This window comes from Geotrypetes seraphini, chromosome 7, assembly GCF_902459505.1.
Source record: "Geotrypetes seraphini chromosome 7, aGeoSer1.1, whole genome shotgun sequence".
In the NCBI taxonomy this organism is placed as follows: domain Eukaryota; kingdom Metazoa; phylum Chordata; class Amphibia; order Gymnophiona; family Dermophiidae; genus Geotrypetes; species Geotrypetes seraphini.
The window spans coordinates 94,389,041-94,600,687 of NC_047090.1; the positions used below are offsets into that span (position 1 = coordinate 94,389,041).

The window sequence follows — 211,647 nt, forward strand, 5'->3', positions numbered from 1 at the left end:
CTGAGGAGGCTGGAACCTGAGAAAAGAAAATACAGGAAGGAATTCCAGGCCTCAAGGTAGGAGAATTCTATGCAAAACACTACAAATAACTTTGCAGAATTATGAATTATTGTGTGCAGAATTTGACCAGGAGAAATATATGTGGGACATGATCTCATGCCTATTTCTAATTTGCCTATTTTGGATATTTGTGAGGGTAATCAGTTGCTAAACTATACAAGTTCTGGCAGAATGATAGAAAGCTTTTGTTTAATTTGAAGAAGCTAAAAGCTACAACCATTGCTCCCTTTGGATCTCAGTTTTTTTTAAAAAAAGCACTCTTTATTTTGGCCTATACTGTAGATGGCACTAAGATTGGCTGATCCTATGGAATGCTCCCAGTTTGTTATATGAGAAGCTGAGAGGAAGCCGGGAGGAGGAAGGAGGGCTGAGATCAGTGGAAGGAGGGCAGAGATCGGAGAGGGCTGAGATCAGAGGAAGGAAGGCAGAGATCGGAGAGGGTAGCGGCGGCGAGGGCAGGCAGCAGCGAGAGTAAGCTCCGCCCACCCGCACCGCATCACCAGCAGATTCAGTGGCCGGACTCCCCCTTAAGAGGAGAGGAGCCGCGTCGCGAAGGCAGCACAAGTCGCATGGTGGATTTTGGAGCAGGCAGCGGCGGAAGCTGAGAGGTAGCCGGGAGGAGGAAGGAGGGCAGAGATCGGAGAGGGCTGAGATCGGAGGAAGGAAGGCAGAGATCAGAAAGGGTAGTGGCGGCGAGGGCAGGCAGCGGCGAGAGTAAGCTCCGCCCACCTGCACTGCATCACCAGCAGAGTCAGCGGCCGGACTCCCCCTTAAGAGTCCAGGAGTCCTGACTATAGGTGACATACCTAAGCAGACTCTTGAGATTAGGGCAGCACAGATAAGCCTGCCCTTTAAATTAAGGACCCAAAGGCTGCAAGAACATAAGAAATGCCTCTGCCAGGTCAGACACGAGGTCCATCATGCCCAGCAGTATCCTCTTGTGTTGCCACATTCATGCTGTAAAACGTTGTAAATATTTGGAGAGTGGGCCACATAGCTGCACTACAAATCTCCTCAGGAAGAATTGCCCACGATTCAGTTTAGTTTTATTTAGATATACCGCATATCGAACCATCTAGGTGGTGTACATATATATTTAAAAACAGAGCATAAGTGTTCAGGGTACTTAAAAATACAAATGATAGACAAAGACATAGCCAAGGTATGCTGATGAGATCGCCTGGAAATAGTCGCTTTGAATGCTGGCTTCCCCAGTCTAGCAGCATTGGTGAGGAGGACAAAAGAATGATCTGAGAGATGGGTGGGGCCTTAGGCACCTGGGCCTACCTAAGATTCCGGTTGGCCCAGGTGTCTAAGGCCCCGCTCATGGGCAGGGCCTTAGGCACCTGGGCCAATCAGGCCTTAAGCCCCTCCCCGGTTCATCCCACAATGACCAGGAAGGGGCAGGCCTGCCTCATTCCGATGGAGGCGGGCCTGCCGGACGGAGGGAAGACCCGGCCATCGTTACAGCCAGCCATTGTTATAGGTTAGAGGGGGAGTCCGGGGGGTTAGGAGGAGTTCTAGTGGGGGTGGGGGTGTCACAGAGGTCACGGAATCTACGGTGGGGGTGGAGGAGTCATGGAATCTATGGAGGTTGCAGAATCTACAGTGGGTGGGGTTCCGGCAGGAGGGATTGGGCACCCTCCTGCCCGTTTATTTGGGGGGGGGGTGGACTGGCAGCCACAGCTGCTAAACTTATTGCAGCAGGGACATCCCAGTTTGCTTTCTTGAACACTGCAACACAACAAATGGAGGATTTCAATGTATTGTCAATTCCTAGACAGAAAATACTTCTTGTCACTGAATTTCTTTTTTAATAGAACATTGCATCTCTGTATACTTTATTAAAACCAGCTAATCATTAGAATATTTCTATTAAATCCCCATTTTCTTTCCTACTTTCTTGGGCTATTTTCAGAACATCTTAAGCTTTACTGTATGAAGTTTATGTTGCAGGCCCTTTTCTAAACTGTCTTCACTCTTTCAATATCCATAAGATACAACCTCTAGAACTGCGTGAAAACTTCTATGTATGCATGTGAGCATACAGTTGTTTTTCCCTTGTTGCATTATGGTAAGCCCTTATACAAATACAAGATGGATTGACAAAGGAGTACCAAAACCTCTCACAACATTCCATGTACCTAATTACTGGAAAGCCTGAGTTCTGCACAGATTATTATTCCCCAGTCCCCACAGCTTTATTGTTAATGTTTTTATCGTTAATATGTTGAAGACAAACTAGCTCAACCATTGTACCAGCCTGTCTGCTTTGTTTTGAATGCCTAGCAGAGCTTCCAAGTTATCTAGTTTCAGGAGGGAAATTTCAAGTCAAGTCCTAGATTTCTGACAACCTCATCTTTGTGCATTATGATTAGGGCACTTGCTGATTTTTCCAACCCATCACAACTACCACAGAGATGTCAAGTTACTCAGTTCCACACTGAAGATTTTGGGGTAGTCCTGGATTTCTATTTACCCCTTCATGGTGCATTACAAGACTTCACTGATTTCAATGGGCAGAAGGAACCCACACTGCCTTGGGATCTAAGGTCAAAACCAGAACTGTGTAACTAGGCATCTCTGGCTGTGGGATTTACGTTCCTTGGAACTGGGTTATCTGGTATCCGTAAGATCAGGGCTACAGAATAGGTTCAATTCCTGAACATGACTGCCTACATGCTTTTAAACATACTGTTGTCCTTCCATAAATATTTGTTCTAAATACATTGTTCGCTGAGTGCATTGTTTTTGTTTCCTGGTTAATAGGAATTACAGAATTTCTCGCTTGTTGCGCAAACGCATCGCAAAAAAAGCTACCGGACTTCGCACAAACGAGAACCCTTCCTTCCAAGCCCACCTCTTCGGCATCATAAGCCCGCGCCCAGCTCTGGGGCGGCGCGATGCAGTGACGTCAGCTTGCCCTGCCCTGGGGAACCCCGGCAGTTGCCATTCGGGGCTGCGGGGCGGAAGTGCCGGAGTTATGCTAGGGTTGGGCGGCCCTTGAGCCGGTCCCTGTACCGCAGCGGTTCCCCCCCCCCCCTCCGGAGGTCGAGGATGGCGACGGCGACTCAGGAGAAACAGTCCGCCCCTTCTCTCTTGCGCTTCTTCGTCTACAACCCCAAATTCGGTCCGCGCGAGGGAGAGGTAGGTTGTAAGCGCCATCCCTTAGCTGTCAGTGCTGGTTTTGCTTCCGTGTCACTCGAGGCAAATCGTCGGGTGCACTGAAACAGGTTGACTCAGTGGTCTCCAGCTCCAACCCTTTGCAGGGCCACATTTGGGATTTGTAGGTACTTGGAGGGCCTCAGAAAAAAAATAGTTAATGTCTTATTAAAGAAATGACAATTTTGCAAGAGGTAAATCTCTTTATAGTTTATAAATATTTCCTTTTGGCTAAGTCTTAATAATAATATTGTAATTTATAGCTAAAGAGACAGACATATGATCAAGAAACTGTTTTATTTTACTTTTGTGATTATGATTTTAAAAAAAACATACCGAGGCCCTCAAAATAGTACCTGGCGGCTGTGAGTTTGAGACCACTGGGTTGACTTATGCATTGAAAACATCAAGTTGTGGGTCACGAATAGTGGCCTGGCCTGATCATTGATGTCAAGGGATTTTTGACTCGAGCTTGTGCCCTTTTCAGTGCTATAACTTAGCGGCTTACTTTCAGGTGCAGTAGTTGTTTCCCGGTAAGTTTGTACCTTTTCATGTGCAGGAGTAAAACTGTGGAATGGCCTTGTTGGCCTAATTCGGAAATATGGTGATGGGAGTTCAGGAAACTGCTGAAAATGCAATTATGTGTTGATGCATTTCTTTGAGCATTTGACCTATTGTAAGGATTGAATCTTTCTGCTTTTGCTTTTATCTGTTCTGACCTGCATGTAACTTTATTGTAAACCGTTTCGGAATAAAACGGTATAGAAATTTTAAAAATAAATAAATACCTGAGCCATTGAAGAGTTAAACGACTTGTCCAAGGCCACAAGAAGCAGCAGTGGGATTTGCACCCTGCTTTTCAACCCACTCCTGTAACTATTAGGCTACTCCAGTGTTCCTGCTTTAGTAGGGTTTGAAGGGTGTGCTGCTGCAATATTTCTCCATCCTCTGTATGTTTCAGAGGGTGGCCTGGCTGTGGGAGAAAGCCTTTAGAACTTGCTGTGGTAACCTGATGGCTTGAATTGGCAGGTATATAATGTGAGAGAAAGCAAGGTGCATGGCATCAAGTTATCCAGTTCCATCAGATTAGATTTTAAGCTAGTGCTAGTTTCTGATAACCCTTTCATGGTGCATTATGGGACCTGCAGCACAAAATCAGGGGCTTCAAATACCACACTGTTTTGAATTGTAAGTTCAAAACTAGGACTGGCCAAAAAGTCTCCCTTCTGGAATTGTGTATATTGGCAGCACTGCCATCCACCTGTGACAGACTCCTATTGTCTTTCTGTGGCCCAATTAACCTATCTACTGCTTTATCAAAATTTCAGTGATCAGTAAATGCTTTTGTAGTGAACCTCTCAGTGCAGATTATTATACTTATCCTGTTTGGAAGAGATGAAAGCATAGACTTCTGCCTTAAGACTTTTGTGTATATTATGGGGGGGGGTGGGGGGTTTGCACCAAAATATAAAAGCTGCTGTCCACCATCATTACGTTAACAGTTAAGATCACAAGCAACTGCAAGGTTTTGTAGTCCTCACACACTTGGAGGTTTGCAGAAACTGTTCAGATTGCTGTGCTTATGAATTCTACAATTTAATTGATAGTTTAGTTGTTATATCTGTACTTTGCCTTAATTTTTCTTAATATTCAGTTTGTCAGTTGGTTGCTTGCTTGCTGTGGCGCATTTGTAATTCTTCATTTTTCTTCTTTTAATGTTTTTCTCATTAGGAAGAAAAAAAGATTCTTTTCTATCATCCAAATGAGGTAGAAAAGAATGAAAAAATTAGAAATGTTAGTCTGTGTGAAGCAATTGTACAGTTCACAAGGTAGTAAGATGAAACATTTTTCCTTATATTATAAAACAGTTCACTGGTAATATATATAATTTGCCCCTAAATATCTTTTTTTCCCCTACTTTTCCAGGACCTTTAGTCCTTCAAAGCCTGCAAAATCCTTACACACGTTGAAAAACAGACAGTTTTTTCATGAACCAGAAGAGAACTTTTGGATGGTCATGGTACTTCTTTGTAAAATATCTTGCTGCTAAATAGTTTGTGTTGTATTAGAGATGAAACTATTCCATTTCTGAGTGATAAACTCAGCTCGGATCTTTTGCTCTGCTGAGGACCCTGCCCTGCCAGGCGGGACACCCAGCTTTTGAGCTGTTTCTGAATCCTTCACCATGGAGTCAGAAGTATTGATGGAGCAGGTGACAGAAGCACTACTGATCCACCCAAGAGCAACATTGCAAGTGGCAATGCTGCAGTCTGCTTCAGTACTTCGAAAGGGAGGCATTTGCAGAAAGTTGAATGGAAGGACTTCATACTGCAGTAAGAAAGGGAGGAAGATGATTTAATGCTGAAAATCAGTACGGCTACTATAGCCAATGTTTTCACAGTTTTCATCTGATTATTCTAAAATGCTGCAGTGAAATGCACAGTGGAATATTGTGCAATATTTAATGGTCTGATGTTTTAGGTTGTTCAGAACCCTACGATAGAAAAACCCAGCAAGGATGGAAGACCTGTAATAGAGTATCAAGAGGAGGAGTTACTGGTAAGAAACACTTTTGAGTAACATAGTAAATGACAGCAGATAAAGACTTAAATGGTCCATCCAGTCTGCTCGATAGTCACATGCCTTATAAATTCATAATTAAATTGCCTTTTATTCTTTGATATTTCTGGAACATAGACTGTAGACTGTCCTTAGGTTCCAACTACTGGAGTTGCCATCCAAGCTCCTCCAGCCTATCCAAACCATCTCGTCATTTGCGGGATATGGGCCATAGAAGTCTGCCCAGCACTGTCCTCATGTTCTAAATCAGTGATTCCCAACCCTGTCCTGGGGGACAAGCAGGCCAATTGGATTTTCAGGTTACTCCTAATGAATATGCATGAGAGAGATTTGCATATAATGGAAGTGACAGGCAAGCAAATCTGCTCCATGCATATTCATTAGGGCTATCCTGAAAACCCGATTGGCCTGGTGGTCCTCCAGGACAGGGTTGGGAACCACTGTTCTAAATTACTGGAGTTTCCATCAAAGTCCTCCCTGACCCATCTTAAACCAAATTGCCAAGTAAGGGACACAGACCGTGCGAGTCTGCCCAGTGTCAGCCTTACGTGTTCATTTTATAGCATTCCATTATCTAATTAGATTCGCTTTGTTCATGTCATGCTTTTTTGAATTTTGTCACCATTTTCGTCTCCAGGGTATTCCAAGCATTTGCTTAGAAGTTTTTAATGAGATTACAAACAAAGGCCCTGCCTCTGATCCAGGTAGCGGAGGTCTCCACTCCCCATACAATGAGGCTCAAGCTGTATTCGTTTTGGGGATTTCCAAATGAAAATTTTGTACTTGTGTGAACAGTTCCATTTTCAACCAGGCCATGCTATGAGTAGGGATGGTTGCCTGGAGGTGCTTGATTTATCAGCTACATGGATTCTAAATGTACTAAGTGATATTTAAGGGCAAAATTGAAGAGATACTCTTAAAGCATGTGTTAAAATAGAATACAGGGTTATTATTGGAGATTCCAACTAGAGAATGACACAGGGACAAATTTTTCCCCATCCCCGTGGGAACTCATTTTCCCATCCCATCCTGGAGAGTTCGATTCCTGTTCCTGCTCCATTCCTGCAAGCTCCGTCCTCATCTGCACAGGCCTCCTAGACACATCTACCAGAACTCATCTGCACAGAACTCCTAGACACATCTACCAGAAAGAAGATTATCAAGGTAAGAACCTAATCTTCCATTTATAGACTTCAAGGTGTAATGTTACTGTGCACACGTACTGCTTTCCTGTAGTTACAATCAAGAGTGATTTACATATATAGAACTGCAATGGGAATTGAACCCAGTTCCCCAGGTTTACAGGCCGCTGCACCAAATGTAGAGTTCAAAGTCACTGGATCTGAATTGTTTAAAATCATAAATGTTCGAGGCTTGTGCAATTAAGGCAGAGCTTACAGGAATCGGGCAGTGACCAGGACAGCGACAAAACTCATGGGGACGGGGAAATCGAGTTCCTGCGGGGATGGGGAAAAATTTGTCCCCCATGTCATTCTCTAATTCCAATTATATCTGAGTTTGGAGGGAAGAGATCTAGATCAAGAATGTTTTTCAGTTGTGGCACCAATATGGTGGAATAGTTTGCCTGAGGAAATGAAGCTGGAGTCTGATGTCAAAATCTTTAAAAAAAAAAAAAAAAACTGCTGAAAATGTGGATGTTAAAAATGTAGCAACTCGGTGGAATACAGGTGGGTGTTTTCTTAAAAAGATCTATAATTTAATTTTTATACTGAATATAGTTGATGTGCACCTGATATGTACTATAGTTTAGTTTTTACCGTATTTGCCGGCGTATAAGACGACTGGGCGTATAAGACGACCCCCCAACTTTTACAGTTAAAATATAGAGTTTGTTATATACTCGCCGTATAAGACTACCCCTTCTTCCGATTCGCGACCCCCCCCCCAAGCCGGCAAAAACAGCTTTGCACCGCAGGCCCAGCCGCCCAAGACGAGTCGGAGGCCCCTACCCGCCGCATCCTGCACGTGGGCAGACTCAGCACAAACGCTGCTGATGGCCCCAATCGACACGCTGTCCTCCCCGCGCACGCTGACCATCTTCTCTCTGCCTGCACTTTCCCCGCGGCCCTCTTCGGCGACTCAGCAGGGGCAGCGATCAAGACAGGCTGCAAACGTCGGGACCTTCCCTCTCTGAGTCCCGCCTATTTTGTTTCAACTTCCTGTTTCCGCATAGGCGAGACTCACAGAGGGAATGACCGCCTGTCTTGATCGCCCGAGGCTGGGAGGAACAGAAGATTTCTGCAAACACCATCGGGGCAGAAAATTTAACGGGTCCATCTCGCCGGTCCTGTGCGGACCGGCAGGAATTTTCTGCGGACCGGCGGTTGAAAAACTGTGATGTTATCAGTACCCGGCGTATAAGACGACCCCCGACTTTGGGGAGGATTTTAAGGTACTGAAAAGTCGTCTTATACGCCGGCAAATACGGTAATTTGAAGTTATGGATTTGATTTTGAGTCTTTGTATTTTATGAATGTGAGTTCATGTAAACTGCCTTAAGAGGGGTTCGTTTACAAAGCTGTGGCAATGTCCTTAGTTCACCCTTACATGAGTCATTCCCACTCACTAAGGCCATTTTTATTGAGGTCATTAAAAAAAACCCTCTGATTTTCTATTTATTTCATTAAAGGCCATTTGTTAATGTTGCCATTAGCATGCATCCATTTTTAAAGATGATCACGGGAGCATTTACCACCATCTAGTTTGGTTTAGTGTGTGGTATTGTAGATGGGTTAATTGGTTAGGAAAGAATGATACAGGGACAAATTTGTCCCTGTTTCCACAGGAACTCAATTTCATCGTCCCCACGAGTTTTGTTGCTGTCCCTGCCCCATTCCTGTAAGCTCCGCCTTAACCGCACAAACCTTGAACACATATGATTTTAAAGGGTTTGAGGCTTGTGCAGATGAGGACGGAGCTTGCGGGAATGGGGCAGGGACAGGAAAAGAACTTATCAGGACGGGATGAGGAAATGAGTTTCCATAGGGACGGGAAAAAATTTGTCCCCGTGTCATTCGCTATTGGTTAGCACAGGAACATTAAATAATAGAAAAAACCCATCGTGGAGTTATATCTTGCCGAGATAGCTAATTTATTCAATTAATTCAATTACTGCCAGTCTAAATCTTATTCATATATATATGTGAATCTAAAGGGGTAAAAAGCCTCAGAATATGGAGCAATTAACCCAACTGGGTTTCAAAAGTGAACAATTCACTCACTCCTGTTTAAATCATAGGCAATATACCCCCTTCCTTCCTATTTATTTAAATCTTTTTTTTATATAAATTACTTATCCCCTTATTTTAAAAAAGTTGAGCATCAATGTCTTAATTCACATTAAAAAAAAATTATTATTTAATATTTTTGGACCACATGGTCAGACAGTTAATAGATTTATTAGCACAGGAACAGCCACTCTCTACCCCTGACATGCCACCTTAAAAAATTACAAAAAAATATTTAATACTCTAACACAGGATGCTTTTGCATGTCCCACTTTAGGCCATTTTTGTGACGTTAGACTCACATTGGTGCCTAATGCAGCTTTGTAAAAAGCCACCTAAATGAACAGTATAAGTAATATTTCATAACATATAAGACAATAATGGCATCTACAGTATTTACTATTTTTATTTTTTTAATAGGATAAAGTGTACAGTTCAGTGTTGCAGCAGTGCTACCGCATGTATAAGGTAATGTTAACTGCATCTGTTAGGATTTATAACTTGTTTTACAGTGGATCCATTATAAAGATTTTATGGGTTTATTTAGACCAAAATCTGTCACTCGATGCTCAAATTAATGCACTAGTTAGGAAAACTTGGTTTATGCTATGAAAGTTGCGATTGATTAGGGCATACTTTGATCACTCCTCATTTAGACTACGGTATAATAATTTATTTTGAGTTCCCTGGATTATTGTAACATAATTTATCTAGCCTCCAGTAAAGAGGATATCGAAAGGTTGCAGATCATTCAGCTGATTTTTCAACTTGAAAAAATGTGATCATGTAACCAAATTCTATTGGAAGCTACATTGGCTCCCAGTTGAGGCAAGAATATTATTCAAGTTAGGTTGTACCTATTACAAGACATTGTTTGGCCTTATACCTGATTATATTATTGACCACTTTAAATTTACTATCAGAAAACATTTTTCTCTGCATTTTAGATTTACATTTCCTACTAAAGGTTACATATACAAAAGATTTTTCCATAGAATTTTATCTTTTCAAGCTGGATCATGGGATAAACCTTTTTCTGTTCTGATAACAAACTCCAACTTGAAGTGCCAGTATGTAAACCGTTTTGAGTGTGGTTGTAAAAACTACAAAAAGGCGATATACAAGTTTCCTTTAGAAAAAATGCTAAAGACCTTCTTATTTGACAAATTGTAATACACTGTGCTTGTACAGTCTCTTGATTGTTGTTAATTGCGTTGAACTGAGAGGTTACTGCGGTATATAAGTGAATTTATGTTATGTTATGAAACATTATGATTTGTCTCTTTAAAGTAGCTGTGTGGCTAGTGTTACCTCAAGGTCCCTGGATGTATTACTCAGCAAGGCATTTATAAGTATCCACAATGGCAAATCCCCCAACTTCCTCGTGTCCAGTACGGAAAGAGGTCTAGAGGGTCTCCAACACCCACTAATTTCCACACAAGTTGTGTAGATCAGTGTTTTTCAACCTTTTTACACCCATGGACCGGTAGAAATAAAATAATTATTTTGTGGACTGGCATCGATCCGCAGACCAGCAACTGAAGAACACTGGGCTAAGTCGTGGGTCAGACCCTGCCCATCTCTACCCAATCTCCACCCCAGACCCTGCCCCCATAGTCCTAATTGTAACACTATTTTTTCCATTCATATATATACACACAATATAATCTTATTAACAACGCATCGATCGCACCGTGGACCGGCAGTTAAAGTCCAAGCCATAACCAATTTAGAACTCAACTCAATCAACTATCCCATCCAATCCATCATAAAACTACTTGGAATGACTATAGACAGATGTTGTACCATGCAACTGCAAATAAATAAAACAATTCAGAAATCCTTCGCAATCATGAGAAATCTGAGACTAGTCCGGAAATTCTTTGAAAGAGCACAATTCCAGCTTATAGTACAATCTCTAATCCTGGGATTGTTGTACTACTGCAACATCCTCTTCCTTCCATGCCCTTCTACTATGACCAGGCAACTAAAACTATCCAAAATACAGCTCTGAGACTCATCTACTCATTAAGAAAACATGACCATATCACAGAAGCTTACATCAACTCACATTGGCTACCAATCCAAGAAAGAATTCAATTTAAATTCTACTGCATGTTATTTAAAGCTCTAAACGGAGACAGCCCAACCTACCTGAACAACCTCCTCATCCAAGCATCCACAACCATACACAGAAAAACGCACTCCCCCCCATTCATACCTCCTCTGATCAAAGAAGTAAAAAGAACAAAACTACACGACGGCCTCTTAGCCACTCAAGCCGCAAGACTGGACAACCAGATCTCCAACCTTCTGATGACCACCCCTGACTACAAGACTTTCAGAAAAGAAATAAAAACAATACTTTTCAAGAAATTCCTGAAGCAGCCCTAACTTCACGTTCTCTTAATAACTCTAAAACTGACAAATGAGCTACTCTTCTCTTCCCTAGTAATGTCAATTTTACTTCCATTGCTACCCCTTTTCAAATCTCTGTAAGCCCCCTTACTCTTAACATCCCGAGAAATGTCAAAAGATCCACACTTTACCATCCTAGGAAATCAATCGTTCTCCCATTGTAACCCCCATTTATAAATCTTTTGTAAGCCGCCTTGAACCGCAAGGTAATGGCGGAATAAAAATCCCTAATGTAATGTAACTCAGTTTTTGGGCCTGATACACATGCCGGCCCTGTGGACCGGCAGGAAATTTCTGTGGACCGGCACCGGTCCATGGACCGATGGTTAAGAACACTGGTGTAGATCAATGGGTGATGATATCCATTCTTGGCCCTTGTTTTCACCTCCTCCTTGATGTCTTACTTAACACTTACTGTTGTTTCATAGTTAAATAAACCAATTCAAATCAAATATCACAACAGAAAGTATTTTCACTTATCTTTTAATGTGCAGAATCACTAGCCTGTTGTGATGTTGGGGGGATGTGATGTGGGTTGATTTGCCATTGTGGATGTTTCCAACTTCTGTACTTTGCTAGTGGTTCACTCATAACTATCCCCCTGACCCTACAGCCTGAGCATCTCTTTGAAAAAACTCGGGCCCCCTTTTATGAAGCCGCGTTAGGCTTTTTTATTGTCAGCCCTAGCGGTAATGGCTCCGACGCTCATAGGAATTCAATGAGCGCTGGAGCTTTTAGCGCCATGGCTGGCAATAAAAAAGCCTAATGCAATTTATAAAAAGGAGGGGGGGTGATTTGCTGTGGTTTGGTTTGCTGATGAACTGAGATCACTATGTCTGCTTTTTAGGAGGTCATCAACTATTTATTCTTCATGCATTAAGTTCAGGAAGCAATGCCTCCTTGAAGAATTAAATTTAGAGGCCAAGAAAGAGGTTAGGACAGGGGTGTCAAAGTCCCTTCTCGAGGGCCGCAGTCCAGTCTGGTTTTCAGGATTTCCCCAATGAATATGCATGAGATCTATTTGCATGCACTGCTTTCATTGTATGCTAATAGATCTCATGCATATTCATTGGGGAAATCCTGAAAACCTGACTGGATTGCGGCCCTCAAGGAGGGACTTTGACACCCCTGCTGTAACAAATTGAGAAGCTGCCTATTTTGTTTATTAAACTGGGCCTATACCCTTCAGCTTTCTGCTCAGATTTTGGTGCAATTAGGTGGCACTGCTGTCAGTAAAAATTATACTGATTCTGATGACGATTGAGATTGGTATTAATGTTGTCTGCTTTTCTTTCTCCAGCTTTTTAATGGAACATTTGTAAAGACAATGGAGAATGGAGGTGTAGCAGTTCTGAAAGAGAGGCTGGAGAAATTCTTCCACCGGGTAAGAAACTTTCATTTCTCCTATTACTGACTGCATTTTCTTTATGCTCACTGGGTGTGTTTAGCATTTACCAATGTCTCTTCTTGCTTCTTGATAGAGAACATCAGTTACTTTCACTCATTGTGTTTAGATGCATTTCACACTCAGACCATCTCGTCTGCTGTTGAAGCGAGGTCTGTCCTTCTTGTCTATTGATCTGTCCCTAGGTTTGCATATTTTTGGTACATATGAGCAGTCAGGGCCAGGCATCAGGGAAATGCATGGTACAGCTTCATGTCCCAGGAGAGTCCCCATCCCATTCCAGAGAGGAGGAAAAAGAAAGGGAGGGGCTGATTTGCACTCAATACACAACCCCCTATCATGCACTAAGAAGGGTAGATGGTTGACCATCGACAAAAATTGAACCCAGAAAAAACTACATTTTTCCTGGCTATTCAGTCAGCTTCTATTACCGATACTAAATTCTTGGTCCGTTATCTTTTTGTCCATTTGATTAGGATTTTAGGTGTGCTCTTTGACAAGGGGCTTACAATGCAGTCTCAGGTGGATATAAGAACATAAGAATTGCCGCTGTTGGGTCAGAACAGTGGTCCATTGTGCCCAGCAGTCTGCTCACGCGGCGGCCCTTGGTCAAAGACCCTTGTCCTAACTGAGACTAGCCCTACCTGCGTACGTTCTGGTTCAGCAGGAACTTGTCCAACTTTGTCTTGAATCCCTGGAGGGTGTTTCCCTCTATGACAGACTCCAGAAGAGCGTTCCAGTTTCCACCACTCTCTGGGTGAAGAAGAACTTCCTTATGTTCGTACGGAATTGATCCCCTTTCAACTTTAGAGAGTGCCCTCTTGTTCTCCCTACCTTGGAGAGGGTGAACAACCTGCCCTTATCTACTAAGTCTATTCCCTTCAGTACCTTGAATGTTTCGATCATGTCCCTTCTCAATCTCCTGTGTTCGAGGGAGAAGAGGCCCAGTTTCTCTAATCTTTCACTGTACGGCAACTCCTCCAACCCCTTAACCATCTTAGTCGCTCTTCTCTGGACCCTTTCGAGTAGTACCGTGTCCTTCTTCATGTAAGGTGACCAGTGCTGGACGCAGTACTCCAGGTGAGGGCGCACCATGGCCTGGTACAGCAGCATGATAACCTTCTGGTAGTGAGGAATGCCTTTTTTGTAATGAGAATGCTTCCAGTTGTTCGGGGCTATTTTCCATCATTTCAGTTTAGAGTATTGGTACAAATGTTAGATCTAAAGGCGAAAAAACAGTGTGATAAGGCAGTGGCTGCTGCCAGAAGGATGCTGGGCTGTATAAAGAGAGGTGTAGCCAGTAGAAGGAAGAAGGTGTTGATACCCCTGTACAGATCATTGGTAAGGCCCCACTTGGAGCATTGTGTTCAGTTTTGGAGACCGTATCTGGCGAAGGTCGTAAGAAGACTTGAAGCGGTCCAGAGGAGGGCAATGAAAATGATAGGAGGCTTGCGCCAGAAGACGTATGAGGAGAGACTGGAAGCCCTGAATATGTATACCCTAGAGGAAAGGAGGGACAGGGGAGATATGATTCAGACGTTCAAATACTTGAAGGATATTAACGTAGAACAAAATCTTTTCCAGAGAAAGGAAAATGGTAAAACCAGAGGACATAATTTGAGGTTGAGGGGTGGTAGATTCAAAGGCAATGTTAGGAAATTCTACTTTACGGAGAGGGTGGTGGATGCCTGGAATGCTCTCCCTAGAGAGGTGGTGGAGAGTAAAACTGTGACTGAGATCAAAGAAGCGTGGGATGAACACAGAGGATCTAGAATAATAATAATAATAACAATTTATATACCGCGATACCATTAAGTTCTATACGGTTTACAATAGATTAAGCGAGGTACAAATTGATTGAATTTAAGAGGGGTGGAAGAGGAGAGTTAATAGGACCGGAAATGCGTTGTTGAAGAGAAAGAGATTAATAGGACAGAGGAATCACTATGGAGGAGAAAGAAGATGAGTGGGTCAGTTGTCTAGATACTTCAGGAACAGTTGAGTTTTTAGACGTTTTCTGAATTCCTCTTAAGTAGTGGGCAAAAGCAGTTAGAAACAGAAACATAGAAATAGATGGCAGATAAGGGCCATGGCCCATCAAGTCTGCCCACTCTAATGACCCTCCCTATTTATCTTTGCGGATAGATCCCACATGTCTATCCCATCTCGCCTTAAAATCTGGCACGCTGCCGGCCTCAATAACCTGGAGTGGAAGACTATTCCAGTGATCAACTACCCTTTCAGTGAAGAAGAACTTCCTAGTGTCACCGTGCAGTTTCCCGCCCCTGATTTTCCACGGATGCCCCCTTGTTGTCGCGGGACCCTTGAAAAAGAAGATATCTTCCTCCACCTCGATGCGGCCCGTGAGATACTTGAATGTCTCGATCATATCTCCCCTCTCTCTACGTTCCTCGAGTGAGTAGAGCTGCAACTTCCCTAACCTCTCCTCGTATGGGAGCTCCTTGAGTCCCGAGACCATCCTGGTGGCCATTCTCTGGACCGATTCCAGTCTCAGCACATCCTTGCGGTAATGCGGCCTCCAGAATTGCACACAGTACTCCAGGTGCGGTCTCACCATGGATCTATACAGTGGCATAATGACTTCCGGTTTACGGCTGACGAAACTCCTGCGTATGCAACCTATGATTTGCCTTGCTTTGGATGAAGCTTGCTCCACTTGGTTTGCAGATTTCATGTCTTCCCTGACAATCACCCCTAAGTCTCTTTCCGCTTCAGTTCTTGTCAGGATCTCGCCTTTTAGGGTGTAAACCTTGCATGGGTTTCGGCTCCCCAGGTGCATGACTTTGCATTTTTTGGCATTGAAACTGAGTTGCCAGGACCTAGACCAGCGCTCCAGTAGAAGTAGGTCATGCATCATATCGTCTGCCATTGAATTTTTGTCTGTTGTCTTTACCCCACAATGCTGCTTGATGTGAAAGAAGGTGTTCATGGTGTTTTTTCAGTTTACAACCTCTACCTGGGGGGGGGAAACGAAGTAGGAATGAGAGCTTCTCTTGTGTCTGTTGGCAGAGAAGGAGAATCGGAAAATAATAGTAAATATTGAACTAAGGCCAGTACTGGGCAGACTTGCACGGTTTGTGTCTGTATATGGCCGTTTGGGGGAGGATGGGCTGGAGAGGGCTTCGATGGCTGGGAGGGTGTAGATGGGCTGGAGTAGGTTTTAACGGAGATTTCGGCAGTTGGAACCCAAGCACAGTACCGGGTAGAGCTTTGGATTCTTGCCCAGAAATAGCTAAGAAGAAAATATTTTAAAAAAATTTTAAATTGAATCAGGTTGGGCAGACTGGATGGACCATTCGGGTCTTTATCGGCCGTCATCTACTATGTTACTATGTTGTTTTTTTTTACTAAGGTGTGCTAGTGTTTTTAATATGCGCTGAATTGCCATACACGCTAACCCCGTGCTACGCGGCTAAACCTAATGCCGGCTCAATGCTGGCATTAGCATCTAGCGCGTGGAAGCGCGCGCTAAAACCACTAGCACGGCTTAGTAAAAGGAGCCCTTAGTTTTATGTGGCCTGGACTACTGTAGTTTAATATACCTAGGTTGCTCACAGCAGCTGATGATTTTTTTTCTTTAAAAAATGTGATCAACTAACTGATTTATTAATCTCAAGTTGCCAATTTATTTATTTATTTAATTAAAAATTTACATATTAACTATACGGTTTACAGAGCTTACCTTCACAAAAAAACAGTGCTTGTAAAAAAGAAAAAAAACTTTAACACAGGAAAGCGCTAACATACAATTGAGTTTTCAGCATTTTCTTAAAATTCATCCTCCCTTCACAATATTGCAAAATTCCGGGCATAGCATTCCAGAGTTTAGCACCTGCCAGAGACAGCATCGCTGCACCAATCCTAACGTGTGAGATCGACATCTTACCCTCTAAACTCGGTTTCGTACTATTTTCTGATCTCAAACACCTAGGGGCTCCTTTTACTAAGCTGCCATAGTGGTTTTGGCACGCGCTGAGTGGCCCCGCGCGCTAGACGCTAACGCCAACATTGAGCTGGCGTTAGTTCTAGCCGCGTAGCGTGGGTTTAGCACACGGGGTAATTCAGCTTAGTAAAAGGAGCCCCTAGGCTGGTAAATTAAAAAAAAAAAAAATCCTTGCAATACAGCCGGGGAGTCTACTTTTTAAGATATTGAATGGGATAGGCCCTTCCTAGAACGTGGCGAGATTTTGAGTATGCAGTTCATTTTCGTAGCACCCGAAGTAGCAATCCTTTTGCTCTCCCTACAGTTCGAGGTCAATCGAGACAAAGTTATGTTAGGAAACTACAGTACTTGCTTTTCAGGCATTCCGGTTTTGAAACGGACTGGCCTGTCATTTCTCAGCTTCTGGTGTTTATTTAGCTTTTAGAACACAACTGAAAATGTACCTATTTAATAACTATATTATGCATGCCTAGTAATGAATTTCAGGCTGTATTAGTAGTACAGTACTCCCCCGATATTTGCGGGGGTTCCGTTTCAGGAAACCCCCGCGAATCTTGAAAAACCGCGAATATGGTTTTTCATGGGGGAGACTGAAGAGGGCAGCGGGAGAGCAGCCAGAGCGCCGCGAGTGCAGGAAATCACTCGCGGTATGCTCCGACTGCCTCTTCCTGCACTAAGTCGGGCCTTATCCAATCAGGAGCTGCGTGTTAAAGGATAAGGCCCAACTTCATGCAGGAAGAGACGGTTGGAGCATACTGCGAGTGATTTCCTGCACTTGCGGAGCTCCGGCTGCTCTCTCCTGCCTCTCCCGCTGCCCTCTCCTTGTCGGCGGTTCGCAGTCATAAAATACCACGAATGACCAGGACTTTTTTTTATTGTAAACTGTGCAGAACTTAATGGTTGTTGGGGATATAAAAGTCAATAAAATAAGATTGGTCCCTGTAGCCCTGAAGCAGCAGTTCATTGAAACACTGGCCATTGTTGGCAGAAGTTAGGTTTCTAATGAATTTTTCACTGTCATTTTTGCATTGTGCAGAGTCGAGTTTGAATTGGTAGAAGATGAATCATGCAGCAGAGTTTTGCAGTGATTGCAGGGGGAGAGGCGGCACTGCGGGAGACCAGTTAGAAGTAGATTGCAATAATCTAAGCATGTAGTTACGAGAGTGCGGACAAGGGTCCGGGTAGTGTGCTCAGAGAAGAAGGGACAAATTTTGGTGATGTTGTAGAGATAGAAGTGGACAGGCCTTAGCAGTTTGTTGGCTGTGCATAGAAAGTGAGAGGTCGGAATCGAAGAAGACTACGAAGTTGCGAGCAGAAAAGATTGGAACGATGACAGTATTATTTAAAGAGATGGAGAACGGAGGGAGAGGAGCAGAGGGTTTAAGATAGAGAGTTGCATGGGGACAGAAATCCCACCCATCCCCGCAAGGAATTACCTCCATCCCCGCCCGTCCCCATAAAAAGCAGCAATTACTTCTGACAGGATCATCAATTCCACAGTTTCTTTTGTGTTTGCACTAATGTTTTCCTTGTGGAATTTCTTTGGTGGAACCCTTTTTTTGTTTTCTGTTCAGGTAATTAACTTATAAACCTCCCTCTTTTACTAAGGCTGATGTGTCCATTATATTATATGGACGAACCCTGCTTCCTAAGCCTTCCATCCCTGTGGGACTCCCGTGGGCCAGAGGGAGGTCCCCGTGGGAGTCCCGTGGGTTAGGGGGGGATTCCTGCGGGGACCTGTGGGATTCCCGCAATCCCTGTTCCCGTGCAGACCTCTAGTTTAGGAGGAAAGAGGAGCAGCTCATTATATTCAGGTGTACCTCATGCCTATTCATTGTGATAATCCTGAAACCCCACTGGCTAGGTGTGCCTCCAGGAGAGGATTGAGAGCACGGATATAGTATTTAGGGAAGGAAAGAACCATTCTTTTTAAGTTTCAAGTTTATTAAAAATTTGATCTACCGCATAATCAGGCTTCGAGGCGGTTTACATAGATAAAAAGGTGAAACATAAATGTATACATAATCAGTAGGACAGACCACAGGTAGTAATGGAACACATAAGAAAACACAGACTAAAACTGAAACGAAAAGGAAAATGGGGAAGAACTACATTATTTAAAGAGAAAAGAGGAAGTAGGGAAGAACAGAGGGGAGGGAAAACATAGCAACCAGCAAAAATGCATGTAAAACATCCTTAAAAGGCATCTTTGAACAAGAATGTTTTTAAGTTGGTCTTAAAGATGTTTAGTGACGTATCCTCTCTTAGGTGGCTAGGTGCTGAGTTCTCTCTGAGCACAGGGCGTATGTTTTTTGAGGGGGGGGGGGCTTTTTCTTTTTGGATCGTCTTCAAATAATTGTAACATTTTGATCCAACAGTATTTGCAGACTCTCCATTTACAGTCATGTGACCTGTTGGACATTTTTGGAGGTATCAGCTTCTTCCCACTAGATAAAATGACATATCTGAAGATCCAATCATTTATTAACAGAATGGAGGAAAGCCTGAGCATTGTGAAATACACCACCTTTCTCTACAATGATCAGCTCATCTGGTAGGTACCTGAGCCGCAATAAAAATCAAAATACCTTTGGTTCCTATACAGCCAGCAAAATCCAATAAATCAAAAATCAACCAGAAAAGTGTTACTTAGTCTGATGCATATTAAGGTCACTTAAAGATTTACTATTTCAAGATACCAACTACATAAGAACATAAAAATAGCCTTACTGGGTCAGACCAGTGGTCCATCAAACCCAGTAGCCCGTTCTCAGGTGGCCAATCCAGGTCACTAGTACCTGGCCAAAACCCAAGAAGTAGCAACTTTCCATTATCTCAGAGTAAGCAAGATTCCGGGACCCCGAATAGCAGCAACATTCCATACAGAATCCCCAAAGAGTAGCAAGATTCTAGAATCCCAGGGAGTAGCAACATTCCATTATCTCAGAGTAAGCAAGATTCCGGGACCCCAAATAGCAGCAACATTCCATACAGAATCCCCAAAGAGTAGCAAGATTCTAGAAACCCAGGGAGTAGCAACATTCCATTATCTCAGAGTAAGCAAGATTCCGGGACCCCGAATAGCAGCAACATTCCATACAGAATCCCCAAAGAGTAGCAAGATTCTAGAATCCCAGGGAGTAGCAACATTCCATTATCTCAGAGTAAGCAAGATTCCGGGACCCCGAATAGCAGCAACATTCCATACAGAATCCCCAAAGAGTAGCAAGATTCTAGAATCCCAGGGAGTAGCAACATTCCATTATCTCAGAGTAAGCAAGATTCCGGGACCCCGAATAGCAGCAACATTCCATACAGAATCCCCAAAGAGTAGCAAGATTCTAGAAACCCAGGGAGTAGCAACATTCCATTATCTCAGAGTAAGCAAGATTCCGGAACCCCAAATAGTAGCAAGATTCTAGAATCCCAGAGAGTAGCAACATTCCATGCTACCAATCCAGGGCACAGTCAAATAGACAAAAATAGGGGCAAAATTCTCTCAAATAAATGAGAGTAGAGTGATCAAATAGCGATAGCAAACATTGAACAAGAACACTCTGTTATATATAATCGAATTTGAACAGCGCTTATACAACTGATAGTGAATCAAAAAGTGCTCAGAGATATGGAGGTGATAACAGGGCGAACCCAGCACTACCACCTCACCGCCCACCGAGCACTTTTTGATTCACTATCAGTTGTATAAGCGCTGTTCAAATTTGATTATATGTAATAGAATGTTCTTGTTCAATGTTTGTTACCGATCCAGGGCAAGAAGTGGCTTCACCCCTGTCTTTGTCAATAACAGACTGTGGACTTTTCCTCCAGGAACTTGTCCAATTTTACACCTAATGCCACCTCAAGGAAGCCTTATAATATTTCCCTCCCTCCCCCAACAGATTTCTGTTCGTATCATATTTCTATTTTGAAAATATTAAAACTGCACCTTCATACTTGGGCCCATGCTGCTGTTTCTAACGAGAACTATATCGCCATCCTTAATATTTATTTATTCAATTTTGTATGCCGTTCTCCCAGGGGAGCTCAGAACAGTTTACATGAACGAATGTCGGTGGAATGACGTCATTGGTTGTGCAGTGGCTCATTCCGTTCCTCAGAATATCTTCTTTTCTTTTTTTATTTATGAAACTAACCCCTTCTTTTACTAAGGTGCGCTAACCGATTAGCGCTCGCTAATTGCTAATGCGTCCATAGACTAAGATGCACGCATTAGCGTTTAGTGCACCCTAAATTGATTAGCGCACCTTAGTAAAAGAGGGCCTAAGTGCAAAAGCTTTGCAGTAATTGCTAGGAGTGGGCCTAGCATGTCCTTAGCAGTTACTGCGCTGATAAATGCATTAGTGGGGATGCATTTAGCACCTCTGTTGAGGACATGCAAAAGTGATGGTTAGAATGTTTACTGTAGTATGTAGTCCTTGCCTCTTCACCAACTCTGCCTAGTTAAGAACATAAGAATTGCCGCTGCTGGGTCAGACCAGTGGTCCATCGTGTCCAGCAGTCCGCTCACGCGGCGGCCCTCTTGTCAAAGACCAGCGCCCTAGCTGACACTAGCCCTACCTGCGTACGTTCTGGTTCAGCAGGAACTTGTCTAACTTTGTCTTGAATCCCTTACTGGAAATTAAATCTGAATCTAGAAAACTACAGTGGTACCTGCTCGTAATCCAAAATGCTCATTTATCAAAGCGAGTTTCCCCAAAGGAAATAATGGAAACTCGCTTTGATACGTTCCCACCCCCCACCCCCCGATAACTGGTATCGCTCCCCCCCCCGCTCGCAAAGGCCCCCTTGCTCCAACCGGCACCCCCCCCCCCCCCGCCTGAACCGGCCCTCCCGCCTGAACAATTTAAACTTAACCTCCCCTCCCCCCCCCCCGTCTGGCACCGGCACGCAGGCACAGATCATGCCGGTGCCTAGAAGATCTTCCGGCTTCTGCCTGTCTTGAGTATGCATCTGCGCATGCTCAAGGACTTCTAATTCTCCCTCTTGCCGAGAATCTCGGCGAGAGGAAGAATTAGAAGTCCTTGAGTATGCACAGATGCATGCTCAAAGCAGGCAGAAGCCGGAAGATCTTCTAGGCACCGCCACGATCTGTGCCTGCGTGCCAGTGCCAGACGGGGGGGGGATATGTTTAAGTTATTCGGGCGGGGGTGCTGGTTTGCGCGGGGGGTGCCGGTTGGCGCGAGGGGGCTTTTGCGAGCGGGTGGGGGAGCGATGCCGTTTATCGGGGGGGGGGGTGCTCGCAAATCGAGTCAACACTCGCAAACCAGGTTACTCGCAAACCGAGGTTTGACTGTATCTCCCATCTTAGTAAATTGACTTAACCAAAAAGTATGTTCTGTTTGGGCTTCCACTGTACATGTACTTTTAGCAGGGTAATAACTGACTTTTCTGAGGTGTTTTTAGGACAAGGGAGGAATATAATGTACCAACCTGGCATTTTCAAACAGCTTCTCCCCCATCTCTCCTCTTTCCCCTGTCTATATGGGCAGCAGAGTGCAGGTATGTTATGCCACTAATGCAGTTCCTCTTTGAAGATTAGCTGCAAAACTCATGCAGCAAGAATACCCACTTACTTTGCAACCCCAAGGGCTCTTTGAAAATTGCCCCAGATGAATGAATATTGAAATCGGGTTCTGAAGGCAGGTTCTGGGTTTCTTCTGCACATTTTAAACAAACACACTGCTGTTTAGGAGGGAAAAATAGTGAAGAGAAAATTTTGAAGAGAAACAAAGCTGCGTGAAGTTTGCAGAATCAGTGTAATTTAAAACAGACAGCTTTCCTCTAGCTGTGCTAGATTTTAGGGTGTTTATTGACATGGCACAGCTGCTGTCAGCGTAGTGTTTCATTTGGGAATAGCCTCGTCAGTTGTTTTTGTACCACCAAATAGAATGAGGTCAGGCAATCTAAACAGCATTTAAGTCAAAATGAGCACACCTTTTTAGTATTTAACTTTTAAGTCTTTGGAGAGTGAAATAGTAACGTAATAAATAAACAATAAATGAATACATACATCAGGGGTGCCCACACTTTTTTGACTCGCGAGCTACTTTTAAAATGACCAAGTCAAAATGATCTACCAAAAATAAAATTTTAAAAAAACACAACGCACACTGTACACATAGAATTGTTAATTATCATTCCTATTCCGAGGTTTTTTCAAAGAGGTCAAAGCAGATGACTCTATGCACTGTCACCTCAGTAACAACCATACAAAAATAGACAAATACCCACCCCCCTCCCTTTTTACTAAACCACAATAGCAGTTTTTAGCACAGGGAGCTGCGCTGAATGCCCAGCGCTGCTCATAGGCTCCCTGCGCTAAAAACCACTTGCGGTTTAGTAAAAGGGGACCATATTGTAAAATATAGACAGCAGATATAAATTCAGACACATTTTGATCCCTAAATTTAAAATAAAATCATTTTTCCTACCTTGCCTGGTGATTTCATGAGTCTCTGGTTGCACTTTCTTCTTCTGACTGTGCATCCAATCTTTCTTTCAGCCTGTATGCTTCCTCTCCTCCACACCTCATTCCCTCCCCCAACTTTTTCTTTCTCTCTCCCTGACCTTTGTTTCTTTCTCTCTTCATGCTCCCTTTCTTTTTTTCTGTTTCTCTTCTTTCCTTCTGTCTCCCTGCCCTTCCCCAAGCCACTGCCACTGCCGCTGCCATCTGGGAACAGGAGCCAAAACGCCACCAATGGATAACAGGCCCCAAAGCCGCCGCCGCCCCATGCACTTCCTGCTTCGGGCCGACCAGCATTCCTCTTCCCGACGTCAATTCTGCCGTTGGAGAGGAAGTTCCGCCCAGCCAGGCAGCGATTGGCTGGCCCGAACTTCCTCTCCGACGGCAGAATTGACGTCGGGGAGAGGAAGATTGATCGGCCCGATAGATCGCCAAGGCAAAATGAGTCCTGGGTGATCGACTCACTTTGCTTTGGCGAGCTACCGGTTGATCGTGATCGACCTATTGGGCACCCCTGGTATACATAATTAAAAAATCATTGTGGATCTTATAAAGCCACATGTGGTGGTCACAACTGAAATTAGTCTACAAACTCGTCTTTACCGTGTGAATCCTAGCAGGCTGTAATGACTTTCATGGTACCAACAAAAATGTGTATAGTGCAGGTGATTTCAGGTTTCCCATCCTTGGAGGAATGCTGGATCTTTGATGGTCTTGTAAGCTTACATGCTCCATCGACCTTTTGTTTATTCTCCCATAGAAAGCAACATAACCTACCATGTGTCATACTCCAAAATAGAGAATGACATGGTAACAAAATTTATCACCATTCCCGTCCCCGCAAATAACTGCGGGAAACAATCCCATGTCATTCTTTAGTGTCTATCTCAATCTCAGCCCTTCTACACCAGCATTCTTCAATGCAAGGCTTGAGGCTCAGTGGCTGGGCCCATTCATTCTCTGATTCGTTCCTCTGATTCTCTCCTTAAAGAATGACACATGGATGGCTTCCTATGATTAACCACAGGGATGGGGACTCTCCTTGTCATTCTCTAACTTATGTCCTTATATAAACAATCAAGCCATTGTGACATCACTGATGAAGTTGGCTCTTAGGCATTGGTGGAATGAGGCATTATGACATCACAATCTCAGCTCTGGAATGTTGCCGCTCTTTGGGTTTCTGCCAGGTACTTGGGACCTGGGTTGGCCATTGCTGGAAACAAGATACTAGGCTTGATGGATCTTTGGTCTGTCCCACTATAGCAACGCTTATGGTCTTATGTTCTAACCATCCTGTGTCATTCTTTAGTGTCTATCTCAACCTCAGTCCTTCTACACCAGCATTCTTCAACGCAAGGCTTGAGGGTCAGTGGCTTTGCCCATTCATAATCTGATTCTTATTTGAGCCAAGTATAGGATAATGAAGCCATTGTGACATCACTGATGAGGTTGGCTCTTAAGTACTGGTGGAATGAGGCATTATGACATCACAATCTCAGCTCTGGAATGTTGCTACTCAACCTCAGTCCTTCTACATCAGCATTCTTCAATGCAAAGCTTGAGGGTCAGTGGTTGAGGCCATTCATACTCTGATCCATCCATCTCTCCTTAAAGAATGACATGGGGATGGTTTCCCACGGTTATCCACTGGGACAGGAATGGTGATGAATTTTGTCACCGTGTCATTCTGAACTCCAAAACTTGTATATATATTTATTTATTCTTTGTCATCCACTTAAAAGGCCTAAGCGGCTTACAGCAAAGCATACTTAAAATGCATAAAATTGACAAACTTCAAAGTTGCATGTCAATTTTGACCCTACGATCTATGTCTATAATCCCAATCCTGGATGATAATGCTGCTCACTGATTTAAGCAGGAAAAAAAGCAAATGTTTGATAGACCCAGTCAAAGCCTAGTCTGAATCCAGTAGAAAATGTTTGGCAAGACTGGAAGAGTGAGCAGGCCCTAGACAGACCTTCAGCATTACACCTCAATCAAATAACGTTTGGGCCCCTAGACCAGTGTTTCTCAACTTGGTCCTGGAGTACCCCCTTCCCAATCAGGTTTTCAAGATACCCACAATGAATATGCGTGAAAGACATTTGCATATAATGGAGGCAGTGTATACAAATCAAGTTTATGCAAATTCAGCGTAGATATCCTGAAAACCTGACTGGAAAGGGGGTACTCCAGGACCGAGAAATACTGCCCTAGACCACCCTCCTGAACCAGGACTTTGATCGTTGAACTGAATAGTTTTGATTTATCCCAACACCACAATCCTATAAAAATGCATAAGGGCAGATCATACGTTTAAATATTAACCTTGTATGTGGCTGTTGGGCTCTTTTTTTCACTTTGATTTCAAGGGTTCTTTGCTACCCCCTTTTTGAACCTGCTGTCCTAAGCAACTCCTAGTGTTTCCTAATGGTTGCCTCAGCCCCACCACTGAAATATACATACCTTTCGTAGACAGTTTGAAAGAGCTTGCGCTATTCGGTGAAAAAGAATGAGCAAAAACTGCACCACTAGAGTTAGTAGACTCTTATTGGTTCCAAAAGGATGTATGAAGACTGAAAAACACAAAAAGCCTTGATTTGCATATTTAGAATTACTTTTTGAATACTTTTGTACTCGTTCTTTCACAATTAAAGTGTAGATCAGTAAGAGAAATTTCAACTTTACAACATTCTGAATGGTATTTTTAGACAGTGGAATATGAAAAATGTACAAGATGGTAAGAGCGGATAGCGTTGCTGGTTTTAAGAAAGGTTTGGACAAGTTCCTGGAGGAAAAGTCCATAGTCTGTTATTGACAAAGAAAGGGGGGAAGCCACTGCTTTTCCTGGATCGGTAGCATGGAATGTTGCTACTATTTGGGGTTCCGGAATCTTGATTACTCTGAGATAATGGAAAGTTGCTACTCCTTGGGTTTTGGCCAGGTACTAGTGACCTGGATTGGCCACCGTGAGAACGGGCTACTGGTCTTGATGGACCATTGGTCTGACCCAGTAAGGCTATTCTTATGTTCTTATGTATTGCACATTCACTAATTATCTTTGATTTAAATTTAAAAAAAAAACAAAACCACGTCTATCCAATGATTTTTTTAAAATTTGTCCTTTTGGCTTTCTCTCTGGTCTGTTGCGGGTGGCAAGATGGTGAAAGCTTTCCTCTAAAAAAAAAAAAATTTGTCCTTTTGAACAAACTCACATTATTTGATCTTACAGTCCCCCACTCCCACTTAACTTGATTTAAAACACAAGAGACTCTTTTAATTATAATATGTTAGGATATTTTCTACACTGCGACAGGCTTTAATTTTTGTTTTTCTTTGATGTCCTAGGAGTGGTTTAGAACAAGATGACATGAGAATTTTATACAAATACCTCACAACATCTCTGTTTCCAAGGCACATAGAGCCTGAGGTACTGTATAGATGCAAATAAATCTTTAAAGATACTTTCCTCTTTAATGCCTGCCTTTGGTATTATTGTATTTGTTCCCTGATGCGAGGTAGCTATAAAAATACTACACTTTAATTGACTCCTTAACTTTTCATACAAAATGTTGAGAGAGATGTATGAACCATTGAACTAGTTTCTCTTCTGATTTGAATACTCAGCCAGAACAGGGGCCGGATACCATAGCTGATCTTGGTTGGACTCAATGGATTGCAGTACTTTTACAACTTGTAAAGGTGCGTTTGGGGCTAGCCCATTGCCTCAGAGACAAACCTATGTTGTTTATGTGGGAACTCTGGCTGGCAAGATTCAGAGATGGCAAGTGGGCACCAGTCGCACCTCCCAGAACAGAGGAACTCTAGTCTAAACCCATCATTCAAAAGGTGGCAAGTCTTGGGTTCCAAAGAGGAATCCTGTTCTTTACCTCTTAGGCTAGAGAGGAAGGTGAAAGAGACAAAATCTTAAAGGCTTAGTGCTATTGCCACAGTTGACATCGGTTCTGATTAAGCTGGAAGCCCAAAGGAATGCGGACAAGTTGGGCAAATATTAAATTAAAAGCTGTATTCATTAATACTTTTGTAGTTGGTGTCATTTTGGGGAACTCTCGAGAAATAAATGTGGAATGAGCTGATGAATTACGTAGAACAGAGCAAAAGCCAAAATGCACTGTGATTTTTGAATTATATAAGTAAAATGTGATTCTGGCTGTTTAGAAAGATTTAAACTACTACTATTTTTTTTGTCATATGCACTTATCCAGTATTTTGAAAAAATTGACAAACTACTTATCTTAAGCAGTGCTTGTCTCTGGATGTGCTTTTCAAACAGTGCTTATCTTTACACATGCCGACGCGGCCAGCGTTTCGCGGATTCTCTACTTGTCCGCTGCTTCAGGGCTGGATGCCGCAGTGCACAAGTAGAGAGTCCGCGAAACGCTGGCCGCGTCGGCATGTGTAAAGATAAGCACTGTTTGAAAAGCACATCCAGAGACAAGCACTGCTTAAGATAAGTAGTTTGTCAATTTTTTCAAAATACTGGATAAGTGCATATGACAAAAAAAATAGTAGTAAGATTGGAAATGTAGAGATATTGATGGGAATTTTAAACGTGGGAAGTTAGGATAAAAAAACATAAAAAAAAGAAGAAAAAAACCTAAAAAAGATTTATAAAAAATAATTAAGTTATTAAGAATATACGTGTCCCAGCACTAGTTGCTTTGGGCCAATGATTGGAGCAAGGAACAAAGATACTACGCTGATTTCCCCAGTTTGTGATCTCACAACTGCGCGTAGGCTCCAGTTCTGAGGCCTGTGTAATGAGATGCACTTCTCTGGTTGAGTGGTGTGTGTTATATTGTTTATATTTTTACTACTACCACTTGGGATATCTGGTTTAGATTATATGTTTAGAAAGATTCACATATATATAATAAATATAAGAAAATGATCAGAATGCATACTTAAAATAATTTAACAAGTATAAAGATACTCGTTAAATTATTTTAAGTATGTGTTCTGATCATTTTCTTAGCTTTCATGATAGAAAATGTAGCATTCTTACAAGATGTGCAAAGGGATAGGATTGTGGCAGGCCCGGTACATATTCCTAGACTGAGCTTCTGTTTCCTGTGTTTGGCTGAGGGTTGAGTTCCTCAGAGATAGCATTCACAGCCCATGGAGAGAGAGGGATTCTCAACCATTGCCACTAAGAAAATCACAACTAAAAGCATGGAATGTTGCTACGATTTGGGGTTCTCAACCACTGCTGCTACGATTTGGGGTTCTCAACCACTGCCGCTAAGAAAATCACAACTAAAAGCATGGAATGTTGCTACGATTTGGGGTTCTCAACCACTGCCGCTAAGAAAATCACAACTAAAAGCATGGAATGTTGCTACGATTTGGGGTTCTCAACCACTGCCGCTAAGAAAATCACAACTAAAAGCATGGAATGTTGCTACGATTTGGGGTTCTCAACCACTGCCGCTAAGAAAATCACAACTAAAAGCATGGAATGTTGCTACGATTTGGGGTTCTCAACCACTGCCGCTAAGAAAATTACAACTAAAAGCATGGAATGTTGCTACGATTTGGGGTTCTCAACCACTGCCGCTACGATTTGGAGTTCTCAACCACTGCCGCTAAGAAAATCGCAACTAAAAGCATGGAATGTTGCTACGATTTGGAGTTCCGGAATCTTGCTATTCTTTGAGATTCTGCATGAATGTTCTTTGGGATTCTGGAATATTGCTAATCCTTGGGTTTTGGCCAGGTACTAGTGACCTGGATTGGCCACGTGAGAAACGGCTACTGGGCTTGATGGACCATTGATCTGACCCAGTAAGGCTATTCTTATGGCTGAATTTATTGTACACAAATAGCATACTCTCAAGAGAGACAAGGGGCCCTCTTTTCCTAAGGTGCGCTAGGTGTTTTAGAGCGCACTAAATCAACGGACTTCCGGCGGAAACATGGCGCTGTAGACAGCGTGCTGCTACAGCTCCGTGCACCTGACCGCGGCGCGGCATTTTATCTGCTTCTTTTCCCCAGGTTTGGGTAGCTCGCGGCACGGGGGAGCTGGCTGGGAAGCGACGCGATCAGGCGGATCATCGAAAGCAGACCTGCGACCCTGTTCGGGACGGCTGGCGACCACGTGGCGCCGCGGATAGCGTGCGGCGGCGGCTTGGATCCCCTGGACCGCGGCGCGGCTCTCCCCTTGCAGGTTTGCTCCCGGGACTGATCTTCGCCTCGTGCTGGGGGGTTTTCTGGAGGCGTGGTGCGGCGCGACACGGATCTGACCCTCCCAGCGGTACTGCAGTCTCGGGCCCGGAGGTCTTGGTGGTCCTCTGGTGCTGCAGTGGGTGTGTGGCTGTGGCTCTGTGGCGCCGGGCCGCAGCGTGCTCCCCAACTGCGGGCCAGATTTCGGGTCCGGGCTTTTTCCTGTGCTGAGGAGGATTTGGGTGGTGCAGCGGAATCCGGGCACCCGGGACAGAATCAACATGGCGTCTAAGGTGGTCCGGAAAGATCGGGAGAGGAGTAAGCTTCCAGAGGCCAAGATGGCGGATCCCGTGGCGCCCCCTTCGCCGGAGACTTCACACCCATCCTGGGTCTCCGCAGTCACAGTAGAGGTTCAGGCTGCCCTGGAGAGTTCTTTGGGGGACAAGCTGCAGCGCATACTTGATAAACTGGACACACTGGACCAAAGATTTGCCTCCCTTACGTCGGAGGTCAAGGAAACTCAGCAGCGGGTGAGTGCTGTGGAGGATCATGTCCAGCAACTTGCCCAGGAGCAGTCCGCCCACACTACAGAGCTGGCTGCGTTGCGTGCCAAGGTGGATGACCTGGAGAACCGGTCCCGCCGTAACAACCTTCGATTCGTTGGCCTGCCCGAGTCGGTGCGGGACGTGGAGCTGGGGGCGCTGTTAGAACGTTGGTTGCCCGAGTCCTTGTCTTTATCATCTTCCTCGGGCCCCTTGCGGGTGGAGAGGGCGCATCGCTTGGGGCAGCGGAGAGAAAATGCTGATAGACCCCGTGTGGTCATTTGCCGTATCCTGAATTATCATCACAAGATGGAGGTCCTGCGTGCGTTGCGGCAGGGCAAGAAGCTCTCGTACGACAACAAGCCCATCCTTTGCTTCCAGGACTATTCGGCGGAGGTCTCTCAGGCACGGCGCAGATTTTCACCTCTATGCACCCGTCTCATCCAGCGCCACATCTCTTTTTCTCTACAATATCCGGCTCGCCTGAGGTTGACACATCTGGGTAGAGCTCATCATTTCAACACCTTGGAGGCCGCACAGCGTTTTGTGACGGAGATGCTGCGAGAAGATCCACCCCAGGGAGCTGCTGTGGACTGAGGAGATCCATTTCTGGGCACCAATCTGTGGTTTGCGTAGGACTGGGGGTTTCTCTTTTCTTCCTCTGTGCTGGGTCTCTGTGTTTTCCTGAGGGAATGCCTGGAGGGGTGTGTGCAGGGGGAGGGGGGTACACCCGCTGGTCCTATGTTAGTTTGGGTCTGTTCTTGGCCTATATGGTTATCTGAGCATAGGGGATGGGGCTTGGTGGGAGGGTTTGAGGGTAGGTGTTGATGCTGTGGTGTTAGGGGAGGGGAGGGGTGGCGTTGAGGGTCTGGGGGGGTTTGGCTGATGAAGATGTTTCTTGTTACTCTCTGAGTTTTGGGGTTTGTGGGTCGGGGGGTACTGGTCATTACTCCCGTGGGAAGGTGCATTTGGTTTCCTGGAAGTGATGCCCTTTTTGGGGTGTCTTGGGTATGGATTGGGTGAGGGTTGGTTGGGGCAGGGGGAGAGAGGGGTGGTGGGGGGGGTAGTTGGGGGGGGTGGACCTCGGAGGGGTCTAGGGATTTTGTGGTGGGGCTTCTTGTGGAAGTTGGGGGGGGGGGTTGGGGGGTTCTGTGCATTGGGATTGATTTGGAGGCAGGGGTATGGCTCGATTCATGGAGTAAGGGGTGGTGAGCAGCCGGGGGAGCGGTGGCTGGGACGCTTCTCTGGTACTATACTGTTTCCTTTTTCTTGTGTGACTTGTCTAGTGAGTGGATTGCTCTGGAATATACTCTAACTTCTTGGAATGTTGGGGGGATCCACTCCCCCATTAAGCGCTCAAAAATTTTGCAGCGTTTGAATCGTTCTAAAACCTCTATTGCCTTTTTACAGGAGACCCGTTTATCCTCAGTGGAACATGCCAAGCTCTGTACCTGGTGGGTGGGTTCCTATTTGGAGGCGCCCGCGGTGGGGGGAAAGGGAGGTGTTATTATTTTGATCCGTAAGGGCCTTCGCCTACAAACTCAGAAGGTGCTCCGGGACCCTAGTGGGCGTTATATCGTTGCCTTAGTGTTACTTGATAATCGGCCTCTTTTGCTCTGTAATGTCTACGCTCCTAATAATCCATCGGCCAGGTTTTTTAGGGGGCTTCGCAATCATCTCCTGCAGTTTGGAGAGGTTCCGATGCTGGTGGGCGGGGACTTTAACGAGGTGCCGGATCCAAAGTTGGATCGCTCTGCCTCTTTGGGAAGAGAGACCTCTAAACTTTATACGGGTGGGCAGCTTTTGGAATCCACCTTGGGGTTGCTTGATGTGTGGCGGGTGCTACACCCGTTGGAGAGGGATTACTCCCACTTGTCCAGGGCGCACGGGACGCTTTCCCGAATTGATTTTATCCTCATCTCTCGCGAGCTGCTTCCCCGGGTAGTGGGGGTTGAGATGGGTCCCATTGAAATATCTGATCACGCTTGGGTGGGATTTCGGTGGACCTGGGGAGACTCGCGGATCAATAGAGGGTCCTGGCGATTTCCCTGTTACCTGTATAGGGATACCCGTTTCCACGAGTATTTGATACAGCGTTGGCGTGATTTTCAAGTTAACAATCAGCAGCATCGGGATGATCCCATTCTCTACTGGGAGACGGCTAAGGCTGTCTTACGGGGGGATGTCATTTCTTATGTGGCCAGAGAGTCGAAGCGGCGGCATAGGCAGGTTCTGGCTTTGGAGCGGAAGGCGACAGTGTTGAGACGCCAGTATGGCAGGGCGCCCTCCTTCCTGCTTCGGGCGCAGCTTTTAGAGGTCCAGCAGGAACTGAATGAATTGCTGCATCTACGGGCGTTGCGGACGAGGGAGTACTTTAAGTTTCATTTATTTCGATTTGCGAATAAGAGTAGTCGATTGTTGGCCCGCCTGGCGCATCCGAGGGGTGGACCGGAGAGCATATCGGTGCTTCGGGGCCCTTCAGGGAAGCTGCATCATAGGCCGGAGGAGATTTGTGAACTGTTGCGGGAATTTTTCGCTGAGGTGTATAGAGATCCTGGCCCTGAGCTTTTGGATGGGCAACTTTACCTTGACAGCCTCGATTTGCCTAGCTTATCTCAGCGGGAGGCGGCCGTTTTGGATCTTCCCATTACCGCAGAGGAGGTGGAAGGGGCGATCGGGGTCAGTCCGTTGGGAAAGGCGCTGGGCCCGGATGGGTTTCGGAGTGAGTTCTATAAGTTGTTGGTGACGGACGTAGCGCCAGTACTGGCTGAGGTTTATAATCTGAGTGTCGCTAAGGGCTTTCTCCCTCGCTACGTAAATCTAGCGTCTATTATAGTTCTCCCGAAGCCTGGCAAGGACCCTCTTTTGCCTGAATCGTATCGTCCTATCTCATTGTTGAATTATGAGGCGAAGCTTTTGGCTAAACTTCTGGCTAACCGCCTGGCGCGTGTTTTGCCATCGGTGATCTTAGACTCTCAGGTGGGGTTTGTGCGGGATAGGCCGGTGGCTAAGAATATCCGGCGCATCTTGTTGGCGTTGGAACGGGTGGGACAGGACGGTAGCCCCGCCATGTTCATCAGTTTTGATGCAGAGAAGGCCTTCGATAAGGTGCGGTGGGGGTACCTTTTTGCGGTGCTGAGGACGTACGGTTTGGGCCCCTTCTTTTTTGGTGCAATCCAGGCATTGTATAGTGATCCAGAGGCGCGTTAATTAGTTAATGGGACTTGCTCGGGTTTTTTCCCTATTGGCCGGGGGACTCGCCAGGGCTGTCCCTTGTCGCCGCTCCTTTTTGTGCTATCTTTAGATCCTTTGCTTCGGGAGCTTCAGGCAAATGCGGATATTCGGGGATTGGTCCTGGGTGATTCACATTTTAAACTGGCGGCGTTTGCGGATGATCTCTTGGTCTTTTTAACAGACCCGCAGCATTCCTTGCCCGTATTGTTGGAAAGTCTTCGGGAATACGGAGATTTCTCTGGCTTCGCCTTGAATTTTGCGAAATCTGAGGCGCTGGCTTCCTCGGTTCATCTTCGGCGGAGATGGGGGGCTGGTTTCCCGTTGCGCTGGGCTGACACCTCTTTTAGATATCTGGGGATTAGGCTGACGATGGATGTGGCCCAACTGTATCGTCTTAACATTGATAAACTCCTGGCGGATACTAAACTGTTGCTAGCCAAATGGCAGGCGTTGCCGTTGTCCCTGTTGGGGAGAATCCATTTATTCCGTATGGTTGTATTCCCGAGGTGGCTTTACGTTCTTCAGACTCTTCCCCTTTCCTTATTGCAGAGGGATATTCGTTCCCTTACCTCCTTATTGATCCGGTTTTGTTGGGGTGGGCGCAGACCTAAACTGAAATGGTCCCTGTTGGTGGGGCCTGCCCACGGGGGTGGTTTGGGGGTGCCTGACATCCGGGTTTATAACCAGGCCTGTTTGCTTCGTCATCTTAGTGATTGGGTGTTGGGTACCTCTTTTTATACGGATCTCTCTCTGGAGAGGGATCATTTCTATCCTCTTCATCTCTTGTACCTTCTCCATGCCCCGTTGTCTAAACTGCCGAGACCCTGTAAGCGTAGTATTTTGTTTCGGTCCTTGTGGACAGTGTGGCATCAAATCCTTCGGTTGTGGAATCAGGACGCTCATTCTAGTGTATTTCTACCGTTGGCGGGGAATTTAGCTTTCCCTCCGGGGGTTGGACCTTCCGTGTTCGGTCGCTGGAGGGCGCGGGGGGTGGAACAGTTGCGGCATGTTCTGCGGGATGATGGGTCTCTCTCACCTTCTGCTGAGTTGGTGGGGAGGGGGGTCCCTGAGATTGGCCTTCCATTTGCTTACTGTCAACTCAGTCACTATGTGGCTTCCCTTCCGGGGACTTCCTTGCGGGGGGATTTTGGGACCCAGCTCTGTACTTTTTTGGCTGCGGATCCTGATACTAGGGTCTCTATATCTGCTTTGCATGGCCGGATTCTAGCTCTTTGCCCGCCTAGGGTTTTCCCTGGTATCTTGGAGGCATGGCAGCGGGACTTGGGTAGGGACTTGGGGGACGATTTCTTGTTAAAAACCCTGAATCGAACTGCGGGCTTGGTACATAGTGCTGAGCTACGTGAATGTCACTTTCGCACTGTCCTGCGGGCCTACGCTTCCCAGAGTCAGGCTTACCATATGGGTTGTATTGATACTCAGTTATGTATCCGCTGTTCGGTGGAGGTAAATTCTTATTTTCATGGTCTCTGGAGTTGTGCGGGGATTCAGACCTTCTGGACGGAGCTGGCATCCTTCTTACAGGGCTTGTTGCGGACCCCTGTGCCAGTATCCGTGCAGTCTATGCTGTTTGCCCATTTTTCATTCTTGTATATGTACAATTCTTATGAAAAATTATTTCTTAGTAAATGTTTTATTTTGGGGAAGAAATGTATCTTATGTTGCTGGCTGTCTCCTGAACCACCTTCATTCTGGTACTGGAGAAATCGCCTCCATGAACTTATGGGCTGGGAGGCCCGTTTGGCTCGTTCGTCTCGACGCCGGAGCAGAGACTTTGTTCACACTTGGACTCCATATTTGAACATTTTGACTCCTGAGAGTCGTAGCCAGGTCTTGAATAGACTCCACCTCTGAAACTGTGCTTCTAGGTGTATCTGCTGTTCCCTGCTTACGAGTTTTTCGGTATCTGTGGGGGGATGGGGAGGGGTGGGTGGGGGGGAGGGGCTTCTCTGTCGGGGGGTGGGGGTATGGTGGGTCCGGGGAGGACATAAGAGTCCAGTCCTCCGCGGATGTTTGTTGAAATTGCATACCATGGTTGTTCTGGTTGTTGTATTTACTGTTGCTTAATAAAATAGATTTGAACATAAAATCGCTGTGGAACTTAAAAAAAAAAAAAAAGACAGCTGAACTACTGCCACAAGAAAGAGGCTTCAGTTATAACTGAAAGCTGTGGGGGTTTTGCCCTGGCTGCTGCTTGCTTCAAGTTCACCTGTCCAACAATTCTCTTCCCTCATCCACCAACCAGCAGCACCTCTTTTTCCCTCCCTTCCCACTACTCCACCCATGCATCTCTCTTTCCCTCCCTTCTCACCACTCCACCCATGCATCTCTTTCCCTCCCTTCCCACCATTCCACCCATGCATCTCTCTTTCCCTCCCTTCCCACCACTCCACCCATGCATCTCTTTCCTTCCCACCACTCCACCCATGCATCTCTCTTTCCCTCCCTTCCCACCACTCCACCCATGCATCTCTCTTTCCCTCTCTTCCCACCACTCCACCCATGCAGCTCTCTTTCCCTCTCTTCCCACCACTCCACCCACACATCTCTCTTTCCACCACCACTCCACCCATGCATCTCTTTCCCTCCCTTCCCACACATCTCTCTTTCCCTCCCTTCCCACCACTCCACCCATGCATCTCTTTCCCTCCCTTCCCACCACTCCACCCATGCATCTCTTTCCCTCTCTTCCTAACCCCTAGCCCATGCAGCATCTATCCTTCCCCCTCCCCCCCCATAGCCTATGCAGCATCTGCCCTTCCCTTATTCTCAACCTCAGCCCACCCCCCCCTCCACTCAGCTGGACCCTGTGGTGCGACCTCTCCCCAGTTCCAGACTCTCCCACCTAACACCTCCCCATCACTGTAATTTAAAATATTCAGGTCTGCCCTGGAAGTGTTCTTTCTGCAGCACTTCCTCTTCCCGCATAGGCAGGACGCTGCAGAAAGAACACTTCCGGGGCATGCAGATGGCGGGAGGCCCGCTTTGTTGCACCGCCAGCTGCCCAAAGATTTTAAATTACAGCAGCGGTGAGGTGGTAGGTGGGAAGGGTCGGGAGAGCTATACTTCCGATTGCCAATTTTGGGGGAGGCCACGGCCCCTATGGCCTCCGCCGTTCTGATGCCTATGTGTGGTTTTATTGTGGATGTTTTATTGTACCTTGCGCAGAACTTATGGATGTAAAATAAATACATGCTGTAAGCTGCCTAGTATTTGGGATAGAAATTGTGAAAATAAAAATGATAGATTATATGCAGGTATTTTCGGTATCCCTAGTAGGCTCACAATTTAACCTCTCCCCCTTTTATGAAGCCACGTAAGGCTTATTTTATTGCCGGCCGCAGCGGTAAAAACGCCGACGCTCATAGAATTCCTATGAGCATGGGAGTCAATATCGCCGTGGCCAGCGATAAAAAAAAAGCCTTACGCGGCTTCATAAAAGGGGGCCTAAGCATTGTACTTGGGCCATTGGAGGGTTAAGTGATTTGCCCAGGGTCGCAAGGAACTACAGTGGGTTGAACTCGGTTCCCCAGCTTCTCAGATCACTTCCCTAACCATTAGACTTCCCCCTCCACTCTCTAGACATTTGCACGAGCGTGAGCAAAAATGGACTTTTACCCCAAATAACTGCGAAACCGTCTCGTCTGAGTTGCACAGCGGAGTGCGTTTTGTGGAATCGGGAAGATACACGGCACGAGGTGCAATTAAGAAGCTAGGCATTAGCAGCGTAGAGCTTAGTTATACCACTCTGCTATTTTGGACCATTTCGTCCGTTAGCATCTCCTCCCCTGTTATTTTGAGTCAGTTTCCCCGAGTGAAAAGAACGCAGTTTCCCCGAGGCAGAAAGTTTGCAAAACAGAGGCCTCTTGTCAGGAGATTTCACGAAGATCCTTTCAAGAACCTGACCCAAGATTTCATCTTGCAGGCTACGTCTTTCTCAAAATTCATTTAACTTTCCGTTTTGAATTTCACAATTTAAAGGCACCACACAGTACAGATATATTATGGGGGATCTGCTATTTGTTTTACAAAGAAGGGTTGTTTTGATCTCTCTCGGTTAGTTTGAAAGGCTATTTTTGTTAACTACAGACTTTTTGGAACTAAACTTCATTTAAAAGGAATTTTTTTTTTTAGACTAGTGTATGATTGGGCATAAATGTATTATGCCATTTGGGTTGCAGAAAGAATCTCCAAGTTTTTGGCATTGGAGGAATCAATTACATCGCTTATTTTTATTTGAGAGTTGGGAGGTTCGAGGTTCGCCTAAAAAAACTCTTTTTATGGACGTTTGGGATCCTTATAGTCAGAATCTTTCACCAAAAATACGAAGTTTGGTTATCAATGATTTATTATGAAAATTAGGTTTACTAATTACATTCCAGTTATTTATTTTAATTCTTTATTTTTGTCAACTTTCATCCAGGGTGAGGGATTTCATTTAGGGGAAGATAGTGGGTAGGGGATGGAATTAAGAGGGGTGTAGATAAGATTGAATTAATTCATATGGAAATTAAATTTCAAAGAATGATTTAAATGTGTATGAAATATTATTGTAATTCTTATTGTATTGAATGTATTTTTGTATTATCCTATTGTACTGATTATTTGATTCTTTCAATAAAAAAAAAAAAATAATAATTGTTAGACTAGTGATTGAAAGGCACCAGCCCGGAACGAGAAGCTGTTAAGGATAATTAAATCTGGTAAGTTTTACCAAGGTCTTTCTTTTCCCACTTTTTGAAGGGAATCAGTTTTGTAATATTATAAGGAGAGATCTGACAACCACAACTAGAGCAGTTGGTATATTTGATTTTCGGGGGGGGGGGTCTGCTCCTTTTTGTTTGATTTTTGGGTAAAAGGGGAGGCTCATTCTGGGGGTCACCCATCAAATGAAGGTCTTATTCTTTCCAGATTCATAAGCGAGTTCAGACATGTCTCCAGCCAACCACTGGCCAAGTCGCAACTCAGTAAAACTGCTCTCTGGGCTGTACGAAAAACACATTCCATGTCATTTCAAGTAAATGTTAATTTGACTCCTAACCCCGCTGATTCTAGTTTGCAAGGACCTGCCAGAATGCCTTCGCATTGTCAAAAAGAGCACCCCTAAGGGACGGGACATGCAGATTTTGTCACTGCCCATTTCAAGCACCTACCCAGAGACAAAAACTAAAGGTAACCCCTTAGTATAGCACAGGGGTAGGGAACTCCGGTCCTCGAGAGCCGTATTCCAGTCGGGTTTTCAGGATTTCCCCCAATGAATATGCATTGAAAGCAGTGTGTGCAAATAGATCTCATGCATATTCATTGAGGAAATCCTGAAAACCCGACTGGAATACGGCTCTCGAGGAACGGAGTTCCCTACCCCTGGCATAGCAGATCCTTAACACTCTGTAGGAAAGGCTTAAGGACTGTTAATTATCCGTCATGTAGAGCTGGACTAAATTTGTACGTAAATAAACTAAACTAAACCTTAGGTTTGTATACCGCGCCATCTCCACAAGCGTAGAGCTCGGCACGGTTTACAGGGTTAGGTTGAAAAGGAGCTACAATGAAGGGTTATAGGAAAGGAGTTAGGAAGATAAAGAGGGACAGGGAACCAAAAAGCGGGAAGTGTTAGATGTTTGAAAAGAGCCAAGTTTTCAGGTGTTTGCGGAAGGATTGGAGGGAACTTGAAACTCTGAGCGGGGATGTGAGATTATTCCAGAGTTCTGAGGTTCTAAAGGGGAGGGATGTTCCTAGTTTTCCTATGTGGGATATACCTTTTGTAGAGGGGAATGATAGTTTCAGTTTTCGGTGTTAATAGAAGAAATGTCGGACCCTTCTCAACAAATAGAGATTGAAAAAGCATTTTTTTAAACTAAATTGTTGACCTGAGTTTGTAAAGAAGGTGAAGAGTCAAGCACAAAGCCTAGTATTTTCGAGGAAAATTCAATCGTCAAATGGTCTCCAGACAGCAGGGGGTACTGAAAGAGGGAGAAAATCCGGTTTAAGACCCAGCCACAATAATTTAGTCTTTGCAGCATTAAGCTTCATCTGTAACTAGTCTTAACCTCAGACTTATTCAGGTCTTTCCTGGTTCTTGACATCTACAATACACACACCTGAAAAGCCCAAAAACCTATAACACAAGGCTGCATTAAGAAATACAGACCGCAAAGAACAAAAGGAAAAACAAAAAAAGAAGAGAAAAACAGTTCTCCAAGTCGCAGAAAGAGAAGAAAGTAAAACCCACAAGGGAATTCTGAATTCTCTGGAGCAGGATCCCCCTCACAAGGGTGTCTCTTTGCGGCCTCTTGGGTCTCCCGACAGAGGTGGTGAAAGCAAAGCCTGTAACTGGCTTCAAGAAAACTTGCCACAATCGCACAGGATCTCTGGGGGAGAGGAAGGGATATAGTAGACGGGACGAATGGGCCGACTGGACAGACCATATGGTCTTTGTCTTCATTTTCTCCGTTTCCCTTGTTTGCACTTCTTTCATTTGTAAAATGTTTATTTCACAGCCAAAGGAAATAAAGTAATACCTTTTTTTTTATTGGACTAACAATGATTGGCTTATTACTGTTATTCCCTTTATGGTTTTCTTTCATTTCTATATATTACTTTGAAAAGTAGACAAACACGACCACACATAGCCAGAGGAGAAAAATCTGCACCAGGGCCTCCTATTAACCTCACAGTTTAAGGGGGGGGGCAGGGAGGGAGATCGTTTCTCAAATTCCACAAAATAAATGAAAAAGATGGATTTTTAATGCAGAAAGGAACTTTGGAAAAAGTTGCTTCTTACGACATGCAAGACTAAATCAACAACCAGAGAATCCCCAGATTATACAATGCTGGAAAATAAATGTTAATCTCCGCTATTTTGCAAGAAAAAGCCACCCGATCCTCTCTCCTTGTTCCCAATTTCTCTGCCCAAGGAGTGCAGTTACTAGCTTAGGCCCGTGAATGCACAGAAATAAAAATTCTTCATTTTGTTCATACATATTACGCAAGTTATTCCAATAGAAAAGGCATCGCCTTATATTTCATTTCTTAATCTTTTTTTCTGTGCATTTCACCGAGGATGAAGCGAATTCCCAGAAACTCTAGAATAGAGACCAATACCCCTTTTCTCTTTGCACTTCACCCCACCACAATTCCAGTGAAATACCCATTCAAAAAGAGAGTTAACTTGATTCACTAAGTGGGGAAAAAAATAATACAGATTCCTTTCTTAACTGGATAGATAAAAAAAAAAACCCAAAAAACTAAGCAAGAACCAATAGAGAGAGCTGAAGAGCATGTTTTAACCAGCTCACTGTTTTAGGAAACATAAATATACACGCTGCTCTAAATTCCCAAAAAATTATAATCAGCAGGTTCAGAACCATTATTTTTTTTTTAAAAAGTATTGTGCTTTTTAAGTATCTTTCATCGATTAGGACAGAAATTCACTTCACCGAGCTTTATGCAGTCCATGCCCCTAAGAAGTTCTCTGCAAAATGGCCCTGAAGCAGTTAGCGGGGTCACCCAGCTATTGCACGCTAAAGGAACACACTTATACTGCATTTTACTCTTGATATTTTAGGGGATTAAAACCATGTTTAGACATGTATCTCGCTACAATCCACTCTGTAAAAAAAAATACTGTTTTTAGAAAATATAAATTGTAGGCAGAAAAGGAGCAAAAATAACATGAAAACTGGCTGGAAGAGCCCTCTGAGGGCTGCTGACTGGAAAGGGATGGGAGGTGGCTGTCTTAAGGGTCCATGGAAGAGAACACAGCCAGTACACAGCCAGTGACCAGGATTCTGTGCGTCTGGTGGTGGCGGGATGCTTGCTTGGTAGCCAGAGCCGTGGGGCTCCAGACCTGCCCTGCCCAATAATCCTTCAGTATAAAGGGGTACTGAAGGAGCCCAGAATACAAACGCTCGCTGAATTATACTCTTTACAAACAAATGGCATAAGTGTTTACAGTGGGGAGGTGCCACGTCAGTCCACTTGAGTATACAGAAGTGAAGGGGTTTTTATTTTTCCTTAAAGCTAACACTTTTATTGAATTAACTGAAGAGTCCCCCCCCCCACCCCTTCCTCAGAATAAGCTGTATGAAAGGAAACTAGCACAATCAAAAAAAACAAGGACACACTAGAAATAAAGCCCAGATCTTAGCTTAGTCCCCACACATTATGAGCCAAAAATTACACTGCCCAACACCTTCTGATCTCCAAAGAAGTAAGAACTATACCATGCCTCCCCCTCCCCCCATGGTTTTCTTTCAGGTCTCTGTGACATGCTTTGCATAATTCACTGTACGTTCCCTTACACTTCCCGTCCTGACCTGAGGAAGGGATAACCACCTCCAGAAAGCTGAAGGCCTGTATTAAATGAATTCAGCAAAAAACGTTATCACCTTATATTAAAAAAACTTTCTTTCCATACACTGATGGGAGCCACACTGGGCGATTCTTTGCTGATCCCAAAAGCAGTAAACAAACTCCAAATTAAATGGAAATGCAGATGCTGCCACTTCAGGGAGGGGGGGGGGATGAAATCTTATGGAGCAGAACCACTTGGGGCTGGGCCGCTTCAAGTATGTAAAAATTGGCCCGTGTCTGCAATGGTTTTATATGGAACAACCAGAGTGGAATTGTCCAAAAGAGATGTGCACTAACAAAGTGTCCTTCAATCCGTCTGGTGAAATGACGATCTTTATTGTTCAAACATCAAATTGACTCGACATGGCCATGTTTCGGCCAACAGGCCTGCCTCAGGAGTCTTAAAAGTCACTAATGATGATATACGAGGTATACTGACACTCGAATGAATCTGACCACAAATCAATCAAAGAAAGAGTGTCATCTGAATTTGCAAAGACATACTAACAAGTCTGAGATTGATTTGTGGTCAGATTCATTCGAGTGTCAGTTATACCTCGTATATCATCATTAGTGACTTTTAAGACTCCTGAGGCAGGCCTGTTGGCCGAAACATGGCCATGTCGAGTCAATTTGACGTTTGAACAATAAAGATCGTCATTTCACCAGACGGACTGAAGGACACTTTTTTAGTGCGCATCATTCTCTTTTGGACAATTCCACTCTGGTTGTTGCATATTTGTGTCTGTAGTGTTGTTTTTTTTTTCCCCTGTTTTTTTCATGGTTTTATATGGACCACATCTTTCCTCAAGAAGATTACAAGTTCAAGAGTCTCAGCTGCGCCCTTAGAACATTAGATTACTGCTTTGGTTTTTTAAAAAAAAAAGTGCGATACAACTTAAAAGTAATAAGATCTGCATTGTCTTCAGATAGTTTTTGTATTATTGTTCAGGCCTTGCTTAGACTAATGTAATTCTCTTTATTAAGGAGTATTTGGAGAGTTAGAGCTACAGCCTCGGCACCCTGAGGTTGTGGGTTCAAATCCCACACTGCTCCCTGTGACCCTGGGCAAGTCACTTAATTTCCCTCCCCCCCATTGCACCTGGTACATTAGATAAGAGTGTGAGCCCACCAGGACAGACAGGGAGAAATGCTTGAGTACCTGAATACATTCATGTAAGCCATATTATAGAAAATTATAGTGTGACATCTGATAACCAGAGCTGGTATTATGACATCATAATGCCTCATTCCACCAATGCCCAAGAGCCAACTTAACCAGTGATGTCACAATGGCTCGACTGTCCTTTACTTGGCCCACTTTTATTTTGATTTCTAGAGTGGTGCAGTGGTTAAAGCTAACAGATTTCAGCCGTTGCGAATATAGATACAAGGTTCATTTTGTGTGGAAATGGGTTTGACAGGATGACTCCATTGTTGCAGACTCTTCACTGGCTTCCGGCGGTAAACAAAAAAGTATTATTTAAACGGCATGTTTAATTCATAAGGCCAAATGTCATTACAGTTCATTTGGATTAATTCATATGTTGAATATTTCTAGCGGTAACATTGTGATTTGCGAGCGTGAATGAAACAGGTTAAATTTCCCTTCAGGGGTGTCCAACCTTTGGCTTCCCTGGGCCGCATCGGCCGAAAAAAATGGTTCTGGGGCCGCGCAAACGCTGCAGCAAGACAGAGAAGGGAGCCGGCAAGACGGTAAACACCCGGGGGCAGCAGAGGAAAACACTGCGTCGCCCTCGACCGGGGCCGCACAAAATACTTCACGGGGCCACATGCGGCCCTCGGGCCGCAGGTTGGACACCCCTGGTGGTAAACGTTCAGTGTTGTCGCCTCTTTGAGTTATCTTTTGTCTATTTAGGGCCTAAGATTTGGAACGATCTGCCTTTTTCATTTGAGGCAAACTAGTTCTCATTTTCAGTTTAGCAAGGAACTGAAAACATATCTTTTTAATGGGATTTAGTAAATAACTGCGACATTTATATGACTAACTTTTCCAAACCATGGGATATTTGTCTGTTATCCTCAAAGAATCCTGGTCGATACTGTAGGCTATAAGAAAGAGAATATAGTCCCCACCCCATATCACCACAAAACTGAGATTGAAGTGGGAAAGGAACAGGTTAGAAGAAAGACTCCAGGCCAGCTCCGAGAGGCACAGCAGAGTGAAACCTTGGCCTAAGGGTAAAATCAAGCTGGAAACTAAATTAACCTAATCATCTTATGGACTCCTAACAGGCCTAAGTGGCCGGCATGTTGGAGGCCCAGGCCTGGCATTGAGAGGGATTCCGTACGTTCGAGGGTCACAGGTCCTTGGGTATTAGAAACAATAAAACATTGATTCACAAAGAAGTCTTGTCCGTGGGTGCCCAGAGGGTTGAGAGGGTTCGTTTGTTCCCCTCCACCTCGGTTTTAAATAGTTACAAAACAAGTTTGTTCTAACTAAAATCAAGACGAGATGTATTCTTATGCCGCTTCGTCCTCTCCCCCCAAACAAATTTCTACAGAAAATTTACAGCCTCACCTATGACTAGCTTAGGAATATTTATATTTCACATAACCAAGCGGAAGAAACATCAAAGTCTCTACTAACCAAATGAAAGGGAAGGGGGGGGGGTGAAGATTTAAGGCAGAAGGCTTTTTCTGTGGACTGGGGCTAGAAAAGATTACGACATGGCCAGGAGAGCAGTAAGTGGTTCATACCCAGCTCTCCACGCATAGGACGCCGCCGGGCTCAGTCAGACTACTTAGCTGGCGCACAGCCGAGTCTTGAAAACACGGTCTATTCATTTGTGATGTCGTTTTTAATTATTAATTCTTTTAACTGAGCTTTAATTGATATGGGTTTTTTTTACATTTTTTGCCCCAGTGTTAATTGAATATATCATTACCGCACCTCTCCTTCAGCTCCTGAAGAGGAGAAAGGGAGAAGATTCTCGCTTTCTGTTTGATAAGAGACAGACAGAGGCAAGAAGAGGGTGCCAGACACCGCGCTCCAAAGAGAAAAGAAACCCGCTGAATTCAAATCCAGTGAACACCTGCAGCCTTTGCTCCCATCCCCGGTGGAGAGATGAGTTCAAGTCTTCAGGAAGCTCACGTGCAAAAAAAAAAAAACTATAGAGGGCTCCTGAACAGCCTCAAAATACTTACAGAATTCAGGAAATCCTGGGCTCGGTGGGAAAGGGGAGGATGAGGCCTGGGAGCCTTAGCAGAGCAGGAGGCAGAAGCCGTGTACGCATTAGGGCAGTTTTCTAATCTGGCCTGCCGAGTTTGCCTGCGTTTTCCCAGTTGGCGGCCAGGTTGAAGATCTCGACGGAGCCGTCCAGGCGGGCCTCAGTCAAGCGCGCCGAGCGACCGCAGTAATGTAGACAGCGGGCCTCCCCCAGAGAGCACGAAGCGGAAGAAGCCCTGCAGGCTCACAATCTATCTAATGCACCTGGGGCAATGGGGGGATTAAGTGACTTGCCCAGGGTCACAAAGAGCAGCGGGGGTTTGAACCCACAACCTCAGGGTGCTGAGGCTGTAGCTTTAACCACTGCACCACTCTAGAAATCAAAATGTAGTACAAGTGAGCCAAATAAAGGTCAATGAAGCCATTGTGACATCACCGATGAAGTTGGCTCTTATTGGTGGAATGAGGCATTATGATGTCATAATATCAGCTCTGGTTATCAAGGGCTGAAACTTGTCACACTATTTATTCAGGTACTCAAGCATTTTTTTCCTGTCTGTCCTGGCAGGCTCACAATCTGTCTAACGTACCTGGGGCAATGGGGGGATTAAGTGACTTGCCCAGGGTCACAAAGAGCAGCGGGGGTTTGAACCCACAACCTCAGGGTGCTGAGGCTGTAGCTTTAACCACTGCACCACTTCTAGAAATCAAAATGTAGTACAAGTGAGCCAAATAAAGGTCAATGAAGCCATTGTGACATCACCGATGAAGTTGGCTCTTATTGGTGGAATGAGGCATTATGATGTCATAATATCAGCTCTGGTTATCAAGGGCTGAAACTTGTCACGCTATTTAGTTATTCAATTTTCTATACTGGGGAACTCAGAATGGTTTACATTCATTTATTCAGGTACTGGAGCATTTTGCCTTATCTGTCTTGGTGGGCTCACAATTTATCTAATTTACCTGGGGCAATGGAGGGCTTAAGTGACTTGCCCAGGGTCACGAGGACCAGTGTGGGTGTGAATCCATAACCCCAGGGTGTTGAGGCCCAAGCCTCCTCGGGCCCAAGCCTGGTCACAGCTTTCACACACAGCGTTAGCGTCCTCAAATTTAAAGTGACAAAGGGGAAGATGAGAGGCCCACAGTTCGCTGAAAAGGAAGCTAAATTCCTCTCAGGCTGCTCCTGTACAGGTAGGTGCGTGACTGACCGTGCCCACTTAACTCCAGTACGGCTTCCTTGGCACGGCATCGGCACCGCTAATTCTTCACCAGTGAGTCACTGTATGCTCAGCTCCCAGAAGGCGTGGGGGGTGGGGGAAGAGAATACGGTAAGTTCAGATAGATTCATTACATCAGCATCACCTTTCAGCCCTGCTCCGCAGCATTTCACGGGGAGGGGGGGTGGGGGGACCTCACCTGGCAGGCGGCAAGGCTTCTTAACAGCACACACAAAGCGCTCTGGACAAGAGAGCAGTAACTCACACGTTCATGCTGGGAATTGTGCATGTATGCACTACTGATCACTTTGAATTGGAATTTCCGTGCGCACCTTGTATGGCGCGAGCAATAAGATGTTCAGCTTTTAGCAAGGGGGCGGTAAAAAACCTTATTAACTCAAAACAAGCCCCACACGGACAAACGATACACACCCCCAACACTACAAGGCCTGAAAACATACAACCCACAGCATTCACACTCCCCAAAAGAAAACGGGAGTGTGAAAGCTGTTGGTTGTATGTTTAGGTGTCGGGACAAAGGCGCGCGCAGACAAGCGAGCGCAGTGCGGAGGCGCGCGCCGAAGCAAATGACTGTTTTAAAGGGCTCCGACAGATTGCGCCGCGTTGTGGGGGTTTGGGGGGTTGTGACCCCCCACATTTTACTGAAAACTTCACTTTTTCCCTAAAAAACAGGTTACAACCCCCCAAACCCCCCACAATGCTGCCGCGATCTGTATTAAGTAAAGTGGGGGGGGGGGGGTTCCCCAACAAAACCCCCCGTCAGAGCCCCTAAAAACGCTCAGTTGTCGGAGCGCGCCTTTGTCTTCGGCGGTTTTGTTTATGAACCGTATGTTTAAGGCCTTGTAGTGCGGTTGGGTGTGTGTATCGTTTGTCCGTGTGGGGCTTGTTTTGAGTTAATAAGGGATATATTCGGGCCCTAATCCTCGAGTACTATTTCCGGGGGGGAGGGGGGAGAAAACCCCATTTTGAAACATTTTCAGGGTCTCTGGATTTTAAGATATTTTGTTTTACTTATCAATAAGGAAAAACGGGGTAAATCAAAGGCCCAGTCTTTCTGGCCAATTGGTTAATTAGATTATCCCAGAATAGTAGAAGATTCAGATAAATTTCAAGTACTTCTATAAAAGAGAAGAAAAAAAAATGCAAAGAGGAAGTTTTTTTCCCCACAGTGAAAGTTTAAAAATCTTCCAGCTCATAGAAAATCTGTAATTTATAGAAGTGAATCAAAAGGCCGCTTAGATTTTTTCAACCATCTTTCAGGGTATTTTTTTTTTTTTTTTTTTTTTGGGGGGGGAGTAATAAGTTAAGTTTTGAAGTGTCCCTTGCATTCCCAGGTCTTTCCTGCATCTCCAGCAGACTAAACATGTTTTTTCCATCGTCGGAAGCTTGGGGGGAAAATATTTTGGTTTCGCTTGTTAGGAATAAATGAGAGACAGCCCGCGGTTTCAAAGGGCAAAAGCCCCCTCCCACTCCATCAGTGGAAACCTTTCATTCATTTTTGGCTTAACACTAACAAATTGGCACTTAACATAAAGAAGACGAAAGCCGTATTATTTACTTGGAGGAACGATATAACTTTATCAATCCCATTCATTCTTAATAATATCACACTTAATCTAGTTCCATCAGTTAAGATTCTGGGTGTACTAATTGACGAGAAATTCACTTACCACGATCATATTTCTCTCACGGTTAAAAACTGCTTTTATAAATTACGCCGTATTAGATCAATATCCAAATTTCTGACCCCTAAATCTATCACAATACTAATTCATTCATTAGTAATATCGAAACTTGATTACTGCAATTCTCTCTTTCTCAACATATCATTAAAAGAAAAAAGGAGATTACAATTGATTCAAAATACTTCAATAAAATTAATATACAATGCAAAGAAATATGATCATGTTTCCCCGTTGTTAATAGACTCTCACTGGTTACCTATTAGCCATAGAATCACATTTAAAATAATAATACTTATCTTTAAAACTTTAGCATGCGGCGAACCTCAATTCATTTCCAGACTTTTGATACCTTATAACACACAACGTTCACTCCGCTCTTCCAACCAGAATCTTCTTTCAGTTCCCTCCCTAAAAATCATCGGTACTAGAAGGGCCGACATCTTTTCGGTGACTGGTCCCCTATGGTGGAACGCCCTTCCCCAATATATTCGTAACGAAAAAGATATTTTAATATTTAAAAAACTTTTAAAATCTTATTTATTTAGAGATGCTTTTAATGTTTAAAGTAAAGTATAATAAATTTAATATTGCTGAGGTTATTACTTCCCTTACCTAATGTTATTTCCTTATTCTACCCCAAACAAAAATTGTAACTTTTATCTTTTCCTTCCCACTGTATGTTTGTTCAAGTTAAATGTTCTTATGTTAAAATGTCAACCCCTTTGCACTTGATATATTTTTGTTATGTACATCGCTTAGTGATTATAATAGGCGATTTATCAAATTGTGTTAATAAACTTGATAAACTTGATTGAAAGAAGTCGCCTCACCTAAGGTTTCTCTCTTTTGCGGCCGAAACTATGTTGGACTTGGGCTGCTCAATTTGTTGATTTTAAAACATCACCGAATTCCCAAACTAATAAATTCAGGACAGGATGAAAAATGCGGGGGGGGGGGAGGGGGAGGAAAGGAGGGGCTTCAAAGCTTTTGCAACGCTTAAATGTTGAAGCTGGGGGGCTTCAAAACTCTTGCAACGCTTAAATTTTGAAGCTGGGGGGGCTTTAAAGCTTTTGCAACGCTTTAAATGCTGAAGTGGGGGGAACTTTAAAGCTTTTGCAACGCTTACATTTTGAAGCTGGGGGGGCTTTAAAGCTTTTGCAACGCTTAAATGTTGAAGCTGGGGGGCTTCAAAACTTTTGCAACGCTTAAATTTTGAAGCTGGGGGGGGCTTTAAAGCTTTTGCAACGCTTAAATGTTGAAGTGGGGGGAACTTTAAAGCTTTTGCAACACAAATGTTAAAGCTGAGGGGGGCTTTAAAACTTTTGCAACACAAATGTTGAAGCTGGGGGGGCTTTAAAACTTTTGCAACGCTTAAATGTTGAAACGGGGGGCTTTAAAGCTTTTGCAACACAAATGTTGAAGCTGGGGGGCTTTAAAACTTTTGAACACAAATATTGAAGCTGGGGGGGCTTTAAAACTTTTGCAACACAAATATTGAAGCTGGGGGGGCTTTAAAGCTTTTGCAACGCTTAAATGTTGAAGTGGGGGGAACTTTAAAGCTTTTGCAACACAAATGTTAAAGCTGGGGGGCTTTAAAACTTTTGCAACACAAATGTTGAAGCTGGGGGGGCTTTAAAACTTTTGCAACACAAATATTGAAGCTGGGGGGGCTTTAAAACTTTTGCAACACAAATATTGAAGCTGGGGGGGCTTTAAAGCTTTTGCAACGCTTAAATGTTGAAGTGGGGGGAACTTTAAAGCTTTTGCAACACAAATGTTAAAGCTGGGGGGGCTTTAAAACTTTTGCAACACAAATGTTGAAGCTGGGGGGGCTTTAAAACTTTTGCAACGCTTAAATGTTGAAACGGGGGGCTTTAAAGCTTTTGCAACGCTTAAATGTTGAAGTGGGGGGAATTTTAAAGCTTTTGCAACACAAATGTTGAAGCTGGGGGGGCTTTAAAACTTTTGCAACACAAATGTTAAAGCTGGGGGGGCTTTAAAACTTTTGCAACACAAATGTTAAAGCTGGGGGGGGCTTTATAACTTTTGCAACACAAATGTTGAAGCGGGGGGGGCTTTAAAACTTTTGCAACACAAATGTTAAAGCTGGGGGGGGCTTTAAAACTTTTGCAACACAAATGTTAAAGCTGGGGGGGGGGCTTTAAAACTTTTGCAACACAAATGTTAAAGCTGGGGGGGGGGGCTTTAAAACTTTTGCAACACAAATGTTGAAGCTGGGGGGGCCTTAAAACTTTTGCAACACAAATGTTGAAGCTGGGGGGGCTTTAAAACTTTTGCAACGGTTAAATGTTGAAGTTTAACAGCGAATAAACTGGGGGGGGAGCAAGTTTTCCGCCTGCAAAGCCTCTTGCAAGAGGTCTCTTTCTGCCCCTGACCCACGGAGCTCACCTGGGGTTGCTGGAGTTCCAGTACACGGCATGGCGCAGGCTGCAGACCCTCTGGATCCCCTCCAAGACCAGGCTCAGCCACACCAGCTCCCACTGCATGACTCGCCCCGGCCTCGCGCTACGCCTCACTGCGCTCGTGCGGGCCGAGGGGTGCCGGCCACGCCCCCCGGAGCCCAGCTGGCAGCCAATCGGAAGGCGGGAGCAGCACTCCCCCCAAATTCGGCCTGCACTAACCCTTTCTCGCCATCCCCTGCAAAGGAGAAGCCACAGCCCGACCTGGAAACGGTTAAAATCCAGCCCCTCAAGACATAATAAACATCTCACTGTAGCCATCAGAGCTGCCAAGTCACCCCCCCCAGGGCAAAAATGAAGGAGGGGGGGCAACTCCTAGGTCCTGATTTGCCACTACACATCAACTCATTCAAAAATTACTTTTTCCATGCACAAAACACAGACAGATTTTCACCAAATTCACAACCAGATATCACAAATTGGAAATGTGAATCTGCCAAATTATAAGTTATAAATTATAAGTTTAAAAATGAATAAAGATTAAAAAAAAAAAAATCTGCCAAATTAAACTGGGAACTGGAGTATTGGAGAAATTTAAAAAACAATTTAAAAACCCCAGAGATGTGTTTTAATTTTGTGCTGACAAAACAAAACTGCAGATCTGTACAAGACGCAGGCAAAATGTATTGTGACAAAATAATTATATGCAAACCCTTTTACCAATCAAGGGACCCGACACGGTCCGTGTTTCGGACAAACCTTCGTCAGGGGTCCATGGTAAAAAAAGGGGATAACAAGAAAAGTCACAAAAAATTGTAGAGTAGCAGCAAAGTATCAGCGACGTCAAAAATCGCCACTGCAATGAGCCGTCGCAAAAAATTTTCCTTTGAAATACATTTCTGTTATTCAACAGTGCGCCTCTTCTTTTAATAAGGGCTAGATGGAATTTCTGATTTTTGAAATGATAACAATTATGCAAAATGATTTGTTATGTTTCCATATCCTGTCATTGAAATTTCACAATTAAAAAAAATAATAATAATTTTGTGCTGAGCACAATCAGTGGCCCAACCCCCACAATTAACATTGCCCTGGCCTTACCAGCTGATGACCACCTTCTGCCCCTCAGGTCCAGGGGCCAGAACTCGCCCAAGCTGCTGCAGCCCCCACCCCGTGCCTGCTCGGCTTTCACCAATGTCCAAATAGCCACGGAAGAACTGGTCTATTACCACGAAACGTTGGTTGAATACACTGTTTTGTGGTTTGTCTCACCCCCATTTTTTTTTTTTGCTTACTCAACTGGTGGAAGTATTTTATGCCAATGATGTCCAGTTGGGTAGAGCTAGCTGCATAATGGTTCACCTGTGACCTGAGGCTTTTTCTGTCATCTCTGTAGGCGTCTGGTGGGAGAACATATTTTGCAGTTTGTTTAACTGGAGAGGAATTGCATTGGGCAACATATTCCCATTAATAAAGTCAGACTAAAACACTTTTACACTCTTTGTTGTCTGGACATTTTGCTTTTCCGTCATCTTGGTCCCAGTTTCTCTTTTCTGCTTTCATGTTAGTCTTCTGCTAATTCTCTTTCTAGCGTCTGCTGTCCATTTTCATTTATTCTCTCTTGTTTCATTCCCTCACTTCATTCTTCCTTTTCAGTTACTTCCCTTTTTTTATCTTTTCCATTCTTTTTCACTCAGAGGGTGGTGGATACCTGGAATGCGCTTCCGGAGGTTGTGATAGGACAGAGTACACTGTGGGGTTTTAAAGAAGGATTGGATAAATTCCTGAAGGATAGGGGGATTGAGGGATACAGATAGAGGTGGAGATAGGTTATAGAAAGAGTAATGGGGATTAAAGGGTTTAGACAAGGATCACTTTACCTGGTGGGCCGCCGCGGGTGGGGACTGCTGGGCGCGATGGACCTCTGGTCTGACACAGCAGAGGCAACTTCTTATGTTCTTATCCATCCAAATTTCACCCTTTCTCCTTTTTAATTTTCAGCTACCTATCAATTTTCCATCTACTAGCTCTCCCATCTTTAACAGCTTCCTATTTTCTTCCATCTAATCCCCATGACCACATTTCTACCTCTGTACTAGTGCTGCCTGATTCACAATTCGAATCGGTTCACCGATTCACTTCGGGTGAATTGATTCGAATTGGTTCAAAACAAAAAAAAAAAACCCAGCTTCCCGATTTGCCTGACCCTCCCCCCTCGCCTTCTAAAGCAGGTGCGGCATCTGCCGCTCCTGCTTTAGAAGGCGAGGGGGGAGGGTCAGTCGGGAAGTGCTGCTGTCGGCTTCCCCCCTCCCGGCGTCCGGCTTACGGCTCCCACCCCCTCGGCCTTCCGCTCCCCCCGGCCTCCCCGCATTGTTTACCTTCCAGCCAGAACAGCCTGCAAGCAAGATTGCGGTGTTAGCAATCTTAGTACTGCTTCAGAGCTGGTTCTTTCGTTGCGGTCCCACCCTCTTCTTTGAAGAATGCTGGTGTAGAAGGACTGAGGTTGAAACAGACACTACAGAATGACAGTCTCTGGTATCCAGAGCAGATATTGTGATGTCATAATGCCTCATTCCACCAGTGCCTAAGAGCCAATCACAATAGTGATGTCACAATAGCTTCATTATCCTTGGCTCCAATAAGAATCAGAGTATGAATGGCCACAACCACTGACCCTCAAGCTTTGCTTTGAAGAATGCTGGTGTAGAAGGACCGAGGTTGAAACAGACACTACAGAATGACAGTCTCTGGTATCCAGAGCAGCTATTGTGATGTCATAATGCCTCATTCCACCAGTGCCTAAGAGCCAATCACAATAGTGATGTCACAATGGCTTCATTATCCTTGGCTCACATAAGAATCAGAGTATGAATGGCCACAACCACTGACCCGCAAGCTTTGCTCTGAAGAATGCTGGTGTAGAAGGACCGAGGTTGAAACAGACACTACAGAATGACAGTCTCTGGTATCCAGAGCAGATATTGTGATGTCATAATGCCTCATTCCACCAGTGCCTAAGAGCCAATCATATCAGTGATGTCACAATGGCTTCATTATCCTTGGCTCACATAAGAATCAGAGTATGAATGGCCACAACCACTGACCCGCAAGCTTTGCTTTGAAGAATGCTGGTGTAGAAGGACCGAGGTTGAAATAGACACTAGAAAATGACATGGGATTATTTCCCGCGGTTATCCGCGGGGACGGGAACGGTGATGAATTTTGTCACCGTGTCATTCTCTATAGAGACGTTTAAATGCCTATGTGGTGTAAATGCACACGTGTCAAATCTCAGTTAAAGTGTGTTACAATTTTTAACACACGTTAAATATTTAACATGTTAATCACGCCATTAACATGTTAAATATGCAGCCCTAGCAAATAAGTAAGATAAATTGATAATTGGGGCATAAAAGGCATTAATATGCAATGAAAGCATTCAAACTTTTATCAGAGCACTTAAACATATTTCAGGGAATTTGTGTATTTTTACATAATTTCTAGAAATTTCCTAGGTAAATAACATATTATACAAAATTTAAAGCTAGTCGTTGCTTTTCCACATAAAATTGTACCATTTTGTCACTAGCGCTTTTTAAAAATTACGACAACTCCAATACTGGCACCCCCCCTATTCCCTATAAACTTCGATTACAGCTGGAGAGGGGGCAGGGGGGGGATTTCCCAGGGTAATTTCAGCCCAGGCAGGAATAAATACAGACGACATGTCCCTATTTTAAGGTGTCACGTGTTAATTTAGGGAGTGAGGTAAGGCAAGGCCCCTGTATAACAATCATCTCTACTTACTACAGGGATAAAGAGGAGGTTATTAAGGGAACACAGCCCCCCCTTTCTCTTAGGAAAAAGGAATGTTTTCTTTCCATCTGTCCAACAACATGAAAAGTGCCAGACAGGATTAGCACCGGGTCTAACAGCGAGGCCTAGTTTCCAGCCAGCCATAATCAGCATTTTCTTTCTGCAGCTGCTGGCTAACACGGGTGTTTTAATATCACGCACTGTAGATGTTTATCTTACTTCAGGCTCTATGATGCAAAGCTGGGCTTTGAAACAGAAGGAAGCCCCAGCTGCTATAAAGAGTAAAAGGGGTGGGTCTTGATATACCACCTTTTCTGTGTGGTTACAATCACAGCGGCTCTACTAAGGATTCATAATTAGATCCCCTAAATATGCGTAATCTCGAGTGTGTGTGTCACCTAGGCAGTTGCCTAGTGCATGCCATGAGTGGTACGTACCCAGTACATAAATTAAATGTATTTGTGGTTGGGACTAGGCCTGGAGTTGGTGCACATCAGAAGGCCGAGTGGACGATGCAGAAAGGCTTGCAATAGAGCCACTCACAGATGTTGATCGTATGTAGGGTTGCCAGATTTTCCAATTGGAAAATCCAGACCCCATAGACCCGCCCTGTAATGCCTTAATTCCCCCCCCCCCCTTCCCCCCTGCTCTTGTTAGGCAGAGAGGAAGTCCGTGCATGTGCATAGTAAGAGGTGATAGGCTCAGGAGTAATCTAAGGAAATACTTTTTTACAGAAAAGGTGGTAGATGCGTGGAACAGTCTCCCGGTAGAGGTGGTGGAGACAGAGACTGCGTGCAAATTCAAGAAGGTGTGGGATCTCTTAGAGCGAGGAAGAGATTATGGTTACTGTGGATGGGCCAACTAGATGGGCCATTTGGCCTTTATCTGCCATCATGTTTCTATAACCATAAAGCTCTATGACATCACAGTGCAGGTGTAAAGAGCCTTAGCCAATAGGAAGAGGAGATGCAAATGTTAAGAACCTAGCCAATACGTAGAGGAGGAGATAGTGGCTGCTCTGGATGGGTCATTTGGCCTTTATCTGCCATCATGTTTCTATAACCATAAACCTCTATGACATCACAATGCAGGTGTAAAGAGTCTTAGCCAATAGGAAGAGGAGATGCAAATGTTAAGAACCTAGCCAATAGGGAGAGGAGGAGATAGTGGCTGCTCTGGATGGGTCATTTGGCCTTTATCTGCTCTTTGACCTCACAATGCAGGTGTAAAGAGCCTTAGCCTATAGGAAGAGGAGATGCAAATGTTAAGAGCCTTAGCCAATAGGGAGAGGAAGGGATAATAGTTACTGCGGATGGGCAGATTAGATGGGCCATTTGGCCTTTATCTGCCATCATGTTTCCATGTAAAGCCCAGGCACAGGACCCCCCCAACCCCCCCCCCTGTTTTGCATGCCCCGCCCCGTTCTTCCTTCAGCCCTGCCCCCACAAAGCCTCCTCTCTTCTTTCTGACAAGCTCCAGCTGCATCTGGATGCGCGGATGTGTGTGACATCATCCATGCTCAGAGGCCCTCCAGATGCGGCTGGAGCTCGTCGGGGCTTTCCAAAACCCAGACAAATGCCGGGTTTTGGAAAGTCCGTCCGGGAGCCCGGACAGTCCTCTAAATAGAGGACAAGTCCAGATTTTCCTGAATGCCTGGTAACCCTAACCAAGGTACGCCTATTAACCTGATTTTAAGCTCAAACTCCCAATCCAGAGGGTGGATGTGTCTTACAAACCAATTCCAGTTCATCAGGTCCTTGTTGGATTTTTTAACACTAATCCAAGCCCCTGTGTGTCAGGCCTGTCTTAAGAAATCCCAAGATGTACCACTGGGAGTCATTAAACAGCTGGCAGCTTTGCTCACTGTCGAGATTCCTCCGCCGAGGAGACAGCAATCTCAATGTTATTGCTGGAAAAAGGGTGGTACCAGGATGTGCATCCCAGAAGTGGCCCCATGCCCAATTCTAACCTCTTGGAGCATTAAAGCTTGCTAAAATTATGTTGGGACAAAACTGCCATAGAACTAAGGTGCTCTAGATGTTAATATAAGAGAATGAACTTTTAATTACAGTATATTCTCCCATATAAACAGAGAAAGGTTTCCTATAAATTACATCCCAAATCAGGTCAACTTTCCCTGATGTCCTCTCTTCCTTCCCCCTGGTACCCAGCATTTTTCTTCTTCCCTACCTCTTAACTCCCCCCCAGAGTATCCAGCATTTCTCTCCTCCTCCTCCTCCTCCTCCCTACCCCCACCCTCCAGCATCTTTCACCCTCCTCCCCATGAGGTTTTTCCTTCCTTATATCCATCGCCCAGGTCAGCGATACTTTGATCTACATAACACCAGAAGCGTTCCGGTCAGCCAGCACAGAACCTGAAGCGCGTGAGCATGCCAGCTCCCGCCCCTTCCAAAACAGGACATTTCAGAGGATGGAAGCCAGAAACATTACTTAAGGTTGAGAAGAACTTAAAGCAGATCACAGAAAACCAGAAAAAAAAAATGCAATAGATCAAATGAACAAACTAAAGAATAACAAATCACCAGGACCAAATGGCAGACACCCCAGAATAATAAAAGAACTCAAGAGTTAAATTCCAGACTAGCAATCTGTAACTTCTCTTTCAAATCAATTGCAGTATTTCAGGAATAGGACTGCATGGGTGATCCATTAAACTAGAGACCGATAAGCTTGACATTCATGCCAAGCAAAATAGTCTGAAGAACAAAATAATTTACCATTTGGATAGACAGAGGAGAAAGTCTTGCCTTACCAATTTGTTAGATTTTTTTTTTTTAAACATATATATATATTTTTTTTTAATAGACATACGGACAACGGTGAGTCAATGGATAGAGCTCCTCTGGATTTTCAGAAAACATCTGCAAAGAAGCTCATAGGAGACTTGTCAGAAAATAAAAGTTATGCTACAGGAGGAAATTTTTTATTTGTGTATTAATATATAAGCACATAAGCACATAAGCATGGCCTCTGCCGAGTCAGACCATAGGTCCATCATGCCCAGCAGTCCGCTCCCGCGGCGGCCCCCCAGGTCAATGACCTGTAGTGAACTATTACTCAAGAGCATTTTGTCTTGTATAGTAACCCTCTAATTGTACCCCTGGATTCCCTTACCCTTCAGGAATTCGTCCAATCCCTCTTTGAACCCCAAAACTGTACTCTGCTCAACCACCCCCTCTGGAAGCGCATTCCAGGTGTCCACCACCCTCTGGATGAAGAAGAACTTCCTAGCATTTGTTCTAAACCTATCTCCCTTCAATTTTTTTGAGTGTCCTCTAGTTCTTGTTGCCCCCGCCAGTCTGAAGAATCTGTCTCTCTCTACCTTCACTATACCCTTCATGATCTTATAAGTTTCTATCATATCCCCTCTAAGTCTCCTCTTTTCCAGGGAAAAGAGCCCCAACTTCTCCAGCCTCTCAGCATACGAGAGGTTTTCCATGCCCTTTATCATTTTTGTCGCTCTTCTCTGGACCCTCTCGAGTATCGCCATATCTTTCTTTAGGTACGGCGACCAGTACTGGACGCAGTACTCCAGATGCGGTCGCACCATTGCCCTGTACAGCGGGAGGATAACTTCCTTGGTTCTGGTAGTGATACCTTTTTTGATAATGCCCAACATTCTGTTCGCCTTTTTTGAGGCCGCTGCGCATTGTGCTGCCGGTTTCATTGTTTTATCCACCAAAACCCCCAAGTCCTTTTCTAGGTTGCCTTTTCCCAATGTCATCCCCCCCATCATGTAGTTGTACATCAGGTTCTCTTTCCCTATGTGCATAACTTTACATTTCTCCACATTAAAACTCATCTGCCATTTATCTGCCCACTCACTCAGTTTGTCCAGATCCCTTTGGAGTTTTTTACATTCCTCTACAGATCTAACCTTACCGGAGAGTTTTGTGTCATCCGCAAATTTTATAACTTCACACTTTGTCCCTGTTTCCAAGTCATTAATAAATATATTGAATAGCAGCGGTCCCAGCACTGACCCTTGTGGGACGCCACTTGTGACCCCTTTCCAGTCAGAATAGTGTCCCTTTACTCCTACCCTCTGTTTCCTGTTTGCCAACCAGTTTTTGATCCATCTGTGTATGTCCCCTTCCACCCCGTGGTTCCACAGTTTCCTTAGAAGGCGCTCATGAGGTACCTTGTCGAAGGCTTTCTGGAAGTCTAGGTATACTATATCTATGGGGTCACCTTTGTCCAAATGTCCGCTTATCCCCTCGAAGAAGTGCAGTAGGTTTGTTTGGCAGGATCTTCCAGTACAGAAACCATGCTGGCTTGTTCTCATCAGCTTATTTTTTTCTATGTGCTCACTGATACTGTTCTTGATCAATGATTCAGCCATCTTCCCCGGAACTGAGGTCAAGCTGACCGGTCTATAATTCCCCGGGTCGCCTCTGGTTCCTTTCTTGAAGATAGGTGTAACATTTGCTATCCTCCAGTCTTCCGGTATTACCCCTGTTTTCAGGGATAGGTTACAAATCTGTTGCAGTAACTCCGCTATTTCGTTTCTAAGTTCTCTTAGTATTCTTGGGTGAATTCCGTCCAGGCCTGGCGATTTGTCAGTTTTTAGCCTATCTATCTGTTTGAGTACGTCTTCGAGGCTTACCTCCATGCACGATAATTTTTCCTCTTGGTCCCCCTTGAAGAATTTTTCCGCCACTTCCTTTTCCTCCTTTACCACTCCTTTCCTATCCCCCTCATCCAGGGGTCCCACTTCCTCCCTCGCCGGCTGTTTCCCTTTCACATATCGAAAGAAAGGTTTAAAGTTCCGTGCCTCCTTTGCAAGTTTCTCTTCATATTCTCTCTTTGCTGTTCTGACTACGCGGTGGCATTCTTTTTGGTGCTTCCTGTGCTTTTTCCAATTTTCCTCAGTTTTATCCTTTTTCCATGTCCTGAAGGATTTTTTCTTATCTCCTACCACCTTCTTAACTTCTTTTGTTAACCATGCTTTTGTTAACTAGCTAAAAAACAGGAAACTACGCTGGGTGTCCAGTTATGGCATGAATTTCATTTCAAGTTTCAAGTTGAATACAATTTTGATTAAAACGCATTATCGTATCGTCAATGTGATGCACAAAATTTAAAATAAGGTACGATTGTGGACTGTATTATATGATTTATATGTGGACTGTATTATATGATTTATATGGATGTTTAAATTTCAATTCTTGGTATGTAATATGACTAAGAGAATAATATATTTCTGTATTTCTTTAAACATCTTGTATAGGATGCATTAAAATGATAAATAAATAAAAAAAAAAAATAAATAAGGTACGACAAACATAGCATAACATACAAGAAAAAGATTCCCCCTACCGTTGTTGTCTCTCTCCCTCCATGCTGTGCCGTGCGTTGCCTTCTGGCCTGCCACCCAGTGTTATCTTCGGGCCGGTCCACTGTGAGATCAATGCAGCGTCTTCGGGCCGGCTCCCTGAGTGCAGCGTTGCACAAAGTTGTGGGCAGCGCGCGTCCCGCCCCCTCATCTGGAAGCCTTCCCTCTGACGTTGCGACGTCAGACAGAAGGCTTCAAGGTCAGGCACAGGACACGCGTAGGAGCCTTTTCCCACGGCTTTGTGCACTGCGGCACTCAAGAGAGACGGCCCAAAAACGCCGTGTTGATCGCACTGTGGACTGGAGTCTGAAGAACACCGTCTTTTGCCCGATGGACGTGCCAGCCCTGTGGACTGGCAGAAAATTTCGACGGGCCAGCACCGGTCCACGGACCGGCGGTTGAAGAACACTGGCATAGACCATCCACCCTACTCACCAGATCTTGCTCCATCTGACTATTTTCTGTTTCCAAACCTTAAAAAGAGTTTGAAAGGTCAACAATTTTCGAGTGATTCAGAGGCGATTGAAGTGGCGGAGTAGTTCCATCTTAATATCTAACAAAAATTGGTCCACAGTCAACGTTTATTCAAAACAGGAAAAAAGATTGAAAAGGACAGATGACTAATAAATAAATAACTAAAAAAAATAGTTGTATAAATGTAACTATGATCCCCAACCCTTAAACAAGATAATGCTGTCGAATTTGTTGTGGATTTGTATATATTTTTGTTTTTTAACTATAATTTTTTATATTTATATTTATATATATATTATTTATTTTTTATTTTTTATTTGTTTAATGGACATCAGTATGAGCCATGTGAAAGGTGCCCAGTATAAGGCTCAGGCAGTAACTTTGCGATGACTAGCATCGTCCAGATAGTATCTGGATAAAGATTGCTGCCTCATACATCATGTTTGTCCATGGCCAAAAAAAAACAAATCCACAGAAGTGAAAAAATGAATCACCAAACTGTCCCTTGCAATCTTAAATCCCCGAGATATGGCATATAACCTCCTAAGGGTGAGTTAAATAAGGTATCTGTGGCAAAAAATGCTAAAGCTAAAATAAAATGTTATATGGTATAAATAACTGAAAAAAGTGCTGATGAAAAAATTGAAATGTTCAAGACTAAATAATGAAAAAAAGTGAACACGCCCACCAAGAAAAAAAGAAGAAAAAATGAAAAAAGTGACAAGAAGTCCAAATATACAAAATCACATGCTTAAAAGAAGGGACTAAAGATTCATGCAGTAAGATAAAAAATGACTGGCAGTCAATCCATTAAGTCTGAGTGAAAAGCGCTGAACAAATCCAAATCAATATGTTACAAAGTCCAGCAGTTCATATGAAAAATTCAAAGAGAACATAAATTCTATAGGTCATCACTTGAATGCACATATGTCCCCGATTTGAGAAAATGATGAATACTTAGCTTCCATTCACTCAATGTAGAAAAGCGAGTGTTTCTGAAATCAATCTCCACTCGCAAGAAATCTCCACTCCATGACATCAGAGTATTCTGGGGGGGTTACAGAAACTTCAGACATGTAAGTTTCATGGCTCCACATCATTCCATTCCATCCATTCCATCTTGGTAGGGCTGAGAACTTTTCAGCACCCCTTCATACTGTTTTGGGGTTTTTGCATGATCTGGAAAAGGGAGCAATGAATGAAGAAATCAAATTTGCTGATGACAAAAAATGATTCTAAAGTAGTTGAATCATGAGCTGATTGTGAGAAGCTGCAGGAGGACCTTCGAAGAGCGAGAGTCAAAACTGGCAGCTGAAACGTAATGTGGATAAAATGCAAAGCGCATACGGGGGGAGGGGGGAGGAATAATCCAAATTGCAGGATCAAATCCTAAAATCACCGTGCAACAGCGGTTCGAAAAGCAAAGAAAATGTTTAGGGAGTTACTTGGAAAGAAATCAGATGATGCCATCCGTATTAAGGATGTGGATTCATTAAAAGGGGGAGGTGGGGGAGGTGGGGGAGAGGGCAAAGGCAGGAAACTGCATTTTGTGCAGAGGAGAAAAGTTAGGAAAAAGATATTATGGACATTGATTTCCCGGCTTCCAGCGGGGGAGCACCGTCCTCGTGCGCGTCTACGTGGGGACGTCTAGTGCGGGCGTCTACGTGGGGACTAGGGCACTAGGGCCAGCAGGAGTGAGGTACATAGTTAGAGCTGTAGAGGGGGGGAGAAGGAGGGTGTCCCTATTGCAAGGGAGGAGTGAGGTTTTCCCTCGCCTTTTCTTCAGTCCTAAAGTTCACATTTTCTGGCTTTGGCTGCCTTCAGCAGTCATGCGACCGGGTAACAAAGCCCCCTTACCCTGCACGCTGTCTGATTCGGCTGCTGTTGAACAGTTTGCGTGCCGGAACCCTTCTCAGGCTGAGTGGAATTTGGGTTATGAGCTGTGAATTTCTCCGTGAGAACCTTGTGCATCCTCCTCCAGCTTGAGTCCGCACTAGACGCCCGCACTAGACGTCCCCACGTAGACGTCCGCATTAGACGTCCCCACGTAGACGTCCGCACTAGACGTCCCCACGTAGACGTCCGCACTAGACGCCCGCACTAGACGTCCCCACGTAGACGTCTAGTGCGGACGTCTACGTGGGGACGTCTAGTGCGGACGTCTACGTGGGGACGTCTAGTGCGGACGTCTACGTGGGGACGTCTAGTGCGGACGTCTACGTGGGGACGTCTAGTGCGGACGTCTAATGCGGACGTCTAGTGGGGACGTCTAGTGGGGACGTCTAATGCGGACGTCTAGTGCGGACGTCTACGTGCGGGCGTCTAGTGCGGACGTCTAATGCGGACGTCTACGTGGGGACGTCTAGTGCGGACGTCTAATGCGGACGTCTAGTGGGGACGTCTAATGCGGACGTCTAGTGGGGACGTCTAATGCGGACGTCTAGTGCGGACGTCTAGTGCGGGCGTCTAATGCGGACGTCTACGTGGGGACGTCTAGTGCGGGCGTCTAGTGCGGACGTCTAGTGCGGACGTCTACGTGGGGACGTCTACGTGGGGACGTCTAATGCGGACGTCTACGTGGGGACGTCTAGTGCGGGCGTCTAGTGCGGACGTCTACGTGGGGACGTCTACTGTGGACGTCTACGTGCGGACGTCTAGTGCGGGCGTCTACGTGCGGACGTCTACGCGTGCGCGTCCTCGTGCGCGCGTCTTACATTCAGCACCAAGTGGCAGAAACCTAAACCCCAAACTCAGATAAATGCATTCCCAGGCCTTGTTCTCCCCTCCTCCAGGTCAGATTGCTGTTGAAAGCTGAGGCAACAGGAAATACGTCAGCCTCGGGGAGGATCGGAACTCAAGCTGGAGGAGGATGCACAAGGTTCTCACGGAGAAATTCACAACCACTCCCTGCAGCTCATAACCCAAATTCCACTCAGCCTGAGAAGGGTTCCGGCACGCAAACTGTTCAACAGCAGCCGAATCAGACAGCGTGCAGGGTCAGGGGGCTTTGTTACCCGGTCGCATGACTGCTGAAGGCAGCCAAAGCCAGAAAATGTGAACTTTAGGACTGAAGAAAAGGCGAGGGAAAACCTCACTCCACCCTTGCAATAGGGACACCCTCCTTCTCCCCCCCTCTACAGCTCTAACTATGTACCTCACTCCTGCTGGCCCTAGTGCCCTAGTAGACACAGATCTACTAATATACCCCGTTCCTTCCTCGCAGTGCCTTCTGGTACTCACAAACACACACACCCCCCCCTCCAGTTCTGCCAACCTTCTGTTACCCCAGTACTGAGAACTCCTCACTCTCTCCCCCCCCCCCCCCACACACACACAACACAGCTCTGCCAATGCACCTCATTCCTGCCTTGCAAAAAGTAGTATAGATATACATGTTCCATATTAAGCTTCAAATCGCACCAAGACCTCAAGGCCTGTGACAGCACTGACTGCTAATGATTCTAAGCGAAGCTAGTTCCTACTTGCAAAAAGGTTAAGTGCCTTATCTTTGGGTGCTTCTAGCACTGCCTAAGCAAGAGAAGCTTGCAGACACAGCCCAGCGCCAGCCAAGCATCCTTACATAAAACCAAAGCGCCACCCACTGGGCAAAGGCCTCCATTGCCAGGCAAAGTCCCGGTGCTATTTCAGGAGTTAATACAAACAGAGTGAGGTTCTTGTCTGTAATGGGGATTCTTCAAAGACAGCAGGATGTCAGCCATAAACTAGTAATATCTCCCAATGATGTCAGAGACAGATTAGCTTTTCTAGAGCTCAGAAAAGCCTAAAAGGCCTTTCTGAACATGTGCGGGCCACCTGTTTCTTCTCCGGCACTAAGCAGGTTCATCCCTAAAGAGGAGGTAGGAGGGTTAACTTATTCTGCTGTCAACTGAGCTCCCCTAGTCCAGGTAAGTAACTCACTTTCTGCATGAGTCAGACACACACTGGTGACTCCTAAACAGAAGACTTGAAAGACTTACAGGGATCTCAAAGTCCCTCCTCGAGGGCTGCAATCCAGTCGGGTTTTCAGGATTTCCCCAATAAATATGCATGAGATCTATGTGCATGCACTGCTTTCAATGCATATTCATTGGAGAAATCCTGAAAACCCGACTGGATTGCGGCCCTCAAGGAGGGACTTTGAGATCCCTGAGCTAGGGTTACCCTATGGCTCCAGAAAAAGGAGGATGGATGGAGACACATGGGTTTTATTGTCACTGAAAGCAATGGAAGTAAGGAGGACAGATCAAGACGTCTGGATTTTACTACCAACCCCCCCCCCCCACCACCACCACTACCACATATTGGCTCTTGGAAGTCCTAATCACCAAGACATCCAAGTGCTGATTTTTGAAACCGTCTTTTTGGACGTCTTGCAAGGCGTCCTACTTCCTGTGAGTCCAGAAAGGGGGAGGAGCTTGCTGAAGGCATGTTCTGGGCAGACTTAGACTGGGATGTCCTGCGGTAATAATTGAACCTTTCCCAGGGTGTCCTGGACAGAACTTAGACATTCTGAGCTAGACCTGTTTTAAAAGTGTTTAAGTGCCAAAAAGGTTCACAAACTGACCCCCGCCCACTGGTCCTTCCCACCCCACAAAGATATGAATGAAAGAGTACATACCTGTCTTTAGAACAGCAGCACCTGATATGGGAAAGCATAGTATATCACACAGATGTCTTAAGTAGCCCAGTGGGGGTGGGGGGGGGGCTAGTGAGTCATAGAGAAGAGGACCCAGGCTCACGAGCCACTCTAACCAACTACATTTATACTGGAAAGAGTGAGGACACCAAACCCTCCTTTACTAGCCATAAGGGCTATAGGGGTGTAGACAGGTAGGTATAGTAGGTTTGGAGGGCTCAGCATAAATTATAAGGGGTATTTGGTAAAATGTACTCCTGGCACTCTATGTGAAGTTCACAGCAGTGCCCTCTAAAGTGCCCCATGGCCAGTCCATCACAAGGCTGGCTCCTCCCATGTCCAAATGGTCTAAATTTAGATGGTTCTGAACTAGGATGTTTTTGTGGTTGAAAAAAGCCAAAAAAAAATGGTTGGACACCCTGTTGGCCAAGACATCTAAATAGGCAATTAAAATTTGGGGGGGGATTTCTAGCAGTTTTATATTGCATTACATTAGTTTCTTTTATTCTGCCAATACCTTGCGGTTGTAGGCGGATTACAAAAGGAAGAGATTCTGGTCATTTCCAGAAGATTACAGGGAAGCTATTGGTTGGAACATTTGGAGTCTGGCAATGGAGTGAGGATAATTGGTTGTATCAGGAGTTTGGCTTGACATATTTCTTGAACAACCTGGTTTTTATTTCCCTCCTGAAGGTTCTGTAGTTCGGTGCTGAAATCAGTAGATTGGAGATGTGGCTGTCTAGTTTCGCTGCTTGCATGGCGAGTAGTCTGTCGTGCCTTTGATTGGGGGGTGGGGGTGTCTGAGTTCCACTTGGTCTGGAAGAGCTGTTCCTTGTTAGGCGAGTGTTCAGGTAAGATGGTCCATTGCCATGTAGGGTTTTGAAGAGCATGCAGTAGAATTTAAAAAGTATTCGTGCTTGCACAGGTAGCCAGCGTGTGGCGGTGAATGTGGTCGAATTTCTTCAGTGAGTAGATCAGTCTGAGGGCTGTGTTTTGCACGGTTTAAAGTTATTTTGTCACAGTGGCGGGGCAGGGTTTAGGTTTGGCTGGTTTCGAGACTGGGCGTTTGTTCATTCCCAACTTTGGACATCTCGCGGGAAATGTCAGACTTAGATGTCCTATCGAAAATGCCCTTCCTTGCCTTTTTGGGTTATACATCCTCAATCACATGGACAGACTCTTGCAATTTTTTGCTTTCTTTATTTATATAGAGAAACTGCGCCACGCTTACAGAAAAATGCCGGCACTGTTGGTATGAGGATTTTTTTTCTCTCCATTGTATATGTCCGAACTGATTTATTTCTGATTTGACAAATGCTGCTACAATACTAATTACTAGACTAAAAAGTTATTTGCTTTGGAATATACAATGTAATATTTTTGGGTTTTTATTTTTATATTTGGGGGGGGTTTCCTCCATCACATCGGACACTCCCAGTGAAGAAAAGTTAGCGGCCTTTTACTTCACTTTGCAAAGCCACGCTAGTGTTTTTAATAATAATAACTTTATTCTTATATACCCACATCAAAGAGAACTGTGCAATCAGTGGAAAAAATACAATTAACATGGAAGTACATTCAAGAAAAGTCACCGTCCACAGCGGTAACGGCTTGGACGCTCAGAGGAATTCCACGAGCATCTTACTTAATAATAATTTATTTAAGAATTTACAGTGGTGCCTCGCATAACGAACGCCTCGCACAGCGAACGCTGCACACAACGAACTTCATGTCTTGATTCGTACAACGAACTTCGTTTCACACAACGAAGTCGCCCGAGCTTCCACGATCGCTGCCGATGTATTGAATCCTTCCGCGCAGGCGCTGCAGGCAGTCGTTAGTCACTGCGCTTAACGTGTTTCACATAACGAACTTTTCGCATAACAAACTTGCTCCTGGAACGAATTAAGTTCGTTGTGTGAGGCACCACTGTATATTGTTATTTTATTTAATAATTTATATTCCGCATATCCTAACAATTCTGTGCGGATCACAAATTATTCAGGTACTCAAGCATTTTCCTTCAACTGTCCCGGCGGGCTCCCGGTCTATCTAATGTACCTGGGGGGATTAAGGGCTCCTTTTACGAAGGTTGCGCCAGCGGGTTTTTTTTAGCGCGCGCACCGGATGAGTGCGCGCTAGCCGAAAAACTACCGCCCGCTCAAGAGGAGGCAGTGGCGGCTAGCGCGCGGGGCATTTTAGCGCCCGCTATTCCGCGCGTTAAGGCCCTCACGCGCCTTCGTAAAAGGAGCCCCCAAAGGGACTTGCCCAGGGTCACAAGGAGCAGGGCAGGATTCCAACCCACAACCTCAGGGTGCCGAGACTGTAGCTCTAACCCCTGCACCGCAACGCTCGTCGGAGGTGTTACTGCGGCGACCGGCGTTAAAAACACTAGCGCGGCTTTTTTTAAAGGAGAGGGTAAGGCTTCTTATACTGTTTGTTAAACTCCATTCACTTAACACGCTCCCTTCCTTATCTTAGGAGAGGTTAATGATTTAATCTAATGAGGTTAAAATGATGTTAGAACCTAGGTCTCCTATTATACCAGTGGTCTCAAACACGCGGCCCGGGGACGCTGTAGACAACAGCGCGCGGCGAAGGCGAGCGGCAAAGAGAGCGCCTTTGCGAAGGAGCCTTGAGAAGGTGCCAGTAGCCCCAGCCGCCCAGCGGATACATCTAAAAAAGATACATCTAAAAAAGCGGCAGAGGGGAGAAAGCCGGGTCTGAAAGGAGAGGCAGAGGAGCAGAGAGTCAGAAGGCGGAAGCCAGCAAGAAGGGGCGCAAGCCTGATCGGGCTGCCCAGCAGCAAATTTAAATTCAAATTCAAACTACTAAAAAAAAATTTTTTTTTTTAAAAAAAGGTACTTTTCTTCTGTTCTCATTCATTCATTCTTTTCTTCTCTCTCTTCTCTTTCCAACTAGCTGCACGTCGGACACACTACAATACACCGAGGAACTTTAGGTACGAGAAAAGGGAAATGGAGGCAGCAGAAACCCAACGAAGCTTCCCAGTATACTGCATCGAGAGTCATATGTATGACTACCTCCCCTCTGGGAGGCAGGCGTACATATGCAGTCGATGTCAGGAACTGGATAGCCTGAAGAAGGAGGTCGGGAGACTGCAGGTCAGAATCCAGGAGCTGGAAGGACTCTGCACCGTGGAGGAACCGTGGGAAATTGTGGCAACTGAGGATACCACCAGAGAGAGCCACATCAACGAGCAGGTTAGAGAGCTCGAGAGATTCATCGAGGAGGCCTGCAAGATGGTGGAGGCACAGGAGCACCAGCAATCCAGAAGGGAACCAACAGAGGGAGGACAGAATCCACCAGACCCCAGGGGGGAAGGACCTTGCGGAGGAACAGAGCGGGCAGAGGAGGCAGAGACACATCCGAACCCGGAGGAAGGATGTGTCTCAAGAGGAAGCTGAGAAAAGGGAAATCTGCAATCTTAGTGGGAGACTCAATCCTGAGAGAAGTGGACAGTCACGTAGCAGGAGGCAGAGAGGACCGACTAGTGACATGTCTCCTGGGGGCGAGGACAAAGGGCATCTCCGACAGAATCGAGAGAATCCTGGAGGGAGCTGAAACGGAGGAGACAGCAGTGATAATCCACGTTGGAACCAACGACGTCAGCAGAAGGAACTACAACAGGACTACACTGACCGAGCAGTTTAAGATCCTGGGGAGGAAACTGAAGCTGAGGACAAAGAAGATAGCCTTCTCAGAGATCCTGCCAGTACCGCGGGCCGATGCAAGGAGGCAGACCGAGCTGCAAACAATAAACGGTTGGCTGAGGAGATGGTGCGATGAGGAGGGTTTCCACTTTGTACGGCACTGGACAACCTTCCTGGAGAAAAGCAGGAGAGACAGACTGCACCTGAGCACTGCTGGGATGAGGATGCTGGCATGCAACATACAGAACGGCATAGACATGGCTTTAAACTGAGGATAAGGGGAAAGCCGATAGTTGATCTGGCATCGACACATTGGACTAGAGTATCAAACAAGGATACTGAACCGGGAAAAGGCGATAGAGGGCTTGAAACGGAGTGGAAATTTTTTGAAAAAAAAACCAAGGACGCAATGCAGAGGCCCAAGGAACTAATGAAACTAAAGAGCGGAAAAAGGAGGAAAAAGCCGGAGCCAGAGGGACGTCCAAAAATGGGGAAGCAGGCTGAGGACGAGATAGACACACCACAGGAGGGGGATGAGGACGAAACAGACACACCGCAGGAGGAGGATTAACGGAACGAGGATCGGCGGCAGGAGCACCAAACCACGAGGAAAACAAACAGAGAAGGTAAACAACAAGGACTTAAATTGCCTATACATTAATGCTAGGAGCCTAAGAACAAAAATGGGGGAGCTAGAAGTTATAGCCAGTAAGGAGGACCTAGACATAATTGGAGTCACAGAGACATGGTGGTCGGAGGACAATAAAAGGGATGTGGTCCTACCAGGGTACAAACTCTATAGAAGGGACAGGACACATAAGAAGGGTAGAGGAATAGCGCTATATATAAAGGATTCCATTCCTTCAACCAGGATGGAAACAACAGTAAGGGCGGACGGCTTGGAATCACTATGGGTTAAGCTGACAGGAGAAAATGGAGCAGACATAAAATTGGGATTGTACTATCGACCACCAGGACCTAACCAGAAGAGGGAAGAATGTCCTTGGACACCGCCTAGCCCACCTACTCCACAGGGCTTTAAACTAGGTAAGCCAATACATTTATGAGGCTGAGGAAAGTAGACACCGAAATTCTGGGTCAGGGGTGAGTGCACACACTTTTGAGTCGGGAGTAGGGTCACATCATATTTATGGGTCACATTGTAATTCCAGGTCTAGGGGGAGTACACACTGTAGTTCTGGGTATATGGGGAGTACACATTGGGGTTCTGAGCCTCAGGAAAGCACAAATAACACAAACAATGCTAAAGGTGTTCAAATAGCTCAAACAGGAATATCCCCATTGAGACATAACAAAAATATAACATGGAGGGCTATGTATGTCAACGCACACAGTTTAGGAAACAAGATCCTGGAATTGGAAACAGAAATAAGGAATGCCGACCTGGATGTGGTGGCGATATCCGAAACCTGGCTCACAGACTCCCATGGTCATACCGGGTTACAACTTGCTTCGCCGGGACAGAGAGGGTAGGAAGGGAGGGGGTGTAGCATTATATACTAAAGATGACATTAAGGTCACGAGAATCTCAGATGTCCAGTATACTGGGGAATCCCTTTGGGTTAATTTGGCCAGAGGGAAGGACAAATGCTTGTATCTTGGCGTAATTTACAGACCCCCAAGACAACAGGATGACCTGGATATGGAAATAATCGAAGATATAGAAAATATCACTTTGCGTGGGGACACAGTATTGCTAGGTGACTTCAACATGCCTGATGTGGATTGGGTTACACTTACCTCTGCTTCCGGCAGCAGCAGGAGGCTATTAAACTCTATGAAAGGAGCAAGCCTCAGGCAACTGGTGTTGGAACCGACAAGGGATCAGGCAATACTGGACCTGATACTTACCAATGGAGAAAGTGTCACAGAGGTCTCGGTGGGCGACACATTGGCCTCCAGTGACCACAACATGGTATGGTTCAATATCAGGAAAGGTTTCACTAAATCTACTACACTAACCAAAGTCCTCAAATTCAAGGACACAAATTTCAAAGAAATGGGAGACTTCGTTCACCAGGCGCTACAAAGCCAAGAAGAAACCGATAACGTGGAAGACATGTGGTCGACTTTGAAAGCAACCATACAAGAAGCAACAAACCGCTATGTAAAATCAGTAAGTAAACGGCGAAGGAACAATAAGCCACAGTGGTTTACTGCGGAGATCTCAGACCTGATCAAGGAGAAGAAAAAAGCATTCATCTCTTACAAACAATCAGGGAAGCAGGACTCTAGAGCAGACTACCTGGCCAAATCAAAAGTCGTCAAAACAGCAGTCAGGGAGGCTAAATTCCTCATGGAGAAGTCTCTAGCAAAGAACATCCAGAAGGGAGATAAATTCTTCTTCAGGTATATCAGTGATAGAAGAAAAAACTCAGGCGGGATTGGATGTCTTAGGAAACCAGACGGAGACTATGTGGAAAAGGATTCGGAAAAAGCCCAACTATTAAATGAATACTTCTGCTCAGTCTTCACCCGAGAAGCGCCAGGGCTCGGCCCTCAGCTACAGACAAGGGTTGGCTCAGTTGACCCGTTTAGTAACTTTGAGTTTACGCCCAGCAGTGTCTACGGTGAGCTGTCAAGGCTCAAGGTTAGCAAGGCAATGGGGCCGGACAACCTGCACCCTAGGGTGCTTAGGGAGCTGAGTGATGTCTTGGCGGAGCCACTGTCCGCGCTCTTCAACCTCTCCCTTAGTACAGGCAGCGTCCCGTTGGACTGGAGGACGGCTAACGTCATTCCACTCCACAAGAAAGGCTCAAAGATGGAGACAGCAAACTACAGACCAGTGAGTCTAACATCGATAGTGAGCAAACTAATGGAAACTCTAATCAAACACCAATTAGATAAGATCCTGGATGAGGAGAATCTACGGGATCCCCGACAACATGGATTTACTAAGGGGAGATCCTGCCAATCCAACCTGATCAGCTTCTTTGACTGGGTAACGGGGAAGCTGGATATTGGGGAGTCCCTGGACATCGTGTACCTGGACTTTAGCAAAGCATTCGATAGCGTACCACACCGCAGGTTACTGAGCAAGATGAGTTCTATAGGATTAGGTGACACATTGACGAAATGGGTTGGGAGCTGGCTTGGAGGTAGGCTCCAAAGGGTGGTGGTGAACGGCACCCCCTCCGAAATGACGGAGGTGATTAGTGGAGTACCACAGGGCTCAGTCTTGGGCCCAATCCTATTCAACATCTTTATAAGAGACTTGGCAGAAGGGCTTCGAGGTAAAATAACATTATTCGCCGATGACGCCAAACTGAGTAATGTAGTGGGCAAATGCACAACAGACGAAGATTCAGTGCCTGACAACATGATGCACGACCTACTCCTACTGGAGCGATGGTCTAGGACATGGCAACTCAACTTCAATGCCAAAAAATGCAAAGTTATGCACCTGGGCAGCCAGAATCCATGCAAGTCTTATACCCTTAATGGCGAGATCCTAGCAAAAACGGTAGCAGAACGAGACTTGGGGGTAATCGTCAGTGAGGACATGAAGTCTGCCAATCAAGTGGAGCAGGCTTCGTCCAAGGCAAGACAAATCATGGGCTGCATACGAAGGGGTTTCGTCAGTCGTAAGGCGGAAGTCATTATGCCATTGTATAGATCCATGGTGAGGCCCCACCTGGAATACTGTGTGCAATTCTGGAGGCCGCATTATCGCAAGGATGTGCTGAGACTGGAGTCGGTGCAAAGAATGCTAGAAGTCTAGGAAACAAAATGGGAGAACTAGAGACGATAGCAAGACATGAGAACATGGATATCATTGGCATAACAGAAACATGGTGGAATGAAGAAAACAAATGGGACACAGTACTACAGGGATACAAACTATATAGAAGGGATCGAGAAGGGCAGAAAGGTGGAGGTATTGCCCTATATGTTAAGGAAGGAATAGATTCTGTTGAAATGATTACAACAGACAGGAAAGAGAAACTGGAGTCCCTCTGGATCAAAATTCCTGGTCACAATGGCGCAGATACAAAAATTGGCCTTTACTATCGTCCCCCAGGACAGGCGGAGGTCACTGACTCAGAAATGATGGAGGAAATCAAACAAGTATGCAAGACAGGCAATGTAGTTATATTGGGAGACTTCAATTTCCCAGGAATAGACTGGAAACTAGGAACCTCCAACTGCGGCAAGGAGGCCAAGTTCCTGGAGGTGCTAGGGGATTGCTTCCTGGAGCAAATGGTAAAAGAGCTGACAAGAGGTGACGCCACCTTGGACTTGGTCCTAAATGGTCTCACCGGACCGATAACAGAAGTAGAAGTCATGGTTCCACTGGGAACGAGTGATCACAATGTAATCAACTTTAAACTTGACATCGGGAAAGGGAAACATGCCAAAACCTTAACCACCACCTTAAACTTTAAAAAGGGTAAATACGATTGCATGAGAGCCATGGTAACAAAACGACTCGAGAAGATGGTGGACAAACTTGAAACAGTAGGCATGGTGCCTATTGAAAAATACTATTGCAGAAGCACAAGATCTCTACATTCCAAGGATTTCCAAAGATCGGAGAACTAAAGGCAAAGGAGAACCGGCATGGCTTACCATACAGGTGAAGGAAGCCATAAAAGAAAAGAAGGACTCTTTAAAAAAATGGAAATGCACGAAGACAACCAAAGCCTGGAACAAACATAAAGATGAACAGAAGAAATGTCACAAGGCAGTGAGGGATGCAAAACAGGACTATGAGGAAAAAATAGCCCAGGAGGCCAAAAACTTCAAGCCCTTCTTTAGATACATGAAAGGGAAAAAACCTGCAAAAGAGGCAGTGGGACCCCTGGACGACAAGGGAAGAAAAGGGTACATCAAGGAAGATAAACAAATCGCAGACAAACTAAATTCCTTCTTTGCGTCCGTCTTTACGAAGGAGGACACCTCAACAATACCTGAAGCGGAGAAACTGTTTACAGGAGAAATAGAGGACAGCCTCACCACAGTTGAAGTGAACTTAGATCAGATATACTACCAGATCGACAAACTTAAAAGTGACAAATCCCCTGGACCGGATGAAATTCACCCGAGAGTCTTGAAGGAATTGAAGGTTGAAATGGGAGAGTTATTGCAAAAACTTGCAAACCTGTCAATCAGAACTGGTCAGATACCAGACGACTGGAGGAAAGCGAACGTCACGCCAATTTTCAAAAAAGGATCGAGAGAAGAACCGGGCAACTATAGACCTGTGAGTCTTACGTCTGTCCCCGGCAAGATGATTGAATCACTGATCAAGGATAGCATAGTTCAGCACTTGGACACACACGACTTGATGAAACCCAGTCAACATGGATTCAGGAAAGGGAAATCGTGTTTGACGAATTTACTCCAATTCTTTGAGACCGTGAACAAGCAAATTGATAGTGGAAAGCCGGTGGACATAATATACTTGGACTTTCCAGTAAAGTTCCACACGAAAGACTTCTCAGGAAACTACAAAGCCATGGCATAGAGGGAGATATACAAAGATGGATAGGCAAATGGCTGGATAACAGGAAGCAGAGAGTGGGCATAAATGGGAAGTTCTCCGACTGGGAGAAAGTGACTAGTGGTGTACCCCAGGGCTCGGTACTTGGGCCGATCCTTTTTAATATTTATATCAATGACCTGGAAAACGGAACATCCAGTGAGATCATCAAGTTTGCAGACAACACAAAACTCTGCCGGGCAATCAGATCGCAGGAGGACAGTGAGGAACTCCAGAGCGATTTGTGTCGGTTAGAAAAATGGGCGGAGAAATGGCAGATGAAGTTCAACGTGGAGAAATGCAAGGTAATGCATTTAGGCAGTAAAAATAAGGAATACGAGTACAGAATGTCAGGTGCAACTCTGGGAAAAAGTGAACAAGAAAGGGATCTGGGTGTACTGATAGATAGGACCCTGAAGCCGTCGGCACAATGCGCGGCAGCGGCAAATAAGGCAAATAGAATGTTGGGCATGATAAAGAAAGGAATCTCGAGTAGATCGGAGAAAGTTATAATGCCACTTTATAGGGCAATGGTCAGACCCCACTTGGAATACTGCGTCCAACATTGGTCTCCCTACCTAAAGATGGATATAAAACTGCTGGAGAGGGTGCAGAGACGAGCAACTAAACTAGTGAAGGGTATGGAGAAACTGGATCGACTTAAAACACTGGGATTGTTCTCCCTTGAGAAAAGGAGACTGCGTGGGGATATGATCGAGACCTTCAAAATACTGAAAGGAATCGACAAAATAGAGCAGAGAAGATTATTTACATTGTCCAATTTGACACGGACAAGAGGACATGAAATGAAGCTAAGGGGGGGCAAGTTCAGGACTAATATCAGGAAGTTCTGTTTCACACAGAGAGTGGTTGACATCTGGAATACTCTCCCAGGGGAGATTATTGCAGAATCGACAGTCCTAGGCTTCAAAAGCAAACTAGATGCATATCTCCTTGAGAGAGGCATATAAAGATATGGTTGGCTATAAAATAAGCCAGGTGTATACCTAGCAGGGCCTCCGCGTGTGCGGATCGCCGGACTTGATGGACCGAAGGTCTGATCCGGAGATGGCGCTTCTTATGTTCTTATGAATGGCCACCCGGATGGTCTCGGGATTCAAGGATCTACCATACGAAAAACAGCTTGACAAATTACAGCTATACTCGCTCGAGGAGCGCAGAGAGAGGGGGGACATGATCGAGACATTCAAGTATCTTACGGGCCGCATCGAGGCGGAGGAAGATATCTTCTTTTTCAAGGGTCCCACGACAACAAGAGGGCATCCGTTGAAAATCAGGGGCGGGAAACTACGAGGTGACACCAGGAAATTCTTTTTCACTGAAAGAGTGGTTGATCGCTGGAATAGTCTTCCACTACAGGTGATTGAGGCCAGCAGCATGCCTGATTTTAAGGCCAAATGGGATCGGCACATGGGATCTATTCACAGGGCAAAGGTAGGGGAGGGACATTAAGGTGGGCAGACTAGATGGGCCGTGGGCCCTTATCTGCCGTCTATTTCTATGTTTCTATGACAACTGGAAGCGAACGACCAGGACCTGGAGGCTGAATTGAGGCAGGTATGCAAAAGCGGAAGTGTGGTGGTGATGGGGGATTTCAACTACCCTGGGATAGACTGGAGCATTGGACACTCAAATTGCACGAGAGAAACAAAATTCCTGGAGGCGGTGAGGGACTGTTTCATGGAGCAGCTGGTCACGGAACCAACACGAGGAGATGCCACTCTTGACCTAATCCTCAACGGGCTAGGGGGACCCGCAAAGGTGGTGGTAGTACTAGAGCCACTAGAAAACAGCGATCACAACATGATCCAGTGCAAGCTAGAAATGGGAACATCAAAGGTGAAAAGAACTACAACAACAGCACTAAATTTTAGAAAAGGAAATTACGAGGCCATGAGGAAAATGGTGGGAAAGAAACTCAGCAACAGCTCAGGGAAAATGGAGACCGTAAAGGAATCTTGGGCCCTACTCAAGAGCACGGTGCACGAAGCACAAAATCTGTACATCCCCAGGTTTAGGAAAGGGTGCAAAAAGAATCGAACAAAAAACCCGGCGTGGATAACAAATGCAGTGAAAAAGGCGATAAGGGACAAGAGAACATCTTTCAGAAAATGGAAAAAGGACCAAACAAAGAACAACCAGAAGGAGCACAAAAGGCACCAAAAGGACTGTCACCGAGTGGTTAGGAAAGCAAAAAGAGAATATGAGGAGAGACTGGCGGGGGAAGCAAGAAACTTCAAACCATTCTTCAGGTATGTGAAGGGGAAACAACCAGCCAGGGAGGAAGTGGGACCTTTGGACGATGGAGACAGGAAGGGAGGAGTGGTAAAGGAGGAAAAAGAGATAGCTGACAGGTTAAACAAGTTCTTCTTGTCAGTCTTCACGAGAGAGGACACATCCAATATCCCAGAACCTGAGGAGAACCTAAACGGAGACTATGATGAAAAGCTGGTCCAACTAGAGGTAAGCAAAGAGGATGTTCTCAGACAGATAGACAGACTGAAGAGCGATAAATCACCAGGTCCGGATGGCATTCACCCAAGGGTATTAAAAGAACTGAGAAATGAAATAGCGGAAACACTACGCCAAATATGTAACCTATCCTTAAAAACTGGGGAGATCCCAGAGGACTGGAAAATAGCAAATGTAACGCCCATCTTTAAGAAGGAATCAAGGGGTGACCCGGGATACTACAGGCTGGTGAGCTTGACCTCGGTTCCGGGAAAGATGATGGAAGCACTGGTCAAGGACACAATCTATGAACACATAGAAAACAATGGACAACTGAAGGCGAGCCAGCACAGCTTCTGCAAGGGAAGGTCGTGCTTCACGAACTTACTGTATTTCTTTGAGGGAATAAACAGCCAGATGGATAAAGGGGAATCCATAGACATCATTTACCTTGACTTCTAAAAAGCCTTCGACAAGGTACCTCACGAAAGACTGCTTAAGAAGCTGTGGAGCTACAGGGTGCAGGGGGATGTCCACCGATGGATCAAATACTGGCTGGCAGGCAGGAAACAGAGGGTTGGAGTAAAGGGCCATTACTCAGACTGGCAATGGGTCACGAGCGGAGTTCCACAGGGGTCAGTGCTGGGACTGCTCCTGTTCAATATATTTATCAACGACCTGGAGACGGGGACGAAATGTGAGGTTATTAAATTTGCTGATGACACCAAACTTTTCAGCAGGGTTAGAAACACGGAAGACTGTGAAGACCTGCAAAGAGACCTAATGAGACTGGAAGAGTGGGCAAAAAAGTGGCAAATGAGTTTTAACATAGAGAAATGCAAGGTCATGTAGGGAAAACGAACCCGATGTTCAGCTACAAAATGGAGGGATCGCTGCTAGGGGTGAGCAACCTTGAAAGAGACTTGATGGTGGACACAACATTGAAAGCATCAGCACAATGTGCAACAGCCTCAAAGAAAGCGAACAGAATGTTGGGTATCATTAAAAAGGGTATCACGACCAGGACGAAGGAAGTCATCATGCCGCTGTATTGTGCAATGGTGCGCCCACATCTGGAGTACTGTGTCCAGTACTGGTCGCCGTACCTCAAGAAGGACAAGGCAGTACTTGAGGGGGTCCAGAGGAGAGCAACTAAACTGATAAAAGATATGGAAAACTTTTCATACGAAGACAGGTTGAAAATGCTGGGGCTGTTCTCCCTGGAAAAGCGGAGACTTAGAGGAGACATGATAGAAACCTTCAAAATCCTGAGAGGCATAGAGAAGGTGGACAGGGACAGATTCTTCAGACTGTGGGGAACCACAGTACAAGGGGTCACTCGGAGAAATTGAGAGGGGACAGGTTTAGAACAAATGCGAGGAAGTTCATTTTTATCCAGAGGGTGGTAGACACATGGAACGCGCTTCCGGAGGTTGTGATAGGCCAGAGCACACTACAGGGCTTCAAGGAAGGTTTAGATAGGTTCCTAAAGGATAAGGGGATTGAGGGGTACAGATAGAATTAGAGGTAGGTTACAGAAATGGTCAGGAACCACTTCACAGGTCATAGACCTGATGGGCCGCCGCTGGAGCAGACCGCTGGGCGCGATGGACCTCTGGCAACTTCTTATGTTCTTAAGTGATGAAGTCCTAATCAATGAAGACCTCAGAAATGGTTATTTTCAATCATTTTTGCCAGTATTTTCTCACCAGAAAGGTGCCATCACTTGGATTCTGGGCCATTCTGGAAATGGGGAGAGTAATTTAGGGCATTATCCAGTTATCCCACACCGCAGAAAAGCCCTTTGCTCTCCAAAGTAGTACCCCCTTCCTATCCATCCACCTTTTGGCAGGAAGCAAAATAGAGTAGTACTCTTATCTGCTGGTGACTCCTCTGTCATGTTTATAATATATAAGTAAACAAAAGAGTCTTAAGGCAGAGATGTCCACAACCAAAGTCCGGATCAACCAAAACAATCTTTATTGATGACAGTGAAGCTGTGGCACCTACATTTACTGTCCTCAATAAAGACTGTTTTGATTGATCCAGACTTTGGTTGTGGACATCTCTGCCTTAAGACTCTTTTGTTTGCTCTGGTGTTTCCATCGTAAAGATTTCCTTTTGGCTTTTTCTTCAGTATGATATATAAGCACCATGGGGAGAGAAGTTGAGAAAGAGAAAGGGAGAGAACAACACTGGTACCTCTTTACCTCCTCCCCCGATGTTTTTTAGATTGAGATTGAGGAAACTTTATTGGCATGACAATATGTATAGGTATTGCCAATATAATAGATTTGGAAGGTCATTTTCAAGAAGGGCACCTGGACAAAAAAGGCACTTCTTTTATAAAGGTAACTTAGGTGCCTCTCTACCTTTAAAAAATGATCTACAGTACTGAAAAGCTTCTGCCCTGAGGCAGAAACAATTTTATACACATATGTGCCAGGAGAAATTGGCCCATATTCATATATTATATAATGCACATGCAAAAGTGCTGATCCCATCCCTCTCCACCCATTCTCCATTCACATGCACATCCCTCCCAGATCAGGGATATATTACATTGCGTAAAAGTAGACACTATATTGTCTGAGCACCAACTTCATGTGTCTATACTCGTGTCCTAAGCACACAAATCACAGAACAAATCCCTCCCACCCCCAAACGGTTAAAAGGAAAAATAAAGAATAAATAACAGTGCTAATAACACAAACTGAAATGAGTTTACAGAATGATTAATAGTATGGGCACTGTAACTCAGAACCTTGCATATGTTTCTGTGACAGGATATCTCTCTTGGTCTACTGAGGTCATGGCCACAGATTCCTTTGCTTACTAGTTCACTGTCTGACCAGGAATGGTCAAGTCATGCAGCATTTCCCATCTTATCTATCATCCAGCATGCTCAGTAAATCTAAATTCTCTATGGCAGGGGATATTATGAGTCTACATCATTCACAGCTAGCACCAGGTTTTATGGAAAATTGATGCTTCTAAAGATAACCTTCCCTCTTGGTTTTGCTCGATTTCTGTGGGACTCAGAGGAGGACTGAGTGTTCACCTCCATTAAACCAATACATGGCTCTCAAAGTCTTCCTGTGATTTTGTCTGCTGCTACTACAGTCACTGCTGGACTTAGTGCTTACAAACAGGAAAGGGTTTCTGATGTTATAGTGGGGGAATCATCTAGCATCTTTTGAGAACCAAAGCTGCTCTTTTTTCTTCTTGCTTTTACTTACTTTCCTTACTAAATGATTTGTTGCCCTTACAATAGCTCCTTTCAGTTTTGCCCACTGCTTTCCTACTTCTTCCAGATGTTCCCATCCAGACAATTCCTTGACGTAATCCCCCATCTGAACAAAGTTCTTTTAAAGTCTAGAATCTTCGCTTTCGAACGAGCCCTCTCAGTGCCTGTCTTAATATTAAACCACGCCACATGGTTATCACTGGATGCTAGATGATCCCCCACTATAACATCAGAAACCCTTTCCTGTTTGTAAGCACTATGTCCAGTATGATTCCTTCCCACATAGATTCCATTACCAACTGCTAGAACCGTTCTTCTCGTGAGAATCCAGGATCTCCCTACTTCCAGGAGACAGCGCAATAGGGATACCCCAATCAACATCTAGCACAGTGGTCTCAAACTCAAACCCTTTGCAGGGCCACATTTTGAATTTGTAGGTACTTGGAGGGTCTCAGAAAAAATAGTTAATGTCTTATTAAAGAAACTAGTGTTTAAGCCCGTTACATTAACGGGTTTTAGAAATTTGTCTGTCTGTCTTTCTTTCTTTCTGTGTCTCTCCCTGCCCCTGTCTCTTTCTTCCTTTCTTTGTCTCTCTCCCTCCACTGTCTGTCTTTCTGTCTCTCTCCCTGGCCCCCTTTGTCTGTCTTTCTTTCTTTCTTTCTGTCTCCCTGCCTGCTGTCTTTCTTTGTGTCTGTCTTTCATTCTCATGCGCTGCTTGCCTACCTTTCTGTCTCTCTCCATGTCCCCCTTCTGTCTCCCCCCCCAAAAGCAAACCAAGATTGCTCCCTGGCCCCCTTTCCATTTCCCCCTCCCCCACTTCCCTGTGCAGCAGCAGCATTCCCCCTTCCCTGTGTAGCAGCAACAGCACTCCCCCCCTTCCCTGTGCACCCACCCTTTCCCTGCTCCCCCTGTTCCCTTCCTTTTCTCTCCCCCGTCCAGCAGCAGCCCTTTCCTGCTCTCCCTATGCATACGCCCCACAGAAATCTACTTGCCTCAAAGAAAAGCGCTGTGCCGCGCTGTTGCTGACCTCGGTGTCTTCTCTCCACTGCGGCCCGCCCTAGCGGAAACAGAAAGTTGTCAGAGGGTGGGCCGCAGTGGAGAGAAGACGGCGAGGCCAGTGGCAGCATAACACAGCGGCAGCGGTTTCTCTGGCGGTGAGTCAGGGCCGGAGGAGGGGAGTGGCCAGAGTGTTCCCTGCCACCGGGTTCTAAAATAGAATATGGCCACGGATCAGAAAACACAGCTTCTAGGTGTATCTGCTGTTCCCTGCTTACGAGTTTTTCGGTATCTGTGGGGGGATGGGGAGGGGTGGGTGGGGGGGAGGGGCTTCTCTGTCGGGGGGTGGGGGTATGGTGGGTCCGGGGAGGACATAAGAGTCCAGTCCTCCGCGGATGTTTGTTGAAATTGCATACCATGGTTGTTCTGGTTGTTGTATTTACTGTTGCTTAATAAAATAGATTTGAACATAAAATCGCTGTGGAACTTAAAAAAAAAAAAAAGACAGCTGAACTACTGCCACAAGAAAGAGGCTTCAGTTATAACTGAAAGCTGTGGGGGTTTTGCCCTGGCTGCTGCTTGCTTCAAGTTCACCTGTCCAACAATTCTCTTCCCTCATCCACCAACCAGCAGCACCTCTTTTTCCCTCCCTTCCCACTACTCCACCCATGCATCTCTCTTTCCCTCCCTTCTCACCACTCCACCCATGCATCTCTTTCCCTCCCTTCCCACCATTCCACCCATGCATCTCTCTTTCCCTCCCTTCCCACCACTCCACCCATGCATCTCTTTCCTTCCCACCACTCCACCCATGCATCTCTCTTTCCCTCCCTTCCCACCACTCCACCCATGCATCTCTCTTTCCCTCTCTTCCCACCACTCCACCCATGCAGCTCTCTTTCCCTCTCTTCCCACCACTCCACCCACACATCTCTCTTTCCACCACCACTCCACCCATGCATCTCTTTCCCTCCCTTCCCACACATCTCTCTTTCCCTCCCTTCCCACCACTCCACCCATGCATCTCTTTCCCTCCCTTCCCACCACTCCACCCATGCATCTCTTTCCCTCTCTTCCTAACCCCTAGCCCATGCAGCATCTATCCTTCCCCCTCCCCCCCCCCATAGCCTATGCAGCATCTGCCCTTCCCTTATTCTCAACCTCAGCCCACCCCCCCCCCCTCCACTCAGCTGGACCCTGTGGTGCGACCTCTCCCCAGTTCCAGACTCTCCCACCTAACACCTCCCCATCACTGTAATTTAAAATATTCAGGCCTGCCCTGGAAGTGTTCTTTCTGCAGCACTTCCTCTTCCCGCATAGGCAGGACGCTGCAGAAAGAACACTTCCGGGGCATGCAGATGGCGGGAGGCCCGCTTTGTTGCACCGCCAGCTGCCCAAAGATTTTAAATTACAGCAGCGGTGAGGTGGTAGGTGGGAAGGGTCGGGAGAGCTATACTTCCGATTGCCAATTTTGGGGGAGGCCACGGCCCCTATGGCCTCCGCCGTTCTGATGCCTATGTGTGGTTTTATTGTGGATGTTTTATTGTACCTTGCGCAGAACTTATGGATGTAAAATAAATACATGCTGTAAGCTGCCTAGTATTTGGGATAGAAATTGTGAAAATAAAAATGATAGATTATATGCAGGTATTTTCGGTATCCCTAGTAGGCTCACAATTTAACCTCTCCCCCTTTTATGAAGCCACGTAAGGCTTATTTTATTGCTGGCCGCAGCGGTAAAAACGCCGACGCTCATAGAATTCCTATGAGCATGGGAGTCAATATCGCCGTGGCCAGCGATAAAAAAAAAGCCTTACGCGGCTTCATAAAAGGGGGCCTAAGCATTGTACTTGGGCCATTGGAGGGTTAAGTGATTTGCCCAGGGTCGCAAGGAACTACAGTGGGTTGAACTCGGTTCCCCAGCTTCTCAGATCACTTCCCTAACCATTAGACTTCCCCCTCCACTCTCTAGACATTTGCACGAGCGTGAGCAAAAATGGACTTTTACCCCAAATAACTGCGAAACCGTCTCGTCTGAGTTGCACAGCGGAGTGCGTTTTGTGGAATCGGGAAGATACACGGCACGAGGTGCAATTAAGAAGCTAGGCATTAGCAGCGTAGAGCTTAGTTATACCACTCTGCTATTTTGGACCATTTCGTCCGTTAGCATCTCCTCCCCTGTTATTTTGAGTCAGTTTCCCCGAGTGAAAAGAACGCAGTTTCCCCGAGGCAGAAAGTTTGCAAAACAGAGGCCTCTTGTCAGGAGATTTCACGAAGATCCTTTCAAGAACCTGACCCAAGATTTCATCTTGCAGGCTACGTCTTTCTCAAAATTCATTTAACTTTCCGTTTTGAATTTCACAATTTAAAGGCACCACACAGTACAGATATATTATGGGGGATCTGCTATTTGTTTTACAAAGAAGGGTTGTTTTGATCTCTCTCGGTTAGTTTGAAAGGCTATTTTTGTTAACTACAGACTTTTTGGAACTAAACTTCATTTAAAAGGAATTTTTTTTTTTAGACTAGTGTATGATTGGGCATAAATGTATTATGCCATTTGGGTTGCAGAAAGAATCTCCAAGTTTTTGGCATTGGAGGAATCAATTACATCGCTTATTTTTATTTGAGAGTTGGGAGGTTCGAGGTTCGCCTAAAAAAACTCTTTTTATGGACGTTTGGGATCCTTATAGTCAGAATCTTTCACCAAAAATACGAAGTTTGGTTATCAATGATTTATTATGAAAATTAGGTTTACTAATTACATTCAAGTTATTTATTTTAATTCTTTATTTTTGTCAACTTTCATCCAGGGTGAGGGATTTCATTTAGGGGAAGATAGTGGGTAGGGGATGGAATTAAGAGGGGTGTAGATAAGATTGAATTAATTCATATGGAAATTAAATTTCAAAGAATGATTTAAATGTGTATGAAATATTATTGTAATTCTTATTGTATTGAATGTATTTTTGTATTATCCTATTGTACTGATTATTTGATTCTTTCAATAAAAAAAAAAAATAATAATTGTTAGACTAGTGATTGAAAGGCACCAGCCCGGAACGAGAAGCTGTTAAGGATAATTAAATCTGGTAAGTTTTACCAAGGTCTTTCTTTTCCCACTTTTTGAAGGGAATCAGTTTTGTAATATTATAAGGAGAGATCTGACAACCACAACTAGAGCAGTTGGTATATTTGATTTTCGGGGGGGGGGGGGGGTCTGCTCCTTTTTGTTTGATTTTTGGGTAAAAGGGGAGGCTCATTCTGGGGGTCACCCATCAAATGAAGGTCTTATTCTTTCCAGATTCATAAGCGAGTTCAGACATGTCTCCAGCCAACCACTGGCCAAGTCGCAACTCAGTAAAACTGCTCTCTGGGCTGTACGAAAAACACATTCCATGTCATTTCAAGTAAATGTTAATTTGACTCCTAACCCCGCTGATTCTAGTTTGCAAGGACCTGCCAGAATGCCTTCGCATTGTCAAAAAGAGCACCCCTAAGGGACGGGACATGCAGATTTTGTCACTGCCCATTTCAAGCACCTACCCAGAGACAAAAACTAAAGGTAACCCCTTAGTATAGCACAGGGGTAGGGAACTCCGGTCCTCGAGAGCCGTATTCCAGTCGGGTTTTCAGGATTTCCCCCAATGAATATGCATTGAAAGCAGTGTGTGCAAATAGATCTCATGCATATTCATTGAGGAAATCCTGAAAACCCGACTGGAATACGGCTCTCGAGGAACGGAGTTCCCTACCCCTGGCATAGCAGATCCTTAACACTCTGTAGGAAAGGCTTAAGGACTGTTAATTATCCGTCATGTAGAGCTGGACTAAATTTGTACGTAAATAAACTAAACTAAACCTTAGGTTTGTATACCGCGCCATCTCCACAAGCGTAGAGCTCGGCACGGTTTACAGGGTTAGGTTGAAAAGGAGCTACAATGAAGGGTTATAGGAAAGGAGTTAGGAAGATAAAGAGGGACAGGGAACCAAAAAGCGGGAAGTGTTAGATGTTTGAAAAGAGCCAAGTTTTCAGGTGTTTGCGGAAGGATTGGAGGGAACTTGAAACTCTGAGCGGGGATGTGAGATTATTCCAGAGTTCTGAGGTTCTAAAGGGGAGGGATGTTCCTAGTTTTCCTATGTGGGATATACCTTTTGTAGAGGGGAATGATAGTTTCAGTTTTCGGTGTTAATAGAAGAAATGTCGGACCCTTCTCAACAAATAGAGATTGAAAAAGCATTTTTTTAAACTAAATTGTTGACCTGAGTTTGTAAAGAAGGTGAAGAGTCAAGCACAAAGCCTAGTATTTTCGAGGAAAATTCAATCGTCAAATGGTCTCCAGACAGCAGGAGGTACTGAAAGAGGGAGAAAATCCGGTTTAAGACCCAGCCACAATAATTTAGTCTTTGCAGCATTAAGCTTCATCTGTAACTAGTCTTAACCTCAGACTTATTCAGGTCTTTCCTGGTTCTTGACATCTACAATACACACACCTGAAAAGCCCAAAAACCTATAACACAAGGCTGCATTAAGAAATACAGACCGCAAAGAACAAAAGGAAAAACAAAAAAAGAAGAGAAAAACAGTTCTCCAAGTCGCAGAAAGAGAAGAAAGTAAAACCCACAAGGGAATTCTGAATTCTCTGGAGCAGGATCCCCCTCACAAGGGTGTCTCTTTGCGGCCTCTTGGGTCTCCCGACAGAGGTGGTGAAAGCAAAGCCTGTAACTGGCTTCAAGAAAACTTGCCACAATCGCACAGGATCTCTGGGGGAGAGGAAGGGATATAGTAGACGGGACGAATGGGCCGACTGGACAGACCATATGGTCTTTGTCTTCATTTTCTCCGTTTCCCTTGTTTGCACTTCTTTCATTTGTAAAATGTTTATTTCACAGCCAAAGGAAATAAAGTAATACCTTTTTTTTTATTGGACTAACAATGATTGGCTTATTACTGTTATTCCCTTTATGGTTTTCTTTCATTTCTATATATTACTTTGAAAAGTAGACAAACACGACCACACATAGCCAGAGGAGAAAAATCTGCACCAGGGCCTCCTATTAACCTCACAGTTTAAGGGGGGGGCAGGGAGGGAGATCATTTCTCAAATTCCACAAAATAAATGAAAAAGATGGATTTTTAATGCAGAAAGGAACTTTGGAAAAAGTTGCTTCTTACGACATGCAAGACTAAATCAACAACCAGAGAATCCCCAGATTATACAATGCTGGAAAATAAATGTTAATCTCCGCTATTTTGCAAGAAAAAGCCACCCGATCCTCTCTCCTTGTTCCCAATTTCTCTGCCCAAGGAGTGCAGTTACTAGCTTAGGCCCGTGAATGCACAGAAATAAAAATTCTTCATTTTGTTCATACATATTACGCAAGTTATTCCAATAGAAAAGGCATCGCCTTATATTTCATTTCTTAATCTTTTTTTCTGTGCATTTCACCGAGGATGAAGCGAATTCCCAGAAACTCTAGAATAGAGACCAATACCCCTTTTCTCTTTGCACTTCACCCCACCACAATTCCAGTGAAATACCCATTCAAAAAGAGAGTTAACTTGATTCACTAAGTGGGGAAAAAAATAATACAGATTCCTTTCTTAACTGGATAGATTAAAAAAAAAACCCAAAAAACTAAGCAAGAACCAATAGAGAGAGCTGAAGAGCATGTTTTAACCAGCTCACTGTTTTAGGAAACATAAATATACACGCTGCTCTAAATTCCCAAAAAATTATAATCAACAGGTTCAGAACCATTATTTTTTTTAAAAAAAGTATTGTGCTTTTTAAGTATCTTTCATCGATTAGGACAGAAATTCACTTCACCGAGCTTTATGCAGTCCATGCCCCTAAGAAGTTCTCTGCAAAATGGCCCTGAAGCAGTTAGCGGGGTCACCCAGCTATTGCACGCTAAAGGAACACACTTATACTGCATTTTACTCTTGATATTTTAGGGGATTAAAACCATGTTTAGACATGTATCTCGCTACAATCCACTCTGTAAAAAAAAATACTGTTTTTAGAAAATATAAATTGTAGGCAGAAAAGGAGCAAAAATAACATGAAAACTGGCTGGAAGAGCCCTCTGAGGGCTGCTGACTGGAAAGGGATGGGAGGTGGCTGTCTTAAGGGTCCATGGAAGAGAACACAGCCAGTACACAGCCAGTGACCAGGATTCTGTGCGTCTGGTGGTGGCGGGATGCTTGCTTGGTAGCCAGAGCCGTGGGGCTCCAGACCTGCCCTGCCCAATAATCCTTCAGTATAAAGGGGTACTGAAGGAGCCCAGAATACAAACGCTCGCTGAATTATACTCTTTACAAACAAATGGCATAAGTGTTTACAGTGGGGAGGTGCCACGTCAGTCCACTTGAGTATACAGAAGTGAAGGGGTTTTTATTTTTCCTTAAAGCTAACACTTTTATTGAATTAACTGAAGAGTCCCCCCCCCCCCCACCCCTTCCTCAGAATAAGCTGTATGAAAGGAAACTAGCACAATCAAAAAAAACAAGGACACACTAGAAATAAAGCCCAGATCTTAGCTTAGTCCCCACACATTATGAGCCAAAAATTACACTGCCCAACACCTTCTGATCTCCAAAGAAGTAAGAACTATACCATGCCTCCCCCTCCCCCCATGGTTTTCTTTCAGGTCTCTGTGACATGCTTTGCATAATTCACTGTACGTTCCCTTACACTTCCCGTCCTGACCTGAGGAAGGGATAACCACCTCCAGAAAGCTGAAGGCCTGTATTAAATGAATTCAGCAAAAAACGTTATCACCTTATATTAAAAAAACTTTCTTTCCATACACTGATGGGAGCCACACTGGGCGATTCTTTGCTGATCCCAAAAGCAGTAAACAAACTCCAAATTAAATGGAAATGCAGATGCTGCCACTTCAGGGAGGGGGGGGGATGAAATCTTATGGAGCAGAACCACTTGGGGCTGGGCCGCTTCAAGTATGTAAAAATTGGCCCGTGTCTGCAATGGTTTTATATGGAACAACCAGAGTGGAATTGTCCAAAAGAGATGTGCACTAACAAAGTGTCCTTCAATCCGTCTGGTGAAATGACGATCTTTATTGTTCAAACATCAAATTGACTCGACATGGCCATGTTTCGGCCAACAGGCCTGCCTCAGGAGTCTTAAAAGTCACTAATGATGATATACGAGGTATACTGACACTCGAATGAATCTGACCACAAATCAATCAAAGAAAGAGTGTCATCTGAATTTGCAAAGACATACTAACAAGTCTGAGATTGATTTGTGGTCAGATTCATTCGAGTGTCAGTTATACCTCGTATATCATCATTAGTGACTTTTAAGACTCCTGAGGCAGGCCTGTTGGCCGAAACATGGCCATGTCGAGTCAATTTGACGTTTGAACAATAAAGATCGTCATTTCACCAGACGGACTGAAGGACACTTTTTTAGTGCGCATCATTCTCTTTTGGACAATTCCACTCTGGTTGTTGCATATTTGTGTCTGTAGTGTTGTTTTTTTTTTTCCCCTGTTTTTTTCATGGTTTTATATGGACCACATCTTTCCTCAAGAAGATTACAAGTTCAAGAGTCTCAGCTGCGCCCTTAGAACATTAGATTACTGCTTTGGTTTTTTTAAAAAAAAAGTGCGATACAACTTAAAAGTAATAAGATCTGCATTGTCTTCAGATAGTTTTTGTATTATTGTTCAGGCCTTGCTTAGACTAATGTAATTCTCTTTATTAAGGAGTATTTGGAGAGTTAGAGCTACAGCCTCGGCACCCTGAGGTTGTGGGTTCAAATCCCACACTGCTCCCTGTGACCCTGGGCAAGTCACTTAATTTCCCTCCCCCCCATTGCACCTGGTACATTAGATAAGAGTGTGAGCCCACCAGGACAGACAGGGAGAAATGCTTGAGTACCTGAATACATTCATGTAAGCCATATTATAGAAAATTATAGTGTGACATCTGATAACCAGAGCTGGTATTATGACATCATAATGCCTCATTCCACCAATGCCCAAGAGCCAACTTAACCAGTGATGTCACAATGGCTCGACTGTCCTTTACTTGGCCCACTTTTATTTTGATTTCTAGAGTGGTGCAGTGGTTAAAGCTAACAGATTTCAGCCGTTGCGAATATAGATACAAGGTTCATTTTGTGTGGAAATGGGTTTGACAGGATGACTCCATTGTTGCAGACTCTTCACTGGCTTCCGGCGGTAAACAAAAAAGTATTATTTAAACGGCATGTTTAATTCATAAGGCCAAATGTCATTACAGTTCATTTGGATTAATTCATATGTTGAATATTTCTAGCGGTAACATTGTGATTTGCGAGCGTGAATGAAACAGGTTAAATTTCCCTTCAGGGGTGTCCAACCTTTTGGCTTCCCTGGGCCGCATCGGCCGAAAAAAATGGTTCTGGGGCCGCGCAAACGCTGCAGCAAGACAGAGAAGGGAGCCGGCAAGACGGTAAACACCCGGGGGCAGCAGAGGAAAACACTGCGTCGCCCTCGACCGGGGCCGCACAAAATACTTCACGGGGCCACATGCGGCCCTCGGGCCGCAGGTTGGACACCCCTGGTGGTAAACGTTCAGTGTTGTCGCCTCTTTGAGTTATCTTTTGTCTATTTAGGGCCTAAGATTTGGAACGATCTGCCTTTTTCATTTGAGGCAAACTAGTTCTCATTTTCAGTTTAGCAAGGAACTGAAAACATATCTTTTTAATGGGATTTAGTAAATAACTGCGACATTTATATGACTAACTTTTCCAAACCATGGGATATTTGTCTGTTATCCTCAAAGAATCCTGGTCGATACTGTAGGCTATAAGAAAGAGAATATAGTCCCCACCCCATATCACCACAAAACTGAGATTGAAGTGGGAAAGGAACAGGTTAGAAGAAAGACTCCAGGCCAGCTCCGAGAGGCACAGCAGAGTGAAACCTTGGCCTAAGGGTAAAATCAAGCTGGAAACTAAATTAACCTAATCATCTTATGGACTCCTAACAGGCCTAAGTGGCCGGCATGTTGGAGGCCCAGGCCTGGCATTGAGAGGGATTCCGTACGTTCGAGGGTCACAGGTCCTTGGGTATTAGAAACAATAAAACATTGATTCACAAAGAAGTCTTGTCCGTGGGTGCCCAGAGGGTTGAGAGGGTTCGTTTGTTCCCCTCCACCTCGGTTTTAAATAGTTACAAAACAAGTTTGTTCTAACTAAAATCAAGACGAGATGTATTCTTATGCCGCTTCGTCCTCTCCCCCCAAACAAATTTCTACAGAAAATTTACAGCCTCACCTATGACTAGCTTAGGAATATTTATATTTCACATAACCAAGCGGAAGAAACATCAAAGTCTCTACTAACCAAATGAAAGGGAAGGGGGGGGGGGTGAAGATTTAAGGCAGAAGGCTTTTTCTGTGGACTGGGGCTAGAAAAGATTACGACATGGCCAGGAGAGCAGTAAGTGGTTCATACCCAGCTCTCCACGCATAGGACGCCGCCGGGCTCAGTCAGACTACTTAGCTGGCGCACAGCCGAGTCTTGAAAACACGGTCTATTCATTTGTGATGTCGTTTTTAATTATTAATTCTTTTAACTGAGCTTTAATTGATATGGGTTTTTTTTACATTTTTTGCCCCAGTGTTAATTGAATATATCATTACCGCACCTCTCCTTCAGCTCCTGAAGAGGAGAAAGGGACAAGATTCTCGCTTTCTGTTTGATAAGAGACAGACAGAGGCAAGAAGAGGGTGCCAGACACCGCGCTCCAAAGAGAAAAGAAACCCGCTGAATTCAAATCCAGTGAACACCTGCAGCCTTTGCTCCCATCCCCGGTGGAGAGATGAGTTCAAGTCTTCAGGAAACTCACGTGCAAAAAAAAAAAACTATAGAGGGCTCCTGAACAGCCTCAAAATACTTACAGAATTCAGGAAATCCTGGGCTCGGTGGGAAAGGGGAGGATGAGGCCTGGGAGCCTTAGCAGAGCAGGAGGCAGAAGCCGTGTACGCATTAGGGCAGTTTTCTAATCTGGCCTGCCGAGTTTGCCTGCGTTTTCCCAGTTGGCGGCCAGGTTGAAGATCTCGACGGAGCCGTCCAGGCGGGCCTCAGTCAAGCGCGCCGAGCGACCGCAGTAATGTAGACAGCGGGCCTCCCCCAGAGAGCACGAAGCGGAAGAAGCCCTGCAGGCTCACAATCTATCTAATGCACCTGGGGCAATGGGGGGATTAAGTGACTTGCCCAGGGTCACAAAGAGCAGCGGGGGTTTGAACCCACAACCTCAGGGTGCTGAGGCTGTAGCTTTAACCACTGCACCACTCTAGAAATCAAAATGTAGTACAAGTGAGCCAAATAAAGGTCAATGAAGCCATTGTGACATCACCGATGAAGTTGGCTCTTATTGGTGGAATGAGGCATTATGATGTCATAATATCAGCTCTGGTTATCAAGGGCTGAAACTTGTCACACTATTTATTCAGGTACTCAAGCATTTTTTTCCTGTCTGTCCTGGCAGGCTCACAATCTGTCTAACGTACCTGGGGCAATGGGGGGATTAAGTGACTTGCCCAGGGTCACAAAGAGCAGCGGGGGTTTGAACCCACAACCTCAGGGTGCTGAGGCTGTAGCTTTAACCACTGCACCACTCTAGAAATCAAAATGTAGTACAAGTGAGCCAAATAAAGGTCAATGAAGCCATTGTGACATCACCGATGAAGTTGGCTCTTATTGGTGGAATGAGGCATTATGATGTCATAATATCAGCTCTGGTTATCAAGGGCTGAAACTTGTCACGCTATTTAGTTATTCAATTTTCTATACTGGGGAACTCAGAATGGTTTACATTCATTTATTCAGGTACTGGAGCATTTTGCCTTATCTGTCTTGGTGGGCTCACAATTTATCTAATTTACCTGGGGCAATGGAGGGCTTAAGTGACTTGCCCAGGGTCACGAGGACCAGTGTGGGTGTGAATCCATAACCCCAGGGTGTTGAGGCCCAAGCCTCCTCGGGCCCAAGCCTGGTCACAGCTTTCACACACAGCGTTAGCGTCCTCAAATTTAAAGTGACAAAGGGGAAGATGAGAGGCCCACAGTTCGCTGAAAAGGAAGCTAAATTCCTCTCAGGCTGCTCCTGTACAGGTAGGTGCGTGACTGACCGTGCCCACTTAACTCCAGTACGGCTTCCTTGGCACGGCATCGGCACCGCTAATTCTTCACCAGTGAGTCACTGTATGCTCAGCTCCCAGAAGGCGTGGGGGGTGGGGGAAGAGAATACGGTAAGTTCAGATAGATTCATTACATCAGCATCACCTTTCAGCCCTGCTCCGCAGCATTTCACGGGGAGGGGGGGTGGGGGGACCTCACCTGGCAGGCGGCAAGGCTTCTTAACAGCACACACAAAGCGCTCTGGACAAGAGAGCAGTAACTCACACGTTCATGCTGGGAATTGTGCATGTATGCACTACTGATCACTTTGAATTGGAATTTCCGTGCGCACCTTGTATGGCGCGAGCAATAAGATGTTCAGCTTTTAGCAAGGGGGCGGGAAAAAACCTTATTAACTCAAAACAAGCCCCACACGGACAAACGATACACACCCCCAACACTACAAGGCCTGAAAACATACAACCCACAGCATTCACACTCCCCAAAAGAAAACGGGAGTGTGAAAGCTGTTGGTTGTATGTTTAGGTGTCGGGACAAAGGCGCGCGCAGACAAGCGAGCGCAGTGCGGAGGCGCGCGCCGAAGCAAATGACTGTTTTAAAGGGCTCCGACAGGGGGTGTGGGGGAGAAATCCCCCCCACACTTTACTTTATACAGATTGCGCCGCGTTGTGGGGGGTTTGGGGGGTTGTGACCCCCCACATTTTACTGAAAACTTCACTTTTTCCCTAAAAAACAGGTTACAACCCCCCAAACCCCCCACAATGCTGCCGCGATCTGTATTAAGTAAAGTGGGGGGGGGTTCCCCAACAAAACCCCCCGTCAGAGCCCCTAAAAACGCTCAGTTGTCGGAGCGCGCCTTTGTCTTCGGCGGTTTTGTTTATGAACCGTATGTTTAAGGCCTTGTAGTGCGGTTGGGTGTGTGTATCGTTTGTCCGTGTGGGGCTTGTTTTGAGTTAATAAGGGATATATTCGGGCCCTAATCCTCGAGTACTATTTCCGGGGGGGAGGGGGGAGAAAACCCCATTTTGAAACAATTTCAGGGTCTCTGGATTTTAAGATATTTTGTTTTACTTATCAATAAGGAAAAACGGGGTAAATCAAAGGCCCAGTCTTTCTGGCCAATTGGTTAATTAGATTATCCCAGAATAGTAGAAGATTCAGATAAATTTCAAGTACTTCTATAAAAGAGAAGAAAAAAAAAATGCAAAGAGGAAGTTTTTTTCCCCACAGTGAAAGTTTAAAAATCTTCCAGCTCATAGAAAATCTGTAATTTATAGAAGTGAATCAAAAGGCCGCTTAGATTTTTTCAACCATCTTTCAGGGTATTTTTTTTTTTTTTTTTTTTTTGGGGGGGAGTAATAAGTTAAGTTTTGAAGTGTCCCTTGCATTCCCAGGTCTTTCCTGCATCTCCAGCAGACTAAACATGTTTTTTCCATCGTCGGAAGCTTGGGGGGAAAATATTTTGGTTTCGCTTGTTAGGAATAAATGAGAGACAGCCCGCGGTTTCAAAGGGCAAAAGCCCCCTCCCACTCCATCAGTGGAAACCTTTCATTGAAAGAAGTCGCCTCACCTAAGGTTTCTCTCTTTTGCGGCCGAAACTATGTTGGACTTGGGCTGCTCAATTTGTTGATTTTAAAACATCACCGAATTCCCAAACTAATAAATTCAGGACAGGATGAAAAATGCGGGGGGGGGGGGGGGGGGGAGGAAAGGAGGGGCTTCAAAGCTTTTGCAACGCTTAAATGTTGAAGCTGGGGGGCTTCAAAACTCTTGCAACGCTTAAATTTTGAAGCTGGGGGGGCTTTAAAGCTTTTGCAACGCTTTAAATGCTGAAGTGGGGGGAACTTTAAAGCTTTTGCAACGCTTACATTTTGAAGCTGGGGGGGCTTTAAAGCTTTTGCAACGCTTAAATGTTGAAGCTGGGGGGCTTCAAAACTTTTGCAACGCTTAAATTTTGAAGCTGGGGGGGGCTTTAAAGCTTTTGCAACGCTTAAATGTTGAAGTGGGGGGAACTTTAAAGCTTTTGCAACACAAATGTTAAAGCTGAGGGGGGCTTTAAAACTTTTGCAACACAAATGTTGAAGCTGGGGGGGCTTTAAAACTTTTGCAACGCTTAAATGTTGAAGCGGGGGGCTTTAAAGCTTTTGCAACACAAATGTTGAAGCTGGGGGGCTTTAAAACTTTTGAACACAAATATTGAAGCTGGGGGGGCTTTAAAACTTTTGCAACACAAATATTGAAGCTGGGGGGGCTTTAAAGCTTTTGCAACGCTTAAATGTTGAAGTGGGGGGAACTTTAAAGCTTTTGCAACACAAATGTTAAAGCTGGGGGGCTTTAAAACTTTTGCAACACAAATGTTGAAGCTGGGGGGGCTTTAAAACTTTTGCAACACAAATATTGAAGCTGGGGGGGCTTTAAAACTTTTGCAACACAAATATTGAAGCTGGGGGGGCTTTAAAGCTTTTGCAACGCTTAAATGTTGAAGTGGGGGGAACTTTAAAGCTTTTGCAACACAAATGTTAAAGCTGGGGGGGCTTTAAAACTTTTGCAACACAAATGTTGAAGCTGGGGGGGGCTTTTAAAACTTTTGCAACGCTTAAATGTTGAAACGGGGGGCTTTAAAGCTTTTGCAACACAAATGTTGAAGCTGGGGGGGCTTTAAAACTTTTGCAACGCTTAAATGTTGAAGTGGGGGGAATTTTAAAGCTTTTGCAACACAAATGTTGAAGCTGGGGGGGCTTTAAAACTTTTGCAACACAAATGTTAAAGCTGGGGGGGGCTTTAAAACTTTTGCAACACAAATGTTAAAGCTGGGGGGGCTTTATAACTTTTGCAACACAAATATTGAAGCGGGGGGGGGCTTTAAAACTTTTGCAACACAAATGTTAAAGCTGGGGGGGGCTTTAAAACTTTTGCAACACAAATGTTAAAGCTGGGGGGGGGGCTTTAAAACTTTTGCAACACAAATGTTAAAGCTGGGGGGGGGCTTTAAAACTTTTGCAACACAAATGTTGAAGCTGGGGGGGCCTTAAAACTTTTGCAACACAAATGTTGAAGCTGGGGGGGCTTTAAAACTTTTGCAACGGTTAAATGTTGAAGTTTAACAGCGAATAAACTGGGGGGGGAGCAAGTTTTCCGCCTGCAAAGCCTCTTGCAAGAGGTCTCTTTCTGCCCCTGACCCACGGAGCTCACCTGGGGTTGCTGGAGTTCCAGTACACGGCATGGCGCAGGCTGCAGACCCTCTGGATCCCCTCCAAGACCAGGCTCAGCCACACCAGCTCCCACTGCATGACTCGCCCCGGCCTCGCGCTACGCCTCACTGCGCTCGTGCGGGCCGAGGGGTGCCGGCCACGCCCCCCGGAGCCCAGCTGGCAGCCAATCGGAAGGCGGGAGCAGCACTCCCCCCAAATTCGGCCTGCACTAACCCTTTCTCGCCATCCCCTGCAAAGGAGAAGCCACAGCCCGACCTGGAAACGGTTAAAATCCAGCCCCTCAAGACATAATAAACATCTCACTGTAGCCATCAGAGCTGCCAAGTCACCCCCCCCAGGGCAAAAATGAAGGAGGGGGGGCAACTCCTAGGTCCTGATTTGCCACTACACATCAACTCATTCAAAAATTACTTTTTCCATGCACAAAACACAGACAGATTTTCACCAAATTCACAACCAGATATCACAAATTGGAAATGTGAATCTGCCAAATTATAAATTATAAATTATAAGTTTAAAAATGAATAAAGATAAAAAAAAAAAAAATCTGCCAAATTAAACTGGGAACTGGAGTATTGGAGAAATTTAAAAAACAATTTAAAAACCCCAGAGATGTGTTTTAATTTTGTGCTGACAAAACAAAACTGCAGATCTGTACAAGACGCAGGCAAAATGTATTGTGACAAAATAATTATATGCAAACCCTTTTACCAATCAAGGGACCCGACACGGTCCGTGTTTCGGACAAACCTTCGTCAGGGGTCCATGGTAAAAAAAGGGGATAACAAGAAAAGTCACAAAAAATTGTAGAGTAGCAGCAAAGTATCAGCGACGTCAAAAATCGCCACTGCAATGAGCCGTCGCAAAAAATTTTCCTTTGAAATACATTTCTGTTATTCAACAGTGTGCCTCTTCTTTTAATAAGGGCTAGATGGAATTTCTGATTTTTGAAATGATAACAATTATGCAAAATGATTTGTTATGTTTCCATATCCTGTCATTGAAATTTCACAATTAAAAAAAATAATAATAATTTTGTGCTGAGCACAATCAGTGGCCCAACCCCCACAATTAACATTGCCCTGGCCTTACCAGCTGATGACCACCTTCTGCCCCTCAGGTCCAGGGGCCAGAACTCGCCCAAGCTGCTGCAGCCCCCACCCCGTGCCTGCTCGGCTTTCACCAATGTCCAAATAGCCACGGAAGAACTGGTCTATTACCACGAAACGTTGGTTGAATACACTGTTTTGTGGTTTGTCTCACCCCCATTTTTTTTTTTTGCTTACTCAACTGGTGAAAGTATTTTATGCCAATGATGTCCAGTTGGGTAGAGCTAGCTGCATAATGGTTCACCTGTGACCTGAGGCTTTTTCTGTCATCTCTGTAGGCGTCTGGTGGGAGAACATATTTTGCAGTTTGTTTAACTGGAGAGGAATTGCATTGGGCAACATATTCCCATTAATAAAGTCAGACTAAAACACTTTTACACTCTTTGTTGTCTGGACATTTTGCTTTTCCGTCATCTTGGTCCCAGTTTCTCTTTTCTGCTTTCATGTTAGTCTTCTGCTAATTCTCTTTCTAGCGTCTGCTTCATTTATTCTCTCTTGTTTCATTCCCTCACTTCATTCTTCCTTTTCAGTTACTTCCCTTTTTTTATCTTTTCCATTCTTTTTCACTCAGAGGGTGGTGGATACCTGGAATGCGCTTCCGGAGGTTGTGATAGGACAGAGTACACTGTGGGGTTTTAAAGAAGGATTGGATAAATTCCTGAAGGATAGGGGGATTGAGGGATACAGATAGAGGTGGAGATAGGTTATAGAAAGAGTAATGGGGATTAAAGGGTTTAGACAAGGATCACTTTACCTGGTGGGCCGCCGCGGGTGGGGACTGCTGGGCGCGATGGACCTCTGGTCTGACACAGCAGAGGCAACTTCTTATGTTCTTATCCATCCAAATTTCACCCTTTCTCCTTTTTAATTTTCAGCTACCTATCAATTTTCCATCTACTAGCTCTCCCATCTTTAACAGCTTCCTATTTTCTTCCATCTAATCCCCATGACCACATTTCTACCTCTGTACTAGTGCTGCCTGATTCACAATTCGAATCGGTTCACCGATTCACTTCGGGTGAATTGATTCGAATTGGTTCAAAACAAAAAAAAAAACCCAGCTTCCCGATTTGCCTGACCCTCCCCCCTCGCCCCCTAAAGCAGGAGCGGCAGATGCCGCACCTGCTTTAGAAGGCGAGGGGGGAGGGTCAGTCGGGAAGTGCTGCTGTCGGCTTCCCCCCTCCCGGCGTCCGGCTTACGGCTCCCACCCCCTCGGCCTTCCGCTCCCCCCGGCCTCCCCGCATTGTTTACCTTCCAGCCAGAACAGCCTGCAAGCAAGATTGCGGTGTTAGCAATCTTAGTACTGCTTCAGAGCTGGTTCTTTCGTTGCGGTCCCACCCTCTTCTTTGAAGAATGCTGGTGTAGAAGGACTGAGGTTGAAACAGACACTACAGAATGACAGTCTCTGGTATCCAGAGCAGATATTGTGATGTCATAATGCCTCATTCCACCAGTGCCTAAGAGCCAATCACAATAGTGATGTCACAATAGCTTCATTATCCTTGGCTCCAATAAGAATCAGAGTATGAATGGCCACAACCACTGACCCTCAAGCTTTGCTTTGAAGAATGCTGGTGTAGAAGGACCGAGGTTGAAACAGACACTACAGAATGACAGTCTCTGGTATCCAGAGCAGATATTGTGATGTCATAATGCCTCATTTCACCAGTGCCTAAGAGCCAATCACATCAGTGATGTCACAATGGCTTCATTATCCTTGGCTCACATAAGAATCAGAGTATGAATGGCCACAACCACTGACTTGCAAGCTTTGCTTTGAAGAATGCTGGTGTAGAAGGACCGAGGTTGAAACAGACACTACAGAATGACAGTCTCTGGTCTCCAGAGCAGATATTGTGATGTCATAATGCCTCATTCCACCAGTGCCTAAGAGCCAATCACATCAGTGATTTCACAATGGCTTCATTATCCTTGGCTCCCATAAGAATCAGAGTATGAATGGCCACAACCACTGACCCGCAAGCTTTGCTCTGAAGAATGCTGGTGTAGAAGGACCGAGGTTGAAACAGACACTACGGAATGACAGTCTCTGGTATCCAGAGCAGATATTGTGATGTCATAATGCCTCATTCCACCAGTGCCTAAGAGCCAATCATATCAGTGATGTCACAATGGCTTCATTATCCTTGGCTCACATAAGAATCAGAGTATGAATGGCCACAACCACTGACCCGCAAGCTTTGCTTTGAAGAATGCTGGTGTAGAAGGACCGAGGTTGAAATAGACACTAGAAAATGACATGGGATTATTTCCCGCGGTTATCCGCGGGGACGGGAACGGTGATGAATTTTGTCACCGTGTCATTCTCTATAGAGACGTTTAAATGCCTATGTGGTGTAAATGCACACGTGTCAAATCTCAGTTAAAGTGTGTTACAATTTTTAACACACGTTAAATATTTAACATGTTAATCACGCCATTAACATGTTAAATATGCAGCCCTAGCAAATAAGTAAGATAAATTGATAATTGGGGCATAAAAGGCATTAATATGCAATGAAAGCATTCAAACTTTTATCAGAGCACTTAAACATATTTCAGGGAATTTGTGTATTTTTACATAATTTCTAGAAATTTCCTAGGTAAATAACATATTATACAAAATTTAAAGCTAGTCGTTGCTTTTCCACATAAAATTGTACCATTTTGTCACTAGCGCTTTTTAAAAATTACGACAACTCCAATACTGGCACCCCCCCTATTCCCTATAAACTTCGATTACAGCTGGAGAGGGGGCAGGGGGGGGATTTCCCAGGGTAATTTCAGCCCAGGCAGGAATAAATACAGACGACATGTCCCTATTTTAAGGTGTCACGTGTTAATTTAGGGAGTGAGGTAAGGCAAGGCCCCTGTATAACAATCATCTCTACTTACTACAGGGATAAAGAGGAGGTTATTAAGGGAACACAGCCCCCCCTTTCTCTTAGGAAAAAGGAATGTTTTCTTTCCATCTGTCCAACAACATGAAAAGTGCCAGACAGGATTAGCACCGGGTCTAACAGCGAGGCCTAGTTTCCAGCCAGCCATAATCAGCATTTTCTTTCTGCAGCTGCTGGCTAACACGGGTGTTTTAATATCACGCACTGTAGATGTTTATCTTACTTCAGGCTCTATGATGCAAAGCTGGGCTTTGAAACAGAAGGAAGCCCCAGCTGCTATAAAGAGTAAAAGGGGTGGGTCTTGATATACCACCTTTTCTGTGTGGTTACAATCACAGCGGCTCTACTAAGGATTCATAATTAGATCCCCTAAATATGCGTAATCTCGAGTGTGTGTGTCACCTAGGCAGTTGCCTAGTGCATGCCATGAGTGGTACGTACCCAGTACATAAATTAAATGTATTTGTGGTTGGGACTAGGCCTGGAGTTGGTGCACATCAGAAGGCCGAGTGGACGATGCAGAAAGGCTTGCAATAGAGCCACTCACAGATGTTGATCGTATGTAGGGTTGCCAGATTTTCCAATTGGAAAATCCAGACCCCATAGACCCGCCCTGTAATGCCTTAATTCCCCCCCCCTTCCCCCCTGCTCTTGTTAGGCAGAGAGGAAGTCCGTGCATGTGCATAGTAAGAGGTGATAGGCTCAGGAGTAATCTAAGGAAATACTTTTTTACAGAAAAGGTGGTAGATGCGTGGAACAGTCTCCCGGTAGAGGTGGTGGAGACAGAGACTGCGTGCAAATTCAAGAAGGTGTGGGATCTCTTAGAGCGAGGAAGAGATTATGGTTACTGTGGATGGGCCAACTAGATGGGCCATTTGGCCTTTATCTGCCATCATGTTTCTATAACCATAAAGCTCTATGACATCACAGTGCAGGTGTAAAGAGCCTTAGCCAATAGGAAGAGGAGATGCAAATGTTAAGAACCTAGCCAATACGTAGAGGAGGAGATAGTGGCTGATCTGGATGGGTCATTTGGCCTTTATCTGCCATCATGTTTCTATAACCATAAACCTCTATGACATCACAATGCAGGTGTAAAGAGTCTTAGCCAATAGGAAGAGGAGATGCAAATGTTAAGAACCTAGCCAATAGGGAGAGGAGGAGATAGTGGCTGCTCTGGATGGGTCATTTGGCCTTTATCTGCTCTTTGACCTCACAATGCAGGTGTAAAGAGCCTTAGCCTATAGGAAGAGGAGATGCAAATGTTAAGAGCCTTAGCCAATAGGGAGAGGAAGGGATAATAGTTACTGCGGATGGGCAGATTAGATGGGCCATTTGGCCTTTATCTGCCATCATGTTTCCATGTAAAGCCCAGGCACAGGACCCCCCCAACCCCCCCCCCCTGTTTTGCATGCCCCGCCCCGTTCTTCCTTCAGCCCTGCCCCCACAAAGCCTCCTCTCTTCTTTCTGACAAGCTCCAGCTGCATCTGGATGCGCGGATGTGTGTGACATCATCCATGCTCAGAGGCCCTCCAGATGCGGCTGGAGCTCGTCGGGGCTTTCCAAAACCCAGACAAATGCCGGGTTTTGGAAAGTCCGTCCGGCAGCCCGGACAGTCCTCTAAATAGAGGACAAGTCCAGATTTTCCTGAATGCCTGGTAACCCTAACCAAGGTACGCCTATTAACCTGATTTTAAGCTCAAACTCCCAATCCAGAGGGTGGATGTGTCTTACAAACCAATTCCAGTTCATCAGGTCCTTGTTGGATTTTTTAACACTAATCCAAGCCCCTGTGTGTCAGGCCTGTCTTAAGAAATCCCAAGATGTACCACTGGGAGTCATTAAACAGCTGGCAGCTTTGCTCACTGTCGAGATTCCTCCGCCGAGGAGACAGCAATCTCAATGTTATTGCTGGAAAAAGGGTGGTACCAGGATGTGCATCCCAGAAGTGGCCCCATGCCCAATTCTAACCTCTTGGAGCATTAAAGCTTGCTAAAATTATGTTGGGACAAAACTGCCATAGAACTAAGGTGCTCTAGATGTTAATATAAGAGAATGAACTTTTAATTACAGTATATTCTCCCATATAAACAGAGAAAGGTTTCCTATAAATTACATCCCAAATCAGGTCAACTTTCCCTGATGTCCTCTCTTCCTTCCCCCTGGTACCCAGCATTTTTCTTCTTCCCTACCTCTTAACTCCCCCCCAGAGTATCCAGCATTTCTCTCCTCCTCCTCCTCCTCCCTACCCCCACCCTCCAGCATCTTTCACCCTCCTCCCCATGAGGTTTTTCCTTCCTTATATCCATCGCCCAGGTCAGCGATACTTTGATCTACATAACACCAGAAGCGTTCCGGTCAGCCAGCACAGAACCTGAAGCGCGTGAGCATGCCAGCTCCCGCCCCTTCCAAAACAGGACATTTCAGAGGATGGAAGCCAGAAACATTACTTAAGGTTGAGAAGAACTTAAAGCAGATCACAGAAAACCAGAAAAAAAAAAATGCAATAGATCAAATGAACAAACTAAAGAATAACAAATCACCAGGACCAAATGGCAGACACCCCAGAATAATAAAAGAACTCAAGAGTTAAATTCCAGACTAGCAATCTGTAACTTCTCTTTCAAATCAATTGCAGTATTTCAGGAATAGGACTGCATGGGTGATCCATTAAACTAGAGACCGATAAGCTTGACATTCATGCCAAGCAAAATAGTCTGAAGAACAAAATAATTTACCATTTGGATAGACAGAGGAGAAAGTCTTGCCTTACCAATTTGTTAGATTTTTTTTTTTTAAACATATATATATATTTTTTTTTTAATAGACATACGGACAACGGTGAGTCAATGGATAGAGCTCCTCTGGATTTTCAGAAAACATCTGCAAAGAAGCTCATAGGAGACTTGTCAGAAAATAAAAGTTATGCTACAGGAGGAAATTTTTTATTTGTGTATTAATATATAAGCACATAAGCACATAAGCATGGCCTCTGCCGAGTCAGACCATAGGTCCATCATGCCCAGCAGTCCGCTCCCGCGGCGGCCCCCCAGGTCAATGACCTGTAGTGAACTATTACTCAAGAGCATTTTGTCTTGTATAGTAACCCTCTAATTGTACCCCTGGATTCCCTTACCCTTCAGGAATTCGTCCAATCCCTCTTTGAACCCCAAAACTGTACTCTGCTCAACCACCCCCTCTGGAAGCGCATTCCAGGTGTCCACCACCCTCTGGATGAAGAAGAACTTCCTAGCATTTGTTCTAAACCTATCTCCCTTCAATTTTTTTGAGTGTCCTCTAGTTCTTGTTGCCCCCGCCAGTCTGAAGAATCTGTCTCTCTCTACCTTCACTATACCCTTCATGATCTTATAAGTTTCTATCATATCCCCTCTAAGTCTCCTCTTTTCCAGGGAAAAGAGCCCCAACTTCTCCAGCCTCTCAGCATACGAGAGGTTTTCCATGCCCTTTATCATTTTTGTCGCTCTTCTCTGGACCCTCTCGAGTATCGCCATATCTTTCTTTAGGTACGGCGACCAGTACTGGACGCAGTACTCCAGATGCGGTCGCACCATTGCCCTGTACAGCGGGAGGATAACTTCCTTGGTTCTGGTAGTGATACCTTTTTTGATAATGCCCAACATTCTGTTCGCCTTTTTTGAGGCCGCTGCGCATTGTGCTGCCGGTTTCATTGTTTTATCCACCAAAACCCCCAAGTCCTTTTCTAGGTTGCCTTTTCCCAATGTCATCCCCCCCATCATGTAGTTGTACATCAGGTTCTCTTTCCCTATGTGCATAACTTTACATTTCTCCACATTAAAACTCATCTGCCATTTATCTGCCCACTCACTCAGTTTGTCCAGATCCCTTTGGAGTTTTTTACATTCCTCTACAGATCTAACCTTACCGGAGAGTTTTGTGTCATCCGCAAATTTTATAACTTCACACTTTGTCCCTGTTTCCAAGTCATTAATAAATATATTGAATAGCAGCGGTCCCAGCACTGACCCTTGTGGGACGCCACTTGTGACCCCTTTCCAGTCAGAATAGTGTCCCTTTACTCCTACCCTCTGTTTCCTGTTTGCCAACCAGTTTTTGATCCATCTGTGTATGTCCCCTTCCACCCCGTGGTTCCACAGTTTCCTTAGAAGGCGCTCATGAGGTACCTTGTCGAAGGCTTTCTGGAAGTCTAGGTATACTATATCTATGGGGTCACCTTTGTCCAAATGTCCGCTTATCCCCTTGAAGAAGTGCAGTAGGTTTGTTTGGCAGGATCTTCCAGTACAGAAACCATGCTGGCTTGTTCTCATCAGCTTATTTTTTTCTATGTGCTCACTGATACTGTTCTTGATCAATGATTCAGCCATCTTCCCCGGAACTGAGGTCAAGCTGACCGGTCTATAATTCCCCGGGTCGCCTCTGGTTCCTTTCTTGAAGATAGGTGTAACATTTGCTATCCTCCAGTCTTCCGGTATTACCCCTGTTTTCAGGGATAGGTTACAAATCTGTTGCAGTAACTCCGCTATTTCGTTTCTAAGTTCTCTTAGTATTCTTGGGTGAATTCCGTCCAGGCCTGGCGATTTGTCAGTTTTTAGCCTATCTATCTGTTTGAGTACGTCTTCGAGGCTTACCTCCATGCACGATAATTTTTCCTCTTGGTCCCCCTTGAAGAATTTTTCCGCCACTTCCTTTTCCTCCTTTACCACTCCTTTCCTATCCCCCTCATCCAGGGGTCCCACTTCCTCCCTCGCCGGCTGTTTCCCTTTCACATATCGAAAGAAAGGTTTAAAGTTCCGTGCCTCCTTTGCAAGTTTCTCTTCATATTCTCTCTTTGCTGTTCTGACTACGCGGTGGCATTCTTTTTGGTGCTTCCTGTGCTTTTTCCAATTTTCCTCAGTTTTATCCTTTTTCCATGTCCTGAAGGATTTTTTCTTATCTCCTACCACCTTCTTAACTTCTTTTGTTAACCATGCTTTTGTTAACTAGCTAAAAAACAGGAAACTACGCTGGGTGTCCAGTTATGGCATGAATTTCATTTCAAGTTTCAAGTTGAATACAATTTTGATTAAAACGCATTATCGTATCGTCAATGTGATGCACAAAATTTAAAATAAGGTACGATTGTGGACTGTATTATATGATTTATATGTGGACTGTATTATATGATTTATATGGATGTTTAAATTTCAATTCTTGGTATGTAATATGACTAAGAGAATAATATATTTCTGTATTTCTTTAAACATCTTGTATAGGATGCATTAAAATGATAAATAAATAAAAAATAAAAAAAAAAAAAAAATAAATAAAATAAGGTACGACAAACATAGCATAACATACAAGAAAAAGATTCCCCCTACCGTTGTTGTCTCTCTCCCTCCATGCTGTGCCGTGCGTTGCCTTCTGGCCTGCCACCCAGTGTTATCTTCGGGCCGGTCCACTGTGAGATCAATGCAGCGTCTTCGGGCCGGCTCCCTGAGTGCAGCGTTGCACAAAGTTGTGGGCAGCGCGCGTCCCGCCCCCTCATCTGGAAGCCTTCCCTCTGACGTTGCGACGTCAGACAGAAGGCTTCAAGGTCAGGCACAGGACACGCGTAGGAGCCTTTTCCCACGGCTTTGTGCACTGCGGCACTCAAGAGAGACGGCCCAAAAACGCCGTGTTGATCGCACTGTGGACTGGAGTCTGAAGAACACCGTCTTTTGCCCGATGGACGTGCCAGCCCTGTGGACTGGCAGAAAATTTAGACGGGCCAGCACCGGTCCACGGACCGGCGGTTGAAGAACACTGGCATAGACCATCCACCCTACTCACCAGATCTTGCTCCATCTGACTATTTTCTGTTTCCAAACCTTAAAAAGAGTTTGAAAGGTCAACAATTTTCGAGTGATTCAGAGGCGATTGAAGTGGCGGAGTAGTTCCATCTTAATATCTAACAAAAATTGGTCCACAGTCAACGTTTATTCAAAACAGGAAAAAAGATTGAAAAGGACAGATGACTAATAAATAAATAACTAAAAAAAATAGTTGTATAAATGTAACTATGATAATGCTTAAACAAGATAATGCTGTCGAATTTGTTGTGGATTTGTATATATTTTTGTTTTTTAACTATAATTTTTTATATTTATATTTATATATATATTATTTATTTTTTATTTGTTTAATGGACATCAGTATGAGCCATGTGAAAGGTGCCCAGTATAAGGCTCACTAAATACCTGATAGTATAGTTCTCTATCAGCTTATTGCATCCCTTTATTCTATTAATATTATATGGGATCCTCAGCGCCACCACTCAGAGCTCAAATAGATTTCATAGCTCTAAGCTTTATGTGTCAGCTCCTCATTGGTTCCCTGTTGTTTAAATAAACATTCTTGGTAGGGCTGAGAACTTTTCAGCACCCCTTCATACTGTTTTGGGGTTTTTGCATGATCTGGAAAAGGGAGCAATGAATGAAGAAATCAAATTTGCTGATGACAAAAAATGATTCTAAAGTAGTTGAATCATGAGCTGATTGTGAGAAGCTGCAGGAGGACCTTCGAAGAGCGAGAGTCAAAACTGGCAGCTGAAACGTAATGTGGATAAAATGCAAAGCGCAAACAGCACATACGGGGGGGGAGGGGGGAGGAATAATCCAAATTGCAGGATCAAATCCTAAAATCACCGTGCAACAGCGGTTCGAAAAGCAAAGAAAATGTTTAGGGAGTTACTTGGAAAGAAATCAGATGATGCCATCCGTATTAAGGATGTGGATTCATTAAAAGGGGGAGGTGGGGGAGGTGGGGGAGAGGGCAAAGGCAGGAAACTGCATTTTGTGCAGAGGAGAAAAGTTAGGAAAAAGATATTATGGACATTGATTTCCCGGCTTCCAGCGGGGGAGCACCGTCCTCGTGCGCGTCTACGTGGGGACGTCTAGTGCGGGCGTCTACGTGGGGACTAGGGCACTAGGGCCAGCAGGAGTGAGGTACATAGTTAGAGCTGTAGAGGGGGGGAGAAGGAGGGTGTCCCTATTGCAAGGGAGGAGTGAGGTTTTCCCTCGCCTTTTCTTCAGTCCTAAAGTTCACATTTTCTGGCTTTGGCTGCCTTCAGCAGTCATGCGACCGGGTAACAAAGCCCCCTTACCCTGCACGCTGTCTGATTCGGCTGCTGTTGAACAGTTTGCGTGCCGGAACCCTTCTCAGGCTGAGTGGAATTTGGGTTATGAGCTGTGAATTTCTCCGTGAGAACCTTGTGCATCCTCCTCCAGCTTGAGTCCGCACTAGACGCCCGCACTAGACGTCCGCACTAGACGTCCCCACGTAGACGTCCGCACTAGACGCCCGCACTAGACGTCCCCACGTAGACGTCTAGTGCGGACGTCTACGTGGGGACGTCTAGTGCGGACGTCTACGTGGGGACGTCTAGTGCGGACGTCTAATGCGGACGTCTAGTGGGGACGTCTAATGCGGACGTCTAGTGCGGGCGTCTAGTGCGGACGTCTACGTGGGGACGTCTAGTGCGGACGTCTAATGCGGACGTCTAGTGCGGACGTCTAGTGCGGGCGTCAAATGCGGACGTCTACGTGGGGACGTCTAGTGCGGGCGTCTAGTGCGGACGTCTAGTGCGGACGTCTACGTGGGGACGTCTACGTGGGGACGTCTAATGCGGACGTCTACGTGGGGACGTCTAGTGCGGGCGTCTAGTGCGGACGTCTACGTGGGGACGTCTACTGTGGACGTCTACGTGCGGACGTCTAGTGCGGGCGTCTACGTGCGGACGTCTACGCGTGCGCGTCCTCGTGCGCGCGTCTTACATTCAGCACCAAGTGGCAGAAACCTAAACCCCAAACTCAGATAAATGCATTCCCAGGCCTTGTTCTCCCCTCCTCCAGGTCAGATTGCTGTTGAAAGCTGAGGCAACAGGAAATACGTCAGCCTCGGGGAGGATCGGAACTCAAGCTGGAGGAGGATGCACAAGGTTCTCACGGAGAAATTCACAACCACTCCCTGCAGCTCATAACCCAAATTCCACTCAGCCTGAGAAGGGTTCCGGCACGCAAACTGTTCAACAGCAGCCGAATCAGACAGCGTGCAGGGTCAGGGGGCTTTGTTACCCGGTCGCATGACTGCTGAAGGCAGCCAAAGCCAGAAAATGTGAACTTTAGGACTGAAGAAAAGGCGAGGGAAAACCTCACTCCACCCTTGCAATAGGGACACCCTCCTTCTCCCCCCCTCTACAGCTCTAACTATGTACCTCACTCCTGCTGGCCCTAGTGCCCTAGTAGACACAGATCTACTAATATACCCCGTTCCTTCCTCGCAGTGCCTTCTGGTACTCACAAACACACACACCCCCCCCCTCCAGTTCTGCCAACCTTCTGTTACCCCAGTACTGAGAACTCCTCACTCTCTCCCCCCCCCCCCACACACACACACAACACAGCTCTGCCAATGCACCTCATTCCTGCCTTGCAAAAAGTAGTATAGATATACATGTTCCATATTAAGCTTCAAATCGCACCAAGACCTCAAGGCCTGTGACAGCACTGACTGCTAATGATTCTAAGCGAAGCTAGTTCCTACTTGCAAAAAGGTTAAGTGCCTTATCTTTGGGTGCTTCTAGCACTGCCTAAGCAAGAGAAGCTTGCAGACACAGCCCAGCGCCAGCCAAGCATCCTTACATAAAACCAAAGCGCCACCCACTGGGCAAAGGCCTCCATTGCCAGGCAAAGTCCCGGTGCTATTTCAGGAGTTAATACAAACAGAGTGAGGTTCTTGTCTGTAATGGGGATTCTTCAAAGACAGCAGGATGTCAGCCATAAACTAGTAATATCTCCCAATGATGTCAGAGACAGATTAGCTTTTCTAGAGCTCAGAAAAGCCTAAAAGGCCTTTCTGAACATGTGCGGGCCACCTGTTTCTTCTCCGGCACTAAGCAGGTTCATCCCTAAAGAGGAGGTAGGAGGGTTAACTTATTCTGCTGTCAACTGAGCTCCCCTAGTCCAGGTAAGTAACTCACTTTCTGCATGAGTCAGACACACACTGGTGACTCCTAAACAGAAGACTTGAAAGACTTACAGGGATCTCAAAGTCCCTCCTCGAGGGCTGCAATCCAGTCGGGTTTTCAGGATTTCCCCAATAAATATGCATGAGATCTATGTGCATGCACTGCTTTCAATGCATATTCATTGGAGAAATCCTGAAAACCCGACTGGATTGCGGCCCTCAAGGAGGGACTTTGAGATCCCTGAGCTAGGGTTACCCTATGGCTCCAGAAAAAGGAGGATGGATGGAGACACATGGGTTTTATTGTCACTGAAAGCAATGGAAGTAAGGAGGACAGATCAAGACGTCTGGATTTTACTACCAACCCCCCCCCCCCCCCCCCACCACTACCACATATTGGCTCTTGGAAGTCCTAATCACCAAGACATCCAAGTGCTGATTTTTGAAACCGTCTTTTTGGACGTCTTGCAAGGCGTCCTACTTCCTGTGAGTCCAGAAAGGGGGAGGAGCTTGCTGAAGGCATGTTCTGGGCAGACTTAGACTGGGATGTCCTGCGGTAATAATTGAACCTTTCCCAGGGTGTCCTGGACAGAACTTAGACATTCTGAGCTAGACCTGTTTTAAAAGTGTTTAAGTGCCAAAAAGGTTCACAAACTGACCCCCGCCCACTGGTCCTTCCCACCCCACAAAGATATGAATGAAAGAGTACATACCTGTCTTTAGAACAGCAGCACCTGATATGGGAAAGCATAGTATATCACACAGATGTCTTAAGTAGCCCAGTGGGGGTGGGGGGGGGGCTAGTGAGTCATAGAGAAGAGGACCCAGGCTCACGAGCCACTCTAACCAACTACATTTATACTGGAAAGAGTGAGGACACCAAACCCTCCTTTACTAGCCATAAGGGCTATAGGGGTGTAGACAGGTAGGTATAGTAGGTTTGGAGGGCTCAGCATAAATTATAAGGGGTATTTGGTAAAATGTACTCCTGGCACTCTATGTGAAGTTCACAGCAGTGCCCTCTAAAGTGCCCCATGGCCAGTCCATCACAAGGCTGGCTCCTCCCATGTCCAAATGGTCTAAATTTAGATGGTTCTGAACTAGGATGTTTTTGTGGTTGAAAAAAGCCAAAAAAAAATGGTTGGACACCCTGTTGGCCAAGACATCTAAATAGGCAATTAAAATTTGGGGGGGGATTTCTAGCAGTTTTATATTGCATTACATTAGTTTCTTTTATTCTGCCAATACCTTGCGGTTGTAGGCGGATTACAAAAGGAAGAGATTCTGGTCATTTCCAGAAGATTACAGGGAAGCTATTGGTTGGAACATTTGGAGTCTGGCAATGGAGTGAGGATAATTGGTTGTATCAGGAGTTTGGCTTGACATATTTCTTGAACAACCTGGTTTTTATTTCCCTCCTGAAGGTTCTGTAGTTCGGTGCTGAAATCAGTAGATTGGAGATGTGGCTGTCTAGTTTCGCTGCTTGCATGGCGAGTAGTCTGTCGTGCCTTTGATTGGGGGGTGGGGGTGTCTGAGTTCCACTTGGTCTGGAAGAGCTGTTCCTTGTTAGGCGAGTGTTCAGGTAAGATGGTCCATTGCCATGTAGGGTTTTGAAGAGCATGCAGTAGAATTTAAAAAGTATTCGTGCTTGCACAGGTAGCCAGCGTGTGGCGGTGAATGTGGTCGAATTTCTTCAGTGAGTAGATCAGTCTGAGGGCTGTGTTTTGCACGGTTTAAAGTTATTTTGTCACAGTGGCGGGGCAGGGTTTAGGTTTGGCTGGTTTCGAGACTGGGCGTTTGTTCATTCCCAACTTTGGACATCTCGCGGGAAATGTCAGACTTAGATGTCCTATCGAAAATGCCCTTCCTTGCCTTTTTGGGTTATACATCCTCAATCACATGGACAGACTCTTGCAATTTTTTGCTTTCTTTATTTATATAGAGAAACTGCGCCACGCTTACAGAAAAATGCCGGCACTGTTGGTATGAGGTTTTTTTTCTCTCCATTGTATATGTCCGAACTGATTTATTTCTGATTTGACAAATGCTGCTACAATACTAATTACTAGACTAAAAAGTTATTTGCTTTGGAATATACAATGTAATATTTTTGGGTTTTTATTTTTATATTTGGGGGGGGTTTCCTCCATCACATCGGACACTCCCAGTGAAGAAAAGTTAGCGGCCTTTTACTTCACTTTGCAAAGCCACGCTAGTGTTTTTAATAATAATAACTTTATTCTTATATACCCACATCAAAGAGAACTGTGCAATCAGTGGAAAAAATACAATTAACATGGAAGTACATTCAAGAAAAGTCACCGTCCACAGCGGTAACGGCTTGGACGCTCAGAGGAATTCCACGAGCATCTTACTTAATAATAATTTATTTAAGAATTTACAGTGGTGCCTCGCATAACGAACGCCTCGCACAGCGAACGCTGCACACAACGAACTTCATGTCTTGATTCGTACAACGAACTTCGTTTCACACAACGAAGTCGCCCGAGCTTCCACGATCGCTGCCGATGTATTGAATCCTTCCGCGCAGGCGCTGCAGGCAGTCGTTAGTCACTGCGCTTAACGCGTTTCACATAACGAACTTTTCGCATAACAAACTTGCTCCTGGAACGAATTAAGTTCGTTGTGTGAGGCACCACTGTATATTGTTATTTTATTTAATAATTTATATTCCGCATATCCTAACAATTCTGTGCGGATCACAAATTATTCAGGTACTCAAGCATTTTCCTTCAACTGTCCCGGCGGGCTCCCGGTCTATCTAATGTACCTGGGGGGATTAAGGGCTCCTTTTACGAAGGTTGCGCCAGCGGGTTTTTTTAGCGCGCGCACCGGATGAGTGCGCGCTAGCCGAAAAACTACCGCCCGCTCAAGAGGAGGCGGTGGCGGCTAGCGCGCGGGGCATTTTAGCGCCCGCTATTCCGCGCGTTAAGGCCCTCACGCGCCTTCGTAAAAGGAGCCCCCAAAGGGACTTGCCCAGGGTCACAAGGAGCAGGGCAGGATTCCAACCCACAACCTCAGGGTGCCGAGACTGTAGCTCTAACCCCTGCACCGCAACGCTCGTCGGAGGTGTTACTGCGGCGTCCGGCGTTAAAAACACTAGCGCGGCTTTTTTTAAAGGAGAGGGTAAGGCTTCTTATACTGTTTGTTAAACTCCATTCACTTAACACGCTCCCTTCCTTATCTTAGGAGAGGTTAATGATTTAATCTAATGAGGTTAAAATGATGTTAGAACCTAGGTCTCCTATTATACCAGTGGTCTCAAACACGCGGCCCGGGGACGCTGTAGACAACAGCGCGCGGCGAAGGCGAGCGGCAAAGAGAGCGCCTTTGCGAAGGAGCCTTGAGAAGGTGCCAGTAGCCCCAGCCGCCCAGCGGATACATCTAAAAAAGATACATCTAAAAAAGCGGCAGAGGGGAGAAAGCCGGGTCTGAAAGGAGAGGCAGAGGAGCAGAGAGTCAGAAGGCGGAAGCCAGCAAGAAGGGGCGCAAGCCTGATCGGGCTGCCCAGCAGCAAATTTAAATTCAAATTCAAACTACTAAAAAAAAATTTTTTTTTTTTAAAAAAGGTACTTTTCTTCTGTTCTCATTCATTCATTCTTTTCTTCTCTCTCTTCTCTTTCCAACTAGCTGCACGTCGGACACACTACAATACACCGAGGAACTTTAGGTACGAGAAAAGGGAAATGGAGGCAGCAGAAACCCAACGAAGCTTCCCAGTATACTGCATCGAGAGTCATATGTATGACTACCTCCCCTCTGGGAGGCAGGCGTACATATGCAGTCGATGTCAGGAACTGGATAGCCTGAAGAAGGAGGTCGGGAGACTGCAGGTCAGAATCCAGGAGCTGGAAGGACTCTGCACCGTGGAGGAACCGTGGGAAATTGTGGCAACTGAGGATACCACCAGAGAGAGCCACATCAATGAGCAGGTTAGAGAGCTCGAGAGATTCATCGAGGAGGCCTGCAAGATGGTGGAGGCACAGGAGCACCAGCAATCCAGAAGGGAACCAACAGAGGGAGGACAGAATCCACCAGACCCCAGGGGGGAAGGACCTTGCGGAGGAACAGAGCGGGCAGAGGAGGCAGAGACACATCCGAACCCGGAGGAAGGATGTGTCTCAAGAGGAAGCTGAGAAAAGGGAAATCTGCAATCTTAGTGGGAGACTCAATCCTGAGAGAAGTGGACAGTCACGTAGCAGGAGGCAGAGAGGACCGACTAGTGACATGTCTCCTGGGGGCGAGGACAAAGGGCATCTCCGACAGAATCGAGAGAATCCTGGAGGGAGCTGAAACGGAGGAGACAGCAGTGATAATCCACGTTGGAACCAACGACGTCAGCAGAAGGAACTACAACAGGACTACACTGACCGAGCAGTTTAAGATCCTGGGGAGGAAACTGAAGCTGAGGACAAAGAAGATAGCCTTCTCAGAGATCCTGCCAGTACCGCGGGCCGATGCAAGGAGGCAGACCGAGCTGCAAACAATAAACGGTTGGCTGAGGAGATGGTGCGATGAGGAGGGTTTCCACTTTGTACGGCACTGGACAACCTTCCTGGAGAAAAGCAGGAGAGACAGACTGCACCTGAGCACTGCTGGGATGAGGATGCTGGCATGCAACATACAGAACGGCATAGACATGGCTTTAAACTGAGGATAAGGGGAAAGCCGATAGTTGATCTGGCATCGACACACTGGACTAGAGTATCAAACAAGGATACTGAACCGGGAAAAGGCGATAGAGGGCTTGAAACGGAGTGGAAATTTTTTGAAAAAAAAACCAAGGACGCAATGCAGAGGCCCAAGGAACTAATGAAACTAAAGAGCGGAAAAAGGAGGAAAAAGCCGGAGCCAGAGGGACGTCCAAAAATGGGGAAGCAGGCTGAGGACGAGATAGACACACCACAGGAGGGGGATGAGGACGAAACAGACACACCGCAGGAGGAGGATTAACGGAACGAGGATCGGCGGCTAGCAGCCAATCAGGGGGTCGGCAGGAGCACCAAACCACGAGGAAAACAAACAGAGAAGGTAAACAACAAGGACTTAAATTGCCTATACATTAATGCTAGGAGCCTAAGAACAAAAATGGGGGAGCTAGAAGTTATAGCCAGTAAGGAGGACCTAGACATAATTGGAGTCACAGAGACATGGTGGTCGGAGGACAATAAAAGGGATGTGGTCCTACCAGGGTACAAACTCTATAGAAGGGACAGGACACATAAGAAGGGTAGAGGAATAGCGCTATATATAAAGGATTCCATTCCTTCAACCAGGATGGAAACAACAGTAAGGGCGGACGGCTTGGAATCACTATGGGTTAAGCTGACAGGAGAAAATGGAGCAGACATAAAATTGGGATTGTACTATCGACCACCAGGACCTAACCAGAAGAGGGAAGAATGTCCTTGGACACCGCCTAGCCCACCTACTCCACAGGGCTTTAAACTAGGTAAGCCAATACATTTATGAGGCTGAGGAAAGTAGACACCGAAATTCTGGGTCAGGGGTGAGTGCACACACTTTTGAGTCAGGAGTAGGGTCACATCATATTTATGGGTCACATTGTAATTCCAGGTCTAGGGGGAGTACACACTGTAGTTCTGGGTATATGGGGAGTACACATTGGGGTTCTGAGCCTCAGGAAAGCACAAATAACACAAACAATGCTAAAGGTGTTCAAATAGCTCAAACAGGAATATCCCCATTGAGACATAACAAAAATATAACATGGAGGGCTATGTACGTCAACGCACACAGTTTAGGAAACAAGATCCTGGAATTGGAAACAGAAATAAGGAATGCCGACCTGGATGTGGTGGCGATATCCGAAACCTGGCTCACAGACTCCCATGGTCATACCGGGTTACAACTTGCTTCGCCGGGACAGAGAGGGTAGGAAGGGAGGGGGTGTAGCATTATATACTAAAGATGACATTAAGGTCACGAGAATCTCAGATGTCCAGTATACTGGGGAATCCCTTTGGGTTAATTTGGCCAGAGGGAAGGACAAATGCTTGTATCTTGGCGTAATTTACAGACCCCCAAGACAACAGGATGACCTGGATATGGAAATAATCGAAGATATAGAAAATATCACTTTGCGTGGGGACACAGTATTGCTAGGTGACTTCAACATGCCTGATGTGGATTGGGTTACACTTACCTCTGCTTCCGGCAGCAGCAGGAGGCTATTAAACTCTATGAAAGGAGCAAGCCTCAGGCAACTGGTGTTGGAACCGACAAGGGATCAGACAATACTGGACCTGATACTTACCAATGGAGAAAGTGTCACAGAGGTCTCGGTGGGCGACACATTGGCCTCCAGTGACCACAACATGGTATGGTTCAATATCAGGAAAGGTTTCACTAAATCTACTACACTAACCAAAGTCCTCAAATTCAAGGACACAAATTTCAAAGAAATGGGAGACTTCGTTCACCAGGCGCTACAAAGCCAAGAAGAAACCGATAACGTGGAAGACATGTGGTCGACTTTGAAAGCAACCATACAAGAAGCAACAAACCGCTATGTAAAATCAGTAAGTAAACGGCGAAGGAACAATAAGCCACAGTGGTTTACTGCGGAGATCTCAGACCTGATCAAGGAGAAGAAAAAAGCATTCATCTCTTACAAACAATCAGGGAAGCAGGACTCTAGAGCAGACTACCTGGCCAAATCAAAAGTCGTCAAAACAGCAGTCAGGGAGGCTAAATTCCTCATGGAGAAGTCTCTAGCAAAGAACATCCAGAAGGGAGATAAATCCTTCTTCAGGTATATCAGTGATAGAAGAAAAAACTCAGGCGGGATTGGACGTCTTAGGAAACCAGACGGAGACTATGTGGAAAAGGATTCGGAAAAAGCCCAACTATTAAATGAATACTTCTGCTCAGTCTTCACCCGAGAAGCGCCAGGGCTCGGCCCTCAGCTACAGACAAGGGTTGGCTCAGTTGACCCGTTTAGTAACTTTGAGTTTACGCCCAGCAGTGTCTACGGTGAGCTGTCAAGGCTCAAGGTTAGCAAGGCAATGGGGCCGGACAACCTGCACCCTAGGGTGCTTAGGGAGCTGAGTGATGTCTTGGCGGAGCCACTGTCTGCGCTCTTCAACCTCTCCCTTAGTACAGGCAGCGTCCCGTTGGACTGGAGGACGGCTAACGTCATTCCACTCCACAAGAAAGGCTCAAAGATGGAGACAGCAAACTACAGACCAGTGAGTCTAACATCGATAGTGAGCAAACTAATGGAAACTCTAATCAAACACCAATTAGATAAGATCCTGGATGAGGAGAATCTACGGGATCCCCGACAACATGGATTTACTAAGGGGAGATCCTGCCAATCCAACCTGATCAGCTTCTTTGACTGGGTAACGGGGAAGCTGGATATTAGGGAGTCCCTGGACATCGTGTACCTGGACTTTAGCAAAGCATTCGATAGCGTACCACACCGCAGGTTACTGAGCAAGATGAGTTCTATAGGATTAGGTGACACATTGACGAAATGGGTTGGGAGCTGGCTTGGAGGTAGGCTCCAAAGGGTGGTGGTGAACGGCACCCCCTCCGAAATGACGGAGGTGATTAGTGGAGTACCACAGGGCTCAGTCTTGGGCCCAATCCTATTCAACATCTTTATAAGAGACTTGGCAGAAGGGCTTCGAGGTAAAATAACATTATTCGCCGATGACGCCAAACTGAGTAATGTAGTGGGCAAATGCACAACAGACGAAGATTCAGTGCCTGACAACATGATGCACGACCTACTCCTACTGGAGCGATGGTCTAGGACATGGCAACTCAACTTCAATGCCAAAAAATGCAAAGTTATGCACCTGGGCAGCCAGAATCCATGCAAGTCTTATACCCTTAATGGCGAGATCCTAGCAAAAACGGTAGCAGAACGAGACTTGGGGGTAATCGTCAGTGAGGACATGAAGTCTGCCAATCAAGTGGAGCAGGCTTCGTCCAAGGCAAGACAAATCATGGGCTGCATACGAAGGGGTTTCGTCAGTCGTAAGGCGGAAGTCATTATGCCATTGTATAGATCCATGGTGAGGCCCCACCTGGAATACTGTGTGCAATTCTGGAGGCCGCATTATCGCAAGGATGTGCTGAGACTGGAGTCGGTGCAAAGAATGCTAGAAGTCTAGGAAACAAAATGGGAGAACTAGAGACGATAGCAAGACATGAGAACATGGATATCATTGGCATAACAGAAACATGGTGGAATGATGAAAACAAATGGGACACAGTACTACAGGGATACAAACTATATAGAAGGGATCGAGAAGGGCAGAAAGGTGGAGGTATTGCCCTATATGTTAAGGAAGGAATAGATTCTGTTGAAATGATTACAACAGACAGGAAAGAGAAACTGGAGTCCCTCTGGATCAAAATTCCTGGTCACAATGGCGCAGATACAAAAATTGGCCTTTACTATCGTCCCCCAGGACAGGCGGAGGTCACTGACTCAGAAATGATGGAGGAAATCAAACAAGTATGCAAGACAGGCAATGTAGTTATATTGGGAGACTTCAATTTCCCAGGAATAGACTGGAAACTAGGAACCTCCAACTGCGGCAAGGAGGCCAAGTTCCTGGAGGTGCTAGGGGATTGCTTCCTGGAGCAAATGGTAAAAGAGCTGACAAGAGGTGACGCCACCTTGGACTTGGTCCTAAATGGTCTCACCGGACCGATAACAGAAGTAGAAGTCATGGTTCCACTGGGAACGAGTGATCACAATGTAATCAACTTTAAACTTGACATCGGGAAAGGGAAACATGCCAAAACCTTAACCACCACCTTAAACTTTAAAAAGGGTAAATACGATTGCATGAGAGCCATGGTAACAAAACGACTCGAGAAGATGGTGGACAAACTTGAAACAGTAGGCATGGTGCCTATTGAAAAATACTATTGCAGAAGCACAAGATCTCTACATTCCAAGGATTTCCAAAGATCGGAGAACTAAAGGCAAAGGAGAACCGGCATGGCTTACCATACAGGTGAAGGAAGCCATAAAAGAAAAGAAGGACTCTTTAAAAAAATGGAAATGCACGAAGACAACCAAAGCCTGGAACAAACATAAAGATGAACAGAAGAAATGTCACAAGGCAGTGAGGGATGCAAAACAGGACTATGAGGAAAAAATAGCCCAGGAGGCCAAAAACTTCAAGCCCTTCTTTAGATACATGAAAGGGAAAAAACCTGCAAAAGAGGCAGTGGGACCCCTGGACGACAAGGGAAGAAAAGGGTACATCAAGGAAGATAAACAAATCGCAGACAAACTAAATTCCTTCTTTGCGTCCGTCTTTACGAAGGAGGACACCTCAACAATACCTGAAGCGGAGAAACTGTTTACAGGAGAAATAGAGGACAGCCTCACCACAGTTGAAGTGAACTTAGATCAGATATACTACCAGATCGACAAACTTAAAAGTGACAAATCCCCTGGACCGGATGAAATTCACCCGAGAGTCTTGAAGGAATTGAAGGTTGAAATGGGAGAGTTATTGCAAAAACTTGCAAACCTGTCAATCAGAACTGGTCAGATACCAGACGACTGGAGGAAAGCGAACGTCACGCCAATTTTCAAAAAAGGATCGAGAGAAGAACCGGGCAACTATAGACCTGTGAGTCTTACGTCTGTCCCCGGCAAGATGATTGAATCACTGATCAAGGATAGCATAGTTCAGCACTTGGACACACACGACTTGATGAAACCCAGTCAACATGGATTCAGGAAAGGGAAATCGTGTTTGACGAATTTACTCCAATTCTTTGAGACCGTGAACAAGCAAATTGATAGTGGAAAGCCGGTGGACATAATATACTTGGACTTTCCAGTAAAGTTCCACACGAAAGACTTCTCAGGAAACTACAAAGCCATGGCATAGAGGGAGATATACAAAGATGGATAGGCAAATGGCTGGATAACAGGAAGCAGAGAGTGGGCATAAATGGGAAGTTCTCCGACTGGGAGAAAGTGACTAGTGGTGTACCCCAGGGCTCGGTACTTGGGCCGATCCTTTTTAATATTTATATCAATGACCTGGAAAACGGAACATCCAGTGAGATCATCAAGTTTGCAGACAACACAAAACTCTGCCGGGCAATCAGATCGCAGGAGGACAGTGAGGAACTCCAGAGCGATTTGTGTCGGTTAGAAAAATGGGCGGAGAAATGGCAGATGAAGTTCAACGTGGAGAAATGCAAGGTAATGCATTTAGGCAGTAAAAATAAGGAATACGAGTACAGAATGTCAGGTGCAACTCTGGGAAAAAGTGAACAAGAAAGGGATCTGGGTGTACTGATAGATAGGACCCTGAAGCCATCGGCACAATGCGCGGCAGCGGCAAATAAGGCAAATAGAATGTTGGGCATGATAAAGAAAGGAATCTCGAGTAGATCGGAGAAAGTTATAATGCCACTTTATAGGGCAATGGTCAGACCCCACTTGGAATACTGCGTCCAACATTGGTCTCCCTACCTAAAGATGGATATAAAACTGCTGGAGAGGGTGCAGAGACGAGCAACTAAACTAGTGAAGGGTATGGAGAAACTGGATCGACTTAAAACACTGGGATTGTTCTCCCTTGAGAAAAGGAGACTGCGTGGGGATATGATCGAGACCTTCAAAATACTGAAAGGAATCGACAAAATAGAGCAGAGAAGATTATTTACATTGTCCAATTTGACACGGACAAGAGGACATGAAATGAAGCTAAGGGGGGGCAAGTTCAGGACTAATATCAGGAAGTTCTGCTTCACACAGAGAGTGGTTGACATCTGGAATACTCTCCCAGGGTAGATTATTGCAGAATCGACAGTCCTAGGCTTCAAAAGCAAACTAGATGCATATCTCCTTGAGAGAGGCATATAAAGATATGGTTGGCTATAAAATAAGCCAGGTGTATACCTAGCAGGGCCTCCGCGTGTGCGGATCGCCGGACTTGATGGACCGAAGGTCTGATCCGGAGATGGCGCTTCTTATGTTCTTATGAATGGCCACCCGGATGGTCTCGGGATTCAAGGATCTACCATACGAAAAACAGCTTGACAAATTACAGCTATACTCGCTCGAGGAGCGCAGAGAGAGGGGGGACATGATCGAGACGTTCAAGTATCTTACGGGCCGCATCGAGGCGGAGGAAGATATCTTCTTTTTCAAGGGTCCCACGACAACAAGAGGGCATCCGTTGAAAATCAGGGGCGGGAAACTACGAGGTGACACCAGGAAATTCTTTTTCACTGAAAGAGTGGTTGATCGCTGGAATAGTCTTCCACTACAGGTGATTGAGGCCAGCAGCATGCCTGATTTTAAGGCCAAATGGGATCGGCACATGGGATCTATTCACAGGGCAAAGGTAGGGGAGGGACATTAAGGTGGGCAGACTAGATGGGCCGTGGGCCCTTATCTGCCGTCTATTTCTATGTTTCTATGACAACTGGAAGCGAACGACCAGGACCTGGAGGCTGAATTGAGGCAGGTATGCAAAAGCGGAAGTGTGGTGGTGATGGGGGATTTCAACTACCCTGGGATAGACTGGAGCATTGGACACTCAAATTGCACGAGAGAAACAAAATTCCTGGAGGCGGTGAGGGACTGTTTCATGGAGCAGCTGGTCACGGAACCAACACGAGGAGATGCCACTCTTGACCTAATCCTCAACGGGCTAGGGGGACCCGCAAAGGAGGTGGTAGTACTAGAGCCACTAGAAAACAGCGATCACAACATGATCCAGTGCAAGCTAGAAATGGGAACATCAAAGGTGAAAAGAACTACAACAACAGCACTAAATTTTAGAAAAGGAAATTACGAGGCCATGAGGAAAATGGTGGGAAAGAAACTCAGCAACAGCTCAGGGAAAATGGAGACCGTAAAGGAATCTTGGGCCCTACTCAAGAGCACGGTGCACGAAGCACAAAATCTGTACATCCCCAGGTTTAGGAAAGGGTGCAAAAAGAATCGAACAAAAAACCCGGCGTGGATAACAAATGCAGTGAAAAAGGCGATAAGGGACAAGAGAACATCTTTCAGAAAATGGAAAAAGGACCAAACAAAGAACAACCAGAAGGAGCACAAAAGGCACCAAAAGGACTGTCACCGAGTGGTTAGGAAAGCAAAAAGAGAATATGAGGAGAGACTGGCGGGGGAAGCAAGAAACTTCAAACCATTCTTCAGGTATGTGAAGGGGAAACAACCAGCCAGGGAGGAAGTGGGACCTTTGGACGATGGAGACAGGAAGGGAGGAGTGGTAAAGGAGGAAAAAGAGATAGCTGACAGGTTAAACAAGTTCTTCTTGTCAGTCTTCACGAGAGAGGACACATCCAATATCCCAGAACCTGAGGAGAACCTAAACGGAGACTATGATGAAAAGCTGGTCCAACTAGAGGTAAGCAAAGAGGATGTTCTCAGACAGATAGACAGACTGAAGAGCGATAAATCACCAGGTCCGGATGGCATTCACCCAAGGGTATTAAAAGAACTGAGAAATGAAATAGCGGAAACACTACGCCAAATATGTAACCTATCCTTAAAAACTGGGGAGATCCCAGAGGACTGGAAAATAGCAAATGTAACGCCCATCTTTAAGAAGGAATCAAGGGGTGACCCGGGATACTACAGGCTGGTGAGCTTGACCTCGGTTCCGGGAAAGATGATGGAAGCACTGGTCAAGGACACAATCTATGAACACATAGAAAACAATGGACAACTGAAGGCGAGCCAGCATAGCTTCTGCAAGGGAAGGTCGTGCTTCACGAACTTACTGTATTTCTTTGAGGGAATAAACAGCCAGATGGATAAAGGGGAATCCATAGACATCATTTACCTTGACTTCTAAAAAGCCTTCGACAAGGTACCTCACGAAAGACTGCTTAAGAAGCTGTGGAGCTACAGGGTGCAGGGGGATGTCCACCGATGGATCAAATACTGGCTGGCAGGCAGGAAACAGAGGGTTGGAGTAAAGGGCCATTACTCAGACTGGCAATGGGTCACGAGCGGAGTTCCACAGGGGTCAGTGCTGGGACTGCTCCTGTTCAATATATTTATCAACGACCTGGAGACGGGGACGAAATGTGAGGTTATTAAATTTGCTGATGACACCAAACTTTTCAGCAGGGTTAGAAACACGGAAGACTGTGAAGACCTGCAAAGAGACCTAATGAGACTGGAAGAGTGGACAAAAAAGTGGCAAATGAGTTTTAACATAGAGAAATGCAAGGTCATGTAGGGAAAACGAACCCGATGTTCAGCTACAAAATGGAGGGATCGCTGCTAGGGGTGAGCAACCTTGAAAGAGACTTGATGGTGGACACAACATTGAAAGCATCAGCACAATGTGCAACAGCCTCAAAGAAAGCGAACAGAATGTTGGGTATCATTAAAAAGGGTATCACGACCAGGACGAAGGAAGTCATCATGCCGCTGTATCGTGCAATGGTGCGCCCACATCTGGAGTACTGTGTCCAGTACTGGTCGCCGTACCTCAAGAAGGACAAGGCAGTACTTGAGGGGGTCCAGAGGAGAGCAACTAAACTGATAAAAGATATGGAAAACTTTTCATACGAAGACAGGTTGAAAATGCTGGGGCTGTTCTCCCTGGAAAAGCGGAGACTTAGAGGAGACATGATAGAAACCTTCAAAATCCTGAGAGGCATAGAGAAGGTGGACAGGGACAGATTCTTCAGACTGTGGGGAACCACAGTACAAGGGGTCACTCGGAGAAATTGAGAGGGGACAGGTTTAGAACAAATGCGAGGAAGTTCATTTTTATCCAGAGGGTGGTAGACACATGGAACGCGCTTCCGGAGGTTGTGATAGGCCAGAGCACACTACAGGGCTTCAAGGAAGGTTTAGATAGGTTCCTAAAGGATAAGGGGATTGAGGGGTACAGATAGAATTAGAGGTAGGTTACAGAAATGGTCAGGAACCACTTCACAGGTCATAGACCTGATGGGCCGCCGCTGGAGCAGACCGCTGGGCGCGATGGACCTCTGGCAACTTCTTATGTTCTTAAGTGATGAAGTCCTAATCAATGAAGACCTCAGAAATGGTTATTTTCAATCATTTTTGCCAGTATTTTCTCACCAGAAAGGTGCCATCACTTGGATTCTGGGCCATTCTGGAAATGGGGAGAGTAATTTAGGGCATTATCCAGTTATCCCACACCGCAGAAAAGCCCTTTGCTCTCCAAAGTAGTACCCCCTTCCTATCCATCCACCTTTTGGCAGGAAGCAAAATAGAGTAGTACTCTTATCTGCTGGTGACTCCTCTGTCATGTTTATAATATATAAGTAAACAAAAGAGTCTTAAGGCAGAGATGTCCACAACCAAAGTCCGGATCAACCAAAACAATCTTTATTGATGACAGTGAAGCTGTGGCACCTACATTTACTGTCCTCAATAAAGACTGTTTTGATTGATCCAGACTTTGGTTGTGGACATCTCTGCCTTAAGACTCTTTTGTTTGCTCTGGTGTTTCCATCGTAAAGATTTCCTTTTGGCTTTTTCTTCAGTATGATATATAAGCACCATGGGGAGAGAAGTTGAGAAAGAGAAAGGGAGAGAACAACACTGGTACCTCTTTACCTCCTCCCCCGATGTTTTTTAGATTGAGATTGAGGAAACTTTATTGGCATGACAATATGTATAGGTATTGCCAATATAATAGATTTGGAAGGTCATTTTCAAGAAGGGCACCTGGACAAAAAAGGCATTTCTTTTATAAAGGTAACTTAGGTGCCTCTCTACCTTTAAAAAATGATCTACAGTACTGAAAAGCTTCTGCCCTGAGGCAGAAACAATTTTATACACATATGTGCCAGGAGAAATTGGCCCATATTCATATATTATATAATGCACATGCAAAAGTGCTGATCCCATCCCTCTCCACCCATTCTCCATTCACATGCACATCCCTCCCAGATCAGGGATATATTACATTGCGTAAAAGTAGACACTATATTGTCTGAGCACCAACTTCATGTGTCTATACTCGTGTCCTAAGCACACAAATCACAGAACAAATCCCTCCCACCCCCAAACGGTTAAAAGGAAAAATAAAGAATAAATAACAGTGCTAATAACACAAACTGAAATGAGTTTACAGAATGATTAATAGTATGGGCACTGTAACTCAGAACCTTGCATATGTTTCTGTGACAGGATATCTCTCTTGGTCTACTGAGGTCATGGCCACAGATTCCTTTGCTTACTAGTTCACTGTCTGACCAGGAATGGTCAAGTCATGCAGCATTTCCCATCTTATCTATCATCCAGCATGCTCAGTGAATCTAAATTCTCTATGGCAGGGGATATTATGAGTCTACATCATTCACAGCTAGCACCAGGTTTTATGGAAAATTGATGCTTCTAAAGATAACCTTCCCTCTTGGTTTTGCTCGATTTCTGTGGGACTCAGAGGAGGACTGAGTGTTCACCTCCATTAAACCAATACATGGCTCTCAAAGTCTTCCTGTGATTTTGTCTGCTGCTACTACAGTCACTGCTGGACTTAGTGCTTACAAACAGGAAAGGGTTTCTGATGTTATAGTGGGGGAATCATCTAGCATCTTTTGAGAACCAAAGCTGCTTTTTTTTCTTCTTGCTTTTACTTACTTTCCTTACTAAATGATTTGTTGCCCTTACAATAGCTCCTTTCAGTTTTGCCCACTGCTTTCCTACTTCTTCCAGATGTTCCCATCCAGACAATTCCTTGACGTAATCCCCCATCTGAACAAAGTTCTTTTAAAGTCTAGAATCTTCGCTTTCGAACGAGCCCTCTCAGTGCCTGTCTTAATATTAAACCACGCCACATGGTTATCACTGGATGCTAGATGATCCCCCACTATAACATCAGAAACCCTTTCCTGTTTGTAAGCACTATGTCCAGTATGATTCCTTCCCACATAGATTCCATTACCAACTGCTAGAACCGTTCTTCTCGTGAGAATCCAGGATCTCCCTACTTCCAGGAGACAGCGCAATAGGGATACCCCAATCAACATCTAGCACAGTGGTCTCAAACTCAAACCCTTTGCAGGGCCACATTTTGAATTTGTAGGTACTTGGAGGGTCTCAGAAAAAATAGTTAATGTCTTATTAAAGAAACTAGTGTTTAAGCCCGTTACATTAACGGGTTTTAGAAATTTGTCTGTCTGTCTTTCTTTCTTTCTGTGTCTCTCCCTGCCCCTGTCTCTTTCTTCCTTTCTTTGTCTCTCTCCCTCCACTGTCTGTCTTTCTGTCTCTCTCCCTGGCCCCCTTTGTCTGTCTTTCTTTCTTTCTTTCTGTCTCCCTGCCTGCTGTCTTTCTTTGTGTCTGTCTTTCATTCTCATGCGCTGCTTGCCTACCTTTCTGTCTCTCTCCATGTCCCCCTTCTGTCTCCCCCCCCCAAAAGCAAACCAAGATTGCTCCCTGGCCCCCTTTCCCTTTCCCCCTCCCCCACTTCCCTGTGCAGCAGCAGCATTCCCCCTTCCCTGTGTAGCAGCAACAGCACTCCCCCCCTTCCCTGTGCACCCACCCTTTCCCTGCTCCCCCTGTTCCCTTCCTTTTCTCTCCCCCCGTCCAGCAGCAGCCCTTTCCTGCTCTCCCTATGCATACGCCCCACAGAAATCTACTTGCCTCAAAGAAAAGCGCTGTGCCGCGCTGTTGCTGACCTCGGTGTCTTCTCTCCACTGCGGCCCGCCCTAGCGGAAACAGAAAGTTGTCAGAGGGTGGGCCGCAGTGGAGAGAAGACGGCGAGGCCAGTGGCAGCATAACACAGCGGCAGCGGTTTCTCTGGCGGTGAGTCAGGGCCGGAGGAGGGGAGTGGCCAGAGTGTTCCCTGCCACCGGGTTCTAAAATAGAATATGGCCACGGATCAGAAAACACAGCGGCAGGGAACACGAAACCCTAAGTGTGCATGCGCGCTTAGGGTTTTATTATTAGTAATGACAATTTTGCATGAGGTAAAACTCTATAGTTTATAAATCTTAATAATAATACTGTAATTTATAGCTAAAGAGACATATGATCAAGAAACTGTTTTATTTTACTTTTCTGATTACGATAAACATACCGAGGTCCTCAAAATAGTACCTGGTGGGGCACGAGTTTGAGACCACTGATCTAGCATATTAAGATCACCTATTAGGAGTACGTCCCCTTTTACAGCTATATTTTGAATGTCTTCTTGTAAATTTCTGCCACTTCTGCCTGTATCACACTAGTGTAAATACATCTGGCACTGACATGACTATCTCTCTCTTAGTGTTAAAACTCTTGAAGAGAGAGACAGGGGGAAAGAAGTAGCAGTAAAGGGGAGAGAGCTAGCAAAATGTCTGTGTGTGTATAAGTGTCCTATCTCTCTCTTAGTGTTAAAACTCTTGAAGAGAGAGGGGGAAAGAGGTAGCAGTAACAGAGAAAGAAAGAGAGAACAGTAAAGGGGAGAGAGCTAGCAAAATGCCTGTGTGTGTATAAGTGTCCTATCTCTCTCTTAGTGTTAAAACTCTTGAAGAGAGAGAGAGGGGGAAAGAGGTAGCAGAAAGAGAGAACAGTAAAGGGGAGAGAGCTAGCAAAATGTCTGTGTGTGTATAAGTGTCCTATCTCTCTCTTAGTGTTAAAACTCTTGAAGAGAGAGGGGGAAAGAGGTAGCAGTAACAGAGAAAGAAAGAGAGAACAGTAAAGGGGAGAGAGCTAGCAAAATGTCTGTGTGTGTATAAGTGTCCTAGACAATGGTGAGATATCACAGGCAGGATTCAGAACTCGTATTTATTAGGTTTTAATAATCCCCTTTATGAAGATGTTCACCCAAGTCAGTGATCTGTTTTGAATTAATACCTGCTGAATTTGGCTACCAATCTAGAGGAGAGTGTGGTGCAGTGGTTAAAAGCATCACCCTCAGCACCCTGGGTTGTGGGTTCAAACCCACACAGCTCCTTGTGTCCCTGGGCAAGTCACCTAACCCCCTCCCCCCCCCACCCCCATTGCACCAGGTATATTAGATAGATTGTGAGCCCACCAGGACAGACAGGAACAAATGCTTGAGTACTTGAATAAACTCATGTAAACCATTCAACATATTTATAAACGACCTGGAAATTGGTACGACGAGTGAGATGATTAAATTTGCAGACGATACAAAGTTATTCAGAGTAGTGAAGACACAGAAGGATTGCGAAGACCTGCAACGTGACATAAACACGCTCGAGGAATGGGCCATGACATGGCAAATGAGATTTAACGTGGATAAGTGCAAGGTGATGCATGTCTGTAACAAAAATCTTAGACACGAATACAGGATGTCCGGTGCAGTACTCGGAGAGACTCCCCCAAGAAAGAGACCTGGCAGGAAAGGAGTGGTGAAGGAGGAGAAAGAAGTGGCAGAAAGACTTAACATGTTCTTTTTGTCTGTATTCACAAACAAAGACACATCCAATACAGTGGTGCCTCGCATAACGGACGCCTCGCACAGCGAACGCTGCGCATAACGAACTTTTTGTCTTGCTCCCTATAACGAACTTCGTTTCACACAACGAAGTCGCCCGAGGGGCCGGGGGGGGGGGGGGCGGAACTACTCTCGCCGCTTCCTAATGTGAGCCGGGAACAGCAGCACCCTCCTGTCTGAATGCAGTGTTCCATCATCTCCCTCCACCTTACCTTAGATGCCGAGTTTTCCGGCTTTCTTTTTCGGCCAGCCACACACTTTCAAAGAGCAGCACATGCGCGCATGCTCTGTTGTTCAATCTTCTCCTCTGACGCAACCGGAAACCGGAAGTTGCAGGAGAAGAGAACATTGATCAACTCCAGCAGCTGCGCGTGCACAGCTTTTTGAAAGCGTGCGGCTGGGTGAAAAAGAAAGCTGGCAAACTCTGCATATAAGGTGAGGTGGAGGGAGGGAAATGTAGGGCTGCAGAACGAATTATTTTCTTTTACATGTATTCTTATGGGAAAACGCGTTTCACACAACGAACTTTTCGCATAACAAACTTGCTCCTGGAACGAATTAAGTTCGTTGTGTGAGGCACCACTGTATACCGGAACCTGAGCAATTCTTCAATGGAAATCAAGCAGAAAAATTAACATCCTTGGAAGTGAGCCTTGAAGATGTACGCAGGCAGATAGAAAACCTAAAAACTGACAAATCCCCGGTCCGGACGGAATCCATCCAAGGGTTCTGAAGGAATTAAAGGAGGAGATAGCGGAACTACTGCAGCAAATTTGCAATCTATCCCTGAAAACAGGCATGATCCCGGAGAACTGGAAGATAGCCAACGTTACGCCCATCTTTAAAAAGGGATCAAGAGGTGACCCGGGAAACTACAGACCGGTGAGTCTGACCTCGATTCTGGGAAAAATGGCGGAAGCATTGATAAAAGAAAACATCGATGAACATTTTGAAAGAAACGAACTTCTGATAACCAGCCAACATGGTTTCTGCAAGGGGAGATCGTGCCTAACGAACTTATTGCACTTCTTTGAAGGAATTAACAAACGGATGGAAAAAGGAGACCCCAAAGACATCATATATCTAGATTTCCAAAAAGCCTTTGACAAGGTGCCCCATGAACGCCTACTCCGGAAACTGAAGAACCATGGGGTGGAAGGAGACGTACATAGATGGATCAGAAACTGGTTGGCAGGTAGGAAACGGAGAGTAGGAGTGAAGGGCCACTACTCAGACTGGAGGAGGGTCACGAGTGGGGTCCTGCAGGGCTCGGTGCTCGGGCCGCTGCTATTTAATATATTCATAAATGATCTAGAAATAGGGACGAAGTGCGAAATAATAAAATTTGCGGATGACACCAAACTATTTAGTGGAGCTCGGACTAAAGAGAACTGGGAAGAATTGCAAAGGGACTTGAACAAGCTAGGGGAATGGGCGAAGAGATGGCAGATGAAGTTCAACGTTGAGAAATGTAAAGTATTACATGTGGGAAACAGAAACCTGAGGTACAACTATACTATGGGAGGGATGTTATTAAATGAGAGTGCCCAAGAAAGGGACTTGGGGGTAATGGTGGACATGACAATGAAGCCGACAGCACAGTGCGCAGCAGCCGCTAAGAAGGCAAATAGAATGCTAGGCATAATCAAGAAGGGTATTACAACCAGAATGAAAAAAGTTATCCTGCCATTGTATCGGGCGATGGTGCGTACTCCACTAATCACGGAGGTGATTAGTGGAGTACCACAGGGCTCAGACTTGGGCCCAATCCTATTCAACATCTTTATAAGAGACTTGGCAGAAGGGCTTCGAGGTAAAATAACATTATTCGCCGATGACGCCAAACTGAGTAATGTAGTGGGCAAATGCACAACAGACGAAGATTCAGTGCCTGACAACATGATGCACGACCTACTCCTACTGGAGCGATGGTCTAGGACATGGCAACTCAACTTCAATGCCAAAAAATGCAAAGTTATGCACCTGGGCAGCCAGAATCCATGCAAGTCTTATACCCTTAATGGCGAGATCCTAGCAAAAACGGTAGCAGAACGAGACTTGGGGGTAATCGTCAGTGAGGACATGAAGTCTGCCAATCAAGTGGAGCAGGCTTCGTCCAAGGCAAGACAAATCATGGGCTGCATACGAAGGGGTTTCGTCAGTCGTAAGGCGGAAGTCATTATGCCATTGTATAGATCCATGGTGAGGCCCCACCTGGAATACTGTGTGCAATTCTGGAGGCCGCATTATCGCAAGGATGTGCTGAGACTGGAGTCGGTGCAAAGAATGCTAGAAGTCTAGGAAACAAAATGGGAGAACTAGAGACGATAGCAAGACATGAGAACATGGATATCATTGGCATAACAGAAACATGGTGGAATGAAGAAAACAAATGGGACACAGTACTACAGGGATACAAACTATATAGAAGGGATCGAGAAGGGCAGAAAGGTGGAGGTATTGCCCTATATGTTAAGGAAGGAATAGATTCTGTTGAAATGATTACAACAGACAGGAAAGAGAAACTGGAGTCCCTCTGGATCAAAATTCCTGGTCACAATGGCGCAGATACAAAAATTGGCCTTTACTATCGTCCCCCAGGACAGGCGGAGGTCACTGACTCAGAAATGATGGAGGAAATCAAACAAGTATGCAAGACAGGCAATGTAGTTATATTGGGAGACTTCAATTTCCCAGGAATAGACTGGAAACTAGGAACCTCCAACTGCGGCAAGGAGGCCAAGTTCCTGGAGGTGCTAGGGGATTGCTTCCTGGAGCAAATGGTAAAAGAGCTGACAAGAGGTGACGCCACCTTGGACTTGGTCCTAAATGGTCTCACCGGACCGATAACAGAAGTAGAAGTCATGGTTCCACTGGGAACGAGTGATCACAATGTAATCAACTTTAAACTTGACATCGGGAAAGGGAAACATGCCAAAACCTTAACCACCACCTTAAACTTTAAAAAGGGTAAATACGATTGCATGAGAGCCATGGTAACAAAACGACTCGAGAAGATGGTGGACAAACTTGAAACAGTAGATCAGGCATGGTGCCTATTGAAAAATACTATTGCAGAAGCACAAGATCTCTACATTCCAAGGATTTCCAAAGATCGGAGAACTAAAGGCAAAGGAGAACCGGCATGGCTTACCATACAGGTGAAGGAAGCCATAAAAGAAAAGAAGGACTCTTTAAAAAAATGGAAATGCACGAAGACAACCAAAGCCTGGAACAAACATAAAGATGAACAGAAGAAATGTCACAAGGCAGTGAGGGATGCAAAACAGGACTATGAGGAAAAAATAGCCCAGGAGGCCAAAAACTTCAAGCCCTTCTTTAGATACATGAAAGGGAAAAAACCTGCAAAAGAGGCAGTGGGACCCCTGGACGACAAGGGAAGAAAAGGGTACATCAAGGAAGATAAACAAATCGCAGACAAACTAAATTCCTTCTTTGCGTCCGTCTTTACGAAGGAGGACACCTCAACAATACCTGAAGCGGAGAAACTGTTTACAGGAGAAATAGAGGACAGCCTCACCACAGTTGAAGTGAACTTAGATTAGATATACTACCAGATCGACAAACTTAAAAGTGACAAATCCCCTGGACCGGATGAAATTCACCCGAGAGTCTTGAAGGAATTGAAGGTTGAAATGGGAGAGTTATTGCAAAAACTTGCAAACCTGTCAATCAGAACTGGTCAGATACCAGACGACTGGAGGAAAGCGAACGTCACGCCAATTTTCAAAAAAGGATCGAGAGAAGAACCGGGCAACTATAGACCTGTGAGTCTTACGTCTGTCCCCGGCAAGATGATTGAATCACTGATCAAGGATAGCATAGTTCAGCACTTGGACACACACGACTTGATGAAACCCAGTCAACATGGATTCAGGAAAGGGAAATCGTGTTTGACGAATTTACTCCAATTCTTTGAGACCGTGAACAAGCAAATTGATAGTGGAAAGCCGGTGGACATAATATACTTGGACTTTCCAGTAAAGTTCCACACGAAAGACTTCTCAGGAAACTACAAAGCCATGGCATAGAGGGAGATATACAAAGATGGATAGGCAAATGGCTGGATAACAGGAAGCAGAGAGTGGGCATAAATGGGAAGTTCTCCGACTGGGAGAAAGTGACTAGTGGTGTACCCCAGGGCTCGGTACTTGGGCCGATCCTTTTTAATATTTATATCAATGACCTGGAAAACGGAACATCCAGTGAGATCATCAAGTTTGCAGACAACACAAAACTCTGCCGGGCAATCAGATCGCAGGAGGACAGTGAGGAACTCCAGAGCGATTTGTGTCGGTTAGAAAAATGGGCGGAGAAATGGCAGATGAAGTTCAACGTGGAGAAATGCAAGGTAATGCATTTAGGCAGTAAAAATAAGGAATACGAGTACAGAATGTCAGGTGCAACTCTGGGAAAAAGTGAACAAGAAAGGGATCTGGGTGTACTGATAGATAGGACCCTGAAGCCGTCGGCACAATGCGCGGCAGCGGCAAATAAGGCAAATAGAATGTTGGGCATGATAAAGAAAGGAATCTCGAGTAGATCGGAGAAAGTTATAATGCCACTTTATAGGGCAATGGTCAGACCCCACTTGGAATACTGCGTCCAACATTGGTCTCCCTACCTAAAGATGGATATAAAACTGCTGGAGAGGGTGCAGAGACGAGCAACTAAACTAGTGAAGGGTATGGAGAAACTGGATCGACTTAAAACACTGGGATTGTTCTCCCTTGAGAAAAGGAGACTGCGTGGGGATATGATCGAGACCTTCAAAATACTGAAAGGAATCGACAAAATAGAGCAGAGAAGATTATTTACATTGTCCAATTTGACACGGACAAGAGGACATGAAATGAAGCTAAGGGGGGGCAAGTTCAGGACTAATATCAGGAAGTTCTGCTTCACACAGAGAGTGGTTGACATCTGGAATACTCTCCCAGGGGAGATTATTGCGGAATCGACAGTCCTAGGCTTCAAAAGCAAACTAGATGCATATCTCCTTGAGAGAGGCATATAAAGATATGGTTGGCTATAAAACGTAGGAAAAATATTGGGGAGTATGTAAATCACAACCTTCTTAGAGATCCAAAAGCTAAAATTGCAGGTTGCCACTTGCCTTGTGGTAAATGTCAATGGTGTCCTTACACCATGCCAGGTGAAACATGGATTCACCCCCGTACGGGGGAGGCCTATCGCTCAAAAACTAAAACAAATTGTAATTCTGATCATGTCATCTATTTGATCCAATGTCCCTGTCCTAAACTGTATGTAGGCAGAACTGTGAGATCCATAAAAACACGTCTGACAGAGCACAAATCGCGTGTTCATACAAAAAGCGAAACTTCCCCTTTGGTCCGGCATTGGCTATTATGTGGCCATACTTTAGATGACCTTAGGTGGAGGGTTTTAGACTCTGTTTACGTAGGGTGGGAGGGTGGAAACATAGAGAGGAATCTAAACTTAAAAGAACTACGTTGGATGTTCATGCTAGGGTCGATGGCTCCTGAGGGATTGAATGAAGCTTCTGACTGGCTAGCTCAGGCTGACGTCTAACTAGCCTGTTAGTATTCTGACAGTTTTACTGTTTGCTCCTTATTGGAGATGACGTCAAGGGATGTGTGTATTTATATTGTGGGGTGCACGCCGCGGCCATCTTTTGGTTATTGCCGGCGTGATAGTATGGAAGTTTAAAACTATGGTAAGATGCTTTTCTTTATGAATACTTTGCTTCATGTACTGGTTAATATGCAGTAATAGGTTTTCTCTGTGCTTTATGTTTCCCGCAGATTCCCCAGCCCTGATAAAGCTAAGCGAAACGCGTTGGCATGGGGGAATACTTAATCTAATGCTGGGACAGCACTGGTGAACCAGTAGATCACAGAATGCAGATACGCAAAATAAGCTAAGTGATCAAAATATACGATATACAAACAGTAGTTTATTAATAATTTAAATGATACAATATACAACAACAAAAAGATTATATAAAAAATATACAAAAATATGAGAACATTAGCAGGGATTAATGACGAATGAGACCGTATGAGCATTCTATACTCTGAGGTCAATATCTGAACTCCCGTTGCTACGTTCTCTTGGAGATATAAATGCTTTCTTAGCAACCCACTACATTTATGGCTATAAAATAAGCCAGGTGTATACCTAGCAGGGCCTCCGCGTGTGCGGATCGCCGGACTTGATGGACCGAAGGTCTGATCCGGAGATGGCGCTTCTTATGTTCTTATGAATGGCCACCCGGATGGTCTCGGGATTCAAGGATCTACCATACGAAAAACAGCTTGACAAATTACAGCTATACTCGCTCGAGGAGCGCAGAGAGAGGGGGGACATGATCGAGACGTTCAAGTATCTTACGGGCCGCATCGAGGCGGAGGAAGATATCTTCTTTTTCAAGGGTCCCACGACAACAAGAGGGCATCCGTTGAAAATCAGGGGCGGGAAACTACGAGGTGACACCAGGAAATTCTTTTTCACTGAAAGAGTGGTTGATCGCTGGAATAGTCTTCCACTACAGGTGATTGAGGCCAGCAGCATGCCTGATTTTAAGGCCAAATGGGATCGGCACATGGGATCTATTCACAGGGCAAAGGTAGGGGAGGGACATTAAGGTGGGCAGACTAGATGGGCCGTGGGCCCTTATCTGGCGTCTATTTCTATGTTTCTATGACAACTGGAAGCGAACGACCAGGACCTGGAGGCTGAATTGAGGCAGGTATGCAAAAGCGGAAGTGTGGTGGTGATGGGGGATTTCAACTACCCTGGGATAGACTGGAGCATTGGACACTCAAATTGCACGAGAGAAACAAAATTCCTGGAGGCGGTGAGGGACTGTTTCATGGAGCAGCTGGTCACGGAACCAACACGAGGAGATGCCACTCTTGACCTAATCCTCAACGGGCTAGGGGGACCCGCAAAGGAGGTGGTAGTACTAGAGCCACTAGAAAACAGCGATCACAACATGATCCAGTGCAAGCTAGAAATGGGAACATCAAAGGTGAAAAGAACTACAACAACAGCACTAAATTTTAGAAAAGGAAATTACGAGGCCATGAGGAAAATGGTGGGAAAGAAACTCAGCAACAGCTCAGGGAAAATGGAGACCGTAAAGGAATCTTGGGCCCTACTCAAGAGCACGGTGCACGAAGCACAAAATCTGTACATCCCCAGGTTTAGGAAAGGGTGCAAAAAGAATCGAACAAAAAACCCGGCGTGGATAACAAATGCAGTGAAAAAGGCGATAAGGGACAAGAGAACATCTTTCAGAAAATGGAAAAAGGACCAAACAAAGAACAACCAGAAGGAGCACAAAAGGCACCAAAAGGACTGTCACCGAGTGGTTAGGAAAGCAAAAAGAGAATATGAGGAGAGACTGGCGGGGGAAGCAAGAAACTTCAAACCATTCTTCAGGTATGTGAAGGGGAAACAACCAGCCAGGGAGGAAGTGGGACCTTTGGACGATGGAGACAGGAAGGGAGGAGTGGTAAAGGAGGAAAAAGAGATAGCTGACAGGTTAAACAAGTTCTTCTTGTCAGTCTTCACGAGAGAGGACACATCCAATATCCCAGAACCTGAGGAGAACCTAAACGGAGACTATGATGAAAAGCTGGTCCAACTAGAGGTAAGCAAAGAGGATGTTCTCAGACAGATAGACAGACTGTAGAGCGATAAATTACCAGGTCCGGATGGCATTCACCCAAGGGTATTAAAAGAACTGAGAAATGAAATAGCGGAAACACTACGCCAAATATGTAACCTATCCTTAAAAACTGGGGAGATCCCAGAGGACTGGAAAATAGCAAATGTAACGCCCATCTTTAAGAAGGAATCAAGGGGTGACCCGGGATACTACAGGCTGGTGAGCTTGACCTCGGTTCCGGGAAAGATGATGGAAGCACTGGTCAAGGACACAATCTATGAACACATAGAAAACAATGGACAACTGAAGGCGAGCCAGCACAGCTTCTGCAAGGGAAGGTCGTGCTTCACGAACTTACTGTATTTCTTTGAGGGAATAAACAGCCAGATGGATAAAGGGGAATCCATAGACATCATTTACCTTGACTTCTAAAAAGCCTTCGACAAGGTACCTCACGAAAGACTGCTTAAGAAGCTGTGGAGCTACAGGGTGCAGGGGGATGTCCACCGATGGATCAAATACTGGCTGGCAGGCAGGAAACAGAGGGTTGGAGTAAAGGGCCATTACTCAGACTGGCAATGGGTCACGAGCGGAGTTCCACAGGGGTCAGTGCTGGGACTGCTCCTATTCAATATATTTATCAACGACCTGGAGACGGGGACGAAATGTGAGGTTATTAAATTTGCTGATGACACCAAACTTTTCAGCAGGGTTAGAAACACGGAAGACTGTGAAGACCTGCAAAGAGACCTAATGAGACTGGAAGAGTGGGCAAAAAAGTGGCAAATGAGTTTTAACATAGAGAAATGCAAGGTCATGTAGGGAAAACGAAACCGATGTTCAGCTACAAAATGGAGGGATCGCTGCTAGGGGTGAGCAACCTTGAAAGAGACTTGATGGTGGACACAACATTGAAAGCATCAGCACAATGTGCAACAGCCTCAAAGAAAGCGAACAGAATGTTGGGTATCATTAAAAAGGGTATCACGACCAGGACGAAGGAAGTCATCATGCCGCTGTATCGTGCAATGGTGCGCCCACATCTGGAGTACTGTGTCCAGTACTGGTCGCCGTACCTCAAGAAGGACAAGGCAGTACTTGAGGGGGTCCAGAGGAGAGCAACTAAACTGATAAAAGATATGGAAAACTTTTCATACGAAGACAGGTTGAAAATGCTGGGGCTGTTCTCCCTGGAAAAGCGGAGACTTAGAGGAGACATGATAGAAACCTTCAAAATCCTGAGAGGCATAGAGAAGGTGGACAGGGACAGATTCTTCAGACTGTGGGGAACCACAGTACAAGGGGTCACTCGGAGAAATTGAGAGGGGACAGGTTTAGAACAAATGCGAGGAAGTTCATTTTTATCCAGAGGGTGGTAGACACATGGAACGCGCTTCCGGAGGTTGTGATAGGCCAGAGCACACTACAGGGCTTCAAGGAAGGTTTAGATAGGTTCCTAAAGGATAAGGGGATTGAGGGGTACAGATAGAATTAGAGGTAGGTTACAGAAATGGTCAGGAACCACTTCACAGGTCATAGACCTGATGGGCCGCCGCTGGAGCAGACCGCTGGGCGCGATGGACCTCTGGCAACTTCTTATGTTCTTAAGTGATGAAGTCCTAATCAATGAAGACCTCAGAAATGGTTATTTTCAATCATTTTTGCCAGTATTTTCTCACCAGAAAGGTGCCATCACTTGGATTCTGGGCCATTCTGGAAATGGGGAGAGTAATTTAGGGCATTATCCAGTTATCCCACACCGCAGAAAAGCCCTTTGCTCTCCAAAGTAGTACCCCCTTCCTATCCATCCACCTTTTGGCAGGAAGCAAAATAGAGTAGTACTCTTATCTGCTGGTGACTCCTCTGTCATGTTTATAATATATAAGTAAACAAAAGAGTCTTAAGGCAGAGATGTCCACAACCAAAGTCCGGATCAACCAAAACAATCTTTATTGATGACAGTGAAGCTGTGGCACCTACATTTACTGTCCTCAATAAAGACTGTTTTGATTGATCCAGACTTTGGTTGTGGACATCTCTGCCTTAAGACTCTTTTGTTTGCTCTGGTGTTTCCATCGTAAAGATTTCCTTTTGGCTTTTTCTTCAGTATGATATATAAGCACCATGGGGAGAGAAGTTGAGAAAGAGAAAGGGAGAGAACAACACTGGTACCTCTTTACCTCCTCCCCCGATGTTTTTTAGATTGAGATTGAGGAAACTTTATTGGCATGACAATATGTATAGGTATTGCCAATATAATAGATTTGGAAGGTCATTTTCAAGAAGGGCACCTGGACAAAAAAGGCACTTCTTTTATAAAGGTAACTTAGGTGCCTCTCTACCTTTAAAAAATGATCTACAGTACTGAAAAGCTTCTGCCCTGAGGCAGAAACAATTTTATACACATATGTGCCAGGAGAAATTGGCCCATATTCATATATTATATAATGCACATGCAAAAGTGCTGATCCCATCCCTCTCCACCCATTCTCCATTCACATGCACATCCCTCCCAGATCAGGGATATATTACATTGCGTAAAAGTAGACACTATATTGTCTGAGCACCAACTTCATGTGTCTATACTCGTGTCCTAAGCACACAAATCACAGAACAAATCCCTCCCACCCCCAAACGGTTAAAAGGAAAAATAAAGAATAAATAACAGTGCTAATAACACAAACTGAAATGAGTTTACAGAATGATTAATAGTATGGGCACTGTAACTCAGAACCTTGCATATGTTTCTGTGACAGGATATCTCTCTTGGTCTACTGAGGTCATGGCCACAGATTCCTTTGCTTACTAGTTCACTGTCTGACCAGGAATGGTCAAGTCATGCAGCATTTCCCATCTTATCTATCATCCAGCATGCTCAGTGAATCTAAATTCTCTATGGCAGGGGATATTATGAGTCTACATCATTCACAGCTAGCACCAGGTTTTATGGAAAATTGATGCTTCTAAAGATAACCTTCCCTCTTGGTTTTGCTCGATTTCTGTGGGACTCAGAGGAGGACTGAGTGTTCACCTCCATTAAACCAATACATGGCTCTCAAAGTCTTCCTGTGATTTTGTCTGCTGCTACTACAGTCACTGCTGGACTTAGTGCTTACAAACAGGAAAGGGTTTCTGATGTTATAGTGGGGGAATCATCTAGCATCTTTTGAGAACCAAAGCTGCTTTTTTTTCTTCTTGCTTTTACTTACTTTCCTTACTAAATGATTTGTTGCCCTTACAATAGCTCCTTTCAGTTTTGCCCACTGCTTTCCTACTTCTTCCAGATGTTCCCATCCAGACAATTCCTTGACGTAATCCCCCATCTGAACAAAGTTCTTTTAAAGTCTAGAATCTTCGCTTTCGAACGAGCCCTCTCAGTGCCTGTCTTAATATTAAACCACGCCACATGGTTATCACTGGATGCTAGATGATCCCCCACTATAACATCAGAAACCCTTTCCTGTTTGTAAGCACTATGTCCAGTATGATTCCTTCCCACATAGATTCCATTACCAACTGCTAGAACCGTTCTTCTCGTGAGAATCCAGGATCTCCCTACTTCCAGGAGACAGCGCAATAGGGATACCCCAATCAACATCTAGCACAGTGGTCTCAAACTCAAACCCTTTGCAGGGCCACATTTTGAATTTGTAGGTACTTGGAGGGTCTCAGAAAAAATAGTTAATGTCTTATTAAAGAAACTAGTGTTTAAGCCCGTTACATTAACGGGTTTTAGAAATTTGTCTGTCTGTCTTTCTTTCTTTCTGTGTCTCTCCCTGCCCCTGTCTCTTTCTTCCTTTCTTTGTCTCTCTCCCTCCACTGTCTGTCTTTCTGTCTCTCTCCCTGGCCCCCTTTGTCTGTCTTTCTTTCTTTCTTTCTGTCTCCCTGCCTGCTGTCTTTCTTTGTGTCTGTCTTTCATTCTCATGCGCTGCTTGCCTACCTTTCTGTCTCTCTCCATGTCCCCCTTCTGTCTCCCCCCCCCAAAAGCAAACCAAGATTGCTCCCTGGCCCCCTTTCCCTTTCCCCCTCCCCCACTTCCCTGTGCAGCAGCAGCATTCCCCCTTCCCTGTGTAGCAGCAACAGCACTCCCCCCCTTCCCTGTGCACCCACCCTTTCCCTGCTCCCCCTGTTCCCTTCCTTTTCTCTCCCCCCGTCCAGCAGCAGCCCTTTCCTGCTCTCCCTATGCATACGCCCCACAGAAATCTACTTGCCTCAAAGAAAAGCGCTGTGCCGCGCTGTTGCTGACCTCGGTGTCTTCTCTCCACTGCGGCCCGCCCTAGCGGAAACAGAAAGTTGTCAGAGGGTGGGCCGCAGTGGAGAGAAGACGGCGAGGCCAGTGGCAGCATAACACAGCGGCAGCGGTTTCTCTGGCGGTGAGTCAGGGCCGGAGGAGGGGAGTGGCCAGAGTGTTCCCTGCCACCGGGTTCTAAAATAGAATATGGCCACGGATCAGAAAACACAGCGGCAGGGAACACGAAACCCTAAGTGTGCATGCGCGCTTAGGGTTTTATTATTAGTAATGACAAATTTGCATGAGGTAAAACTCTATAGTTTATAAATCTTAATAATAATACTGTAATTTATAGCTAAAGAGACATATGATCAAGAAACTGTTTTATTTTACTTTTCTGATTACGATAAACATACCGAGGTCCTCAAAATAGTACCTGGTGGGCCACGAGTTTGAGACCACTGATCTAGCATATTAAGATCACCTATTAGGAGTACGTCCCCTTTTACAGCTATATTTTGAATGTCTTCTTGTAAATTTCTGCCACTTCTGCCTGTATCACACTAGTGTAAATACATCTGGCACTGACATGACTATCTCTCTCTTAGTGTTAAAACTCTTGAAGAGAGAGACAGGGGGAAAGAAGTAGCAGTAAAGGGGAGAGAGCTAGCAAAATGTCTGTGTGTGTATAAGTGTCCTATCTCTCTCTTAGTGTTAAAACTCTTGAAGAGAGAGGGGGAAAGAGGTAGCAGTAACAGAGAAAGAAAGAGAGAACAGTAAAGGGGAGAGAGCTAGCAAAATGCCTGTGTGTGTATAAGTGTCCTATCTCTCTCTTAGTGTTAAAACTCTTGAAGAGAGAGAGAGGGGGAAAGAGGTAGCAGAAAGAGAGAACAGTAAAGGGGAGAGAGCTAGCAAAATGTCTGTGTGTGTATAAGTGTCCTATCTCTCTCTTAGTGTTAAAACTCTTGAAGAGAGAGAGAGGGGGGGAAAGAAAGAAAGAGGTAGCAGTAAAGGGAAGAGAGCTAGCAAAATGTCTGTGTGTGTATAAGTGTCCTAGACAATGGTGAGATATCACAGGCAGGATTCAGAACTCGTATTTATTAGGTTTTAATAATCCCCTTTATGAAGATGTTCACCCAAGTCAGTGATCTGTTTTGAATTAATACCTGCTGAATTTGGCTACCAATCTAGAGGAGAGTGTGGTGCAGTGGTTAAAAGCATCACCCTCAGCACCCTGGGTTGTGGGTTCAAACCCACACAGCTCCTTGTGTCCCTGGGCAAGTCACCTAACCCCCTCCCCCCCCCCCCCACCCCCATTGCACCAGGTATATTAGATAGATTGTGAACCCACCAGGACAGACAGGAACAAATGCTTGAGTACTTGAATAAACTCATGTAAACCATTCAACATATTTATAAACGACCTGGAAATTGGTACGACGAGTGAGATGATTAAATTTGCAGACGATACAAAGTTATTCAGAGTAGTGAAGACACAGAAGGATTGCGAAGACCTGCAACGTGACATAAACACGCTCGAGGAATGGGCCATGACATGGCAAATGAGATTTAACGTGGATAAGTGCAAGGTGATGCATGTCTGTAACAAAAATCTTAGACACGAATACAGGATGTCCGGTGCAGTACTCGGAGAGACTCCCCCAAGAAAGAGACCTGGCAGGAAAGGAGTGGTGAAGGAGGAGAAAGAAGTGGCAGAAAGACTTAACATGTTCTTTTTGTCTGTATTCACAAACAAAGACACATCCAATACAGTGGTGCCTCGCATAACGGACGCCTCGCACAGCGAACGCTGCGCATAACGAACTTTTTGTCTTGCTCCCTATAACGAACTTCGTTTCACACAACGAAGTCGCCCGAGGGGCCCGGGGGGGGGCGGAACTACTCTCGCCGCTTCCTAATGTGAGCCGGGAACAGCAGCACCCTCCTGTCTGAATGCAGTGTTCCATCATCTCCCTCCACCTTACCTTAGATGCCGAGTTTTCCGGCTTTCTTTTTCGGCCAGCCACACACTTTCAAAGAGCAGCACATGCGCGCATGCTCTGTTGTTCAATCTTCTCCTCTGACGCAACCGGAAACCAGAAGTTGCAGGAGAGGAGAACATTGATCAACTCCAGCAGCTGCGTGTGCACAGCTTTTTGAAAGCGTGCGGCTGGGTGAAAAAGAAAGCTGGCAAACTCTGCATATAAGGTGAGGTGGAGGGAGGGAAATGTAGGGCTGCAGAACAAATTATTTTGTTTTACATGTATTCTTATGGGAAAACGCGTTTCACACAACGAACTTTTCGCATAACAAACTTGCTCCTGGAACGAATTAAGTTCGTTGTGTGAGGCACCACTGTATACCGGAACCTGAGCAATTCTTCAATGGAAATCAAGCAGAAAAATTAACATCCTTGGAAGTGAGCCTTGAAGATGTACGCAAGCAGATAGAAAACCTAAAAACTGACAAATCCCCGGTCCGGACGGAATCCATCCAAGGGTTCTGAAGGAATTAAAGGAGGAGATAGCGGAACTACTGCAGCAAATTTGCAATCTATCCCTGAAAACAGGCATGATCCCGGAGAACTGGAAGATAGCCAACGTTACGCCCATCTTTAAAAAGGGATCAAGAGGTGACCCGGGAAACTACAGACCGGTGAGTCTGACCTCGATTCTGGGAAAAATGGCGGAAGCATTGATAAAAGAAAACATCGATGAACATTTTGAAAGAAACGAACTTCTGATAACCAGCCAACATGGTTTCTGCAAGGGGAGATCGTGCCTAACGAACTTATTGCACTTCTTTGAAGGAATTAACAAACGGATGGAAAAAGGAGACCCCAAAGACATCATATATCTAGATTTCCAAAAAGCCTTTCACAAGGTGCCCCATGAACGCCTACTCCGGAAACTGAAGAACCATGGGGTGGAAGGAGACGTACATAGATGGATCAGAAACTGGTTGGCAGGTAGGAAACGGAGAGTAGGAGTGAAGGGCCACTACTCAGACTGGAGGAGGGTCACGAGTGGGGTCCTGCAGGGCTCGGTGCTCGGGCCGCTGCTATTTAATATATTCATAAATGATCTAGAAATAGGGACGAAGTGCGAAATAATAAAATTTGCGGATGACACCAAACTATTTAGTGGAGCTCGGACTAAAGAGGACTGGGAAGAATTGCAAAGGGACTTGAACAAGCTAGGGGAATGGGCGAAGAGATGGCAGATGAAGTTCAACGTTGAGAAATGTAAAGTATTACATGTGGGAAACAGAAACCTGAGGTACAACTATACTATGGGAGGGATGTTATTAAATGAGAGTGCCCAAGAAAGGGACTTGGGGGTAATGGTGGACATGACAATGAAGCCGACAGCACAGTGCGCAGCAGCCGCTAAGAAGGCAAATAGAATGCTAGGCATAATCAAGAAGGGTATTACAACCAGAATGAAAAAAGTTATCCTGCCATTGTATCGGGCGATGGTGCGTCCGCATCTGGAGTACTGTATCCAATATTGGTCGCCGTACCTTAAGAAGGATATGGAGGAGAGCGACGCATCTGATAAAGGGAATGGAAAACCTTTCATTCGCTGAGAGATTGAAGAAACTGGGTCTCTTATCTCTGGAGAAGAGGAGATTTAGAGGGGATATGATAGAGACTTACAAGATCATGAAGGGCATAGAGACAGTAGAGAGGGACAGATTCTTAAAACTTTTGAATAATAAAAGAACAAGAGGGCATTCAGAAAAGTTGAAAGGGGACAGATTCAAAACAAATGCTAGGAAGTTCTTCTTTACCCAACGTGTGGTGGACACCTGGAATGCGCTTCCAGAGAGCGTAATAGGGCAGAGTACAGTACTGGGGTTCAAGAAAGGATTGGACAATTTCCTGCTGGAAAAGGGGATAGAGGGGTATAGATAGAGGATTACAGCACAGGTCCTGGACCTGTTGGGCCACCGCATGAGCGGACTGCTGGGCACGATGGACCTCAGGACTGACCCTGCAGAGGCATTGCTTATGTTCTTATGGTTGACAAGTCAATGAAGCCGTCCACGCAATGTGCGAAAAGGGCAAACAGAATGCTAGGAATGATTAAGAAGGGGATCACAAAGATCGGAGAAGGTTATCATGTCGCTGTACTGGGCCATGGTGCGCCCCCACCTGGAATACTGCGTCCAGCACTTCGCCATACATGAAGAAGGACATACTGCTATTCGAAATGGTTCAGAGAAGAGCGACCAAATGTTTAAGGGACTGAAGGAGTTGCCGTACAGTGAGAAGCTAGAGAAACTAGGCCTCTTCTCCCTTGAAAAGAGAAGACTGAGAAGGGCCATGATTGAAACATTCAAGATAATGAAGGGAATAGACAGATTGTCCTCTCCAAGGTAAAGAGAACGAGAGGGCACTCTCTAAAGTTAAAAGGGGATAGATTCCGTAAGGAAGTTCTTCTTCACCCAGAGAGTGGTAGAAATCTGGAACGCTCTTCCGGAAGCTGTTATAGAGTAAAGCACCCTCTAGGGATTCAAGACAAGGTTAGACAAGTTCCTGCTGAACCAGAACATACACAGGTAAGGCTAGACTCAATCAGGGCACTGGTCTTTGACCTAAGGGCCGACGCGGAAGAGGACTGCTGGGCACGATGGACCACTGATCTCACCCAACAGCAGCAATTCTTATGTTCTTATTCTGAGCTCAATTTGGCTCCCAAACACCTCCTCCAGAGTATCTTGCCATATGACCCACCTCAACCACTTCAGTCCACAGACCATTTTGATCTGAAAATTCCATCTGTACAAGATCTGAGGTTAACATCATCTAGGGATAATATTTTCCATTGTATTGGGCCCAAGGAATGGAATAATCTCCCTGGGTATATTCGTCAACAGCAGAATATATAGAACTTCAAGAAATTATTCAAAAGGCACTTGTTTTGTCAGATGAAATACAGGGTCTGAGATTGTTTAAATGAGGAAGAGTGGAGATTGACGATAGCAAAGTGCTGGTCCCTGATGTATTTTATTGTCTGTATTGTCTTTATTGTTGTAGAGATGTCTGTCGTTGATGCGACTTGTTTGTTATATCTAATTTTATATTTTGTATATAAATGTGTAACTCGCCCTGGATAAGGGTGGGGATAAATAAATAAAACAAACAGTATAGAAAAATTGAATAATAAGTTTTAGAAATATAACATAGAAAGTTTAAGTCAACAACAATAATTTATGCATCACTCCCAGTTTATCCATTTTGCATAAAGCAAGGAAGAAACAAATTCTTGGAAGTGGGCTGATTCCTTAAAAAAAAAAAAAGATAATAATTAAGCAATAAAATCACACCTACCACAGAAAAGCTGAGTCAGTTCTTGCTTTTCCTGCTCCAGTCCTGCAACACTAAGGCCTTTTAATTCCAATCCTGATCAAGGTTTGAGGCTCAAACAGCTCCTGACAGCACCATGAAGGCATCAGGTGGCATTTTTCTCTTTGTGGTATTCCTCACCCTTCAGAGGGCAGAGTCTTTTGGTGAGTACAGATTAAAATCTAGATTATAATATACTGATAGTCTGCCAGCAAGGAGGATGGGGTGGGGTGCAGTGTTCCCTCTAAGCGGGCGGGTGTTGTGAGCAAACTTTTTTCACCGTGAGCCAAAAATATCGGGCGCCAGCAAGTTATGAGCCAACTCGCCCGATTCTCCTCTCGCCGCCCTGCCATCTGCCGTACGCCTCTTCCGATTGTGCGCTGTGACGAGAAACGTGTGCGCTGCGATGTAATATTTTGTGCGCCAGCGCAGCTTAGCGGGAACACTGTAAGATGTACCCTAGAAAGCTTTATGCATCGGGAGAGAGAGGTTTTCAGGTACGTTACAATTTGAAGTCATCTCTGGAACATAACTACTGCAGTTTATTCAGTACACTGGGAATGCAGGGTTAAAGGAAGAGGGAAACATTCAAATTTGAAAATGGACAAAATCATGGTTTCCTTTAATTTGATATACCACCATTCAAAAAACCTATCTCCATGGTTTACAGGTAAAAGCATAAAAATAAAGTTTATGAGAATGGGAAGGAAAAAAAGGGGGAGAACACAATAGGAGACATAAGTTCAAATTGATTTCACAATAGAGAAAGGGGGAAGGGACATTAATAGATACACTTCCTCCTCCCTATTCGAGGTTTTGACGTTCGCGGTTTCGATTATTCGTGATTTTTTATTGCCCAGCCCCCCGCCTCCCCCGAGAATCACTTGTTGGCAGCCCGCATAAAAAAAAAACAGTCCCGGGACTTGGATCGGAGCGAGGAGGGAGGCAATCGTAGGAGGAGAGGGGCGATCGGAGGCGGAGGAGGCGAGCAGCCGCCCCAGAAGCATGGACCTTACCTGGTGGTGTAGTGGTGACGCGGGGCAGGAGCGATCTTCCTACACTCCTGCCCCATGCAGAGCCATACTGTGAGTTCCTGTGGTCTCACAAAACTACAACAAGGAGTTCCTGTTGTAGTCTCGTGAGACCACAGGAATTCACAGCACGGCTCTGCATGGGGCAGGAGTGTAGGAAAATCGCTTCTGCCCCACGTCACTGCTAGACCACCAGGTAAGTTCCGGGTGTAGGTCAGAGCCGGCCCAAAAGTTATTTGCAAATTTTCCCTATTCACAGGCTTGCTCTGCCCCTAACCCCCGCGAATAGGGAGGGAGAAGTGTAGAATTAGATATAAAAAAGGGGAGGGTAGCAGAGTCAGGAAATGAAGTTGGCAGCAGCTGGAACTTATATGCAATCAACTCCTCTTCTTCCTAGGACTCTGCTGGCAAGACTACCCAGGCAGGGGATCAATGGACAGAGAATAGCTCAAAAATTAAAACTCAGCCTAAACACACCCCTACAGAATATATATAATAATGTCAATCATTGGTTGACTGTGCTCTAAATGAGAATGCTGATATCTCACAATATAATAAGGTGGAGAAAAAAAAAAGCACTGGCTGAAAAACACTCCCTCTAATGATATAACAGTTTACAAATCCAAGAACTCCCAACTGGGAGTGAAGGAAATCACAGTTCCCACAATTAAATTCAGTCACAGCTAAAGCATTCAATATCAATAATTCCAAGTGCAGTACTTATTTCAGTTCCTGTTATGTTAAAAAAAATCTAAATTCAGTCATGATACTGAATGCTGTAGCCATGACAGAGTTTGGCTGTGGGAACTGTGATTTCTTTTATTCCCAGTTGTTAGTTCTTGGACTTATAAAGTGTTGCATCTTTAGGTGGAGTGTTTTCAGCCAATGACTTTTTCCCCCCATTTCATTATGGTTTTGAGATATCATCATTTTGATATATTCATCCGATGATTGGCATTGCTGTAGCCCCCCAATATGGAGTGTATACACTCTGTAAGGGTGAGTTTAACACTGAGGTTGAATTTTTGAGTTGATTCTCTCTTTATATATACAGTGGTGCCTCGCATAATGAACGCCTCGCACAGCGAACGCTGCGCACAACGAACTTCATGTCTTGCTTCCTACAACGAACTTCGTTTCACACAACGAAGTCGCCCGAGCTGCATCCTTCCGCGCAGGCACTGCGCTTAACTGCCCTCTCTCCGCCTGGCTCCCTGTGCAGTGGCGGACCGTCGGCTCGCAGGGGCCCGGCGCCTACTGCTGATATGTTGGGGGGGGGCGGAGCTACTCTCGCCGCTTCCCCGATGCTAGAAAAAAAAAATGAACAGTTAAGTCCCAGTTTTTGCCGCTGAGACTCTGCCCTCTCTCACTGTAAAATTAGACTCTACTTAGTCTGTCTTTAAATTTAAAAAATATGTGTTGTTTTAAAAAACAATTATGTTTTTAGATGTATCTAAATAAAAATAATAACAAAAAATTTATCTTTTTTTATGTCATCTTAGCATATTTTATGCTACAGAACGAATTATTTTTTTTAACATGTATTGTTATGGGAAAACGCGTTTCACATAACGAACTTTTCGCATAACAAACTTGCTCCTGGAACGAATTAAGTTCGTTGTGTGAGGCACCACTGTATAGTGGTTAGAGCACCTGCTTCAGCACCCCGAGGTTGTCCTTGTCACTCTGGGCAAGTCACTTAACACTTCATTGTCCCAGGTACAAAATAAGTACCTGTCTAAAATATGGAAACCACTTTGATTGCATAAACCACACAGTAAAAAACAGTCTACATGTCCCATCCCCTTACCCATTATATGCAGGCACTCTCTTTGAACTTAGTGGGCTCACAATCTAAGTTTTTATACTTGGGGCAATGGAGGGTTAATGACTTGCCTAGGATCACAAGGATCCTGGGTAGGACTCGAACCTAGTTCCCCTGGTTCTCAGCACACTGTGCTAATCATTAGGCTATTCCTCCACACTAAGATTCCCTCAATACACTGAAGGACATAATGACACTAAAATGTAGACATTGGAAAACTTCAGTTTTGCTTTTGAAAACTGTAAATTAGCTGCCAGGTTTATCATGCCAACCTTACCATGTCCTCTTTCAACTAGCTAATATCCATCAGTATATATCTATGCTTAAAGGATATTATACTTTATAAGAAATGTTTTCAGGAAACACAGTTTGATGCATTCGGCATTACCTTAGATTAGTGCTTCTCAATCAATCCTCGAGGCACACCCAGCCAATTAGATTTTCAGGATTTCCACATTGAAAATGCATGAAATCTAATTTCATGCAATGGAGTTAGTGTATGCAAATAGATCATGTGCATTCACTGGGGGAAATACTAAAAACCTAACTGAGTTGTGGCCCTCGAGGACCAAGGTTGGACACTCCTGCTTTAGATGCACTGAGATGATATTTTATTATCTGTGACTACATTTCAAAATACAGGCAGTCATCAACTTATGACCCACGCAACATATGACTGTTCGACTTTATGACAATGCTTGGCATCCATACGCTCGATGCGTCCTCACAGCATAGTATGGATGCCCCTTACGATAACCACCAAGAAGAAAATAACTTTGAGGGCCATTTTTGATAGTGCGTTTAAGTCCAACTATGGATGTATCCTGCTTGATGTTCAAATAACTGGGCGGGGAAACATCCATTTTCAAAACTGCTAGACGTCCACATTTTCTTTTTGAAAATGACCTATTTGGATGTCATGTCCCTAAGGATGTCTAACATTTTTTATCATTTTTGAATAATGTCCATGTTCAAAATGTCCAAATCAAGCCCTTTTGGATGTGGGAGGGGCCAACATCTTAATGAACTGGCCATGTAGATATCTCAACAGGGCAGCAGTGTGATTCTATCTCATGCTACCAAAGGTTCATTGATTACATTTTGTCCTCCAACCACCAATCTTTTTTTGCCCAATGTTCATGTTTGGCTCTACTATCCCAAAGGCGTATCTACTATCCCATAATCATATCTACGAAACTAGAGTTGATGTGGTCTATCCAATACAATTTTCTGGAACAGGTCAAAAACCCAAGGCACCAAGAATTTTGTTTCTTGGTGTTGACCTGTGTTATTGAAAGCCTCTCTTAGAATGTTCTTTAATTTTTAAATCAAGACCTGGAATAATATCCACATCGATATTAAATCCCAGCCTCCTTATTTACTTTAAATATTAAAACTTTATTTCATAAATATTTTAACTATTACTATTTTATTTGGGAAAATCTGTATATTTTCAACAATATATGTTAATGTGTCTTTGTAACCTGCTTGGAATCCAGTGTGGTATATGCCGGATATAAAATACCTGAAACAGAACAGAACCTTTTCTTCTTGGGTGGCATAATATACTACTGCTCAACCCAGGGTAGAACACCGGTCAGATCCTTTTCCTATGTCACTGAGGAGGCTGCTGAATCCCAGGGTTCACCTGATTGGAGCTGGGATTTTCCTCCCTTTATAGATCTCGTTATTCATTTATTTATTTTTATTTATTCAATTTTCTATACCATTCTCCCGAGAAAGCTCAGAGCGATTTACATAAATTTATTCAGATCCTCGAGCATTTTTCCCTATCTGTCCTGATGGGCTCACAATCTATCTAATGTACCTGGGGCAATAGAGGGGTTAAGTGACTTGCCCAGGGTCATAAGGAGCAGTATGGTCTCCTACTTCTAGTCCTTGATTCCCAATATCATCTGCCCTTAGGGACTTGCTGTAAATTAACTCTTTCCCAGCAAAAAGATTTCTTCATCTCAGAACTGAGTTCCTCCTTTGGATCCTGAATAAACCAGGTTTATGAGCTGTCAAAGGGGGAACTTTCCTTTTCTCCCTACTGAGAATCTGGACACCATAAGGCAGGGGTGTCCAATGTCGGTCCTCGAGGGCCGCAGTCCAGTCAGGTTTTCAGGATTTCCCCAATGAATATGCATGAGATCTATTTGCATGCACTGCTTTCAATGCATATTCATTGGGGAAATCCTGAAAACCCGACTGGACTGCGGCCCTCGAGGACCGACATTGGACACCCCTGCCATAAGGGAACTGGATGTTCCTCTGCTCAGTCATCTCTTCCTGCCTGGCTCCTCGGATATGCAGTTAGTAGACAGTGTACGGCTTCATTAACTCCTAATACAAATTTATAGAGAAATCTGCAATAGAAATCTCTGGGAGCTGGACCAGAGGAACCCATGTAAAATCTTTGTCAATCAAAGAAACTCATAGTCGAGTACATAAAAAATTATATTAAACCCATTGGAATTTAATATTTCATTTTACCATGGAAGGTGTGCAATAAGATGCTGTTTTGAAGGTTTGTGACAGGATGCTCACTTTTCTGAAACAGCATCCTAGTTCCTCCTGTCTGCACACCAGGGTGGATTTGATTTAAATTGAATCAATTTAAAGCATGATTTAAATAACTAGGCAGAAAGACGATTTGACTCATACCTGTGACATTATGAATGGATTAATGGAATTCATTTACCAAAAAATTTAAACATTGTATGAATATACAGCTTCATGCTACCTAATTAAAAGCAAACCCTTATTTCATGATAAATAACTTTTGGACTATAAAGTATCTTAAATAGAAAACTATATTTCCAAAAAAAAAAAAAATTTATTTAGAAAAATTCAATTTAAATTAAAAAATAAAATAAAAATTGATTTTTATCCATCCTGCTCCACACTGTATCCTTGGTTCTCCTTCAGAGAAACCTGGTGCATGCCCAGTGCCCAATTAATATGGACTAGACCTTTGCAGAGATCAATGTGATAATGACAGAGAGTGCCCTGAAGATAAAAAGTGTGCGAAACAGCCTGTGGTGGAACTTCCTGCCAGACACCTTTCTTTCTAAACCGTTCAGGAAAGATTACCTCTTTCATTTTGATTACATCGTTTACAAATTTAACACCTTAACAAAACATAATATTGTGCTGATGGCACTGTATAAATTTCTAATGGGAGCCCATTATAAGGTAATACTTTAATCTGTTAAAAATGTAATGTAATGTAATGTAATTTATTTCTTATATACCGCTACATCCGTTAGGTTCTAAGCGGTTTGAAGAAAATATACATTAAGATTATAAATGAGAAGTAAGAAGGTACTTAAAAATTCCCTTACTGTCCCGAAGGCTCACAATCTAACTAAAGTACCTGGAAATTAATAAATAAGAGAAAATAAAGATGGTTGAAAAAAGAAAAATTCTATGTGAATTTATAGGATGGAAATTAAACTGACAGTGAAGAACTGTATGAAAAATACATATGGAATGCAGTTAGAGAGGGTAGGTTACAATCTATTTATGGTATTTGTTTAATTGGACGGTGTTAAGGTGGGTAATTTGGGGGAAGGTTATCTGAAGGTAGGTGAATCTTCTGGAGGTAAAAGAGGAGGGGTTAAGATATTTGGATGAATTTTTTGAAAAGCAGGGTTTTGATTTCTTTTCTGAATGTTTTGAAGTTGTCTGATATTGTCATAAGATTGGAGATGGAATGGTTGATTTTTGCTGCTTGTGTTGCCAGAAGGTTGTCAAACATTTTCTTGCGTTGTGTGCCTTTGAGTGGGGGGAAGGCGAAAGGGTTCGAGGTTCTTCTGTGTCTTGAGGTGGAGATTTGGTTTAAGCGGTTGTTTAGATAGGAGGGGGAAGAGCCGTGTAATGCTTTGAATATCAGGCAGTAGAATTTGAATTGGATTCGTGCTTGTATGGGTAGCCAGTGAGAGTCTAAGAAGGCAGTTGTTATGTGATCATATTTTTTGAGTGAGTAGATCAATCTGAGGGCGGTGTTTTGTATGGTCTGGAGTTGTTTTATCATAGTGGCTGGACAAGGAAGATATAGGGAGTTGCAATAATCCAGCAGACCTAAGACTAGGGATTGGACGATTAGTCTAAATTGTGCTTGGTCAAAGAATTTTCTGATTTTACGCCTTTCCTCATGAGTCAGCAGTGAGGACATACCCTATTTGACATCTAATTAGCCCAAAAAAGTGCCTATGTTATATTGTGACCGGGTGTGGCCATACTGCTAGTGGCCATTGGCCAGGTCCAAGGCTACAAAACCCTGACCAAGTTGGTAGAATGGGTTATACTGCAAAAAGGTCAAAAATAAACCAATTTTGATAAACTCAAAATATTTATTTTATTTGGTCTTTTCCACTTATCTATCTGAAACGTTCAGCAGAAAATTATTCAATAAGCAAAACAAATCAAAGCACAGAGATTTCTTCCCCCTCAGGTAAGTAAAGTTAATTCACTTCAATACTGTTCACAACCTGAACTTTTCTTCAGATACCAAAAAACACATTTGGTGTTTTCCTGCAGGCTTCAATCTGACCTTATTCAGCTGCACCAGACCAGCACACTACTTCAATACTTGAAAAAAATTGTAACACAAGTCCACAAACATCCAGCTCTGCTTTTAACCTCACAGCTCATGCAGTAACATCACTGGAAAATTTTCCCTGGTTTGGGCATGCGATCTATCCACCTGAATGATCAGCTTAACTGGATCCCTCCCTAAAAGAATATCCCAACTGATCTTAATTCTTTTCCAGTGAATTTTCTATTGCAAGGTTTTTCACACAGCAGGCATGGCATTCAAAAACTTCTCAATACAAGTTCTCAAAATAGTTCCCCTTTGCTGTTAGCAAAATAGTGGCCTAACATCTGGCCTTTCCATTTTACTGCAATGCTGGTCTCTTTAACAAACAGTTACTACTTCAAAATCCTGTTTGTATTCTGCTTTCAATTTGGTACAAAAACATACAGCATATTCCTTTTCCTGTCTTTTGTCAGTCACCCACTTTTACTGGTTTAAGCCATGTCTTATCGCCTCAAGGTCTGGAGCCTCTGAATAAGCACCTCCCTTATTACAGGTACTCAGACTCTCCTCAACTTCCATAACTTCAGAACACACAGATTTGGTGTCACCCAGAGCCTCCCAATCCTGGGTTCCTATGTGGGCCTCATAATGTGGAATATTATGCTGCTCCTTTAAGACTGGTTTAGAAGGCCTATCTTGTTGCGTGATTTCCAGTTCTGTGGCTGCTCCCCTCCCCCCAATGCTGCTAAGAGATCCACCCATTTCTTTCTCTGCAGTTGGGAAATTAGACCTGAATGCAGGTGTGCTTCTAGCTCTGATTGACTCTGTGCTCTTCTGTTTGCTGGGCTGGTTTAAACCGGTCTTATGCCTAGATCTGGCTGAAGCTGTTCCAGTTCTGGGTTTGGATTTGGCCTGCTTTAACTTAGCTGGGATTTGTAGTTCTGATCTTAAAAATTAGGTCTGCAGCTAGGAAACAATGAACAGGACTTAGGCCCAGTCTGAGAACTGCTTTTAAGCGGTGTTTTCTTTTCCTGCAGTACCCTAGGTTGTGCACTGGCATTGGTTTGTGCTGGAACCTGTGCCAATCTGCTTCTCTCTCTTTTTTTTTTTTTTTTAAGAGCAATTTGTTTATTAATTTTCCAAAAGAAAACAGAACACACAATACACATGAGTACATGGTGGTCAACAGAATACATGAATACCTACTTTCTCCCAAACTTCACCACATACCGAAAACTCCCACCCTCCCCCATCCCATCCCCATCCCAGTACAACATGAAACACTCCATTCCAAAATACACTACAGAATAAAAATCAAACATTAAGCAATTGACTACGAGCTCTGTGTGTTAAAGTGAGCCAAAAGGGTTCCCAACAAAAACTAAAAGTTTGTCCCAGTTCTGTGTCCAAAGCAGAAAATTGTAAACGTTCCATACAAGCCTGTTGCAGCATCAAAGTACGCCAATGAGAAAGTGTAGGGGAATCCGAGGAAATCCAACAGTGCAGAATCACCTTTTTCCCCAACAACATTGAGCAAGCCAAAAAACTCCTGAACCTCTTTGGAGAGGGGAGAGGAAGATGGTCCAACGTGAACAACCGTACAGGACTGAGGGCAAAATTGTATTTCCACATTGTCTGGATATGTCGATGAATCTGCTGCCAAAAGGTTTGTACCCTCGAACAAGACCAAAACTGATATCCAAGAGTAGACGGAGAGTAGGAACATTTGAGGCATTGTGCTGAGGCACATATTTTTGCCCAAAATGAATATGAGGGAGACCTATATAAACGAAGCAAAAATTTGAAGTTCATTTCGATCAATGGCACACTGGGTGTCAGATGAGCTGTCCTAGGGAGCCTTCTCTTTATCATTTGTGCAGTCACTGTACAGGAAAGGTCCAAAGACCATTTTGCTGCATACGTCTTATATGAAAGTTCACCCAAGCGTTCTTGGAGATGACGATGATGAAATCGCAAAGGAATCATTTCCTGTGCAGATAAACTCAGGGCCTCAGAGATGGTTTCCATTCGCCAATCGGTAAGGGCGTCCTGCAGTAAGGAATGTACATAAGAAGAAAGCTGAAGGTACGAAAACCAGTCCTTCTCCATCCAGCCATGTTCCCTTTTAAGGTCATCAAAAGATTTCAAAGACCCATTAGAATGTACCATTTGAAAGACATATTGGTTAGTAGTAGCAGTTCATACACTAGATGAGACCAGGGCCATTCCAATTGCAAAGTCCCCATTATCCCTCAATGGTAAATAAGGGGTCACCTGAGATGGTATGTGAAGTTGCCGACACAAAAGTTTCCAGAGGCGTCTCAGGGAAAGCAAGAAAATGTCCCGCGCTGAAGAGGTCTTCGGAGGCAGGTGCTGTACGTGAAGCAAGTAACTAAAATGGAATGGAGCACAAAGTAAAAGTTCCTGTCGAGAAGCTGAAAAGTAACTTGTCCCCCAGAACCAGTCATTTAAATGTCTCATCTGGCATGCCTGGGATAACAAGCGAAGGCTGCGCAATCCCAAGCCTCCGAGGTCCCGAGGCCGTGCCAGATGAAGGAGAGACAAGCGTGCTCTCTTACCATTCCACAAATATTTTTGTAAACACTTTCCAATGAGTTTATCATGTTTGGCAGATAATAAAACAGGTAACATCTGAAACACATAGAGCCACTGAGGCACCAATACCATATTATACAATGCTATTTTTCCCATTAAAGAGAGTGGATATACCCTCCAGGTCTCCAGTTTGTATTGTGTAGAACGGACAAGAGGGTCTACATTTAGAGTATAAAGTGCAGCGAGGTCAGGGGAGATAACAAGTCCCAAGTAAGTAAGAGTTCCCAGAGCCCATGTAAGGGAAACTGGTCCCTGCCATTGAGTCTGAACCGCAGGAGATAAAGGCAATACCATAGATTTTTGTTTATTAAGTACCAGGCCAGAATACATACTAAACTCATCTAATAATTCCAACGCTCTAGGAAGGGAGAGGTCTGGATTTCCCAGGGTCAACAAACGGTCATCTGCATACGCCAAGACCCGCAATTGCGAGTCTCCCTCCGGTAACCCCTGCAGTTCGTCATCCTGCAAAATCGTGCGAAGAAAAGGGTCTAAGTAAAGAAGAAATAGAAGAGGGGACAGCGGACTACCTTGTCTAGTGCCCCGGGCTATCTGGAAGACCGATGAACGGGCACCATTCACTAAAATACTAGCAGTAGGGTCTGTATATAGCAAGCGGACCATCTCTAAAAACCAACCCTCAAACCCCATATAAGAGAGAACCCGAAAAAGGTAAGCCCAGTTCACCTGGTCAAAGGTCTTGGCCGCATCTAAGCCGACCAAGACGCCCCGGATACCAGTGTCCTGCGCCCTCTGCATTGCAGTAAGTAGTCTGCGCACATTCAGCACTGAGTGACGATGGGATACAAAGCCAACTTGTTCAGGGATTATCAGTATAGGCAATAGCGTTGCCAAGGGATTTGCAAAATTTTATCCAGAATTTTGATATCAACATTAAGTAAAGAGATTGGCCGGTAGGATTCAATATCCATTTCAGGTTTTCCCGGTTTGGGTATTAAAGTTATAAATGCTTGATTAGCTCCCATAGGGAACTTCCCCTCCGCAAGAACCGCTGAATAGTAAGCTTCTAAAGGGCCACAGATGGAGACTAAAAGTGCTTTGTAAAATTCGGGAGAAAATCCATCTGGATCCGGAGAAGTGCCGCCTTTAAGCTGCTTAACCGCCACTTGCAGTTCCTTGCCCTGTATGGGGCGATTCATGTAGAGGCAGTCCGGAGAAGATAAACGGGGAACTCCTGCATCCGCCAGATAGTTCGCTACCTCTAGTCCCCCCTGTGGATCCCTCGAGGCATAAAATTCTTTAAAGTATGTTAAAAAACTGTCAGTGATATCAGCAGTTGAGGTCACCACCCTCCCCGATTTAAGTATTAAACTAGGAATGTAATGAGGAGGGCGACAGGGTCTCGTCAAGTTCGCCAATAACTGCCCCGCCTTATTCCCAAATTTGTAATAGTGAAATCTAGAATAATGATGATATTTCTGAGTGCGTTCATGTAACAGTGTGTTCAAAGCTACCTGCGCCGCCACCATAGCTTCCTGGGATTGAGAAGAGGGATGGGTAAGATGTATTCGTTTCAACTTTTTATATTCTCATTCTAAGTGTAGGAGTCCCCGGGAAAAACGTTTTCTCTGGGCAATAACGTATGATATTATGTCTCCCCGCAGGACCGATTTAGCCGCTTCCCAAAACAAAAGAGGGGTGTCCTGATGTTGGGAATTAAAAGCCACATAATCTTCCCATTTTTGAGTCAGATATTTAAGAAACTCTGGATTAGTGGCTAAATAGGATGGAAATTTCCAATTCCCCCCAATAGAAACTGCATCGCCCCATAAAATGTCAACCCAGATAGGACAGTGGTCTGACACAGAGAGAGTTCCTACCACAGAAGAATGGATCTGGGATAAATAAGCAGCCGAAGTCAGAATATAGTCAATTCTAGAGAAAATATGATGGGCCCATGATTGATGTGTAAAATCCCTCTCAGTAGGATGGAGCAAGCGCCAAGGATCAATAAGATCCAAAGTGTCACAAAGAAAGGGAATACCCCGAGTTGTACTAAAGGTCTGGGAGGTACCCGGGCCCATTCTATCTAAAACTGGGTCTAAGACCTGATTAAAGTCTCCCAACAGAATCACAGGGTTAGTCGGATCCTGGAGGCCTAAACTAGCCAAAGAAGTGAAAAAAAGCATGCTCATATTGGTTAGGTGCGTATACAGCCAAGAGATTAAAGACGTGTCCAGACATATTTACCCTACACAATAAAATTCTCCCCAAAGAGTCACTAAACAATTGTTCAACCTTACCCGGGAACCCCCTGCATACCAAAAGAACAACACCCGCCTTCTTATTCGGGGAAGAAGCATAAAACACCTGACCTACCCAGCCTCTCAGCAGCTTGGCATGTTCTGCATCAGTCAATCTGGTCTCCTGCAGACATGTCAAGTCAGCTCTATGATGTTGAAGGCGTTGAAATATTTTACTGCGCTTTACAGGAGGTGTAATGCCACATACATTCCAGGACAATATGCGAAAGGTCTTATCGCTCAATGAAGGAGAGGAACAAATGTACTCGCCCAATCCCTCGAAAGTTCTCTCCCAGGCTCCCAGCCAGGCCTAAGAGAGAGTACAGAATAATCCACACACAGGAAACACACAGAGTAACACATTGGAAAGTCATGAAATACACTGGAATGGAGAAAACAAAAATCCTCAGAATATCCCACTCTCCCCGTTCCCCAAAACCTCCCCCCCCCCACAACTACCCCAAACTCACCCCCCACTCCCTCCCCAACCCCCAAACCAAGCACATGGCTTGCCAAGAACCCTCTGGGCTCTAGGAAAGCGAGTCACGACACTGACGCCTTCAGTGCCCTGTCCTCAAAAATAAGTAATGTTTCATGTCTTGAAAAATTTGTAGAAAAAGATAACAAAAGCAGGTCCACCACTATTACCAGAAAGGTCACATTCATACAGAAGGAATCAAGTGGGGAATGAGGAAGACTCCAGACAATTCACAAAATCACCCACCGAGTCAAACACATGCCACTTTCCATTATGTTGGATTTTCAAAATGGCCGGGTAAATATACATGAAACGACACTTCTTATATAAGAAATAAATTATTATTATTGTTATTCTCCACTAGTTTGGCACAAAGAGGATGAAACACTTTACGCCGTTCCGTCAGCGCAGCTGAGTAATCTTGATCGATTCTCACCGGTATAGTTTCGTAGACCAGCGATTCCCGTTTAGCGCGGTAGGCCCGAAGTATTTCCACTTTATGACGATAATTGTGGAGTTTGCCTATGATCACCCTGGGGTGCTGATCTGCTCCAGTACGAGAGCCGACCCGATGCACCCGTTCAAACGGGGCCAGTCCCAAAGAAGTCGGCATCAGCAACTCACTCGCCAGCCACGACTCCACCACAGAGAGTAGCACCGAATCAGCAATGGTTTCAGGGAGTCCAATAAACCGTGGCACGATCGGTTTTCCAAGTCTTTCAATTTTTCCTGTCAAGTGCGCAGTTGGGTTGTAAGCGTGGTCACCTCAAACACCATTACAGTAGCCCCATCTTCCACCGCAGACACCCGAGTCTCCAACTCCGTGACGCAGGTGGAGTTGTCTTCCAGCAGCGACTCCAACTTAGTGAGCTGGGTCAATATTTGTTCCATGCGCGGCTCCAACGCCTGTAAGATTGCCTGTTGTAAGTCCGAGAGCATGGCCGGGGTAAGCGCTGGGCTGTTTGTTCTCGGCACATCCGCCATTTTGTCTTCACTCGATTTTCCCCGCTCCCGATCTGTTTTAGTAGTTTTAGAGGCCATAGCAGTAGGAGATGTAGCCAAAAACTTGTCCATGCAATAGCAAACGTTAACTCTGTTAGTGGTGGTCAAAGAGTCTCACGAAGTTTCTCAAAGAAAGGCGATTTGAGGAACAGGGCTCTGGAGCCGGCACAGCATGCTGCTACCCAGCTCACAGCATCACGTGACCTCTGTCTGCTTCTCTCTTTATCTGCCCACTGACTCTGCAGGCTTTCCTTTGTGCAGGAAAGCCTGCAGAGTCAGTATATAAATGCCATTTATACTAACTCATAATGCAGTTGCCTTTCTTAGAAAATATGTCTGGAAGGCACCTCAAAAGTCTAATTTATCATTCTTTTTAAGGCAGAATGCTGTGTATCCATGTCAACTCAGACTTGTTCACCTACCTTCAAAACCTTCAGCAATAGAGATTCTGCCACTCCTCATAGTAACTTATAGCTATTTTATATCTACATCAAATCTCCCATGTTTTAATTGAAGCTCATTACTGCTTTCCTTTCCTGTGGAGATGGAGATGGACCTCGCCTTTACGAAACTGGGAGTTGCTATTGAGTCGCCCTCAGTTATCTCTTTTAGGGTTCATGCTAAGGGTCTTGGATTTGGCATCACCTTTCTGTGGTACAACCAAACCAGTTTACATACTGTATATTATATAAAAGTTACTTTCTCTGTCTCTAGGTTTTTGTACCTGACAACACTGGCCCCGGAAAAGAAAACAACGAATACATGGGAAACTAAGCTAAAGGAAAACTTGGGCACAAATCTCTAAGTTTTCCTCGCACTGAGCAGAAGCTCTTCTGCAGCAAGTTTAGAAAGGGATTGCAACAGTAGGCACAGCTTTGCATTTGATTTATTTATTTGGTTTTATATCCCCAGAGAGCTCAGAACGGGCTACAGTTTACAATCATAGATTTACAATAGAAGTTACATTTGGAGCATTATAACCTCATCTTACAAGTGTATGCTATATAGACATTGCATAGATTTAGAGGCATCTTGGATAGGGTCACTTTAATCAAATGGGTAGGGTGGAAGAAAGGGATACAAGGTGCAGCGTAATCACCTAATTTCAGCAATTAAAAATGGCATCTAGTATATGTGGGACATAAGATTTGAGCATCATAATGACCAATGCATGGGTATAGATCAGTGGTCTCAAACTCAAACCCTTTGCAGGGCCACATTTTGGATTTGTAGGTAATTGGAAGGCCTCAGAAAAAAATAGTTAATGTCTCATTAAAGAAATGACAATTTTGCATGAGGTAAAACTGGATAAAGAGAAACCATCAGCTCCATAATTAATATACCTGCCCTATTTCAGATTATCTGTATTTATCTTCTAATAATATTTCTTTAGCTCGGTTTAAGAAATCTTGGATCCACATTTTGAGGACTTGAGTTAAGTTGGTTGGAAGTTTTTTCCTGTTTTAATTTTATTTGGATAGTTTATGATTTATATTGTTATTGGTCATATCTTTACTAACTTACTTTCTGCACAAATGACTACTTGTTATGTCATTTGAAAAATTAATAAAATAATTATAACTAAATCTTTCCTTTTGGCGAAGTCTTAATAATAATATTGTAATTTACAGCTAAAGAGACATATGATCAAGAAACTGTTTTATTTTACTTTTATGATTATGATAAACATACCAAGGGCCGCATGTGGCCCCCAGGCCACATGTTTAAGACCACTGGTATAGATGATATACAAAAGATCAGTCATTCTGCAAGTCTAATCATGTAGCGTCAGTCCATGTAGGATTTTGCTGAGGCAATAACAATAGATAGGGTATGATGGAAGAGGGAAGAAGGAGGCTAGGCGAAAAGATAAGTTTTTATAACTTTCCTAAAGTTTAGGAGACCTTCAATAGATCTGATGTGGGGAGGAAGGGTGTTCCAGAGATTTGGTACGAAGTGGGAGTAGGATCTTTTCCACGCTGTCTGGAGCTGGAGTTCAAGCCTGGAGGGTGCATGTAGGCATATTTCATCCTGGGATCATAGTGTTCTTTTTGGGTTATAGAGAGGAAGTTTGTCTAAGAGGTATTTTGTACCATTTGAATAGTTTTCACCTGAAAAGTATCCACAGAAAAAAAAAAACCCACAGGTGAAATAAACCCAATGCTTTTTGCCCAACCTTTTAAAAGGCAGATTCCATACTACTCACGTTGCAGAGTTTGCAAATCCTTTCAATATCAGATTTTGCATCCGAGTCTGAAGCAAAAACACACACATACAGTAGTTTCACTGTGAAAACTGTCCAAGGCTAAAAGAAAGCTTCCATCTACTTTTTCTCTAGGCACTTTTTCTGGTAAAATCAATGCGTTACTAGATAAATATAAGCAGGGCAGGATTAATTCTTCAAGGGCTCCTAGGTACCCAAGTACCCTGGGCCTCCCTGGCCCTGCTCCGCCCCACCCCCATTTATCTGTTTTCTTATTTACTTCTTTATTTCCACTTGTATTTCTTTCTTTTTTTTTAATTCAAAACAAACAAAGATTAGCATACCAATGCACAGTTTTTCTTCTATGCAATCCCCAAACATCTCAAACAAATTCCCCTTCTTTCCCTTCCCACCTACTTATCCAGGACTTTAACTCTGAACCCTTTCCATGCATATATAAAAGTGTTCAAATATTTGTAAAGCAGTAATACTATCTGAAATATAAGTCTATATTAATAATCAAGTTTATGCCTCTCAACTGCCTCATTCTACATCAACCAACTGTAACCCATACATATAAACAACCAAATCTGTAACTCCTCTAGTGCGTTCCACTCCATGTATGTTAACTTGCAACGAAACAACAAGGCAAGCAGTCCACCAAAGAATCCAACATGAAGCAAAGGAAGATTGGCAGAAAATAAGGAGATTCAAATCAGGTTAATTCAAGGTGCTCCCATGAACCATACCTGATGCATTTCGCCAAACAAGGCTAACAAAAAACCATGTCTTTCATACAAACAGAACACAGAAAACACCTTTGCCTAGTATGGAATATATAATCACAAACTAACATCTTCCCCTTTTACAAAACTGTAGTATGGTTTTTAGCCATGGCCAGTGCTAAAAAATGCTCTACAGTTTTGTAAAAAAGGGGGGATAAAATAGAAATACATAGACAAAGGTTATATAAAACCACCAAGAAGCTTGGCTCTGCATAAAATGCAACACCACAGAAACAGCGATGCATGTCCCCTAAAGCACAAAAAATAAATATAATTTTTTTTTCTATCTTTGTTTTCTCTGGTTTCTGCTCTCCTCATCTTCTTGTCACTCTCTTCCTTTCATCTTCTGTCCTTCTGTGCCTCCTCCAGAAATTGTCTGCCTCTCCCTTCTATCTCTTTCTTCTCCCCCCCCCCCCCCATTGGTGTGGCATCCATCATCTTCCCTTCCCTCCTCCATTAGTCTGGCATCTCTCTCCTCTCCTTCCCTCTCCCACACCCCCATGGTCAAGCATTTCACTCTCTCCTCTCCCTTCCTCCCACTTCCATCAGCATCTACCCTCTTTCTCTCCCTCCAACCCAATTCCATCCAGGATCCTTCCGCCTTTTGTCTCTCTCTCTTTTCTTTGCACCCCAATTCCATCAGCATCTGCCCACTTTCTTTCCCTTCAACCCAATTCCATCCAGTATCCTTCCCCTTATAGCTATCCCCTTCCTCTGCACACCAATTCATCAGTCCCTTTCTCTCCTTCCACCACCCTTCCATACCACCCTGCCCCCTTTCTCTCCCTCCACCACCCTTCCATGCTCCTTTCTCTCTCCCCCTCCAAGCATTGCAGCTGCCAGCTCTGCCCACTGAGCTCCTTTGCCCGAAAGCAGCATTAGAACAGCTGACAGAAACGGGTTACCCCCCACGGCAACGCCCCCCCCCCCCACACACACACACACAGCAATAGCAACGCGGCCGACTCTGTTACAGAAAGGTCCCACAATGAATGCTTCTGCCGGTCCATCCCCCTCCAATGTCACTTACTTGCTCTGGAAGAAGTGAAGTCAGAGGGGGATGGACCAGCAGAAGCAGTCATTGCGGGACCTTCCTGTAACAGATCCGGCTGCGTTGCTGTTGCTGCAGGGGGGGGGGGAGCATTGCCATTGCCACTGGGGGGGCACTGCCGTTGATGCTGGGAGGGGGCCGTTGCTGTTTAAAAAATGGCAAGGTGAGTCGTCCTCCTTCAGTGGGTCCCCCTCACAGTTTCAGGCCCTAGGCACATGCCTATTGGGCCTATTGATTAATCCGACCCTGAATATAAGTATAGAGACTGTGTCTGAATTCAAGAAAGCATTGGACAGGCACGTGGGATCCCTTAGAGAGAGGAAGGTATAATGGTTACTGTGGATGGGCAGACTAAATGGGCCATTTGGCCTTCATCTGCCATCATGTTTATATCTTCTAATACAAATCTATAGGCAAATTGAAATTAAACATCTTCAGACCCAGCTCCCAGAGAATTGAGCCATAATCCTCTCCACCTTCCTTTTTCTAAGATGTATGTACAGTATTTATTTGTTGGTTTTTTTGTTTGTTTGTTTTTTGATTGACCACTAGGGGCTCCTTTTATTAAGGTGCGTTAGCATTTATAGCGCATGCAGGAAATTACCGCATGCTACACCGCGCGCTACGCAGCTAGAACTAACGCTAGCTCAATGCTGGCATTAAGGTCTAGTGCTCACGGCAATGTAGTACGCACTATTTCATACGTTAAAGCCCTAACACAGCTTAGTAAAAGGAGTCCTAGGCTCTACTCTTTCCTCTAATATTCCTGGATGAATAACTCCTTTTTTTATTGGCGTTCTATTTCTTTATAATTTTTGGTATTCTACTATGTAAACTCTTTTGTCCTACTAGTTAGTTAAACATCAATAAACATTTACATTTGTTATACCACCAAATGATCCAAGGATACTCATATCAAGGCAGCTTATAAAAAGGTATATAAGTGGAATGCTGGAAGTTGGGAAAGATTTGAATAGGTAAATGAATACTGTAAATGAATGGATGAATGATCATGGGTTACAGCTGAATATTGAGAAGTCTAAAGTAATGATAGTGAGTGAGGATGCTATGGAGGAACTCCCAACTAAAGTCCAAGTTCAAGGAAAGAATCTGCAGGTTAAAAGGGAGATGTTGATCTTAGGCGTTTGTTTAGACCAGGGCTGCCCAAGTCCGGTCCTTGAGATCTATTGGCAGGCCAGGTTTTCAGGATATCCACAATGAATATGCTTGAGAGAGATTTGCATACAAAGAAGGCAGTGCAGGCAAATCTTTCTCATGCATATTTATTGTGGATATCCTGAAAACCTGGCCTGCCAGTAGATCTCGAGGACCGGACTTGGGCAGCTCTGGTTTAGACTATGCTCTCTCATTGGGAAGACAGGTCCTCAGGGTTGTGCAGAATGGGTACTCGCAGCTGTGGACACTTTCGACTAAAACCAATGTTATTGCCATACGATTTTTGTTCAGCGACACAGGCATTGATTTTGACACGCCTACATTATTGTAATATGCTGTACCTGGGATTAGCTAAGGTTAAATACAGGGTGTTGCAGCAATTACCGTAATGAATTCTACTTCGGGGTTGATTTTTGGAATATCACGAAGGGAACATATTATTCCTGTGCTAAAGCAATTGCATTGGCTTCCAGTATCGCAAAGGGTTTGCTATAAAATGTTATCAGTGATACATCAGAGCTTGCATGGATCTGTTCCCCTGAATTTTCAATCCCTGTGGGAGGTGTATCAGCCAAAGAGGAAGTTAAGATCTGAGGGTACTATAAGACTAATCTCCCTAATATCGAGAAGCATTTCCTAACCAATAAATCCGTGTGTACATTTAGGGTAAGGTGTCTGTCCAGAGTCACTCCCAGAATTTTTATGGAATCTTCAATAGAGAAGGCCTGACCATTCACAAAAATTGTTGAGTCTTTAATTTTGTCATTTGGGCTTGCTAAGAAAAATTTGTTTTTGTCCGAGTTGAGTTTTAATTTGAATTCGGCCATCCATAAATCGATCTGTTTTAAAATGAATGACAGATGGTTCTTTGTTTCAGACGACAAAGGGTTGTAAGGGGGATGACTATAGTGATATCGTCTGCATAGATATAGAATTTGACTTTTTGCAATAAGTTCCCCAGTGAGGCGAGGTAAATGTTAAACAATGTTGGGGATAGGGGAAAGCCCTGCGGCACTCCGCAAGAGTTTACCCAGCTGCTGGATTGTTTATTATCACTATAGAATTGATACGATCATTTAGTCAAAAAACCCTGAAACCATTTCAACACTTTACCTGAAAGACCAATCGACACCAAACACTCAACCAGAATGGTATGATCGACCAAATCAAAGGCACTACTTAAGTCCAATTGCAGCACTAGAGCACTTTTACCTTGACTATGAAGGAAATCTAACAATGATGCAATGACTGTTTCGGTACTAAACCCAGTCTGGGTTGGGCCCTTGTGTCTAAGGTGCTGCCCACAGGAGGGGCCTAAGGCTACTGGCCCGATTCCAGTTGGCCCAGGCACCTCAGGCCCCAACTGTGAGTGGGGTTTGAGGCACCTGGGCCAATCGCTAAAGTACCCGCGATCCTTTCTGCAGGCTGCTCTCTGCCGCAATCAGGTAAAGGGAGGCGCAGGAGGGGGGAAGCTGGATATTGCAGCACTTCCCGACTGACCCTGACCCTCCCTCCTCTAAAGCAGGAGCGGCAGCGCCGGCCAGCAAGAGGCAGCGCTGCCAATCCTGCTTTAGGGGGTGAAGGGGAGGTTCAGATGGTGAATTGGGAGGCTGATTTTTTTGGGGATTCAAATCGATTCACCCGAAACGAATCGGTGAATCGATTTGAATCGGGCAGCACTAGCGCAAACTCCACAAAACACCAACAATAGCGAACAGAGCAACTCAGCAGCAATACTTACCTTCAGTTAAGCTGAAAAACTGCTATGTCGCATGCAGCTCCCTTTCCTGCTTCTGCCTCTGCCGTGATCCACCTGGGCTGAAAAAGGAAGTTGTGTCATTGGCAGATGCGAAATGCAAGAAGGGCAGCCGGGTGACGAAAGTGCACCAACATTAGAGCGCAAGACAAAAGTTTAAAGAAGCTCCAACGGGGGGGGGGGGGGGGGGGAAACAGAATGGAGAATGGAAGGTAACGAGAGAAGGCTGGACCATGGTCGGGGACTACCGAAAGCCTTGGGGTCGGGCCATGAGAAGGGAAGTTCTGGGCTATGACTCCAAGGCCAGGAGCACCCTCCTCATGGCTTGCACCCAGGGCGGACTGCCCCCCCCCCCCTTGATACGCTACTGCATGGAAACAGAGGTAATCATGATGGAAATGTATAGAATTGCACAACATAAAATAACTTTTACAATTGGGAATGGGGGAAAAAACCCAACAACAAATAGAAAGAACACAATAGGATGGAAGGGGAAAAAAAGATGTAGGAAACCTTTTATCTAGCCTCCAGTAAAAAAGAATACCAGAAGGTTGCAGATCATTGAGAACACGGCTGTTCAGTTGATTTTCAACTTGAAAAAATTTGATCATGTAACTATATTCTATCAGATGCAACATTGGCTCCCAGATGAGGCACAAATATTATACAAGTTAAGTTGTATCTGTTACAAAATGTGGTTTGGCCTTATACCTGATTATATTATTAATCACTTTAAATTTACTGACAAAAAATATTTTTCTTGGTATTTTAGATTATTTATATTTCCTACTGTAAAAGGTTGTATATACAAAAGATTTTGCCATAGAATTTTATCTTTTAAAACGGGATCATGGGATAAACCTTTTTCTGTCTTGATAACAAACTCTATCTTTCATTTCGGAAAATGCTAAAGACTTACTTATTTGACAAATTCTTCTGAATGTGATTATAATACAATGTGCTTGTACAATCTCTTGATTGTTGTTAACTGCACTGAACTGAGAGGTTACTGCAGTATATAAGTGAATTTGTTATGTTAATATCTAAAGGATGCTGCAGTGATATTCTCATTTTCTCCTGTCTGCTTGTTTTCCTTCAGAGAAATATGGTATGTGCCCAAATCCATATTACTTAACCAATTTCAACTGTGGAACATTCTGTAATGATGATTACGACTGCTGGAGAAATAATAAGTGTTGCGGAACACCCTGCGGACGCACCTGCACGCCACCTGTTTATTATTCACCACCTTCATGTAAGATTACTTTCTTCATATGATTGCATCACTTACAGCTTTAATATTTTACCAAAATACATCATTCTGCTGATAGCACTGTATAAATTTCTAATGGAAGCCCATTATACCACTGTAATCTGAATAAGAAAAAAATGTTTAGTTCACATGTTTCATTGGAAAAACGTTTTCCCATGTGAATCAGTCAAGAGCACATACACTATAGAAATATGCATTCCCTGGCAATGAGTGCCTATAACATTTGCATTACATTAGGGTCTTTTAGTCACGTTTAGTGTCATTTTTGCCCAAATCCTGAAATTTTGGAGTTTATATTTAAAGTGATTTAACAGGGCAGGAGAATCTCCTGGCCAGTTTAATAGTTTTTGTGGGGTCGTCTGCTGATATTAGTGGCATTTAGCCAATTCATGGTACAGATAGACACACTAAGGCCTGGATTTTGTAACCGGCGCCGTTGTCGGTGGCTGCCTTAAAAGCGGCCATCGATCGCGCGTCAATCACCCGATGGTACCGGATATAGAATCGCACCTCTGGCAAAGGGAGATACCAGAAATGTAGGCCTGGGATTTCCAGGCTTACATTTCTGGCACCTATCTTGGATGAGAATCATGCCTCTGTAGGCACTTTCCGGCGCCTAATAAAGACCATGCTGTTCGGGAAATCTGTCAAGACAATTTATTGCCGTACCTTACTTCAAGCATTAGCCAAGCCTACAGTGGTGTTAGGCAATAGAAAGCGCCTAAGGAGGCATGATTCTGGTGCCAATTTTTTGGGCACTGGTAGGTGCCCTGAAAATCAGTGAAAAACATCATTTAAATAGTGGTTTTCATTTTGCGTGGGTGCCTAAAAAATACTGGCGCCATTTAGAGAATCCAGGCCTAACTGCTAAAGCCATAGCTGTCGATTTTGTGGGTAGTCCAGAATGGGCTTGGCACTTAGGCTGTTAAATGCTGAATATCAACACTTAAGTTAGCCAGACAAATAGACCACATAAAACACATTCCTATCTCTGTCCAGTTTCGCTTAGGTGGTTAAGTGCTGAATATCTCACGTAACCAGAAAAGTGATAGCCAGCCACACAAACATGGATATTCAAGGCCGGTGCTCAGACATAGCCTGGCATTAAATATACAGGAATAACACCACCAGCGGCCAAAAATCACTTAGCACTGCCAGTTGAATTGTTTACTGCTGGAGGGGTGGGGTATGATTAGTATTTTCCAGCCAGTACGACAACTGTCATTTTAAACAAGCACTCATCAAAAAGACTTACAGTTTTTTAAATGACTTACTGCATTTTAAGTAACCCTGAGGAAGGTTTTAAAAAGTCGAAACACAGCCTGTGTAGGATCTGGCTACTAGTCATGCAGTGGACTTATGTTGTATCAATTTGACTTTTAGCATATTGTGATATTTTTGAATTGTTCCTGTATTAATAAAAATGTACAATTCTATACTCTTGGAAGCCCAGGAACTGGTTCCACATTTTGTTTTCAGTATTACCCGATTTTTGTGGTACCCAGGTCCATTTCTGTGGTTGGTAGGACCGTCCTCGTGACGTAGTCCACCTCACAGCATCGTTTTGCAAGGGGTGGGGTATGAGTCATTAATAGTAAGCACTCCTCTGAAAGAGCACACACTATTCACAAAGGGCCAGATTCTTTTTGTTTATTTATTAACTTTTCAGATCATTATACAATCCATAAAACAACAAAGAAAATGTAAATCAATATACATCTCTCAAAGAAAAACTTACTAACAAAAAAAAGGAAAATCCATCTAGTCCTCTTCAAAGGAGGAGTCTTTCTTAAACTTGATAAACGAAACACATTCAATCAAATAATAACTGGACCAAACGATCCTAAATTTTATGAGCATTACTAACTAATTCTATTCCACTTCAGGACTGTACATTCTCATGGTCTTTCAGAAATCTTTCCAATTGTAGTGGATTTCAGAATATACTCTGACTGGAAGAGCATCACCAGTGGGGTGCCGCAGGGCTCGGTACTTGGACCCGTGATCTTTAACATCTTTATAAACGATCTGGACATAGGTACGACGAGTGAGGTGATTAAATTTGCGGACGATACGAAGTTATTCAGAGTAGTGAAGACGCAGGGGGATTGCAAAGATCTGCAACGTGACATAATCAGGCTCAAGGAATGGACATCAACATGGCAGATGAGGTTCAACGTGGATAAGTGTAAAGTGATGCATGTTGGTAACAAAAATCTCATGCACGAATACAGAATGTCCAGGGCGGTACTTGGAGAGACCTCCCAGGAAAGGGACTTGGGAGTTCTGATTGACAAGTCGATGAAGCCGTCCACGCAATGTGCGGCAGTGGCAAAAAGGGCAAACAGAATGCTGGGAATGATAACGATGGGGATCATGAACAGATCAGTGAAGGTTATCATGCCGCTGTACCGGGCCATGGTGCGCCCTCACCTGGAGTACTGTGTCCAACACTGGTCGCCGTACCTGAAGGAGGACACAGTACTACTCGAAAGGGTCCAGAGAAGAGCGACTAAGATGGTTAAGGGGTTGGAGGAGCTGCCGTACAGCGAAAGATTAGAGAAACTGGGCCTCTTCTCCCTCGAAGAGAGGAGATTGAGAGGGGACATGATCGAAACATTCAAGGTACTGAAGGGGATACACTTAGTAGATAAGGACAGGTTGTTCACCCTCTCCAAGGTAGAGAGAACGAGAGGGCACTCTCTAAAGTTGAAAAGGGATAGATTCCATACAAACTGTGGCGTAGCCGTCCCTTAGGGCTTAGCAGGGACCGGCACACAACCGCAAAATAGCCCCAGCGTGCTTCCCCAAACTGTGTAATAGTGCTTACCCTGTGTGTAATAGTCAGGATGGCACAACTCAGGTAAGTTTCAAAATGAAAGAAATCAAATTTATTTATCCTTCAGTTAGGGCAAAACCAAAAATGCATGAAAAGCAGAAGTCCAAAAGTAATGGCAATAATAATGGAAACAAAATAATGCTGCACTCACCAGCCTGGTCTGGTTATTTCCTCAAGTGTTCCGCTTAAGTCCCAGGTAAGTCTTACTACATAATAGCAGCGATAAAACAAATCACAATTTAGTCTCCAGTAATCTTCAATGCAAACATACGTTAGATAGATTGTGAGCCCACCGGGACAGATAGGGAAAATGCTTGAGTACCTGATTGTAAAACCGCTTAGAAAACTTTGATAGGCGGTATATAAAACCTAATAAACTTAAAACTTAACTTAAACTTAATGAATCCAAACAGAAACCAAACTCTTCACCTTGCAATGTTCTAGCTTTTCCCTTCTCCTCAGAGTTCTAGAGCAGAAGGTTGGCAGATTTACCAAATTGGCTCCTTGTCAGGACAAAGAGCAAAATAACCCTCAAATCCCTCCACAGATGTTGGGCAGATCCTGCCCCCAACCTTCAGGGTTTTCACAAAACATTTCTGCAGCTTAATAATTGTCCCAGCAGCAAGACAGCCCAAAATCCAAAAATAAAAAAAAACAACATTCCAAAACAAACCCACAGTCAAATCAGCTTACTTGCATGGCTTCTGGAAAATCAAGCTCTGGCATAGCATTCCAGTCCATATCTTCCAGTACTTGGTTCTCCTGGGTTTCTTCCTTTGCCTCTAGGCTCAGCATTTCCACATCCGTGGGCTCTGGAGGAGGTGGGGGCTCTTTCCACATGAGAGCTTCCATTGATTCCCTCCTCTTCCTAGACAGCCAGCTCTCTAAGTGCTCCAGAGCTGCTGTGCCACGCCCAGCCCTACGTGGGGGAAGGGCTTTCTCCACTTGAGGCTGCCTTCTACCCTGCTTGGTCAGCACTTTACAAGATGGAGGATTTAAAGGGACCAAACTGTTTTTCTTGAGACTATGTACTGGGTCCTGCCTAAACTCAGCCTGCACTTCCTGGTCCTGTTCCTGCTGAGCAGGAACATATTGATCAGCTCTGACTATTTTCACTGGGCGATTTCTGGGGCTCTTCAATGGCACAAGGCTGTAACCAGAGTCGGACTTGTGACATACCCTCCCCCTTAAACCATGAGTACCCGGGCATGGTCTAACCTCCTCCGGGTTTTCCTGCAAACGGGAAAGTCTGTCCACATTAGTGCTTAGATGTCCTGGCCTGTGCACTACATTATATCTAAATGTTTGGAGGGCAAAGTACCATCGGGAAAGTCTAGCGTTGTTATTCCTCATTGTGTTTAACCATTTGAGGGCCTCCAAATAGTGAACCAAGGTCTGCATCGCCAACTTAGCGGCTAGGCACTCTAATTCCACCGTAGCGTACCTTCATTCATTGTCATGGAGTTTGCGACTGAGATATAGTACTGGGTGTTCTACTCCCTGCACCTCTTGGCTAAGGATAGCCCCTAATCCACTTGTGGAAGTGTCTGTCTGTAGGACAATGGGTTTAGAGAAATCTACAGCCCTTAGAATCAGTTCTGAACAAAGACAACCTTTCAGATCTTCTAAGGCCTCCTGCCCTAGCGTTTCCCAGTGTAAGGTGTCAGGTTTATCTTTCTTCAACATATTAGTGAGCTGAGCTGCTCTAGTAGCAAATTGGGAATAAACCTTCTGTAATATCCTATCAGCCCCAAGAACCCTCTCAGCTGCTTCTTCATGACAGATAAAGGATAGGCCTTAATACAATGGACCTTGTCCACCAGTGGTTTCACCTGCCCTCGGCCCACTAGATAGCCCAAGTACCTTACCTCCCTCTGCCCCAGGAAACATTCTTGGGATTCACTTTTAAGCTCGCCTCCCTTAATGACTTCAGAACTGCTGCAACGTGCTCCAAGTGCTGAGTCCAATTACTCGAATGAATGACTATGTCATCGAGATATGTCTCCGCATATGGGTGATGGTCCCGCAATACCTCGTTGTTGCAGCAGCACCCGAAGAGATTTCGCCAAGGTCAACTTCTGACAAATAGGGCAGGCAGTACAAATGTTAAGCACATCATAGAAAACATAGAAACATAGAAAGATGACGGCAGAAAGGGGCTACAGCCCATCAAGTCTGCCCACTCTACTGACCCACCCCCTTAAGTCTATACCCTAGTGACCCTATTCCTTATCTTCATCCTCGTAGGGATCCCACGTAGGTATCCCATTTATTCTTAAAGTCTGGGACACTGCTGGCCTCGATCACCTGCACTGGAAGCTTGTTCCAATGATCTATCACTCTTTCTGTGAAAAAGTACTTCCTGGCGTCACCATGAAATTTCCCTCCCCTGAGTTTGAGCGGATGCCCTCTTGTGGCTGAGGGTCCTTTGAGAAAGAAAATATCATCTTCCACCTCGACACGTCCCGTGATGTACTTAAATGTCTCAATCATGTCTCCCCTCTCCCTACGTTCTTCGAGAGTATAGAGCTGCAATTCGTTCAGTCTTTCTTCGTATGAGAGACCCCTGAGCCCCGTGACACTCCTGGTGGCCATCCGCTGAACCGATTCAATTCTGAGCACATCTTTACGGTAATGTGGTCTCCAGAATTGCACACAGTATTCCAGATGAGGTCTAACCATGGCTCTGTACAGCGGCATTATGACTTCAGACTTCAGGCTGACGAAACTTCTCTTGATACAACCCATTATCTGCCTTGCCTTAGATGAAGCCTTCTCCACTTGAGTGGCAGTTTTCATGTCTGCACTGATGATTACTCCTAAATCTCGTTCTGCTGTAGTCCTAGTTAAAGTTTCTCCATTCAAGGTGTAAGCTCTGCATGGATTTCCTCTTCCAAGGTGCATGACCTTACATTTCTTGGCGTTGAAGCCTAGTTGCCAGGTCGAAGACCAACTTTCTAATGTAAGCAGGTCCTGCGCCATAGTATCCTGTAGATTGCATTCACTTACTATATTACATAGTTTAGCATCATCAGCGAATAATGTTATCTTACCTTGAAGCCCTTGAGTCAGATCACCTATGAATATATTGAAAAGGAGTGGGCCCAGGACTGAGCCCTGCGGCACTCCGCTGGTCACCTCCGATGTTTTAGAGAGGGTACCGTTAACCACCACCCTCTGAAGTCTGCCGCTTAGCCAATCATTGACCCATGCAGTTAGTGTGTCTCCTAACCCCATCGATTTCATCTTGCTCAGCAGCCTGCGGTGTGGGACGCTGTCAAAGGCTTTGCTGAAGTCCAGGTACACGACGTCCAAGGACTCTCCGAGATCCAACCTTCTTGTTACCCAATCGAAGAAGCTGATGAGATTGGATTGGCAGGATCTACCCTTTGTGAATCCATGTTGACTGGGATCCCATAGACTCCCCTCATTCAAGACCGTGTCTAATCTACGTTTAATTTGTGTTTCCATGAGTTTACACACTATTGATGTGAGACTCACCGGTCTATAGTTCGCAGCCTCTGCCTTGCAACCCTTTTTATGCAGAGGAATGACGTTAGCTGTTTTCCAGTCCAAGGGAACTTTCCCCATACTAAGTGAGAGATTGAAGAGCACAGCCAACGGTTCCGCCAGGATGTCACTCAATTCTCTGAGCACTCTTGGGTGCAAATTGTCCGGTCCCATGGCTTTGTTCACCTTGAGTTTTGTCAGTTCGCTGTATACATCTCCTGGTGTGAACTCAAAATTCTGAAACGGGTCCTCCACGATTTGCTTTGCCTTCAACTGTGGACCATGTCCCGGTGCCTCGCAGGTGAAGACTGGGCAGAAGTATTCATTCAGTAGTTCGGCTTTATCGGAATCCGCTTCCGCGTAGTTTCCGTCCAATCTCCTAAGGCGTACTATCCCGTCTGTGTTCCTTTTCCTATCACTAATATACCTGAAGAAGGATTTGTCCCCTTTCTTAATGTTTTCGCCAGAGTTTCTTCCACTCGAAGTTTGGCCTCCCTAACTGCCGTTTTGACCGCTGCAGACCTGGTCTTATATTCCACGTTATCTTCTCTTTTCTTCGTACGTTTGTAGGATAGAAATGCTTTTTTTTTTTCTTCTTAATGAGGTGCGAGATCTCCTTGGTGAACCATTGGGGTTTATTGTTTCTTTGCCGTTTGTTTACTGATTTTATGTAGTGGCTAATCGCTTCATGTAGAGTTGATTTCAGGGTTGACCACATAGTTTCCACATTACCGGTCTCTGCTTGGTCCCGCAGCGTCCGATGGACGAAGTCTCCCATGCGTGCGAAGTCGGTGCCCCGGAAATTTAGTACCTTTGTTTTAGTGTTTGACCTAGGGAAGCCTTTACTAAGGTTGAACCATACTATGTTGTGGTCGCTGGAGGCTAGCGTATCTCCTACCGAAACCTCTGAGATGCTTTCCCAGTTGGTGAGTACCAGGTTGAGGATTGCCTGGGCTCTAGTGGGCTCCGTAACCATCTGTTTGAGACGTGCTCCCTTTATGGAGGTTAATAGCCTCCTGCTGCCGCTAGTTGTTGCTGAAAACGTATTCCAGTCTACATCAGGCATGTTGAAGTCCCCTAGCAGTACAGCGTCACCCCGTAGAGTGATATTTTCTATGTCTTCAATTAATTCTGCGTCCATGTCTTCCAGTTGTCTTGGGGGTCTGTATATCAAACCAAGATACAGGCATTTTTCTCTGCCTCTTGCCAGGTTTACCCAGAGGGACTCCCCAGTGTACTTGACATCTGTGATCCTGGTGATTTTGATGTCCTCTTTAATGTATAGTGCTACCCCTCCACCTAACCTGCCCTCTCTGTCCTGACGAAGTATATTGTAACCCGGTATAGCCATATCCCATCCATGTGAGTCCGTGAACCAAGTTTCGGATATCACCACCACGTCCAGGTCGGCATTCCTTATTTCAGTCTCCAGTTCCAGAATTTTATTGCCTAAACTGTGTGCATTAACATACATGGCCCTTCATACCTTGTGTTTGCTAAATCCCTATGAGGTGTTTCCTTCCTGTGTCGGTGTGACTCCTAGAGAACTGTTTGCAATGTGGGTTCTTACCTCGGAAATGGGAGCATAGTGTCGACTCACCTCATCAGGATAGTTCCTTTCTGCACCAGTATGTGAGTGGGTACCCTCCCCCAACTTACCTAGTTTAAAGCCCTACAAAGCAGGCGGGTAGTCGATGTCCGAAAACGTTCTTACCTCTATTGGTCAGATGGAGTCCATCTGGTCCCTGAAGTCCTTGTAACACCTCTCCATGATGTAGGAATCCGAAGTTCATATCCCTGCATCATCCCTGTAGCCACTCATTAGTCCTCAGGATACATTAGTCCTCCAGATACATGCCTCTAACTGGGAGGATCGATGAGAAGACCACCTGCGCTCCTGTCCGCTGCAGCCTCTCTCCCAGGGCTCCGAAGTCTCTGGTGATGGTCTCCGGGGTGTTCCTGGCAGTGTTCCTATATGGACAAGAAGCATCGGAAAGTGGTCTTGGGGCGTGAGCAGTTTATCAAGACTGGCGGTGACGTCCCGTATCCTGGCTCCAGGCAGACAGCAAACCTCCCTCGATTGTATATCGGTTTGCAAATTGGTCCCTCAGTCCCCAATGACTATTACTCATCCTGCCTGATCCCTGGCCAGAAAAATCTCCAAAGGACTTGCTTCAAAGTAGCCTCAGCTCCCTTATGCCCAGACATGGGGTGATCATGAGCAGTTTGAAGAATAACTTTCCTAAACCCTCTTGGGACCACTAACTGTTCCTCCTGGGACCACTAACTGTTCCTCCTGAGCCCCGGTACTCCCATTTACTTCCTGGTGGTACAGTAACCCCCTCCTCAACCTAAAGGAGCCTTCAGAAGCCTGCTGCCAAGCCTCCTTTAATGAATCATCTGCCTTTTGCTCGGACAAAAAGGTGGGAAATAGGTCCATCACTTCCTGCGGTAAATAGGGAATCTCCTGTTTATTAGAGACCTGCTGTAAAACCTGACTATGCTGGTGTTTTTGTCTTTTGTTGCTAGCCTTGTTTCCCTTCACTGGCTTCTGGGGATATCTGTGAAATACTCCTTCTTTAAAAGGGAACACCTTCCCCAGCTCCTCCCTTTCTTTGTCCCCAGGGGCTTTCTGGGAGCGAGTGTTCACCAATCCCTGTTTATTCCCTAGATAATCTCCCAGGCCATCCCAGTCACGCCCTAATATCACGTCAAACGGGGCTATGTACTGGGTCCTGCCTAAACTCAGCCTGCACTTCCTGGTCCTGTTCCTGCTGAGCAGGAACATATTGATCAGCTCTGACTATTTTCACTGGGCAATTTCTGGGGCTCTTCACTGGCACAAGGCCGTAATCAGAGTCGGGCTTGTGACAAAATGTAAAGAAGTTCTTCTTCACCCAGAGAGTGGTAGAAAGCTGAAACGCTCTTCCAGAGGCTGTTATAGGGGAAAACACCCTCCAGGAATTCAAGACAAAGTTAGACAAGTTCCTGCTGAACAAGAATGGGTGCTGGTAGGGCTAGTCTTGGTTAGGGTGCTGGTTTTTGACCAGAGGGCCGCCGCGTGAGCATGCTGCTGGGCATGATGGACCACTGGTTTGACCCAGCAGCGGCAATTCTTATGTTCTTATTCTGAAAATTCAATACACATTTGCACGGAAATTTTAAAAAGAACGTGGATTTCAGGGCAATTGAGGACGAATCAGAGAAGAATCAGGAATAAGACCTGCATGAAAATGTAGGCGGACGAAGACGCAAGCATAAGACCTGCATATATTGTAGGCGAAGACTCCTGAGAACCCCAAATAGTTATATTTCTGAGAGACATTGTGCATATGAATTCAAACTTCTAAGCTATCATTTTCCTCTCTGCCAGTAACCAGCAGTCAGATCTCCTGACTGTGGCATCATTGTTTTGGGACTTTTCACAACAGTACAGTACATGATAAGATGTCTTCCTAAGAAGCACTAGCAAGGACAGTGTAACTCAGGAAGGTGGAGGCTTGCCTTAGTATTGGAAATGCATTTGTCAGGGAAATATAGAAAGGTCAGTTTTGGCACCAGGTGACGTCACTTTTCAGTATGGCTCCAAGATAAGTGTTTACACCATATAACCAATAGAAAAGCAAGTATGTAATCTGCATCTTAGGATACTGAGCTAAAGTGTATAAATGTTATGCTGGCTGGCAAAACGGAAAAAAGGAGAGGAGGAGAAGAGATGAATCCTAGAACAGAAGCCTGCTACATTGTATGTATATTATCCTTATCTGCCCTGAGTGCTACATTTCAGTGTCTTTTGCCAACTTTCATTTATTGCTAATAAATGTATTTCATACCAGTAACCAAGGAGTGCGAGGTCTATTTCTGTGACGCGATCAGCAGCTGTCGCTGTCAGCAATCACTCTAGGCTTCAAGGCCAAGAAGGCCTTCGCCTAAGTTGAATCATCCTGGCCACGTCTGGAAACATCATCACCTTAGCTCCACAGAACTTCTCATCTTTTTTGTAAAGTACACTGAGCTGTGGAATAGCCTTGCTGCCCCGCTTTAGAGTCTGAGCTCCCTCCAACTCTTCCGAAAACATCTCAAAACTTGGCTATTCTCTAAAATGTAATACCTCCTCCCTCTTCGATATACTAAGTCCCTCTAAACTTTCTCTATACTAAGTCCTTCATCTCTTCATTGGAGTTCCTCTCTATATCAATTCCTGTAAACCGTGCCAAGCTCTACATTTGTGGAGAGGATGCGGTATACAAACTTAAGGTTTAGTTTAGTTTACATTTTCATTATTAAAGATTTATCTTGTTCAGATAGACAAGTCCTATTAAAGACTTCTTCAACAAATCTCTGGAGACGGGAGTGATTCCTGGGGATTGGAGGAGAGCGGATGTGGTCCCTATTCATAAAAGTGGTCACAGGGATGAAGCAGGAAACTACAGGCCGGTGAGCCTCACTTCAGTTGTTGGAAAAATAATGGAAGTATTGCTGAAAGAAAGGATAGTGTACTTCCTTGAATCTAATGGGTTACAGGATCCGAGGCAACATGGCTTTACAAAAGGTAAATCGTGCCAAACGAACCTGATTGAATTTTTTGATTGGGTGACCAGAGAGCTGGATTGAGGACATATGCTAGATGTAATTTACTTGGATTTCAGCAAAGCCTTTGATACAGTTCCTCATAGGAGGCTGTTGAACAAACTTGAAGGGCTGAAGTTAGTACCCAAAGTGGTGAACTGGGTCAGAAACTGGCTGTCGGACAGACGCCAGAGGGTGGTGGTTAATGGAAGTCGCTCGAAGGAAGGAAAGGTGAGTAGTGGAGTCCCTCAGGGATCGGTGCTGGGGCCAATCCTGTTCAATATGTTTGTGAGTGACATTGCTGAAGGGTTAGAAGGAAAAGTGTGCCTTTTCGCAGATGATACCAAAATTTGTAACACCGAAGAGGGAGTGGAAAATATGAAAAAGGATCTGCAAAAGTTAGAGGAATGGTCTAATGCCTGGCAACTAAAATTCAATGCAAAGAAATGCAGAGTAATGTATTTGGGGATAAATAATAGGAAGGAACCGTATATGCTGGGAGGAGAGAAGCTGATATGCACGGACGGGGAGAGGGACCTTGGGGTGATAGTGTCCGAAGATCTAAAGGTGAAAAACAGTGTGATAAGGCACTCGCTGCTGCCAGAAGGATGCTGGGCTGTATAAAGAGAGGCGTAGTCAGTAGAAGGAAGAAGGTGTTGATGCCCCTGTACAGGTCATTGGTAAGGCCCCACTTGGAGTATTGTGTTCAATTTTGGAGACCGTATCTGGCGAAGGACGTAAGAAGACTTGAGGCGGTCCAGAGGAGGGCGTCGAAAATGATAGGAGGCTTGTGCCAGAAGACGTATGAGGAGAGACTGGAATCCCTGAATATGTATACCCTAGAGGAAAGGAGAGACAGGGGAGATATGATTCAGACGTTCAAATACTTGAAGGGTATTAACGTAGAACAAAATATTTTCCAGAGAAAGGAAAATGGTAAAACCAGAGGACATAATTTGAGGTTGAGGGGTGGTAGATTCAAAGGCAATGTTAGGAAATTCTACTTTACGGAGAGGGTAGTGGATGCCTGGAATGCGCTCCCGAGAGAGGTGGTGGAGAGTAAAATTGTGACTGAGTTTAAAGAAGCGTGGGATGAACACAGAGGATTTAGAATCAGAAAATAATATTAAATATTGAACTAAGGCCAGTACTGGTCAGACTTGCACGGTCTGTGTCTGTAAATGGTCGTTTGGTGGAGGATGGGCTGGGGAGGGCTTCAATGGCTGGGAGGGTTTAGATGAGCTGCAGTAGGTTTTAACGGAGATTTCGGCAGTTGGAACCCAAGCATAGTACAGGATAAAGCTTTGGATTCTTGCCCAGAAATAGCTAAGAAGAAAAAATTAAAAATTTAAATTGAATCAGGTTGGGCAGACTGGATGGACCATTTGGGTCTTTATCTGCCGTCATCTACTATGTTACTATGTTACAAGAAACCAAAAGGGTTGATCTGGTTGATATAACATTTTGTGTGTCTTCCAAAAATGCTGTTAATTCTATTTTTGTGGATATTAACCGATCAACCTCTTGTTCTCCTGGGAATGTTTTCTTTAAGGAAATAAAATAACACTTAGGAAAATTTAAAGTAGTTTCCTTATCTAACCCTCGAATCTCTCTGAAGTATTTCCTCCAGAGGATCTCAGGGGAAAGAAGATATGTCTTAAGAAAATTAATCATTCTCAGATTTCTAGCTCTATCTGCATTTTCAAACACTTCTATTTTGAAGTGAATATTACAAGAATCCTTAATAGCTGAAGTTGAAACAGCCTGAATAGCTGAAACCTGAGATTGCACTGAACTACGTCTATCCAATATGGAAATATTGGCATCCACATTAACAAATTTATCTACAACCTCTTGAGAAAAGACCATATTTTGAGAAATAACAGAACTAATCATCCCCTCCACCCTTCGATTAATATCCCACAAATCTTTCAAAGTAATGTCTTGCTTTTCTTCATTATGATCAGACAGTTGTGGTTCTGATATAAGAACATAAGAAATTGCCTCCGCTGGGTCAGACCAAAAGGTCCATTGCTCCCAGCAGTCCGCTCCCGCAGCGGCCCATCAGGTCCATGACCTGTAAGGTGATCCTTGTCTAACCCTTTGATCCCCTTTATCCTTCTATCTATACCCTTTCCTAAACTATATCTATCCATATCTGTATCCCTCAGTCCCCGTATCTTTCAGGAATTTATCCAGTCCTTCCTTGAAACCCCAGAGCGTACTCTGTCCTATCACAACCTCCGGAAGCGCATTCCAGGTGTCCACCACCCTCTGAGTGAAAAAGAATTTCCTAGCATTTGTTCTAAACCTGTCTCCTTTCAATTTTTCCAAGTGCCCCCTTGTTGTTGTGGTTCCAAATAGGCTGAAGAACCTGTCCCTTTCTACCTTCTCTATGCCCTTCATGATCTTGAAAGTCTCTATCATGTCTCCTCTGAGTCTCCGCTTTTCCAGGGAGAAGAGCCCCAGCCTTTCTAACCTGTCAGCGTATGAAAGGTATTCCATACCTTTTATCAGTTTTGTCACTCTTCTCTGAACCCTCTCAAGTATCACCATGTCCTTTTTGAGGTACGGTGACCAATATTGGGCAAAGTACTCCAGATTCGGGCGGACCATCGCACGATACAGCAGCATGATGACTTCCTTCGTCCTGGTTGTAATACCCTTCTTAATGATACCCAACATTCTATTCGCTTTCTTTGAGGCTGCTGCACATTGTGCCGCTGGTTTCATTGTTGTATTCACCAGCACACCCAAGTCTTTTTCAAGGTTACTTACCCCTAGCACTGATCCCCCCCATTTTGTATCTGAACATCGGGTTCTTTTTCCCTAAATGCATGACCTTGCATTTCTCTATGTTAAAGTTCATTTGCCATTTATTTGCCCACTCCTCCAGTTTGTTTAGGTCCCTTTGTAGGTCTTCACATTCTTCCGCTGTTCTGACCCTGTTACAGAGTTTAGTCTCATCCGCAAACTTTATAACTTCACACTTCGTCCCCGTTTCTAGATCGTTTATAAATACATTGAACAACAGCAGCCTGAGTACCGACCCCTGCGGAACACTGCTTGTGATCCTCCTCCAGTCCGAGTAGTGGCCCTTCACTCCAACCCTTTGCTTTCTGCCCGCCAACCAGTGTTTAATCCATCTGTGCACGTCCCCCTCCACCCCGTGGTTCCAAAGCTTCCTAAGTAGCCACTCATGGGATACCTTGTCAAAGGCTTTTTGGAAGTCGAGATAAATGATGTCAATGGGTTCCCCTTTGTCCATCTGGCTGTTTATCCTTTCAAAGAAGTGCAGTAAGTTCGTTTGACACGATCTTCCCTTGCAGAAGCCATGCTGGCTCGCCTTCAATTGTCCATTTTTTTCTATGTGCTCACAGATGCTGTCTTTTATCAGTGCTTCTACCATCTTGCGTGGAACTGAAGTCAAGCTTACCGGCCTGTAGTTCCCCAGGTCACCCTTCGATCCATTTTTAAAGATAGGTGTGACATTTGCTATTTTCCAGTTCTCCGGGATCTCCCCAGTTCTCAAAGATAGGTTGCAAATTTGTCGGAATGTTTCCGCTATTTCGTTTCTTAGTTCTTTTAGTACCCTTGGGTGGATTCCGTCCGGGCCTGGTGATTTGCTTGTGGCAACTTAGAAAAAGTTACATTAATAATAACTGGTTGTTGCTTTTGTACTGTTAATTATGAAGTGGGGTTTTAAAATAAAGCCTCCATTTCACAAGGCTTTGGTGGAGGAGTCGGAATATTTGTTGGGAGAGAGATGATATAGAACCCTGATTAGCAAAGGAAATAATATGACGGTCCGGAGTTCAAACTTTTGTTTGTGCCTTACGTTTCCCCATCTCAAGTATGTAGGTATTAAAGGTACATCTATCTTCAAAATTCCTCAGCGCTCCTCGGCACTCCTCAATCTTCTTATAGGGAGCCAAATGGCCCCATATGTAGAAAAAGAATAGAGAACTTTTCTTTTGCCTGATGTAATTAGCAGCTCAGAAATCAATTGTTTTGCCTTTCAATCGGCAGGGAACAGCCAGGGCAGGATTAATTCTTCGAGGGACCATGGGAAAAAAGTACACTGGGCCCCCCAGGCCCTGCCCATACCCCACCCCTGCTCCGCTCCATTTATCTTGTTTTCTTATTTACTTCTTTATTTCCACCTATATTTCTTTTTTTTTTTTTTTTTTTTTTAATTCAAAACAAAGATTAGCATACTAGTGCACAATTTTTCTTCTATGCAACCCCAAACATCTCTGAACAAATCCCTTCCCACCTACTTACCTGGGACATTAACTCTGAACCCTTTCAATCCTATATAATAAAACGTTAGCAGCGCATGTGCTTTTAAAAAAGCGTGATCCCTGCCACTGTGGTGTGTGATCCGTGGCCATGTTCCATTTTAGAACCCGGCCAGAGATCACTCTGGCCACTCCCCTCCTCCCGCCCTCATTCACCAACCCGAAGCAAGCTCGAACACACCTCCCGCCCTCACCTCACCAACCCGAAGCAAGCTAGAACACACCTCCCGCCCTCACCTCACCAACCCGAAGCAAGCTCGAACACACCTCCCGCCCTCGCTCACCATTGTTGCCGCCGCCACTGATCCTCCTCTTTGGGGCAGCCTGCGATTGTGGCCGGCTTTGGCGGGCCTCGCGGACCGCTTTCCAGCCTCGGTGGCACGTTCCCTCTGACGCACAGGATTGCGTCGGGGGGGGGAGCGTGCTTCCGGGTTGGGGAGCGGCCTGCGAGGTTCGCTGGGGCTGGCCACCACGATCGCGGCCTGCTTTGAAGAGGAGCAGGCCAGAAGACGCCGGGATGGAAGGAGGGTAAGCAGGGGGATCAATACAGGGGGCCAGAGGGAGAGGGAAAGGGGGCTGCTTTGAGGGGAGGGGTGTGCTGAGGGGAGACAGAAGGGGCCATGGAGAGATAGGGAGAGGGAAAGAGGTCTGCTTTGGGGGGGGGGGAGATGTGCTGGGAACAGACAGTTTTGCTCTGGGGGGAAGACAGAAGGGGCCATGGAGAGACAGGGAGAGGGAAAGGGGGCTGCTTTGGGGGAGGGGTATGCTGAGGAAGACAGAAGGGGCCATGGAGAGGGAGAGGGAAAGGGGGCTGCTTTGGGGGAGGGGTATTCTGGGGGAGACAGAAGGGGCCAAGGAGAGCAAAAAGAGAGTATGAAGAGAGCTGGCAGGGGAAGCAACAAACTTCAAATCATTCTACAGGTACGTCAAGGGGAAGCAACCAGCTAGGGAGGAAGTGGGACCCCTGGATGATGGAGACAGAAAGGGAGTGGTAAAAGAGGAAAAGGAGATAGCGGACAGGTTAAATGAGTTCTTCACATCATTTTTCACAAGGGAGGACACAACTAACATTCCGGAACCCGAGGAGATCGTAAAAGGAGATCAGGATGAAAATCTGGTCCAACTAGAGGTGAGCAAGGTGGATGTACTCAGGCAGATAGATAGGCTAAAGAGCGACAAATCGCCAGGTCCGGACGGCATTCACCCAAGGGTACTCAAGGAACTGAGGAACGAAATAGCTGAGCCACTTCGACAGATATGCAACCTATCCTTAAAAACTGGAGAGATTCCGGAGGACTGGAAAATAGCAAATGTCATGCCCATCTTCAAGAAAGGCTCAAGGGGAGACCCGGGAAACTACAGGCCGGTGAGCTTGACCTCGGTCCCGGGAAAGATGATGGAAGCACTGATTAAAGACAGCATCTGGGAACACATCGAAAACAATGGGCAGCTAAAGTCGAGCCAGCATGGCTTCTGCAAGGGCAGGTCATGCCTCACGAACTTATTATACTTCTTTGAGGGGGTAAACAGCCAGGTGGATAAAGGGGAATCCATAGACATCATTTACCTTGACTTCCAAAAAGCCTTCGACAAGGTACCACACGAAAGACTGCTAAGGAAGCTATGGAACCATGAGGTGCAAGGAGTGGTCCACCGATGTATCAAAAACTGGCTGGCGGACAGGAAACAGAGGGTTGGAGTAAAGGGCCATTACTCGGATTGGAAATGGGTCACGAGCGGAGTTCCGCAGGGGTTGGTGCTGGGACCGCTTCTGTTCAATATATTTATTAACGACCTGGAGGCGGGAACAAAATGTGAGGTTATTAAATTTGCGGATGACACTAAACTATACAGCAGGGTCAAAACCATGGAGGACTGCGAAGACCTCCAAAAAGATCTGACAACACTGGAAGAGTGGGCCAAAAAGTGGCAAATGAGCTTCAACATAGGGAAATGCAAGGTCATGCATGTTGGGAAGAAGAACCCGATGTTCACTTACAAGATGGGGGGGATCACCGCTAGGGGTGAGCAACCTTGAAAGAGACCTGGGAGTGATGGTGGACATAACATTGAAGGCGTCGGCGCAGTGTGCCACAGCCTCAAGGAAAGCGAACAGAATGTTGGGTATCATTAAGAAAAGTATCACGACCAGGACGAAGGAAGTCATCCTGCCACTGTATCGTGCAATGGTGCGCCCACACCTGGAGTACTGTGTCCAGTACTGGTCGCCGTACCTCAAGAAGGATATGGCGGTACTTGAGAGAGTCCAGAGAAGAGCAACTAAGCTAATAAAGGGTATGGAAAACCTCTCATATACTGACAGACTGAAAAAGCTGGGGCTTTTCTCGCTGGAAAAGCGACGACTTAGAGGAGACATGATAGAAACCTTCAAGATCATGAAGGGCATAGAAAAAGTAGACAGGGAAAGATTTTTCAAACTATGGGGAACCACAAGTACAAGGGGGCACTCAGTGAAATTGAGAGGGGAAAGGTTTAGAACAAATGCCAGGAAGTTCTTTTTCACCCAGAGGGTGATGGATACATGGAACGCGCTACTGGAGGATGTGATAAGCAAAAGCACGCTACAGGGCTTCAAAGAAGGTCTGGACAGGTACCTGGAGGATAAAGGGATTGAGGGGTACAGATAAGAGTAGAGGTAAGGTTACAGGGATAGGATTAGAGGTAATTTGTAAAATTAGTCAGAGACCACTGTTCAGGCAGTGGGCCTGATGGGCCGCCGCGAGAGCGGACCGCTGGGCGAGATGGACCTCTGGTCTGACTCAGCGGAGGCAACTTCTTATGTTCTTATGAGAGATAGGGGGAGGGAAAGGGGGCTGCTTTGAGGGGGGAGGTGTGCTGGGGACATACAGTTTTGCTCTGGAGGGAAGACATAAGGGGCCATGGAGATGGAAAGGGGGCTGCTTTGGGGGAGGGGTGTGCTGGGGGAGACAGAAGGGGCCATGGAGAGACAGTTAGGGAGAGGGAAAGGGGGCTGCTTTGGGGGGAGGTGTGTGCTGGGGGCAGACAGCTTTGCTCGGGGGGGGGAGGGAGACAGAAGGACACAGACAGCGGCCAAGGAGAGAGAGATAAAGAAACACAGACAGACAGACACATCTATTCTAGCACCCGTTAATGTAACGGGCTTAAAGACTAGTACGTATATAAAAGTGTTCAAATATATTGTAAAGCAGTAATACTATCCGAAATATGTCTATATTAATAATCAAGTTTACAACGCCTCTCAACTGCCTCACTCTATGTCGACCAACTGTAACCCATATGTAGGTATAAACAACCAAATCTGTAACTCCTCTAGTACATTCCACTCCATGTATGTTAACTTGTAACAAAACAACAAGGCAAGCAGTCCAAAGAATCCAACATGAAACAAAAGCAGATCGACAGACAATAAGGAAATTCAAATCAGGTTTATTCAAGGTGCTCCCCATGACAGAATAAGTTATACTTTTTGGTGGGTGAACGTGTGTTCCACTTACAGATATGAAAGAATTAATGCAGAGTATAGGGGATTTAGTGGTGTATTTAATAAAGTTTGGAGCCCATTGACTAAAATTGTAAAATTATAATAATATATATATTTATCTTATCTTTCCTTTTGTTCATTCACCTTTACACATCCATGGGGGGCGGGGGTGGGGGGTTGGAGGGAGGGGAATAAATATTGATGATGACATTTGAGTAACTTTATTCTTCATTTATACTATATATTAAGTTATATTATGTTATTGTTATATGTAGGAAAACTGAAAATCTTGAATGATATATATGTTATCTGTACAGATATTAGTGTAATGTATGTAATACCTACTGTTTGTTCATTTGTATGATACTGTTTTAGATTAAAAATCAATAAAGATTAAAAAAAAAAAAAACAAGGTGCTCCCAAGAACCATACTCGATGCATTTCGCCAAACAAGGCTAGTCAACGCTAACAGAAAACCACGTCTTTCATACACACAGAACACAGACACACCCTCACCCAGTATGGAATAAGTAATCACAAATTAAAAATAGAAATATGTAGATAAAGAACAAGAAGTTACAAAAGCATCAAAATGTTTCAAAGGTTTTAGGAGTGTACCTCTTGATCTCCTCAGAGCATCTTTCAAGATCACACATCTTTCACTCTTGACAGACAATTGTTAAACTCCTCTACGTAATGCTTTGCCTCTCTCCTCTTTATCAATCATTCAGTTATATTCTAGCTTCTGGGCATAAGCCAAGACCTGAACCCTCCTCTCACTATATTTTGAAAGTTCCAATCTCTCTCTCTCTCTCCATCTCCTCCTCATTTCCCCCGTGCTCTTTTTCACTTAGAACAAGCACTTCAGGCAGCACCCAAGACTTGGACCCCTACTTCCTCTCTCTTTCAGCAGCATCCAGTCCTTTTCCTGTAAGGACTGTAGGCCAGAAGTAGCTTAGCTGGGTTACTTTCTGTTTTCTGAAACTCAGGATCAGGTTTCCCTATTAAGCTATCCCCAATCAGTTTAGTTTCTTTGCAGACCTCTCTCCTTATTCTATACACCTTCCAGGTGCCCAGCAAGTAGTGGAGAGGAAAGTTGATGGGCACTAGGCTGAGTTGAACCCAGAAACAGAGACAAGAATGAAATAAAAAATAAAAAGATCAATTAAAGGGCTGCTGCTGGATAAGGTGAGCAGTGATGGGGTGGTGGAGGACACAGGGGAGGAAAAAGGAAGAGAGAAAGGGTGGTGGTGGTGGACAGCCAAGGAAAAAAAAAAAGAAAGACAGAAATACAGAAAGCAGCTAAGGAGAGAGAAAAATAAATAAAACCACACACTCACACACATATATTCTAGCACCCGTTAATATAACGGGCTATAAGACTAGTATTGTATAAAACAAAGTAAGTAAAATCTGTTTTTGCTGTGGTAAGCACATGATGCTTAGCACAGTCTAATGAAAGGATGCTGTGATAGAGGTGGGCAGTGTGTTCCGGCGAAGGGTTGCACAGATGGACATACAGACCACACGCTGGGCATTAAAAAAAAAACCCCAAAAAAACCTCTTTAATTAAACAGTAGTGCAAAGCCTGTTTCTTCACAGGCTCCTATAAGTTTGTGTTCTTCCAAGAAAACAAGTAGGCTTTTCCCTAACGTGACCATTTATTTTTTTCATCAAAATGGGACAATCCTACCCTATCCCCACCCCAATCCCACCCTAGCCCCACCTCCAATGTCTTCCATTCATTTTACATGTACACACAATATCTTATTATTTCATAATGGTAACCATAAAATTAAAAAAAAAAACACAAAGCACTCTATACCCAGAGAAAATGTTAATTATTTATATTTGGGGGGTTTTCAACGATGTCACCTCAGTAACTATAGAAAAATAGACAAATATAGTGCAAAATATAGACAGCAGATATAAATTCTCAAAACTGACACATTTTTATCACTAAATTGAAAATAAAATCATTTTTCCTACCTTTATTGTCTGGTGATTTCATGAGTCTCTGGTTGCGTGTCCCTCTGACTGTGCATCCTATCTTTCATTTCTTTCTGCACTCAGGCCCAACAATTGTCCCTTTCTATTCCCTCCCTTCTTCCTTCCTATGTCCTTAGTGCCCCCAGTACCTTCCTATGCCCTTAGTGTCCCCAGCGCCTCCTTCCTATTTCCCTAGTGCCCCCAGCGCCTCCTTCCTATGTCCCTAGTGCCCCCAGATCCAGTGTCAGTTCTCCTTTGTACCTTTGTTCCAGGTCTCCCTTTCTCTCTCTCCCTCCTCTGTTATGATCTTGCCTCTCTCTGCTCTTCCTCAGGGGCTCTCCCCCTCTGTCTGCACCTCCCAAAGTCCTGCTTCTGCCTCCTGTCTTTCCCCTTTGGTCCAGGCCTTTATCTCTCTAGTCTTTATTCTACTTACAACCCCCCCTTCTCTGCCGTTTTCTCTCCTTCCTTCATCCCTCCTTCCTATGTCCCCTCACTGCTTCCAGCCTTTGTCCCACCCCCTCCCCAAAAGCCTACCTCCCCAAAGCCAGTCTGCCTGTCTACCTACCCCAGAGCCAGCCTGCCTGCCTACCTCCCCCAGAGCCAGCCTTCCTGCCTCCACCAAAGCCAGCCTGTCTGTCTTCCCCAAAGTCAGCCAGTCTGCCTGCCTACCTCCCCCAGAGCCAGCCAGCCAGCCTACCTGCCTCCCCCAGAGCCAGCCAGCCAGCCTTCCTGCCTCCACCAAAGCCAGCCTGCCTGTCTCCCCCAAAGTCAGCCAGTCTGCCTGCCTACCTCCCCCAGAGCCAGCCAGCCAGCCTACCTGCCTCCCCCAGAGCCAGCCAGCCAGCCTACCTGCCTCCCTCCCCCAGAGCTAGCCAGCCTGTCTGCCTACATCCCCCAGAGCCAGCCTGCCTGCCTCCTCCCCACCTCCCCTACCGCGGAAAACAAAAGCCTCCCTCCAGGCCCGATTAGGTCCACCACTGCTGCTGCTCCTCTGCTGCTACTACTCGAACCCGGAAGCCTTCTTTCCGACCTCAATTCTGACGTCCTCTCCGATGTCAGAATTGACGACGGGAAGAAGGCTTCCAGGTTCGAGTAGTGGCAGCAGAGGAGCAGTGGCGGTGGATCTAAATCGGGCCTGGAGGGAGGCTTTTTTTTTTGGTGCGGCAGGGAAGGGACAGGAAGCGATCGCCTGTCCCGTTGTCCCCGCGCACAGCTGCCAGACGCTGTCTCTGAAAACGGGACATTTTGGGTGTCCCGAAGCTGGGTGTGGGGACAACGAGACAGGGGATCCGAAAACGGGACTGTCCCGTTCAAAACGGGACGTATGGTCACCTTACTTTTCCCCAGTCTTTTTCTCAATCACATCCCATTCTCCATAGGGCATGACATGCCCCAAACAGTCTTTATTTTAGGTGCAGGAAACAGGCAGCATTTGGTCCCAGGCCTTAGCAGGCACTGAAAAAATGCAGGTTTTTAAATGCAATAGTGTCTTACCTCCTACAAACTCTGTCAATACCAAGCTCTTCCAAGTAGCTTCTCCAGCTCCTAGGTTCCCTCTAGCACACCTCTCCTCCTGGGTCTGGCTAGGCCTTTTAAGTTCCCCTGAGTCACTTCCTGGTTTCCTACTTTTCTCCCCTCCCCCCTTCCTGAGGAAAACTCTTTCTCACTGCTACTGAGGTTGTGAGACAATTTAGCCAGGAGGGGGCGTGCCGGATTTTCCTGAGGTTTATTCTGAGTCTGAGCAGCAGTGTCAAGCAGGGGAAGTGGCAGGGTTTCATACACTCTGTCACAGATGCCTATACTTAAAAGTGTCAAGTTTTACAAAACTGGACAAAAAAAATTAACTTTTTAAGGCGGATATACAGATCAGAGATTTAAGCACAATTGCTTCTTTAACTATTTAGACAAATGCTAGTCAAACAAGTATGGTAATTAGCTGACACTTGTGCCTATTGCAAAGCAGGTTTAAATACCAACATCCAGAATTTTTTTTTTTAAATATGGGGATATTTTACTAAAGCGCTCTAGCCGATTTAGCATGCGCTAAATGCTAATGCATCCATAGAATATAATGGGCGCGTTAGCATTTAGTGCACGCTAAATTGGCTAGCGCGCCTTAGTAAAAGACCCCCTATGTATCTATTCTCATTGCAAAATCAGAAAAACAAATATACTTTTCCTGTTTCTCTAAAACTGGGAAACTGAATGCTGTGAAATTATAAATATAAAAAGCTATTCCCTAAAATTTTCATTTATAGATGTTGATAATTTTTCTTGTAAATTCCGCTCTTTATTTATTTATTTAAAAAATGTATCAACCCCCTATATCCAGGCGGCATTACAGTAATAACATGCAGAGAATATAACAAACAAGACTTTTACAAACATCTTGAGTTACAGATGAATAATCGCATCTTAAATAGATCTTCACAGTACAGTTCATCTTAAAACCAGTATTCAACGTTTCAACTTTATTGAAATGCTTCTAAAACTAATGTTGTTTTAGGAATTTTGTGTAAACTGAACAAACCTTCTACAATGCAGGAGCATAGCCAAGGGTGGGCCTGGGCCCACCCAAGTCAGGCTTGAATATGAATACTGAGAGAGACGGAGCTTGATGTATTGGCTCAGGCAGGCTCAGCTTGATGTATTGGCTCAGGCGCCACATGCCTGGAACAGACTGTCTGAGTCAATATGTCGGGCTCTGTCTCTAGCAGTATACAAATCCAAGCTAAAAAACCATTTTTTTTCAAGGTTACTTTCAACACCAGACTCCTACTCACCGTCAGATACCTGTGTCCATCCTATCATTCTCTCTGCAAGAAACTCCTGTCTGTGTCTGTCCAAATTAGATTGTAAGCTCTACTGAGCAGGGTCCATCTACCGCTTGTTAAGTGTACTGCGCTGCATACGCCTATTAGCACTATAGAAATGATAAATAGTAGTAGTAGCATCTCATGCTATTAAATCTACTTTCCTTTTTCTTTTTTCTTGCAGATTGGAATTCTTATTCGCCTAATTTTTGGCCTCCTTTTTTGCCTTCTTTTAATGGACCTCCTTATGAACCTTCAAATGATTATGACGAACATCATGGACATCATGGACATCATGGACATCATGATGAACATTGAGATTAGGCTGAACAAAAGCAGTTGCCTTCATGTGCGCTACCTCGGAGATCTGGATCCCTTTGCCTAGGAAGAGAGTAGTGCAGGTGGCATAAGCTTGACGCTAAGAAGGGGGTATATATATGGGATGAGCATGTAGAAAGGTTATGAATATTGCTTATTCTTTCTCTGATAACATAAATTCCATGTCACTGTAGAATGATAAAGAAATTTGGACAATAAATTTGAAGCAACTTCAATCTTCTCATTCCAATTGCTTTTTTTAAAAAAAAAATCTTTATTTTTCATTTTATCCTGTTTGAAAAAAGACAGGGCTCCTTTTACTAAAGTGCGCTAGCGTTTTTAGCGCACGCACAAAATTACCGCGCGCTAAACCACACGGTACGCTTGTAGAATAACGCCAGCTCAATGCTGGCGTTAAGGTCTAGCGCATGAGGCAATTTAGCGTGCGTTATTCCGCGCGTTAAGGCCCTAACGCACCTTTGTAAAAGGAGCCCTTAGTCACAAACAAAGAAATAATACAATACCAGTTTTAACATCTTTGAAGAAGTACATCAAATATAGAAGGTAAACTAACGGCCTCTTTTACAAAGCCGCACTAGCGGCAACAGTCCCGAAGCCCTTTAAATCTCTATGGGCTTCGGGGCCGTTAGCACAGCGCAGCCACTAGCACGGCTTTGTAAAAGAGGCCGTAATATATCAGGAAACATCCTTTCAAAAATTAAAAATAAACCAAGGAATCAAATATACCGGTTTGTATAGTTAGTCCTTAATATAAGAGGCCAAAGCTGTGAATTTAACTGAAAATTTCACTTGTTGATGTGTGCACAGGAAAATAAAGATGTGGCCGGCTGGGCTCTAAAACTTTACTTCACTGAACAGATACTGGAGTAGGGGAATCTCATGAAGTTACTACACTTTGCTCTTTGGCAGAAATAAACTTTGGCAACTGTTGGGGTTAAAAAAAAACCACATATCTATTCCCTTGATAGACCCTTGATATCTATTCCCTTGATAGATTTACAGGGGTATCTTAGAATGAACGTCGCACCCAACTGCAAGGCCCGGGGTCTCAAAAATAAGAAACTGTTTTCTTCTCTTTTGGGTAGATTGTGACACATTTGGTTCCTAGTCATTCATGTGCGGGACTTTGGTGCGCCAACATTGCAGCGCCGATAAATCAGCACAAGACCCCAGCGCACCGCCTAAAAAGTTACTTTTAAAGAGCTCCGACGCGGGGTGTAAGTGGGGAACCCCCCAGTTTACTTCATACTCTTCGCACAAAGAGTATGAAGTAAAGTGGAGGGGTTCCCCCCACACACACTCCCCGTCGGAGCTCTTTAAAAGTAACTTTTTAGGCAGCGCGCTGGGGTCTTGCGCCGAATTATCTGCGCTGTAATGTTGGTGCGCCAAAGTCTCGTGCACTTTTGTCCCGTCACCACACAGGTTCATAGTCATTCGCGCACAGGACTTCATCGCACTGAATTGTCTGGGCTGCAATGTTGGTGCGCCGAAGTATCACGCGCTTTTGTCCCGTCACCACACATCTGGATACATTCTCATTATAAATTGAATATCCTTAAAACAACTTGAGCATCCATTACCTGTCCGAATCAATGGCAAATTGTACAAGCAGTACAAGAGTAGCAGTTGCCGGTGCCTCATTATCTGATTTCTCCAGGAAATTTGTTAGATCCAAACTAGCAGCAGCTAAATTCTGCTGGTCTGGATTTTGACCCTGAATTCTACTTGATAAAGAATACATTTTTGAGAGAGGCGGATAAGAGGACTCAGGAACTTTCAAAACTTCACACAGATATTTCTTAAATGTATCATGAGCTGGTATAAGTGGTAGTTTTGGAAAATTTATTATCCTGAGATTACATCTCCTGGTCATGTTCTCCAGTAATTCTACCTTGAAATTAAGATTCCCACTATCCCTAACCCAAGTTAAGGCCTGGTATTCTACAGTTTTTACTCTGGTCTCATGGCCATCCACTTTATTTTCCAGGCTAGATAGTCTATTTTTTTAATCCAAATTTTCTGAAACAACCGAAGTATAAAGTGCTATAAGTTGTTACATTGAGTCTCCAAAGAGAGTTGTAAATTGGATATTGCATCCCAAAGTGTTTCCATATTAAAGACCTTGGGTCTTTGCATGGGTACAAGCTCTAATCCAAGACCCTCTGATGAAGATAAAGTACCTGTAACCTCAACAGGAGCAGTATTCAACTTAAGGAAATCTTCAGGGATCCACTGCTTCAGTTCCTCCGAGTGCTCTGCTGGCTGTCTTGGCTTCTCTACTCCCCCTGCAGAGTCAGCCACTGTACTCAGCTGGTTGGGAAAGAGAACACTCCGGGGCATTTCTTCCTCCGACTTCTCCTCCAACGCCCCAGGGCAACTCGGATAACTCTGCTCCTCTGGAGAAAGAGATGTACCCTCGAGAGAGAGTGCCGATGCTTCAGATTGCATGCCTCTTGCAGCCGAGGAGAATTCTGGTTCACTTATTCGAACACCTCACTGAAGAAAGGCGTTCATCGGGCCCACTGCCACCAGAGGTTCCTCCGGGAAAACCCGGGGTTTAGATTTCCGCTTTACCATCGAAATGGTAAGAAAAAAATTCTCCCCAGCAAGTCCGTGGCGTCTCTGCTCCAGCTACCAGCCGCCATCTTAGTTACGCTCTGACCTACCATTCCTATTGCTTGACTTTCCTACAAAACAAAAAAACATAAAACCCTAAAAGATGCTATATATCCTTAAAGTTACTCTCAGAGCAGCACTTGCCAAAAAGTATGGGGGAGGAGCACTGCAATGATATAAAAATTGATGTCAAAATAATATAATAGTGAAGTGTATCCTCAGTGTGAGGTTGCAAGCTTTGTGAACCCAAAAGTTCAAATGAACCCCAGCTGCAATGCTTAACCATCCTGGGCTTGGTTTCAGGGACAAAAACCCCTTCCTCAAGAACCAAGCAGAGTGTAATAGGAACATAAGAACATAAGCCATGCCTCTGCTGGGTCAGATCTGAGGTCCATCATGCCAAGCAGTCCGCTCATGCGGCGGCCCATCAGGTCCAGGACCTGTATACTAGTCCTCTATCTATACCCTTCTATCCCCTTTTCCTTCAGAAAATTGTTCAATCCCTTCTTGAACTCCAATACCGTACCCTGTCCTATCACTCCCTCTGGAAGTGCGTTTCAGGTGTCCACCACCTGTTGGGTGAAGAAGAACTTCCTAGCATTGGTTCTGAATCTGTCTCCTTTTAATTTTTCGGAATGCCCTCTTATTCTTGTAGTTGTCGAAAGTTTGAAGAATCTGTCCATCTCCACTTTCTCTATGCCCTTCGTGATCTTATAAGTCTCTATCATATCCCCTCTAAGTCTCCGCTTCTCCAGCGAAATAAGCCCCAGTCTCTCTAATCTTTCAGCGTATGAAAGGTTTTCCATACCTTTTATCAAATGCGTCGCTCTCTTCTGAACCCTCTCGAGTATCGCCATATCCTTCTATAGGTACGGCAACCAATATTGGACGCAGTACTCCAGATGCGGGCGCACCATCGCCCGATACAACGGCAGGATAACTTCTTTCGTTCTGCTTGTAATACCCTTCTTGATTATTCCTAGCATTCTATTTGCTTTCTTAGCAGCCGCTGTGCATTGTGGCGATGGCTTCATTGTCATGTCCACTATTACCCCCAAGTCCCTTTCTTGTGAACTCTCACTCAATAACAGCCCTCCCATTGTGTAGCTGTACCTCGAGTTTCTGTTTCCTACATGTAAGACTTTGCATTTCTCTACATTGAACTTCATCTGCCATCTCGTTGCCCACTCCCCTAGTTTGTTTAGGTCCCTTTGTAAATCTTCGCAGTCCTCTTTAGTCCTAGCCCCATTGAATAGCTTGGTGTCATCTGCAAATTTTATTACTTTGCTCTTCGTCCCCGTTTCTAGATCATTTATAAATACATTGAATAGCAGTGGTCCAAACAATGACCCCTGCGGAACACCACTCGTGACCTTCCTCCTGTCCGATTAGTGGCCCTTCATTCCTACCCTCTGCTTTCTTCCTGCCAGCCTATTCCTGACCCATCTGTGTACGTCTCCTTCCACCCCATGGTTCTTTAGTTTCCGAAGTAGGCGTTCATGGGGTACCTTGTCATAGGCTTTTTGGAAGTCTAAGTATACAATGTCTATGGGGTCCCCTTTGTCCACCCGTTTGTTAATTCCTTCGAAGTGCAATAAGTTCGTTAGGCACGATCTTCCCTTGCAGAAGCCATGTTGGCTTGTTTTCATAAGTTTATGCCTCTCTAGATGCTCCTCGATGCTATCTTTTATGAGCGCTTCTGCCATTTTACCCGGAACCGAGGTCAGACATACCGGTCTGTAGTTCTCCGGGTCACCTCTCGATCCCTTTTTAAAGATGGGCGTAACATTGGCTATCTTCCAATCCTCCGGGATCACGCCTGTTTTCAGAGATAGATTACAAACCTGCTGTAGTAGTTCTGCTATTTCCTCCTTTAGTTCTTTCAATACTCTAGGGTAGATTCCGTCCGGGCCCGGCGATTTGTCAGATTTTAATTTTTCTATCTGCCTGTGTACGTCCTCAAGGCGTGCTAGATTCTCGGCAAAACAGCGTAGTGAAGTCTTCTGAATTTTGGTGGCTTCCCTCTTTGATTGCACTCTGCTCGGTTCCTGAGGAAGGGGCTTTTGTCCCTGAAACCAAGCCTGGTCAAACCCTGGAGAAAAAAGAGGGGAGTTTTATAAGCAGTTTTGCACTCCCGACAATTCATCAACAGTCCTCTTACTGAACAGGACAATATATAACGTACAAAGTTAAGTACTGTTGTTTGTGATTCTCTTTTTTTCTTTATTTGCTTCTACTTGGCTAAGTATGGGGCAGGAACACAGATGGAATTGTACTTAATAAGTTGTTCACTTGATTTCACATATAGGGTGTATTCCTACCATGGTGTGTGGCTTAATTGTGAGTTTTGCTCACCTTGGAAAAACCCAGGATGGTTAAGCATTGCATTTGGGGTTCATCTTGAACTTTCAGCTTCACAAAGCTTGCAACCTCACACTGAGGATACACTTCACTATTATATTATTTTGATGTTAATTTTTAGGCCATTGTGGTTCTCCTCCTCGGTACTTTTTGGTAAGTGCTGCTCTGAGAGTGACTTTCCTACAAAGACAAGACCTCATACTTAGGGTTATCGAATGAAACTGTTTCATTACTGAATGCAAATAGTTAAGCAATTATTTTTGAAGAAAATATAGGTTGAAATTCATAGGGGACTGTTTGCCTTACTTACATTTCCACAGTGACATCAAGGACAGATGTTTAAACCATTCAGAGAAAAATCTAGCAATATCAGCTCCACCTCAATTTGGGGTCCTTTAACTAAGGCGTGCTAATCGATTTAGCACATGATAACCGATTTAGCACATGCTAAATGATTTAGTGCACGCTAAAGATTAGCATGTGCCAAATGCTAAGGCACCCATATAATATAATAGGCGCCTTAACATGTTAGCATGCGCTAATCTTATGCAAACGCTAAATCAGTTATCATGATTTAGTAAAAGGAGCCCTTTGCTATGCTGTGTAATAATTTTTTTTTTTTACAAACACATAGAGAACTGGTCATTTAGTAAGTACCAGCCCTTTTTTTTTTTTTTTTGTAAGAACTCACCAGTCTTTGGTGCTGTTATATGGATAATACAGTCTTCTTGCTTTTGAAATCTAAAATATTATAATTCTGATGGGGCTTAATAGGAAAAATCAGATTATATGATGTCACAAGACAAGTCATGAGAAATACAAATAAATATTCCAATATGTTAGATTGTGAACACTCTGGACACAGGAAAATATCAACTGTACCTGAATTCAGTTCACCTTGAGCTGCATATGAAAAGGCATAAGCTAAACCCATATAGGAACTCATTTTCAAAATAGCAAAACATCCAAAAAAGGCACAAAGTGGCAAATGGATTTTTTTCTCACCCAAACATCCAAATCGGTATTTTTGAAATCCATTTTAAAAATATTTGCCTTTCTATGCAGGTCATCTGCAGTGTATCTAAATTTCAAGAAGGTGTGTTGGAGATGTTTTTCTGCAATAATGGAACAGTGTAAAAATGTCCAGGGCAAAAATTAAGACCAATTGAGGTTAGACCCTAACAGCACCAAAAAGGTGACCACACTGATCACATGACTACTGGAACGATTAAGGCAGGACCCCTTCTCCCTACTCCTCTAGTCAGTGGCGTACCTAGGGTATGTGGCACCCGGGGCCCATCATTTTTTGACACCCCCCCATGTAAAAAAAAAAATTTTGTAATGACCATGAAACGGAATAAATGGTCAGAATAGAAACAGGCAGTGAAAATTTTCTTTTATTGAACCTCATATATTACATTACATTACAAGCAGCGCTGTTACAAACATATTCTGAAGGTCAATGCTAAGGTTAACAAAGTTTCCTTCCTTGGACCACAAGGAGATGCTGACAAACCACTGGAAGAGATCCCAAAACAACTACCCAGGCACAACACCCAAAGATCCACTCAGTGTGTGAACCAGTTGAGTGGAGTGGACTAACTGGGAGGGTGGAAATGGGCCCGAAGTTTGCTCAGCAGAATTTCCCAGACCACCTCTTCCTCTCAACACATTGACATGCACCACTAGGAACACCTCACCGGGTAGGCCAGCAATGCTATTAACTTTATAAAACACATTATTATATTTTCTTATAAAGCACATATTTTAACTGAACTCTCTGACATCCTCAGCCTTTCCATTCACAAAAATAGAAGCAAGAAACATAGAAACATAGAAGGTGACGGCAGATAAGGGCCAAGGCCCATCAAGTCTGCCCACAGTTCCCATTTCCTGCTGTCTCATGTCCCCGGCCTATACAATATTTTTCTTCTGCAGACCCTTCAAAAGTCTGACCAAATCCTCGTTTCACTTGCATTATAAAGTACTGAGGATGCCATCTCTCCCCAATCCCAGGTCCTAAAGTCTAAGACAGTATCATAAACTAGTCCTGCCAGATTCAGGAAAAAAATTTTCGATTCAGCCTATTGAATTGGTTTATCGATTCGATTTTCCTGCCCAATTGGGTGTTTTTTTCAAACATCCTGGTGGGTTTATTTTATAGCTTTTTCACCCCCCTTTGGCTTTTCCTAACCACACTGGTGCTGTGGTGTACATAAGAACATAAGAAATGCCTCTGCTGGGTCAGACCCGAGGTCCATCGTGCCCAGCAGTCTGCTCACGCGGCGGCCCAACAGGTCCAGGACCTGTGCAGTAATCTTCTATCTATACCCCTCTATCCCCATTTCCAGTAGGAATTTGTCCAATCCTTTCTTGAACCCCAGTACCGTACTCTGCCTTATAATGTCCTCTGGAAGCGCATTCCAGGTGTCCACCACACGTTGGGTAAAGAAGAACTTCCTAGCATTTGTTTTGAATCTGTCCCCTTTCAACTTTTCCGAATGCCCTCTTGTTCTCTTATTTTCCGAAAGTTCGAAGAATCTGTCCCTCTCTACTCTCTCTATGCCCTTCATGATCTTGTAAGTCTCTATCATATCCCCTCTAAGTCTCCTCTTCTCCAGGGAAAAGAGACCCAGCTTCTCCAATCTCTCAGAATATGACAGGTTTTCCATACCTATTATCAGACGTGTTGCTCTCCTTTGAACCCTCTCGACTAACGCCATATCCTTCTTAAGATACGGCGACCAATATTGGACGCAGTACTCCAAATGCGGGCGCACCATTGCCCGATACAACGGCAGGATAACTTCTTTCGTTCTGGCTGTAATACCCTTTTTGATTATACCAAGCATTCTATTCGCTCTCTTAGCGGCCGCTGCACACTGTGCCGACGGCTTCATTGTCATGTCCACGATTACCCCCAAGTCCCTTTCCTGGGTACTCTTATTCAATAACATCCCTCCCATTGTATAGTTGTACCTCGAGTTTCTGCTCCCCACATGTAATACTTTACATTTTTCAATGTTGAACTTCATCTGCCATTTCGCCGCCCATTCTTCTAATTTGTTCAAGTCCCTTTGCAACTTTTCGCAGTCCTCTGTAGTCCGAGCTCCATTAAATAGTTTGGTGTCGTCCGCAAATTTTATTATCTCGCACTTCGTTCCTGTTTCTAGATCATTTATGAAGATATTAAATAGCAGCGGCCCGAGCACCGAGCCCTGCGGGACACCACTTGTGACCCTCCTCCAGTCGGAATAGTGACCCTTCACTCCTACCCTTTGTTTTCTACCCTCCAACCAGTTTCTGATCCATCTATGCACGTCTCCTTCCACCCCATGGTTCTTCAGTAAATAAAATAAAGAAATAAAAAGGACTTTTCCTCTCTCTGTTAAATCCTAGCTCATGTTTGCGGTCTAATACCAGCTCTGATAGGATACACATTTCAAATCTGACATATTGTAATCACAAAACAGAAAATAAAATTAGTTTTTCTACCTTTTGTTGTCTGGTTATTTTTCAGATCTTGTTGGTCCAAGGTTCTGGTTGTCTTCTGATAACTTGCTTGCCAGGGTCTCCTTCTTCTTTCTCCATGCTAACCATCCATCTTCCATCTCTGTCCTCCCCTTCCGTTTCCCTTCCCTCCCCCAGATGTCTGACATCTTTCCTTTTTTTCATCTCCCTCCACAGATTCACCTTTTCTTAATTACCCTTTCATCCAGCATCTCTCCCTCCTTCCCCACCACCCCAGGGTCCACCATCTCTCCCTTTCTTTTCCCAACTACCCTCCTAACCAGTATCTCTATTCCCCCCTCCACAACATCCCTTGTGTCCAACTTCTCTCCCTTTCTGTTCCTTCCCTCCCTAAAACCCATGGTCCATCATCTCTCCTCCCTCTCCCCTATTTTCAGACCCATTATTTCTTCCCACCCAAAATTCGGCATATGCATGTCTCTTTGAACCCCTCCCCCTTCCCTCTGTGTACTTCTACACCAGGGCCCCCCCTCCCCTGAAGGCCTGTCCCCCCCTTAAAGGTCTCCATCCCACCCCTGAAGGCCTTTCCCCCCCCTTAAAGGCATGCACCCCCCCGAATGCCTGTCTCCCCCTTGAAGGCCTGCCTGCCTGTTCCCTTTGAAGACCTGCCCCCTCGAAGGCCTGCACCCCCCTGAAGGCCTGTCCCCCCTCTTGAAGGCCTGTCCCTCCCTTGAAGGCATGTCCTCCTGAAGGCCTGTCTCCCCCCCCCCCCCAGGCCTGCCTGCCCGCCCCACCCTGAAGGCCTGCTGCCACCCCTTAAAGGTCTGCATCCACCCCTGAAGGCCTGTTCCCCCCCCTTGAAGGCCTGCACCCCCCCAAAGGCCTGTCCCCCCTTGAAGGCCTGCCTGCCTGTTCCCCTTGAAGGCCTGCACCTCCCCCCCGAAGGCCTGCCACCCCCTTGAAGGCCTGTCCACCACCAAGGCCTGCCTACCCGCCCGCCCGCCCCACCCACCCTGAAGGCCTGCTGCCCCACCCCCCCAAAGGACCACTCGCCCCCCCCACCACCACCACCTCGAAGGACCTCATCTGCCCGGCTTCCCCACACCATTTACCTGAAGCAGCCTGCAGCAAGATCGCGATGCCAGCGATCTTTGCGCTGCTTCGGCTGTTTCTTCCGCCGTGGTCCCGCCCCTCCTCTGACGTCAGAGGAGGGGCAGGACCGCGGCGGAGGAAACAGAGCCAAAGCAGCGCAAAGATCGCTGGCATCATGATCTTGCTGCAGGCTGCTTCAGGTAAATGGTGCGGGGAGGCCGAGGGGAGAGGAATCCAGACTCAAGATGTCGGGGGCTGAACTGGACGTAGGGGGGGGAACTGGACTGGAAGCACCCCCTCAGGGCTTGCACCCGGGGCGGACCGCCCCCCCTAGGTACGCCACTGCCTCTAGTGGTGATAGCCACCCTCTTAATCTCTAAAGATGTGAAAGAAATAGTACACACCATCCTGTATGGCAGTTGCAGATGCTATAGTCAGTCCTATTAGAGCAGCAAGCAGGTCCCTGGAGCAGCCTAGTAGTCTGTGCAGTGGACTGCAGCAAAAGGGACCTAGGTCTATAACACACTCTTAACTAGTACACTCGTGGTGGAAAATGTGAGCCCTCGAAAACACTTAAAATGTACTGTACCTACATATAGGTGACACCTGTAGCTATAAGGCAATTGTTATGTACAGTAGGTTGTAGGTGTGGTTTGAAGTGCTTCTCATACAATAGAAGGGGTAAGATTGAGATATGCACCTGAGACCTTGTGTGTGAAGTCCACCGTAGTTCTTCACTACTCTGCTGGGATGGCTGGGTGGTCAGTCTGTTAAGAATGGTGGCACCCCCATACATCTTAATGGCTTGTTTTTGTATGTTTTTTTCCCACAGATGTTTTTTTGAGTGGGGGAGAATGATTCTAAAATATAGATGCACTGAGCTTAAAAATGTCTAGCAAATAGCCATCTTTGAAGCAAAAAGACATTTTTCAGGTTTGAAAATGGTCATTTCTCTACTGGATTTTTGGACATTTGTCCCAAAACATCCAAAAGATATCATATTGAAAATACCCCTGATAATATATCTTCATTAATTATTTCTGGACTTGATAACATGCCTTACCATGTTGTCCAAAGTATGTTACAAACTCAAATTAAAACTCATAACAAAATCTTTCTAATTTACCATCCTCCCTATTATCACGCCCTACCTCACACTTATCCCATTCAAATACTTCCTCCCAGCCTCCTCAGCACGCACACAAAACCCTAAATAGAATATTATACATCCACCAACACCTAACACATTATTATGAAATTATTACAAAATGAATAAAGAATAAAACAAAGAATGTCATAATGGCTCTGCATCATTCCATAGTGGACCAAACCTCAAGTACTGAGTGCAATTCTGGTCACCAGATCTAAAAAAAAAAATTGCAAGATTAGAAAAGGTAGAGAAAGGATGGGGGCAGAGCTTGGCCACGAGTGAAGATGGCAGCATAATCTCACTGCTCTCCCCTGCCTCACATACTTGAACATTCTGGAGGATTACAATACATTCTTTTTCTCTATTTTTTGAAATACTGCTATACTAAATCTCAGATATGGCTTCAGGAAAGCAAAAAAGACAGATACTGATTTATCATCGGGGGACATGCCAAGCGGTTGAAAGCTGATCCCCTTACACCATCTAAGATTCCTTCGCCTAAGGAATCCAACAAACTTATGGAGCAAGTTATAGCAGATCTCCAGATAAAAGAATTGCTGAAAGAGACATCGAAATTAAATGGACTTCAGAGTGAAGTTTCTAACCTGTCCCTTCAAATGACAGTGAGCAATGCTCGTGCTGAACAACTAGAACAGAGGGTTGTGGCAGTGGAGGAGGCTGCTTGTCAGAGCCGTTTGGATCACACAATTATAGCCCAGATATCTGCTGATTTGGAGGAGATGGAGAATAGAAGCAGGAGGGAAAATGTCTGGATTTTAGAAATCCAAGAGGGATTGGAAGGAAAAAACCCTGTTCCATTCTTCACCATTCTCATCCCTGAAGTCACTCTCATCCCTAAAGTTTTATCCCTTCATTTTCATTTTTATCCCTTCATTTTCCCGTTTGAAATTGAGAGAACACACAGGATACCCTCTCATATGCAGAGCAATCAAAGGGGACCTAGACCAATGCTAATTAAAGTACTGCATTTTAAACATGTAATGCAAATTTTTGAGGATGCCAAACAGTTAAAAAGAGTGAAATGGCAGGACAAGAAGCTTCATTTTCTTCCTGATTTTGCCAGGCAGACAGCTTCTGTTAGAAAGCAGTTTTTGAATTTTCGTGGGCAGCTTCAGGATTTAGGGGCAAGGTACAGTTTATTTTATCCTGCTGTCATGCGGGTTACATTTAACAATAGTACCACTCATTATCGGGACCTGAAGAAACTCGAGGAATTCATACAAATGCATCAACATCATATGGATGTGTAATGGAGAGAACTGACAGTTGCTGACAGTTGGTGAAGCAGTTGGCTTGCCGTTCTATTTTGTTTCAGAAGTTTTAATTGTTTTTTTCTTGGATTTTTTAAAATCTTTACCTGTTTTGCATTTTTTTATTCATTTTTGAGGTTGTTTTTGTGGAGAATTGCTTCCCTGAGTGATTTCTATGGTCCTACCAATGGGATGCAAGCTTTGCTGGGGCGGGACTCCTTTTCTAGCACCCTGATTAGAGAGTGGAGATTTTACTCTAGTTTTATCACTTCCAGGGGGTGGGAGCAATTTGGCGATCAGGACTGTGAGTGCAGAAGGTGCAGGCTGAGAAAAGGGGGAAAAGGAAAAAAAGAGAAAAGCACGGGCAGTTACCACTTTATGGTTGCGGGAATGGGGGAGGCATGGATGACGAGGGCATGGAGAAGGACAGTGCCAGGCACCAGCCCTTCCCCAGAAACCCTAACCACAACAGCTGCCAGGTGGAGACACAACCGCAAGGAGTTCAAGGCCGGTGAGGCCCCCCCAGGTGGGCCTGAGCCTTAACACTGAGGACCCAACCACAATGGCACCACAACCACAACCAAACCATGCTGCTGCTCCCATTATAATTAGGTGGAAAAGGGACGGCAGTGGAACTAAACTGAGCCACTCAATATCAGGCGAACACATTTTGCAATTTGAAATTGGTAGCCATCAAGAGGAGAGACTGCGGGGGGGGGGGGGATGGTAGATCCTGGCGGAAAGATCAGTGCTACTTTGAAGCAGGAGTTTGGAGTAGAAGCGCTTAACTCACTGCAGAAATCCAGTGCAGACAGGCAAAAGTTGGAGGAACAGCTGCTGCAGCTCTTCAGCCAGGATCACTCCATAGCCTATTGGGGTTTTGTAGAAGACCCCCAGAAACACAGACATTGCTTGGATGGAGACAGAAGCTGTGAATTACCACGATGATTTGGGTAAGGTGATGGATGAAATGCCCCAGGAAGTGGAGAGTGAAGCAGGCAGTGTGAAATGGGTAGATATCAGCAAAGATCTGCAGTTGTATGCAAGCCATTCTCATTTGCTCCAGCTAGTGCCAGAACACTGAGACCTTGTGTTTTTTTAACTGTTCTACCGGCACAAGAATTGTTTCCCTGAAACCATTTCTTAAATTCTATACCTGCAGAAATAATACTCCTTATGTTATTAAGGCTTAAGTGGCACCGAGAGCGGAATGTTTGTTTTAATACTCCTGATCATGCAACTATCCTTTCTGCAGCTCTCAGGGCACAGTCTGCTACAGCAGGGAATCTGGGCTACTGTTAGGTTAATGCTTTGGGACTTTGGTACAAAGTTACAGTAGTCTATACCTTTGTAGGATTGCTTTTATTCGGGGGGTTCTATTTCCATAAATATTCTCCATAAATATTTTATTTCAATGTTTTTTGTTGTTTTTTTTATAAGATATGATGAGGCTTGGGTATGGGAGTTGCTATAGGTATTAAGGGATTCTAGTTCTAGATTGGGATGATTGTGGGAGTAATTAGATTATTGTAATTTACATGTTATTGAGAACATATGACATTTAGTTAGCTCTGTTTAAATAGATATTATACCTGCTAATTGTTCTCTGATAAAAGGATATGATATGATATGATAAATTGGAATTGGTGGTTATCATATAATGGGGATGGTATAGTTATGGAAAGATTTAAATTAAAAGAGAGGAAGGTTGTATAAGAGTAAAGTACATTGATACATTGTTATTTATGATATTTAATTTGTTCAATTTATCAGTTTATTTATGTATTCCTGAATATTTCAAATGCAAATTGGGTAATTTGTGATGAAATTATAATTTGATCAATTTAAATTAAAAGAGAGATAGGGGATGATTGGTGTACTTTAAGTTGTGGGGCAGGGGGGATAGTGGTTTTCTGTGTCTATTCAATCCATATCCAAGCTCACATGAATTATTTTAGGGGAGGAGTTAGGGATGGTGGTGGGTTTAATGGGGTCCTGGATGGGTATAAGGGAATGTTTAATAAAGTTTCTTATGGTTGGAAGGGAAATAATTTGAATTTTATTGTAAAACATTTCAGATGTCTTTAAAAATATTTTCATTGAATGTCAATGGTCTTAACCATCCTATTAAGAGGAAAAAAACTCAACTTTTTATAGCAGCAGGAGGCGGACATATATATCTTATACTGGAAACTCACCTATCTGCCAATGAATCAAAAAAGTTGGAAGGGGGGTGGGTTAAGCATAGTTTTTTCGCTCCTGCAGTGGGAAAGAAGGCTGGGGTGGCTATCCTAGTACATAGAAAATGCTCAGCTGCATTTAGTGTAATTTCAGCAGATCCTGTGGGAAGATGGCTTTAGGTATGCATGAGCTCAGGAAAAGATATTCTGATGCTTTTTAATATTTATGTCCCTAATTAAAATCAGGCTGAATTTTTCAAAACTCTCCAACAGTTGATTCTGCCACTGGCTTCTTTTAATTTATTAGTAGCTGGGGACTGCAATGCTGTTATGGATCTTTTGTTGGACAAACAACCCAGTAAGCTAATAAAATCATTGGGCTTAGATAATTTAGTATAGTCCTGTGGCTTGAAAGATATATGGCAAATTCTTAATTTTAATGCTCGGGAATTTTCTTTTTGCTCCCATGTACACAAATCATTTTCAAGAATAGATTACATTTTTGTTTCTGATTAATTAACACAAAGGCCAGCATCGACCCAATTATTTTGTCGGATCATGCTGGAGTTTGGATTGAATTTCAACTTGCTGAAAAAAATTGTAGTAGACCTGTTTGGAGATTCAATAATACATTGCTTGCAGATTCAAATTTTGTTGAGGAATTTCAATTAAAAATGAATGAATATTTTCAACTTAATGCCTCAGAGGAAATCACTTTAGAAACATTGTGGGATGCTTTTAAAGCTACTATGAGGGCAAATCATTTCATATTTGGCACACATTAGAAAACAACTTAAAATGGAATTTTCTGGAATCAAGGCAAGATGGCGACCAGAGCAGACGTGTGTGTTTAAGCTCCCACTTCGGCAGCGAACTTTTTTCTAAAAACAATAATTACCTGCGATACACTGATGCCTAAGAGAAGGGGAAGGCAGAGAAGTATCCCTCTCTCTCTGTAAGCGTCTTCAACACCGCGACAGACTGCTATTACAACTTATGCAGTCTCATTATCCTCGGCGTCGGGCGTTTCCTTAGCTGAGCCCCAGGAGCGACTCAGCATGGACAGCGAGATATCGCTGAGCCCTTTGGGACCTGACCCTCCTCCACCCCCGGTTATGGCAGCGGTGATCGACCCCCGTGATGAGGGACCTCAGGAGCAAATGAATGTGGAGGCGATACCATTGCCGGTAACTCCGGGGGGAGCTTCTTTGGAGGAGATAGCACTGCAATCAACCGGTGGTGAGCTCAGGGGAGGAAAGATCCGGGAAGTCAGGAGGACACTCGAGCAAGAACTTCCTCAGTTGTCAGAGCTCAAGCCTCTTGTCAAACCAGCAGTGGTTACTTTGGACTCACTGTGGGGAGCCATAGAAAACTTGCAATTAGATGTTCCGGGTTCATTTCCCTTATGGCTAATGTTTCAACTAAAGTTAAACAACTTGAGACTGATATACAGGATCAAAAAGAGAAGATGGGGGAGATCCAGAAGACTATGGCGGATATAAAATCTTCAACCAAACAGCAAGTATTGGATAAAACTTTTCTTCTGCGTAAAATAGAAAATCTTGAAAATCAAAATAGGAGCTTAATTTTAAGGATTTTTAATTTTCCCATACCTAAATTCAAAACATCTAGGGAGATTTTTAATGATTTTCTAACTTCAACATTGAAAATACCGGTTGGGCATCTGCCCCCTTTACAGAAGATTTATTTTTTGAAAAGAACACTAAGAGAGCTACACGTAACTACAGATAAAGAAATTTCATCAATATTGGAATCATCGGATATTGAATTAACAGGACGGGCTACATTAATAGTCTCTTTGGTTTTTCACCAGGATAAAGACTCAATTTTGAGGCTTTATTATAATTTAAAACAAGTTACCTATCTAGGAGAAAGAATATTTGTATATCCTGATGTTTCCAAATGAACACAATTAAGAAGAAAAGAATTCTTAGGTTATCGTGATAAAGTGATTTCATTGGGTGCTTCTTTTCAGTTAAGGTTTCCATGTAAGTGTTTCCTATTGTATCAGGATAATAAGTACATATTTTATGATCCCGATCAGCTGCGTTTCTTTTTAGAAGGGAAAGGGATTTCTTTTGCACCCCAGTGAAGGATAAAGTAACTCAAGTCTGTAATTAAAGCTGAAGTTAATGCTCTAATTTCCTTAATAATATTGATAAGTTGTTTTCTTTCCTGGAAGAATTTCTTTCTTGCCTTCTCTCTCCAAAATTTGAGGACTATGTATTAAGGTATATTATTTCACAGCCATTTTGGCTTAATTTAATTTTTAAATCCATTAGTGAATTTGATGTATCAATTTCTGTTAATTTCCTGTTAAGCACATTTTTGTACTTAAATGAAAATCAATAAATAAATAAATAAATGGAATTTTCTAATTCGGAGCAAAATATTAAGGATTTGGAGTCACAATTTGCCTCAAAATGTCCTATACAGAATCTGGGCCTAAGTCTTTTTCTCACCTTCCAACAATTGCAAACTAAATTTGATCTCCCCTCTATGGAATTCTATAGATGGTTTCAACTACAGCACTACTTTAAAAATTTAAAATGGTCTCTATATCCTAATGTCCCTTTAATATCAAAATTTTTGGAACTCTGTCATATAGGAATTACTCAAGGTTATATGACTTCACTATATCATAAATTTTTTATATCATCATCTCTAACTACTAGTACATAAGAACTGCCATCTCCGGATCAGACCTTCGGTCCATCAAGTCCGACGATCCTCACACGCAGAGGCCCAGCCAGGTGTACACCTGGCGTAATTTTAGTCACCCATATCCCTCTATGCCTCTCGGAAGGAGATGTGCATCTAGTTTGCTTTTAAATCCTAGAACGGTGGATTCCGCAATAACCTCCTCTGGGAGAGCATTCCAGGTGTCCACCACTCATTGCATGAAGAACTTCCTGATATTACGTGTATAGTATGTGTACTAAACGCATTTGGATATCTGAATCTACTTGGTCAGGATCTGATGAGCAATGGATAAATTTTTTTAAAGTATACACAATGGCAAAAATATTTTGACCTCAGTATTTACCCATACTAATTACTTCCTCTAATAAATTTGTGCTTCATTAATAAAAACCTGCTTGTGTAAATTGGAAAATTTTTGAACTTCTTAATATCTACGACACTTCGCTCAGTGAACATCAAAAATAAATATGTCAATATATAAAAATGTCAATTTTTCCTCATCATCCTCTATGCATTCTCCTTCATCTCTGAGTCTAGGAACGCCTTCATTGGCCTTCGCTCAAGCTCTACCTTTGCTAAAAGTCTCATCTGCTTGTTTGATCATATTAAGTATGAGGGTAAATCAAAAACAAAAGGCAAAACACATTTAATGACTTTAATAGAAATAGCTGTGAGCAATTGAACATATCACTTTTCCACATATTCCCATGCATTTGTTGTATAGTTAACTAGCTTCTGTATTCCTGCAGAGAAGTTTTTCAGCTGCTCCAAAGCCAGGTGAGCACCACTTCCTTTACGTAATCATGCTTTGTCTTTTGCTCTCCGGGTTGCTGTGATGCACCCATGTCTCATCACCAGTGACAATTCTCTCCAGAATACTTGGATCCTCTTCATACCATCTCAGGAACTTGGATTATATCCTCCACATGCTATTGCTTGTACAAATCAGTAAGCTATTTGGGAACCCATTTAGCACAGAACTTCCAGTATCCTAAGTCATCATGTATTATGGCAAATGTAAATCCATAGCTGATATCCAAATTTGTAGCCACTTGAAACACCTTTATCCATCGGTCTTCTCTAATCAAGGCATCCACCCTATCAGTGTGCTCGTGTGTACAATGTTGATGGGCGACCAGAACCACCTTTGTCGGTTACACGTTTGTCCCACTTTAAGCCTTTTTACCCACTCATAAACCTTTCATTGATTCATTGTGCTATGTCCAAACTGGACCAATAGCCAGTTGTGATGTGATTTTCCACAAGTTTCACCCCCTCTGCTCAAAGAACTACTGTGGGTTGTTCTTCATTGGTACAATCTTATAATGGAGTGTCCATGTTTTTGACCTCATGCAATATGCATGGACAAATTATCCAAAAAGCAATGTATGAGTACATATGCTGCATTTCATCAGCTCTGTTCTGGTTATCACATAATTTAACAAATGCGTTTAATTTTTGATTCACCTTTATACTTTGTCTTCCATTTGCAGCTTCAAGGGATGTGCATTTGTTGGAGTAAATTCAGTTCATTTGGGAACCTTAACACTTTCACTTTTAGGGATTAAAAAAAAGACACAAACATAAATCTATGATATTGCATGAATAATTTGAACTCATTAAAAAAATACATAAAAACACTACAAATGAATGTGTGAAATAACTGAAAAAACCAACTCAAATATGAAAAATCCAAACATAAACTGATGATTCTTTGGCCATGCAAGACCCTATCAGCTTTGTAATGGTTTTAATTATGTATGCAGTGGCACAGTAAGAAGTGGGCCACCCCAGGTGCCATCGTCAAGGGGAAGCTGCCGTGAGCAGCATCTTCCATCTGCTTCTCGTGCCAGCCTTGGCCCTTTTCTGACATCATTTTGTGGGCATGGAACAAGGAAGTAAGATCAGAAGGGAGCCGAGGCCGGCACCAGCAGGAGGTGGAAGAAGCTGCTCATGCAGGCGAATCAAGAGGTACGTTGGGACAGGCGCGCAAATAGCATCTTCTACTTGCTGCTCGCATCAGCCTCAGCCCCTTTCTAACATCGTTTCCTGGGCATGGAACTAGGACCTGGCTGGGAAGAGTAGGGGGCACCTAGCACAGTGATGCCCAGTGCCACTGCCCTGGGCACCATCTATCCTATTACGCCATAGTATGTATGTAATTTTTGTAAACCACTGCAAGTATTACAGCAACAGTATATAAATGTATTAAAATCTCAAATCTTTTACTTTACTATCTTCTATTTCAAGTATCTTAGAGTATATTAAAGTAAAAGAAAGCAGCAGCCGAGCAGGAGTTGAACCTAGAATTTTCTGATCTGTAGTAAGATGCGTTATCCGTTGCATCACTAGTCATATTTTTATTTACTTTTATAACAAAAAAGGCTTATTAACCTTACAATCTCTAACTTTACATTCTACCCACTAGTCTTCAATTTCCCCTAGATTTTTTGATTCAGCTAATGACTCTTTGAGGTGTACTTCATTGAAACAAATTTAGATTTCCTTTCACGCCAGGTTTCACTGGCCATGAATTGATTCTGGCTTGAATCCTAGCCACTAGACTACCAGGATACTTAAGGCTAGATTCACAAAGCAAACCAATCGTGTACCGATCGGTTTGCGACTCCTTCGCGACCCCGGCCCGATTCACTTACCTGTCTTCCGACCATCCTACGATCCGCGCATGAAAATGAGGGCAACGGCATGCAAAGTAGGCAGGGATGCGATTCACTAAACAAAACACTGCAACACCGACTGGGCTGGCTGATCAAAAAAAACCTGACTTCTGAGGACCAGTCGCTGATGCCCTTTGCGACTGCCCTGCTTTCTGCAGCCCTGCTATCTGCTCCATCAGCCCCTATCTCCTGCAGCCCCGAACATGCCTGTCTGCCTGCCCCAACTCTTCCACCCTTCCCCGCACTGCAAGCCCATGGTTTTAACCTGCAGGCTTAAGTGGGTTAAAACCACGGGCTCCCAAAAGTTCCTCAATCGCCTATTTTAAAAAATCTATGCGGCCCTGAGATCCAGCACTTTTCAGGTTCCCTGGCTGCGCTCAATGTAAAAAAATAGAAGAAGAAAAAAAAAAAACCTACCCAACTGCAACGGCCCGGAGGTCCTGCGCATGCACAGACCATTTACAGATGGTCTGTGCATGTGCAGTGATCGCTATAGCACAATCCGTGCCTGCAGATGGGGGTGTTCCTCCGATCGCCCTCATCTGCATGTTGGCGTTTGCTGCCCAGAGAGCAGCGCAGGACCAGGCAGGCTGCAAAAAACTTGTGCCTGCCTTCTGCACTGCTCTGCAGCTGAAATAAGACATCAGGAGGCAGCGGTTTAAGGAGGGAAGGGCAAGAGCACGAAAAGCTCCTGCTGATATAGCGCAATTAAAAAAAGGTGCCGGGGGGGGGGGGGGGAATGGATGGAAGAGACTGCCAGTGATACTGTGCCAGGAGGGGGTGGGGGATGGGAAGAGACTGCCATTGATATTGTGGGTCAGCAGCACACCGATTGTTTTTCAAAAACATATGTTGGTTTGTTTCAGCTACAAGTCACTGACACCTGGCAGCATTGAATCTCCTAAAGCACAGGGCCCCAGTGGTCTCTTCAATACTTTTTACTTTGTAATAAAAAAAGTTGTTTTTAATACTCTTTTACATGAGTATTTTTGTGATGAGTTTCTACTGTTACTTTACTATTGCAGCCTAATCCAAGGTAAATCAACCCCTTTTTCATACAGACAAGAACCCAGTGCCAAGTATATCTAATCTTCCATTTGTGAGTCGCACATACCTATACAGACTCACCCGAATTTTAAAAGGTGAGAAACTTTGGGCTGCGGCAAAAAGGGGCCTTTGCATCACCTTAGGTGGGTCTTTCCCACACTCTAAGGTCACTTTGCCATGGCTGGAAAATGGTATTTTTCATATTCTGATTTAGTGGCTGCTGGACCATGAAGCACAGGACCTATACGAGATGCAGCTGGTCAGAAGTCTCTTGGCCTAGAAATCCTGGGCGAGAGGTTCTTGGAAGGTCTCTAGAGCTGGCCTCGGGCTATAGCACTGCAGCTCCCCCAAGTCCCATAGCAGCAGAGCTTCTTCACTCCTCCCCCTTGGAAGGTATTTCCCAAAGATATCCCATGCCTTGCTTCTTTTTTTGGCAGCCTCCTCCATCATCATGTGCCCAGAGGCTTAGGTTCAATCAGATGCAAGCTGGCAGTGCCCACTGTTCTGTTGCTATGTCTGGGTAGCCAGTCCATTACATGACTGGCCCCCTACCACATCCAGTTGGTCTTGTTATGGGCGCTTCAGACTCCTTAAGTATCAATAAAACCACAACTGTGCTCTTTTCAGGGAAAGAAGGAGTTCAACTTACAAGTCCAATTATAGTTGATAATAAACCCCTCAATCAGACCACTAATACAAAAATCTTGGGGGTCTTAATAGATAACAATCTCACTTTCCGAGAACATATCAGTGCAATGGTTAAAAATTGTTTTTACAGATTAAGAATGATCCGTTCACTTGCTCCCCTTCTTGATTCATTTTCTCTTAATACACTGATCCACTCGTTAGTTATCTCAAAATTAGATTATTGTAACTCCTTATTAAAAGGGGTTTACCAAAAGGATATAAGGCGTCTTCAACTCGTTCAAAATACTGCAATAAAGATTATTTCAGGTTCAAAAAAATTTGATCACGTCACACCCTTACTACAAAGTGCTCATTGGTTGCCAATATCTTACAGGATTACTTACAAAATAGCTCTTTTAGTCTTTAAGACATTAAAATCTAATACTCCGGCTTTCATAGATAGGCTCTTGATTCCATACAGTTCATCCAGAGCTCTCAGATCAGCTTCACAATGTACTTTAAATGTTCCCTCTTTAAAAGTTATTGGAACCCGCCGTGCTTCAATTTTCTCCGTTACGGCACCAATGTTATGGAACTCTCTTCCTTTGTATTTAAGATTAGAACAAGATTTACAAATATTTAAAAAGAACCTAAAGTGTCTTCTTTTTAAAGAAGCCTTTAATTGACAGATTATAAATACTCATTCTTCTTGACCTTTTTTCGGTCTCTCATTTTATCCCCTTATCTCCCTAATATGTTTCCCTTTTATGTAATCTTTCAACAAATATTGTATTTCCTCCCCACCTTCCCAGTGTTATCAGTTGTCTTCCTGTCTACTGTTGTTACCCAGTTCGTTTAGAAGAATAGTAATTGTACTAGTGAGTCCATTTTAAACTCTATTTTATTTATGTAAAACGCTTTGAAATCGGAAAAGCGTTTAATCAAACAATATAATAAACTTGAAACTTGAAAGTGTGGTGGTATAAACAGACATCCTGGCTGTTTGGGCATCCCAATGCCTGCCTGCCTACCTGCCACTAGGCCTACCTGCTCTGTCCCGGCCTACCACTAGACCACCAGAGGAGGGACAGGGCAGGGTGGTGGGACAAGGTACACCATTTGGTTCAGAATTTTTTTCTGGGCTT

The 211,647-nt window shown here is 44.6% G+C and overlaps 1 protein-coding gene and 1 pseudogene across 2 annotated transcripts; both read left to right on the top strand.

Annotated features, from left to right (window-relative positions):
* Window positions 1-2,975: 2,975 nt before the first annotated feature.
* Window positions 2,976-189,504, top strand: LOC117363923 (vacuolar fusion protein CCZ1 homolog). Of its 2 annotated transcripts, XM_033952502.1 has the most exons (10): window positions 2,991-3,207; window positions 4,954-5,051; window positions 5,149-5,242; window positions 5,704-5,781; window positions 9,471-9,518; window positions 12,769-12,852; window positions 19,216-19,391; window positions 26,673-26,754; window positions 165,268-165,423; window positions 189,131-189,504. In XM_033952502.1, the coding sequence occupies exons 1-9, from the start codon at window positions 3,118-3,120 to the stop codon at window positions 165,301-165,303; spliced, it is 786 nt and encodes a 261-aa protein (XP_033808393.1). In that variant the 5' UTR covers window positions 2,991-3,117; the 3' UTR covers window positions 165,304-165,423; window positions 189,131-189,504. The 2 variants fall into 2 exon arrangements, with proteins under 2 accessions (XP_033808394.1, XP_033808393.1); XM_033952503.1 differs by lacking the exons at window positions 165,268-165,423; window positions 189,131-189,504 and adding an exon at window positions 26,952-27,530 and having other exon boundaries at window positions 2,976-3,207.
* A 12,304-nt stretch (window positions 189,505-201,808) lies between these two features.
* LOC117364232 lies at window positions 201,809-202,330 on the top strand (annotated as a pseudogene).
* The last annotated feature ends 9,317 nt before the right edge of the window (window positions 202,331-211,647 follow it).

Excerpts from the sequence above, each read along its gene's own strand:
- LOC117363923 (XM_033952503.1), top strand. The coding sequence starts at position 3,118 with ATGGCGACGGCGACTCAGGAGAAACAGTCCGCCCCTTCTCTCTTGCGC. Across the intron at positions 9,519-12,768 it reads AGTGCTACCGCATGTATAAG|CTTTTTAATGGAACATTTGT; the intron begins GTAATGTTAACT and ends TTCTTTCTCCAG. Across the intron at positions 12,853-19,215 it reads TGGAGAAATTCTTCCACCGG|TATTTGCAGACTCTCCATTT; the intron begins GTAAGAAACTTT and ends TTGATCCAACAG.